Here is a 248,263-nt window from a genome sequence, read left to right on the forward strand (position 1 = left end):
AATGGCAAGATTTCATTCCTTTTGGTTACCTGTAACGTTTCATTCTTGATCGACTGATAGGGTCAATCCGTTATGCGTCTTTTCGTCTTCTCTATAATCTTTTATTAATCTTTTACCTTCTTTATTCGTAGATTTTCTAATATTGAATTCTTATAATTGATTTTATTACTAAATTAATACTGACTTTCGGGAATACATCCCACTGGGTCGTGTTTTACCGTTCCTTTATTATTTGATTAGATTTTGTTTGCTAGTCATTGAGGACTTTAGTATTGATGTACCTAAGTGAGGTTGTCTAGTTTCTTTTATATTTTCATTAGAAATAGAGAAGGTATATACAACATAGGTATAAGTTAAAGAATATTAAACGCCTATATGCCGCCACCCAGGGTAAGATATGAAGCACAATCCTTGGTTTTCCTGATAGTTTTACCATCGGTGCATGTATCCTCAAATAATATAGTGCTCAATTTTGCTTGTTTGGGACATTTGTTAAAATAGAATCAAACCGTATATATATTCTTATATGAATTGCTTTCTCTGAACAAGGCTTGTTTTGAGATTAAACCATGTTGGCGGACATAATGGTGATTCGTTCACTTTCCCAGCTGTGCACAGCATAGTGGTTGCATTACACATCTTTGTTGAATCTTCCTACCCAGGATTTGGCATGTATTTCTATTTCTCTAAGGGTTCTTCTGCGTCCTTCTGGAGTGTGCTAAAAACAGCATGGATTCTGGAGTTGGACTCTTTAGGTTTGAATCTTGGTTGACCTATACTAGTTATCTGGCAAGTTATGGAATCTCTCTGTGTCTCACGCAGCGTCTCCACCTATAAAATGAGAGCCGAAATGCCTATTACCTCCTAGGTTCATTGAGAGCTTTCAAGTGAATTTGTATATGAAAATACAAATCCAATGCCTGGTGCAAAATGTAACTCTGTGTAACTGTTCGTGGTCTGGCCACCCCCCCCCCCCCCCCGCCGCTGTGTAATAGCAATAGTAACGTATTCTATTTTTTTTAATGCTTATTTATTTATTTTAAAGGTGAGAGTGCACATACGTGAGCAGGAGAGAGGCAGAGAGAGGGAGAGAGAATCCCAAGCAGGTTCCATGCTGTCAGCACGGAGCCCAAGGTGGGGCTCCAACTCACAAACTGTGAGATCACAGTGACCTGAGCTGAAATCAAGAGTTGGATGCTTAACCCATTGAGCTACCATGGCGCCTCTTTTCTATCTATTTTTTTTAAAGTAAGTGCTACACCCAACGTGGGGATTGAACTCACAACCCCAAGATCAAGAGTCCATGCCCTCCCGACTGAGCCGGCCAGGCACCCCTGCAATAAGTGTTTTCTGTTCAACTGAGGATGGTCTAGATGCTGACAGGCACCCAACCAGGGGCGAGGGTTCCAACATTTCCACTTCCTCGCCAACCCTTGTTATTACCGGACAGTTGGATTGTGGCCATCCTGGTGGGCATGAAGTACCATCTCATTGCAGTTTTGACTTGAACTTTCCTCTTTCACCTTTTATTTAAAGTATTTTTAGGGGCGCCTGGGTGGCTCAGTCGGTTAAGCGGCCGACTTCGGCTCAGGTCACGATCTCACACCCCGTGAGTTCGAGCCCCACGTTGGGCTCTGTGCTGACCGCTCAGAGCCTGGAGCCTGTTTCAGATTCTGTGTCTCCCTCTCTCTGACCCTCCACCGTTCATGCTCTGTCTCTCTCTGTCTCAAAAATAAATAAACGCTAAAAAAAAAAAAAATTAAAAATAAATAAATAAATAAATAAATAAATAAATAAATAAATAAATAAAGTATTTTTTTTTTTATCGGGCGCCTGGCTGGCTCAGTCGTTAAGCATCTGACTTTGGCTCAGGTCATGATCTCCTGGTCCATGAGCAGGAGCCCCACTTAGAGTAACCATGAGCCCCACTTCTGGTCTCTCTTCTCTCTCTCTCTCTCTCTCTCTCTCCCCCTCTGCCCCTCCTGGGCAGAGACTCTTTCTCTCTCTCTCTCTCTCTCTCTCTCTCTGCCCTCCCTGACTCACGCTCTTTCTCTCTCTCTCAAAATAAACTTAAAAAAAAAAAAAAAAGCGTTTCTCGTTCTTTGTTATCCTTCAAATGGGAAGTTAGGTCTAGGCCTGTGCTGCCTATTGAGGTTAATTGAAATTAAAATTTCAGTCCCTCAGTCTCACTCATCGTATTTCAAACGCTGACAGGCCGTGTGTGGCTATCAGCTGCCGTAAGAAACAATGAAGTTCTAGAACATTATCGTCTCAGAAGGTTCTACTGGAGTGTTGACCTAGATGCTTGGCCAGACTCAGCTTTGCATGACATAAATCCCTTGAGATTTGCTTTATGGCCCGGGCTGTGGTCAACTTACTGTGACTACTCTATGTGCTTTTGAAACAAAATGCATATTCTTCAATGGTGGGGTGCAATAGTCTACTTGTGCTAGTTAATTCTGTTTAGCTTTTCTGTGTCCTACTGATTTTTTTGCCATTGTTTTCTGTCAGTTTCTGAGAAGGGTTAGTTGAGATCTTTCTCTGTGCGACCATTTGAATAAACTGTAGTAGGTACATACGCACAGTGGGGTACTTGGCAACTCTAAAAAAAAGGAATGAGGAATGTCGTTATTAACAGCCTCTGAAGCGATCATCGGGAGACATGTCCCAGTGAAAGACAAGTTGGAAAAACAGAATATAGAATTTGCAAATACATGCCTAAGAAAGGAGGAAACAACCGACAGGCGTTTGCTAATATTTAAGAAACAATTTTAGCATTGTAATAACTTTTAGATGTTTTCCATGTTTGTTTTCTTTTTGAGAGAGAGAGCACACAAGGGAGGGGCAGAGAGACAGGGAGACACAGAATCCGAAGCAGGCTCCAGGCTCCGAGCTGTCAGCACAGAGCCCAACACGGGGCTCAAACCCACAAGCTGTGAGATCATGACCTGAGCCGAAGTCGGACGCTTAACTGACTGAGTCACCCAGGCATCCCTAATAATTTTTAAATGGTCATTTACAGAAAGAGAAAGGAATAGGGCTCAAGAGACAGGGGTAGGAGCTAGTTCTGTGAATATGCCTTATTTTGTTCTTTGGAACCATTAAAATGTTTACAGAATTATAGAGTAAAATAACATTGAAAAATTAATCTCCAAGTAAGGAATAAAATAAAGGAGATAAACCTAAGGGTATATTTAATTGCTGGTAGAGCCACATAGAGATCAACTATTTCTTTTTCTTTTTCTTTTTTTTTGAGATCAACTATTTCAAGGGGACTTAAAAACGCAGTGATGTGCCTATACAACCCCAGAAAAGTACACTCCCAAGACAAATAACTGAAAAACTTTCAGACCTTTTCCACTAATCACATTGGGGATAGTGTTGGCGTTCTTACTTTGGAACTACGTATTATGGAAAAAATCCCATGAATAATTGTGTCACTGAACGAGGATTTTGGATAAAAGAAAGGGGAAATAATATAAGAAAGGTAAGATTCCGTGCAAACCCCTTAGTTATGTATTTGAATTGAAATAATAAACTCCTCATGCATTTTGAGAAACACTTTCTTGCTTCCTCTCGGATGGGACACGAGATCTGGTATCCACGGTCACCACTCATATTCAACATAATACTGTTCTAGCCAGAGCAGTTGGAAGAAAAAGAAATAAAGGGCATCAGAGTTGGAAAGGCAGAAGTAAAATGGGCCCTATTTGCAGGTGGCATGATTTTGCCTATAGAAAATCCTGGGGGCTCCTGGGTGGCTCAGTCGGTTGGGCGTCCGACTTTAGCTCAGGTCATGATCTCACGGTTCGTGGGTTCGAGCCCCACGTCGGGCTCTGTGCTGACAGCTCGGAGCCTGGAGCCTGCTTCGGATTCTGTGTCTTCCTCTCTCTCGGCTCCTTCCCTGCTCCCGCTCCGTGTGTCTCTCTCTCAAAAATAAACATTAAAAAAAAAAAAAAAAAGGAAAGAAAATCCTAAGACTCCACCAAAAAACTGTTTGATCTAATCAGTGAATCCTATAAAGTGTCAGGATACAAAATTGCCCTACAGAAATCAGTAGCATTTCTGTACGTTATCAGTGAATTCTCTGGAAGGGAGATAGAGCAATCCCATAAAGAATACTTGCTCGGAGCACCCGGGTGGCTCAGTCTGTTAAGCGTCCAACTCTTGGTTTCGGCTCAGGTCACGATCTCCTGGGTCATGAGTTCGAGCCCTGCTTCAGGCTCTGTGCTGGCAGCAGCGAGCCCGATGTGGGGCCCAAGCTCATGAACTGCAAGATCATGACCTGAGCCAAAGTCAGACTCTCAACCAACTGAGCCACCCAGGCGCCCCTGTGTGTGAACACTTTTCGTAATAAAAGCTATAACTACGTATATTTACAGGAAAAAAAAAAACCCTAAAGAAATTATGAAGTAAAGGAATAGTACGGGTTGGTACCCAGGTACAACTATGAATTTGAAGGAAGCACTTAAATATGGAAGCCTGGCGAACAGGATTCTAGGGGATAAACAGGGTTTTACCAACTCTCCTCTTGCCCTAGGGGTTCCCAGACTCTCTCCCACATGTCCATGGGTAACCTGGTGAGACTTTCCCCCTAAACAGAAAGGCTTTGTTTTCCTTAATTTTACATACGGAGGTTTTTTAGGACTTCCCTTGAAAAAAGTGTCCTGAAGCATAGACTTTCAAAAGCTACAACTCAAGGGCTTATCTTCTCCCCTTAAAAAAAATTCCCCCTTGGGGCACCTGGGTGGCTCAGTCAGTTAAGCATCTGACCTCAGCTCAGGTCATGGTCTCACGGCCTGTGAATTTGAGCCCCGCATCGAGCTCTGTGCAGACAGCTCAGAGCCTGGAGCCTGCTTCCGATTCTGTGTCTCCCTCTCTCTCTGCCCCTCCCCTGTGCGCACTGTGTCCCCACCCCCCCCCAAACATAAATAAACATCAAGAAAAAAATTTCCCTCTTGGGGTGCCTGGGTGGCTCAGTCGGTTAAGCATCTGATGACTTGGGCTTAGATCATGATCTCATGGTTTGAGCTCGAGCCCCACATTGGGCTCTCTGCTGTCAGTGTGGAGCCCGCCTCAGATCTTTTGTCTCCCTGTCTCTTTCTCTCTGTCTTTCTCTCCCTCCCCCCCCCCACCTCTCTCACTCTCACTCTCAAAAAGAAATAAACATTAAAAAAAAATTCCCTCTTCTCATCTTCCAAACCTTAGAGTTGTAGCCAGGACAGTTGGCTGAGTTTAACGTGCAAAAGCTGTGACTCACTTTCCAAGTGTTGTTCTCCCCGTGGAAAAAGCCATTTTTTTCCACTTGAATTGCCCTCTTATTTGGTCCTTTCCGGATTTGATATTTTCTTCCTGATAAAATCTTTCGATCCTTTGCTTTTGGGTCAAAGCGGGACTACTTGAATTGCTTCATTCCCCCATCCCCTCTGCCCCGATTTTCATCCCTTTGACTGTTCCTGCAGGTATATGAGTCAGGATAAGCAGCCTTCAGCTACAGCAACAAACAGCCCCCAATTCTCCAAACTTGGCCGCAGCAGGAGTTTATTTCTTGCTTACGCAAAGGCTACTGTGTGTCTGGATGATTCATTAGAGCATCTCTCTCCACGTGATGACTCCGGGATCCGGGCCGTATCGATTTTGTGGCTCGTCCATTCCACAAGAAATTCCCAGTCACTGCAGCCTTGAAGGAGTCCGGATAACCCGATGGAGGAGCTGGCACAGAGGTCACTTCTAGCCACAGTCTGTTGGTCCAAAATAGTCATGTGACTTAACTGCAGGGGGAAAGGTCGGGACATGCATGGAATGTGTGTCAGGCATTTTGGTCTCTGTCACGGCATTTAGCCATCTTGATATACGCTGTGCCTCCCTCCTCCCTTCCTTCCCCCCCTCCTCCCACTCACCCAGACACACACTGGGTCAAGTGCTAGGTTATATAGAAGGTTAGGTATGGTCAGGCCATCACTGATGACATGATGCTTCCAAAATAATGGTCCTGGTGGGAGCGTCTCCTGAGTCTCCCACCTGCAGACAAGTGAATTATCTGAACTACCCAAGACGAGGGGTGACTAGCTTTCTTTCGACTGGTGCCCCACCGGGCTATGCATGTGCAACAGACTTCACGTAAAATTCCAAATTTCTGACTTTTCTTGAATGATCGGAAGGTCTGGCAACACGAGGCAAACGTTCACACCTGGAGTCAGCGGAGACAAGCGGGGGTGGCCCGGTTTCGATGGCCATTCGTTCCCTAATCTAAGTGAGTCCCTATCATCCACCAGCTTGACTCAACCCACAGCTTGTGATCCCTAGCCTGTGGGTTTGCGCAACAGCATCCTCTACGGAAGTTTTATCGCCCCAAAGATGTTCAGCCTTAGGTCTCCTAAAAAACCTCTCTCTTGAATTTCTTCCCTCTTATTTGGTCCTTTCCGGATTTGATATTTTCTTCCTGATAAAATCTTTCGATCCTTTGCTTTTGGGTCAAAGCGGGACTACTTGAATTGCTTCATTCCCCCATCCCCTCTGCCCCGATTTTCATCCCTTTGACTGTTCCCGTCAGTCTCACCAGGACACTCTCATTTCCTCTTGCCCTTTCAAGATATTTGGAAATGAGCTAGGTAAAAGGAACCCAGCCATGGGAATTGAAATATTGCAGCAAACAAAACTCCAGTCTGAAGTGGCCCTTGGCGAGTTAAAATCGCTGTCCCATTCCTTAATCTTCGAGGTTTATGCAAAATCGGTTCGGGCTGCGAGTCACAGAAAGCCCGAGGTACTGACCGCAGGGCTCACTCTTGTAAGCACACATCGATCGAAGGGGGATAAGAGAGCTTTGTAATTTCTGCACCCTCCAGTGTGGGGATCTGACGGCAGCGCTATTTGTGGGCGCGGCTCCAGACATTTCAGACTCCAGCCCACTCCCAATTCAACAGGGGCTCGCTGACCACTAACCGGCGCACTTTTCACTTTGTTTTCTCGTTTCTGATAATTACTAATACAGTAATACTAATGGGGCTCGAAGGACGCGCTCCCAGAGCTGACATTGTGTCTGGCACCATGCCAAGTCCTTTCTGTTCAAACCAACAACCTTGCCAAGTAGGTACAGTTATGTTTGCATTTTACAGACCTGAAACAGAGACAGGTCCTTGCAGAGCGAAAGAGACTTTCCCCAGAAGTGACAGAGACTGGATTTAAACCCCGGGGAAGGCTTGTGTCCCAGGGTCCTTTACTGCCTCTCTTCTACACACAGACAACACACTTTTTTTTTTAAAAAGTGTTTACTTTGAGAGGGAGAGAGGAGAGAGAGCAGGGGAGCGGCAGAGAAAGGGAGAGAGACAGAATCTCAAGCACTCCAAGCTGTCAGCGCAGAGCCCGATGCGGGGCTCGAACCCACGAACCGTGAGATCACGACCTGAGCTGAAATCAAGAGTAGATGCTTACTCGACTGAGCCACCCAGGCGTCCCACAAATGCTTTAAAATGGGGATATTTGGAATCACCAGGATATTCTTCCACGATTCTTTTGCAATCTAAATGCATTGTTTTCATCCTTGGAGAGCAGTGTTCTAGCTCCGTTTGACTAGGGTAGAGAGACACCTGGTGGCCATTCTGGTTTTTAAAACTTTCTATTATGCAAAATTTTGAATGTGTACAAACAGATCAGTATAATAAACCTGCCTTATTCCCGTCACCCAGCTTCAACAATTATTACCATTCTGCTTTTCTGTTTCCATGTACGCCTTCACCCACTCTCCATCCCCTGCACACTTTTTTTGTGGTTCTTTTTAAAAAAAATTTTTTTTTTTAACATTTATTTATTTTTGAGAGACAGAGAGAAACAGAGCATGAGCAGGGGAAGGGCAGAGAGAGAGGGAGACACAGAATCCGAAGCAGGCTCCAAGCTGTCAGCACAGAGCCTGATGCGGGGCTCGAACTCACAAACCACGAGTTCATGACCTGAGCCGAAGTCGGACGCCCAACCGACTGAGCCACCCAGGCTCCCCTGTGGTCCTTTTTTAGAATAAAATTTACATATGTGGAAATCTACCAGATCTTAACAAGGTATCTTGGCAAACAGACACAGCCATGTAACACACAGCCCTATCAAGGCAGAGAATGTTTCCATCACTCCAAAAATGCCCTTTGCCAGACAACCCCCCTAACCAGGCAACGATTGTTCTGATTTTTCACCGCAGATTAGTTTTGCTTCCAGAATTTCAGATAAATGGAATCATAGGGCATGCACTCTTTTGTGTCTGAGTTCTTTCACTCAGCACAATGCCGATGAGAGTCCTCTGTGTCTTGCGTACCAGTTCTCTCTTTTATCGTTGTACCCTTTCTATTGTATAGATTCCCCGTCCGCTCTCCGGTTGATGGAAATTTGGATTGTTTCCAGTTTGGGGCCATTATGAATAAAGTTGCTGTAAACCTTTATGTTGGAGTCTTTTTGTGGCTGTGTGTTTACACTTCTCCTATGTAAATACTTGGAAGGGGACTGCTGGATCAAAGGGCGGAGGCTAACTTTATTAGAAACTGCCAGACCTTTTCCCAAAGTGATTCTATCACTTCACATTCCTGCCAGCGATGCGGGAGCGGTCCATCTGTTGTGCGTCTCGCTCATAGTTGGTGCTGTCAGTCTTTTTCATTCGAGCTGCTCTGGGGCCATCTCGATGCAGTTCTGACTTGCATTTCCCTGATGACTAATGACGTTGAGCACTTTCCTATGCGCTCATTGACCATTCGTTTTGACTGCCTTTGTGAAATGTCCGTTCAAGTCTTCTGCGCAATTTTTACGGGCTTTGATTTTTTGGTACTGAGTCATAAGAATCTTTTATCCTGGATGCAAATCCTTCGCAGGTATATATTTTGTGAACACTTTCGGCCAGTCTGTGGCTTGCCTATTCGTTTTCTTAATGGTGTCTTCTGGGAGAAGTTTTTGATGAAGTCAAATGCCTTATTTTTTATAGTTCTTTCTTCCTTTGTCAAAAGGAAATGTTACCTTCCTCTGGTTGCAGAGATTTTCTGTTTTCTCCCGTTAGCTTTATAGATTATGCATTTACAGTTAGGTCTCGGATTCACCTCAAGCTTTTATATATATAAATAAAATGTTATAAAATAATATGTCCAACATACAATATGTTTTTATAAATCTGTATCTTTATATATTATGAGATAGGAATTGTTTATATAGTTCATATATAATAAAAGTTTTCTTTATATAGTTCCATATGTAAGTTTATATAATATATAGATGAATTTAAAACGTTTGTTTTTAATTAATTTTGAGAGAGAGCATGCAGGCAGGGGAGACAGGCAGAGGGGGAGAGAGAGAATCTCAAGTAGACTGCACTGTCAGCACAGAGCCCTACACAGGGCTTCGTCCCATGAACCTGGGATCCCGACCTGAGCCAAAATCAAGCAGTGGGCGCTCAACCGACTGAGCCACCCAGGTGCCCTGATACATAAAAAAAAGTTTTATATAGAGTTTTGTATATATGTTTATATGTTATATAGATATGTGTCTTATATATAGTTTTATATATAAACGTATACTGTATAATATAGAGATATATAGAAGTTTTACATATAGTTTTATACATACAAGTTTATATAATATATAGATATGTGGAAGTTTTACATTTAGTTTTACACATATAAAAGTTCAAGTAAGCTTTGCGCAGTGGCAGTATCATAGCCAATGAGGTTTATCCGAGGCGCGATTATTACTCATTAAAAGTTCAAGTAATAGAAATGTATTAAAATATGAACATATATTTTATATGTATTACACTACATTATTTTATAATATATAAGTATATGTATCATGAAGTAGGGTTGAAATGGATTTACCTCATTATGATACCTAGCTATTCCTGTGCTATTAGTTGAAAAGATTTTCCCTTTTTGCACTGACTTGTTTTGGTACCTTTGTTAAAAATCAGTTGACACAGTGGGCTTGATTACTCCCGGCGAAGATGCGTGAGTCCTCTAGCTTTGTTTTCCTTTGTCGAGACTGTTTCAGCTATTCCAGATCCTCTGTGTATCCAAAGGTGTCCGTTGTCAATTTCCTGTCCCATGCTCAGATTCATCCTTCAGGACCTGCCCTAGGATAACCGACCTCCTTGAGCGTTGCTCCTTGCATCCTGGTCACTAGAGGGCGCTGGAGGGACGCTGCACTAGCCAGAGGTTTCTCTTCCTGGCTCCCTTTGCTAGGTTTTGCTGCTGCTTTTCAGCGGCAGTAGCCTGCACAGGGGTACATGGTGACCCATGCACTAACCATGTGCCCAGAGCACGGTCCGTCAGCCCCCCAGTAGCCTGGGCCTGGTGATCACCTTGTGGCGATCCTCCCAACGCAGAGCTCACACGCTCCAGGCCACCTCCTATGGCGGTGCCCCCCCACCTCTCTCTCTGTACCCTCCAGTCTCCAGCCTCAGCTTGCCCCAGACCTGGAGAGCTGTTTCCCACAGCCCTCCTGACTCAGGCAGTGCTGCACCAGGCCCGCTGCCCAGCGCCGATCGGACTCCCTTTGCCCACCTGTGTCCCTCACGGACACCGTCTAGGGACAGTGGACCAGCTCTGCCCCCTGGTATCCCGCCAAGATTCTCCACCTTCCAGTGAGCTGCGACGACTCCTTTTCCAGGGAGGTCTGAAGCCCAGCCTTGGAGAGAGGACCCTTCCGGGGTGTCCTGCCTTGAGTGTTCCTCTGTAACAAGAAATTCCCATTGCAGCCAAATTCCTCACTCATGTCAGAATTACACAGCAAGCTGAGGTAACTGATGCTTAGTAAGGGATGGTCAAGAAAGACTCTGGGGCCGGGCTGTCTAGGTTCATATCCTGGCCGTGCCTTTTGGCAGAACTTGGACGTGCTTTATAGTGTCTCTGTCCTCAGTTTCCTCATCTGTTAAATAGGCACGGCAAAAGCATTTACTTCCTAGCCTCAGCACTAGGGCCAAAGAAAATAGAGGCCAAGTATTTAGCGTGGTACCTAGCAGTCACTGCTCGGTTGCCGTCAGCTGCTGCCGTTACCGTTACTGCTTTTATTACCATCCCCTTGTATCCCTAACCAGATCGTAAACCCTTAACAAAGAGAGCCTAATGTGATCTCGGCGCTCCACTGTCCCCAGGGGATCTCGCTGTTGCCGTCTTCGTCTTCGAGGAGCAATAGGGGCTGCAGAATAAGCAAGCTGCTGACGAATGTTCTGTTTGCCGCAGAAAGAAGAAGTGAGGAGGAAGCACATTCGTCTGCACATGGAAAGCACGCTGACCGCCCGGGACAAGGTTGGGGTGCAGGATTTTGTGCTGTTGGATGCCTACACCAGCGAATCTGCTTTTCTGGACAACCTTCGAAAGCGTTTCAGCGAGAACCTCATCTATGTAATGTCACCTGTTCCTCAGCTGTTTCCCTAGACTGGTGGTTCCCCTCCTGCCTGTCTTCACAGCCTTGAGGATAGTGAGCACTATCTCTCCATTAGATCAGCCTTTAAAGAGAGGGGTGAAGGGACCACTGCCAGATGCACCCCGATCCTGGCTTCCAGTGACAAAGACCCAGCTTAAACGGGCGTAAGCCATAAGACAGAATCTATTGACCCTTGTCACCGTAGGGTCCAGAAATAGATCTAGGGTCTAGGGTGATGAGTCTTGAAGAGCCTCGAGGGCTCTTTCCCACCTCTCTGCTCGATTTTGCAAAGGTCTCTTTCTGGGGCGGACTCTATGCAAGGGGGCAAGGGGGCTGGGTAGCCGACAGCCGGACCAGGCTGATGTTGGTAGACAAGAGAGCGATTCCTCCCGGAGACACAGACATTGGTTGGCTCTGATTGGCCCATCTCGGGTCATTGCTTACCTCTGAACCAATCCCCACAGCTGAAGTGAGGAATATTCTGATTGGCCAGGCTATTTACCCAGGCCCAGCCCAGGAGGTGAGGATTTAGGCCAGTGTGCACCTTACCGTTCGATGCGGGCTGCCAGCCGGAGAAGGTTCCTCAAAGGAATCTGCCGGAAGGAGGGGATCGAGATGCCAGACTGGCAAATATAAGAGATGTCGACCGCATCCCATAAATCTCCAAGGGTCAAGGTTGCCACACATGGCCGGACCTGTTCTTAGGTTTGTCTGGTTGCTTCTAGTGGTGGTCAGTTTTTATTAAGTTCCCCATTTCTCACCGCACCTTGATTTGATTGGTCAAATTTCAGGTAGATTGTTGTAGGGCAAACTCCACAGCGTCTCTGTGTGTTTTTAAACTTAATTAACTTTATTGAGATTTTTATTAGCTGTTGCTAAGAGTAAATTAGACCATGAAAAGCGATATAACAATATTTGCCTTGTAGCTGTTTTGTTTTTAATGGCGCCATGACTTAATCTGTATGTCGAAACCAAGGTTACCGGGAGAAATAAGCAATGGGAATTCTTAGAGTATGTATTTTTGATTGAAGTAGATTTTATGTATAAGCCAAGGAGAAAGAGTGCGGTATGGAGAAGTATAAGTGGGATGATAGGATCATCATGAATAAATCATTTCCGGTTTGAACAGATTTCAGAAACTACGTTCTACCCTGGAAGATTTCTACTGGTGGAAGCCGTGCACAATTTTAGACAAAATATGGTACTCTCATCTGTTCTAGTTCTCTTTTCGACTTTGTTCTAGAGGTTAGAAATATCCGTTAGAATGATTTTAGCCAAGGCATAAACTTGAGAACCTCCAATATCGAGGCTCTGGAATGAAACCCAGTAACAAACCCAGAATTTGAAAACTCCAGATGTATTTCCAGAGGAGCCCAGGCATGTCTTTGTTTTCTGTTTAAGAGGGTGAGAGCTTTGGTCATTCCTAAGTGTATTCCAAGAAGCGTTTACGTTAGTGGTTCTGTTACAATCACGAGTGTGTGAGGAACTTGACCAGTAATAGAATGCAACATTGCAACCCAGGGAAATACGTGCCAGCAGGTGGGAATGTTGGCCCAGCTGGAGACAGCTGGGATGCCTATCTTCCCTGCTTTCACCCAATGGCCGGAGAGACCTCTCTGAAACATCAACGTGGGTCAGATTGTGGTGCTCTCTTCGTGAAGCTCTCCATTTTACATTTACAGTGTGAGGCAAGTATTACTTATCAGTAGGGAGAGCGGTGTCTCCACCACACGCTGCATTTGGAATAAACCCCCGGTTCTTCATGCCCTGGGGGATCCGAACTTGCTCCATCTCGGACTCCGAGTCTTAGCGTCTTCCGTTCCCCCCTTCCTCGCTGACCTCCAGGGCAGCCAGCCTGCCCACCCTGGACCCCTCAGCCTGACCTGCCCTTTCCTGCCTACTTTTTTTTCATCATTCAAGTTTCAGCTCGGAGTCACCTCCTTAAAGAAGACTTCCCCAAGCCCACGAGCTAAGGTGGCCTTCCTTGGTCACTCCCTCTCTCATTACCCTATGTGTACCTTTCTTATCATTCTAATTGAAGCATTCTGGAACCCTTGGGTTGGTTGTCTGCCCCTTCCCCCAGACATGTGCACACGCGTGTAAGCTCCAGGACAGCAGGGACACCACCTGTCTTATTTATTGTTTTATATCCCATGAAATGAACACATGGGGATCATAGCATGTGATGGTCTCTCACTGTAGCCCTTTGCACCCCACAATTCCTCACTAGTGCTTTGGTCCATTCTTCTAGACCTATATTGGGACTCTCCTTGTATCTGTGAATCCATACCAGGAGCTTGGAATCTACACTATGAGCCAGATGGAACTTTATCAAGGGGTCAATTTCTTTGAACTGCCACCACATGTGTAAGTAGTACATATGGGGGGTCATCAGTAGTATTTTTCTCTCTTCCTCTTTTTTCCTTTTCCCTCTCTCCCTCTTTCCTATCCATCTATCCATCCATTCACCCCATCCATCCATCCATCCATCCATCCATCCATCCATCCATCCATATCTTTGATGCATCCTCATTAGGTTCTGTACCTCACTTAAACTCCTGCCTTCTTGATAAATGTCTTTCAACACAATAGAAAGCATCAGATCCTTGTCAAGTCTCAGTTTAAATATCCCGAGAGGTGGCATCTTTTGTTAACTGCTAAGAGCTCTAAGAGCGTGGCTGGAGAGGGGTCTTTTCTGGGAAGAGGTTTGCTGTAGCGCCATCTACTGGTGTCTGAGTATCATGGCGGCAAAAGGAGCCTCCCGTTAGTAGCGGTCCCGCAGATCCGTAGTTCAAGCAATTTCCTGTCTGATCTATATGTCTCGGTACTCTTACTACACTACATCTTGAAGGAAAGAGGAAACTTGGGATCTCGTTATAGCTATTAAGTGTTTAAAATATTCAGACAAGATGTTATTTCTACCTGCAGTTAATAGAATGTCTCTTGGGGATATATATAATTTAGAATCTGGCTTATTCTCATATGAAATGTTGACGGGGGCGCCTTGGCAGCTCAGTCGGTTGAGTATCTGGCTCATGATTTTGGCTCAGGTCGCGATCTCACGTTCACGGGTTCAAGCCCCCATGTCAGGCTTTGCAACGACAGGCTGGAGCCTGCTTGGGATTCTCTCCCTCTCTCTCTGCCCCTCCCTTGCTCACTCGCGGGCGCACGCTCTCTCTCTCAAAATAAATAAAAAATGTCCATGGTTGCTCAACTTGTCCATTTTAACTCTGTTATCTGAGTTTTGATTTCTGGTACATTTTATCTCTGATCAGTCAATGGGTCCTGGTGAGCGTTTGATATCTGAGCTCAGTGTCCTTGTACCACAGTCTGGATGTGGTTTCCCGGAGGCGGGGTTCTTGGTCCTTCTGCTGTGGTGGGCATTACACACAGCCCCTTCCCGCTCCTTCTCCAGCTACGCCATAGCTGACAACGCTTACCGCATGATGTGCTCTGAGCTAACTAACCACTTCATCCTCATTTCTGGAGAGAGCGGGGCAGGGAAAACGGAGGCCTCCAAGAAGATTCTCCAGTATTTTGCCGTGACCTGCCCAATGACCGAGTCACTACAAATAGCCCGTGACAGACTGCTGCTCTCCAATCCAGTGCTGGAGGTAAGTGATCTTTGAGGACCTGTGGAGGGGAGTTCTAGGGAGGTCAATTAAGTAAGAAGAATCTTCTGCCTGTGCAGGACAGTCCAAATGGGCAGATCGCTGTCTGGGAGTTAAGCAGAAAGGTCTCAAGGGAAATACTGTGCTTAAGGGCATAACCTTGAAGTCCGGCAAGCATGGACGCTAATCCCAGGGCAGCCACGCCTCAGCAAGCTTTAGCAAACCACTGCATATCCCAGATTCTGTTTCCCTATCTGTGGAATGGGTCTACTCATAGTTCCCACCTCCTAGGAGTTTCTGAGGATAAAACCAGATGAATGCATAAAAAGCACACAGCAGAATTAGTAAGCACTAAAGTCGTGCTCTCTTATTAATATCTTTCTTATTTAATTGAAATTATTTGGATGATTATTGCAATTCACTGACTTGCTGTTTGATTTTGAACAAGCAATTCTGTGTTTTTGTCGCCCTTCATGTTAAAGGTATTTGTGGTTGAAGGAATTTTCCCCATAGACCTATGGGCTGAACAATTTACCTCTCTGATAGAAAAGAGGGTCTGGTAATGGGGGCCATGAACTCTGTCTTCTAGAACAGCAGGGGCCTAGGGGCCTCTATAGCTCTCCCTCGTCAGTCCTAGATTGGATGCTAGAGAGATCTTTTTGTCCTTTCCTCTCGCTCTATCCTCAGTATTTGGCATCAAATTCTCTGTCCTTCGTGGTTCCTTCTTAGAAGATAAAGTATGGCTTTAATCCCTGGCTCCCCCTCCCTCCCCCATTTTCATAATTGTGGCGTTTGGGGTTAGGAATCTGATGAGCTTGGTGAGCTTAAAAGACCAGGCATGACAGTTTGGTTCAGCCTGTCCCTGTCTCTCTCGCTTTGTATTGCAAGGCTTTTGGAAATGCCAAAACACTCCGGAATGACAACTCCAGCAGATTTGGAAAATACATGGACATCCAGTTTGACTATAAGGTACACTGAAGTTCCTATTACTGGTTCATGGGGACCCCTTAGCCTGCCAGTGACAGAAACCTGACCCGAGGTCCCTTAGGGGAGAAAGGGCTCTATTGGCTCAAATAACTAACAACTCCAGGATTAGCACCATTTTGGGAAATGCAAACAAAGACCTCAATGAGATACCATTGTATACTTTCTGGGTGAGCAAAAATTAAGAAGTCTGATCACACCAGCTATTGGTGAAGATGTGGATAATTAGGAACTTTTCCACATTGCCGGTGGGGCTCACACTGGCGCGACCCACTTGGAAAACAACATTATTATCTTGTGAAGTTGAAATCACGTCATCTAAGGTGGAGCCATTCCGCTCTTGGAGATTGGCAAGCCTGCCCCCAAGAGCCCTGCTCATGATGGTAAAAAGGTCTGGAAACAGTCAACACATCTGGAGAGGGCTGAGTGTCCATCGACAGGAGAATGGTTAAATGGTGGGATGTTCACCCAATGAACGGTCACGTAACAGCAAGAGCAAGTGAATGAAGCTACACGTAACATGGTCAAGTCTTAGGAAAGTCTGACGTGTCAGCCATTTCTTATAAAGCTTGAGAATAACCACATGGAAACGATGTACTGTGTGGGCGCGCATAATTATATGGCATGGGTTGGCAGATGTTTTTTGGATAGGGCCAGATAGTCAATATTTCAGACTCTGTGGACCATAGGGTTTCCGTCACAACCACTCAGCTCTGCTGCCGTGGCATGGAGGCAACCGGAGACAGTGTATGATGAGTATTGTTGTATGTTCACAGAATTTAAATGGGGCCCGTGCAAGTGGGAAGGGTCGACAGAGTTCTCAAGGACGTAGAACTCCAGGGGACAAACTATCCCTTAGACTGGAGGACAGTTGTTGCTTGAGGGTTAGTGTAGTGATAACAGACTGGCTCAAGGTTTTCCAGAAGCCGGTACATGGACGTCTGGTGAAGTGCGCCCAGACTTTGAAAAAAAAAAAAAATTGAATAGTTGTGTCTGTTTTTGAACTCCTTATTGAAATTCAACACATCTACTGAAAAGGAAGCAAGGCATGAGTCCAGTTTAATGAATTTTTACCTATCTCCTGTGACAACTGGCACTCAGATCAAGATGTAACAATTTCTAGCACCTAGAAGATTGTCCTACCCTTCTCTGACAGTATCTGCCCTCCCAACTGTTACCAACTGTTCTTCCCTCTATAATCAGATTAATTTTGTGGGTTCTTGGGCTTCATGTATAGGAATTATATGTCCTCTTTTTTGTCTGGCTCCCTTTAATCAACACTCTGTCAGATTCATTAATGTCGCTCCATGTGGCAGTTGGTCATTTTTTGCTTATGTGACCTCATCATAATTTTTCTGTTCTCCTATCGATGGACAGTTGGGTTTCCAGTTTGGGGCTGTTGCAGATAGCGCTCTGAACATCCTTGCAACATGTCTTTGAGTAGATATTAGCATCCACTTATGTTGGGCACATACCCAGAGGTGGCATTGTTGGGTTCTTACCAGGAATGTTATGATAATTAACGATGGGTCCAGTTACCAGCAGGGTTCTCTGAACCCTTGAAAGCATCTGGTATCGTCAGTCCTTTTAGATTTGAGACGTTCTGGTGGAGTAGAGTGGTTTCCCAGTGTGATTTATGTTTGTATCTCCCTGATGATTAGTAAAGTCTTGATAACTGGCCAATTAAAAAGTCTGTGTTAAAGCCTTTTGCCCACTTTTAATTAGGCTGTTTTTCTCATGTTGATTTGCAGGAGTTCTATATATGTTCTGGAACCCAAATCCCTTACTGGATATATTCTTAAAAACAAAACAGTGTGATACATAAAGATATGTAAACAGGCCAGTAGACTGGAGTGGAGTCTACAAAGGCCTCCACATGTGATATGATTGCCTGGCTTATGACCAAAGCACCACTGTGATCCAATAGGGAAGCGATTGCCTTTCCAATAAATGGTGCTGATCAATCTGAAATCCATGTGACTAAAAAGACCTTTGACCCTCTACCTCACTCCATACCCAAGAATTCAGTAGTGATCAACCACAGTCCTAAATGCGACTGGTAAAATGATCACGCTTCTAGACAGAAGCGTAGAAAATCCTTCTCATGACCTCAGGGTAGGCAAAAATATTTGTAAACAGAGCCCAGAAAACACTAAGCATAGAAGAAGAATCATTTGAATTCAGAATTTCTGTTCCTCAGAAGACACCAGTGAGAAGGCGGCTCAGTTCTCGTCATTGGGCATTTTTTGTTCTGTTCTGAAGGGCATTCCCGTAGGCGGGCATATCATCAGTTACCTGATAGAAAAGTCTCGAGTCGTCTATCAAAACCAGGGCGAGAGGAACTTCCACATCTTCTACCAGCTGCTGGAGGGAGGCGAAGAGGAACTCCTTGCTTACCTTGGACTTGAGCGGGACCCCCAGCTGTATAAATACCTCTCACAGGTCAGAAGGACCAGTACCTGGCTGGGGCGCCCTTTGGTGGCAGGGATGAAGGGAGTTACTGGGGGCTTCTATGGGATGGCCAAGAACTTTCTCATTACCATTCTGGAGATATCCTATCGACTGGTTTCTTGCCACTTATCATAACCCCTTTGTCTATGCCTGACAGATCATCTTGGTAAAGTAACCAATCTCTAGGTGAGTGGTTCTCAGCCCTGGCTGAAATTAGAATCACCTGAGGGGATTTGTCAACACACACACACACACACACACACACACACACGCACACGCACACAAAATCTAAAGATTCCAGTCTAATTGGTCTGAGGTGGGACCTGGACATCAAGGCTGTGTTAAACACTCCCCTGTGATTCTGGATAATTAAGTGAATCCCTGGTGATTCTAATACACAGCAGAAGTGAGAACTACCGGTCTGGGTGTGATAGTAACTCACTGCCCGTCCGTGTCCACAACTTGTGCTGCTCCCTTCTGCTTTCCAGAACTAGTTTGGAAAAGACTCCCCCCCCCCCCCACCCTTGCCTCCCAGTCTGAGGGTTGTTAATTGCAAAATGAATGGACTTCCTTACAGAGAGAGTTTGGGCCATTCCCGTAAGCAACCCTGGGACCCAGTGTTGAAAGATGGACTTGGAGAATTTGACTCCCACCATTAGTTTTTCTGCAGCCAGGACTAGGGTTCTAGAAGGTCCAGATTGTATAGGATCTATCACTATTTGATGTCACTGGCACCTTTTATGCCCCAAGATTTTCGGATTTTTCTCTTCTTTGCTGGGTCTGGCTTTGAATGGAGGCCACTTGGCAGAGTGCACGTGGGGCCATCATTTGAGAAAGAGAACGAGGTCTTAGGAAGTGAATCTTGTAAAAGAAAGACCAGCATTTCATAGCCCTGGTGAAAGAGTAGACATGACCGAAATGCATCTTGAAAAATGAGGCTAAATGATGAAAATAAAAGCATCCCAATCTCCTTTTGCAAATTTCGTACTAATTGTGAGAATGAAGACTAATTCGGATGTGATAAATATATATATATATTTTTTTCCTTTTTGAGAACCGAATTCTCCCCATAAAGCTGTATGGTAGCCTCACATTTGGCTTCTCACGGTATGAACAGAGAGGGTCAATTTATAAAAATATTTTAGACCTTGAATCCTTTTCCCAAGGGCTTCTCCTAACCCTTTGATAATTCAAATCATTCCCTTTTGGAATGTAGCTTGTCTTTTATCTTTGCAGATTTTTTTTTTCTGGCCAGATCTTCAGACCATTCGCCAGTATTATTTTGTTCAATTTTGTGTTGCCCCGTAACTTGGACAAACGTAGTGGCTTTACTCGCAGTATATCCGCGCTGTTTCCAAACCTCTAGGTGCCCTGGAAGGACTGACTTAAGCTGGCCCCGCCCTTGGTGGGGCAGGAGCAGATGCCATTGGTCGAACCGGGAGGGATATTTGGGAGGTTGCAGATTTAACACTGGCCAGTTCACGGGTGGATCTTTTCATGACCCAGCACCTCCGGTTTCCCCAGGCAACAAGGAAATCTGTTTAACGTGATAAATCTTCAGATAGCCAGGAATCTAGGAACACCTTGTACTACAAAAGCAAAAGAGACAAACAGACATAAACAAAACAAAACAGAAACCTCGTCCAGAATGTCTTCCCTTTAAATTGTGACATTCGGTGGTGTGTGTCTTCTTTAGAAGACAACTTGTAGAGTCAGTGGGAAGTCTCATCACCTCTCTGCTAGTGATTGTATCCGTATCACCTTCATTTCTCTAAATGCCAAACTCTTCTTGAATGAGTGTCTCCTACCTCGTCCCTCACGGCAGTTTCTGCTGGAGGTTGTGATTGCGTCGAGATTGTTATCTGAATTTCAGGGCTTGTCCTCTCCCTGCATTTTTTAGCAGGTGTTTACTGAGACAAACATCTTCAGTTTACTGGACAAATAAGACAAGGAAAACAATTAAAAAAAAATACTTGAAGAGATATACCACTAATGTGTACCTTTGAAAGTTTTCCCGGGACAGAGATTCCAAATAAATTTGAAAAAGGCAACAGCCGGCAAATCATGCTGTGCTAGACGATGAGATAAAACCTGGCTTTTTCTAATCAGAACATTCTAGAACTAGCTCTTGCGTGTTTGGCGAGAAAACCACTTTGATTCAAGAACAGGTGTGGGCATGCCTAACTGTCCTTGTGGAAATGACGCGAAGCAACCCGATTCTGTGTTAACAGGGTCATTGTGCCAAAGAGTCGTCTATTAATGACAAGAACGACTGGAAAACTGTTTCCAGTGCCTTTTCTGTCATCGATTTTACTGAAGATGACCTCGAGGTATGAGCCCTGTGGTCACAGCTGCCGGTATGGTCTGGGGTTGACGAAACAATCCTGGTATCTTGGTGACCGCCCAGTAGGGTTGCCAGACTCAGCAAATAAAAATACAGGATGCTTAGTTACATGTGAATTTCAGATAAGCTTGTCCCAATGAGATAAACTTCTACGAAAAACTTAGTCCTTGCTTATCTGGGATTGAAATGTTACCTGGGCGTTCTGCATTTCATCAGACCTAAGATTTCCCAATGCGGTGAGCAAGGAGGAGATTTTGTTTCTTCTTCCTCTCACATCCAATCTCAAATATATTCTTAATAATTTTTATTTATTTTTGAGAGACGGGGGTGGGGGGGTGGGGGATGGACAGAGGATCCGAAGCAGGATCTGTGCTGACAGAGGATAGCCCAGCTCAGACTCTGAACGGTGAGATCATGACCTGAGCCGAAGTCAGACGCTCAACCACTTAAGCCATCCAGATGCCCCAAAATCAAATCTCAGATATTTACATGCTCCGGATCTACAGGATTACTGTTTATTTACACTTCTATTTTTGAACAAACTGGAGAAGATTGTAGGATGTATGAACATTCTGTTTTTACATCTTTTTCTGTTTTTCTTTTTGATGGTTAAAACTCTTGCTCTTTCAAGGACTAGAATTATACTTTAAAATATATTTAGGGGCACCTGGGTGGCTCAGTCGGTTGAGCGTCCGACTTTGGCTCAGGTCGTGATCTCACAGTTCGTGGGTTCAAGCCCCACATGGGGCTCGCTGCTGTCGGCCCGGAGCCGGCTTTGGACCCGCTGTCTCCCTCTCTCTCTGCCCCTCGCCTGGTTGCACCCTCTCAAAAATAAATAATACATTAAAAAATAAAATATTATACATTGATATAATATATATCTATATGTATCTGGGATCATGCTATTTGCATATGAAATGGTCTGTTAGCGGGAAGGGGATGGGGAGGATCCAGAAATAGAAGTGTCCTGTGCTGGAGATGGAAGGAGGTATCTTCCCCCTTCCTCTGCTGAGGTTCTTTTATCCTCCTTCCCGTAACATCTGAGGTGGGTAAGAAGCTGATTCCTGGGGCGGGGGAAACTTGGCTCCGTGAGCTCTGAGCTCGGGCTGGAATTGGGAAGGGGCGGTTTTCCTTGGCTGTCTCCCGTGATGACGTTCATCAGCTGGGCGGCCGCCCTTCTCTCCCTGTTCTCCTCACCCTTTCCCACATTCCTAGAATCTCTTTGGAATTCTTGCCAGCGTCCTACACCTGGGGAACGTTTGTTTTGAAGAGAACCACCAAGGCTGTGCCACGATCCCAGACACCCACGAGATCAAATGGATCGCCAAGGTGACGTTCGGCTTCTGAAAAGCACGGGGAGGGCCCGGCCCTTTTCGGAGGCGGAGGGCAGGAGAGGGGAGCTGAAGGCAGCTGGAGGCCCAGGTCCCACGCGGCCAACACCGTGGCCTTCCGGCTGATACTGGCTAGGAGATTTAAAGAGCGAGGGGGGCAGGTGAGGGAGTGGGTAAAAGCCAGCTGAGTGTAAAATCGGGATGTGGTCTCTCTCGCATTTCGGTGGGATTATCCGTCAGGGTGTATGATCCTGGGCCTGGAAATGGCACCAACTCCTTGCAAATTGGCAAAAAGCAAATCTGATCGCTGATATGGCATTTTGGTTTCCATGTTTTCAGCTCCTGGGGGTCCACCCGTCCATCCTTCTGGAAGCTCTCACCCATAGAAAGATTGAAGCCAAAACTGAAGAGGTAAAAATGACACTAGATGGAAATGTGCCTGCCCTCCCCGCTCTTGCCTGCCTCATGGAAGAGCAGGACGATGGTCCTAGAGGAGGCCGGGGTCCCGCCTTCCAGCTCCTGCAGGAGACCCCTGCCTCACCCTCCCCGTCCCCACCACTGCACCATCACTAGCTTGCCTCCCCTCTTGCCATGCCTTTCCCCCGTGAGGTCTTTGCACATGCCGTTCCCTCTACTGGAACACTGTTCCCTGTGCTTCTCTAATTAATGCCTTCTCATCCTTCAGTTCCTGGGGTCACACCCTCAAAGGGTCTCCCTGACCTTCCCACCCCTATCCTTATGCACCATCGGTATCTCCTCACGCTGCTCTCAGCTTGCAACATGACGGTGTGTGGGGCGTGAATGTCCCGTCCCCCAACTGTGAACCCACAGAATTTGTCTCCGTCATGGCTGTACCTCAGCAGCTCCACGCAATGCCCAACACGTCGTGAGCACTCAAGAAATAGCTATGCCTGAACGTGTACGGGTGGGGGCGGTGTCTTCCCCCGGCACATATCCCTCGCTGGCTGCTATTAAAGGCTAATTTGGAAACTCGGGAGGAAGTGGGCTTTTTTTTTTTTTTTTTTAAGAGAGAGAAAGAAAGTTGCAGAGAAAGAGGGAGACGGAGAACCCCAAGTAGGTTCCCTGTTCAGTGCAGAGCTCGACATGGGGCTCAGTCTCACCACCATGAGACCATGACCTGAACTGGAACCAAGCCCCGGATGCTTAACCAGCTGAGCCACCCAGGTGCCCCCATGGGTTTTTGTTTTTTTATTTTAACTTCTGTAATGAGGCACCTGTTGTTGTCCTCAGGTAATATGCCCACTGACTCTGGAACTCTCTGTCTACGCTAGAGACGCAATGGCAAAGGCCATTTATGGACGAACATTTACTTGGCTGGTCAACAAAATCAATTCCTCCTTAGTGAACAAGGTTAGTCCAAACATGTTTGACTGACTCCCTCTCGCTAACGTGGTAATGTTTTATAACCGACCTCGTCACTCTGAAGAATTTGTGAGCATTGACTGTTGGCCCCTGGTGCCCAGGGACGATATCGTTCCGCGTCTGCATTCCCGGCACACAGTAGGCTCACAAAAAAATGCCCGCTGAATGCTTTTTGGAGTGTGTCCCGAAGTGTGGGATGCACAGTATTTGAAGTATGCCAGATGGCCTTCAGTGTCCACGGAATTTAGCTTTAACAGTGAGCATCTTTTAATGTGCATAAGAAAAAATATGCATAACAAGTCCTTCAGATTCACCCTGGGAGTTTCCTCCAAGCTAGAAATTAAGGAAATGACCCTGAGGCACAGAGTATGTAGACGTAAAATTCAAGGAGATAGTACGCAAAGGACAGATTTGGAAGGCATCAGCTCAGGACACCATACGGAATGCTAAATTGTGGCCCTTTCGAAAAAAATAGGCATTTTCTCTTTAAATATCCATCTTTGGGGCGCCTGGGTGGCTCAGTTGGTTGGGCGTCCGACTTCAGCTCAGGTCACGATCTCGCCGTCCGTGAGTTCGAGCCCCGCGTCGGGCTCTGAGCTGATGGCTCGGAGCCTGGAGCCTGCTTCGGATTCTGTGTCTTCCTCTCTCTCTGCCCCTCCCCCGTTCATGCTCTGTCTCTCTCTGTCTCAAAAATAAATAAACGTTGGGGCGCCTGGGTGGCGCAGTCGGTTAAGCGTCCGACTTCAGCCAGGTCACGATCTCGCGGTCCGTGAGTTCGAGCCCCGCGTCGGGCTCTGGGCTGATGGCTCAGAGCCTGGAGCCTGCTTCCGATTCTGTGTCTCCCTCTCTCTCTGCCCCTCCCCCGTTCATGCTCTGTCTCTCTCTGTCCCAAAATAAATAAACATTGAAAAAAAAAAAATAAATAAACGTTTAAAAAAAATAAAAATAAATATCCATCTTTGCACCTGGTCCTCTCTTTTTTTTTTTTAAATTTTTTTAATGTTTATTTTTGAGAGAGAGAGACAGAGCATGAGTGCGGGAGAGGCGGAGAGAGGGACGACACAGAATCGGAAGCAGGCTCCAGGCTTGGAGCCGTCCGCACGGAGCCCGACGTGGGGCTCGAACTCGTGACCTGTGAGATCATGACCTGAGCCGAAGTCGAATGCTTAACTGACTGAGCCACCCAAGTGTCCCCATCCTCTGTTTAAAATGACATTTGTATCACCTGTCCTCTCTCCTGGATAGACATCTCCTTTGCTGCTGTCTATAGAGGTCTCTTGCTTTCTTTGGGATTGATGTGGGCTTGGGAGGCTGAGAAGGGCTGAAGGAAGGGAGTGAACCAGAAGGGGAAGGTCTCACTTCTCGGGTGGTGGCTGGGGAAGCTTCAGTGGGATCCCGGCGGGCTGCCGGCCAGAGGAGCAGGCTGGGAAATTTGTTTCCACCCTATAATTTCTCTGTGAGCCAATGTTGGAGAGAGAGAAGGTGTGAGCTTTATAACCAAGTCCCAGCTTTGGGGGCAGCTACCGGGTTTGAAGAGTCATTAAGTAAAAGACCTCACAATGAATAGTGTGTGTTACTTTGACTAGGATTTCACCAAGAAGACTGTGATTGGATTGCTGGATATCTATGGGTTTGAGGTCTTCGACAAGAATGGGTAAGTTTGTCATTACCTCCTGGTCCTCTGTCCGTCTGGTCTGAGGCATCTCTAATGTTGCTGGAACTGGGTTTCCCATCTTTAGAAATTCTCGGGATTTCCATAGCCGCTAACTCATAGACTGTTCCAGAATTGGAATGACCATTAAAAAAGGCAAACATCTTGGGGCGCCTGGGTGGCTCAGTCGGTCAAGTGTTCGACTTGGGCTCAGGTCACGATCTCACAGTTTGTGAGTTGGAGCCCCACATTGGGGTCTATGCGGACAGCTCAGAGCCTAGAGCCTGCTTCGGATTCTGTGTCTCATTCTTTCTCTGTTCCTCCCCCACTTATGCTCTCTCTCCGTCTCTCAAAAGTAAATAAATGTAAAACAAAAACGCAAACATCTTTTAACTTGATTCTTGGGATCTATTTAGTAAATTGTGTAATTAATAAGGACTTCGCTTTTTCTGTATTAAAAAAGCATCTTTAAAAAAGAAGTAAATACAGGGGTGCCTGGGTGGCTCAGTCAGTGAAGCGTTGACTATTGATTTCGGCTCGGGTCATGATCTCACAATTTCGTGAGTTTGAGCCCCGCATCGGGCTCCGTGCTGACAGTGCAGAGCCTGCTTGGGATTCTCTCTCTCCCTCTCTCTCTGCCCCTCCCCCACTTCCTCTCTCTCTCTCTCTCTCTCTCTCTCTCTCTCAAAATAAGCGTTAAAAAAAAATAAAAATAAGCAAATACAGTTTTTTGATTGGTCTACTCGTGCAGCTTTAGCTCTTTAAATTTTGGGCCTCTCTAGTTTCGAACAGTTCTGCATCAATTACTGCAATGAGAAACTCCAGCAACTGTTAATTGAGAGAACCCTTAAGGCGGAACAGGCAGAATATGAAATGGAAGGCATAGAGGTAAACGTCTTAATGTTTTCTTCTCACTTGATTTCTTAATCTAGCGAAGGAGATTTGCTTGAGAAAGGATATTTCCCTGGAGATTTTGGCCTCCCTAGTACTAAGAATTATTATTTTCTCCCATGCTCTGCTTATTTTCTGGGAAATTACTTTGACATTCAGGTAGTTTCTTTTCTTTTCTTTTTTTTTTTTTTAATGTTAGAGATTAAAAAAATCAGATTTTGGAAAAATAACGTTGGAAAATCATTTAAAATTTTTTTTTAACGTTTTTTATTTATTTTTGAGACAGAGACAGAGCATGAACGGGGGAGGGGCAGAGAGAGGGGGAGACACAGAATGGAAGCAGGCTCCAGGCTCTGAGCCATCAGCCCAGAGCCCGACGCGGGGCTCGAACTCACGGACCGCAAGATCGTGACCTGGCTGAAGTCGGACGCTTAACCGACTGCGCCACCCAGGCGCCCCAATATATATATCTTTAACATGTGTTTTAGAGAATGTGAGCAGTGGAGGGGCCGAGAGAGAGAGGGAAAATCATTTTAAAAAGAGATCTATTTTATGTTCACCTAAATCACCCTCGGAGAATTCTTTTCTCTTTGTCATTTCAGTGGGAGCCCATTCAGTATTTCAACAACAAGATCATCTGTGATTTGGTGGACGAGAGACACAAAGGGATCATTTCCATTCTGGTGAGAAAACTAATGTTGACTTAGACTCCATTCGTACGGTGTCGCCAACACGCGGAAGTTTCCCCCCAGGCTCGAAAAGGGTTGCTTAGCCCAAGCAGAAAGCCAGAAAACATAAAGGAAGGTTTTACAAAGAATGTGCGCTGATCCAGAGTTGAGACTCCTTAGGATGCACCCATGGCTTTATCTTGACCTGTTGGGACTTCTGAGAACATCCATGCCCAATTTTTCCAGTTCAAACATCGCTTTTTTTCAACACGTTTATTTAGTTTTGAGAGAAACAGAGTGGGAGGGAGGGAGGGGCAGCGAGAGAGGGAGACACAGAACCTGAAGCAGGCTTCAGGCTCCCAGCCATCACCCCGACCCAGGCTCGAACCCATAACCCACAAACCGCAATATCATGACCTGAGCCAAAGTCGGATGCTTAACCGACTGAGCCACCCAAGACGCCCCCAAACATCACTTTTTAAAATCTAAAGCCAATGAGAAAGTATTTCTTTGCCTTTTCATTTGGGATCTTCTCCCTTATAACGAAAATAATTGGTCTCCTCTCTCCTGCCTGCCACCCGCCCCCACCTAACTGTTGGGTGAACAAGATTCTAAAGCACAGCAGTGACTACAAATGGTGCCTGTCGTTGCCAGGAACATGGACACCCCCTGGATTCAGATGCCCGCCCCATTGCTTGCTAGCTATGTAACCTTGGGTGGGTGTCTTACCCTCTCTGAGCTCCCATCTCCTTGTCTTAAATGGATGCAGTGATAGCAGCACTTATCTCGAGGAATTGTAAGGACAGGCTGAGATTGTACATGCACAGGGCTTAGAATTATGCCGGGGTGTGGTAAGCATTCAGACTCTCTTCGTTCAACAAATGCTTACCGAATGCTTCCTTGGTGCCGTGACTGTGCCCTGTGCTGTGGGACACAAGCAGTGGACAAAACAGACCAAAACCACTACATTCATGAAGCTTTCAATTCTAGCGCGGAGAGACTGACAACAGACAGTTTCGTGGGCAACATAAGTAGGTTTTACAATGAGAAAAGCTCAAAAGCTAGATGTGCCGGGAAGGATGACTCAATTTCAGGCGAGGCGGTCTGGGAAGGGCCGTGTGGACATCCGGGGAGGCAAGTTCCGGGAGGCACAGGCTGACATAAGCTCTTCTCTGGGCTCTCAATGCTCATATCGATGGCTAGACTAGCACAGACATGTCACTTCGAAAGAGTTGTCTCACTCACCTGGAGCCCGGTGTTTTCTTGTCGTTTTAACAAAAGCTGCAGGGTTGATTTTAAAGATGGTCACTCGCATGTTGCCAGTGTCAAGGGCCCGAAACAGGAAGTAGAAAGACACAGCCGGAGAGACGTGAGAAGTTAGATGCCCGGGGCTTTATAGCTTTCTCTCCATGAGGTTTTTGCTCCTGGTAAAAGGGGATGTGGTCTTGGCCAGCAGTGGCTGGTTAAGAGAAACTGAGGTGGTGTTCAAGAAGACTTTGGAAATATGGTGGCCGGATGGGTGGGCAAGGTGACTTTTCACAGAATTTCAGATCCCTCTGAGAAGCTAAGCACGCGTGAGGGGTCACTGCCCTCGCGCCCCCAAGGTTCACCTGAACTTGGGTTGAGGTGACAGCGTTTTAGTCCACTACCTTCTGCCACAGCTGGCGAAGGCGTTTCAACTTGGAATCGATGGCGTAGGATGCTACGGATCGAGGCTTCTCTTTTTTCTCTGGAAGGATGAAGAATGTATCCGTCCCGGTCCCGCTACGGACTTGAGTTTCCTGGAGAAATTGGAAGAGAAAGTAGGCCAGCATGCGCACTTCCAGACGTATGTATCTCGCTCGACAAGCTGTTGCTTGGGGAGGCTCGTCACTTACCCACTTTCTTGAGTATGTGGGCAGTGGACCCCAAGAGTAAAGGTGCTTCTTCGTGCACAGAAACGTGATGCGCCATGATGATATACCGACTCCTATATATGTGTACCTTTTGTTCGTAGAAATCAAACCCGAATTCCAGGTAGAATGTTCTAAGATTTTGTATCTTTTTTTTTTTTAACGTTTATTTTTGAGAGTGAGAGAGAGCACAGTGGAGGAGGGGACACAGAGAGAGGGAGACACAGAGTCTGAGGCAGGCTCCAGGGTCCAAGCTGTCAGCACAGAGCCCGACGCGGGGCCCAAACTCATGAACCATGAGATCATGACCTGAGCCGAAGTCAGACACTTCATGGACTGAGCCACCCAGGCGCCCCTAAGATTTTGTATCTTTATGATCGTGACCTTGTGGACAGGGTCACAGGTGTGAAATAGGCTTCTTTTTCAAAGTCTTTTTTTTTTAATGTTTATTTTGAGAGAGAGAGAGAGAGAGAGAGAGAGAGTGCAAACGGGGGAGGGACAGAGAGAGAGGGAGAGAGCCAACTAGGCTCAGTGCAGTCAGCACAGAACCCAACACGGGGCTTGATCTCATGAACTGTGAAATCATGACCGGAGCTGAAATCAAGAGTCAGACACTTAATGGACTGAGCCACCCAGGAACCCCAGAAATAGTCTTTTTTTTTTAAGTTACGTATCAAATATAAAGTACACACAGAGCTATGTGTGGATCTGAAGCGTACGACCCAACGAATCTTCACATTCGTGTGTACTCACATCACTGCCACGTAGATCCAGAGAATGAGGGTTTACAGCATCCAAGAAAATTGACTAGAATCGCAGCTCGGCCACTTATAAAACATGACCTATTAATATACCTGGTGTGGAGCATTGTAAGTGGCTCCGTAAGTCACCTAGTGTAATTTCTGGCCGTGGCAAAGACCGGGTAAATGGTGGTGGCTTTATCAGAGCTTTTGTAGAATATTGAAAGGATAAGGAAATGAATCAGAAATGGAAAACTGAAGGGCACCTGGGTGGCTCAGTCAGTTAAATGTCTGACTTCAGCTCAGGTCACGATCTCATGGTTCATGAGTTAAAGCCCCGCATCAGGCTCTGCACTGACTGCAGAGCCTGCTTGGGAATTCTCTCTCTTCCTCTCTCTCTCTGCCCCTCCCCCTCTTGGGTATCTGCGTTGTCAATATATATGTTCATTTCAAGAAAGGTTACAAAAAATTAGCCATCACCAGAATCTGAAAAATGATGTTTTATGAGCATTTTAGTCACTTACCATCATAAAAATGTAGCAAATTGGTTCTTAGTTATCATCTGGAAAAAGTAGAAGTTTTTTCATTGTACAAATCAGTGTGTCTTCTGTGGCTCACGTGTGTTTTTTAATTCCTCAGTTCTCAGGGGAAGGATCACATTTTAAGTCTTCGTTTCAATTCCAGTTAGTTAACATACAGTGTTCTGTCAGTTTCAGGGCTGCAGTATAGGGACTCAGCACTTCCATTCCTCACCCCGTGCTCATCACAAGTGAAGTCCTCAGTCCCCATCGCCTATTTCCCCCATGTCCCCACCCTGGTCCGTTCTAGTAACCATGAGTTTGTTCTCTACAGTTAAGAGTTTGTTTCTTGCTTTGTCTCTCCCCCCCCCCCCCTTTGTTCATTTGTTTCTTAAATTCCACATATGAATGAGATCACACGGTATTTGTCTTTCTCTGACTTTTACTTAGCCATTATATTCTCCAGGTCCATCCATGTCGTTGCAAATGGCAAGATTTCATTCTGTTTTGTGGCTGGGTAATATTCCATTGTGTTTATATGCCATATCTTCTTTATCCATTCACCGATCGGTGGACACTTGGGCTGCTTCCATAATTTGACTGTTGTAAATAATGCTGCTATAAACATAGGGCTGCATGTATCCCTTTGAGTTAGTGTTTTTGTATTCTTTGCGTAAATACCTCGTAGTACAGTTGCTGGATTGTAGGGTAGCTCTGTTTCAACTTTTGGAGGAACCTCCCTGGTCCTTCCCACAGTGGCCGCACCACTTTGCGTCCCACCAGCTGTGCAAGTGGGTTACCCTTTCTCCAGGCTTCTCTTTCGCTCTTTGCTTTCTATGTTGGTGCGTGTTGTTACAGCAAACTAGGAAGGTTCGGTTCGTGTCTTGTTCTCTCTTGCTGCAGCCGGAAGCTGGCGGGGCCAAAGGGCCGAAAGAGGATTGGCTGGATGGAGTTTCGGCTCTCTCACTACGCAGGAGAGGTCACGTACTGCACCAAAGGTGAGTGTGCGTGGGGCGTAGGTCACGGTCACGCAGGTGTCCCTGTGTCCGCCGAAGAAGTGGCTGCACGTCTACCCCAAACATTCCCTAGCTCTGCTTGCAAGCAAGCCGTTTGAAGTTTTCTCTTTATTACTTTTTTGTCGAACCACTTCATTTCACCCATTTAAAGTGTACCCTCCGGTAAGTTTTACTCTGTTCACTTTATAGTTATGCACCCGTCACCGCTGTGCATTTTAGAACGCTTCGCCCCAGGGGCGCCTGGCGTGGCTCAGTCAATGAAGCAGGCAACTCTTGGCCTCGGCTCTGGTCGTGATCTCGCGGTTTGTGGGTTTGAGTCCCAGGTCAGGCTCCGCGCTGATGGCACAGAGCCTGCTTGGGATTCTCCCTCTTTCTCTCTGCCCCTCTCCTGCTACCATGCTCGCTCGCTCGCTCTCTCTCTCTCTCTCTCTCTCTCTCAAAATAAATAAATATTTAACAAAAAAAGAACACTTCATCCCAATTCTGTCTCTGCAAATTTGCCTGTTCTGGGTATTTCATCTAAATGGAATCACACAATGTGTGGTCTTCTGTGTCTGGCTTCTTTCCCTTAGCATCTTGTTTTCAAGGTTCATCTGTGTTACCATTTTTATTGCTAAATAATATTCCATCTATGGATATACCCTGTTTTGTTTATCCATTCATCAGTTGATAGGCATTTCGGTTGTTTGCTTTTGAGCTCTTACTAATAAGGTTCCTATGAACATTGTCTTTCAAAACCTTTAAAAAATATTTTCTTTTGTCATTTCTGCTTTAGGTTCTAAATTATTTTCACTTTTTTTTTCTTTTTACAATTCTTTTTTAAGGTGGGCTCCACACCCAACGTGGGGCTTGAACTCACAACCCCAAGATCAGGAGTCACATGCTCCATTGACTGAGCAAGCCAGACGCCCCTAAATTATTTTCACTTTTAAATAAGTTTCTCTAAGAATATTTAAAAAGCAATATGTATTTTTTCTCTTGAATTCAGAGTGGTATAAAAACAGAAAACATTTTCAAATGGAATGAATCTCTCTTTGTGGATAATTGATTGACTGTCATCATCAATAATATACACGTAACGCAAGAAGTTCCTAACGGTACAGAAAAGTCCAAAAAAGGAAACTAAAAGTCCCTTTTACTCCTAGTTTCTCCCACAGGAACCAACAGTTTCTTGTAATTTCTTTCAGGAAAATAGAAATATCTTCTGCATCTACTTAAATATGTGGGGACACATATACATATTCAAATAACACATATATGCACACGCATTTAAGTAACACAGATGTTATTCTGTGTTCTCTATTTTGCATGTTTTTTCATTTCATGAAAACGAGAAAAATTGTTTCTTGTTTCTGTTTTAAATGTTTATTTATTTTTGAGAGAGAGAGAGGGAGAAAAAGCATGTGCCCAAGTGAGCTAGGGGCACAGAGACAGAGAGAGAGAGAGAGAGATAGAAGCAGGGCCCATATTCACCCGAACTGGGGCTCAAGGTCACCCAGTGTGGGATTCGAACTCATGGGATCATGACCTGAGCCGAAGTCAGATGCACCCAGGTGCCCTAAATGTTTGTTTATTTTTGAGCGAAAGAGCGTGAACAGGGGAGGGGCAGAGAGAGAGAGAGAGGGAGGGAGGGAGACAGAGGATCTGAAGCAGGCTTGGTCCTGACAGCAGAGAGCCCAGTGTGGGGTTAAACGCACTAACCTCAAGACCATGATCTGAACCAAAGTCAGACGCTCTACCGACTGAGCCACCCAGGAGCCCAAGATCATTTAGATTCCAATTAACGCTCAATACTTACTGTAGGCCAGACACTGTCCCAGTGCTTCACCTCACAGAACCGTTTTATTATCCTTCTTTTAATCTCCAAGGCAACTGAGCTCAGAGAAGTCAAGTAACTTGCCCAAGGTCGCTCAGATAGTAAGTGACAGAGCTGGGGTTCAGACCCACACCTTTTGCCTCCGCACTCACATCTAGTCTCCGTAGCAGCCAACAGATTGTACCACGTTTCTTTGGAGAGGCTGCAGGCACTCCCTCTAGGGCCGTGTCCTTTGACCTGTTTGATGGACACAGCTTGTTTCCAGTTTTGTTTCTTGTAAACCCTGCTGTTGTTGACCCCCTTGCATGTTTCACTTGGCCAATCTGTGCATGTTATATACGTAGCATAAATTCCCAAAAGTGGCATTGCTAAGTTAAAAGTTCTATCAGAAATTAGTTTGGGGGCGCCTGGGCAGCTCGGTGGGTTGAGGGTCCAACTTTGGCTCAGGTCATGATCTCATGGTTCGTGGGTTCGAGCCCCCAAGTCGGGCTCTCTGCTGTCACTGCACAGTCCACTTCAAATCTTCTGTCTCCTTCTCTCTCTGTGCCTCCCCTGCTTGTTCTCTCTCTCTCTCTCTCTCAACAATAAACATTTAAAAAGTTTTTCTTTTTTTTTTTTTTTCAACTTTTTTTTTTTAATTTTTGGGACAGAGAGAGACAGAGCATGAACGGGGGAGGGTCAGAGAGAGAGGGAGACACAGAATCTGAAACAGGCTCCAGGCTCTGAGCCATCAGCCCAGAGCCCGACGCGGGGCTCGAACTCACGGACCGCGAGATCGTGACCTGGCTGAAGTCAGACGCCTAACCGACTGCGCCACCCAGGCGCCCCTTAAAAAGTTTTTCTAAGAAGAAAACCTTATGGGGGCGCCTGGGTGGCGCAGTCGGTTAAGCGGCCGACTTCGGCTCGGGTCACGATCTCACGGTCCGTGGGTTCGAGCCCTGCGTCGGGCTCTGGGCTGATGGCTCAGAGCCTGGAGCCTGTTTCAGATTCTGTGTCTCCCTCTCTCTCTGACCCTTCCCCGTTCATGCTCTGTCTCTCTCTGTCTCGAAAATAAATAAATGTTAAAAAAATGAAAAAAAAAAGAAGAAGAAAACCTTATGCCAAGTGAAATAAGCCAGTTGCAAAAGGACAAAACCCTGCATCATTCCCATTCTAAGGCGTAGTCAAATTAGAAGAGTAGCCAAATTCCTAGAGGCAGAAAGTGGTGGTTACCAGGGGCTGGGGGAGGGGGAGGGGGAGTTAGCATTTAACGGGGTCAGAGTTTCAGTTTGAGAAGGTGAAGCATTTTGGAGACGACTGGTGGTGCCGGTTACACAGCAGTGTGGCCGTGCTTAATACCGCTGAACGTGTAAAAGTAGCTAAAATGCTAAATTTTATGTTTTGTCTGTTTTGCCACAATAAGGATGCCAGTCTTGGTGACTCCAAATAGTCTTCTGAAAAGGTTAGGTCTCAGACGCCTTTTTCTTAGTTGGCTTTGATTGTATAACGTCATTTAGTTACAAACATAATTATTAGTAACCGATAAGGTTTTAAGGGAGCCCTGAATAAACCGAGTTTTAACATTGGAAATGGCGAGTTTTCCTTTGTATGAAGACACTGTTGGGTGCCTCGAGTCCTGGGGCTTCAGCTTGGCTTTGCTAAGTGGTGGGATGATTTGCTCACCTGGCTTCACCTGGCCCCTCTTGAAATTCAGTACCCCCTTCCTTGTTCTGACGTCATTCCGTTTATACGTAGTTCTATGCTACGGGACTAGGACATATCTACAGTGCTTCGCGTAAAATCTCTACCTTCTTGTGATAGCTAAGTGGGAGTTTAGAGTACGGCGTGTATGCCATAGATTCAACTCTGAGGACCTCATTCTCAACCAAGGGCGAGCTAACTCCCCCAGGAATATCTGGCCATGTCTAGAGACAATTTGATACTTGCAGCTAGAGAAGGTGACACTGACATCACATGGGTAGAGGTCAGGGATGCTGTTAAACATTCTGTGATTCACAAGATGGACCCCACAACAAAGTCTTTTCAGCCCCAAATGTGAGCAGTGCCAAAGCTGGGAAACTCCGACCTGATCCTAGGAGATTATTTGCAGGGTTTCCTTTTGCGGTCACTTGGGATGGAAATGGATTTTTAGGCAAAGCCATTGACTCAAAAAAGTTTCAACGTTTTACAGGCTTCTTGGAAAAGAACAATGATCTCCTCTACAGACATCTGAAAGAAGTAAGTGTGAAGTTTAACCATGTGTGTTTCTGATGGTTATTAGATATCACCCATGACCCGGATTTGGGGCTAGATTGGGCCTCCTGGATTTTTCTCTGCAGTCCTTTACGATAGACCTTCATGGCCGGAATGGATATTTGAGGTCATCTGTACGATGTGCCCTTGATCCATGTGCCTATTCAAGTGTGTATGTTGCCCCTGCTGTGTGCCAGAACTCTGTACCCACTCGGGGCGGTCCTTGCTCTCACGAGGCTTACCATGGGGGTGGGGAGTGGCCGAGGATAAATATATACATTGACCCCTGAACAACAAGATCCCACCAATCCTCCGTGCAGTCAAACATCCACCTATAACTGGGCACCTGGGTGGCTCAGTTGGCTAAGCATCTGACTTCGGCCCAGGTCATGACCTCATAGTTCATGAGCTCGAGCCTTGCATTGGGCTCCGCGCTGCCTGTGCGGAGTCTGCTTGGGATTCTCTCTCTCTTTCTTCCTCTCTCTCTGCCCCTGCCATGCTCTCTCTGTTTCTCAAAAATAAATGATTTTAAAAATCCACGTAAGACTTTTGACTTCCCACAACTTAACTGCTAACAGCCTGCCGTTGACCGGAAAACTTACTGATGCATAAACAGCTGATTCACACATATTTTGTCTGTTACATGTATCATATATGCTGCATTCTTAAAAGGAGGTAAGCTAGAGAAAAGAAAATGTTAGTAAGAAAATCTTACAGAGACTCTTAAATACAGAGAACAAACTTGAGGCCCCCAAACCAAGAGCACACTGTATACTCTGTATGTTAGCCAACTTAACAATAAATCGTATTAAGAAAAAAAGAAAATCTTAAAATACATTTATAGTAATGTTGCTGTTAAAAAAAAAAAAACTACACGTAAGTGGATCCACGTGGTTCAAATCCGTATTGTTCAAAGGTCAACTGCACACGATAAGTTACCCATCAGTGAGAAGTGCTATGAAGAAAATAAGGAAATATGATTGAGAGGGACATTTTCTTTTTTAAAGTTTATTTTGAGAGAGACAGAGCATGAATGGGGGATGAGCAGAGAGAGGGAGAGGGAGAATCCCAAGCAGGCTCAGCACTGATGCAGAGCCTGACACAGGGGCTTGAATTCACAAACTGTGAGATCATGACCTGAGCCGAAATCAAGAGTCAGATGCTTAACTGATCGAGCCACCCAGGTGCCCTGAGAGGGACATTTTAAATTTAGTTTAAGAGATCAAAGAAAGCACCCCTCTGGAGGTGACTTTGAGCTGTTGACTGGAAAAAATGGGGTTTCTCCAGGGTGGGGGACCAGCATGTGCAAAGGCCCTGAGGCCCAGATGAGTTCAGTGTGTGTTCGGTGATGAGTATAATGTTAGGAGCGGGGACTGAGCTCATCAGGATGAAGTCCCCAAGGAGGAGTAGAGATTGTTGTTCTGGTGCAGCGGGAATATAGCAGGGTAGCACAAACAGAGGATGAGGAGACGGACCCAGAGAAATCTCAACTTGTTCAAGGTCACACGGCGAGGTGGGGCTGAGATTAGCCCCTAGGGCTGCTGCTGCAAGTCCCAGTCTCCCTCCATGTACCTCACTGATCAGAAAAACCTTGGGTGTTGTAGAGCCTTGCTTTGCATTGAAACAGTCAACTGTTTTATAAAAATGGGATTTTAAGTAGCTTGGTCTACAAAAAGCTTAAACGTTAGGGAGGCATATTCAGAGTGGACGCACAAACCAGTCATTTCAGGATGTCTTCTGCCCTCCCTGGTCTTTCTCTGTCACTTCTAGGTCCTCTTGTCCCCACCTCTGGGGTTCAGGATAGAGGAGCAATTCCTAACTTTGGATCTCTGCTCCAGGCAGGTGCTCCCTGGGTCATTGTCAGCCCCACCCCTTCCCAACTGGGGGTCTCGGGCAGACCTCCCCATCTGGTGAGGTGGGTCTGGTGGGGCCTCTCTCTCAGAGTCGCGGTGAATGACACAGGAGTGGAAGGGCCGGGCCAACACAGGGAACGTAATAATCGTCTCCTGACGATTTGACACACTGGCCTCTGTGTGCCATGCCCCTGCCCCTCACAAACCCACCCACGGAGGGGGCTTCTCATGGAAAAATCTCCAAGTCTCTCACTTGACCAGCCAGGGCTGAAGCTCCTTGCACTTTGTTTTGGCTTCAAAATGGGTCATTTCAATTTGCTCTCTCCTGTATGCAAATTGCTGTTTCCTGCCGTTGTAAATGCAGAATTAGAGTGGATTAAACAATTTTTTTTTTTAATTTAAAGAAACGTTGGGGAGCACAGGGGGCTCCGTCAGTTAAGCGGCTGACTTCGGCTCGGGTCATGACCTTGATGTTCGTGGGTTCAAGCCCCGCATTGGACTCTGTGCTGACAGCTCAGAGCCTGGAGCCTCCTTCAGATTCTGTGTCTCCTTCTCTCTCTGCCCCCACCCCCCTCCACTCTCTGTCTGTCTGTCTCTCTCTTTCTCTCAAAAATCAATAAGTAAACTTTAAAAATACCATAAAATGAAGCTTTAAACATTTCCTTCCGTGTTTGACTATGTCTTTTCCCCACTTCTTCAAGTGCTCCGGAAGTAAGTGGCTCTGGGACCTCGTGCATACTTATGCAAGCTCTCCTGAAGGCCCCTTAGTGATTTCCGAAACACTGAACGTGGAACTCCTTTCTTTTACTTGCAGGTGCTCTGCAGTTCCAAAAATCGCATCCTGAAGGAATGCTTCCTGGTGGCTGAGTTAGAAAACCGAAGAAGGCCACCAACGGTGAGTGGGGAGGTGGGGAAAAAATGCTCATGCAGAATTAGAAAGGCAGCAAAAATCAGCCAGAGGGCACAGTTACCCCCAGTTACCTATACATTTTAAGCTGTCCTTCCTTTTTCTGGAAATGTTGCTAACACGTTCTACTAAATATATACTTTCCAAGCGTAGCAACCAGTGTGCTTATTTGCACTCACTGAGTGCCTGCTGTGTAGAGGGGGCACAGGATTTAACGCTGACAAAATGGACAAGATCTCTCTTCTCATGGGGCTTATAATCTAGTGAAAGAAAGTATGGGAAGATACCATCAAAGAAAGAAAGAAAACAGTGTGTCATAAAGGAATCTTGGTAACAAGGAAGTAAGAGAGCATAGGGGTGATGGTCTCAATGGCGATACTGGCTCTTACAAGGCGCTGATCACATATTTGCTAAGTGAAGGAAGAATTCTGGACAGGTGCTTGTCCGGCTTCTGCTTGACCAGCCTGAGCCTGTACTTCTCAGGCCAGGACATTCAGAACCTTCTCCTAGTGGGCAGAATGGTAATGGGTAGGATAATATGTCAGGAGTTGGGACCTAAAGGGCTAGCCAATCTTCTCTGTATTTACTTGGAGCTGCAATCTCTACTTAGTTCATTCTCTCTCTCTCTTTCTCAAGGTGGGGACTCAGTTTAAAAACAGCCTGAGCAGCCTTCTGGAAATCCTCATCTCTAAGGAACCTTCATACATCCGTTGCATCAAGCCCAATGAGAGGAAAGAACCCAGTGAGTCATGAATCGTTCTGAACACTGAACTCAGGGAAATAAGGCTGGGAGGAAAGCCAAGGTGGCAGTGGGTTAAAATCCTAACAAAAAAACAAAAACCCCACAGGCTTGCTCCTTGCTCTCCATACATGATTTATTTTCATTTTTAAATAATAGAAGGTAAATGAATAGGGAGGGAGAGGAGGTTTTTTGGTGGTCCTGAGTGACCATTGCTCAGAGCCTGGCCGGTTTCAGGAGCAGCACAGCTGAGCCAGGCAGATGTCAGAGGTGGGGGGAAGCAGTGTTGCTTCTCTCCAGCCAGTGAACAGTTTTCCAAATGGTCTGGGACTTGGGTATCTTCCACGCTCATGCCATGGTCGGTAACACAGTTGTATAGTCAGAGGCTTACAGAAGGCAGGCAGGAAGAGCACGTGAGTGAAGCAGGATGTAAGGCAATAGGGAGTGGAGGGGACTGTGGCGAACTCCAAAGGGCACATGCTGTCTAAAGGAGCAGCCCTGTTACCTTCCAGCTAGTTATTGCCACGTGGGACTCTAGCCCAGCATGGCCAGATATCTTTTTTTTTTTTAAGAGAAGCCAGAAATCCAATTTTTGCTGTAAATTCCCCCATTAAAATAAAACAACAGAGTTAGGACCTGACAAAATATGTCCGTGGCCAGACCCAGCCCACAGATGGTCAGCTTGCAGCCTGTGATCTGTCTTGGTTGAAACAGAGCCATGGAATCCTTTACTGTCACTCTCCCTTCTGTGTTTCCAAAGGCAAGTTTGATGACTTGCTCATAAGGCATCAGATCAAGTACCTGGGGCTGATGGAGCACCTGCGGGTGAGACGGGCTGGCTTTGCACACCGGCGGAAATATGAGCATTTCTTGCAAAGGTAAAGTTGGTTTTGTTGAGTTGAAGCTGGTACAAATACCTAGTGTGTGAGGACTCTCAGGGTGCGTTGCTGAATAAAAGGCCAGGCCCCAGGCAACTCCATTTGGTTAATTGCTGTAGACTTGACTGTGATGAGCACTAACATTTTGCAGAATAGGAAACTGATTCGCTGTACCTCCTTCCCTTCCTGACGTTAAGCCTGTAACTTCTTGGAGTCCAGGAAACACAGGTTAACGCACAGACCTGCCACCCAGGGGGCAGAGTGGGCAGTGCACCACTTGAGTCTGTATTTAGTTGGGGAAGACCCTTCCCGTGGTGATTGTAGGTGCTAGTTTAGCCTTCAGTCTGGAAGCGTTCCTCTCGGCCTCATGGGCTATCAAGAGAAGCAGGTGGAGTGGTGTGAACATAAGTTCATAAGGTTTTAATGATATAATCCCACCACCACCGCCACTCAAATTGCTTGTGCACCAGCACTTCATTGGTGGGGGGCTATGTGTGAATTTGTCCTACCAAAAAAAAAAAAAAAAAAACCAACACATTCTCACACACTCAAGGGAAGCAGAATAAAATTGTTATTTTTGTGGGTCGCCATGGTTGAATATTGGCAATTTTATATTTTAACCTGATACTAAGCTGCTTTTGAGCTTCAACTGCATAAAAGCCTTGCGCACGAGCTTACATTTTTCATCAGATTTCTTGCATTTTGCAACTTACATCCAGATCCTGCCCTTTGAAACTTGAGCGTTTTCTAGCAGCTCTGATTTGTAGCCCCTGATTTAGTGACCTCAGATCTTTCTCTACCAAGGATCATGTTTGTTTTTCTCCCATGAGCCTCATGCCTTGATAAGTAATATCTGCTTATATGCATTTATTAAGTAATAATCTCTTTCCTTACTGTTCTGTTAATGATTTATATACCTGCTGACACCCTTTAGCTGTAACCCCCTTATCTCCTTACCACCCCCACTCCAGCCCGAAGCGGTCACTAACCTACTGCTTGTCTGTCTAGATTTCCCCATTCTGAACATTTCATATGCATGAAATCATACAGCATGTGGCCTTTTGTGACTGGTTTCTGTCACTTGGCATAGTGTTTTCAAGGTTCATCCCTGTTGTAGTGTATATTTTCATTCCCTTTGAGGGCTGAATCATGCTCCATTGTGTGGATAGACAGGCCACATTCTATTTATGCATTATCAGTTGATGGGCATTTGGATTGTTTCTGCTCGGGGCTATGATAAATAATACTGTTCTGCATATAACATATAATATGCATATAACATATAATAATACTGTTATGCATATGCATAGGTTTTTATGTGGACATGTGTTTTTATTTGGGAGGGGGTATACCTATGAGTAGATTACTAGGTTGTATGATAATTCAATGTTTGTTTGAGGAACTACCAGACTGTTTGCCTTGTGTTTGCTCATCAGCTACTTGTATTTCATTCACCGTTTTCACATATCCATTTTTTTCTGAGTCTAACTTGGGGTAGAGATGGCCAGAATCAGCAGCCGCCGCCCACCCTACCCCGCAAACACATGCGCATTTGATGTTCCCTTTTTTTTTTTTTTGCATTTTTTTTTTGCACTTCACAAATCTTCTTTTCTATTTTGTTATTGCCTGAGGCTCCTTCACTCTTTCTGTAAATACTACTGAGCACCTGCTGTGTACCAGCGCTGTCCTTGGTGCTGGGTAACTGCAGGACAGGACAGACCCCACTGAAGCATGGGGTTTGCTTCCCAGTGGGGGAGCCCACTAGCTATAATGAGGATATAGGCGGTCAAGTGGGGATATGTCTTTGAAGGGAAATGAATCTGGGGAGAGGAAAGAGGAGCAGGGTCGAAAGGTGGAAGGCTTTACCTCTTTAGGTAAGGTGGTCTGGGAGGGCCTTTCCAAGTGGAGGGAGGGAGCCATGAAGGTATTTGGGGACAGTGATCCAGGGCGGAGAGCCTGGAGGTGGGAACTGGGTGGGCTGGAGGACCAGCCAGGAGGCTGGCATGGCTGCAGGTCAGTGGGGCTCAGGGAGGGGCTAAAGATGATCATATGTGTGCACCCTGCCTGGCCTTACTTCCCTTGATCAGGAAGCTATTGTATCTCACATTTGAAATTTACTAGTGGAACTTACACAGATGGAACGTACTAGTCTCTCTCCCTGCCAGTGTTTAAGGCATCTCCTCATTCCCCGCCGTGTCTGTCTAGCCCATGTTTGGACAACTTTGATGATGTGTGCTAGTGATGGGCGTGGCCTGGACAGCCGGGAGCAGGGCCTGGGGCTGTACTGTGTTCCCTGGGGTTGGCGTGCCCCTGTGCCTTTGTGCGTACGTAGCTAGACCGGGAAAGGTAACCAGGGAAGAACACATGACACTCAGTGCCTGTCTTAATTCAGGTGGCTAAAACAAAGTACCGGGGACTGGGTGGTTTACAAACAACAGAAATTTATTTCTCACAGTTTGGGAGGCTGGAAATCTGAGCTTGAGATAGCAGCGTGGTCATGTTCCGGTGAGGACTGTCTTCTGGGTTGCATGAAGTCTGCCATTCTCTCATATCCTCGCGTGGGGGAAAGAGGGTGAGGGAGATCTCTGGAGGCCTCTGTTATGGGGACACTCATCCCTTTCATGGAGGCTCCCTCATGACCTCATCACCTCCCAAAGACCCCACCTCCTAAAGCCATCACATCGTGGGTTAGGATTTCAGCATGTGAATTTAGGAGTAAGGAGATGACACAAACATTCAGTCCATTGCCCTTCGTGGACTTGCTCATAAAGTATAGTTCCTGGAAAATAAACCCATTTTTAACAGAGTAAAATGTGGGGTCCTGGGTGGCTCAGTTGGTTAAGCGTCCGACTTCGACTCAGGTCACGATCTTGCAGTCCGTGGGTTCGAGCCCCGCGTCGGGCTCTGTGCTGACAGCTCAGAACCTGGATCCTGTTTCGGATTCTGGGTCTTCCCCTCTCTCTGCCCCTCCCCTGATCACACGCTGTGTCTCTCTCAAATATAAATATTAACGAATTTTAAAAAACAGTGTAAAATGTGATTTTGAAATAGTAGGAACCATATAACATTATTAAGGGTGACAAGCATAGTAGGAGTAATGTAGCTAACATTTTTTTGAAGTCTCGGACTGTGTCCAGTGCTCTCCACAGATTATCTCCCTTCAGCCTTGTGACGGTCCCATGAGAAGGGCTTGTTATTGTTCGTGTTGCACAGGGTGAGGAGGTGAAGTGACTTGCCCGGCTCCTGAGCTGGACTCAAACCCAGCCAGGGCGGTCCCGGATATAGTTTCTACCCTTGGTCCACGGGCACTTGGAATTCTGCGTTCTCTTATTTCATTATGTTACAGACAACCATGGTTCTGTCTATGGTGACCACATATAGAAGGGAGTTATATTGTGTGCTGAAGTCAGGTCCGTAAATCAGCATTACGTCCAAAATTACCCTTGAAAAATCCCTCGTCACTTACCAAGCACGGTACCTTTTCTTCCTGTGCTGGCCCACGTTCATTTATCTATTCGTTCATCGGCAGACGGACATTTGGGTTGTGTCTACCTTTTGTCTATGATGAGTGATGACACCGTGAACGTTCACGTATGAGCTTGTGTGTGGACGTATGTTTTCATGCCTCTGCGTGTGTACTTAGGAGTGGAATGGAGTTTCTTGGGTGGGGTGTCTGACGATGTCATTGTTCTATGAAGACAGACCCAACCCACCCCGTTGAGACCGTTTCTCCCTTTTATGTTTCTTGCCAAGTGTGCGTTATTGAATTCAAGGAAGTTGGTATGATGAGTCTGCTGGATTGTGCTGAGTAGCTGACATACCACAGCGGAGCACATCCTGAGCTCTGGAGGGGAGTGGGGGTGGGGGAGGTGAGTGGAAGGTCCGAAGGCTTTCTGGAAGGGCCTCTCCTCTCCCCAGGTACAAGTCCTTGTGCCCAGACACCTGGCCACACTGGCACGGGCCTCCAGCAGAGGGCGTAGAACGGCTGATCCAGTACATCGGCTACACGCCCGAGGAGTACAAGTTAGGGAGGTAAGTGGCCAAGAAATCCCCGTTGAAAAGCTTTGTGCATTGACCTGTGTGCGGCTAGAGCCTGGAGATGAATTTTTAAAGGAATTTACATAGATTGACAAGCGGATACCTCCATCCACTCAAGTTAAGTGCAGCTCTGTGAAGAAAACACTGCGTGTACCTGCTCACCTTGCTTTGCTCACACAGAATATTGCACAACGTTTCTGAAAGCAGCTGAGTGTCCACAGTTGAGCTCCGTTCTGACACTGTCTACCTAGGTAATGTCCAATGCCCAAGTTAAGGACTCAGCCTTGCCAGACTGTCTACCCCCGCCCCCCACTTCAGATGCCAGTTACAAGTCCCACTGGTCACCTGTGCTTCTGACCACTGACTGGCTAGCTATTGGAGGTTCCCAGGACCCCCTCTTTGGGTTCAATCGATTGGCCAGAGTGGCTCAGAAAACTCAGAAAAAAAATTTTACTTGGGTCCCTGAGTGGCTCGGTCGGTGGAGCCATCAGCTCAGGACATGGTCTCGCGGTTCAGGAGTTCGAGCCCCGCATCAGGCTCACTGCTGTCAGTGAAGAACCTGCTTCAGAACTTCTCTTCCCCTCTCTCTGCCCCTCCTCTGCTTGCACAGACGCGCTCTCTCTCTCTCTCTCTCTCTCTCTCTCTCTCTCTCAAAAATAAAAATTAAAGAAAAAGTAAAACATTTTTCTTACTGGATTGCCGGCTTATTACAAAAAAATAGAATTCCAGAACAGCCAGATGGAAGAGATACATAGGGCGGGGTCTGAAGAAGAAGCCTGGAACTTCCACGCCCTCTCCAGGTACACTCAGAACATCAAGCCACGTCTTTTTTTGGCGGGGGGCAGGGGGGAGCAGTTATGGAGGCTTCATTACATGGGCACGATTGACAAAGTCACTGGTCATCAGTTCAACCCCCAGCCCCTCTCCCCTACCTCGAGGCGGGGCTGAAAGTTCTCAGACTCTCATCTCAAGATTGGTTTCCCTGGCAGCCGGCTCCCATCCTTAGGTTATCCAAGGGGGCTTTGCACACATCACTTCCTTAGCAGAAACTCGGGTGTGGTGTGGTCGAAAGGGATCTGTTAATGACTAGTAAGACACCCATTTCACTCTTATCCCTTGGAAACCATTTCAGGAACAGAGTCCAAATATAACAAAAAGATGCCCCTGTTGCTCTAATTACAAGGATTTGGGGAGCCGTGATACTGGAACAGGACAAAGACCAAATATATATATATATATTTTTAATGTTTGTTTATTTTGAGAGAGTACACACAGGGGAGGGGCAGGGAGGGGGAGAGAGAATCCCAAGCAGGCTCTGCCCTGCCAGTGCAGAGAGCAACACGGGGCTCGATCTCAGGAACTGTGGTTAAGAGTCGGACACTCAACCGATGCTTAACTGGCTGAGCCCGCCAGGCATCCCCAAGTATGTATTTATTATTAAGAGTCACAACATCACAAGCTCCAAGTGGTTGGAAGGGCTCTAGCACTGCCTACGGGAGGAGATGAAGTTAGAAAGGAACCCTGTGTTCTCTACCTCACTCAGGGCTGGGTTGAACGTCTTTGCCTGCAAGATGAGTTTGTTTGGTCTTGTTATTGATCACATGCACGCAGGACCTCTCAGAGGGGATATTAGGACTTCTGTGATGCCAAAGCTCCTCGGGCATCCCAGAAGGTGGTGTTCTAGAACTCTGAGTACATTACTGTACAACTACTCGCTGTAGTTGTCCGTGAGCAGGAGAAAATTTGTACACATTGGAAGCGTTTGAGGCAGAACTCCGTGGGGCGAACCGCAAAGAGTTTAGTTTGTCCTATAAGTCCTTTTGGTCAGGGTGAATTAGGTGGTAGGGAGCGGTGCCCAAGGCTATAGATGGGCATTCCCAGGCCACAGAGAACCCAGCTCCAGGGATCTCTGCCTTCGAATCTATCAGGGGCTTTGCCTGTCAACTCCTAACTCCCACTCACATATAGACAGCCGTCTGGCCACCTGGTCCCTCTCCATCCTTACGCTTCTGTCCTGGGACCTGCTTCAAGTATTAACCACATTTCTAAGCCTGATCCCTGAGGGGAATGGAGCTTCACACAGCCCAAGGGAGGCGGACTAAAGAGGTCATAGGTGGTAAGTTGCCCTCACAGGGTGTGTAGGGCAGGTAGAAAGTGATGCATATTGATAATTTATCTTTGCTGGTGGAGGGAATTTCCTTTTTTTTTTTTTTTTAACATTTATTTTTTGAGAGACAGAGTGTGAGCGGGGGAGTGACACACAGAGAGAGAGAGAGAGAGAGAGAGAGAGAGAGAGAGAGAGGGGCACAGAATCCAAAGCGGGCTCCAGGCTCGGAGCTGTCAGCACAGAGCCTGACGTGGGGCTCGAGCTCACGAACTATAAGATCATGACCTGCGCCGAAGTCAGACGCTTAACCAATTGAGCCACCCAGGCGCCCCAAGGGGATCTTCTTTTAAGCTGAGACTGGGGGGCACCTAGGTGGCTCAGTTGGTTAAGCATCTGATTCTTGATTTCGGCTCAGGCCATGATCTCACGGTTCTTGGGATCGAGCCCCATATCAGGCTCTGCACTGACAGTGTGGAACCTACTTGGGATCCTCTCTGTCCCTCTCGGCCCCTCCCCCACTTGTGTGTGCATGCTCTCTCTCTCAAATAAACATTTTTTAAAAAGATAAAACCTGGGGCGCCTGGGTGACTCAGTTGGTTGAGCGTCTGACTTCGGCTTGGGTCATGATCTCACGGTCTGTGAGTTTGAGCCCCGCGTCAGGCTCTGTGCTGACAGCTCAGAGCCTGGAGCCTGTTTCAGATTCTGTGTCTCCCTCTCTCTTTGACCCTCCCCCGTTCATGCTCTGTCTCTCCCTGTCTCAAAAATAAACGTTAAAAAAAATTAAAAAGAAAAAAGATAAAACCTAAAAAACAAAACAAAAACTGAGACTCATATTCCTTGTCATCAATCTTCAAAGCCTAAGGAACTAACTTCAAGTCAAATCAATGTAGTAGTTTCCAGAGGCTGGTAACAAATGACCACAGACTGGCTGGCTTTAAACAACAGAAGAGTGTTCTCAAGGTGTCGGCAGGCTCTGTGGGAGGGTCCTTCCTTGCCTCTTCCAGCTTCTGGTGGCTCCTGACCTTCCTTGGCTTGTGGCCACTTCCCTCCAGTCTCTGCTTCTGTCTTCACGTGAACCTCCCTGTGCCTGTGTGTCCTGTTCTCTTAGGTGCACACGCATGCCGGATTTAGGTGAACCCTAATTCTGGATGATCTCTTCTCAATCCCTACCTTGATGACGTCTGCAAAGACCCTATTTCCAGATCAGATCACATTCTGAGGTTCTGGCGAGGGGACACTATTCAAGCCAGCCAATTACTCATGACAACAATCTTTTCTTTCACTTCTAGAACCAAGATATTCATTCGTTTCCCCAGAACTCTGTTTGCTACTGAAGATGCCTTTGAATTTAGTAAACATCAATTAGGTATGATTTTCTTTTTCTTTTTTCTTTTTTTTTCCCGTCCTGATGTCCGTAGACTGTGAAATGAACCGGCTTAGCTTGGGTTACATCTTACACATGGTGTCTGATCTAACGTAAGAAGCACTCGCTTTGGAAACCCAGAATGAGAACACATGGGTTTATATGCCTTAGTGCGTGTTTGGAGGGTAGTCATGGATGCACACGGAAACTTACATGCCGGATTGCCATCCCACTTGTTAGGACCCGAACCTCAAATGAAGCTTTGAACACTTCGTTCATACCAGTATCTGATGCCGGAAGGTGTCGCCTCGAAGCCTGCAGGCACAGGGGGCGGGGGTGGCGCGCGGGGAGCGCAGTGAACGGCAAATGAGGAAAGTTCTGGGGTGGAGGTTGGGGGTGCAAAAAAATGTAAAAACTCCTGGAGTGCAGTGGGGCTTCTCCCTTGAAATCTCAACTGGTCTGTCGAGACAGACCCTGCTGCGTGTACCTGAGTGCTTTCTGTGTGCCAGGTACGTATTAAGTCCTCTGCCCTCAGGACCTCGTTGTGCTCTTTATTTAAAAAAAAAATTTTTTTTTTCAACGTTTATTTATTTTTGGGACAGAGAGAGACAGAGCATGAACGGGGGAGGGGCAGAGAGAGAGGGAGACACAGAATCAGAAACAGGCTCCAGGCTCTGAGCCATCAGCCCAGAGCCTGACGTGGGGCTCGAACTCACGGACCGCGAGATCGTGACCTGGCTGAAGTCGGACGCTTAACCGACTGCGCCACCCAGGCGCCCCTCGTTGTGCTCTTTAAAACTAACCTGCGCAGCTGTATCATCTCCACTTTGCAGTCAGGGAAACTGAGGCCCAAGGTGTTGGTAACTTGCTGAAGGCTGCACAGCTAGTAAGCGGCAGAGCTTGGGCTGGAACATGGGGCTGCCCGCCTTCAGGACCCGGGCTTGTGACCACCGTCCTTTTTTTGGACCCTGACAGCAGTGGGCACCAATCCCGGGACCTGGTTTCTGGGTGGGTGCTGGCTGCAGGGGGGACCCCAGCGTTTCTAACCAGCCCCCAGGGAGTGGGATGCCACTGGTTGTGGGGCCCTCAGTGCGCCTGGCTTGTGTTGGGAATTCAGTCCCCAGGTGGAGGGAGGTGGACGGGGCAGCTCGAGGGCGAGCAAGCATGTGGTCCGAGGGCCAGCAGGCCCCCCGTAGACAGACGGGGGTGGGGAGCTCTAACCACCGAGTCTGTTCTTTACCCTGGAGGGAGGAAGGAGGGAGGAAGGGAGGGAGGATGGGCCCACCCCTTCCCATCTCTTCCCAGTCAGCTCCGCATGGCACACCCCGAGGGCTGCTTGTGACCTGCCCTTGGAAAAGCGCTACCACGCAGGTGCACAACTGAAAGCCATCTCACCAAAACTTTTGTTTCATTTTAAGTTGCAAGAATCCAAGCCACATACAAAGCCTGCCTAGAGAGGAGAGTGTACGTGAGAAAGAGACACGCGGGTAAGAATTAAAACAGAAACGTGCCCGTCTGCAGTGAGCCAGACCTCTGCGGTCTCTCTCATCCCTGCTGTACCTGGAGCTCAGGCCCCTTTGGTGGCTTCTCTCCCCTTGCTCGGCCTTGAAACCTTGCGTGTGTCTCGTCTTTATTCTGTTGACCCGAGATTGCAACGGAGTGGCCCGTATTCCTCCCACGGACGTGGTTTATTGGATCCCACCGCGTGTGCCTGTTTACAGAATAACTCTTTTAAAAGAATGCCAACACCAGGAGTACCTTGGGAACCCGTCTCCTGTCGCTCTCCTGTCCCTTCTCAACCCTGCCCCCCCGCCCCCATCTCTCTTTGGAATTCTGCATTTCTCATTGCCTTGTTTTCCTCTATAGCTTTACCATCTATGGATACGTCTCTAAACAACAGTTTTATTGGCTGACACATTTGGAATTTTGTAAGATTATACGGTTTATATTTTTAGGGATGTGTTTGTTTCCGAAATGCAACCAGTCGACGTGCGCAGGTTTGGTCATTTACTGTCACGGCTGCGTAGGATTGCACCGTATCACACGTTGGCAAACTTTCCTAAAGACCAGATGGTACTGTAGGCTTGGGGGTCACCCGGCCTCGGTCACGGCTACTCAGCTCTGACATTGTATCAGGAAGGTACTTTAGGCTATATGTAAATAAACGGGCATAGTCGTGTGGCAGTAAACCTTTATTTACAAAAACAGATGGCCCGCGGGCCACAGTTTGCCACCCCCCCCCCCCCCCCCCCCCCGTGCCATATGAGTACTTCATAATTCAGCCATTCGCTGGATGGATGCATGGGTTGTTTCAGTTGTTTCCTTTTATAACAGAAAACAGTGCTGCTATGAGGAACACACCAGAAAGTATTTTTTCTAATCCGAATAACTGAACAAAATCTGTAAAGCACTTAAAAACTGGGAAGCAAGTCAGAAATCTGTGTGTCCCAATTTACGTATCTCAGTTCTTAAGTGTAGACAACTTAAAGCACACACCAGTTGAGACCAGCCGCGGGCGGCAACAAAACTAACGGGTCCCTCAGGAAGGCCTGGGGAAACTCTGATCTCCTCACGTCATTGTGGGGCTTTCCTTGAAGCTTCCTGCGGCACCCCTGGGGTTCCTCTGTTGCCCTGGTTCAGTTGTCTGAACCGCCCCCCACACTCCCCATAAGAACTGGTAACACTCACCACTTTGCCATCTCTCGGGCAGAGTGCGGGTGGGTATCCGGATGTTTGTGGAGTGGATGGATGTTTCTGGAAAAAAAGCCATTGTATTTAAATGTGATCATGCTCACCTTCTAATGCTGGCAGTGAACTCTTTCAGCCATCACACTTGAAGCCCACTGGCGTGGGGCCCTGGCTCGGAAGCTGGCCAAAAGGAGAAAGTGGGCTGTGTGGACCGTAAGAAAGTGAGTTCTCTGTAGAAGGTGGTTGCGGACTTGGCTGAGTTCTTTGGCTTTGTGCCGAAAGCCCATCTTCCCTTCAGGGTGTCAGCCCCTAAGAATTCAGCTCTGTGGCTTCCTCTGAACTCCCTAATTTGATGGTGACCACGACTTAGTGTGCTTGTCAGTTTCTCTTAGTTCAAAAGTCACAAGGTCAGCTGCCCTCCAATGCCAGGCAGGTAAAAAAGCGAGTTTCCCGAGCTGGGATAAGACGATAAGGCATGGTGGGGACTGCGGCTAAGTCCATTGCTTTCTTCTGAGCTCCCTAATTGGACAGTGATCACAATTCAGTACGCCTGTCAGTTTCTCTTAGTTCAAAAGTCACAAGGTTAGCTGCCCTCCGATGCCAGGCAGGTAAAAGTGAATTTCACGAGCTGGGATAAGATGAGAAGGCATGGTGGGAACTGCAGCTAACTTTGGAAAGCTCAGTCCACCTCAGAGGGGCAGTCACTACTCCAGCTGACTGCTGCCTTGGAGAAATGCCAGCTTAGTGTTGCCACAGATTCTTGATAACCAGCCCCCCCTCCCCCTCCGCCCGCCCAAGGTTGGGTGGAAATCTGGCTTTCGTGTACTATTTCCCAATATTGTTGTTAGCAACTAATTCAAACCACTCAAAACAAAACCAAAGATAGCATGGGTGAAATAGAGCACATTTTCAGGGCAGACCCGACCTGTGGGCCATGTAACGGTAGTCCCACCTGGCGACCCAAACAACCTGCACCATTTCGGCCTCCTTTGCAAACAGGTGGGGAGAGAGCCCGAGGCTCCGTGAAGAAATGGGCCAGAAAATTAACAGAAACCACTTGCCGCTTCAGGTTCATAAAGGGATTCATCAACCGCAACAAGCCTCTCTGCCCGGACAATGAGGAGTTTATCGTGTTCGTGCGGAAGAATTACATCTTGAACCTCCGGTATCATGTCCCAAAGAACGTCTTGGACAAGAGCTGGCTGAGGCCTCCTGGCATTTTAGAAAATGTGAGGATGACACGCAGATTGTTGTTGCAAGTGACTCGGGCAGTGACGGGGCTCAGCTGGTGTATCTTTGTGCCACCTCCCTTGGCTCGAAAGGCTTTAGCGAAGCACTTCTTTGCAAGGCTGTCCTATGAGAAATGTCGCTCCTCTCAATTCGTACTCTCAAGCCAATGGAGGTTGGTTAGCACAGAGCATTTGCAAATAGCGCTACCCTTGGTGTGGCCTTCCTGATGGCTTATAATGACTGTCACCTAGAACAGCGTTTCTCAAAAGAAGGTCCAAGGATCCTGTGTCTGGAGCACAGTGGGGGCCTCTGTAAGAAACCGGGCCCCAGGGGCGCCTGGGTGGCGCAGTCGGTTAAGCGTCTGACTTCAGCCAGGTCACGATCTCGCGGTCCGTGAGTTCGAGCCCCGCGTCAGGCTCTGGGCTGATGGCTCGGAGCCTGGAGCCTGCTTCCGATTCTGTGTCTCCCTCTCTCTCTGCCCCTCCCCCGTTCATGCTGTCTCTCTCTGTCTTAAAAATAAATAAACGTTGAAAAAAAAATTTTAAAAAAAAAAAAAAAAAAAAAGAAACCGGGCCCCAGCCCAGGTCCACTGAGCAGTTCTTAGAGTCTTTTTTTTAGCCGGGTCCTCGGGTGACTCAAACACATTCAAGTTTGAGAAGCAGTAGCTTAGCAACGGTGAAAAGGTAATGCAAGGTTGGAAGATTAGTTGCTTTCTCGGACTTTAAAATACTAATACTGTACTGGGGCGCCCGCGTGGCTCAGTCAGTTAAGCGTCCAAGTCTTGGTTTCAGCTCAAGTCATGATCTCAAGGTTCATGGGATTAAACCCCACGTCAGGCTCTGTGCTGACAGCAAGGAGCCTGCTTGGGATTCTCCCTCCCTCCCTCCCTCCCCTCACCCCGCCCCTCCCCACCGCTCATGCTCGCTTGCTCTCAAAGTAAATAAACTTAAAAAAAAAAAAATACTAATGCTGTACTTGAAATCGGACTGAATTCGACTTGCTTTCAGAGCCTCTGTCTTGGTGGCCACAGCCCAAGACTGGGTCTGAGTGAGGCGGGTAGAGCAGACGTGCGTGTGTTCTCCACACAGGCCTCGGACCTGCTCAGGAAGATGTGCACCAGGAACCTGGTTCGGAAGTACTGTCGCGGGATCACGGCCGAGAGGAAGGCGCTGGTAAGGACGGGGAGCCTGGGTGGGCGGCGAAGGTGCTGGAAGGTCCGGGGTGGGCGGCGCTCGCCCACCATCTCACCTGGGAGCCCAGGGGTCACACCGGGCTCATGCCTCCTGCATGTGTTGGGGATGGAACACAAGAAGGCCACTTAGGTCAGAGCCCCTTGTTCAAGGACAGATGTTGCAAGTGCTTCTGCTCACGCTGTTGCCATGGGAACACAGCCCAGATGGCCCCTGCGCTGCACGGAAGGCTGGGCCCCTCTCTGCTGGAGGGTTTTGTGTTTGCTTGTCTGCAGGTCCGTAAAGCGCTAGAGAGTCCTCTCTCAGGGTCTGCGGGCCGCATGATCTCTGTTGCAGTCACTCAACTCTGCGAGCAGAGCACGGAAGCTGCCGGACAGCACACATGAATGAATGGCATAGCCAGGCTGCAAAACAAACAAACAAAAACTTAGAAACAACCGGCAGCAGGCTGGATCTGGCCCCCCGGGGCTGGAGTTTGCAGGCAGACCTCTGACCCAGAAGGAGGAAACTGCTGTTTGAAATTCTGAAAATTCCCCTGCTGGGAAGGGAGTGCAAGAGCCCAGCACGAAGTGTCAGCTCCAGTCTCTGCCAGCATAATTTTTAGGGGCACTTTGGCCAAAGCCTGGAATGTGCTGTGATTTCCGGGCAGAGGTATGACGAGGCCTCTACAGCCGATCACGGAGAGTGAGCTGTGCCGCGGACCTCCGTCCCAAGGAGCCCCACGGCTCCCACTTATGTACTTTCCTCTCTCTCTTACCAGATGCAGCAAAAGGTGGTTACAAGTGAGCTCTTCAGGGGGAAGAAAGAAGGTTATGCAGAAGCCTTAAACCAGCCCTTCGCCAACAGTCGGATCGGTAAGTACGTGCTTCTGTTTGTGCACTCGCTTAGAGGGTCAGAAGGTGACGCCTGACTCCGGAGAGTCTCCTGGCTCACAGTTGAGGTCTTGGTCACAGAGAGACGTAAACCCGGCAGGTACCGGTGGCTTTTGCACCACGATGGCGTTTAGTTGACGATTCACTGTGCTCCGATTCCCTCCCCAGATGAAGGAGACATTAATCCCAAAGTACTTCAACTCATCAGCAGTGAGAAAATCCAGGTAGGGAAGTGTTGTGTCCTGGCGTCAGTCAGGATTCCCTTACGAAGCGTGAGAACAGGGTCCGTCTTCTGTACGAGGGGTGTCCGGAAGTGCTGTTGAACTGCAGGGGTGCGTGGGGATGGGCAGGGTTCACAACCGTGATGCTCTGGGTATTAACAAAGACTGCGGGGCCCGCATGATCCGTAGGTACCTATTGCTGTTCTTACGGTCCTTATCTGTCACCCCAGGAACCGGGTTGGGTTTTCCTATGAAATTGAGTGAAACACAGCCATGAAATTCATCGTTAAACACCCCCTATTAGCAGCAGCAATGTGGCGGGGTGCCAACATGGCACAACTTAGTAGCCATGCGCCATCTGGGCAGGTTACTTCAGCTCTTGCTGCCTTTGTCCCTCTGTGCGTGGGGGTGGCAGGGTTACAGAGAGGCCCCAGGGTTCCATGGCAGGAAGCGCTGTGTGGTAATACCTGCTCACAGATAAGCAGGTGAGTGCTGGAAGTAAGGAGCTCAGTACCCCGCCCCCTCCGCCCGCGGAGTCCCCTTCCTTCATGGTGACGGTCACCTCTTCGCAGTACGGTGTCCCGGTCATTAAATACGACAGGAAGGGCTTCCGGGCGCGGGAGCGGCAGTTCCTCCTCACTCAGAAAGCGGCTTACGTGGTGGAACTTGCCAAAATCAAGCAGAAAATAGCGTACTCGGCACTCAAAGGTAAGAAGCCAGCGACCGTACGGCTGTTCACGGGGTCGACTTAGCTTCTGGGCTCACCAGTTAAGAAGACACCCTCCAGTGGAAGACCAAAGTGGAGGGTGCCCTTAAAGCCTGGGGCTGCCGGGGCCTGGCCTGTGCTTCTCTTTCTGGCATAAATATCAACGGCCACCCCTTCGCTCCAGTATCCAGCTTGGATAACCGTCCCCCTCTCCGATGACCTGTGCTGTATCCCGAGCACAGCCCTTCACAGCCTCACGGCATGCTCGTTGCTGGAGTGTGCCCTTCTTCCTGCTGGGTCCAGCTGGGAGGGAAAGAGTGTGGGGTTGGGGCACCCCCAGGTATGCCTCCTCTTTTTTCCTGTATTGATGTCACGTTGTCCGGTTCCCGGTCCCTAACTCTGGATCTGTCTTAAGGGGTCTCCACCAGCAGCCTCAGTGATGGAATCTTGGTCATTCACGTGGCGCCAGAGGACAGCAAACAAAAGGTAATTGCCGGCCACCCGTCTCTGCTGACAGAGGGAGACCACCACCACGTTATTCAGTTGCCTGCCGCACAGCCTCGGTATTGGAGGGTGTTTTCCTTTTGAGCCACTGCTCCCAGGGTGCCTGGGTGGCTCAGTCGGTTGAGCATCTGACTTCGGCTCAGGTCATGATCTCACGGTTCGTGAGTTCGAGCCCCGCGTCGGGCTCTGTGCTGACAGCTCAGGGCCTGGAGCCTGCTTCGGATTCTGTGTCTCCCTCTGTCTCTCTGTCCCTTCCCTGCTCACGCTCTGTCTCTCTCAAAAATAAAAATTAAAAAAAACCTTTTAAGCCACTGCTTCTGGAACAGCCATGTCTCCTTCTCAGGGGGATGCCGTCTTACAGTGTGAACATATCTTTGAAGCCATTACTAAGCTCGTCATGCTGGTGAAGCGGGGGAACATTGTCAATGTCGTCCAGGGGAGGTAGGTGGTTTTGCCCAGCGATCGCTCACTCACATAGGGAACCGTGGTCTCACATCCCAGTTCTCCAAGGAGGGCCTTATGTTCCTGAGGGAAGCTGTCACTGAGTGAAAGGTGGACCTCTGGGCCAGAGCAGGTGACGGCCACACCCTTCCTGTTGATGGCTGTGGTTCGGGACAGTTGGCCGAGCACGGTGGGCCCGGAGCTTTGCAGGCTGCCTACAACTGATGAGGGCAGAGTGGCAACATTACTTTAGGATGGAAAAGAAAACCATCTGACACGTAGACGGGGTGCTCTTACTCGATTCTCTCAGCTCTGAAGGATGGCCATGTTTTCCATGTCAGGGGCACAAAGCGGCTAAGCAGCAGGCCCAGTGTCACCTGGCTGGTTGGGGATGGTGTGGGGGTTCCTGAGGCCATGCTGGATTCTCGTTCGCAAATGGAATCAGGAGGTGCTGTGCCCCCCCCCCCCCCAGCCCCTGGGAAAGCAGGTCTTCCTGCTGCCCCTATTAGGTCTGAAGCCACCCTAATGTCATGAGCAAATCCATTATGTACAAGAGGGGGGCACAGAGCAGGGTTGGTTTTGCTGGACCTCACAGGGAGATCCACCCCCCCAGCCATGAGAGTTTCAGCAGGACCATATGTAGGTGGCTCTTCAGACATCAAATTGGCCCCTTGAAGGACTGAACGTGCTAAAGTGATTTGAGAATAACCACAGGAACGTGGTGAGTTTTCTCTGTTACGGAACTGGTGGTCTTTTGGGTACTCAAGTAAAATAAAACTCTAATAAAACAGGAATTTGATCTTGAAACCAGTAAAGCTGCATAAGCGAATTTCTTTTGTAGACAAGAGGCAAAAAAGGTCAGTAATTGATGATTTTGTGTATTTTCAGTTTACGGTTTTATATCAGTCCTGGAAAAGAAGGCACGATCGTTTTCGATACGGGACCAGAAGAGCAAATCTATAAAGATAAAAATGGACAGTTAACCGTGGTGAGTGGCTGGCAGGGGAGGGAGGCGTGAGCAGTCTGACATGAGAATATAGACTGTTCATTTCTCCCTCTATTCTCGATTCTGTATCAAAACAGGAAGGTATGGATACCAGGGGTACAGATTCACACAATGAATGAAAAGGGGGAAAAAAAGCAAGTTCACCTCCCAGTTTTGGTTGTTAGTAAACAGGAAGTTGACGTTCAGTCCTTCTCGGTTTTAAAGGTCGAAGCCACCTTTTCACTGCCTGGTAAGGGCCTTACACCTTATCACGGTGGTTCTCATTCGTGTTTCCAACGCTGGAGTCTCCTGTGAGTTTCCAAAAGTACCAGTGCCTGAGTCTCAGATGCGGTGATGTAATTGGCTTGGCGGGGGCGTGGCCGGGGCTTTGGAATGTGAGCACTCTGGTCGGATCAAGTCCAGCTGGAGTGCTCCATGCTCTGCCCTCCCTCCCGGGTCCGACCATGCTGGACCCGGCATCTCAACAGTCCTCACTGTACCAGGAGTACACAGAGCTTAGTTTGATCCAGTTTTGCTAGGAAATAGCCCATTACAACCTGAGCGGCCTGAGTGTTTTAAGATGTCTTTTGTATATATGCACCCGGTATCCTTAGTTGATACAAACGAACGAGGAAACGGTCTGTCGACATATGGAATGTCTTGTACCTATTTTAATTTATGTCCCCATAACTATGAAACTGTGACTGTGGATGTAAACAGCACCCAAAAGGCTTTTGTGATCCAATTGCCCCTAAACGCCTTCAGGGAGAAGTTGAAATCTTTAAGTACTATTTTGGATTTAAAGCATCAGAGTTTTCAGTCTACGTGCTGTCTTAGAGGCATGACCTTCAGGAGTAATTCTGTCCTGAGTCACACGGCCTGACTGGCTTGGGCTGAAGATGCCTTTTCTAAATCCCATTTCCTTTTCTAAATGCCCTCTGCCTCGAGTCCGGTGGGGCTGGCTTCTCCAGGCTGGTCCACACCCACTGCCCCGCTGCGGACCACCGGGTGAGAAGAAGGCTCTGACCTAAGTGCGTCCTCTCTCCCAAGGTGTCGGTCCGCACGACTTCCTCCTGACCTCTCTGGTGGCTGGCTGTGCTCCGGCTGAGGAAAGCGCCCAGGAAGTGGGGGGCTGTCCAGGTGGCTACACCTTCTGGGAAAGGGGACAGCAGCTCTAGCAAAAGGAGATCCCATCTGAAGAGACTAAGGGGCACCTGTCCCCCTCCCGGCTCTCTGCTGCCCTGGGGCGCCGAAGTCAACTCTTCAGGGCCCAACCTCAAGTCGCCTACGGGGATGGTGTTCCGTGTCCCTACCTGGACCTTCCCTAGATGGGTATGTGAACACGTCATTATACGGTGGGCGACAGATGCTCTGCCTTTGTCAAGGCCGCAGTGGTCCCGAGGAACACAGGAGCATGTATGATCTGAGAGAAAAATTTCATAAAGCTGCAGAATTTGCATTTTGCTTTAACTCAGTGGAACTCACCACACCCGATGCCTTAACGTTTCTGACGCAGCTCCCCAGCTGGAGGCCGAAGCGCCTGTCCCCCTTCCCTCCCTAGTATTAAAATCAAAGGGGTAGCAACCCCAGCTGATTCACTTTCTCCCCAAGACTTCCTCGCAGTGTTTAAATTCAAACACTACAGAACGAACGCAGGAAACATTTCAACAGAAGCATTACGTAACTTTTATTTTACACGTCCACAAATGCTTGTACAACATACAGTGACTACTTCTAACGTTTATAGCATTTCTTCTCATAGCACAGAGAGAAAGGTTAGTGACACACAGGCGCACTACGGTGACGCTGGGTGGAGCCCTAAGGGAGGGCGGAGGAGCGGTGCTGACACTTGGGTCCCGAGCAGCTGCTGTGAGGTGCAAGCCAGCACGCATAAGCCGAGGGGGGGGGACGGTACCTGCCCCTCAGCCAGGCTGCTTACCTGCTACCCTGGGGGTGGGGGAGGGGGACAGAAGAGGCTACTCCAGGATTGTCTTGGGCACAGGCCCCCGGTCCCCACCAACAAGGACCTCTGGACAAGGGACCCAAAGCTGTTCTACTTTAACTGTAAGCTCTTACACTGTAATAAAACACTTTACCAAATCTTAGGCCAGTGTTTTTACTTAGATGGTTCTTCAGTATAAATACTGACCTTGGTTTGCCCTTCGTGCTCGCATAAAAATCAGTTCCTTGTAGAATACGTTTGCCGACAGAGCTTGGACCAGCCAACGCTTCCTGTCAGCTCCTGGCTCCGCAGCTAACGGCCTCCCTCACCATGGAATGTTTCAGGAACCTGTTCCGTTCCCGAGAAAGCAAAGACTCAAAATGGAAAAGTGTAAAGACTGCCAGAAACATTAGCTCAGACGGTGTAGAAGCCCAAACAAATCCGACTGTCCCACAGACGTACTGTTCACAGAAAGATTTAAAAACACAGTTCATAGGATGGCTTTTCCATTCCTACAGAAAACATCAGAACCGACACTCGCTTTAACGTTCTAAAAAAGTTCAACCCAAATGCCAGGGTTGGTGTTTAAAACTTAAACGGTATATAAAATATTTACGAAACCGTGTTTAAGCCCCCTTTCCTGTGCACTTAATAAAATCCAAATGGCTTAGTAGGAAAGTCTCCCACACAACAGTTTAAAAAGCATCGACCCCGTACATGATTTTTAGGTTCAATCAAGATTGTTTTAGTTTTATTGGAGGCTTTGCTGCTGGATACAAAATAAAGGCCTATGTCTCAAGAAAGGCAGTATGTGCAAAGCCTAAGCTGTAAAAACCATTTCAAAATATAAGCTCGTTTTTTTTTTTTTTTTTTGGAATACATGGTGTCAAAGGCTGCCCACGTTAACACCTTTGGTATAAAACAGTAACATTTCCCTTGAAAAACAGACAAATTCCATCCATTCCGTCACACACGTTCACATCTCCCTTAACTACTCTACCTAATCTAGTCGCAGCCACATCAGCCACAACGCACTTATGTCCCTTCGTGGGCGCAGAGGAGACTGGGAGGTAGGTCACCGAGAACGTCCGTCTTGCACAAGCAACCGTGCAGACAGCCGGGCTCCAGCGTGGGCCCCCTGCGCCCCACAAGCACACGTCCCCATCCACAGTCGCACACGTCCCTTAAACATGAACACGCACATTTAACCGGACCACAAAGGATGTGCACAGCCTCAAACTCTTGCTCCCTGTGGCCACTCCATACTGTAAAAATCAGAGGAAAAGACAAAAAAGGGATCTCCAGGTGATGGGTGCCCTGAGACTGTTGGTGGGGGTGGTCTTCCTGCCTGGCTGCCAGGCTCGGGGAGGGGAAAGAGTCCGGGCCACGTCCACTTTCTAAGCAAAAGGCAGGGCTTCTACCCGAGACAGCCCAGCTTAACAGAGAAGAAGGGCGGAGGAGGAGGAATGGATCCCAGGAAGCAGCGGTGTGAGCTCCACCTGTAACCAGGCCAGATGGCCTTCCCACAACGGGGTTGCTCAACAAGGAGGCCAGGCAGAAGGGGCAGGAATCAGGGAGAGGGCCAGGACCCCAGCACTCCCTGCCGGGGACGGCTCTGCCCTCGGCCAGGCATGCGGGGTCCCAATGAGCACGGACCACACGTCAGCCCAGGGGGCAACAGGCCTGCTCCTGACCCAGAGTTACGCCAGGACAAGTTAGAGGCACGAAGCTCGTAGGTCCTATCTTCCACGCCACAAACTGCAATCATTTACCAATAAGCCATAGGCGCAAAAATCCTGCCGCCGCGGGTGCTCCCAGCAAAACCCCGGATGGCCGCCCAGTCTATAGCACACAGGAACCGGCAGCCAGTGTGCTGGGCTGGAGGACGACGACACAGGATGCTCCCAAGAACGTCTGGTGGCCACCAACTAACTGGCAGGATCCCCCTCGGAGCCGTCCAACTGAACCCCGAGGGAATGCCGCCCCGAAGCTCAAATAGGTAGTCCACACCCACAAAAATAAATACTGCAGACAACATCTCTCACGTCCGCTTCACACCCATTCATACTTTTCTCCGAGAACCAAGAAAGCCTGGCTCCAAGGATTCCCCGTTTCCCACGGAAGGGGGAGACCTTGGACTCCACTTAAGAACAAGGGTGCATTTCCCCCCGGGGAAAGACAGTCACCTGGTCGAAAAATATCAAAATCATCATCTGGCTTATTACAAAAGTATCTCCAGGCTCCGGGGGAAGTGGAAGGCGCCCGGAGCCTGCAGGAATCAGAGTGAAGAGCAGGGGAGGAGGGAGGAAGGAGGAGGGAGGCGGCTCGCTCGCTCGCTCACTGGTGGAGGTGCGCCCGGTCGTCGGGGCGCTTGATGTGGATCCGCCGCACGCGCTCGATCCGCTCCCGCTCCCGCTCCTCGTCCTCATCCAGGTGGTGGGAACGTCCGGCCGCCCCGCCCGTGGCCTCCAGGAGCGCGTTGTCAGGTCCTCGGCCGTCCTGGGCCTCGTACAACAAAATATTGAGGGTCTCCTCATAAATCCGGGCCTCTGGGAACTCCACCTGCACCCCCACAAAACACAAGGCAGGTAGGTTAGCATCACACACACACCCCACCACCTCCGCTGCCTCCTGGGGTTGCCAGCAGGGCCGCTGGCCCCTTCAGGCCCCTAAGGATGCCGTTTAAGGCTGTCCTTACTATTTTCAAAGTAGTTTTGATTTTCAATAGGCAATACTTACACACGGTGCTCGACACACAGGACACAAAAGGGACGCGGGGCAGATAAAGGTACGTCTGCACACACACACACACACTCACACGCTTTAGAACACACAAAGGGTGACCCACCACACACACTTCACCTTTTGCTTTCCCCTAACACAGGCGATCCTTCCCCATCAGGGGGCTGTAAGACTGTAACGACGCAATTAACCGATTAGGTCGTTTCCAGCATGTTTCTACTAACAACAGACCCGTTCCCGTGGAGCTGTTCCACACCTCGGAGCAGCCTTTAGGGCAGCAGTACTCTTTGTGAGCAGGGACCAGCTGGAAAGGACATGACCCCTCCTGCGTGGCGAAGCTCTGTGACTGCCTGGTACCCTTCGGGGCTACGGCGCTGTGAACCAGAGTGGGTGCACAAGTGGGTCCCGGGCACTTGACTCACAGAGACTTGGCTTTCAAGGGCAGGATTCGGAGGTTCTGAGAGAAATGGGGAGAGTGCGTTCTACTCTATTTCCCACGGAGGCCACACAACCAGGAGAGAGAGCACGCAGTGGCTGAGGGCTGTGACACAGAAATAGTGGCGGCCGGATTGGGGGGAGGGACCAGTTTGGAGTAGCCTCTAACCAGTAGTGAGGTTATGCCTTCTCCCCCACCAGTACTGTCCAGAGGGAGGTCAATGCAGCCTGTGACCCTGAAACTGGCATCAGCTCAGAGAGCTCCAGAGGGGCCACTGGATACCCAGAGACTGAAGGAAAGTTCTCGGTTCTCCTTTTTTTCTCCATTCTCTTGCACCCCAACCCTCCCTGCCCAAATCCTGTGGCAGCAATGGCTGGAGACTGTGGGAGTCAAAACTCTGAAGGGGAACCTTCCTTTCTAATGAGAACTGTGGTCTCATCAGGATGGAGTGAACCTGGGCTACTATTTTCCTCTAGCTTCTTTATGCCGTTAGGCTGCAGGTAAGGATACAGTCACAGGCGGTGTGTGGGAGAGCAGGGAACTGAAGCCCCAGTCTCCGGTCAGAGGGCTGAAAAAGGGGAGCCCCAGGGAAACAGCACCAGAAGATTGTGAAAGAAGGGCACTCAGGAAAGCAGCTGCTTGGGGTTGTGCAGGAACTCCTGGGCCTGAGCCTGGCTGCCGATCCGTCCCTCAACAGCACGCACAGAACGAAGCAATGGGCCAGACCGGTGCCACAGGCACAGACTGGCCCTCAATGCAGCACGGATCTGAAGGCTTTGAAAACTGGATTGTCATTGGAACGGCAACCCACAGCTGGCTGGCACTTGTGACCTGAACCCAAGTGGGTCAACCGCCTACTAAAACAATAAAAAACAAAAAACAAAAAACAAAAAAAAACGTTCTCTTTAGGATTTAACAAGATCTAAAAGCCCTCTAACATTCGGGATATCCAGGATACAATTCGAAAGTCTGTGTCATCAATGAAGAACCAGAAAAATCTCAACTCCTGAGGGAACACAGAATCAACAGATGCCAAGTCCAGGAGGCCACAAGATGCTGGAATTACCTGATGAAGACGTGCAAGCAGCTATTATAAAAACATCTCCACAAGGAAGGGTGAACTCTGTTAAGGCGAATGCAAACACAGGAGGTCTCAGCAAAGAGACATAAGATAGAAGACCCAAACGAAAATTGTTACTGAAAAATACAACACCCAAGATACACACACACACACACACACACACACACACACACACACACACACACTTACTGGAAGGGCTCAATAACAGAATGGGGAGGACAGAGAAGAGAGTCCGTGAAATTGAAGATAGAGCAATAGAAGTGTCAGTCTGAACAACAGAACAAAGGAGACCAATAAAGGGCACAGCTCTGTGCTTTATTAACACCAAGTCCCTAGTGAGTCGGAATCAAGAACCAAATGGACAACATACGTATTAACTATCTGCTTAAACTTTAATTTCAGCAAGCCAAACCCTTTCCGGCTTAACCACAAAAGACAGTTAAATGATTAAAGGAATTAGTAAAGCACTTGGCATGCTGTACCAAGAGGGATCGAAATTCTACAAAAACCCCCAAAAGGAACATCTGTACAGTTACTTGGAACAACAAAATATGAGTGTCAGCCCCAAAGCATAGTCCCGAAGGCGTGGGCCAGAAGAAGGAACCTGCGCCTGTAGGGGCAGCCGTGCCCCCACATGACCCCCTGCAAAGCCAGGCGTGTGCTTCTCCTGGAGAAAGGAAAGAGCCCTGGGGACACAACAGGAGAGCAAAGGAAGCTGTGGCTAGGGGCCCGGGCCCATCACCCTGAGCCCCACCTCTACCCTATTTCAAAAACACAAGCACAAGCTCACCCCAGAACCTGTTGGCTAATCTATAAATAGTTGGGATCAGATCATGAGGCCTCTGAATCCCTTGTTCCCTGTTAAACTCTAAAAACGTAAAGTCAGTATTTTAAAGCTTAATCAGATTAATATGATGATCGTCCTGTTATTATCCAAGGACAAAGGCAACCCGTGTATATAACAAAACCAAACTGACAAGGCGGGGAAGCCAATGACAGATGGAATTCACAGCCCTAAAAAAAAGTTCACAGGAGAAAAGAGGCATGTGTCTTGCTGATGTGGTAAAGAGAAGCGAGCGAATCTGGTCTCCCTGCCCTCTTTGAAAAAAAAAGGAACCTTAGGGGTTTTCCCTCCTTGGCTATCTTTAACTAGTATGTATCTTTCAGGATGTATTCCAAATACCAATGACAAAATGGTTTAAAAGTTTAAAAAAAAATGTTTACAACTCTGGTTTCTACTGTGTGGTCTCACGTTCTCTCTGCCTTTTCTGCCCAGGCTAGCTCTAGAATCACACACAACTGTGCGTTCCCGGGGCCTTAGTGAGGACAGTACCCCAAGTGGGTGATGCACAGTCTTGTGCATGAAAACCTACCTGGCAGACCCTGCAGGTCCCTGGTGATCGGGGTTCCCTTAGCAAGGATCCGAGGGAAGTGACAGAGTGTACTGGGGGATTTCTGTTTTGAAAAGAGGAAGAAAACCGAGTTGCAGAGCCCAAGAAGAGTAAGCATAAGACCTCCAGGGAGCGAAGTTCAACGAACAGAGCACCGCACCTCCAACAGCGCCTTGCGGCATTATTGGTTTGGAGAGGATGATACGGAAGGAGATCCACAGAGTCCAGATCAGTCAGGAAGTTGTGTGCTCAGAAGGAAGCCAACAAGCACAGGAGCTAAGGAATGCCACGCAGGCCCTGCGAGGGTGGAGGGCCACTCCAGGTCAGTGCGTCAGAGGGCAGACAGACGGCAGAAGTCATAGGTTGTGACTAGAAAGCCAAGGTCAAGCTCTTGAAGGCAGCACTGTTCCTCTGATGACTGAGATGGGATGGGGCCACGCTGGTGGGAGATGGTGGTGCTGTGGAACAACACAGGCCCTGTCCCGTCACCGACAGGAGACGATGCAGGTGGCGAGGTGACAGCAGCATCTGAATCGACCTTTACAGCCAAGGGACTTAGGTGCAGTATGACTGTCCCTATTTGCTCGTCAGAAAGGAGAGGGCATTCTGTTTCTGCAAGACCTACAAGTGACTCTCCGGGGCCCAAAAGATAATGAATGTTTTCACAATGAGCAGTCGTGCATCAAGGAAAGCACTTTCAAATATTTTCCCTCTTTAGGTTTATTTTGCTCAAGGGGAAAGGGAAGTGGTACGTATTCTGACCAGTCACCCAGAGCCGTTCCCCGAAGGGCTTACCTTGGTCTGTTTCTTCTCCGTGGCATAGACAATGGAAGTACAGCAAACCTCAGCGATCTTGCGGCCCTGCCCGTAAAAGGACCAGCAGCAGATTTCATCCCCGATGACGTCCTTTATGAATAGGACCCTTCCATTAAAGCGCAGAGAGAGCTTATCAAAGAGCTCAATGTTTTTCAACATATTGTCATCAGAATTGCTGCAAAAGAGCATTTGATTAGGTGACTGCAGACCGGTACTAACTGCAGTTGAGTTGTTTCCACATCCCTTTTCAACCTCCCAAGGAGCCCAGGAGAAGGGCACCGCAGGCCCCGCTGCTCCACCAAGGAAAGGGAGGGCCAGAGAAAACAGGTAACTGCCCGAGGCCAAGAATGCCAGAGCCAGGCCTCCAAAGAGACAGCTCTAGCCCCTAAGCCTGTGCTCTCAATCAGCCTGCCAGGGCAGCTGCTTAGCTGGGCTCTGCCGGAGATGAAACGTGAAAAACTTGGCGCCTGTGGGTGTACAGGCACCAGGTGGGGAATGTGGAGGGAGCCCCACGAGTGGCAGGACAGAGCTGTCCAAAGGAGACTCTTCATCTTGGGTCAATTTCTGGGTCTTGAGTAACCTCATTATACCCCCTACAACTGAGAACACATGGTCCCAAGAGCCAGAAGGCATTCTAGAAACCTGTATGTATTGCTGGTGGAAATGTGAAATGGTGCAGCTGCTTTGGAAAAACAGTTTGGCAGGTCCCCAAATGACTAGAGCTAGGGTTACCAAAGGGCCCAGCAATTCGGCTCCTAGGTACACCCAAGAGAGACGAAGACCTCTGACCACACAGAACACGTGTGTTACGAATGTGGTACGAGTGCTCACGGCAGCATTCGCGATGGCCCCCCCCAAAGCGGAAACGACCCTGAGCACCCATCACCTGACGAATGGATCAACAGGATGCAGGAGATATCCAGATGATGGGATATTATTCAGCCATAAAAAGGAAGGAGGTACTGACACACGCCACAAGGATGAACCTTGAAAACGTGCTAAGGGAGAGAAGCCAGTCACAAAAGGTAATGTGTTGTATGATCCCGTTTACATGAAGTGTCCAGAGTGAGCAAAGCCACACAAGCGGAGGCCAGCGGCTGCCAAGGGTCGGGGGTGGCGGGGAGTGAAGAGTGACTGACAATGGGCTTCTTTCTGAGGTGACGAAAATGTTCACCATGTGGGTACGTGGTGATAGCTAAACAAGTCTGTAAATGCACTAAAAATCACTGAATTATATACTTCAAAAGGCCACGGTGTATGTGAATTCAGTCTCCTGTCGTCTGTTACCCTGGGCACCCTCCCAGTACAGACAGCCACCCTCACTGGAAGGTTAAAGAGGAGCTGGGCCTGGCCCGTGTGAGAAGCTTTCCTGGCGAGGGTGGGTGACCTTTATCGCTGACACCTTACCTGGTATACGAGTATTTGTTGTTACTTCTGTTGTAGAGCAGCTTCACGGCTGGCTGCAGGTTGTTTTAAAAAAGAAAGAAGAGAGTCACTTGGAGCGGAGGTACAGAGGACCGTGGGCTTCCCGCGGGGCTGGGCCCTGCCACCAGGCCCAGAAGGCAGCTGAGCACAGCTTGCAGGCTGGCGGGGGGCGGCGGGGGTGGGTGCGTGGGGAGGGAGACTGCAGGAGCCCATTCTAGGGGAACAGGTTCCCATTCTTCACCCCTTCTCAGGCCTTGCTCAGGGACTTCTATAGGTTTCAATTTCAAAACTTACTCATGATTTCGGTAGCCAAAGACACGCCACAAGGGTGCTTCGAACGTACCTTATTTGACGTTGCTATAAGTTTCTGCTCTTCCTTGGACGAAGTGATGACAGGAACTTTGCAGAAAGGCTCATAAGTATCTTTGTTCTGCTGGAACAAAACACGCTTTCAGCCTGGGAGGCCTGCCCAGCAGTGGATTATTTAAGCTGGCCTGCTGGGTAAAGACAGGTGCTGGCGAGGGAAGGTGGGGCCACCAGCGCCGGGAAGAGAGGAGGATTCTTACCACCAGTGAATCAGGGGGAAGGGGAGGGGGACGGCCAAGGGTCGAGTTCTCTAGGAAGTCTGCTCTTTGGTCAGGGCGCTCAGTAAACCCTAACAACGAGGACATGTTTCCGCCACCCAGGGAGCCACTTGAAAATAAACTCTAAACACAGTGGATGGAATATGATTGTGTAGAAACACCTAAAACCCCACGGCAACAACCGTGGAAGAACTTAAAAAGTATAAGCCTACGGAGAAGAATGGGAGAGGGGAGGTCAGCCGTCAAAAATCTGAGCCTGGGAAGCAAATGAGGAATAACCGAGGAGAAAGAATCCTAGAGGTTCTCAAAGAACACCCGTGAAGGCTGGTGGGCAAAGGGCCAGAGCAGAGGATTGCTAACCAGTCAGCAGAAACACCGGTGAGATGCCCCAAGTACATCCCCTTCCCCTGGCAGAAGAAAGGTCTATCTTTCTGGAGTGGTTTGTATGGGTGAGGACAGGGCTGAGCCACTCTTCTAAAAACAGGGGGATTGCGCGAGCGGTCGACACACTAAACGGTGAGCCCCAGCTCCCAGCTCCTTCCCCTACTCAGATGGCAGAAGGCCCCCAGGCAGGCTTCTAGCCACCAGGCAGGAGAGTGGAGGATTCCTCCACGGGGAGCTGATCCGTCCAGGAAAAGGCTTACAGACTCGAACACTGGGGATTCCCACAGAAAAAGCCTTTTCATCCGCCAACGAAGCCCACTGGACGAGGCTCACCCATGCACCGCACACACAGCTTTTCAGAACTCTACTCTTGAATTTTAACAGACCCAAGATCACCAGATTATATGCGGAAAGCCTCTCAACCGTGAGACTGAAACCAAAACAAAGAGAAAAAGGGAAGGAGCCCAACGATGAATGCAGCAGAAAGAAAACTACAAATGGTATTATCAGATGAAGGAGAGCACATACGGAATCCTATGAAATAAGATCAGCGTTCTAGAGAAGAAAGAGCACTCAGAGAACATGAAAAGGCTCTGGGAAATTAGAAATATGATAGTAAAAATGAAAAGTTCAACAGAAGGGTTGAAAAGATAAAATTGAAGGGGCGCCTGGGTGGCGCAGTCGGTTAAGCGTCCGACTTCAGCCAGGTCACGATCTCGCGGTCCGGGAGTTCGAGCCCCGCGTCGGGCTCTGGGCTGATGGCTCGGAGCCTGGAGCCTGTTTCCGATCCTGTGTCTCCCTCTCTCTCTGCCCCTCCCCCATTCATGCTCTGTCTCTCTCTGTCCCAAAAATAAATAAACGTTGAAAAAAAAAAATTTAAAAAATAAAAAAAAAAAAAAAAAGATAAAATTGAAGAAAACCTCTGAGAAAGTGGAACAGAAAGATAAAAGCGACAGAAGCTGGGAGGAGGTCAGTCCTAGAGGTTTAACTTCAGACTAACAGAAACCACAGAAAGGGAACCTGGAGGGCTTGTCTCTAAGACAAAGATGAAACCGATTCGCTGGTGTGTCTAAACACGCCAATAGGAGACCGACCTTTCTGACCATTTAGGGATCAATTAGAGATATGTACTTAGAAAACCAAGCAGACAAAACAATGAGGCAGTCACTAACTCTGGCAAACCGAAAAGTTGCACAATAAAAATGTTCACTGTATACTCTGTGGCTCAACTGTTAACAATATTTAGACATCACAACGTAAACTCCGAATACTGATTTAACCAAAGCTGTGATAAACACTATATTGGAAAACTGGAGAAGGAATATGGGTACCTAAGTTTGGTAGTGGTTGGCGGTACTGCATGAGCAAAAATTTAATTTTTGTCTCGCAACAGCAGATGACATTGAACACTGAGATGTCAATAGATAGCGTAAGAAAGTAAATAGAACTGTTGAAAGAATTAACAGAGGAGAAAGACACGATGTACACACATTACTTTAACAAACCTAAAAACGAGGGGTGCCTGGGTGGCTCAGTCAGTTAAGCATCCGACTCCTGACTTTGGCTCAGGTCATGACGTCACAGTTTGTGAGGTTGAGCCCCGGGTCAGGCTCTGCACTGACAGCTCGGAGCCCGCTTGGGATTCTCTCTCCCTCTCTCGGCCCCTTCCTCTCTCACGCACATACGCACGTGTGCTCTCTCGCAAAATAAACCGACGTTAAACCAGCATAAAAATGAAATAAAAATACGGAAGTAAAGGCTACAGCATTCAGTCAGATTTACGGTGAGTTCACAGACTCGCAGGTCGAGGGGGTACGTGGAAACAACAGATCGCCAAGGAGCCAGGCCGTATGGGAACGGCTCCAGCGGAGGCCCAGAAGACATGTGGCCCGAGGGAGGCACAAACAAGAGCCTCATGCATACAAATCCAATTCCTGTGGCATTATGAAGGAACTCTTCTGATCCTCGACCATGTTGGAATTTTGCCTGAAATAAATGGCCGCCGGCTATGTCTAGAAGCATTTTGGTTTTACAGGGATTTTGCTATCACCAGAGTTGACCCCAATGATCCTAACCCAGGTGCAGCTGAGGAGTGAGGGGTGTCTGAGTCTGCAGAGATTATATGAGGCTCCCAACAGTGACTGGTGGGGTGAGAATAAGTCCTGAGATGGGTCCAAAAAACTGATCAAGTTTTACAGCCCAAAGCTCAGTACTGAAGGGTTTCAATGTACACATGAGATGACCCAGCACCATGGCGACTGAGCACAGTTAGGTGGCCTGAGCATCACAGGGAAGCCTCTAAGGGGTCCCTGACCCAAGGAGAGAGGAGCTCCAGGGATACTTGTGAACCCACACGTCTCAGTGAGGGAGGAACTGCCCCCATTTTGTAGAGGACGAAAATGAAAAAGGCAGGTGGGCCCAGCACCTCCCCACCCTTATGGGGAGAAAGGGGGATACCTACTTGTAAGGCTGCCTGGCATTCTTCCACCAGGCCCTGGACCAGGTAGTACTTGGCTTCTGCCAGCAGCTCCTCGATCTCCCGGCGGCTCTCGGGCAAGGGGACCGCCCCGTCACGAAGGTAGTTGAGTATCGTACCAAAGTGTTTCCCACACCGGTCGATGAGGATCCAGCCTGCGGCGGCACGAGGATGAAGGGAGGGCCTAGTTATACGGACACTCGTCTCTTGGAAGGTGCTGAGGAGAACTGGGTGTCTCTTGGCTCCCTCGGCCTCCCAGGGAAGAGCAGGACCGCAGAGGGGGCTGTAGCCCCACCTGCCCAGCGGTCAGCGAAGGGCTGACCGAGCCCTGCCTGGGAAGCACTGCAATGGTCTCCAGGCCCTGCTGGCTGGAGACCACCCCAACCACGGACTCACCTGCTCTTGGGTTCTTTTGGATGCCAGGACCCCTGGGGCCTAAAAGTGGGTTTCTCAAGTACCCTCAAAAACCCCTTAGTGCCTTGGACATCCCAAGAGTGCACAACACCTGGATAAAATGGGTCCAAATGACCACACCCCAATGACTGGGGAAAAGCGTGAGGTAAAAATACCTACTCCCTCTTTCTACAATGCTTTCAGGTTGTCAAATAAGGAAGCAAAAGACGGCAACGTCTGACTCCCCAGAGGGATCCCCAACGCCCCCCCACACCACCACGGGACACTCCACCCTCGACTCCCCAAACAGGCCCTTACTGGCTAGTGACAGCGACTGCAGAGGAGACGGTGAACCCGACAGACCCTGTCCCAGGCAGCCGAGTGTAACATGGGGAGACGGAACTCGCTTTCATTAACTATGGCAAAACGTGCCGACTGCTGACCAGAACCGGGCACGGTGAGACGCCCTTGGGGGTTGGGGCCAGCTGGGCAAGCCTTTGCTTCGGCTTCTCGATGGCCTCTCCAGTCCGGGCACCGGCCTGCTATACCTCCACTAGGAACCCCCAGGCTTCCACAACTCATCTTCAGAAACACCAATACCCCGGAGCAGGGTGGGGTGAGGTGGAAACTGCAGGAGGAAACAAGACCGGAGCCGGGGAGTGGAGCGACTGAAAGGAGAGGCTGGGATGAAGCAAAGATGTGGTACGACTCGTACGGCTCGACAGAAGCCAGGGCATCTAGAAAGAAGCCAGTAGAGGAGCGCCCCCTCCCCCAGGCCAGCAGGGCAGCCCCAGCAAGGGGTGTCCCTAGGTCTTCTGTCCCACATTACAGGTGCGAGGACGCCAATGCACAGGGCAGTTGGGTTCAGGCGGGCACCAGCAGTTTTATGCCCCACTCCTCCGGGTCTGTCGCTCAGTCTGGGAGAGGCGCACACACTTCCACTCCTCACGCCATGGCATCCCGGCCCAAGTCCCCCTCTGGCCCCCAGGCCCTGACCCCAGACAAAAGCCCAGAGCAGCAAAGACACCTCTTTCGTATCCAGAGTCACAAGTCTGTCCACCACCCCTTCCCTAACCTGGCCGTGCCAAGTGTGCTCTCGGGGTTTCAGGGTGCCACTTGGTGGTATTCGTCACAGTCGCTAGGCGGGTTTGGGAAGAAGGCCATTTCCATATTCCCGTCCTACAAACTCCTCAGTCCGACCCTTAGGTCAAAGGTCCAGTCTTGCCCTCCAGACGCTTGCACTTGACACTTCCACACAGCTGCCCTTCCCAGCTGCCCACACACAGCCCTTCCCAGGGTAGCAAACACAGTGCAAGCGTGTGGCCCGGAGTCAAACCCTGGCCTCGAGGAAGGAAGAGGCGTTCGCAGGCATGGTAAATCACAGCATCCTGACAGTGACCGCTGGACATCATCCCACCGCTTCCTCCTACATTTGAGACGATAAAGCACGGATGTGGTATCTGCCATGCAGCTCGGCCGCCTCCGGGGCCTGGAGCAAGCAGCACGAGTGCGTGTAGGTGGGCCGGGCCGGAGGCTGACCGGAGAGCACGTGCCCTGCCCCTGGGGACAGAGCACGGGGAGGCTCTTCCTCACTCCGGCAGAGATGGCCAGGCAGGAACGTGGGCCCAGGGCTGCAGGAGCCTCTGATATTCCAAGAGAAGCCAGAATGCAGGTTTCTCTGGGAAACCTCCTGATTTGTAAATAATAGTGAAGCAAAAGGTCACTAATCCACGCTAGGGCAAATGAGACCTATCTGCAGGCCACCGGCTTACGACCTGCTACCCTGGATCAAGTGCTTTCCCTCCAGGGAGCAGAGAAGGTGTGGAAGGATCATTTTATCTTCCCAACAGATCTTTCAGAGGGAGGCTCAGTCCCCTGCATTGTCCATGGATGACAACAGAGACTCGGAGGGGTTCAGGGACATTCCCAAGTTGGGGATGCAGGACTTGATCACAAAAAGCAAGTAAGAAATTCACAGGAAAGCTCCTTTTCACCAATTGAGAAGACGCGCAGGATCTCAGTCTTCAGGGAAACGGCAACCAGTTTAACTTGGCGATTCTGGGAAGAAAACGTCCACGTTCTGCCTTTGACGCATGGACAACTTAGCCTGCTCAGCAAGAGCAGGGGCCCCTGAAATCAATTATCCAAGTGACAGTCCGGAGTTTCCATAAACGAAGAGACAGACCGTGACATTGGGCGCCAGCTCAAGAATGCTGTCAGGAAATGCTTGTGGTGAAGGAATCATACTTTGGACAAATAAGGGCAAAGGAGCGAGGCACGCTCGCCATGAGGTTTCAATTAGCATTTTGATTTTAAAATATTTTAGTTGCTTTCAAAGCCAGAATCCACCCCCTTTGAAACAGCTCAAATGCCTGGCGTGTAGAAAAGCCAATGGAAGTCAAGCAGCTCCTGGCTTGTGGGGCGTCTTTGCTGACGCCCCGGAGCACACAGGCTGTTGCGGAAGGCTGTACAAGTCAGGGCGGCCTGGGGTCGGGGGGCCCTTTGGCAAGGCTGAAGAGCAGAACAGGCAGGCACAGACCGGAAGGCTCTGGAATGGTCTGGGAGATGCCGCACGACCCGACGGCTAACAGCAAGGGCCTGTGTCGGAAACCCAGTTCTGCCGCCTACCTGCTGGATGACACAGGTGTTTCACCGAACCTCTCTGTCCTCCAGGTCCTCTCCTAAAACTGGCACCCCACAGGGCTGGTGTAAAGGCACGATGAGAGAATGTACTGGAGACACATAGCACAATGCTGGGTCTATTGGCGGCACTCAAATGAGGTCTCTGACAATGAGCCCTTTACGCGTCTCTTCATCACTGCTGGAGGACAGAGCAGTAGCAATGTCCGGAGGGGGTACAGTCCAGCCCGTGGGAGTCTGCGTGGCTTTCAGGGTGAGCCGGGGAAGGCTTCTCCCAGGGACAGGGGACTGGGCGACAAGGTCTGCCTCCTTGTGCTGGCCACCAGCACACCGAGTGCTTCTTGCTCCTTTCCCCTTTCCCTGCCCCCCACCTCTGGGGCTTCACCGACCTCTTCTTAGCATCCTAAGGTATTTATACTATTTCGGGGGTTCCCAAACTTGCCTGTTCATAAATCACCTGAGGCACTCATTACATATTCAGATTCCAGGAAGCTGTCCCATTCCTGAACCAGAATCTCTGGGGCAGGGTTTCTCAGCCTCAGTACTAGCGACATTTTGGACCGGATAATCCTATGTTACAGAGGGACTGTCCTGTGCATCACTGGGTATTTAGCAGCATCGCTGGCCGCTACCCACCAGATGCCAGCAGCTCCCACCCTCAAATTGTGACAATCAGAAAGGTCTCTGGACATTGCCAGATGTCACTTGGAGGTCAAAATCATCCCTGGTTGAGCACCAATGAGGTAGATCAAAGACCTAAATGTAAAAAAACAATGTAAAAATGCTATCACAAGTCAGACTGGAGAAGATATTTACAACATAAAATCACAAAGAAATGAGATCCAGAATATAGACTTTCACAAAGCAGTAAGGAAAAAAAAGGCAAACAGAAAAATGTGTAAATAAGATGCAATCAGGCAGCTAAACGATGAAACACAAATGACCAACACACATAAGAAGATGCTCAACGGACTAGAAATTAGGAAATGTTAAATAAAATGACAGAGCACCAGTTCATAACCATCAGATCGGCAATAATTAGGAGGTCCGACCGTGCCGGGTGTTGGCAAAAATTCAGACCACTGTGGGGAGTGTAAATGGGCACAACAGCTAATACCTAATCAAGCCAAGGATGCTCTCCCGGATTCCCCTTCTGCGAATAAGCTCCAGGAGAGAGCTCCCAGGGGCGGGTAAGATCTTAAATGCTGTAGCCCTGGGTCTAGAGCCTTTTCATTTACCACAATAAGAATATGACTTTCTCTGTGTGCCATGATGTGGCAAAGGCTGGGAAGCGCTGCCCTGGAGAAGCTCACACATGCCAGAGAGTGTTTGAGAAGGGCAATATTCCTGACAGTGAACACTGGCAGCAGTCTGAACAGCTATGGCCAGAATACGGGTCCATAAACTACAGTATATTCCCCAAATGGAACACAACTACCAATATTTGAACTAGAGCTACGTATCATTCATGGCTAGGTTTCACAAGCATAATGCTAAGAAGGCAAAGAGGCTACAAACGACGTAACACCACTTATATAATGTTGGAAAACACACCAACTCTGTCTTGTTTGGGGACAGAAACTGCAGAGCAAGAGGCATTCACTACACATTCACATCGGTGGCTTTCACCACCAGACGCACAGTAGATTCCCCTGCGGAGCCCCTCCAAGCCCTAACGCCCCAACCACACAGCTGCCCAAGTACATCTGGCTCTCTGGGTGGGTGGGGACCCAGGCAGCAGGATTTAGCTCTCAGGTGACTCACTAAGCGGCCAAGGTTGAAATTCACCTACTGACCCCAAAGTCAGGCCAGTGGTTACCTCTGGAAGGGAGAGAGGCAAACAAAAAGGTAGAGAGGCCACATCAGCCCAGGCAATGTTTTCTTTCGTGTCTAAGTGGGGGTGATGTGGAGAACAAAGGCAAAAGAAATGTAGAAAAACTTAAATCTCCTTACAACTTGCAGCCCATTGACACGTACTGGAGACAGGGTGACCTTCCCTCAGGAGCTCAGCTGCCTAGGGGCAAATGGCAACCTTAGGTTGACCTCAGCCCAACCTCCTGGATCCTGTGTAAGTCTTTGTTAACATGTAAAAACCCATTTGGGGGGCGCCTGGGTGGCTCAGTCAGTCAAGCATCTGACTCTTGGTTTCAGCTCAGGTCACGATCTCATGGGTTCGTGGGTTGGAGCCCCGCGTGGGGCTCTGTGCTGACAGTGCACAGGCTGCTTGGGATCCTCTCTCTCTGACCCTCCCCCACTTGTGTGCGAGGGCACACTCTCTCTCTCTCTCTCTCTCTTTCAAAATAAATAAATACACTTAAAAAAATCCATTTGGAAACTTCCTTTATCTCTGCCCCCCAAATATATGTTAATAATCAGTCTCCAAGCATATGGCCCACTGATGCACATACATCTGAAGGGTCTCATAACTAAGGTTTTGCTAGATAGTAGTCAATGACCTTATTTTAACACCAGCTAGCCCCTCAAGGTCCTGGAAGCCTTCCTTCCAAATTCCTTAGAGACCTACCCTATTCCCAACCCACTCCCAACTTAGAAGTATATCATCGGTCACTCCTCACAATCCCAGCGCAGCTCCCCACGGGTCCTGTCCCTGTGCTTTAATAAAACTTCCTTTTTCGCGCCAAAGACGTCTCAATAATTCTTTCTTGACCGTTCGCTCCCAGACCCTAATACTTCTCATCAGGGATATGAGGGAGTTTGTTTTATTAATCACAATTTACAAGCTCTCACCGTATTTCAGAACTCTAATTTAAGGCAGGAAGCATGGAGATCGCAGGGAAACCACGAGGTACTACGGTCTTCCCACTATTACACCTGACTTCCCCACTGGTTTTCAAGGAAACGTGTGCTGATAATAAGATTAATGACTCCGTTCTTTAATCTGGTTCACACACTCCCTCATTCCAAGAATATTAGCACGAGACCAGAAACCACGGGGGAATGCGGTGGGGGGGGGGGGGGAAGCACAGTACCAAGCAACAGGGACCAAATAGGCAACTAACTACAGGCGAGTTCTAAGGCAGAACTCTTACTAAGGCAAGGTCCCAAATAAATCCATGTTGACAAGGAATCAGGTAAAAATCCCGGCACTGTAAGAACTGTGCTTTTCTGGGGAGGAGCGTGGGAGAGGCCTGCTCATTGCCAGAGTCTTGGCCGTCTTAGAAAAGCCACCCTTTGGGCGTAAGGTGCAGAACACTCATCCCCAAGGCTGAGGCAGGCCACTTCTCCCCAAGGCACCGCTAAGACCTGCTTCTCCACAGCCCCTTACAGGGCTCCTCCCCCCACCTGGACACCCCACCCAGGCGGGATGAAGCGAGAGTGAACAGCGCCCATTTAGAGAGTCTTCCAACTGTCAGGCACTCCACCAAGAAATTTCTAATGTTAATGTCCTCTCTCACTCCCGTAACAATCCTGAAAAGCACTGCCATTCACAACTGAGGAAACAGGCTCAGAGAAAGTCACCCGCCCAACGTCCCATTGCCAGTAAATGACAAACGAGCCTAAATTAGCCCAGTGCCCGATACACACAGAAACGGCTCCATCAACGTTAGCTGTGACTGCTACCGGACTCAAACCTGGTCTGTCTCACTCCAACACCCAAATCCACTCACTCCAAGCCTCCCCGTTTAGGAACTGAGCGGTACAAAACTCCAACAGGCAGAAGCGGGAGAGAGTCCACCACCCATCCTGGGCCCCAGGTTCTCTCCAAGAGCAACCAGTTTCTCAAGCACCCTTCAGAGATTTCTAGCAGCTCAATACATTGCTGCTCTGTGCCTTTGGAGTCCCTGTTCCTCAGCCAGCAGGACACAAGGCTGGATCCGCTGCTCTCAGCGAGCTGCACTTGATATTTTGGCCCGTTTGTGGCAAACCTCACTGAAGCCCAGGGTGAAGCTGGGAGATGCAGGACATTTATCCCAGTGTGTAGACCCAATGGTGTATCTGAGGGCAACACTGAGGCCCCCGGTCAGGCTGTGCAGTGTACTCACCAGGGGCCAACGGACTCACCTTGCCCGGCACAGCGCGGGCTGGAAGACCAGACGCAAAGCTGGTGGGTGACCTATAAAGGTTGCTGTGCTCAGGTGCCCTGGCCAGGGTAAGAGCCAGCATGCCCTGAACTCAGTAGCCTTTTTTTTTTTTTTTTTTAAGTCCCATAGCTTTTAAAATGCAGTGCTATGAGCTTTTCGTGATAGGCAGGGGGCTGGAGAGCCAGTGGAGCTCTGTGAAAACGGCCAAGATCGGAGTATCAAAGACAACCCTGCTTCCCTGAACATGCTGGATTTTCCAGGAAGCACTGGGGACAGGACGTCCTCTAGCAGCTGTTTGGAAGCGGGACCCCCCTGGTGCTGTCCCTGCATCTCTCCCAGCTGGGCGATCGAAGAGCTGGAGGACCGGCTCTTCCATGGCGTGGCATTAGGCCAGCAAGGCGAGGGCTTTCAAAGGAGATGAGGCTCCAACTTCACTTCCAAAGCAACTCAGCCGCTTTTCCTGAGCACCCCCCCCCCCCCCGCCCAAGACTGGGTAGGGCGGAAGAAAAACTACAACAATCCTGGGTTCTCAGATAAGGTCTGTTTCCTTCAGCGGCTGGGGCGCTATTGTCTCAGTCTCCACAAATACTCCCGGGGCAGTGCTGGGTGCGGCACAGCAAAGGGGATCCTCCCACTCATAAAAAGCTCCAAGCTTTCTGGGTGAGACACAGAAGAAAGCTCTGAGGTTCCAACCTCATTCACCTGATGCCTGGCCAGAAACCCAAACTCACAGGAAACTCAGCGAAACAGAACCTCCAGCCCTGCAGCTGGGCCTTCTCCAGGACACAGGGGGAATCACCCTCCCTAGCGACCAGCTCAAGCTTCCTCCCTCCTAGGATCAGAGGATGCACTCTGGGCACCAGGCTTAGAGTCCCCAATCCCACCTACTTGTAGCAAAACCGGCCCACCTTCCCAGGAACCAATGCCCCGGCAAGGCAGGGGCATGGGCACAGCAGCCAACCTCAGAAACAGGTAAAGGAGAGTCCAGCCACATCCTAAGCAATCTCAAGCCACAAAATGAGCCTCATGTGACCTGCCCCATGAACCCAGCCAAGGGAAGAATGTCCCCCCCTTGCCAAGTGCCCTTGGATTGTTCCAGGTGGGTAGGAAACAGTTACGGTGAGGTCGCTTTAAAGAATTCTTTGCCTTGGGGAGCCTGGGTGGCTCAGTCGCATCCGACTTCGGCTCAGGTCATGATCTCACGGTTTGTGGGTTCGAGCCCCGCATCGGGCTCTATGCTGACAGCTCAGAGCCTGGAGCCTGCTTTGGATTCTGTGTCTCCCTCTCTCTCTCTGCCCCACCCCTGCCCATGCTCTGTCTCTCTCTCTCTCTAAAATAAACAAACATTAAAAAAAATTTAAGAAAAAAAAAGAATTCTTTCCCTTTTACCAACGTGACTTTCCATGAGAAAAAGGTAAAAAGAAGAAGAAACACGCACGGAGTATATACCTATTGAATACTATGCACCAACAGCCCCATGAGGTGGGTATCACTAATGGGGAAACGAGAACAGGTTAAACCACCTCGTTAGGATCACAAGATCCTAAATCCAGTTCTGTCTTTGTCAGGCCTCCATCCCAGGAAGACAAGGGTCCACAGAACACATTCATGCCTCTCCCACACTGGAGTTTCACTCTGAAGTCACAGAATCATCGCTTGAGAACTGGCAGGGGACCGACTAGGGCTGCTAGTCCAGCCACAGAGCTGTGGCCTGGAGGAGGGAAGTGACTTTCTCAAAGTCACACAGGCAATCAACAACAAAGTCAAGACTGTGAGTCCCCACCCAGGTGACCCCAGCCCACCTTCACATCTCGACTTACATGTCACTTCCTTGGGGAAACCCTCCTTCACCACACCCCCCGCCCCACCCGGACTACATCTGCTCTCCCGGTTACACGCTCCCAAGGCCCCCTGCACACTGAGAGAACACCGAGCACAACTGCCATTTAACTTTGGCCTTCTGAACTCGAATGACCCCTCAACCACAAGCACGTCCCCAGCGCCTGGGGGGCAGGCTTACCTTCGCTGTCAGTGAGTACTTCCATGCGCCCGCTGAACATGGCTTTCAGCATGGTGTCCTGCTTGGTCAGTGTCTGCATGGTGGTGTAATAGAGGGCTCCGCCCACGTTCAGCTTTACGTACTTGGAGCTGGGGCTCGTGCCCTTGAAGGAAGTGGTGCGGGTAGCAGCCGCTGGCACCGCTGAGCTCACCACACTTTCTCCTGACATCTCTTCCTGCCAGTGGAGAAGACAAATGGTCACCAGGGTCACAGCACCCGGCCCAGTTTACCTCTTTCAGCCTGTGGGCTGAACCTGGCCTCCAGGTGTGTTTTGCTTGGCCCAATTATAGACCGCATTTAAAACTTCAAGATTGCTCTGAAAGTTGACGACACAGGCGAGTTCACAGAAAAATCCAGGTTCCCGGCTTCTCTTAAAATTAGAGGCCGAACAGGTCAGCAGGGCAACAACTGGTGGGAGGTGGGGTACTGGTTGCCCCAAACCCCACCCAGAGAGCTCATATACTGACCTCACCTGCTGAACCCGTGAGCAGGAGTTTACCACTAACTGTTGAGGTGGGCGGACTTCCTTTCCGCCTGTTCCTCATATAAGCGAACACCCGGGGCACATCCGACAGCAGCTTGAAGCACTGCCCCGGTTTCTCTCGGTCTCCTTATTGCCATGCGCCACTGGATGGCAGAAAGTGCTATCTTTCAGCTGAACTGCAAGTGAAATTAGCCTTTATGAATTCAGTGGGGTCCCAACTACCACTCCTGACACTTTCTGCTGGGGGGAGAGGGGGAAGTGTTTCTGGGGATGAAACAGGTATTTAAAAACCCTTGGAAATAAAGTTATTGCAAAATAGAGACTTCCTGTACCAGCACCTCCCAAAACAGCCAGATCCGATGACAGTCTCCTTAATGGCACTGCCAGTTCTTGTGTCCATCTCAAAGCAACGGCTGCGCTGATTTAAGCAAGCCTAGGAAGGAGACTGGGACCTGGCACCCGTGTACTCAAAGAAAACATCTCTTCGACAGGTAAAGGCCTATGGCAGGAGGTGTCCAAGAGTGGGCTGAATCTTCTTTGATCGATCTGGGGCACAGCAAAGGGGAGGCAGCCTGACGGCCAGAACCTGGCCTGGCACTCCTATCTGGGCCGTGAGGTTCGCACTGAACGTGAACAATTCATAGCACGTCACCATCTGACAAGGCCACTCGGTGGCTGATGGATCAAGGCACAAACAAGACTACCCCATAATTATGCGTGAACGCAGACAAAAACAAGAACGTCGCCCCAAACACAAAAATGACCAAACCTCCCCATATCCTGACTGAGGCAACTCACCGCTGCTTCTTTACCAGTTAGAGCTTCAGCCCCACTCCATTCTTCCCACCTTCAAAACAGGAATTACTGAGACCCAGTCACAGAATTAACCCTCCCTCCTGACAGCATTCAATATCGAGCAAAGCCCTACTTCCCTGAATCCTCCCCCAAATCACCCAAGGCAAGCCCCAATCCTCTTTCCGAGATGCTCTGTGGTTCTCCCTCATGGCAATAAGGAGAGAAAGCCAACTTTGACTATAGGCATACTCCTGGGGGTTTTGACAGCACAAAACTTTAAAAAACTATACCCTGATCCTGAAAAAGGATTTCTTAAAATTCTTTATGCCTTTCTATCTTTTCTGGATCTCCCACAATTAACATGGATTACATGTATGATGGGTAAAATACAAATGTTATTTTTCAACAGAAGGGACTAATGAGGGGCAACCCACTGTCCATCAATCGGTAATAGCACAGGCAATGACCAACCCTCTCGACCCCCATCCCCCCAGAAGAATGGCCTGGAAATCACCCACTGGAGGACTCATGTCAGGGCCCTGCAGAATGACAGGAAGAACGGGCTTCTGGAGAGAAAAGTGTTTTCTCCAGAAGCATTCCTGCATCATCAGGTGAATATATCATAAGAAGGCACGTTTTCAGAACCTCAAGCTTAACTCACCTGGGGTCTCTGTGGGACCCCTCCCCTCCAGCTTTCCTTTGAAATCAGTCCCCAGAAACCCCACACTAATGGTTATCACCAACCATTCTTCCCAGAAAAACTCTTGTCCATGGGATGATAGAAGTAGCTGATGAGAATAAAGAGTTTCTTGGGGCGCCTGGGTGGCGCAGTCGGTTAAGCGTCCGACTTCAGCCAGGTCACGATCTCGCGGTCCGGGAGTTCGAGCCCCGCGTCGGGCTCTGGGCTGATGGCTCAGGGCCTGGAGCCTGTTTCCGATTCTGTGTCTCCCTCTCTCTCTGCCCCTCCCCCGTTCATGCTCTGTCTCTCTCTGTCCCAAAAAAAATAAATAAACGTTGAAAAAAAAAAAAAAAAAAAAAAAAGAGTTTCTAAAAACTTTAAAGACCTAGGGCGGGGAGTGGGGGGAATGAAGGCTTATAGTTGTGGGGTTTGGGGGTAAGGCTGGGGGGCAGTTAGGGAAAATTGCCCAAAATTGAAATACTTTTTAAAGTTCCTTTTTAGATGTAATTTACACAAAAATAAGTGTTTTGGGAAATGATCTGGCATTCTGTAAGGCACCTACTGTGAAACACAAAAAAAGTCTAAGTATACTGCAGACTGCAGTGTACTTTTACTTTCTGATACCTTTTCAAAGATAATTTTCACACCATAAAGCATATTTGAAGTGCACAGTTTGATGCGTTTGGGCCAGTATATGCGTCTGTATAGCCACTACTCGGATCCAGACAGACAGCATTTTCATGGTTCCAGAAAGCCCCTCTATGCCTTTTCCCACTCCTCCCTCCCAGAAGATACCAGTTTTCATCTCTACCACCACATACAACCATTTAAAATCTAAACAATGCTGGAAGACAACTATCGTTATTTCCACCTTGTAGATTTGGATACCACATCCCAGAGAAGTTCAGTCACTTCCCAAAATGCGTTGGTACTGGCGGTGGGTCAGTGACAGAGCAAGTAAAGGACATGGGCAAGTCCTGTCTGGCCTTGAGCCCATGATTTTATCAACATTCATGCTTGAAATATATACAGCTACAACATGTAAATTGAGGAGCCCCCCCCCCCCCCACTTCTTTACGAATTAAAAAAGAAAGCTTTGAAAATAGATGGGAGGCCATGTGTGGCTAAGGGCTTGGGTTTGGACATCACGCCTGAATTTGAGCACCCAGCCCTGCCACTGATCAGTTGTGGGCGAGTCACTGGAGTCTAGTTCCATCTATGAAACAGGGACAACGGCAGTGTCTCCCTCCAGGATTGCTGTGAGGGATGCCAGAGAGCACTCAGCACCGTCTCTGGCTCAGAGCAAACACTCAAACATCAAAGACTCACACTATGATTATTTCAAAATGCTCTCAAAAGTCTCAAATGATCTTCTCTGAAGACAATGCCCATTTCTAAGGACACCCACCTGAATCACTAAGAGATAAAGGCAGAAACCATCCTGATCTAGCCTTGAGACTCCAGAATAGACGGGAAAAAAAGCTCCAAACCTTCCTGGAGCCCACCCTTCCAAAGGTCAGTCACCTCAGTACTAGGAAAGGCCCTTGGCTAAATGGTTCTGTGTTCTCGTCCCTGAGCCCACACTGCACCGAGCTAAGGACACAAAGCAGCAGACAAAAAGCCTCTCACAGCAAACCTCTCTACCGAAGACTCCCCAGCCATTGCTCCTGGGATCCTGCTTTTTCCCTTGCTTCAAAGATTTGATTCCATCATTAATGAGGCTGGGGAGGGTGGGGCAGGAGACAGCAAAACTGGTTGTGAGAAACAAAGATGGAATTCATACTTGAGGTACTGGTTACCAATTGTATTCCATCAGAAAAGTTGAACCCAATTAGGGAAGTCAAGGCTTCTCTCTTTCCCACCTCCTCTAAGTCTCCTGTAGCAGATTCTGAACAGTGGCTCTCCACTCAAAAAAAAAAAAAAAAAAAAAAACAACCCAGCAGGGTCCTATCCCTGTAAATTCTGATGTAACTGATCTGGGGCGTGGCCTGGGCAACAGAATTTTTTTTTTTTAACTCCCCTAATGTGCAGCTAAGACTACAACCCACTGCTTGAAATAGTTCTGTATGCCTTAACTAGTCTGTATTAACCTCATCACCTTGGAGAAGCTCCCCAACCTCCTGTTCTATTGGCCCAGTGAATTCTGACCACATGTAAAAATAAACCAAAGCATCATAAGCAAAAGCCGGCCCCAATCTCACAGCTTCGGAGCCAAAGACAGGAAGTAACTGTATATGTGCTTAGAAAATAAAAATCAGCCCAAGGGGGAAAAGTGTTGGCTTGAAAAGAGGCCCCCCAGACAAGTACAATAGGAAAAAAGGCACCAACTCCCTGACCCTTGGATGTTTTCTCCGCAGTTCTCTGTGGAACTGTGTCCCCTGTGTGTGTATGCTGGGGGAAACGGGCACGTGGAAAGTTTGATCAAAAGTCTGAGGAACCTAGGCTACAGGCTCTGTTCCACCACTTCCGGTGTGAGGTTGAGACAAGCCTTTTGACTCAGTTTCCTAAGCTGTCAAATGAAGTGAAGGGCATAATCTTCATAATAACCTTCAGGTAATGTTAAAGTACTTGGCACCTGGTCCTTGGCATTCATTGTTTCCCTTCTGTCCCTTCAAGCTTCCTTAAGAGGTCCCAGCCCCTGGCTGTACTACAGTCACCTGGGTGCACCGTGCCTGGGCTTCACCCCAGGCCAATTAATCAGAGTAGAGGAAGGGCAGTTCAGCAGTATTTAAGAAGCTCTTCAGATAATTCTAACGTGCGGCCCGAGCTAAGAGCCACAGGGCTAAGGGGTTCCTTTAACCAGCTTGATCTCAAGTCACTGTCTTGAGGCTAATTATAAAATTTCCCCCAAACTAAAGGCATTGCTACAACTCAAGAAAGTCTGCTGTTCCATTTCCACCAAACTAAATTAAGGCGGCCCGATAACTGTAGCATTATTTTGCATCCAAAACTTGCTTATAGGGCAGCTACTGCTATTTCCAAGCGTTGTGCCGAATTACATTCTCCTCCTTTGTGTGTCACGCAAACTATTGGCCGATTTCTCTCAAGGATCTAGTGAGGAAGAGATGATCACCAACCCCAGTTCTGGGGGGGAGAAGATTAATAATCAGAACTATACGTGTCCTCTGACTCAGGCCCCTTTCGTTACATAGTCCAAATCAAGAAATCACTAATCTCCGGTAGGGCTTGTTAAAACAGATTGGTGGGCCCAACCCCCCACACTGATTCAGTAGTCAGTGGTAGGGCTTGAAATTTTGGCCATTCCTAGCAAGTTCCCAGGTGATGCTGCTGCTGCTGCTGGTCTAGAGACCAGTTTGAGAACCACTGGTTTAATTAATGCCTTTCCCCCTTCAGGTAGTCCTTATTTTGCATAAAATGGAGTAAAGTTAGATACAGAATGGCTAAGTATTCTTCAGCAGGGTCCTTGAAACTTATCTTCTCTAAAGACTGCATTTTCCAGTTAAAGACCAAGCAAAGAAGTAAAAGCTAGCTGGACTTTAGTCATTCCCAGCCAAGGCCAAAGAGCTATTTGAGGAAGAGACCCCTGAAAGATCACATGCAAACAGAAACTTTAGCACAGCTGGGTGACTGACATCCATTCCCGGCTCCTTAGGTGTGGCCACTTCGGGTCCCAACGGAAGTGACTAGATAGGTACCAAGGCGCCAGTTAAAGGCGCTGGACTCCGTGGCGAAGGCACCCTGACCTCAGGCCCCTGGCGTTCCTTCAGGCGCTGGATGCACATCTGCCCTCCCCTCCAGCTCCCTCGACTTCTTTCACCCGCTTCACTAACCCTTGTGTTCAGAAGCACCTGGAAGCCCCTTCGCCCCTTCCCCGACACCCAGGTGCTCCAGCCACAATTTCCAAAAACCCCAAACGCTCCGCCCCCAAGGAAGCCCACGTCGCTCTCTCATAACCTAACCATTCTCTTTCGCAACACCCTCCCGTCCTCGTTTTCCACTCCAACGTCCATCTTCGACGACCCCTCTTTGTTCTCTTCACGATAACCAATCCCACTTCCAATGAGCACTCAGGACTCAGACAACCGAACTCACCCACACACATATCTACTCTCCCAAGTCCAAATGCTCGTTCCCGATCCCCAACAGCCAGGGACCCTCCCACCCCCCAACACACACATACAATTATCCACCAGAGCCCTTCCCCCCCCCCCCGGCCTCGCCCCCCTCCAACCCCCCAACCGCCTCTCCCCTTTCGCGACTGCCCACAACGCAACCGCCGCCCTCGGCCCCTTCCCCCTCTACTCAGCCTCGGCCGAGCTCTCTCGGCCGCCCAGAGCCCGCAGGTAGTGGGCACCGCCCTCCCTACCATGAAAAGTCGGAGGACGCCGGAGTCTCCAAACCCGGACTGAAAGAGGCAGGAAACACCCAGCTCGCGCAAGCCGGGGGCAGAGGCGGGGCGGGGGCGGGAACTTCCGCTGCCGCAGCCCGCTTCCGCCCCGCAGAGGGCAACTTCTCAAAGGGTCCGTCGTAAGCCTAGACGTTGTTCGCGTTCCTTCCAACCTCACCCTCTGGGATGGGTTGCATCTCCCCTCGTCTGGGTCAGGAATTTATCCCGCTCTTGAACGGTCTGCTTTTTTTCAGCTTCCAGAAAGGAGGGCAAGATGCAGGGAGGTTGTTCTTCCCGGGTAAAGAAGCTCTGCGGAACTGTCGTTTCCTGGAGCTGGATCGTTGCATCCCAGCGGAGCTCTGAGCTAGGACACCCCGGGGCAAGATGGCGGTCGGGCTTCGGACGCTGCCCCGGGTCCGGCAGAGCTCGAGGGCACTGAGCTGAGGCGGCGGTAGCTTCGGCCCCGACCCGGAGCGCGGGGGCCTCGAGCGGATAAAGGTCTACGGCCTACGGGTAGCGAGTGGGAACAGGGTTGTGTGTTTTCCGAGTGGTGGGGGGACTTTGAAGGAGGTGGCCCTTTGGCCGGGTCCCTGCCTCCCCAAGTCGGAGGGCGGGTGCCGGGGGCTGACTTTCGTGCTCGGGGGGTTTCTCCGTAGCCGTTTCCATCCCTTTTCAGCTCTGGGGCGATAGGCCTTTATAGACAGGCTAATGCTGGGTGAAAAAGGTTTGTTATTGTTGTTGATGCCGAGGAAAGATGCTGGGCCTCAGGAGTCCCTCCCCCAAACCGGAGTTCAAATCCTATACTCGCTGTGTGACCTTGGGTGAGTTCCCTCACCTCTCCGAGCCTCGGTTTCTTCCTCTGTAAAACGGAGTCATTAGCTCGTTTCACAGAGGGAGCTTTGTAATACAAGTTTTGGTACCTGGCATTCAGCTCTCTCCGTAGAGGCAGCTGGTGTTAATGATTTCAATAAAGAAAAACTTGGTCGTAATTTGACCCTAACTTAGCCCTGTGGACAGCCTTGCACGTGCAGCTGTTTGTTTTTGCTGTTCCATGAGTGGGGCAGTCTCCAGGTCTTGTCAGTTTCACTTTAAAAATTGCTTTGGAGTTGGACGTGGCTTCAGATTCAGGAGTCTAGTGACCTCTCACAAGTCACGTTCCCTCTACGTTTCATTTGCTCTGTGTGAAGGTGGGATTGATGATAACACACACCTAGATAGGCAATAGCCTTCAATAAATGATAGCTGTTCTTATTAATAGCCTAAGTGCTATTGCCTGTTCTTCCAAAATTGGACCATTTGAGACCTTATAGAGCTGTTGAAAAGACAGACTGGGTAAATATCTGTACACTGCCTGATTCATGATCCGCCCTTAAATGGTGATGGTCACCACGCCTGCCTGTCCAGCTGTTCGCATCATAGGGGGAAAATCCTGTCGGGCTCAGCAGTTGATATTTCTGGCCTTTCACCTTTGGATGATACTCTCTGGCCTCTTTCATAATTCTCCATGAAATTGACCTCATCCAGGGAAGACTGATGTTGAGCAGATATCATGGGAATACAGACGTAGAGTCTGAGTCCTGTCTCTTGGTATTCAAATCTTGGCTCTGCCCATCACTGGCAGTCTAACGTGGACTATGGGAGATACTAAGTGATCTCACAGGGTTGCTGTTCTTACGTAGAAGGGACATGACACATAGTGGGTACTTTAATCAACTTACTTTCCTTTTTGCTTTTTAAGTAATCTTGGTTGACCCAACCTCTTGGGTTTCTAATTTTTCCACCTATATCATTGTTTCCCCTAACTGGATTGTAAGTTTGTTTTTGGGGGGGGGGGGGTTGGTTTTAAGTCTGGATGCTACAGTAAAGCCCAGTTACATGCTATCTGCTTTCAGATACTCCTTGTTAGTATTTTCCCACTTAATCCTAATCACAGCATCCTGACAACTAAATTGGGATACAAGAAGTGTAAATATTATAGTTAATTCTTGTAGCGCCCCTAGGAGGTAGGCACTATGATCCTCAATTTACAGATCAGGAATCTGAGGCCTAGAGAGGATAAATAATTTGGCCAAATGAGGTAGACTGAGAACTAAAAAGAACCAAGGGTACTCGATATGATCCAAGGTTTTCTTCTACTATACACAGCCTTTTCTTTCTTTGATTAAGTCAAAGTTTGTGTAATCTTTCGTTAGTTACTTCAAATACACACTTAAAAGACTTCGTAATGTGTTTTGATTAATAAACTGGTAGATTTTAGATAGAAGAGGAGAATAAGAAGGAATTAGAAAAACTGCCAAGTACAGACTATTATACGGTGTAAACAAAACCAGCATATAGCATTGCTGAGGGGATGCTAATCTCAAGGAAGAGATCTTATCCTACGAGGCTGCTTGGGAGAAGTGAAAGTTTTGAGATAGCCTTTCAGGTACTTTGTCAGTTTGCATATGCAATCTCCTGTTTTTCCATTGAGAAGACGCTCCTTCTTTTCATCACCCCTTTCCCCCCCCCATCCTCCCCCCCCCCCCCAAATGAGGGACTCGCTGCCTGTTAAGGAAGAATCATACCATTGTGCTCAGGGCTTGGGCCCTGTCTTCTGCAGCTCTCTGGAGCTTGAAGCTGTTAACCAATCTAAACAGGGCCATAGCCCAAGTGACAGGACCGGTGAATCTTAGTGCACCCAGGGATAGGACAAAATTTAATGGGGGAGGAACGTAAGGGCCCTTAGTGACTAGACAGATGAGAGCCCATGCTGCAGAGTTAAAAAAATTCTCACATCTGTACAAAGAATACGTCAATTAGACTTACTGTGTAATCTGTCAGCCACCTTGATAGGTATTTGACATAAATTGTCTCATTAAGGCAGAAAGGGTCTGAGACCTCTCCCTGTGGGGGCTGCATGGCAGAGCTAGAGACGGGCTCCAGCTGTGACTCGAAAGGCTGTGTGCCTCTCACAGTGCTGTGCTGCCTCACTGCATGCTTTCTGCAGAGAATTTGGAAAACGGACTAGTTCAGGAAGCAGAACTTCCCATCATTCCTCCACCTCCAAACAACCACTGTCTACATGTTGTTTTTCATTTCTTAGGCATAAATGTTTTTCATTAAAAAAATGCCACACATAACTTTCAATGGCTTCTTAACATGCCATTCCCCTCTGTTCATTCTTAGTGCCATAAAGTGTGTGTGGCTTCAATTAGCTTCTTTGGCGTTATTTTCAATCTATTCCCTTTCAGCTGAAGGACTGGGGAGGTACACTATAACATTTAAACATGAAGGGATGCCTGGGTGGCTCAGTCGGTTGAGCATCCCACTTCAGCTCAGGTCATGATCTCACGGTTCGTGGGTTCGAGCCCCGCGTTAGGCCCTGTGCTGACAGCTCAGAACCTGGAGCCTGCTTCGGATTCTGTGTCTCCCTCTCTCTCTGTCCCTCCCCTGCTCATGCTCTGTTTCTCAAAAATGGATAAACGTTTAAAAACTTAAATCAGACATTAAGTAAAAATGAGAATACTAGTGTTTTAAACCAGAGGCACTTTTTATTACTTTTATTCAGTGCGGAAGATATATGATACCCTGCCTGTAAAACTTAACCCCGAATCTGGATTTTTCCTTCTGCTTCTGCCAGGAAGGACAAGCTCCTCTGAAGTGAGAAGCTGCCCTCGGCATAGTGAGTCCTGTGCAACATCACTAATGATTACCTGGCGTTTCTGTGTCACAGGCAGGTCCTCAGGTGAGCTATTCAGACTGCTGCTGGGCAGAGAGAACAAGTGATTCAGAAGACTGCTACCTTTCTCTCCCCTGCCTTCTTTCCTGCCTTCCTGTGACCAGGTGGGCTCTGTTCATTTGTTTTGACAATTACCGATGAGAGACCCACATGTTGTTTAACAGATGCGAATCTGTGTTGAAAAGGGACCACAGAAGCCTCTCGGTATGTTGACATGGAAAGAGCCTTGAATGAGCTTTTTATTCCTGATGATCTTTTCATGTGGGCGCTGCTTTGAGGGAGGTAACATGGTAAAGGGATTGTTTTCCAGAAGTCTGGATTTCTGAGTAATCCCTTTGAATAATTTTGTCGGCTTGACTGCTTATTTAGTTGGGATAGAATGACAAAGTTTTCAAGCATCCAAAGAAATCATTTCAGCGTGGGAGGCTCCATGGACCCATGTTGTGTGCTCTAGGCATAGCCAAAGCTACATCTTTGGGAAAAGATAGTGATTGGTGATTTAGATAAAAATGTAATGGACAGTTTAGACCCTCTGTCCAAAACATGCCAGTCAGTGGATGGACAGATTCTGCTCCGAAGTCCTTATCAGCCCTTGACAGAATGGGAACAGTAAGGACAGCCCAGTAAGTTATACATAAAACCGAATGTATTCAACCTAACAGATTGTCTTGCATTTTGGACTCACACGTTTGGCTTTTTTAGCGTTAAAATGGCTCTTTTTCCAAAAAAATAAAATAAAATAAAAAATAAGGGCTTATTTTGTGCTGGGCACAAAGTAGATACCAGTAAATATTTGTCGAGTGAACAGAGAAATGAAGTAGTGGTGACGGTAAATAATTATGTTCGATTTTTTTTCCCTTCAAGCCTGTACTTTGCAAAATAAATTTGACTGCTCAGCTTTAGACTGCTCCAGAAAACTCAAATACCTAGGAACCTTTGACCTAGAGGATGCCTGGTTTGAATTAGAGCTTTATGGATGGAACCGGTTCATGCTTTGTTCATCTATTAAACAATTACAGAGCCCACACCCTGTGGCAGATGCTGTGCTCTTAAGAAGATGTGATTATTTAATGCAGGGAAAAGCACCGCTGGTCTAGATGAGGTGCATGAAAAGAGCCGATAGGAAGTTGGGACTTGTGCCAGGAGAGCTATTAGCTGCTGTGGAGGGAACCGAAGGGTCCTGAGTAGCTCTGCTGCTGCCCGAGTGCGTGCCTGCCCGCCCTTGGCTCGCGAGCCCCTTCCTGTGTGTGTTCTTCCTCAATGATCTACGTCAGCCACTCGCCGTTTTCCTTGCAGGGTTCGTGCAAACTTGCAAACATGTTCACCGTTTCTCAGACCTCGAGAGCGTGGTTCATCGATAGAGCCCGTCAGGCTCGGGAGGAAAGGCTGGTGCAGAAGGAGCGGGAGCGGGCGGCCGTCGAGATCCAGGCCCATGTTCGCAGTTTCCTGTGTCGGAGGCGACTGCAGAGAGAGATCCGGTGGGCGCTGGGAAATCCTCAGCACGTTGTCCCCTGTCCCCAGTTAATAGCAAGAAAAAATGGTGTTTTCTCCTACAGTTCTTGAAAAGCCTTCCAGCTGCTGTGAGCTCCTAATTTAAAATGTCTTCCCACCTCCTTCCCCTCCTAGGAGAGAGATCGATGAGTTTTTTAAAGCCGATGACGTGGACTCCAGTAAAAGAAGCGCACTTGGTATTTTTAAGATTGCCAGGAAACTGCTGTTCTTGTTCAGAATTAAAGAGGATAATGAGGTAAAATAATAATAGTGAACACTGTGCTCACCCATCTGCCAGGTCTTTTGAAAGTATTTTGCAAATATAATTCATTTAATCCTTATAGCGACGCTACAAGATAGATTCTGTTACCACCACATCCTGCCCTTTTTGTTTTCTTGGGACGTGTTTTGTGGGGATTATACCCAGTGCTTCTGAGAATCGTCACAATTCTTTTACATTGACCATGACAAGCACTCCGACTCAGATGCATACAGGAGTGAGGCAGGTTGGGCAACTGAGTGGAAGAAGCCATTTACAGGAGAAAACAACAAATTATAATAAGTAGGGGCACCAGGGTGGCTCAGTTGGTTGAACATCCGACTTTGGCTCAGGTCATGGTCACACAGTTCGTGGGTTTGAGCCCCACATCGGGCGCTGTGCTGACAGCTCAGAGCCTGGAGCCTGCTTCGGGTTCCGTGTTTCCCTCTCTCTCTGCCCCTCCCCTGCTCATGCTCTCTCGCTCGCTCTCTCTCAAAAAGAAATAAACATTAACAAAAAAGAAATAATAATCAGTAACTGGCAGGAGGTGGTGGTGATGGGGAATGATGACATCAGAGGGAGTTGATGGGGTATGTGGCATGGCCACTGAAGGGGGGCGGCCAGTCCTGGGCTCCAGCCAGTGGTGGACTGCTGTGAATTTTGAAGAGAGATGCTGGTGATCCTTGTACTCGTTTTTCTCATTTGTAAAAATTGGTAGCTAATTTGAAATTTCTTTTAAATCCTGTAAACCAAATGAAAAGTGCTGGTTGCACTTTGGGGATTAGAATGATCAGCCTAGAAACGATTCCAGGAAGTAGCGAGTTGTCTGTACTAGTACTGACGGTCCCATCGAGGAGGGCCTCTGTGCTCCCAGGGATTAGACGTTCATTACTGCTAAGCATCCCATTGTGCCAGACCTTCTTCTAGGCAGTGGGGCCCCAGAAGGAAATGAGATGGGCGGGGTCTCTAACCCTGCGGAACATGTAGCCCAGAGAGAGGCAGGACTACACAGGCAGGAAGATGAGGACAGGCAGGTGCCGTGAGGTGACCCTTGTTGACGGAGGAAACTATAGTCCAGAATGCTGAGGTGGCTGCCCGGGGCCATAGCACTTTTAAGGGTGGATCCAGGGCCGGTATAGACAGAGTAACGTGGTTTCCAGTTTCCACTTTCCTTCCTTTTGCATTTCAAGTTAAAAATGATGGCGTGACAGGTTGTGGGGAAAAAGTCCGTGTCTGTGGTGCTTACAGAGTGGCCACCGGGAGAGCGCGACCCCGGGAACAGCTGCTAGCCCTCAGGAGCACAGGCCCAGATTGCCGGGTTGATTGTGTTTTTTCCAAAGGCACCCCTGGCTGAAACCACGTGTAGGTCTCCTCCAGCCTGTGGGCCACCAATTTGAGAACCTTACGTTAGGCTTTCTGATCCCCAGTTTCCACATCTATAAGGGGGAATTCAATATGATCACGTCTGTGAGTCATCTGGCGTCGTGTGAGTCCTGCACGTGCCAGGTACCCACGGAATGCTTGCTGCTTTCCCATTTCAATGTGGCTTGCAGAAACGTGTAACCCCCATCCTTCCTCTTTGCAGAGATTTGAGAAGTTGTGTCGCTGCATCCTGAGCAGCATGGATGCTGAGAACGAACCCAAGGTAAGCAAGACGGGGGCTGGGAAGTCTCCCACAAGCTCTCAGGCCGATCTGTTTGGTTCTGAAAGTTCCTGCTAAGTGTTACGATTTTGTTAGGTCGGACTTTGCATACGTGGACACACACACCTGCCTAATAAGTAATGAATTGAAAACATTACCGCGGTGCAACTGGTTTTCTTAGTCTTTTCATTATCCAAGGACTGCGTTCTCCTCTGACCTCTTAGGATGGTAAATTCCCTCACTAGGCTATTTTATCTATGGGTTTAGTGTTCAGATAAGTCCTACTCCCTGTTTATTCACCTGTTCATTCCCACTGCCTTCCCCAGCGCTGGACCTAGTGAACTTGTCCTGTCCCAGTAGCTAGAACATATGTAATTTGGTCCCTGTTTCTGCCCATTACATTTCTCTTTTTCCTGCTTGTAGGTGTGGTATGTGTCCTTGGCTCTTTCCAAGGATCTCACCCTCCTGTGGATTAAACAGATCAAACACATTCTTTGGTGTTGCTGTGAGTTTCTTGAGCAGCTCAAGGTAAAAACAGAACAAGACACCTGTAAATGTATCCTTTTCATTGTAAATATATTCCCTCTCATTGGAGGCCTTTAGAGTATATCTTGAGAGTCCTCAAGATTCCATCATAGGTTATTTCTTTGGAAGTTTATCAGAGTCTAGTAAAGAATTATTAGCACCCCTGTTCTAGGAGAGAGCAAGCTAGATACCGTTATCAGTATGAGTCCTTCTTTTCATGTATAACATTCTGAACATTGGCTTATGCTCACCACAGTCTTGACACCCAGAAATCTGTTGCCTTTCTTTTTGTTCTTTTGAAATAATGGATAACATCGTTTACATTATACTAGTCAGGCTTGTTACAAGTGCAGAAACCCAGGGCACCTAGGTGGCTCCATCAGTTAAGCGTCTGACTTCAGCTCAGGTCATGATCTTGCGATTCATAACTTCATGCCCTGCATCAGGCTGTGTGCTAACAGCTCAGAGCCTAGAGCCTGCTTCGGATTCTATGTCTCCCTCTCTCTCTCTGCTACTTCCCCTGCTTCCCCTGCCTGCCTCTCTCTCTTTCTCTCAAAAATAAACAAACATTAAAAAAATTTTTTTAACTAAACAAGTGCAGAAATTCAACATGTGTAGCTCCTAATACATACAAGCTAAGCAAGAAGGAGAATATTTTTTTTAAATGTTTATTTATTTTGGGGGGACAGAGGATCTAAGATGTGTTCTGTGCTGACAGCAGAGACACCGGCATGGGGCTTGAACTCACAATCTGAACCATGAGATTGTGACCTGAGCCGAAGTTGGATGCTCAACCGACCAAGCCATCCAGGTGCCCCGAGAATATTTTTTATAGAATATTCTCTGTAATGTGGCAGCCAGGGATGACCAGAGCCAGGAGCTTCTAGGATTCTCCCTCATCCCTTTCTCTCCTCTCTGCTCCCTTTTGGAATCGCTTTGTTCTCTCCTGTTGTAATCACAGTAGTACTGGCCTCACATCCTCACTTTATCTTGACCAAAGAGAAAAGGGAGGCCTCTCCCACTAGTTTAGGAATCAGAGAGGACAGTAAAGGCCCAGTGTTGTCCTGGTCTCAACCTCAAACTGGTTACAGTGGCAAGAGGGGGGAAGGTACTTCCACTGGCCCTTCTGGTCCTGTGCCCACCCTTGTGTTATGAGAAGGTGGGCAGGGGTGTGAGTGGTTGCAAACAGTGGACATTTTCACCTCGCACATTGGGAGAGAGGTTTCAGGGGCAGAGGCTTGACTCAAGTGGGAGCTGAGCGATGGAGCAGATGTCCCCAGAGTCCCCATATCTCTAGCCATCTCTCTCAGGGCACTTGTGATTGACTCTCCTGGCCTTGACCTGGCAGCAAGCATGAATTATGATTATGATAATCAGTATTACATAGAGTTACCTGTGTGTCAGGCCCTGTTCTTGGTGCTTTGTCTACATTAATCCGTTCATTTTTAACACAACCCTATGAAGAAAGCAATGTTACCACCCATAGTCAACAGCTGAGGAACTGGGGGACAGAGAGGGTAAGCAGCTTGCCCTAACTCACACATCTAGCCAGTGGTCAAGCAGGGAGTCTGAGCCCAGAGTCCCCGTCACGTTCAATTGCATTTCTACTCTGCTGCTCCAGTGAACATATGTCTGTACATCCATCCATCCATGTACACAGCAGGCCAGCTTCAGTCAGCTTGCTTCCCAAGAATTCTCATTCTCCATTCCGGAGAGTATTTCAGATTCCGTGCTCGAGGATTCGTGTGCCAGAATCCCTGTCCCTGAACTCCCAAAGTGGTCATTCCCCAAGAGTAAAAGAATAAACTCGGACGGTCCTGACTCGCCGATTGGTGGCAGAGTGCATCCAGGCAAGTTATGAGTGGCTGCTCCGCTGTCGGACGTATGACTTCATCTCAGTCTCTCTGTTGTTTCCAGCCTGAAATCTTACAGGACTCCAGACTCATCACGCTGTACCTCACGATGCTTGTCACCTTCACAGACACTTCAACATGGAAAATCCTCCGCGGAAAAGGTCTGTGGGACTGGCTTCAAAATCTTTCCCAAGTAGCATTTGCGTAGAGACCTTGGGGACCTTTTCTCCTTTTTAAGAAGCGTTTTCATTGCCATAAGCCTCAGGGGGGGCCCTGAAAGCATACCAATGAAGATGCCCTTGACGTTTCCATCAGATAGCATTGTAATATCCAGAATACATTCAGGATTGTGTGTTCTAATCTCTCCTTTGAATTTACGTTTAAAGGCACGGTCCCCCTGAGCTCATTTTTTAAAACTCCCATAGCGCCTCCGCCTCCAAGTGATGATACTCACTCAAGCCTTGTCATTCTTGTCACAATCATTGAGCAGCAAATAATTCTATTTTGTCCATAAGATTTGCATCATGAAGCTGCCTCCTCCCTCAGATGCCGTACTGAGCCTTCCATGTTTTGTCCGTTCATTTTGTCCATCCGCTCTGCAAATGGCCTTCTCCGTGCCACATTCTGTGCGGGCACTGGAGATACAGAGAAGGCCGCTGCCCTCGGGCTTCAGGTGCCAAAGACTGCCGTGTGCCCACCTGCCCTTCACAGAACTGGAGAGTCTGGCGAGGGAGATAGACGCTAAAGGGAAGTCCCTTACCTGTGACTATATGCGAATATAGGAAGGACTTACACGTGAACACACGCATGTCATGACGACCGTGTGAAACGTAGCACTCGGAAGGAAGACTACGGAGAAACAAGAACATCGAGCGGATCTGGGAGGCCCTGCCTCCCTGTGTCTGGGACTCAGGCTCTCCCGCCAAAGTGATGTCTGGGTGAACAGCTGGAGGCAGAGTTGGGGTTCGCAGAGCCAAGGGGGAGGACTTTGAGAACAGAGGCAACTATGTGTAAAGGCTCCTGGCCGGAAAAGAGGGGTTATTTTAAGGTGTGGGCTGTGAGGGGCGGGGCATTTAAATCTTGGGGAGTTCTGGCCTTGAGTTCCAGGGTGTCTGTCTCCCAGCGGGGAGAGGTGGTGGCCACAGAGAGCAAACGGTGCCAGGCCCTCGGAGGGAATTAGGAAAGGTGCGACAGGTGCTCAGAGGCTGGGGACATTACTTCTGGCTGAGGGAGATCATAGGACCATCACCTAAGAGGTGACACTTGAGCTGGACCTTCCGGGGGAGTGGATTCTGGAGTTCATCCTCTCCCTGTGCCTGATACCAGGCTGAAGGGGGGTAGGAAGACAAGCCACCGAAATGATGGCCTCGGGCCTGGGGTGTGCTATAAACAGTTCACGGTCAGGCCAGTGCCTTTTCTCTCACACGTCTTTCTTCATTCAGGGGAGAGTCTTCGACCAGCCATGAACCACATCTGTGCAAATATAATGGGACATCTCAACCAGCATGGATTCTATCCTGTGCTGCAGGTTTGTGAGTGCGTCCCCGAACACGTGACCTCTCTCTTCAGTACCTGAACTTGAATTTTCACAGCTGATTTTGGCGTTACCTGGTGCCCTCTTCACAGAAGCCTTTTTGCAGGAGGAGTTTAATGCTCAGCGTCCTGTCCCTTCCCCCACCTTGAGTCGCTTGTGGTCTGTGTCGAGGGAGGACAGTGGCACTGGGGTCCCTTCGTTGTGCTACATCTTTGGCTGCAGAAATGACCCAGCCGCTTGACACTTAAAGTCGAGAGGGGAGGCCTCAGGATTTGATTCCCTCGGGTTCCTTCTTGGGTGAAGTCTGGAGTTAGCTTTCTTGCTGTGTCCTCAAACACCCTTCTGTCCACACCACCCCTGTTGTGCCGGCTCACACACCCGGGGAAATAAATGCCGGAACTCTAATCGCTGTTTAAAAGCGGTTTGGAATTCTCGGGTTTAGAAGTAGCATTGAGTGAACCCTTCCTTCTGCCCCGCGCTGAGGCGGGCTCCTTCCTGATCGGGTTTCCTCTTCTCACATGAACCCTGGGAGGCGGTGTGATGGCCGAAGGTGGTGCCGTCAGCAGCACGTCTCTGTGAGGAATCTCCTGGATGCCAGAATGTAGGAGTAGCATACGTATGAAATTTTAAGGGTGGTAGTCTTTTTATTGGCTGTAAACTTTTTTGGCTGTTTCTTATTTTACAAATTTAAACACAGTATTTAGAGAGACAGTGGTATAATGAAGGAGATACCCTTCACTTTGCTCTCCCTTCATTTTTGGAAAACATTCTAAATATAGGTTTTTGTTTGTTTTGAAGCACTCATTTTACTTCTGTGCTGCTTTTTTACGTACAAGTGACTGTAGGTTGGCATCGGCCCCTGACCAGTTAAAATGTTCTTTTTCAGATGCTGTTAACCCGTGGCCTGGCAAGACCCCGGCCTTGTCTGTCCAAAAGCACTTTAACTGCGACCTTTTCTCTCGCGCTGCGGTAAGTAACTCCAGCTGAGGGGCTGGCGTGCTTCCGGAAACTTCCTCCTCTCGCTTTCCCTTCCTCCTGTTCCTCATGTTACGTGTGGGGGCTTGCCTGTTCTGTTCTGTTCACAGACAGGGTGCATCTGTGGCAGCTCTTCTGTCTGTGCCCCTGAATTTTTTGCATCGCGATTTGAAGGAAGCTTTTCAAAGCGAATTGCTTTCATTGTGCCAAGGACCCAAGACCCAAGCATTTTTCCTTTTGAGCTTTTTAATTGATAAGATAAAGAGAACCCCTTGAGCTGGAAGAGGCCCGGTGAAAGGCAGAGTAGAGGGTGAAGGGAGTAGTGTTGTGAGCCCAGGTTTAAAATGTTAAAATCTGGGCAGCCTGGGTGGCTCAGTCAGTTAAGCATCCAACTAATGGTTCCAGCGCAGGTCGTGATCTCACAGGTTAGTGAGTTCAAACCCCACGTTGGGCTCTGTGCTGATGGTGCAAAGCCTGCTTGGGACTCTCTCAGTGTCTGTCTGTCTCTCTCTCTCTCTCTCTCTCTCTCTCTCTCTCTCTCTGCGCCCCTCCCCCACTCACACTGTCTTTGTCTCTCTCAAAAATAAATAAACTTAAATAAATAAATAAAATACAATAAAATGTTAGAATCTGGAGGCTCAGAGAGGTTGTGCTGTTTGCCTTTACTTAGATTGGAGAGACAAAATACATAAGCTAAGTACTTCCATATAGAAATTATGTCTGCAATTCTGAGAATTACCAAGTGCACAAAGCTGTGTCTGTGACTGGGTCCAGAACATTCTTAAACTGTTGAGAGGAGCACAGACTTGGGGGAGATGTTAATATGATAACTTGATCATCTTAATCCCCAAGATAATAATAACTTTGGGCAGGGGGAGTGTTATGGTCAAACCAGTGACGTAAAGCTCCCTGCTCTGGCCCCCTTTGCTAATCCACAGGGCAATTTACCGCAGAGAGCTCTTGACAAGTCCTGAGGTCTAAGAACCTTTGGGCCTGTTTAATCCAGTGCCAGCCCAAACATATCTGAACATGGAATACCCCCACCTAAGTTTTCACTGGTGGAACGTATCTATTGGTGTCCCATGGACTCCTTTCCTGTGGAATACCAGTTAGCAAATGATGGTCTAGAGATTGGTTGGTAAACTTTTTCTGCAAGGGGCCCGCTAATACGTATTTTCGGTTCTGTGGTCCATGCAGTGTCGGTCACAACCACCCTGCTGGTGTGTCACAAAGCACCTATAGATGATACGTACACAGAGGAGAATGGCCATGTTTGAACAAAACTGTATTTGCAAAAATAGGCAAGGGGCAGAATTTGGCCTGTGAGCCATTTTTGCCACTCCTGGTCTAGGCTGTGCTTTCCACTAACCGTTAGCCACCTGGGGTTTAAATAGACATATATTAAAATTAAGAATTCAGTTCCTTGCAGCATCTGGGTGGCTCAGTTGGTTGAGCATCTGACTCTTGATTTCTGCTCAGGTCATGATCCCAGAGTCATGGGATCGAGCTCTGCATCTGGCTCCATTCTAGGTGTGGAGCCTGCTTAAGGTTCTCTTTCTCCCTCCCTCTGCCCCTGCCCCCTGCTCGCATTCTCTCTCTCTCTCTCTTTAAAACTGAAACTAAAATTAAAATTAAAAACAGCAAAAGAATTCAGTTCCTCAGTTGCATTAGCCACGTTTCAGGTGCTTCGGGACCACGTGAGACTGAGCAGTGACAGCCTTATTGGACCACACAAAGAAGAAACATTTCCACCATCACGGAAAGTTCTGTTGGACAAGGCTGGTCTAGAGCAGCTTTCTCTGTAATGAGAACCACATTTAAAAAGACCAGAAATGAGGGGAAATTATTTAAATCGATATATCCAAAATATAATCATTTCTACATGTAGTCAGTCTTTTAAATTCTTTATTTTAGTTAAAATTAACTTGGGGCACCTGGGTGGCTCAGTCAGTTAAGTGTCTGACTTCAGCTCAGGTCACGAACTCACCGTTGGTGGGTTTGAGCCCCGCATCGGGCTCTGTGCTAACAGCTCAGAGCCTGGAGCTGCTTCAGATTCTGGGTCTCCGTCTCTCTGCCCCTCCCCCGCTTGCACTCTGTCTCTCAAAAAGAAATAATAAACATTTAAAAAAATTAATTTATTTCTTTTCATACTGAGTCTTCAAAGCCTGGTGTGTATTTTACCCTTAAAGCCTACCTGCATCTGAACTAACCACATTTTAAGTGGTCGGGAGCCACACGTGGCTACTGGCTACTGCGTTGGACAGCCCATTTCTAGAAGCGAGATCCTTACGAGAGAGGAGCAGGGGTCTGCCAGTGATGCTGTAATTAGTTACAGAAGTAGACCAGATCATCTAGTAAACAAACACACCTTCCTTTCAGACTCTGAGAGGAGTCGTATTTAATGAGTCCTAAGACATAGGTGCAAACAGGTTTTCCAGTGGCAGGTGTCCTGCATCTGCTCTCTCTGAGTCACTTTCTGGAGCAGTTCGTTCCAGCCTCGCCCACTCTCCCCTCTCGTCAGAGGCAGGGAAGCGTTGACACGCAGGTGCCTGAGCTCCAGGGCACAGGGCCGCTCTGCCGCCCTCCTCTGTCTCCTGAGAACAGAAGTCTTCCCTTCCGTTCCAATGTCCCTCCCCCGCCCAGAGTGTTGTAATTCAAGAGTGATTCACCCAGAGGGTCACATCCAGCCATTCCGTCATGTTCCTTCTCCTTTAAGAATGTGGTAGCCTCCATCATTTAGATTTTTTCACTCTGTACGTTAGAGTCGTTAGAGTCTGTTGGCTCACTCTGAAGGCCAGGCGGCTCTGAAGCCTTTTCCTTAAGTAGTGTCCTTTTCCCCCTCTGAGTATTTGAATGTAATTGAACATGGCCAGGACCTTTTAAAACAAAATACCTAGTGCTTTTGTCACAGTAGGATACACTGTTGAAAGTCTGTAAAATCATAAACGTTATGTTCAGACGTGATCACTAAATCCTATGATGCAAATAGCCAACATTCATGGGCCACACAATTGTTTTAAGATTTATACCCACATTAACTGACTCCTCACCACATTCTCTAATCTTAGTTTTATAAATGAGGAAGTTAAGGCCCAGAGAGGTTAAGGCATGAGCAGGGCCCTGGTCACACAGCAGGGAGTGACAGGGCCAGGAGTTGAACCCAGGCTATCCTGACCTCAGAGCCCATACTCTCTACTCCTCGTTCTTTATTCTTGTCTCACATATTGGGCACAATTTTGTATTCCAAGAGCAACATATATTGAATCCATGGCATGTGGAACCTTCTCGAACTCGCCTTGTTCCATTCATTCCCCCAAGCCCCCGTTTTGCCCAGACTCGGTTTCTGTTTTTTCCCTTGTGCCTGTCCAGCTCCCTGGTTGCAGCGTGAGCTCTGTACTGGTGGGGACTGTGCAGTGAACGTCTCCTTTACCATCCTCCCCTGCCATGCCAAACACTGAGGCCACACATAAGGCCACATCCTGAGACCTAGCAGGACGTCTGCAGAACTTGTCCCCCGAGGGGGCTCAGGTGCAACAACTGCAAGGCTAAAGGAAGCGTTTTGTTTTTTGGAGTTTGTTTATTTTGAGAGAGAAAGAGTGGGGGAGGACAGAGAAAAGGAGGGGGAGAGAAAATCCCAAGCAGGCCGTGTGCTGTCGGCATGGAGCCCGACACAGGGCTCGAATTCACGAACCATGAGGTCATGACCTGAGCTGAAACCGAGAGTCAGATGCTTAACTGACTGAGCCCCCCCAGGGGCCCCTAAGGGAGGTTTTTGATGACCTCATGCAGAGGTGTACGTAACAGGGCACCAAGGGAAACCGAGCATCTAGTACGTATGTGTGATCTTTTGAGACTGGATGTCCCCATCTTCAGCCTTGAGTTTTCCTAGACGCCCTGTGAGGCGTAATTTCAAGGGAGTTGGGGGCGTTGGCAGAGTGGTTCTTTGGTTCCGGGGCAACATGCAAACCCGTGTGAATAAGGCGATCTGTCTGTGTCTAGCCCTGTGATTGCTGCACAATTTTCAGACAGTCTGCTTCGGCCATTCCTCATCCACATCATGTCTGTGCCTGCTCTCGTGACTCACCTCAGCACAGTGACCCCTGAGGTAAGTGGCTCTCTGGTTCCCCACCCCCAGTCCATTTTTGCCATTCTTCTTAGAAATTAGAGAGTAAGATGTTTTCTCCCTTCATTGCCACCTCTTCTCCTGACACTTCTACTAAGGCAGGAGCTGCTGTAGACACACATGTTAGCGGCCGAGAGAGCCAGGTCCTCATCGTTGTTCATTTTCTTCCTGGCCATTGAGAGCATGTTTGGCATCTAGGTGTTGATGTGCAAGCGACCAAGTTCATGCTCCAGTGGGAAATTCTTCCTGTCGGCTCCCGCTCTAACAGTCTGCAATTGTTTGCAGCGCCTCACCGTTTTAGAATCTCATGACATGCTTCGTAAATTCATCACATTTTTAAGAAACGAAGATCGATGCCGTGACGTATGTGAAAGCTTAGAAGGATGCCATACGCTTTGTCTAATGGGTGAGTGTGTGTGGCTGGGCATCAGGAGAAGCCCAAGTTGTGTTTGCTTTTTACTGTTCTGGGTATCATGAGTTGTTTTTAGTAACGCTTGGAAGTACCTAACGATAAAAGACATGTAATTAGATACATAAAATAGACACGTAGAATTGAAAACTGATGGAAAATATAGCAACCTGGCAACCTGGCTGAGTGAAAAATGTTAAATTTTGGCCCTCAGCTTCCTGGCATCCAAGAGAAGAATGAAAATGGGATGAGTCACCTGGGTAATTCTCATCTCAGAAGAGAAGGGAGGGCACAGCTGGGTGGTGTTTAGATCGGAGCAGAGCCTCATCATCTATTTTACGTTTTCCTTGTAAGTAGAGAAAGGACAGAAGCAAATGGGTAGAGCGTAATTCTCATCACTTAGAAGAGGGTTTTTTTAATGGAGAAAAAGGTCCTTGGGGCTAAATTTTAAGGGAGTTCGTGGTGAATAACTTCGGTGAACGCTGAACAAGAGTGACTTCCTAAGGACGTTCAGGTGTCCTTCCAAAGGTCATTTCTTACATTGACTCTCGATTCTCGTTTTAGTGGTGTATTGAAGTGTTATATGCTAACTAAAGTTCACACACATCTGCGTATGAGTCTGCCTGTCATCCTCACGTTAAGAGTGGGGATCATTATTCCAATCTTCTAGATGAGGAGACGGATTCGAGAGGTGGGTTGAGGGTCGCACAGCTCCTCTGTGGCAGGGCCAGGGTTTGAAGCCAGGCGCGACACGGAGCAGCCCCGGCACTGCCAGCTGCCAGGTGCCTCTCCACATGGGATTTCTTCCTGCACCTGGACGTGACTGCGGGAGCCCCAGGCGGAGAGCGGGGCTGCGAGGTGACGAAGCGGGTCTGCCCGGGCTCCTTGCACTCAGCCTTCTCTCTTTGCAGGCAACCTTCTGCAGTTGGGCTCCCTCAGCCCCAAGGTGTTAGAGGAAGAGACGGATGGGTTCGTGAGTTTGCTCACCCAGATGCTGTGCTACTGTCAGAAGTACGTGTCCCAGAAGAAATCCAACCTGACGCACTGGCACCCCGTCCTCGGCTGGTTCTCCCAATCTGTGGACTATGGGTAAGTCCCAGGGCAAATCACTGCCTTTCTTGTCTCCTGCCTGTCTCTCACCACCTCCCCCTTCTTCCTTCCATCTTTCTTCCGGCTTCTGTTGTTTTGTTTCCGGTTGCAAAAGTAATATATATTCACTGGATAAAATCTACATAAGACCAAAAGAAAAAAAACCATCCCATTGTGCTACTACCCAGAGACAACCGTGTGAACGTCCCTTCAGTTTCTTTTTTTTACCTGTAAATATCAACAGGTTTTTTTTTTTTTTAAGTTTATTTATTTTGAGAGAGAGCATGCACATGTGTGGGGGAGGGACAGAGAGAGAGGAGGAGAGAGAGAGAATCCCAAGCAGACTTGACACCATCAGTGCAGAGCCCGATGTGGGGCTTGAACCCACAGCCTGTGAGATCGTGACCTGAGCCGAGATCAAGAGTCGGGCGCTCAACTGACTGAGCCACCCAGGCGCCACTCAATAGTTTTTTGTTGTTGGGTTTTTTTTGAGATCATTTATTTTGTATTTCATTCTTTAGTAAATTGTGAACCTTATCTGTCAACCCTATTTTTTCTTTTTCAGTATCACTTTTCCTGACTCCCTAGACTGCCATATTTTGGAGGTGATTAAAATAAGCCCCGTAACTGAAAGGGGATAGAGGTCACCTCAGATCCTTTTCAAGAGGTGGAATATAAATTTAAAATTTTGTAACTAAAGGACTCAAAAACATTAAAAGCGCTAGGCTCAAAGAGAGAGATTAAGTAAACGGCATCACAGATTTGAAAGCAGAACAAGCCTCCTGGGCTGAGATGAGGCAGGTCTCGGGAGTGAAGGTGGCTAGAGCTTCCGGCTCTTTTCCTGTTCAGATAGCTGCCTGGATCCCTGGCAGATGTCCTTGAAACAAAGAGTGAGGGCCAGAGGAGGAAATCCCAGGATAGTCTCCCTTTTCCTCCTACCAGAGTGCCATCCGGTTGAAAAGACAAATAGCCAGCCCGTGACGGGCCCCAGTGTGATAGCCCAGCCTGAGGAGAATGGGGCAGGTGTGTTGTGGCCTCAGGAAGGATGTTCTGGGAGGCAGGAGGGGCGGGGGGGGGGGGGCAGCAGTGGGCAACCTGGTCTGCTGTGAGTGGACTTGGACAAGCCCCTTTACCCTGCTCTCCTTGCCCGAAACCCAGGGATGATTTTCACAGTCTCTCAGAGTGTGTTGTTTCAGAGGATTGAAGGAGATAAGGTACGTGAAGGGCCTGCCTCTAGGCCTGGCTCGTGCTCATGGGTGGTGGCTGTTTCCACTGTGGTGCCGGGAGCCAGGGGAGCCCTCATAGGATCTTAAGCCGGGGGGTGATGAAGGCGGATTTCAGGAGTGTGAGTCTGACGCTAGGGCTGCGGCGTGGAGCGGGGAGACTTTCAGGAGGTTGGGGGTCGTGGAGACTCGCGGGCCAGGCCTGCGGGCTGGATGTGAAGAAGAGGCCAGTGCAGCAGACAGCAGATGGCTTTTGTCGACTGAATGGTAAATGGGGTGGGGTCAGAACAGAGAGAGGGCATGACTATGGCAGGTGGAGCCTGCGGCCCTGAGGCGAGCAGGGATGCTGTTGGCGGCACGGGAGGCCTGGGTGGGGTGGCAGAGAAGGCAAAGAGGCCAGCGCCTTATGCACCTAGGCCCTCTTTTTCGTATCCTCTTACTCGCCATGCCGAGTGGCAGGTTGTAGCCACCCCTCCAAGCGGAAGGCCCGCTGGGGAGCTGAGCGGGCTCTCCCCGGCCATCCGTCAGGCGGAGCTGACAGCGCCGGTCTCCTGCTCTCTCGTAGCCTTAATGAGTCCATGCCCTTGATCACCAAACAGCTGCAGTTCCTGTGGGGGGTGCCTCTGATCCGGATCTTCTTCAGTGACATCCTGAACAAGAAGCTTCTGGAGAACCAGGAGCCAGCCCACGCGCAGCCGGCATCCCCCCAGAACGTGCTTCCCGTGAAGAGTAAGTGGCTCGGGGGGGCCGACCCTGTGGCTCTGCCTGGCTCGGGGGCCGCTCCTGCTGTCCCTGTGTGCCTTCTCCCCTCTGTTTCTGTGACGCTCGGACTTCTCCCACAAGGGTTTTAAGACCACTAAGCCAAGTTCACATTCAGCAAAACAGCAATAGAAAATCTTCAGGAATAGAAAACAAGGACCAGGGAAGTAGCAGTAGCTGAACAAAACCGAGGTCGTATATAGAGAAGAGTGTCCACAGATGGGTGTGCCACAAGGGCCACCCATGGTGGTTGTCTCTGGACTTCCATTTGGCTCTGAATTTCTAGTAGCTAAAATGAAAAGGGGGGTGGGGATCTTTTCTTACTCTTCCCTAGCAGGAAGAAAGAAGGCCCGTTTCTTAAATTTAAAAATTTTTTTAAGTTTATTTATTCTGAAAGGAAGAGAAAAAGCATCAGCGAGGGAGGGGCAGAGAGAGAGGGATAGAGGGGATCCCAAGCAGTCTCTGCACTGTCAGTGCAGAGCCCAACACGGGACTTGATCCCACCGACCGTGAGATCACAACCTGAGTCAATACCAAGAGTTAGACACTTATCCAACTGAGCCACCCAGGTGCCCCCAGTTTTTTTAAGTTTATTTATTTATTTAAGAGAGAGAGAATCCCAAGCAGGCTTCGCGCTGTCAGCGCAGAGCCCGATGTGGGGCTCCATCTCATGAACCGGGAGATGATGACCTGAGCCCAAACTAAGAGTCAGATGCTTAACTGACTGAGCCACCCACATGCCTCAGAAGGTTCATTTCTTAAGGGAAGTAGAGCCTTTCTGAGTTCCTAATCATAGAAAAAGTCTCCCACGTGGGGGTCCTTATGCAGAGGACACTGGGTCACTGGCCAGGCCACCTTGGCATTGCTCCTACTGCGGAATCAGTCATAGGGTCCATGGAAAGGTTTCTTGCCCACTCTGAGAAAAGTTCGGGAAATGCCAGTGACACCGAGTTCTGTGGCGCCACCTGCCTGTGGCAAATGTCCAGGTTCCAGGTAACTTTTCTTCTGCCAGCCAGTGTGGTGCAGAGCCCCATGTCACAGCTGCCCGGGAGCAGGGCTCAGTGTCGCTTCAGCAAGATGTAAATGTAAGGGAGAAGGTTTAAAACTAACCTTCGAGCACAACCCAAAGCAAGTATCAGTGCTCGAGGTTGATGCTGCTCCCCTCTGAAAGTACAGAGAACTGGGAATCAACCAGGCCACCCGCCTTCACCCATCATCCCCTAATACGGTCGAATTTTTACCCTTGTGGGTTCTGAAGTCCGGTGGCAAAGTAAAGGAATCCCCTGTAGGAGTCGAATGTGCCTGGCTTATTCTGGAACATCTTCTGATGTTCTGAAGAGGTCTTTGGGTTCCACCTAAAAGCCTGTGGTTAATGCTTTTGTAATTTACCCCAGAGAGAGAACTTGAGTCAGAGCAGTGGCCCCACTGTCCGGCTCTGGCTATAAAGGAGGCACGTTATCGAAATGCTCTTTACAGAGTGAAACTGGGCAGATGGCTGAGCGTCTGCTCACACGTTCCTTCTTCTCTCCGTGCCAGACCTCCTGAAGCGCGCGTTTCAGAAGTCCGCATCAGTTCGGAATATTCTCAGGCCTGTTGGGGGTAAGCGTGTGGACTCTGCGGAGGTCCAGAAGGTCTGCAACATCTGCGTCCTCTACCAGACCTCGCTGACGACTCTGACCCAGATCCGGCTGCAGATACTCACAGGTTGGGAGGCCTGAGGCGTCTTCTTCCGTCTCCAACATTGGGGGATGACTTTTCTTAGAAAAAGCTGATTTTCTTCTGGCTTCCTTAGCTCAGAAAATATATTTTGGAGGAGGTTGTTTTTGAGCTATTCCCCTTCGAGGTTGATACACCTCAGCTAAATGGCTCACACTAACCTCCGTCCTGGCGCGGCCGGCTTGCTCCTGTGACCTGGCTCTTGTTTTCATTACGGAGTGCCATTTGCTTTCAAAAGTTACTGTTTTTCTGAATAGAAAACTAGAAAAAAAGAAAAGAAAGAAAACCTAGACCATATTTAATCCCATTTTCCAAAGAGAACCACCTGTGCCTGAGTGTGTTACACGTATGTATATATTTAGACTGAAATACGTAGTTGTGCCCTTTCCATTAATCATTTTAGAAGCATTTTATCCCGGTCAGCGGTTCTTCCAAAGTGTCATTTTTATCGGCCACATAATATCTTCATCACATGGGTCTCTGCCCAGCATTTTCCTTCTTAGCTGAGCAAGGAAGAAAGTTCTGCGCCCCGCCCCTGTGAACACAAGAGTGTGGGTACTGGGGGCTTTCCACTGCCTCGCAGGACTTGCTCGTAGGAATTGGTCTTACGAGGACAGGAAGTCTGTGAGCAGTAAAGCCGTTGACTACGTAAAGGTTATGGAACTTTTCTGTTTCATTGTAGCTTTTTTTACATCATAAATTGCCATTGCCTCTCTCTTTCACGCTTACTCATCTTCACGTATTGATAGAGCACCTATGTGTGCCAGGCTGAGGATAAAGAGGTGACTAAGACAGCCGGGATCTCTTCCGCGAGGGATTCTAAGAATGAGGAGATGAGCTGTAGGCACGGGAAGAATGTAGTGCCCGTCATGACGGGCACTGTGACCATGGACGTCATGAGACAGCGTGGGCTTGGACTGGAGCAGGGTTTCCCGGCCGCAGCACTGCTGGTGTTTTGGGCCCGACAGTTCTTGGCCGTGGAAGCTGTCTTGTCCTTTGTAGGATGTTGAGCGGCCCAGCCATCACAGATGCCCGTGCCGCTTCCCCTCCCCATTCGTGCCAACGCTGCCCGTCTCCAGACACTCCCAGAGGCCTCCTCGGGGGCAGCGCGGTCCCCACTTGGACAGCACAGGCCTGGCGTGGTGGCGGGGTTGAAAGCAGGGGCACCTGGGCGTGTCTTAGAAGTCGTGTCTGCAGGTCCTACGGTACAGTTGGATTTGGGGGAGTGAAGGCTAGAAGCTTCCAAGATGAGGCCGGGTTGTTGGCCCCCACAGCCTGTGGATGGTGGTGCATTTGCAGAGCTGGAGAAGCCCGCTGGGAGGGAAGCCGGGGGAACAGAGTCCTGCCTGGCTGTGAGGAGAGCGAGGTGCCAGGCAGGCACGCGAGTGGACCACGCGGGGGCGTGAGCAGAGGCGTGCTGTGTAAAGCCCTGGGCCCGGGGCAGGTTCCCTCGGGGGAGGGTAAAAGCAGACGAAAAGGGGCCCGGACCGAGCCCAGGGCCCCAGCACCCAGTGTGAGGGTTTGAGAAGCGTATCGAGTGATGGGATTTTGAGGTGATGGGCCCGCGTTCAGCTTTTTGAGGCGACCACAAATTCAGGCATCCTCCTCGTCCCAGTGAGAGAACCCAGAAGTTCTCTTGGCTGACTTGAAAACGTATCCTTTTAAGAAGGAGATAAACTAGCGTGAAGCATCGGTAGAGTATTGGGTCTGTTTGTTTAGCGACACGCAAAGCAGAGTGTGGGAGACCACGCGCTTTGCTCCCGCTCCTCGCGTGCCACGTGCTGCCCTGTGGCCCGGCTCCCCAGGGCCCTGCGTCTTCGTTGCCGTCGGAGTCGCGCCGGACGCAGCCCTTGTTGAAGCCGTGTCTGAGGCCGGGAACGAGCATGTTCGTCCCCGCCGTGAGGACCGTTCACATGATGTGAGAGCAGTTGCTCTTCCCTTCTCGTCCCGTGGGAGTGTATTTGTGGTCTCCGCAGTGCGGCTGCTCACTCCGTCTCTGTCTCCACCTCCTCTTAAATTCTGAGGGGTCTGCGTTCCGTAATCTCGTCCTGCCCCTTGGAAAATGTGAGCTCCAGCCTTCAAGAGTAGTAAGTGGCCACTCCTCTCTGGCTCCTTCAGGCCACCCTGGTCTAAGCACAGAGCAGCACTGATTGAGTCTGTCATCCTCCTCCTCCAGGCGGATATACCTTCCCGAAGCAGTTCTTTGTCCAGAACCGAGTAATTCAGAGTGCCCTGTAAAATGAGGGGGGTTATAAGGGCTCCGGCAAAAAGTGAAAATGAGGAATAATTTGAGGTACACGCCCTACTGTAGATTCAGGGACACATGGACTTTCAGAGCCAGACTCTCTGAGTCAGTAGCTGTACTAATAGACTTAAAATGTGACGGTGACGTAGCCTGTGTGTCCGAGGCCTTGGAGCCATCGGGAAGCATTCCTAAAATGCCATCGGGAAGCGTTCGTAAAATGTCTTCTCCACCCAGGGTTAAATGTTTGTGTGACACTTCACGGGATCTCTGCTACAGGCGTTCATTGCTTTCCCATTTTTAACAAAGGTAGAATAGTAGAAAAGAGGAAAGCTTTGCTAAGTTGTAGGTGAGCCAGAAAGATGGTTTAAAGCAGGGGTCAGCAAAGGGGCCAAATGCGGCCCACCACTTGGTTTTGTAAATAAAGTTTTATTGGAACACAGCCCCATCCGTTCATTTACATCTTGTCTGTGGCTGCTTTTGTGCTATGCTGGTAGCATTCAGTAGTGTGACAGGGTGTTAGGCCAGGCCCACAAAGCCCGAAAGTACTGACTCTCTAGGCCTTTCCAGAAAAAACTTGCTGACCCCTGATTTAAAATATAAACGCTGAGTCAGACAGACCTGGGTTCCTCTTCTTGGCTCTGCTCTTTATCGGACTGAGTGATTTGGAGCTAATTACTCAACCTCTCCAGGCTTCAGTTTCTTCCCTTATAAGATGGAGGTAACGTTAGGTTTCACAAGGTAGAAAGGTGATAATGCATGCAGAGTACTTAGAATGACATCTGGAACATAGAAAGCACCCACTAAACGGTAGCTGTTATTGCCATCGTCACTCTCAGTGGTGATAATGATTTTCTTAGTAATTGCACCTTTTTTCACACCCATTAAGTGTCCACTAATAGGAGTGTTTTGTTCCCCCAGCGGATAGGAGAAACCGTGACCCAGATGGTGCCCCCACCTGAAGCTTGGGTTTCTCTGTCCTTTTCCAGGACTCACTTACCTTGATGACCTGCTCCCCAAACTGTGGGCGTTTATCTGTGAGCTGGGGCCCCACGGAGGGTTAAAGCTCTTCTCGGAGTGCCTCAACAATGACACCGAAGAGTCCAAGCAGCTCTTGGCCATGCTGACGCTGTTCTGTGACTGCTCCCGGCACCTCGTCACGTAGGTTGACTGCTGTGGGGCCGAGTTCCTCTCCAGAATGTGGAGAAGCCCAATGACAGTGTCAGGAAGGAAGCAGTTGCTGATGTGATTGCCGCCATCCTCTGGACCCGTGTGGCAGGGTCATTAGGAAAATTAGATGAGAAAACATTTTCAAAGTAGGTGGCACATAGTTGGGGTTCAGCAGTTCTTAGTTCCATCCTTCCAGGGGAGCTGGTTCAGTCCCACTGAGTGTGGGCTCTGGGATTCTCCCAGAGCTGGGTTCAAATCACTGCTCCACCATTTCCTCGCTAGGTTAGTAGTTACCTGGAAAGTTCCATAGCCAGAGTGCCAGGATGCAAATCCTGGGTGGGCCACTTCCTGAGACACCCCCGGCAAGGGGGCTCCACCTTTCCGAGCCTTTGCTTCCTCACCTACGAGCGGGAACAACAGTAGCACGTGTCTCTGGGCTCTGTGGTAAGGATTGCAGGAGATAAAGCACACAAAGTGCTTAGCACAGTCCAGACACTTAGGAAGGGCTGCGGGCTGCGGTTCTTGTCATGATTATCGACTAACCCTAGGCGAGTTGCTTAACCACTCTGAGCTTCCTCCTTCAAAGAGTAGTAATGGTTATCAGCCATCTGATAGGGAGTACATGAGAAAAGGAAAGTCAAGTTCTCAGTGCCGTGCCTGGCTCAGAGTGGGGAATTAATAGATGTGAGTCCCAGTCAGTGCTTTTTTTTTCAGCCTATGTGTCTACTTGTGTGTTTGGTATTCTTTTAATTCCACTTTTTCCAAAGGTTGGTAAAGAATTATGAGAATGGACCCCGTCAGGCGGTTATGTTCATGGTAGAAGACACTGGGTGGGAGGGGATCAGGGACACAAGGTGACAGATTGGGTAAGAACCACGGAGAGAGGTGCTCCGTGAGCAGTTGGAGGCCAGGGCAAGGGTAAGACACCCTGAAGGGCTGGGTCTAGGACGACCCAAGAACGAGTCATGCCCTAAGGTGAACGGAGCAGACTTAGGAGATTTTCAGGTAGAGCTGTATCTTAAACAATTCATTTATTCACACATTCTTTCAAACATTAGTTTTCATTCATTCCCTCATAAACACTTCTCAGGTACCTACTAACGGTCACTAGTGGCTGCTGCAGATGCAGGGAAAGATTCTACAGCTTTTCTCAGTGGGCACACACTCTCTGTCAAGATTTCTTGATAGGCATGGAGAGGCATGGATGGAGAAGGTGTCACAGCCAGATCCTTATGAATAAGGAGAATACAGAGGGAAGCTTATTGTTGTTTTCCTCTCTCCGTTGTGGTTTTAAATTTTTCACTATGGACAGTTTCAAATTAATAGAAAGCGGAGAGAAGAGTAGAAGGATCCCTCAAATGCCCGTTACCAGCTTCCACACTCATCTGCACGTGGTCGCTTTTGCTTCACCTCTGTCCCCAGCTGCTCTCCCCTCCGGGTTCCCCTGAAGCACATCCTACCCATCAGAGCTTACTTCGTGAGCTTCTATTCGTCTAGTAAGAGGTACACATCTCGTCGTTCCCCCCCTTTCCTCCGTGGGAAGTTGTGAATAATTTTCCATCTGATTTAGGATCCTTGACGACATCGAAGTTTACGAAGAACAAATTTCATTCAAACTGGAAGAGCTGGTCACCATCTCCTCTTTCCTGAACTCCTTTGTGTTTAAGATGATCTGGGATGGGATCGTAGGTAAGGCGAAGATGCCAGCCGTCGTGCTGCACGCGGGGAGGCCGCGGTCTGGAACGTCAACTGATGCCTAGCTTTATCGCCCATCACAACCAATTGCACAGGCACGTTTATTCACGTAATTGGAAGTTGTACTTCTCCTGTCTGCGGCCTCTTAAGATAGTAGGTGCAGATATGGAAGTTTTACATCTCCCTTCAGGAAGTACGTGTAGGTGTGAAGGATTATTAACGATGATGATTTTGCCCCGGATCTCCCTTTCCTTCTTTGAGTTGATTTCCGTGAAAAGAGAACGTGTGTCAGGGCACGCTCCAAATCAGAGCTCACCTCCTGAAGTGCTTCCAGTTTGCTTGGTACAAAGCTCCTTAGATTAAAAAGGTCCTTTGGATCAGCTGCTAGTGGGAGGCAGACAGTGGTGATTGTGTCTGAGACGCTAGGGTCCTGCAAACAGAACGTACCCAGGGCGCCTTTTATTCTGTCGATTCCACGTGGACTCTATAGAGTGAGGGAGACAGAGACCTTGGTGGGGGCTGGTGACCGGCAGAGACAAGACGCCATCCTCCTGGCTCCTCGCCAGCCCTGACCAGCTCTGTGTTTGCAGCTCTCCCATTTCTTTGACCCACAGAGAACGCCAAGGGGGACACCTTGGAGCTGTTCCATTCTGTCCACGGCTGGCTGATGGTGCTGTACGAGAGGGACTGCCGGCGGCGCTTTGCCCCCGAGGACCACTGGCTGCGAAAGTGAGGAGCGGGGCCGGGCGAGCGGGTTTGTGGGGGCCAGGCTCGCGCTCTGGGGCCCGGGGGTCTTCATCGCTCCCTCGTCCTCTGTCCCCCTGGGAGGACAGACCGCCCAGCGGTTCGTGCCTGTGGGGATGTGCTCGCCCTGAGGGTGGTCAGGGCTCAGTAATGGTGACAAAGCCAGGGCATAGTTAGCAAATGGGAAGAAACTTCTTGTAGCTGAACTAAGCAGCAGGTTATAAGAGTTCAGTGGTGGTTTTTATCAACAGAATGAGCAGGATGAAAACTACAGCCGGCCTTTTGGGGGTAGGGTGGGGACATCCACTTACAACAACTAAGTGTAAGATGTCTGTAGTTTTGTTTTGGTTTTGGTTTTTTTTTTAGTTTGTGTATTTTAAGAGAGAGAGCAAGCAGGGGAGGGGCAGAGAGAGGGCGAGGCAGGATCCCAAGCCTGTCTCAAGATTCGAACTTATGAACCGTGAGATCGTGACCTGAGCCGAGATCGAGCTTAACCGATGAAGCCACCCAGGTGTCCCGAGATGTCTGCCATTTTTTATAAATGACATGTCGGCTCTTATGTTGTGGCACTAGAGTGGGGTCTGGCGGAGCAGAGACTAGGTATTTTAGGCTTTGCAGTCAGAGGCTCTCCTTTGCAAGAGCCCCAGTCTGCCATTGTGGCGGGAAAGCGGCCAGTGACGGTACGCGGTGGACAGATGTGGCCGTGTTCCGCCGAAACCTTGCTTACAAAAACGGCAGCAAGCTGGAGCTGGCCGCCCCTGCGCTAGAGAGCTGCTGTCCTATGATAACCCCAAACCCATGCCTTTCTTCCGAAGGGACCTCAAACCTAGCGTGCTCTTCCAAGAACTGGACAAGGACAGAAGACGGGCGCAGCTGATCCTGCAGTACGTCCCTCATGTCGTTCCCCACAAAAACGTGAGTTGCTCTCAGAGCCGGGCCCCTGTGCATCTTTGTGCCCTGCCGCATGGCACCCAACTCGCCCCCTTTGCTGTAGCAGTTGGAGAGAAAGAAACGAGCTCTTTCACTCCGCAAATGTGCACGGACAGTGGGTCTCCATCTACATCAGGTATTAAGCCGAGTACAGAAGCTGAAGAAAGTATGCACTGGCAGTTCTAGCAGGTGGGGGGCATGTCACAGGGATGGATGCTGGGGGAGCCCAGACAAGGGGGCCAGGCCCAGCTGGCAATAGGGGGAAGGGAGTCAGGAGAAGCTTCCAGTGGTTAAAGGCCCGGGGGGTTGAGAATACGGTGCTAATGGAGGGCCCGACGTACGGTCTGGCTGCGGAGGATATGAAGGAGAGCCAGGAAGCTGAGCGGGTTTGTAGGGGTTGGAGCTGGAAGGACCCTGCAGACCAAGGGCAGGAGCTTGGATTTTGGCCAGAGCCGTTGGAGCGTTATCAGCTTCGGGGGCCCCTGGTCAGAGCTACGCTTTAGAAGGTTCCTTCTGGCCATGGGGCGGAAGACCAGCTAGAGGCAGAGGTGTTATGGGAGTGGAGAGACACGATAGGATCAGAACAAAGACATTCAGAGAAGGAAAGGAGGGATTCAGGTGGTGGGCGGGCTTCGGGCTTGGGCTCCTGGGCGCTTGGGGGAGTCATTCCCTGGGGTAGGAGCGCGGGCTAGAGGAGGTCAGCTTTGAACAGGCGGCACAGGTGTGCGGTGTCCGCCACTCCTCGAGGCCATCGGACAGTGGGGCTGGAGAGAGACACTGCACGTGGACAGCGCCCAAATCTGACTGCATCCATGGCCACGGACAGGGTGGTCAGGGAACTGGGCGGAGTCAGACAACCAAGGGGCCTGTTGTTAAGAGGGCCAGCATGAGGAGAGGACTCATCAGAGGAGGGAAACCAGCAGCGTGGTGTCCCGGACCCGAGAGACATGAGAGTCTCAGAAAGGGTCAGGTACGGTGGCCAGAGTGTCAGGAAATGAGGGAAGGTGCTGCCCATGTCCCTGGTCTGTAGTGAACACTCCAGAAATGTCTGCTGGAACCCGCAGTGGTACTGTGCTCCTTCAGAAGAGACTCTTACGGTCTTCGTGTGCCTCTCTTTCTTTTCCTTTTTCTTTTTCTCTTTCTTTTTTTTTTTTTTTAAAGTTTATTTATTTTGAGAGAGAGCACAAGTAGGAGAGGAGCAGAGAGAGAGGGAGAGAGAGGATCCCAAGCAGGCCCCATACTGTCAGCGCAGAGCCCAACCCAGGGCTCGAACCCATGAACTGCAAGACCATGACTTGGGACGAGAGAGTCAGATGCTCAACAGATGGAGCCACCCAGGCGCCCCTCCCTTTTTTTTTTTCCTTTTTGGACAAAAGACATTTTTAGAAAAGAGCCTAAGTCACATTTTTTGTAAATTGAACCTTAGTTTTCAGAGATACATATTCCTCGCTGCTCTTTGATATTGTTTTGACCTTGATGTTAATACTCGCAGTTGCTGTTCTTTACCCTCAAGTAGTGATTTGCAAATGGATGTGGCTGTTTAAATTCTTATTGCACTTGATAGCAGAGCCTCTTAGAAATGAAGGGAACTTGTGGGGATTACTTAGCTAAACGCCTCCATCTGGGGTGGGAGGCCCCGACAATACACCTGACCTTGCCTCAGGTGGAAGGCCCGGAGCCTTGCAAAGCCATCCATTGTATTGCTTTACTCTTCCCAGTGATGGGACGTTCTTCCTCACCTTAACCTGATTTACTTCTGTGTAACTTCTACTTCTGTGTAACTTCTACTCTCTGGTCCTTGAACAGCCACTCTAAGTGGAATCTCCAAATCTTCTGAGATGTGCGGACAACTCTCGTTTGCTTTCTGGTCTTTTCTGTGCCACAGGTAGCATCCTTCCCCTCCCCCCAGCTACTCCTTGGGGAAGTGGCTTCTGGCTCCCCATCCTCTGGGCCTCGTCCAGTTTGGGGCAGTCTAACTGAAAACGCAGCACCCCACCCTGGCCCCGCGTGTCCGTGAGGTCAGCCCTGGACCATAGCACTCCCATCCCTTGTAGTCTGGGATTGCCGCTCCATGTGTCTGCAGGTCACAGGCGCTCTGCTAGGGTGACCCTGGGTTGTCACAGGGCATTTTAAGTTTTTGAGAAGAGCACAGTGAGATCCTTTGGACACCATGTGGAGCACCAGCTCGAGCTCACGATTTCAACGCTCCTTTCGAGGATGCCACTACGCTGGGTTTTAAAAACAAAACTCAGTTTTTGTTTCAACGTGCATGTATTTTTAAAATACGAAGCTCTTAGCACATAAATACTTACCAAGTGGCTAGGACCCTCGCTACCTCGTAGATGGCACTGTAAGTATTTCTTTTGACCTAGGAGTGCCGTGAAAGTCATTACTGAGTCTGTGGGGGTACTGAGAACAAGAAGCCTGAGAACCTCTGAGATTAGTTGGCATGTCTTGGGGACCAGGCTATAATCTAATCCTCACTGTGTGTTTTTTCTTTGGGGAATTGGGGAATTGTGCTTAAGATTGCCATCCAAGCTTTTTGTCCTTGGTTCAGGAACTTTTTCTCCTCTCGTGGGGACCCTTCCCAATCCCCTGGCACCTGTCCTGACCCTTTTATGGCCCCAGCAGGTACAGGAGGGCATCTGAGGCTCAGTATGTCATAGCAGCGAGGCACTGTCCCCTCCTGGGGGGGCACGTACTTCCCTCTCTCGCTGGCATGCTCTTGCCAGAGTGCACGGGGGAGTTATAGTCTCTCCAGGCCTGCCCGCAATCTTGCACCTGTCATTATGGCATCTGCCCTAAACACCAGAACTCTCCCTGTTCTTGATCTCATTCACGTGGGCGGCCCACAAAGCTGTTCCTGCTTCCCTCAAAGTTTTTCAAGGCCTCGGCTCCGCCTCCTTCACACACACAGCACTTTCTTCTCTGCACTCTCTTACATTGCTTTTACGCTTTTATGTGCAGTGTATCCCCGGACTGGGACTTGAGACCTTCTCTTTTGTTCTGACCTGGAAGGCCTGGTGCCACACGGGGTGGGCAGTGGCTCTGTGGTGTGGTGGCCCGTGTGTGAGTCCGGGTTTGACTGTGGTCCCTGTGTCCACCAGCTGTGTGACCTTGGGTGAGTCAGTGTCTTCATCTGCAAAATGGAGACAAGGACCCTTTCTCAGATGTCTGCTGCCGTCGTGAGGCCTCTCATACCATTGAGAGCTGCGTACCGTTGTCCCAAACCCCCTTCACGCCCCGTGGAGACCAGAGCCCCACACAGTCTTTCCTTGACTCCTGCCATTCTCACGGCCACCTCTGCACTTTTACTTCTGTGTGGGCAGTCTCCACCCCATATGGGATTAACCCAGGTGGGAAACTCTTCTTTTAACATTTTTTTAAATGATTATTTGTTCATTTTGAGCGAGAGAGAGGCACACACAAACGAGTGGAGGGAGGGGCAGACGGAGACAGAAAGAGAAAATCCCGCGCAGGCTCCACACTGTCAGCTCAGGGCCCAACCACAAGGTCATGACCTGAGGTTAAGTCAAGAGTCAGACGCTTAACCGACCGAGCCACCCAGGTGCCCTGGGAAGCTTTTCTTCTGCCTCGTGTTCAAGTCATGCTAAAGATTTGGGGTGAGAGCAAACAGTCGTGCCTCACGGCCCCACATAAGTTAAAGACCTGTTCTGGAAGTCTCAATTCCCCCTGCACAGACAAGAGACATGCCAGTGCCCTTCATCCCCGTCACAGCCTCCCTCACTGTGGCTACGTCTATCCTTCCTTTCCATGTTGTCCTGGAACCCTGATACTATCCAGAGCACTTCAGTCCTTGTTTCTAGGCTGGTGAACCAGCCACCTCAAGCGGCTCCCCTGAGAAGTAACCCCTCTGCCAGATACGTTCCTCCTCCTCCTCGGGAAGCTGTGGGCACTTTTCCTGCTGCAGCCGTGTGTTAACTTCGTAGTCAATGAAACGATCAAACGTAAACACACGAGCCTCTCCTGTATATAGTTAGCTCTTGTTACCGTTGTTACTGTTACCATTCTGACTGTTCTTATTGTATTTAACAAATCCTTTGACATTTGAGGGGATTCCCATTTTTAAACAAAATCAGCAGCGATTGGATTTATTTCTTCATTCAGCAGACATCATCAGAGTGCTTTTACAGCAGTGATTCTCAACCCCAGGATGGGGCCAAGGGTCGTGCTCTCCTGAAAGGGGTTTATCAGAATCTTGACCATGGGAGAGAGGGTTCTTCTCTAACAGTAACTGAGAAATATTACGGGGGGTGGGGGGGGGGTGGGGGGGGGCTATGGTGTGCTTGAGGGCACAGAGGAGGCTGATAAAAGGTCAGGGACCTTTATTCTGTGGGATCATTTTTTGAAATTTCTGACAATGAAAAAAATTATCTTTGAATTGTTTCTCTTTTTTAACTCCTAACATTGATTCCCTTTAAAGCAGGCATAGGTATATAAAGCAGCCTCTGTAACCTGTTCTACCACCAGGTTTTTACGGTGGCTTATTGACTGAATGAGAATGATTTTCTGTCAGACCATTCTTTTTTTTTTTTTTTTTTAATGTTTATTTATTTTTGAGAGAGAGAGAGTGAGACAGAGTGTGAGCAGGGGAGGGTCAGAGAGAGGGAGTCACAGAATCGGAAGCAGGCTCCAGGCTCTGAGCTGTCAGCACAGAGCCTGATACAGGGCTCGAGCTCTTGGACCACGAGATCATGACCTGAGCTGAAGTCAGACGCCCAACCGACTGAGCCACCCAGGCACCCCATTTTTTTTAAAGCTTATTTATTTTTGAGAGAGAGAAAGCACGAGTGATGGAGAGGCAGAGACAGAGAGAGAATCCCAAGAACACTCCACACTGTGCAGAGCCCGTTGTGCGGCTCAAACCCATGAACTGTGAGATCATGACCCAAGCCCAAGTCGGATGCTTAACTGAATGAGCCACCCAGGCGTCCCCGGCTTCCAGACTATTTTTAACCGGACTGTGGCTGCAGCCAGACCACTCTTTCTGGGGCCTTTCTTCCTTGGCATGTACTCAGCTAGATTTCTAATTCCCAAGGTTGTTTTTGGGAACGTCTGCCATTCTCCCCAGACACTTCTGACCTGTAGCATCTATCAGAGTGTCCCGTTGTGGTGGCCTCTCGCGTGACTTGTTTCGTTAGTCCCGTACAGCGTGTCTTAGGGAATCATCCGTTGTTGACCCAGTTCCTGGTCTCACCTTTGCTCATTTCAGAGAGTTCTCCTGTTCCGAAACATGGTTACCAAGGAGAAGGAGAAACTGGGGCTCGTGGAAACCAGCTCAGCCTCTCCCCACGTCACCCATATCACAATCCGACGGTCCCGCATGTTGGAGGTGAGAAGCCCATCACAAAAAGGTGTACTCTGTGAGACGGGGGGTTTTTAATGGACGATCTATTGCCTGTGAACTGTCCTTGTCACCCCCTGGTCCAATGACCCCGAAATCGAGACTTAGGGAGTGGAATGGGGCCATGTGTCCTGGGATCTGCTCTGAAGAGCCGCTTAATTAAGCATGTCCTCAGTGTCGGGAACCCACGGTGCAGTGTTTCCCTTCCTGTTCCCCATGCGGGTCCCCCGGGCTGGAACATTGAGCACTGTGCCCCTTTGCGCAGGAAGTGCCACGTGCAGGCATTCTTGTGTCTGTGCAAACTCCATTCGTCCTGGCAGGCACTTTGCCCAGACTCCCAACTGTGAATGTGGAGGCTGGAGCGTAGGTAGTAAGTTTACTGAGCCATACTGCGAAGTGCATGTATTCTAGAGCTAGGAGTTCTTGGTAGACATGAACTTGGGAGGAACAAGTGAAGTGGCTCACCTCAGCCAAACCAGTGTCCACGGTTGCTGCTATGCGGCAGCTTCACGTGTGCCAGAAATTGGTGCCTGTCCTCAGAACACGTCACCTCTATATGTCAGAAAATTGTAATATATTGATTCTGTTGGAACAAGACACCAACTACCGTCTGCTGGAACGTTGTTACAATAAACGTATGTAACTGCGAGGTCTGCGTTGTGTGTGCCGTGCCCTCCCCCAGGGTTGTGCAGTGCGGAACCTGCCCAAACGTGCGGATCCCACCAGCGGTGGTAGAATTGGTGACTGAGTCCCAAGCCCACATTCCTGGAAGAGGCTGGGCTGGGTTTATTTGCCCATGCTTGCTCTTCAGACCTTTTATCTCGCTTCAGCCACGTTTCCTCATTAGCCTGTTCTGCAGCAGAGGGCAGTTGCGGGATCTCAGGACAGCGCGTGGCCACGTAGCCAGCCACCGGCCAGCGGCCACGGCAGCAGCCCTTCCTCCCAACACATTTTCATTTTCTCCCTTGGGGGATTCACGCTCCTTCCTGGAGAGCTGCTTTCAGTTCCCTCCCGGCCACTGGTGACTGACACTGGGGTCTGCTGGGGAAAGGCACCATGTGGTAACCAGGTGACGGTTTTGACATTGTTGAAAGTAGAGGTAAGAAATGTAAGTGCCTACAGGGACCCTGCTGGTCATGGGAATGGGTGAAGCCGGCCGAGTGTGTCCACGCAGGAGCATCTTGTTTGCATGCTGAACGACAGGAATCTTCTTCACTTCCCTGGCTCCCCCGACCCTGCGCTCTCTGAAACACGGCCCGCAGTTTAGGTCACTACTTAAGAAAAAGGACCCCACGAGCGAGTGGATAAATGACACCTGGCGTCCAGCCTCATTGTTCTCGAGCAGTAGAGAGGGGTGGGCAGGTGGGGAGCACGTGCCCCCTAAAAGAGACCGCCTCCACCCAGCTCCACCTGACTACTTCTGTGTGGGGACTTAGGCTTCTCTATGCTCTGGGTTTTTAGAAGGCCACAATGCGGGGTTTTGTGTGAGATCCCCAGAGCTTTTATGTTGGGCGCTAATGGAATTTGGTAATGTGCCTGGAAGGTTAGATAACACCTGTCTTCCGGCAAATTCAACCTGCGGGCCACCAGTTTGCAAGCTTTGCTTTGACTCCAAGAAGAGAAAGACCGAGTGGGATTAGAAACTCCCTCCTGCAGCACTTTCTTCGGTCGGACCTGCACGCTCCTCCCCCGTCCCTTAACATCTTCAGTCCCACTCAGACGCGGCCAGCCCTGACGTGTCACTTCCTGACAGTCGGGAAGTCTGGGGTGCTAGAGACTGGTGCGCCCCGAGAATGACGGAATCCCCAACTCCCTCAAGCGTCCTTGCGTATGGGAGAGTCCCCTGACGTCCCCGTTACCCTGGGCCTGCTTGCTCCAACACAGCCTCCAGGGATGTCCGAGGAGGGATGTCTTTCTTAGGTTTTAGGCCAAGTCTGCTTTCCTTTCCATATTCCATTAGAGTCTATCTCGTCATGAACCTGATTACTGTTCATATCGAATTGGGAAGGGGAGAGAGTCATATATTCAGTCACTCTGGTCATTCTCCTTCTGTGGTGGTTTGGTGGTTAGAACAGGAGCGCGCAGTGGCATTTGCTGGATTTGGACACAAGGGGGCATCACAAAGCCGATATTAGCCGCTCCTGGGATATCCCGGGCTTTTATTCGGTTCCCTCTTCTGTGGTTTCTACTGAAGGTGCTGCCTTAGTACTCCGCTTCCAGGTGTTAGCCTGAAGTTTTGCAGGAAGGTGTCCCCTCACAGAGGGTGAACGGGGGCCGGGACGCTAGCATCTGAGAACCAGGAGGAACCTTAGCCATACTCTGCCCAGCCCCGTCCCATCACTCTCAGAGGCAGAACTGAGGCCAGAGAAGTTACGATTCACAGTCAGCTCCATTCAGGTGTCAGTGGGAGAGCCGCGCCTGGGAGCCAGCTCTCGTCCCAGGTCAGGGTCTTTGAGATGCAGTAGAGAAGAGGAACGCCCTCCTCCGACCCACCTCCTGGAAGGAAGGACAGACACAGGTTGAATCCTCGTGTGATGCCGCCAGTGCCCGGAGGATGTGGGGTGCAGCAGGCAGTTAGGAGGCAGCTGGCAAATTCCTCTCTATAGCCCTTCAGAGAAAAGGCCAATGTGGGGCTGGTGAAGAAAAACTGAGGGGCGCCTGGGTGGCTCAGGCGGTTAAGTATCCGACTCTTGATTTCAGCCAGGTCATGATCTCATGGTTTGTGAGATCGAGCCCCGAGTCAGCTGACAGCACAGAGCCTGCTTGGGATTCTCTCCCTCTCTCTCTCTGCCCCTCGCACCCCACCCCTTTCAATCAATCAATCAATAATAAATGAAAAATGAAAAATAAATAAAATTTGACTCCAGCGAGCATTCCTTAAGTACTTGCCCTGTGTTCAGCCATGTGCTAAGTGCTTGCCCAGGACACCATCTCGTTTAATCTGCATGATACCGACACCCCTCCTAATGGGAAGTAAAGCTAGGAGGCATCATTTCAAAGCAGAATGGAGGAAATCCTGCAAGCAAGCAAGAAGATGTTGGAATTCTCCACCCATCCCCGACTCTGTGCCAAGATGGTGATCTCAAATGGAGACACGTGGTTTAAAGGCTGCCGCTGGCGCTGCACAGTGACTTCTGTTTCCCGCTTCTTTCCATCTAACTTCATGGTTTTCAGACTTCCACATGCATACAGGATACTTCACGGGCCTATGCACCCGAAACCGTGGTCCTCTGCCTTCCAAAGACCCTCAGAGGTAGTTATTACTGGCTCACTAACTTGGGACCCTCACCCCAGAATAAGATCGGGAGCCACCATGGGACAGTCCTTTGCATCACCAGAGGAACGTGATCAGCAGGAAGGTGGCAAGAGTTTCCCAAAGCAGGTCTTACTGTTTTGGCCTCGTGTGCTTTGTGACAAGGGACCAGACAGGCAGACAGGTGGATGCCATAGAGATGATCTGTCTCGTGTTAGCAGAACGTCTCAGGGCACTGCAGTCATGCCTGAGAGGGAGACCCGTGGGGCGGCCTCTGTAGGGATATTGCAGTTGATTTGCACCTTCTGCGACAGGATCTAAAGAGCTCACTTTCTCCCCTATGACGGCTTCTCCCTCATGACGGGGCGGCTCACGTTGGATCAGAAGACTCCTCCCTGGCTGCTGTCCTGTTCAACACTATTTCTGACAGTCACTGCTCTGAAACGAACACCTGAGCGGCCGGCTTATCAGCGCCCACGTGCGTGCGAGGAACCTAGGAGACCTTGACAGATTAGAATCAAGAGACAGACTAAACAAGATGATTACAAGAACTCTAAAGTCGTGTCCTTGGGTACTAGATGGCTGCATGCCTCGAGGGCTGGCTGCAGGCTTCTCCTCCCCCCTGCCCCTGCCTGTGGGCCCAGCATCACTCATTCCTGCACCCTTGACTCACTCCTGCACCCTTGTCCCCTCCTTCCAGCTGCTGTGCCATCAACAACGATATTTCTGAGAAAGCCAGTCATGTCTCCCCTCGCCTGGACTCTTCTCTGGCTCCCTAGTGCCCTCAGGCACTAAATTCCTCAGACTGACTCACCAGGCCTTTCCTGAACTGGGGAAAGATCCAGGAGTTGAGCAGTTGGGGGGTACTTACTTTTCTCACCTTCTGGTGATCTATGAGTCTCACTGACTGATTTTTACCGTGAGCTAAATAAGCTACTCTTTGCATTAAAATGGAGGGTAGGATCTTGTCCCAGTTTCTTCCATCCTTTGTGTGGATGGGATGGGATGGCCGAGAGCTTGTCGACTCACCTTGCCCGGTTTCCCTGTCTTGGTGCTCTGCATCGTCTCAGAGGCAGCCTCCCCTTGCCACACAGCAGTGGCGTCACATCCCCAAAATGAGTTTTCCTTTTAACAGGCTCTTGTACAAGCAGGTGAGAACTGCTCATCCCCCCTGCCCCGCACCCTGCGTCCTAACTGTTTAGTAATTAATGCCGGGAAGGATTCACACGGGAGCAGGAGCCTTGGGGAGGCAGCCCTGAGTTACGCAGAAGTCCTCCCGCTCCTGACGGGCTGCAATTCTGCTCTCGGCAGGATGGCTACGAGCAGCTCCGGCAGCTGTCCCAGCACGCCATGAAGGGCGTGATCCGTGTGAAGTTCGTCAATGACCTCGGGGTGGACGAGGCCGGCATTGACCAGGACGGTGTTTTCAAGGAGTTCCTGGAGGAAATCATCAAGAGGGTGTTCGACCCGGCACTCAATCTGTTCAAGGTATTTAAGGGGAGCGGGAGCGGGGCTGACAGCAGTCAGGTTCTCGGTGACAAATGAGAAGCGAAGGGCTGGGCTTGCTCTTTACAAGGCATTTAACCTCCCTGCCTCTCTCTCCGTTCTTCCTCACAGACAACCAGCGGGGACGAGAGGCTGTACCCTTCACCCACGTCCTACATTCATGAGAACTATCTACAGCTCTTCGAGTTTGTGGGCAAGATGCTGGGGAAGGCTGTGTATGAGGTAGGCATGTTCAAGAGCATCACCCCGGAAGGGAAAATGAGATGTTAGAAGCCCCGTGGACTTCGTGCGCGTTTTGGTGACCGGGCCCGGCCACGTAAAGGACCTGTCGTTAGGATGGAGTCCAGGAAAGAGGACGGGACCCGAGATTACTGGACAGAAACACTTGGTGCTTTCTACACGTTATGTCATTTCATCCTCTCGCCAGTGCTGTGTTGTGGCTGCTGCTGTCCCATTTACCTGCAGGTGACAGAACTGAGGCTTTGAGACGCTTGTCCAGAGTCTCAGTGGTAGTTAATCTGTAGAATCCAACTTCAAACCCCGGTTGGCCTGGTCCCTCCTGGTCCCCAGGAGGGCAGCATTTTGTGGGGTGTGATAGTTGTTACCGCTCTTTTTAAATTTAAATCTTTTGTTATTGGAGTGAGTGCTTCAGAGCCAGCCGCAGGGTCAGAGCCAGCCACAGGGTCAGAGCCAGCCACAGGGTCAGAGCCAGCCGCAGGGGTCCGGGTGTTGCCTACAGAAGGCAAGGAAGGCAGGGCCTTCCAGAGCCTCAGCTCCTGGTTGAGACCGGTCTTCCCTGGCCAGCTGTGTGACTGCACCTGCAAGTTGCTTTTATTTCCCTTTTTTTTTGTTTTTTCTTTTTTTTTTTTTTTCAGAGAGGGAGTAGGAACAGGGGAGAGGGGGAAAGAGAGAGAGAGAGAGAGAGAGAGAGAGAGAGAGAGAGAGAGAGAGAGAGAGAGAGAATATATCTTAGGCTCCATGCTCGATTCAGGGCTCAACCCCATGACCCTGGGATCATGACTTGAGCTGATATCAAGAGTCAAACGCTCAACCGACTGAGCCACCCAGGTGCCCCTGCTTTTATTTCTCTAGGCCCTTGTTCGCGTCAGAAAAAGTAGGGATGACAAAAGCTACGTTATCGGCTTGCTGTAGATGGTAAATGAGCTAATACAGGTAAAACACCTGTGGTGCCTGGCTCCTCGGTCTCATGGGGTCAGGGTGGTGTGGACTTGTGCAGACTCCAGGTGAGGCCCACGCAGCTCCTGGTCCCTGTCCGCCATGAGGCAAGCCAGGTGGCACTTGGGTCCCGCCCTGCTCCCCAGGCAGGAAGTAAAGCTGCCGTGGGCGCTCGTGGGCTGCCGCTCTCATGGCCTTCACGGTGGGCTCCAGAGATGCCTGAGCAGCTCTCCCCTCTCACCCCGTCACAGACCCCAGGGAAGCCAGGCTTCCCTCCGAAGCAGAGCCGGGGGCTGGGGCAGATGGGAGGGAGAGAGGCCCTGTGGCCGAGCATACTTATTCTCTGCGTAAATGGCCTCCGTCCACGGCCTCGGTCCCTGGCCGTGGTGCGGTTAGGTGCTCTGTGTGCGTCCCTGCCCAAGCTCCCTCGGGCTGCCTCCTGCCCTGGGCTGGTTGGGGGTCCTGGGCTCCTTTTCTGTGCTTCTGTTTCCACCATTTCTCGGGTGATTCCCATGTAAAGAAGAAATCCCATGAGGATGTACTTGGCCATATGCCATGTTTCTCCTTTAAACACGAGATTCCAGAAGAGTTGGGCCCGCTGAGAAGCGTGCCTTCGTCATTCTGGGAATGTGCTCCCTGTTCCCTGGACCCAGTGTCTGTCTCCTCCCCCAGCAGTAACAACACAGGGAGAAATTAGGACATGCTGGGTCTGTGTGAGGGGCAGTGTGTGTTAACTCACGTTAACTCACTCAGCCCTCTGAGTCGGGCCATCATTGACTCTGAGCCCTGTCCCTTTTAAATCTCTGTGATCTTCTCTCTACCTAGAATAATCTGTCCGTTTTCCTCAGTGTAATGCGTGTTTCCTTGCCGTATCCCCACCTCCTATTTTCCTCCTCCGGTGCCTTCCCCATTTCAAGCGCAAACCTGCTTAGAGCCCTCCTGGGGCTCCCTGCTGCCCTCGGGATAGAGTCCAGACTCCAGGAAGCTCCAGAGACCTCTCCTGATCTGGCCCTGCCTCCTCTCTGGCCTCACCCCTCACCTTTCCTCCCCCGAACACTGTGCTGTGGCCAGAGAGCTCTGTGTCCCCTTCCTAGAACACACCTGTGGGCCTTGTGCTCCTTACGTCTAGCTTAGATAGGTCTTTCTCCTGGAGGCTTCCCCTGCCCTGCCTCCAGGTGAGAGCCTGTGCTCCCCGTTCCTTTCCAGCCTGCTCGTTTAATCCTTAAAATGGCGAGGCTATGCTGGGCCCCATTTACAGATGAGAGAGCCGATGTCCTCACAGCCAGGCAGCTGGGCAGCTGGGATTTGATCCCCGGGCTCTGCAGCTCCAAAGCCTGTGCCCTTACCTGCTGTGCTGTGACATCCCCCAGAGGCACTTGATCCAGGTGGCGGGAGGTACTGGTCTCCACCGGGGAAGTCTAGGCAGCGTCTAGAGATCTCACTGGTGCCCTTGGAGCCCCTCTGCAGCCCAGGCCAGCCCGACGAGGTCACCGAGATGGAATCCCGTGGGGCAGACAGGCAAGCTTCTGTCTTTGCTCTCACAGGGAATTGTGGTGGACGTGCCCTTCGCCTCCTTCTTCCTGAGCCAGCTGCTCGGGCACCACCACAGTGTCTTCTATAGCTCCGTGGACGAGCTTCCTTCACTGGACTCAGAGTTCTACAAAAACCTCACTTCTATTAAGGTCAGTGTGGCACGGCAGAAGGCCTGGCTGCAGGCCAGTGCAAACGCAGTGAAGTGAAGGCCTCGGGGCTCTCAGGTGGTGGAAGGCAGTTTCCTACTGTGGGACGGGCTTTTCTGCGGCCACCACAGGCCCCCGCGTCCCCTTCTGGCGCTTCTACCCCCTTCCTCGCGGTGAGGAGCCTTTCCCTTTGCTTCAGTAGGAGGGGAAGTATTAAGACCTTCGAGGACCTAGAAGGTCTCCTCCTCCTGGGTCCCAACACTTGCCCCTTCTCTGTTGCATTAGCGTTACGAAGGGGACATCGCTGACCTGGGCCTGACTCTGTCGTACGATGAGGACGTCATGGGTCAGGTAGGTCGGCCTCTAGGGCTGAGCAATTCTTCTCCGCCCTCCACCGGCTTCCTGAGACCTTCCCAACACTTAGTGTTTTCCCCAGGAGGAGGTCCACAAACCACAGCTGTCTGTCCTCGTCCCCGGCTCCCTCGCCCATCCCCCTTCTCCCTCCTAGCCAGCAAGGAGGGCTCTCCCTTTTCCGATCCCAGTTGACCTGGCCTTTGCCTGCCTGGCCCTCGAAGAGCTCCCCACGGAGACCCTGCTTTGCTTAGCTCGCACTTTGGGCCTTTCCTGATGGAAGCTCTAATTCCCCGTTGGTAACATTGCTTTTTGTTACCATGGTGAGGATTAGCTGTCACATACAGAGTCTTGTGACTTGAAGAGGGGAAGAAGCCACCCGAGAGGAAGTGCCTCGGACAGAATCCAGTCCTTGCTCGTGCTCGTCATAAAGAGCAGGGCAGGAAGAAAAGACCCTTGAAACTGCACCAGCAGAGGAGTTTGCTCCCAGAGTTTTCCTTTTGGCTTTTCCCCTCAGCGCCTTCAGCGCCCTCTAGTTACATCCCAGTGGACACCTGCGTGAGCCTAGACCAGGAGCTTCGTGGTGCTGAGCTGGCTTCTTGGAGCCATACCTGCATCACCTCAGGGAGGTCGCTCAGTCTCCCCAAGCCCCACTTCCCTTATCTCACAAAAGTGCGTTCTTGAACGTGAGTCCTGGCTGGGACCAGCGTCACTCGGTAAAACACCTGCAGGCCCCACCCTCCGAAGAGCCTCCCCCACCACCACCCCCAGCACACTGGCCTGTGAGGGAGAAACCTAGTGAGCTGTGCTGACCTCTGCCCTCCCCAGCTCGCTGGGTCTCAGAACTCTTCCAGGGGGAGAGAGAGCCATTCTCCAAGTGGTAGCCCACAGACGTGGTGTTCCATGGAGCCCCTTCTGGGAAACACGAGGCTGAGTGATTGCCAGAGGCCCTTCAGCTTTAAAATCCTCTGGTTGTCCCGAGGTGTTGGCAGCAATGGGACTAGGGGTCCACGGTTGTTCCTTTCTTCATCATTAGAGACCTAGGGTATTATGTTAATAGAATTTCTGTTAAAATCAGCTTTCAAATCATGCGTTCTTTGATTTTTAAGTGACCCCAGAAGTTCTTGAGGTTGAGGAAAACAATTGATTCTATGGATATCAAATCTGTAATCAGATTTTGAACATTCCTCCTGACAGTTTTTCTCCTGATGGTAAAAATAATGCAAACTGCAAACCACAAATTCAGCTATAATACGAGCACAAAAATGGAAATGAAACCACCTCTGATGCCAGTGCCAGGAGAGGACCACTGTTAATGTGTGGTCTGTGCTTTTCTAGACTTTTCTCCCTGGGCCCGTATGTAATTTTTAAAGTTTCATTAAGTAATCTCTACACCCAACGTGACTCGAACTCACAACCTTGAGATCAAGAGTCGCATGGTCTTCCGATGGAGCCAGCCAGGCACCTCTATAATTTTTTTTTTTTGTAGAAATGACACCACACCATGCGTGTTGTCCTATAACCTTTTTTCCTCCCTTCTCAACAAATACACATTTTCCTCATATTTTTTAATAGCTGCATGACATTCCGGGGTATGGCTGTACCAACATATATTTAACCATCCTCTGTGCTCATAAATGCTAACACGGTCCCCTCCACGACATCTTGAAGCCTTACTACAAATGTTTGAATGAGGATCGGATGAGAAGACACTTTCCATATTGATCATGTAGGGTCCGCTTGTTGAGACTGAAGCCCTGGCTTTTTGCGAAGATGATTGCCCCCAGACATGCTCCACCTCGAGTCTGTCATTATTAGGGATATTGACGTCGGGCCCTTTCGTCTTCAGAGAGCTTTATTTCCCCGTTAGAATTCTCTCGAGTCATTGCTCCCCGTCTTCTCCCCCAGCTCGTTTGCCATGAACTGACTCCTGGAGGGAAGACCACGCCAGTTACGAATGCAAATAAGTGAGTATAGCAATTAGATTTTTAAAGTCACCACTTGAAAAGACTTCATTCTGGCTTTCTGGGCTCACTTGGAGAATTTATTAAGATAAATCGAAGTAGAAAGAGGCCATAAATATCATCATGGAATTTACTGGTTACAGTTCAGAGGCCAAAATTGCGTTAAATTCGATTTGCAAAATAAGAATTGACAATTTATTTTTTGCAGTAGCACATCTAAGGTCAGAGGCACCCCGGCCACGGTGTTCCTAGGAATTTAATGACGGCTCGAGATGCAGACAAATGGATTCTGAGCCACTCAGGCACGTAGTCCTGAACCCAGAGGGCATGGAGGCGGAAAGACACCTTGGAGGGGCAGATCATTTTGGAATGATAGCATGTGGCAGTTGTATAAAACGCTGTTCTTGAGAAGACACGGTGATGAATTCAAATGCCACAGACAGGTCCTTAGACGCGGGGAGACTCTGAGGCCCGGCAGCTATTGTCACAGATAACAGGCTTTTAGAAATCTATCATAAATGTCAACCTCCTTGGTCCCTGGAAGCAAAACTCCTCAATGCACTGTCTCCACCCGCACTATTCTCCCCTAATTAAAACAGTAGAACCTGGCATGAGGAGTAGGTATTGGCCCTTTTGTCAATCTATCAATCTTCTGCCGCCGGGCTCAGTGGAGCCTCTGAACTGTTAATCTGAGCATCACTGTCCTACTGACAAGTGAGAGCTCAGTCCCACCTGGTGAGTCATTTGGATCAGATGCACATCACAGCCCAGTGTTCCGAGCAGTGTGGCCCTCCTGGGTCAGGTGGTTGGGTCATTCCGCATGCTTGGCGAGCTTTTATTTAGAAGAGCAGACCTGATATCCATCATGATCGAAAGACCCCAGTTTTGACTCCTGGCCACGGGGCATCAGTTGGACAACTGAGCAAAGAACAGGGAGCTGAGGCTGGGAGGCACTGCCTGAGGGTGTCCAAGAGCAGGGGCGGGTCGTGTGCCTGCCTGCCGTGGGCCTGTAACTGCCCCTTCTGAGGCTTCGCGTGAAGCAATGCCACGCAACAGACCTTTCAGGATGTGTGGCTCAAAGGGAAGCTTTGATCAGTGGGAGCAGCGAGCATCACCACTGTCAGATGTGTGACGTGTCACACAGAGCCCGCCACCCTCAGATCGGCCGCGTTTGGCCAGGCATCGCGGCGCAGAGGTGAGGGTGGGAGTGGCATGTAGCACAGCCAGGGGCAGTGGGTCGGTGCGGCCTGTGTTGGAGTGAGGTCCCTGTCCTGTCTCGCGACCCGTGTGGGATGCCGCTTCACAAACGCTTACACGTTCTTAGCATCCAAGCTCAGTATAAGGGCTGGGGGTTCGGTCCTACGGACGGTCTTAAGAGGTCTGGAAATGCCAATGCTGCCCTCCTCAGGGGTGATGTTTGATCTTGCACTTTCTGGGGGTCGGGGAGGTAAAATGGGAAAGTCCCCCACAGTCCCTCCCTTTTGGTAAAATGGAACGTCAGCAACAGCTTCAGAGAGTCCATGAGTGGCGATAATGGGAAAAGTCATATGTGAGTATACTGATGTGTGGGTCTGCTACTGGTTTAAATAGTCCTATTTTCAAGGTCAGTAACTCAAATCTGAGCATCGTGGGGTAAAATTTTTATTGGGACTGTGCTAATTTGGGCTTTTGAGAGTTGCACCTGGGCTGGCCTCAGGTTCTTTCATCTCTGAGGAAATCGTTTGCTAACAAATCCGCGACAGTAGCAAGCCTGGATTTAACCTGTTCGAAAGAGTTGCACGGTATATGGTGTTGCAGATGAGGTCACCGTGCTCATGAAAACAGACCCCGAAGACCATCTGCTCGGAACCGGTGTTAGTGCTCTGGCTTCCCCATCGAACCCGTCAGCCAGCTGCATTTAGTTACAACTATCCACAGGCTTACCTCTTCATGGCTGAGAGCCTTGGTCTGGATTAGCAAGGCTTTGACCAAGGTTCCATCATGAAACCATGTTTCCTCTCCTTTAAAGCTTATTGGAGGACTGAATTATATCTTAAATCAGTGAAATTAAATAGAAGCCCGAAAAGCACCCTTTGTACTGAGAAGGGTCCTCTCCTCACCTGGAGAATGTCTCACTTCTACTCTCGGTACAGTGGGGTGTCGCCCAATCGTGACCCACTGGGTTTGGGGGAGGAATGAGTGAGATCCTGCCCTTGAACGCACGGCGCATACACAGTGGCACCACCACCATCATCGTCCTCGTGATCGTTCTGGTGAGACGCCCTGGTGCCGTTTGTGTTTTTGCGAAATGGTCCAGAAATGACCGGACTCCTCTTTCGCTCCATTGGTAACAGCCCGCCCTGGCCTTTTCATTCCCGTCGTTTTCTCTTGTTTGCAACAGGATTAGCTACATCCATCTGATGGCCCACTTTCGAATGCACACTCAGATCAAAAACCAGACAGCTGCCCTCATTAGCGGGTTCCGTTCCATTATCAAGCCCGAGTGGATCCGGATGTTCTCGACCCCCGAGCTACAGCGTCTCATCTCCGGTGACAATGCTGAGATTGACCTGGAAGATTTAAAGTAAGGAGCGAGAAAGAGGGGGGAGAGGTGAAATCTTAGGCCTCCCGGAAAGCAAGCTCTGCCCCCTTGCTGGGCTCCCTTCGGAGAGCTGTTTCCGCAGCCCACCTCCAAGTGTGCTGCTCCCTGATTAAGGGTGAATCGCCCTGGAATAAAAGCTCAGCCACTTGTCTGTCTGGGGACCCAAGAAGTCGAAGTGGAGACTGAGCAAGTCTCAGGGACCACCCGCTGGGCTCTCCAGGGCTCGGGAAATGGGAGTGCAGGATCTCCTGTCGGCTCCTGCTCCGGAGCCGCAGGCCTGGCTCTTAAGCTCCCTGCCCACTTAGCTTCCAGGGACATGGGTTACGAAGGCATGAGCTTCCAGCCTTCCAAGAAGTCAGTAGTCGCCCGGGCCTACCCGGGTTTGCTGTGTCATTTGGCTAAATCCCATCCCTGCCTGTGTCTGTGAGCGCCCGTGGGAGTGTGTGTCTGAGCCCATTGTCTGCGTTGTTTTCAGGAAGCACACGGTGTACTACGGTGGGTTTCACGGAAGTCACAGGGTCATCATCTGGCTCTGGGATATTCTGGCCTCTGACTTCACACCTGACGAGAGAGCCATGTTTCTGAAGGTATTTTATATGTTGCCTTTACGCACATTCATAGATACTCTCCTAAACCTAGAGGCCACTTGATACAGTAATTTACACTGGAAAAAAATAAAATTACCAAGAGGACCTCATTTTATCGGCATATCCTCTCCCGGAGGCCGGCCTCCTTGGTAAGTCAAGCAGTAACAAGACAGGCCCAAGGCGAGGCTGAGTCGGGTGCGCCCGGGACCTGCTGCCTACTCCTCTGCAGAAACAGGCCTGCCTGGGCCCGAGCTGGCTGGGCTCAGCACTCCGTCTTCCCCTTCACTGGCGCTGGCCTTGCCCGTATCTTCTTTCTTCCTGATAGAAGCAAACAGTGTTGATTACCTTAAGATACAGACAAGCAAACTTTTTTCTTTTAAGATTTTTTTTAAAAAGTGACCTCTACACCCAATGTGGGGCTCAAACTTATAACCCCAAGATCAAGAGTCACACGCTCCACTGACTGAGCCAGCCAGGCACCCACCAGATGAGCAGACTTTTTAACAGTCTCCATCCCTGCTCTCCAGGGACTGCCTCTGTGTACCCTTTTTCTCAGTAGTGTGAAACATACAGTGTCACACACACAATGTCCTGATAAAACACATGTGACTGAGGGGCGCTCGGGTGACTCAGTCAGTTGGGCATCTGACTCTTGATGTCGGCTCAGGTCATGATCTCACAGTTCGTGGTATCGAGCCCCGCACTGGGCTCTGTACTGAGCGCAGAGCCTGCTTGGGATGCGCTCCCTCCCTCTCTCTCTGCCCCTCTCCCCGGTTCGCACACGCCCTCTCTCTCAAAATAAAAAAAAACATATTTTTTAAGAAACACATATGGTTGAGTAGGCTGGTAGTGACATATATTTTTGCAGAGTGGCTGACATTAACCAGTTCCCTTATATTGGTGTCTCTGAAGTTGTAAATGTTCAAAGCGTTCCCTCAGGGCCACTGTGTTTCCTGTTACTGACGTCGGCAAAGTGTGTTATAGGACACTGGATGGTACTTACACTTGTCTGTGTATGTGTTGTGTACCTGTGTATCTTATAAAAATGGAATCGTCACTTTGTTATCTGGTCTTCTATTTGATGTTTTGTCACGAACATTTTGCCATATTCTGGGGATAAATTTAAGTGCCTTAAAATATTTTCCTTCGGACGTTTGGGTTTCTCGAATGGTCTCAAGTGACCGCAGTCATTGAAGCAGCATGAACAGCATCACCACCAATTGAAATGGCAGCGGGTTTTCTTCCTCCTTGGTTTGTCGTTGTGAGGAGAGTTCATTCCCATCAAGGAGGCCCTTCTCACAGATGCAGAAATGCCCTGGTCATCCCTGCAGGTTTTGAGGGACTTGGGGTAGGCAGGTGGACCTAATTCCAGAAGTTGATTCTCAAGAGAATCAATTCAGTTTTTCTGACAGCGCCTCCTGTAGGCAAAACACTCTGCCGACCCATAAAACCGCTTGCCCTGCCTCTCCCGGAAAGGAAGAGGGCCAGTGTCTCATAACCGTGTGTGCAGCCACTGTCCCACACGGCGGGCCTGTGTGTCTCTGGATAGCCTGTCGCCAGACCTGCCGTTCCTGCTCGTGTGCCCTCCCTTTTCTGCACACGGGCCCCAGAGCCGGGTGGTACTGTACTACACAAGCGTCGTAGCACAGGAGTGGACATGACTCTGCCTTCTCTAGACGTCACGCCAGCAGATGGCAGCTCCCTGGGCCACCTCCCCGCCCCCACCCCCTTCCTCCTCCTCCTCCTCCTCCTGCCCCAGGGGGTGAAGGCACCACTCCCTCCATTGAGCAGCCCTGGCCTGCAGCAGGTCTGAGCAGCCCGAATTGGAATATGCACAGACTCTCCTGGGTCTGTCTCCTCCTCCTTAACACAGAGCAAATCCCACAAGCTTCCGTGGAGTGATTAGACGAGACCGGGCTCCCAGAGCCCTCAGACATCGGCTTGCCGTGGCATTTGGAAGCACAGCCTGGTGTTGTAAGTAGCAGGTCCGTACCTGCCCTGGAGAAGGGAGCGCATTTTTAGCAGATGTTGAACTTTAGAAAGCAAATCGTTTCTTAGGACTTCTCTGGGCAGGTTTATCCCTTGGATTTCCGGGTCACTCCGATTGCTCTGTCCAGACACGAGCTAGCCCGTTGGGGGAAATAACATGGGTGCGGCCACGTGGAAGATGCAAGGAATCCCGAGAGTCTGGCAAGGGAGCAGGGCTGATTGCCCGTAGGCCCCATCTCAGGTCTTAGTCTGCCCCTCAGCCTTGCTGGCCCTTGAGGCCTGGTTTTTGTCCACATGCTAAGAGCAGATTCATCTGTCAGAGACCACTCACAGAGACTGCTCTGTAAACCAGCAGGCCGGGAGCTCGGGTGAGCATACCCACGTACCCTTGCCTGTGTGGCTAGGAAGCCGAGCAGGAAGCCAGGTGCAGGGGGAGCAGGGCCCCCTCTCCTGTGCCACGCTTGGTGGGCACCACGGTCTCACTGTCCCCAGTGCTCCCATTGCATGGTGTCTGTCTGAGCGATGGTCACCGTGCCAGACCCACTGGGGATCAGTCCCGTGTGGGGAGTTTGTGTTGTTCCTGAACTCTTGAGCTGCACATTCTCCACCCAGTGATGGGGTTGATGCCCACAAAGTCACACCCACTGGTGTGGTCTTCAGGGGTTTTAACCTTCGAGAGCAGCACCCTTAAGAGAGATGTGAGATGTGTTCCGGCCCTTGGACCGAATGCACTCTCTGTCACCGTCCTGGCAGCTGCACGGCAGTTAATGGGACCGTGACCGGAGAAGGCAGAAAAGGGAAACTCGCCTGTAAGGGGCCTGTTTTTGAGGGAGCAAGGGCCCCACTCTGTCCCCCAACCTGCCTTGTGTTGCAGTTTGTGACCAGCTGCTCCAGGCCCCCGCTCCTGGGATTCGCCTACCTCAAGCCTCCTTTTTCCATCCGCTGTGTTGAAGTGTCAGACGATCAGGTACCGCTGCTGGGGGTGGTGGGGGGACAGTCGGCCCCTCTTGGTTGTTGTCGGCTCTGCCCACCGGCTGGAGCCTCTACCCGGTCCATGTCCGCACGGCGGGCAGCGTGGCTCCTCGGAGCCCCGTGAAAAGGTTCCACGGCCCTCTGGCCGGGAGAGCGGTCCGGCACCCAGAGGGTACCCTCAGATCCGGGCTGCTCTGGGGCCTGAGCTCTCCTTACTCCCTTGGGAGAAAGTACCCGGGAGCGGTTTTGGCAGCTGCCGGCCCGACCGGGGCTCCGGGTGTGAGGGGCGGTGGGAGAGAGGGGTAGGGACGCCGGCTGAGGAGTGGGCGGCACAAGCCCGAATGCCGGCCGTGCACATCCAGCACGTCGCTTCGTCTCCTCGTCTGTGCGGGAGAACGGATGCCTTTGGGGTCATCATGCTGTGTGGAAGGGGCCCTCGAAGAGTCACCAGTGAAAGGGTCTCAGCCCTCCCCTCACCACCCGCGAAACCCAGTAGCCCCTGCACGTGGCTCCCTTCAGGATGGTGCGGTCTGGGCTCCAGGTCCCTCGTGAAACACTAGCCGACCCTCAGTCCCCTTACTTAAGGAGGCTGCCCCGCTTACGGTCCTCCGTAGGCCGCCACGCTGGCAGTAGGAATCGTTCAGCCGCATTAGGCATGATTTTGTACCTCGAGTATTCTTACAGTATTCTGGCTCTTTGAAAACCGCTAGCCAGCACTTAAGCGGAAAGCCCTGTCTCTGAGCGTGTACTTAACACAGGAGTCCTTGTGCAGGACCGAGCCGCGGGGGCCGCCGTGCACTCAGCGCTCGGGGCCAGTCATGCCGCGATTGGGGGCTGGCCTCGGGCAGCAGCGTGCGCGCTCGCCGGCCCGCCGTCGTGCTCCGCCCCTGGCGCCGGGCGCCTCCCGCCCAAGGCTGTGGTGTGTGCTTGCAGGACACCGGGGACACCCTCGGCAGTGTCCTCCGGGGCTTCTTCACCATCCGCAAGCGGGAGCCAGGCGGCCGCCTGCCCACATCCTCCACCTGCTTCAACCTGCTCAAGCTGCCCAACTACAGCAGGAAGAGCGTGCTCCGCGAGAAGCTGCGCTATGCCGTCAGCATGAACACGGGCTTCGAGCTCTCCTAGCTCCCGCGCCCGCCCCCACCCTGGCCGACTCCCGGCGTCCCGGGCCCTTCGGCTCCGGGGGTAGTGGCGCCCTGGGAAAGTGACCACAAGCCAGGTGACCTCTCGCTCTCTATAGCCATGAGACTCCCCTGTGGCCTCAACAACTTGGGACGCACGTGACAACTCCACAGCATTCCCTAGGTGACACTGATGGGAAGGGCGTTGAGAATAAACCTCCAAGTTCCGCCAGCGCTGCTCCTTTTCTCCTACTTTCCGGGGGCCTGTGACGCAGAGGGCCTTCTTCTGATGGTTCGGTTTCTCGGTGAGTCTTTTCTTTCCCTAACTCTGAGCTGCGTATGAACAAGTCCCAAGAACTCCCAGGGTCCAGAGTGTTTTTCATGACACGGGCCCGAGTGCGCAAAGCCCACTACAGGTGAGACGCTCTCCTTCCGTTTCCGAAAACTCTTTACTCAGGTAAGGCCTCGCCAAGCCTCTATGCACTCGACAAAGTCTCTGCCCCTCCGGGCCACAGCAGCCTCTCTCCAGACCGCCAGGCTCACCTGCTGCCCAGGGAAGCAGAGGTGCCCGCCAGGAAGGCCGTGGAGCCCAGGAAGTTCAGGGCGCTGCCCCCACCTCGAAACCACGCATTCCACACAGCGGCAGTGCCCCTTCCCCTGTCTCGCCTCAGATGCTGTGCGCACTCAGCAGGCTGAGTGGCCAGAGGCTTCCACTGGCTTGACCCCATCTTGTGCACTCACTTTGGCATCTGGCTTTGGGGGGAAAAAATCCCTTGGCCCTTAAGAGCAACTCTGTTTCCAGAAGGCTCTGGCTGTTCCCCCAAACCTGCTGATTCCTAAGAGGGTGGCTGCCTTCTCCCCGCTGGTGTGCCCTACTTGTCTAGTAAGGAACAAGCACTAGCCAAGTTACCCAGCCTGTCCGGGCAGTGACTTTCCTCCATTGATGATAAAGTTGCAAAACAAACAAACAAAAAACCCTTGGATCTTACCGCTCATCCATCCTCAACGCAGGGAACCGGGAGCCCTTTCCCTGATGGAGGCTCAAAGGGCTGAGGAAACTCTGAGTTGGGGTTTGGGGTTTTGTTTTTTTTACTTCATTTTCTCTTCCAACCCATTATGCCCCCTCCCCCCGCCCTCATTCCCACCCCTTGTCCTGAGAACTTTAGTCTAGATCCAGGGACTTGAGACGGAGGCCGTGTCTGTGGCCTGTGTTGACAGCCATCCACCCTCACCCACCCCGTCAAGCTCCTTACGCATCCCTACCACCAAGGTAGAAGCCGGGAGTGCCTGGACCCTCCTCTGCTCTGTGGAGCCGGCTGAGGGCTGACAGCTCTCTTCCAAGCAGCAGAGCACCTTCCGGCATGCTGGTGGCAAAGCGGGCAAGACCTGTCTCCATGGCCTCCATCAGAGGGTCACAGCTGGGTACCACGTCCTGCTCGGGTTCGACCCTGGCTCTGTTAGAGCCCCTGCACTTCTGGAGAACAGAGTTTTCCTTTGATGGAAAGACGGCAAGGAATCTAAAGACAGACAGGAATTTGTTATTTAAGATTTGTTAGTAACCTCTAGATCTATGGATTTGCCACTTTAAATAACCCGACTCTCCCAAAGCTCTCCTCGGAATGCGTGCAGGTGCACTGAGCAGGTTTGTACGTTTATGCTGCGGCCCAGATTGTCCACCTGCACAAAGACGTGTGATTCCCCCTCAGCTTTTATTACCTGAGAATCCGCCAGTGTGGGACTGGGGAGAGAGTGGTTTCCAAGCACCAACGTCAACTTTATTTGTTCTTTTGATGAGGAGGGGTAGTTTGTGATTTCGTTTAAATTCTCTTCAACAGCTGGAAATATTGCACTATCTAAAACCCTGCATCTGTACGTTTATGGCTGGTGTTCGTGGACACCTCGATGGCTCTTGATGGCTCTAAAAAGTTGTGGCATTTTTTTGTCATTGTTGTTTCATAGATAACCTAGAGATTAAAACGTGATCAAAGGCTTTATTAAATTTGTACTTCGGCACATGATGGCTGTGTTCTGCTTTTTATCTGAAGGAGCGCTTTTCGACCACGTGTGTGGATAGCTCACGATGGGGCGCCTGGAGCTTAAAGGGCACGTGGGCTCCTGCAGCGGAAAGAAGGTACAAAGGAAAATGTAACAGACTCCCCAGTCTCACCCACTAAGCAGAGTCAGTAGCGGCTGACAGTGTCCTGTTTGCTTCCACTTCTGTTTTGAGAAGTAGCACACTTCAGGTAAAGCGAAGGTCGTCTTCAGCACCGCCCGGGCCCTTGCCCTCTCACCCACCTCCCAGAGGCAGCCGTCGCCCTGGAGTACATGTCTTACACACAAATGGCTAGAAGCGATAGATGTATGTCCGTTGAAAACAATCCACATAAATTCACGAGCGTGTGAGGGCAAACTTTACAGCTACGTCTGGGTCCATTCAGCTTTGCCCCCACGCTGAGGATCATCCCTGCAGGATATACAGCCGTGTCCCATTCTGTTCAGCCCAGATTTATACTCCGCAGGAAACCCATGTCAAACCTGCCCGTTTTTCCATGGTGCCTCCAGCCTCCTGTGAGTTCTCCCTGCCTGGAGCAGGGAGCCCTTGGAGGGTCTGAGCGGGAGGCTGGCCCCCTGAAATCCAGGGACTCAGGAGAGATGTCTTGAAAGCCTGGCAGCTCTTTTACAACAGTCAGAACGCCTGGGCACCCAAGAGAAATCCACGCGTGCTGGCTTTTCTCGCCTGGAGCATTTGTACCACCGGAGGGAAAGAATCCTGCCAAGCTCCCTAAACAACATCAGTAGGGTCCAGCGTGAGACACCCAGAGCCTCATTCTGTGCCAAAACATGACTTTTTTTTTTTTGAGAGTGTAGGAGCGGGAGAGAGGGGCAGAGGGAGAGAAAGAATCCCACGCAGGCTCCACACTCAGCAGAGAGCCCGACGTGGGGCCCGATCCCACGACCCCGGGACCACGACTTGAGCTAAAATCGAGAGTCGGCCGCTCCACCGACTGAGCCACCCAGGAGCCCTTAGATGAAGACGATTTTAATAACACGGCCAGAACTTGCAAGTGCCTGAGAATATTTACATGGAACGCTGGTCTCCGCAGCATTTCTGACCTAGCAGAGCCATGAGCCTATCTTTGTCCCGTTAACTTAGCAGATGTCACACTACGAAAAGTGACAGGGTCGCGAACAGACAGGTTATCTCTGAGGTTGGTTAACATGTAGATCCAGGGCTCCCTGAGGCCCCAGACTTATTTCCTGGAAAGCTCGTAGGCTGATCAGAGCAGCTGCAGAACTGTGGAAAGTGGTTGGTTTGGAGCACCGTTTCAAGAAGCAGAGCGCAGGCTCGGGACCACGGAGACGCGTGCCAACCCTGACTTCTTGCTCCATCCCAGGCTGGCCTCTGTGTGCACCTCTTCAGAGTCTCCTGTCCCCTTCAGGGGGCGTGGGGCTTAAATGAAGCAGCACGAGGCCCGCAGCCCGCTCAGTTCCTGGCACCGAGTCCGCACTCAGATGTTAGTCCTATTCCTACATTTGCCCACCTTGGCACTAGAAGGAAAGGGGACTGCCCGTGACTTGTCACTTAGGCCCCAACCCGACTTCCGGGAGCTTCCGCTGCCACCGACCGACACAGCAGGGCAGTGAGAAATCATATGGAGAAGTCTCGTCCGCAATCTCCCTCTGGAACTTCTTCAGGAATGGGGGGCAGGTGCACTCACGGAGGCCCAGACAGGATCCAAGGGTCTCTCCAGTGTTCGGAGTCGCAAGGAAGTCGCTCACTCACTGTAATCGTCAGGAGAACTAACCTTTGTTGCAAGCACGTGCTTGGATCGTGACTTGACTCCGGAGTCCGAGCTGAGCGAGTGCACTGGACAGAGCAAGGGATTTGGAGCCTCTGGAACCGGGTTCGCATCCTGGCTCTGCTGTCCACTCGCCCTGAGGCCAGGGACAAGACCCTCGGCGTCTCTGGGCTGCGCTTCCCTCTTCCATAGAATGGGCCTAGCAGCAGCCCGCACGTAGTGTGGCCCGAAAAGCCCCAGCCTGTGCCGGGCCCTCTGTGGACAGTGATACGGTGATTCACCGCTGGTGTAACTGTCCTCGTTATTTTATTCCAGAGACCTAGTTGACGCCCTCTCTGGAGTTCTGTCTTTCACACTCCGTGTGAGGAGGCATCCATAGGTGTCAGCGGGACGTGCCGAGGGGCTTCTGCCGGGCTTCACCCTCAGCCTCCGGTTTTTGGCTCCTTTGCCCGAGCCTTCGCTGTGTCCTGAGCCTTCTGCCAGATGGGCCCAGCAGCCGCATCCCCTTCGTGGCTTTCCCGGCCCTCAGCAGTTGGGTGGCCCCTGAGCCGCGGGGAGACTCAGAGACTCGGGCAGACCGGGGTCTGTGTCATTTTACAGACCCTCCGCCAAGAGAGCCAGACGGCGAGAATGCTCGGCGACCACAGGAGAGGCCCCGCAGGTGTGACCTGCTTCTCTGACCCCGGAGAAGCCTGCAGAGGAAGCCGAAAGCGTAAGTCAGACTCCAGGCTTTCCGAACGCCGTGTGCCCACGAGTCACCGAGGGGGACCCGCCTGATTCAGCGGCTCTGGGGAGCCCGGGGGCCCTCGTTCCTGACTGCCTGGTGCCGCACCGCAGACCACACTCAGGAGCAAAGGTTGGAGTGCGTGCGCCACGCACCGGGGCCCGGCGTTCAGACACGTGGGGGAAGGAGACCCTGAACTTGGCATCAAACGCTGGTTCAGGTCCGCTGAGTGACTCTGGGCAGGCCTCCAACTTCCTGAACCTTTTCTTCCTCAGCAGGAAAATCGCCCCGACAGTAACCCTCCCACTTACCTCACGGACAGCTCGCGGCTGCGGGGTCTTCCAGACACGGGTGCCAAGCCCAGCCCCGTTTCTCACTGGCCGCGGGAGCTTTGCCCGCCTCTCCCGGCCTCGCTCTCGTCCGCAAAACGGGAGTCGGACCTTACAAAGCCTCTCTGTGGTAATGGGACAAGTCACGCTCCGGGGTCGGAAGAGGGGTCGGGTGTTTTTAGGGAAAAGGGTGCCATCAGGGAAGTGTCCTTTATTCCCCCCCCCCCCCCCCCCGGAAAGAGGGTCTGCACCCCGGAGACAGGAAGGGAGGCATTCGGGACCGAGGCAGCAGCCAGACCAAAGGTGAGCTGGTGAGCCGTGGGAGGCGGACCGCATCGCACCCGGGGCAGGAGCGGGGACGCCCTCCCACAGGTGGTGTTGGCAGGAGCTCCCGTCCCCCGGGCCCTCACCCTGAGCACGGCCCGGCGCTCAGCCTTCTGCACGATTTCTTGCCCCTCCTCCTCCCAGGGACCCTGGGCACTCTGTCCGTTCTGCGGGTGCAGATGAGGTTCAAAGAGACGCATCCCCTTGCACGAGACCACGCGGCTAGAAAGCCCCAGAGGTGGGATTCGGCCCCGGGTCCATGTAATTACAAAGGGCCCCCTTCGACCTGCGTCGGCTTTGCCGCCACAGGGAACCGTCTGTGCTGGATATCCCACGGGTGGCGGGGGAGCCGGGAAGGGTTAGAAGTCATTGGGTGTGGTGTCGGTTGAGCGTCCGACTTCGGCTCAGGTCATGATCTCGCGGCTCGTGGGTTCGAGCCCCGCGTCGGGCTCCGTGCTGACACGTCGGAGCCCGGAGCCTGCTTCTGCTTCTCCCTCTCTCTCTGCCCCTGACCCACTCGCGTTCTGTCTCTCTCTCTCAAAAATAAGTAAATGTTAAAAAAAAAAAAAAGTCACTGGGTGCAAACAGAGACAGGGGGCTGCAGGAGAGGGCTCCCCCAGGGAAGACAGGGGAGCCTGAAGTTGAGGGAAAGACAGACGGGAGCGTGGGCGGGGGGGGGGGGGGGGTGGCATGGCACGTGACAAATGACGCTTTGTCCTCTTAATATATCGCCTGTTCTGGGCACTGGTACCACACACCGGGCTCCACCACCCTCTCCCCACAGGGCCTGGCCCCACTGACTCCCCGGCCCGCTTGTGTCCCTCCCAGGGTCTCTGCCCAGGGAGGGGAGCATCACCCTGTGTGGGGCAAGTGAGGGTCTGCCCGGATGGCGTTGTCACCATCACCGATGATGCCAGACGGACCCAGCAGTTGGCGGGCGTCCCAGCCAGGAGGCAGCCCCCTTGGACAGACTGCCAGAAAGTTCAGGCTTGCCTCCGTTCACCAAAAAACAGGCACACAGGCTGCGCCGGGTGCCGGGGGGCACAGTCACAAGGAATGTGGACACCACCCTGCCTTGCAGACCTCACGGTCCGGTTGGGGAAGAGGCGTAACCGATCCAAGGAAGAGATGTCTGAGCACATACCGTGATCATCCGCTCCAGTGCCACACTGTTAGGATGCCTGCTTCACGGCTGGGAAAACTGAGGTTTGGAGAAGGCAGGCCCCTTGTCCGAGGCCCTAGAGTCGGTCAGCGGCAGAGCCAAGATTCGAACCCTCATTTGCCACACTCCCAAGCCCTTACCAAGGTCTGAGCAGGCAGAAGAGGGGTGGGGGAGCCTTCCAGACAATGGGATCAAGACTGAGCGAAGCCACAGGGGCTGCTCTGTCCCTTATTCAGAGCCTTCTGCATCTGGTGCCCCATCTACCCTTGAGGGGACTGCTGGAAACAGAATTGCACCCGCTTTGCAGTGAAGGCCCTGCAGGTCTGTAAGGACTTGCTGAGGACCCCAGAGCTCTCGTCTCCTGAGTCCTGGCAAGACCAGGAGAGGTGGCTGTCTGCAGAACAGCACTGTCCCCAGCTACGGAGGTAAGAGGCTGAGTTGGATTGGGAGCGTACCCGAGCAAGGGTACCTGCTCTGCAGTTACCCTGCCTCCGCCTCGCCCCCAAAGCTCCCCAGGTGGAGACAGGATGTGGGCGTTGCGGCACCTCTTCCTTAGCTCATCGCTCCCATCCCTGCAAGCTGAACCCCTCTCCTCACCAGTTGAGCCAGAGACCCAGGGGGGACAAGGTGAAGGCCCAGAATGGCCCCTTAGTGCATCTGGGACCATGATCCATTTGGGGTTGTGGCGTCTTCTCTATGGAGGCCTTGCTCTCAGCCCCCAAACCATCTTAATAATGACAGCGAACTTGCTACTGCTTCCACAGCAATGGCCAGAGTTCCTTGGTCTTTCCTCTTGGTTTCCTGTAACAGTGGCCCCTGTTGAACCAGCCGGGTGGCCTGTCCCAGCAGGTCTGTGCTGTGAAGCTGGGAAGTTGGAGACGCCCACCTCCAGCCACCCTCACGAGGGGTTTCTATCACCTAGGGTTCTCGAGCTGCAAGTGACAGAAACCGGCTCGGCCTCATGTAGACAGAAAAGGGATTTATCGGCAGGTTTTGAGGACGGGAGACGCAGAGTTGAGCCAGAGCAAGGGCCAGGGTAGTTCAGGGTCTTCAAGAGAGGCTGAAGTCGAGCAGAGTCTTCAGGACTCGGCGGGAACGACTCCGCTCCGACCAGGAACCCATCTTTGTTCCGATCATGCCAGAATCTTCAGGGAAAATTCAGGGAGAGCAAAAAGACCCAGCAAGGCACCGATGTCACTCTTCCATTTATTCATTCAGTAAGTGTTCTCGGGCCCCTGCCATGTGCCAAGCCCTGTTCTAACTAAGCCCTAGGATACAGCCTACTTTGAGAGAGACAGACACTAATGGGAAACCCAGAAGATCGCTTATGATGTGTTGAAAACAGGACAGAGAGCCCCATGGAGATTGTATCCCAGGGGGAAAAGTAACTCCCCAAAAGGGACTTGAGGCATGGGTGTCAAGAGAAGAGGGACCCGAACATAGCAAATATCCACGGGGGGCTTCCTGTTATTGTCAGGACTTCGAAAGCCTACGCTGGCACCCAGGGCAGTGGCAAGGATTTGGATCCTGGAATTAGACTTTGGATCTGGTCCCAGCCACTTCCTTCCCAGGACCTGGGCCAAATCACCTCATCTTTCCACACCTGCAAAGCGAAGATGATCATTCGTCCCACATAGGGTCCCCAGGAAGTCAAATGAGGTCAGGCGTGCCCCATGCCTGGCATATAATGAGCATTGAATTTACTTCCCACACCAGGTGCTTGATCGCATCCTGGGTGTGGGAGTGTGGGGATGCACGTGTGCAAGGTGGCTCACCAAGCCAGGCCCTTGACATTGGGGGCTATGTCTGCTGACCCTCCAATGTATTGCATTACAGCTTAATGATTTTATTTATCTTTTTAAGGTAATCTGTACACCCAGCATGGGGCTCGAACTCACAACCCCGAGATCAAGAGTCATGTGCTCCAACGGACTGAGCCAGCTGGGTGCCCCACCATTAGCTTTAACATCCTGCATTCCTTCCTCCTTCTAGTTAAGATTTAAAAAAAAAATTTTTTTTAACATTTATTTATTTTTGGGAGACAGAGAGAGATAGAGCACAAGCAGGGGAGAAGCAGAGAGAGAGGGAGACAGAATCCAAAGCAGGCTCCAGGCTCCAAGCTGTCGGCACAGAGCCCAATGCGGAGCTCAAACTCACAGACTGCGAGATCATGACCTGAGCCGAAGTCGGATGCTCAACCAACTGAGCCACCCAGGCACCCCTTCTAGCTAGGATTTTTTAAGGTACCTTAACTACAGAACTGCCCCCTGAGTCCTCGAACCACCCTGCAAAGCACCCGGCACCAGCTGAAGAAATCCCCCTTCTAAAACACCCCGCGTTTCCCAATGGTGTGTGTGCTCTGTCGTTGCAATAGGACAGCGTGACATTGCTCAACTACAGGGGTGTTCCTAGCGGTCTTCAGTGGGAGGACATTGTAAACCAGAAACCCAAGAACATCCCCCTGAAGAAAGCGTTTGCCCCGTCTAAATGCAGCACTGCGGGGAACAGGAGGAGGGGGGACAGACCTGGTACCTAGCACCGCAGGGAGTTAACTGAGAGAAGAAACAGCTAAAGGAATGTGGCTTCTAGAAGGACAGCCCCTAGCCCTGGATCACCTGCCCGCTGGCAGGAGGAGGGGGGACGGAGATTGTGGCAGAGGTTGGGGCTGGGCTGGGGATGGGAGCTGTCACACTATTTCTCACTGGCTTTAATCTTTGCGTGCTTTGATGTGAAATGTAATTACAGATTCTGAATTACGGTGGGGGCTCATCAGGGCTGACTCATCAATTAGATTTATACGCATTCAGTTCTCGGAGATCTGTGACCCTGATGTTGTCACCTCAAAGCTCTGAGAAATCTGTCCCGCCAGCTCATCCTCTTAGGGAACTGTGGGGTCAAGAAAGCCACTTTTAGGGCCAGCTTGGAGGGACAGTCGGTCCATGTTTGGGCAGCCCAGACACAATACCTGCCTCTGAAGTCCCCATTCTTTAAAATCTGTGAGGGCCTTGGCCTAGGAATCCAGAAATGTCAAATAACATCTTTGTTCCACTACCTCCGTCGGAAGTCATGCTAACGGATTACTAACAGCTGCCAAATCTGGACCCAGCCCAGCCTCAGGCTCCTTTTTTGTTTGTTTTTTTTAATTTTTAATGTTTTATTTTTGAGACAGAGACAGAGTATGAGTGGGGAGGGGCAGAGAGAGAGAAAGAGAGGGAGACACAGAATCCGAAGCAGGCTCCAGGCTGAGCTGTCAGCACAGAGCCCGACGCGGGGCTCGAATTTGTCAACTGCAAGATCATGACCTGAGCAGAAGTCAGACACTGAATCGACTGAGCCCCCCAGGCGCCCCTCAGGCTCCTTCTTAACACAGCCTTCCGGGCAGCCCCTCCCGACCAAATGGCATATTGGCATCTCTTTCTCACCCCTGGAATAAGCCCTTCCACTGTCTCCAGAAAAGGTAATTGGGAAGCGAAGCTGGGTTTTGCTACCGAAGGCCCAGGTGGAGTGCTGGTTTGTGCCACTTGGCTGACTGTGGCACATTGGATTCATCGCTGTACCCGACGGGGCGCCAGTTTGTCCAAATGAAGTTAGGGTGATAATCCACGGTGAAAATCCATCTAAGATGATAAATACGGATGTTCTTTGTCTACTCTCAAACCCCAGGCAAGTTAAAGATGCAGCAGCCGACAGAGGAGAAAGAAGGATGCCAGCGTCCTCGGCATCCTGTGGAAAGCTGGTGTGATCACCTTCCGGGGGCAATCCTCAGTGGGGCCGTGATCATTTTTCTTCCCTCCTCTGTTGCCCTAGAACCGAAGCCAACCCTCCACATTCAGGCTGCCCAGGAACTGCACTCCAGACAGCCGGCTGTCTCCAGCAGAACGACCAGGGGCATGTTCTCCAGGCTTCTAGAGTTCGGAGGGGCCCCATGGCTCTGGCTACCGGAGGGAAGCCTACCCTGGCTCCAAGCATCCCGAGAGAGGTAGATGATTTATGACAGGCATGGAAAGCATTTGTCCGTTTCTTTTCTCTTTGGCAGTCATGTTTATTACACAAGTAAGCCTTTGTCAAATCCAACCCAAACTCATTGTTCAAAAAAAAAAAAAAATCCAGACAAACAACAATTAAAGTTAAAACCACCCATAATCCCATGATTTAGAGGTATTTTGTTTTTAATGTTTATTTTTGAGAGAGAGAGAGAGAGAGAGAGAGTGTGTGTGTGTGAGCAGGGGAGGAACAGAGAGAGAGGGAGACACAGAATCCGAAGCAGGCTCCAGGCTCTGAGCTGTCAGCACAGAGCCCGACGCAGGGCTCGAACTCACGAACCTTGAGATCATGACCTGAGCCGAAGTCAGACACTCAACCGACTGAGCCACCCAGGTGCCCCTTAGAGGTAAGTATTACTAACACATGGGACAGATCCTTGCATTTTTTCCTGTGGTGTATACACACACATGCATTTCTTTTCCAGGAATTAGGTCGTTCTATATATACTATTTTACAACTTGTTTTTTTTTCACTTAAAAGTTTTCTCTTTTCCACAGTAATAAATATATAGACACAATCAATGTCAGTCGTTTTGTATTTCCTTCTTTTTTTTTTTTTTTTTTTTGAGAGAGAGGGTGCAAGTGAGCAAGGGGCAGAGAGAGAGAGAGAAAGAGAAGCAGGACTCACCTGGGGCTCGTGTTCACCTAAAGTGGGTCTCGTGCTCACCCAACGCAGGACTTGAACTCACGGACCACCCACGCACCCAGCTTTGTGTTTCCTATAGCCTCTTATTGTTAACTATTTTCCCTGTTTAGCAATTAGCTTCCTATTGTTAGACACGGTGTCCAGTTTTTCACTGTAATGGGCAGCACTGCCCTGAAAAATCCCGATGGCTCCGCCAACGTATCTATTTCCTTTGGAGAAATTCTCGGACGCAGAATCCATAAGGACGTACGTTTCTAGGACTTTCATGTGCACTGCCAAATTGCCCTCCTGAAAGGTCGTCCTATCTCCAATTCCCCCAGCAGTGGAGAGTCCGCTTCTGTCTCCCCGCTGAAGTCTGCAGGTGGAGAGCCACAGGCTCGGAACTGTCTCCAGCTGCTGGGTCCTGCGGCCGGACCCCTGAGGATCCTCAGAAACAAGTTCTTCCTCTCCCACTGGGCAACCCCAAGCGCCCGACAGAGAGTGTGTGGCCAGGAGGGGACAGGGTCCTGGTGCCACCTGGCCCGGCCACTCACAGACACCACCCCTCTCTCCTCCACGGACGCGCCCAGATGCCTTTTCTCGAGGCGGGCTGCCCACACCTTGTGACGGGACAGCGAGCTTTTGAGCTATCATCAACCTTATTTCCCTCTACAGCTCCTACGGAGTTAACAGATGTACGCACGTCTGAGGCAGTCATGCGGCAAGAGACTTTGGGGCCAATCCTTCCCGTTTTGACAGTGTGTAATCGAGGTGAAGCCATAAATTTTATAAACAAGAATAAACGACCCTTAGCAACATATGTCTGCTCGACCCTTCCAAGGTGATCGTAAATAAAGGCACCTGCTGGCTGGAGGAAGGATGTGGGCGCTGCAGATGGCCGGCGATGAGGGCCGAAGGATCTGTGCCTTGGGAGCATCTGGTGGGGGACAGGTCACCCAGCCACCCCCAGGTGCTGAGTCAGCTAGACGCCTTTCCACCATTTATTCGACCACTTCTCCGGGCCATCTTTGCCTCTATGCCTCCCAGGCCGATGCCTGCTTCTCACCCTTTCCCAGAGAGGTAGCTTGTAGCAGGTGTGGTTGGGGCCCCTCCCCCAGGGTTTATGATACCCTCTTCTCCTCCCCTCCCCTCCCCTACTTAGCTGTCAATCACTGCCCCAAGGTGGCCCCTGAAAACTGGGGTTCTTGTCCTGGCTCTGCTGCTGCCCACAGGGAGGCCTCGGGTGGCATGAGTCACCGTGGAGAGGTTCAAGAACGTGCTGGAGGTAGACAGACCCAAGTTCAAATCCGAGTTTGGCCTCTTCTTGCTGCGTGACACTGGCCAAAGTGCTGTCTCCCTGTGCCCAGGTTTCTGTGTCTGCATCTGAAACAAAGATACAAATATGTACCTGTGTGGGGGGTGGCGTGGCGGGGGCATGTGCTAAGCGCACACGGAAGCTGCTCTGGTATCGCTCAATAGAGCAGCCCTCCTGTTGCTCGAGAAGAGCTCTGTAAATGTCAGCTGTTTGTGATGATACCATTATAACCATCATCATTGCCGCAGCAGGTGCTGTGTGACTCTGAGCAGGCGACTTCACCTCTCTGAGCCTCAGTTTCCTTAGACCTGTGAAATGGGGAGAATGTGTACACGCCTCACGGGGTTCCGAGAAATGAGACACGTCCATGCGGTCGAGCATTGAGGGAACGGTAGCCATGGTGCTGAGAGGCTGTAGAGCCCCGATGTAGAGCCCGGCTCCACCTCCTGGAGCCATATGACCTTGGGAAAGCCCTTTCTCCTCTCCACGCCTCAGTTTTTCCGCCTGTAATTTGGACATGACGGTAATGTTAACAGTACCACGTGCAGGGGCTGTTGAAAGAATTAAACGAAAGGTTGCCTGTAAAGTGCTTAGGAGGCCTGGACACAATCAGTACTCAATTTGCGGTCGTTATTGATATTGACCTACTAATACTTACGCGTGTCTCGACCTCAGTTTCTTCATCTGTGAAATGGGAGCAATGATCTCTCTGATCCCTTTCGGCTCTCATTGCTCTGTGACTGAGTACCTCTCCCTTTCAGTCGGGCATGGTGTCCCTGGAGCCATGGCCCTTGGTCTGACTGGGACTAGCACCCCCTGGAGCACACCTGTGTCCCTCCAGCCTCAGCAAGTCCAAACCACCCGGAGGCGCTGCTCGGTGGTGTTCTGCGCTTCACCCAGGCCTGAGCTACTTGAAAGTGCTTAGAAAAGGAGAAGACGCAATTCAACAGTAAGCTACTTTTTTTTTTTTTTTTTTTTTTGGATATAGCCGCTGCTGTGTGCTGAGCCCGTTGACTTATTCCCCGAACCCTCGGAAATTGAATCATCCCCAGTCATAAAAGGTGAAGACTGAGGGGCCGCCGCCTGGGTGGCTCAGTCGGTTAGGTGTCTGACTTCGGCTCGGGTCACCATCTTGTGGTTCACGAGTTCAAGCCCCGCATCAGTCTCTGCTGCCAGCGCTAAGCCTGCTTCGGGCCCTCTGTTCCCCTTGCTCTGTGCCCCTCCCCCGCTTGTGCATGCCCTCTCTCTCTCTCAAAAATAAACATTAAAAAAAAAAAAAGGTGGGGCGCCTGGGTGGCGCAGTCGGTTAAGTGTCCGACTTCACCCAGGTCACGATCTCGCGGTCCGTGAGTTCGAGCCCCGTGTCGGGCTCTGGGCTGATGGCTCAGAGCCTGGAGCCTGTTTCCGATTCTGTGTTTCCCTCTCTCTCTGCCCCTCCCCCATTCATGCTCTGTCTCTCTCTGTCCCAAAAATAAATAAACGTTGAAAAAAAAAAAAAAGGTGAAGTCAGTTACGCGTTTGACTCTTGATTTTGGCTCAGGTCGTGATCTCCCGGCGTGCGGGTTCGAGCCCCGTGTCGGGCTCTGTACTGACAGCACGGCGCCTGCTTGGAATTCTCTCTCTCTGCCCCTCCCCATCTCTGTCTCCGTCTCTCAAAATAAATAAATAAACTTCAAAAAGGTGAAGACTGAGGCTCAGCGAGGTTAGTGAGCAATTCACTCAAGGTGGCTCAACCAGGAAGCGGCACAGCTGGAGCCTGAATTCGAATCTAACCATAACGACAAGACAAACCGTAAGAACAGCTGGCTTGCTGCGGGGCGTGCCGAGCCCTTTTACACGCTGCCTCATTAAGCTCTCCCGGTGGCCCCTACCTATGGGGCAGACATTGTTGTCCTTCCCATTTCACAGACGAAGAAGCAAGGCTGAGAAGGATGGAGTGGCCCGCCCAGAGGCAAGAAGCTAGAAAGTTCCAGAGCTGGTCTTGAGCCCATGCCAAGCTGCGCTCACTGCCCTCCGCGGCGTTTCAAGCATCAGAAGCCGTCGGGCAGCCCAGTGCTGCTTCTCGCGCTTCAAGGCTGGAGCTCTGCGGACTCCAGGCGAGGCTTTGCAGTAGGCAGCCTGAGACTCCGGTTGGCTCCTGAAAAGGGGGGCTATGCTGGTCATTCTAGGGGATTCTTGCCCGGGACTTCCACGGTGTATGCGCATGGTGAACACGTGCGTGTGTCTCTAGGAAGAGTGTGCACGGTCCCTCCTTCACAAGTGTCTGATTCTGTGGAGTGGGAGAGGAACGTGAGGGACATCCTCAGGCCTCAGGCGTCCCCGACCTGTCACCCCTGCCTTTGCTCCGGCTCAAGCACTGTCTTCACGGGGGACTCCCAGAGAAGGAAACTGCGCCCCCATCAGGACTGCAAAGGTAAGTCCTTGATAGAACGACTGGGCCAGCCTGGGTCCAGTATTGCCCGGAAGACTCCTGGGCCTGGGCGAAGGGAGGGAGGGACGGGCCACAAATCCGTCCAGGCACTGATTTATGTAGCATTCACGTGGAATTTATTATACAAGGAATTTTATTCAATTAAACTTGAAGTACGTCTGGATTCTTAAAGGTTCAGTAGTGATAACTGGGACAGAGCAATCATAAAACTGGATGGGCTGTCGGAGGAAGGTGTCGGGAGGAGGCGAGGGTGACATTGCAGCTGACGGGGGATTCGGAACCGGGACGTTTGTCATTGGGATGTGTTACAAGTTCGGGCGGAGAAAATTACTCGGTGAAAAATGCACATTAACAATAGCCAGGAGAGATCAGTTAAGGGAAACTGGGTTGAGAAATGAGACGGCAGAATCTATTAGCGTCTGACATTGTTCTCAGCGGCCCAGGTCGTGATTAAAACGACTGTCAAGTGGCGGTGGAGGGAGAGACACAAGGCCCCCTGTCCTGAGCCCACACCTGGCTGCAGACTCCCTGAGACAAGATGCTTCCCCTGAGCCTCGGTTTCTTCCCCTGCAGAGTGCCTGTTTCAGGGCTACTGTGAGGTTTGAACAAGAGGGTCCGTGGTACCCCTGGACCGGGCCCGGCACACAGTCAACCCCCCAGCTCCTCTCTGGCAGGAGTATTAAATGTGCCCCGGGCCCCGGGTCTGGCCCAGGGGTAGGCAGGTGAGGTACTTCAATGGGTGCCAATGTATGGAAGTGCCCCAAACCCCAGGAATCAAGGGAGGTAAAAGTTTCATGTGATATTTTAAAAGATTAAAAGGATGCAAAAGATCTATGATCGAGGAACCATCACCATTTTTTAAGTAATCTCTGTGTCCAGCGCAGGGCTGGAACTCACGACCCGAGATCAAGAGTCGCCTGCTCCACTGACCGAGCCAGGCAGGCGCCCCAAGACATCACAGTTTTAAGTAAAAGCGGCCTGCTGTTTCTTTCCCGACCCCTGCACAACTGCGCGGAGTGGGGGCGACGGCTTGTGAGCGCCGACAGCAGCGTGCAAAACAGATCAGGCAACGCGGGCTTCCTACTTAGTCGTGTGTCTGGAGGGTGGAGCTTTTCATGAACTTTCCCCTTGGGTTTGAGACACAGGAGGATATTTTGCCGGGAGCACGCAGGGGTGCGCATTTCTCCTTTTGCTTCTGGCTCCAGTGTGGCTTTGTGAGGCCCTGCAGGACAGCAAACGTTTCAAACTGATCAGTCCTCTGGGTCCCCAGAGCAGGCTCGCTCTGTTTTTCTCAGGTTGGCAACACGGGAGGCAGCCCCCGAGATGCCAAGTCTGCCCTGCGCCTGGGCCGTTTCTCGGGGAACACGTGCCGGCCAAAGACAGGAGGCGGAGGCAGGGCCTGGGAACCGGGGGTTAACTCCAGGTGCGCAACAGCCTCTCCCGGCAAGGGCTGGCGGGGACGGGATTTGGCAAGAGGCAAGCTGCTTTGTTTCAAAGCATCATTTTATGCTGTATTTCCTCAAAGGGCTTCTCCTGTCCTTTTCCAGGGTGTCTGACCATGGCTGGGAGCATTTTGGTACATGTGTCCTACCCCTTCCAGGAAGACTGTGAGGAGGGGGCAGAAGCGGGGGAATGAGTGGTTCACCGCAAGCTCTTGGGGCCAGCTCCTCCCTGGCCCGGCCCGAGTGCTTGCAGGGCAGTTAGCCATGTTAGCCTCTCCTGACATGCTGGTGCTTTCAGTGTTTCCAGCTCTGTGCACAGACGCTCAGCACCCGCTGGGGAGCAGACCCGGTGCTAACCACTGGGAGGGCGGAGCGGGGCAGGCCTCGGACACGGCCTCTTCCGGGAGGGATTTCACCTTCGCCCACGCTCACCGGCACCTCAGCCACCTCCCCGCCCAGGCTTAAGAGGGTTGCTGCAGCCTGCCGGAGGCCAAAGATCCAGCGGGATGAAATGTACCCATTCCTGCAAAATGCGCAGCAGAGTCGTAAGAAATGAGAGCAAAATTATACGTGTGACCGATCATTTTAACGTTCGCTGACTTGCTGGCTAGGAGGACAGCAGAGTGACCAGCCTGCCTGAAACGAGCCGGTGCCCGATGTGAAGCAGGGGCTCCGCAAGTGAATGATTGCTGAGCCGAGTTCACCAGGCATCTTGGCCCTGACAGTTAGTGAGAGCCTGCCCTTCCGGAGTCATTTCCCGCAATTAGCAGCGCGTGATCTTCACGTTCTCAGGGCCGCCTCCTCGCCCTGCATAAATATCCCTTTCCCAAGGACACAGCTGGCACTGGCAGTGTCGTCTCGCAGTGGGAGGGGGCGGCGGTGACAAGAGAGATAAAATACAGCTATGGCATGGATCTCAGAGGCATAAACCGGCAGAGAAAGAAGTCCTTCTCCAAGTCGTGCCGTTCCTTGGTCCCTCGTCCCTGGACCCTGGTCCCTCATCCCTGAGTCCGAAGCAAGTCGTGAGGCCTCACCTGTCAGTGTGCAGCTGCCCTGCCCCCACACGTAGGTGGGGATGGTGGCTCAGCGGTGACCGAACTTCCAAATCCCGCCTGCCTTCCCCTTTATAAACGTGACATTTACAGCCCCTCTGGCCCAGCTAAATCCCAATTACATTTCCCAGGGTCTCTGGTATCGTTCCAAATCTTTATGCCACCTGAGCCGGCAGGGGAAGGGCTCTCTCACCACATGTGCGCGCGCACGCGTGCGCGCACACACACACACACACCCACACCCACACACACGGCTTAAGCTTTTCCCACTTTTAATTTTTTTCTATGTGGCTTTTCACTGCGGCGATCACTTTGCCTTATTTTCCCCCATACTGAATTCATTCATTACCACCTCCTCTAAGACCCAGGAGAGCCTAGCGGGGAGGACAGGGGTCTCCTCCAGCCCCCCCTGGGTGAGATCTTCAAGAATCAGGACAGGAAGGACAAACTCTTCACCTCGGAGGGCTCTACAGATCTCCCCCTTTGCATTATTTCCAGGTGCCTCAGGCTCGGTCCGACGGGTCATTTTTCTTGTATATTTTTTCCTGATTCCCCTCTTTCATGGCTGCGTATCTGGCTAATGTGAAGAGATAGTCGCTGAGTCTGGAGGGACAGAGAGAATGATCTGAAATGAGAGATCAATGCTAACTGGGTCCTTCCCATATTAGCCTTCAAGGAGGAAATATAAATCACACACCCCAGGAGCATCGGGCGGGACAGCGGGTGCTCGGCCAACTTGGGCTTTGATGGATGACACTCCAGGCCAGCTTCTGTGACTCTGGCGCCGGGGCTGGGGCAGTTCCTGCCAGATGAGGCCGCTACCCCCCCCGGACCTCAGAGGGCTGGTGGCTTTGGGCCACTCCCTAGACTGGTTTGTGTACCTTCCGTGACCAGGACTGAGACACCCAGCCTGCCCTTAAGGAGCCTGCAGTGAGTTCACGAAGCCGCCCACCTTTCAACCGTCCCCCGCTTTTCCTTGTTTTCATGCCGAGCACTGCCCACCACCCTCTTCCACCTCTCCAGGCCCCAATCTTACCCTCTGTGGCCAGCTCCATGCCAGGTCCTGCTGGAACCTTCCCTGACCACGCCCCCACTGAGATCAAGCCCCCCTCCTTCTGATGCCTGGCCGTCTCTCTGGGGGCAGGGTTTGGGGGCAGTGGAAGAGATTCTGCTCTGGGTGTCTCCCATTCCTGGAAGGTAGTGATATGCTTGTTTCCAGTCTGCCTAGTGCTATCCTCCTTGCTGAGGAAATGAACTGGCTCGGCCCACACAACACTACGGGAGGACAAGGCTCCCCAAAGGTCACTGCTGTGCCGATGAATGGAACCTTCCTCTCTCCCTTCAGGCCCAGCCACCTCCCAGGAAGAAAGGAGCTGATCAGGTCACACCCCAGGGGGAGGAGTGACCTCAGTGAGGGGCGAGACCCCGGCTGTGAGGTCGCTTTCTGGAAATCCAGGACAGCTCCCAGGGGCCCCCTGGTTCTCAGTCTGCCCCTGGGCCCTGACCTTGCCCACACTGGAACTGCATGAGCAAGGCTGGAACGGAACCCAGACGAGACCTCCTGGGGCCAGCCTGGCTCACTGGTTCCTGTGTCGGGGCCCTGGGCCCTGACGGCCCCGAGCTGGCTTTGCCCGGCTGTCTCTTCTCAGTTCATACAGCCCTGGAGTCTTGTGGGGAGGGGCTGACAGTGGGTCTGACCCCTGCCTGAGCTCCCTGGTCACTCAACCCAAAAGCGGGCCCCTTCCTACTGCACTGTCCCTTTGTTCTTATGTTGCGTGCTCCTGGTTTTCACAACAGCCTCTCCCGATGACACCTTCGCCTCACCAGGGACAGGGACGGTACCTGCCTCATTCTCAGCTGCATCCCTGTGCCCGATGCAGCGCCTGGCATGTCGCCGACCCTCAGTGGATATGAACGTGTGGGCCCCCTTCTCTTATCGTTGCTTCCCACAACGTGCCTAGTTTTACTGAGTGGGACTCTCCAAATTCCATCAGAGTACCTGTTTAAAAACTTGGCCACGTTAGCGTCCGTCTCACCCATCTGGACAAGAGGCACCACCCTGGAAGAGGAGAAAACGCCACGTCGCATACATTACGGGATCGACACTCTGGGGGACCCAGGGCTGCGTCCCACACCGGCACCTCAGAGCCTACAGCGGCTTGACCTGGTGCCCTTGCCGGCCTGGGCGCAGACATCCCTCTGGACTGCTGTCTGCTGAGCACTGGTGACGGGGCGGGCCCTTGACACAGGTCACCTCCGCCACATAACCCTTGCTGAGAGACGCTCTCCCCGAAACCGAGGCTCTGGCTTTGTGTCCCCTGCCCAAGGGGTTTCATCATCCCACATGCACGTCCCCACCACCCTGCCTGGTGCATCCTCTGCTGGACGAGGCCCCCTGCCGGGCCTTTGCGTCTCTCCGATTGTTTTGGTACCGTGGGCATTGCCGACACGGATGGTTTTCTACAAACAATGAATTTTTTCTTTTGAAACTGAAGCTCTGTTATGCGGGGCCCCTCTGGGAACCACTTGGGCCCACGAGCCTCTCATGAGGGATGGGACCTTTGTGATGTGGTGTGGACAGAGCTCGGGTTTGGAAGCAGACCGACCCGGGGTCGAATCTGGACTCTGCTGTGGACCGCTCAGGTGATCACCCTGGCCACGAGGTCGCCTCTCTGAGCTCGTTTCCCGACTCCTGTACACGGGGGGGTGCCACCACCCCTCTGCCAAGGTTATCCTGAGGCATCAATGAGGTGACGATGAGCAAATGCCCAGCACGGCCCTGCCCATTCTATCAAAGTAGGGCTTCACTTCCATTTGTCTGGGAAGCTGGGTGAGCTGGCGTTACGAGTGGTGTAAATGGAGGTTTTGCAGGAAACTCTTCTGAAGTTTCTCTGAAAGGCTGTCAGTAGCTTTTAGGGGTCCTTCCTCTTCCTGACTTGGAGGTGTTGGGGCAGTGGGTGGCAGGTCTGTTGAGAGCTTCCACCTGCCCCCCCCCCCCCAGCCCCGCACCAGCCCTGTGGGTCCCTCTGGGCCCTTCTGTACCCAGCAGCCAGCAGGGTCCCTTCATGTCACCATGTGGCCTAAAGCCCACCAACGGTTTCCTATTGCTCTCGGGATAGAGGTAGACCTCTCTGTGCCTCCGAGGCCCTGCCCGGTCTCTGGCCTCGTTGTGCCCCACACCCTCTCCCTCTGGACCCAGACACTCGGGTCTCCTTTGTGTCCGTTCAGTGTGGGCTGCCACCTCTGCCCTTGCTGTCCCCTCGCACTGGACGCTGTTCCTCCCCGCCCCCCAATCCTTCAACCCCTGGCTCACGCAGTGTGACTGGGAGACACCCTCCCTGTGTTCACTCCACGTCCCTCACAGCCCTGACCACGGTGCGGGGCTCTCCACTCATTTCTGCCCGGCTCCAACTACCCCACTTACGTTAACTCCCAGGGATGAGGAGCCGGGGCACAGGGCAGGGAGGCCTCTCCCCGAATATCCTTTTGACTTTCATAGCATGTGAGTGTCAGAATTATAAATAACCAGCTAACCCCATCAGGGACTCCTCCTACCCTGTTCACCTATAACCTCTTGTTTCTCCGTAAGCTCTGAGCGTGATGTGGTTACATCATCTGTCATTTGTCTGCTCGCAGGTCACTGTCTCCCCTCGGCTATGCAGGGCTCTGAGGACAGAGACCCGGGCTGGCTGGCGTCCACCTGGAACGGTGAAGGTGGCAGGTGAAGGTCTGCCGATGGGTGGCTGGATGGATGGCACGGAGCCGACCCTCCTAGGCTTGCCTGCTGCTCTGGCCAGGCCCCGCCCTCTCCCTTGGCCCCCTTACCGTCTTTCTGCTCGGCGGCACACGGCCCGACAGAAGTGCAGCGCGGAGCTGCTCTTGCCTCCCGACTGAAAGGAGAGAGCGGGCGCTGGCTGGAGCGGGGGTGGGGAGGGGGGGGAAGGGGGTGGGGGGGGGTGTGCCCACTGCAGACAGGGAGCCCCCTGGACAGATGGACCGACAGATACATAGGACCCTGCCCCCGCCCCCAGCCAGCAGTGTTCTGCTTCCGGGGCCCTGCAGAGGGGCGCGTCCACTGGGAAGCCCCCTCCAAAGTGGGCAGGGCTGGAGAGGGACCGGGGAGGGTCCGGAGGGGACTTGGGAGGCCGGCGGCCAGCTTCTGTCAGGCAAAAATTAAAGAGGCGGCTTACTCCGCACCTGTGTGTTTCTGTGAACACACTTGGCCTGCGGCCACCCCCAGGTTGACACCGCCTGGCACCTACCGGCAGGATAAACGCCGTGAGAGGGGGGAGCTGGCTAGAGTATCTGTCGATCCACTGCTCCAGCTCCAGGATGGGCCCCGCCTCGAATGCAGCACATCCTGAGGAGCCGAGAAGCAGGAGGACACGGCCATGGGGCCCGTCGCCGCCCAGACCAAGGAAACCGCCCCCACGTCCCTTCCACCCCGGGGGGCTCTGCAAACCACTTCCGCCGGCTCGGGAGGGCCTTCCTTCTCGGGGTCTACGGGCCAGGCTGACGGGGGTGCCAGGGGACGCCCCGGACAGGGTCCCACCTCTGAGCACGCGCGGCAGGTTGGGAGAGAAGATTACTTAAGTGAGCCTCCCTGGCCGAGGAGCGCGGGGTCGCCAGGGCAGAGCCGACGTCCTGCAGCGAGCACTGGATCTGGGGAACCAACAGGGGGCGACAGTGAAGACCCATTCCTGGCGGGCCGGGCGGGGCTCACGTGGTTCCACGTGCAGGGGTGCCCTGTGACACCAGGAGGCGAGCAGGGGCTGCCCTGCTGGGGACTGGCCGGATCTTTAATCAGCTGGCATCTAAAGGTGAATCAGCAAACTCCATCTGAACCTTCGGCACGTCTGCCTTGGACACCAGCTCTGTTGAGCGGGGGCCCTGGGTCCCTTGGGGGTGCGAGTCACACAGACGATGAGTGTCAGGTGCCCAGTGACAGTCAAGAGGTAGCTTCTCACCCCACTCTCGTCTCCGTCAGCCTGGGCCCCGGGAAGTCTTTCCCTTTCCTCTCCACTGACGGCTGTGGTTGTCTGACCTGTGACAGCCGGGCCGAGACACCAAACGTGACAGTGCTTTAAAACTAAGCCATAAAGGACAAGTATCTACGAGAACATGGTCGACCCCTGCGTGACAAACGACCCACGGGCGCCCGTGCCAGTGAGCCCCACGAATGCCACCTCCTTTGTGGCCGGCTAGAGTCTGCTCAAGCTGGGTGGGGCGCCGTGAGGTGGGTGGTGGTCTGTGACCTCTGCTGAAATGGCGACTGTGACAGCGTGCCGGGAGCAGGGCGCAGCGGGAGGCAGCAGAGGCTGCCCACCCAGCAGTGAGCTGGGACCCTCCTTGGGCCGCCGACCGGCAGAACCTGGGTGGGGACCTTGGCCGCCTGGCGTCTCGCGGGCTTCGAGCAGGAGGCAGGGTAACGGTAGTGCCCCCCTGGACGGCCAGCTGCAGCACTCACCCCAGCACTGGAGGGGCGGGAGCCAGCTTGGGAATCAGATCCCAACTCCGCTGATTCCCAGCCCCGGCGCCTTGGGCAGGCAGCCCTTTCCTTTAGGAGTTTGTTTTGCCCCAATAACGTGCCCGTTAACCTGCAGGTCACAGGCTTCTGAGGAGAGCGGTGCACGGGCCCAGCGAGCGGGGACCTGGCGGGGCTCCCAGGTGAGAAGATCACAGTCTGCACCCTCGGGGTGCCCAGGCCAGTGGGGAGACAGACGGATCAGACTGTGTGACACTCTTTGTGGCACCTGCCATTAGAGGCGGGGCCTCCACAACGGGGGTTGTGGAAAGCTGGAGGAGGCGCCTAACCGGGCTGGAGGCCGGGCGGCCACACAAGGCCCTGGGGGACGTGACGTTGGAGCTGGGACCCAAAGGACAGGGGCCTAAAGCATAGGTGGACTCATCACGTCACTGCCCCCGCCCCCCCACCCCCGCCTCAGCCTTTTCCCTCTGGAAACCCTGCAGAGATGAGCACAGCATGCGGAAATGACGCCTGCTGAGGTGAGAGCTTCTTCACCGGGAGGCTGAAAACCACGCTGGCGGTGCACAGGAGGGCCTCATTCACAGAAAGTTCCGGCACTTAAGGCCCTCCCATCCTTCTGTGGCCCCCTCACTGCCCTCCGCCTGCTCCCAGGAGGCTAAGCGGGCCCCAGCCTGGCCTGGAGGACTGAAGCAGGCTGAGTGCCCAGGAAGCAGCTTCTACAGTCTCAGGTCAATGTGTAGACTGAAACCTTGGACACGTCCTATGCATCCGAGGGGATGTCCCTGTCTCCACTGTTAAAGTCCTGTCTGTGGGTCACAGTCTCCATGCTTCCTAAGGAGAACACTAATACTAAAGGCCATAAGGTCCCCTGGCCTAGGGCTTCCTGAAGCTGGTCTTCCCAGGTTTCTCAGCCTCGGGGCTGCTGACATTCAGGCAAGGGGCATTCTCTGTGGCAGGGGAGGCCCTGGGCGTTGTAGGACATTTAGCATGTGCATCCCTGGCCTCTACCAACTAGATGTCAGGAGCCGCCCCCCCCGCCGCCCACCTGTAACCACCAAGAGTAATACCAGACATTGCCGTGTGTCCCCTGAAGGGCAGAAGCACGCTGGGTCAAGTCCACTGCACTTTACGTTTCCCCCCCCTTGGTGCTGTTCTTCACCACTCGCCTGGGAGGGAGGATGATCTCTGTGTCCCCGTTTTGCAGGTGAAGAAACAAGAGGATCCCAGAGAAACAGTGAGTAGCCCCAGGTGACCCAGAGAGGAAGTGACGGTCAGATGGCAAATCCAGTTATGGCCATCAGGCCACAGGGATACAAATCCCAACTTGGGATGAGACACTGCTACTCACTTTCTGCAGCTCTTCAGCAAACGGGTGGCCTTTCTCTGCGACTAATTCCAAAGCAAACCTGTGAGGAAAAAGAAAAGAATCTGCGTCTCACATCATGTCTGTGGGCCCTAATTCAGCTCTGACACCACAGGGTTATTTTTCTTGCTGACAGTGAGAACATCATAACCTTTCATTTGGTTAGGGGTGTTTGTTGCTCAAAATGCCTTTTCTTATACTCATTACTCATCCAGTCAACACTTCCTTTCTCAGTGCCTACTCTGGCCAGGTCCAGGCAATTCAGCATGAGTACAAGGGACACAGGCTCTGTTCGGCAGGAGGCCGAGGCGTGAATCGGGTATCACATGACTGAACGTGAAGTTGCAAACTGAGGTCAGCTCTCTGGAGGAAAGGGCCAGGGTCCTGGAAACCTTGGCCTTGGCTGGAGTTCAGGGAGGGCTTCCTGGAGGAAGCAGTGCTGGAAGTGGGACTTTGAAGGCTGAGTAGGAGTTCCTGGTAAGGCAGGTGGGACGGGGAAAGCCAAGCGCCCCAGACGCAGGTCAGGACCCCAGCTCCAGCCTCCCTCCAAACTCTGCCACTCTCTTTACCAGTCAGGGGCCTGGCAGGGAAGAGTCGGCAGTGCATTCACAGGGTTCCTGGAGGAAAGGCTGGCCAGGGGACTATTAACAGGGTGTGAGAATAGTTATGGAATGACAGTGGGTGGCAAAAATTAGCACAAGCAGGGGCCTGAAGGGGCGAGGGAGGGTCAAAGGTGCTCCAGACCCGGGAGAGCTGGATTCTTGGTGGGGCCACCGCCAGGAGCCATGCAGCTGACTGGGCGAGAGTCACTGGGGAATGGGGGCAAAAGTGTTCCCACTCCTCTCTCTACCAATGTCCCATCTCCTGCTGGTGCCTTCCATTGGCTGGACCCACCCGGAAGACAGAGGAGGGGACTGGGGTGAAGCGTCACCACGCAACAGAGGTTGCCTTCTGGGCACAACCAGTGTATCGTCTTAGCCTGCCTTATAGTCAAACTAAACAGACAAACGTGTTAATTTGTCATCTAGCGTGGGTCTCCTGCTTTGGACTGCAAGGAACAACTCTGTGGGCCGGACACAGTCTGCCCTCCGCAAAGCGACATCCTCCGGCTTGGCACCAGGCAGGTGCCTGGGAATATCCTCAGGGAAGACATCCCCACGATGCAGCCAGTTGTAGACCCTCCTCGGTGCTGCTCCTTCAGGCTCCTGCCACCTGGAGGGTGCCCCTCTACTGTCTGCTCCCCCAGCACCCCCAAGACTGTGGGCTCCATGAGGCACGTGGGCTGAGGCTCTCTGCCTGGCACATGGAGAGGCTTGCTCTCCGACAATCCACAATCGAGGTGTCCCCAGTCTCCTGCCCCCCGCCCCGGACTGAGGGATGATGGCTTGCTGATTTGCTAATCCTAAACAGCTGATGCCAGAACTCCCCGTCCTTCCCCCCTGCACATTTCACCTTGTGTCTGCCTCTTCCACTTCCTCCCCCCACCCCCCGCCTTCCCACAGACACCAAGGGGTCTGCATTCTCTGCTCCGCTGGCAGACCACCTGCACCTGCCATTATCCATCCTGAACACCTCACCTAGTCGGGCCCACCACTGGGAGGTGGGAGCCGCACACCCGTACTCGCCTGAAGAGTGGGGGAACCAGGGAAGGAGGGGCATGGCAGCTCCACATGGCGTGGGACAGATGCCAGCCAGGAGCAGGCAGGGCCGGAAGGGAAAGGCGCCTGCAGCCCCCGGCAGCCTCGTGGAGGCCTCGTGCCAGGCCGAGGCAGGTTCACCAAGGGTTGGCCGCCCCCCGGGGCCGGCCAGCGCTCTCGAGAGCTTCCCATGAACTACGTTACTGGTGCCGATTCAAACCCCGCCTCAAGGCCAACCCCGTCTGCCTTACCCAATGGCTGAGCTTAATTCATCTGTAGTTCCCACGGCTTCAAACACTTGGTCATCTTTAGGTCTCCTTTCTCCAGTGAAGGTGCTAGAAAACCCTATGAAAAAATGTTTAGCCACCCAAATTAAGATTTTTTATTTTTCCTGACATGCTCTTTTTTTAAAAAAACTTTCCACCTGAAGGATAACATATACACAGAAAAGTGCTCAAATCCTAAGTATATAAGTTGATCAATTGCTCCTACCTGAATATACCTCTGTGATCAGGACCCAGATCAACAAATAGAGAATGATCAGCACCCCTGAAGCCCCCAGGTACCCCTTTTCATTGCTACTCCTAAGGGTAACTTCTTTCCTGACACGCTTTTATTTTATTCCTAAAAATCATGTACTAATCATTCTGCTAAAGAAATAAGACATATAAAGGGGCACCTGGGTGGCTCAGTCGATTAAGCATCCGACTCTTGATTTCAGTTCAGGGCATGATGTCATGGTTTGTGAGACGGAGCCCCATGTTGGGCTCCATGCTGTCTGTGTGCCGCCTCCTTGGGATTCTTTCTCTCCCTCTCTCTCTGCCCCTACCCACTTGCGTGGGACGGCTCTCTCTCTCTCTCTCTCTCTCTCTCTCTCTCTGTCAATAAATAAACATTGTTTAAAAAAAGAAATAAGACAGGGGCGCCTGGGTGGCGCAGTCAGTTAAGCGTCCGACTTCAGCCAGGTCACGATCTCGCGGTCCGTGAGTTCGAGCCCCGCGTCGGGCTCTGTGCTGACAGCTCAGAGCCTGGAGCCTGTTTCCGATTCTGTGTCTCCCTCTCTCTCTGCCCCTCCCCCGTTCATGCTCTGTCTCTCTCTGTCCCAAAAATAAATAAACGTTGAAAAAAAAATTAAAAAAAAAAAAAAGAAATAAGACATATAGGTACATATTATAATTATATTTCACATAAAATCGAAGTCCTCTGTGGATCTCTGCCTAGGTCACGATTTCCCACCATGTTCCCTTAGCCACGGAGATAGAATAAATCTGCTCCCGACAGCCAGGAGCCAGCCTGGCGCTCACAGGCAGGCTGTGGTGTTCCGTTGGGACGGAAACACCTCTGTGGAACACTGTCTGGTGGCCCACTCTGACTGTGACACAGCAATCCCCAAACAAGACCCCCCATAATCATGTCTGAGCACAGAACACTGTCCAACCTGTAAAAATGACCAAACATCCCCATTCTCTGGCTAATGCGAGGGACTGCTGCTTCTTTATCAATGACAGCTTTGGCCTCTCTTTGTCACACCCACCTTCTAGATAAAAAATGATTGAGGGGCGCCTGGGTGGCTCAGTCGGTTAAGCGGCCGACTTCGGCTCAGGTCATGATCTCGCGGTCCGTGAGTTCGAGCCCTGCGTCGGGCTCTGTGCTGACAGCTCAGAGCCTGGAGCCTGTTTCAGATTCTGTGTCTCCTTCTCTCTGACCCTCCCCCGTTCATGCTCTGTCTCTCTCTGTCTCAAAAATAAATAAACGTTAAAAAAATTAAAAAAAAAATGATTGAGATACCCAACTAGAGAATTAGCCCTGCTTCCTGACAGCATCCAATCCAGAGCAACACCCCACTTCCTGGAATTTGTTCCAGATCACCTGGCATAAGCCTAGTCCTATAATGGGTCCTTTCCAGTATCTTCTCACTGAGCCCACGGTGTGCCATGTAATGAGCTAAGTGACCCAACTTGACTAGACTGTCCCTGGGGGTCTCGGCTGGAGGGCATGCCTGTGCACGTTCTCTTTCCCTTTATTTACTGTGGTAGTAGACATATAACATAAAACTTAGCATTCGAATCATTTCTAAGAGTATGGTTCAGTGGCATTAAGTATATCGTATGCATATCTTTTATACTTTTACGACCTAAGTACATACTCCCCAAAATATATGTAAACTAGTGACCTTCACAGTTTTTAAAAAAAAATTTTTTTTGCTGTTTATTTATTTTTGAGACAGAGAGAGACCTAGCATGAACAGAGGAGGGATAGAGAGAGAGAGAGACCCAGAATCCGAAGCAGGCTCCAGGCTCTGAGCTGTCGGCACAGAGCCCGACGCAGGCCTCAAACTCACAATCTGTGAGATCATGACCTGAGCCGAAGTTGGACGCTCAACCGACTGAGCCACCCAGGCGCCCCACCTGCACAGTTTTTTTAAGTTTATTTGTTTACTTTGAGAGAAACAAAGACAGTGCGAGTGGGGGAGGGGCTGGGGGAGGGGCAGAGAGAGGGGGAGAGAGAATCCCAAGCAGGCTCCCACTGCCAGCACACAGCCCAATGCAGGGCTTGATCCCACAAAGCCATGAGATCATGACCTGAGTCGAAACCAAGAGTGGGATGCTTAACCGACTGAGCCACCCAGGCGCCCCAACCTGCAATTTTTTTAATTAAAATATTTAAGTAGGGGCACCTGGGTGGCTCAGTCGGTTAAGTGTCCAACTTCAGCTCAGGACATGATCTCACGGCTTGTGAGTTCGAGCCCCGTGTGGGGCTCTGTGCCTACCGCTCAGAGCCTGGAGCCTGCTTCAGATTCTGTGTGTGTGTGTGTGTGTGTGTGTGTGTGTGTGTGTGTGTGTGTGTGTGTCTGCCCCTCCCCACTCATGCTCTGTCTCTCTCAAAAATAAACATTAAAAAAATAAATAAATAAAATACTTAAGAAATCTCTACACCCGACATAGGGCTCGAACTCAGGACCCCAAGATCAAGAGTCGCATGCACTTCTGAGCCGGCCAGGCGCCCCTGCAGTTGTAAACTTTAGAAAATATGTCACATTGATATAGTCTACATCTCACTTTTTTCTGTACAACATTATTTTCAGGTATTGTTTACATAAAGTAATATATGCTCATTACAAAAAGTCCTAGAATAGAATAAAAGTATGCGCCATAAACAATGAAAGCCCTTCTGTTCATTCCCCTCTCCTAAACTCAATCTCTCTCCCAGGTAGTACTTCAAGATGTAACCTTTCAGCATATTCTATGCATATCTGAACACATATACGTATATACGCATAACACACACTTTTATCCAAGTAGATTTCAATTATTTGGATTGCTCTGCAATTTGCTTTTATCACTTCATATATCTTAGGCATCTTTCATTTCATATCACATTTGATGATATTTATTGAGACCTGTTACATTATTTTTAATGTTTATTTTTGGGGGGGGGGGAAGATACAGAATCTGAAGCAGGCTCCAGGCTCTGAGTTGTCAGCACAGAGCTGACATGGGGCTCGAACTCATGAACTGTGAGATCACCGGAGCCGAAGTCGGATGCCGAACCAACCGAGCCACCCAGGTGCCCCTGTTACATAATTTTTAACATATGCAAACAATTTGGAAGAACTTTCAAATGGAGTTTTTTGCATGTTTCATCTGCCACCTACCTTTGTCTCCTGTTTTGGTGTATATCTTGGGGATCTTGGGTGTCTTCAAGGAAGGCTGTGGCCTAATGAGACACAGACATCAAGAAGTGGAGAGTGGGCATGACACCTCCTTCAGTGGGTCACATCTTGCCCAGTAACCTCAGAGGCAGGACTTTCCCCTCCTCTGTTTGGATCTCGTGTTGGCATCATTTTCCTCCCTTCTTCCCAATTCAGTCCGTTGTGGGCAAGCTCTGTGTCCTGCCCACATCCATTATCTGCAGAGTAGCTCATGTAGTGCACTGCTCAATGCACATGCTCAATAAATATTCACTGAAAGAGTTTATTGATCACTTTCCATAGTCTCTGCACTGTGCTAAGTGGATTACTGGCATTATCTCCTGGAATTACCCCATAGGCACTACCGGTGACCTTCCTTTTACTGTTGAGGAAATTGGAGCTCACAAGATGAGACTCCAGGTCCCTCAGGAAGGAAGACACAGGGCTGGGATTCATGCCCAAGACTACCTTACTCCAGACCCCAGTTACCTTTTACCCGACAGAAACCGTTACTTTGACCCACCCAAACTCTTATCCTCTACTCTACCCAGTCAGGGCTGCTTGGAGAAAGTAATCTGGGCCATTTCCATTCTATGAAGCTTCACGTATACTCAGGAATGAAGACCTGGCAAAACAGAGTTCTAATTCTGGCATTTTCAAATAGCAACATAACACCTTTAATGCAGGCTTTGACACGAACATGTGGCATCACGAGGTGATCCAAACGTTCAATTACTGGATCTAGGAGAGTATATCGATCCATGATAAATTCATGGGACCACGCGGGTTCGGAGGTCTGGGAAGGGGAGCAAGTTTCAAGGTCGGTGAGGACGGCCACCTTCAGATCGTGTTGGTGTATCTCTGTGTCTTAGGAAATAGGTCAAAATCTGAATTGAGGCCCACCCGACGGTGAGGCGGGGCAAGATGGCCCTCGTGGCGGGCCAGGGACGTGCCCTGCCCTGACGCACGACAGGCGGGCTTCGTTCGGACTTGTGCAAAGAAATCTTGGGTCTCTGGCTGCCACGGTGCTCACGTGGCCAAGGTGACGTCAGGACTAAGACGTGTCACCTGGCAGTTGCTGCGGCGACCTCACTGCGGTGTGACGTCACCATGGCGACGACACCACAATTCACGGCAGGTGTCCGAGTTACCCTCCCCAGCCAGGCACTCACCCGTCCCCGTCTTCCACGCCCTGGGGGCCGCGGCTCTGGAAACGAGGACACAGCAGCCTGCCGGCGCCGAGGCCCCCGCGCAGGCCAAGGCGGGATCCCAGTCCCCACACAGCCATGCGCCAGGCAGCTCGTCAGGGGCTGACCCCGCCAGGCTCCCGTCCAGGTCGGGGGCGACTCCACCTACCTCCGGCCGCATCACCGTTCAGCCCCCATTTTCCATTGGCTCTTGGCTCTCGACCCAGGGCGGGACACTCCCAGGGGCTTGCTTCCCATTGGTTCGCGGAGGGGGCTGCCGGCCAGCTTGGTTGCGACACCTATTGGCCAATGTTCAAGCCAATCGGTAAAGGAACGCCCAGTTTGCGTGTTCTGATTGGCTGAGCGGAAGGGTGCTCCCCTGTTCAGGTGGAGCCCGGGGGGATTTGGTCCCCGAGCAGCTCTGGCTTTCGCTCACCGGTCCCGCCGAGGCAGGTGAGCGCCTGGGTTCACGGGGCCGGGGGCGCGAGGTTTGAGGCTGAAACTTTGGGCCGGGCTCCCGGCTTCTCTGGCTTGGTTTCTCCGACTCTGAGAATCCGTCCCGAGCGGTTGGTGAGCTCGAATCTGAAGGGATTTGGAGCTTTGGGCAAGCAGTAGGTCTCCCGGTTCCGAGCCTCACTTTCCCCCGCTAAGAAAGGGGATCACGATGGCACTTAGCTCATAGTGCGGCTCAGGTCTTATCATATGGAGGTAATTGAGGCCTTAAATGGATGGTAATTTTTTATTATTTCTAGAAAATCTAAAATGCGCACACCTGTAGACCCAGCAAGTCACTTTCTAGGACTCTGTGTTGTAGAGATCCTCGGTTAAGCGTGCATGCAGGAAGGGGCTTGACATCTGTTTTCTGCAGCCTACAATTTATAGTCGTGACGTATTGGAAACAGCCTAAAAGTCCAGGAAAGCTTTCCTTCTACTCCATGATTTCATTTAAATTTCTACCTTCAATAGTAGTAATAATAAAAGCTGGGACCCACGCTGCCAAGTGGTCCTCTTGTATTATTTAACTTAAGCTTTCCAAAACCCATTGAGGTAAGTACAGTTCTTGTCCGAATATAACATAGGACGGAACCAAGGTTTTTAGCCATTTGAGTGAGTTAGAGACAGTGACCTCACTGGGAAGCGGAAGAGCTGGGATTTGAACCCAGGTCTTTCTGATGTGCCTGGTGGACTGTGCAGTCTTTGGGGCACATAGGAAGTGCTGGATGGTAGCTGCCTTTTTCGTTAGAATGATGAGTTTGAAGTGGGTATTCTCTAATATCTCTGAGATCTGGGGATGTCTCATCCTCTCTCTGGCTTTTTCTTTCAGGATTCCCGGGAGCTAGCTATGTCATCAGAAGTCCTGCTGGTGTCTGCTCCAGGGAAAGTCATTCTTCATGGAGAGCATGCTGTGGTCCACGGCAAGGTAAAGGCCCCCAGAGTCTTTGAGAATTGGGCACCTCTTCTCCCTGACCCTAATCTTAAACTGAAAAGAAGTCTTGAGGCATAGCCTAGGGGTATATAAGAGAGGAGGTCAGTTTTTCCCCAGCGAGGCAGGGAAAAGACCGGGCTTACCCCCACTGAAGGGCTCCTCTGGCCTCAGTAAGGTAGCACAAAGCTGAAAGGTAAAGCTGGGCAGGTGGAATGAAGCGACCTGGAAAGCGGGCTTCAGTGGAGAAGAAAAGGAGTGGGAGCACTGAGCCCTGGGGCACCCCGACATTCAGAAATGTGGGAAATGAGTAGGATCCAGCAGATGAGTCTGAAACCTGCATTATCTCATTTAAGTCTGAGGACTGCCCTCCGAGGTTAAACTTTTATTATCCTATTTTGCAGATGTGGAAGCTGAGGCTTAGGAGAGGATTGGTCGCTTGACCAAGGTCCCGTACACCTGGGTAGAACCGGGAATGAACCTCCGTCTGTCCGAACCCACAGCTCATGCTTTCTCCATTCCGTCATTCTTCATGTTCTTAACTTACATTTATTTGGATGACATGGTGATGATGGGGAAGCCATTCCTTGGTGTGGAGGACCTCTGAAGTTTTGCATGGAGAGGGCAAACAGAAGTTGATGCTAACTCCTAATTGATTGGTAGTGCCGGTGCCACCTAGTGGGAGAGCATGCCAAGGTTGATCGGCAGTGTCTGCCAAGGGCATGAGTGGGCGTGCCCTGCGTGCCAGTATTTGCTATCTCTCCTCAGCACATTGACACTGAGCCCTGTTTCTAAGACTGGAGCCATACTCTTTGCCACCCATGCCCAGGCTCATTGCTTTTGCCCTTTATCCTACAGGTAGCTCTGGCGGTGGCCGTGAACTTAAGAACATTCCTCCGGCTTCAGCCCCACAGCAATGGGAAAGTGTGCCTTGACCTACCGAACATTGGCATCAAGCGGGTCTGGGATGTGGCCAGGCTTCAGCTACAGGACACAAGCTTTCTGGGTAAGTGCAGCGAGCAGGAACCAAGTGTGGGAAGAGCCGGGGTCCTGAACAGAGGGGAAACACATGCCTGGGTAGTTATTCCAGGCTATCCCTGAGGGGCCCGGAGACTGGCCACTCTGGGGGTGTTTTTTCTCTTGAGCCATAAAATTAGCTTCACTTATTTATTTTATTTTATTTTTAATTTTTTAATGTTTATTTATTTTTGAGAGAGACAGCGAGTGTGGGTGGGGGAGGGGCAGAGAGAGAGGGAGACACAGAATCCGAAGGAGGCTCCAGGCTCCGAGCTTATCAGCGCAGAGCCCAATGTGGGGCTCGAACTCACGGACCGCGAGATCATGACCTGAGCCGAAGTCGGACACCCAACCAACTGAGCCACCCAGCCGCCCCTTCTTATTTATTTTTTTAAATTCGAGAGCATAAAATGATGCACTGGATGTATGTGGGCTGTGGTGGACTGATCGTGAAGGCCTGTTGTTGGGTGAAAAAACAAAAGATGCAAACAGGATGTATTTGAGGGGCGACCCGGATTAGGTATCAGCAGGTATGTAAGTGCATAGGAAAAAGACTAGGAAAATTTACTTCCGGTGATGGTTACATACCGCTGGGAGGGTCCTAAGGTCTGAGTGGACAAAGTGAGCCTTCCTTCTGGAGGATGGTTTTGACAAAGAGAAGGTAGTGGCGTTTTGTATAATTGAAAATCATCAGGGGTGCCTGGGTGGCTCAGTCGTTTAAGTGCTGACTTCAACTCAGGTCATGATCTCCCGGTTCGTGGGTTCGAGCCCCGCCTTGGGCTCTGTGCTGACAGCTCAGAGCCTGCAGCCTGCTTCGGATTCTGTGTCTCCCTCTCTCTCTGCCCCTCCCCTGCTCTCTCTCTATTCCTCTCTCTCTCAAAAGTAAAATGAACATTTTTTAAAAAGTCATTAAAAATAATAGGGCACCTTGGGTGCCCTGGGTGCCTGGGTGGCCCAGTTGTTTAAGCATCCAACTTCAGCTCGGGTCATGATTTCATGGTTCGTAGGTTCGAGCGCCACATCAGGCTCTGGGCTGACAGCTCAGAGCCTGGAGACTGCTTTGGATTCTGTGTGTCTCTCTCTCTGCCCCTCCCCCACTCATGCTCTGTCTCTCTGTCTCTGTCTCTGTCTCTCTCTCTCTCAAAAATAAAAATGTTAAAAAAATTTTTTTTTTCTTAAGAAAATAATGAGGCACCTGGGTGGCTCAGTCGGGTAAGCATCTGACTCTTGATTTCAGCTCAGGTCATGATCTCACAATTCATAGGATCGAGCTAACAGTGCTCGATGCTCTCTCTCCCTCTCTCTGCCCCTCCACTACTTGCGCATGCATGCTCTCTCTCTCTCTCTCAAGGTAAGTAAATAAACTTTTAAAAAATCATTAAAAATAAAAGTAGCATGGTTATTAACTGGAAAACAGAGTCAATATTAAACCACTGTGAGTTAAAAAAAAAAAAATCTATTACTGACCTCTCAGCAGCCCCTGTGACAACGGTGAGCATTTTGGTATTAATCCCTCTGGACTGTTTTCTGCAGGTGGATAGTTAGATTGAGAGACGTAGGAGGATATCTGTTCCTTAACCAAAATCTGATCAGGCCACACAAACTTTCCAGAAATGTGTGGGTTTTACCCCCCCTTCAGGGTATCAGGCCTGATACCTTTCCATGCCAATAAATAAAGACCCCTGTGCTAATTTTCGATAATACTGTGAATGTTGTGTGCCCTCATAGGCAAGGTTTTTCATCAGCAGGGTCGCCCCCTGCACCAAACCTGGAGGGTGTTTTCTGTTCTCAGTTTGCTGTCTGCTCGCTGGGCTGCTGCCCCATTGTCGGGAACAGTGTTTCTGAGCCAGAGTGGGGCCAGTGGGAGTCCTCCCAATGGCCTTTTCCTGCCTGCTCCCTGTCCCCTGTAACAATCAGTCCACAGCAAGCCACTCCCGAATACTGTAGAGGGTGAAGGAACAGGTGAAAACCCCCGTTTTCCAGCCAGTCCTGCCTTGAGAACCCCTGGAGACGATTTTGTTGTTGTTTTTAACAATACAGACGGATTCCTGGCCCTGCCTCTCTCTTATTGAAAAGGGGTAGAGGTGGTAGGGGACCAGGTGTGTGTATTTTGAAAGAAATTCCCTGGGCGGCACCTGAAGGGCTGTGGGTTCGAGCCCTGCCATCAGGCTCTGTGCTGACAGCTCAGAGCCTGGAGCCTGCTTCGGATTCTGTCTCTCTCTCTCTCTCTCTGCCCTCCCCTGCTCGTGCTCTGTCTCTCCCTCTCTCTCTCTCAAACCGTCATGATCTCACGGTTCGTGGATTCGAGCCCCACATCGGGCTCTGTGTTGACAGCCCGGAGCCTGGAGCCTGTTTCGGATTCTGTGTCTCCTGCTCTCTCTTTGCCCCTTCTGTGCTCACGCCCTGTCTCTCTCTGTCTCTCTCAAAAATAAATAAACATTAAAAAAAAAAAAAAAGAAGGGAAAGAAAGAAAGAAATTCCCTGGGTGATACTAGGGACACTGTCAGTTGAAAACAACTGCTACCTTGAAGCAGGCCTCGGAAAGCAGCCGTCCAGAGCAGCGTGGGATTTGCCTTCCGTGGTGCCCAAGACCATCCCCCACCAGGCTCGCAACGTCCCCCGGGAGCTGGCTGCTGCTTTGGGGTGTCAGTAGCTCTGATGGAAGCAGGCAGGTGTCTGGCCCACGTCCCAGACCCCCCTTCCTGCCTGTGTGAACCTCAACAGGTCGCTCAAACCCCCTGAGCCTCCGTGGGCAGAGTCGTGTTGCCTGGGAAGGTTGCTGCAAGGATCCGGCAGGACTGGAGGTGGGCGAGGGCCGGGACACTGAGCGCAGTCCGTGAGGGCGTGTGAGTTACTTCCCCAAGGAGAAGAAGGAGCAGGATGCACGACGCACGTTTTCTATTAGACTGCAGGGCTCCTCCACCTTTGTCTTTCAGTGTTCTTTGGTTGCCTCCCGATAGTTACAAACACAGGGAACATTTCACTGGGCATCTTTGTGGGTGCCAGGCACTGGGCTAGTGTGTTACATACATCAGCACTCTTAGAAGTCTCCAGCCTGCCCTGGAAGTAGGTGGCGGTATCCATCCCCATCTTATGGATGAGAAAATCGAGGTTCGGGGGTCGAGTGGCTCAGGTCGCACATCTTCGTCGGTGATGCAGAAAGGATTCAGACCCGGATCTCTCTCAACTCTCCAAACTCTTTTTTTTTTTTTTTTTTTAATTTCTTTACATGTTTATTTTTGAGAGAGAAAGAGTGCAACTGGGGGAGGGGCAAAGAGAGAGAGGGAGACACAGAATCCGAAGCAGGCTCCAGGCTCTGAGCTGTCAGCACAGAGCCCGACACGGGGCCCGAACCCGCGAACTGCAAGATCACGACCTGAGCTGAAGTCAGAGGCTTAACCGACTGAGCCACCCAGGTGCCCCACTCTCCAACCACTTTGACAAGTTATTCCATTTCCTTCACCGAGCTCTGAAATGTCTGTGCCCTCAGTAACACTGCCCGTTGGCTCGGCTGCCTTTAATGTATTATTATTTCAGTTAGCCCACAGCCCTTTTAATGAGTGCCTCACCCTAAAGTTTCCTAACACAGGCACACCAAGCTCCTTTTTCTGTTTACTTTTAAATTTGACCTGTGACTCAGGGAGTGGTTTGTCAAGGTAAGCCGGTCAGGCTTGCTCAGGCTCTCGGAGGAAAGTGGCACAGCCCACCCACACACGGGGGAGAAACTGCTATCTGGCCTCTCCCAGCTGCCCAAGCAAACCTCAGCACTTCACGTTCTCTGGTTTTGAGCGTCCTGTCCTCGCAGGTTATGTTTCAGGAGAGGGACACGTTTGGGGAATAATTTAATACGGCCCGTGGTTTGGGTTTTGTTCTGCGGAGGTCAAAGGCAGACCTCTGAGAGATCGAGCTAGCATTCGCCTTGTGTGTGTATGCATGTTTCAAAAACTACTGTTAATTAATCACTGCCTGTATGCCAGGAACTGCGCTAAGGGTCTCCTGTACCTTATTTAAGTTTATCTTGGAGGAGGTCCTGTCATGATCTCATTTACCAAGGAGGAAGGAAACTAAGGATCAGAGACGTTGAGTCACACACTCAAGGCCATAAAGCCAGCATATGGTACAGTCGGGACCCAAACTCAAGTCCACCTGCCCGCAAAACCTGAAGGCCGGTGGCAGTCTCAGCCCTGGCGCTCGGACCGTGAATCCGTGCCCGTCAGATTCTGATTCTCGTGACCTCTGCGTGCTGTTGTCTGTAAAAGCACCTGAGGCCCTCTCACCCAGCCACGTGTGCTTGTTTGCGACAGAGCAAGGTGACGCCTCGGCACCCACCGCAGAGCTAGTGGAGAAGCTGAAGGAGGTGGCAGCCTTCCCCAAAGACTGTGCCGACCCCGAGCGTGCGGCCGTGCTGGCCTTCCTTTACTTGTACCTGTGCATCTGCCGGAAGCAGAGGTGCGTGCGTGGCCCGGGGAGGGAGCCCTGCTTCAGCCCGCCCGGGGCAGCGGGCAAGGGTTTCTGTAGCTTTGGCTACCGCAGAGCACAGGGGCTTTCTTCCAGGGTTCCAGTGACCATGGCCATTTGCCATCGCCGCACGCACCAGGTGCCAGGCTGGACCCTTGATAGATGGTCTGCTTTTAACATTCCTAAGAAGCTCTGAGAGGGGCGCCCTCATTTGGCCCAGGAATGAAACTCAGAAACACACTGAGGGCCGGGCTGGGGAATCAGCCCCGCCTGACTTGGGTTCTGACACTTACGTTCTCAACCCCCCACTGCCTCCTCTGGCCTCTTCGATTCAGCGGACCCAAAGCCGGACTCCCGAATCTACCACGTGGCTTCTCCTGCTCTGTGTCCACAGAGGCACCCCTGCTGCTCATCCCGCAGACCCCAGGGAAACTCTGTGATCAGCAAAGTGACACCTGTGTCCGTCTCACCCCTGAAGATAGGATTTGGGCTATTTGCCCTCAGGGAGGCCAGCTCACCGCCGAGGCCACGTCACGTGGTGATGGGGAGTCAGATGGCGTTGGTTCGCACCCCACGGCGGCCACTTACTAGCTTACCTGAGGTACTTAACCCTTCCTGGGCCTCAGTGTCCTCATCTGTAAAATGGGGGTAGTAATAATACCTACCTCGTAGGCTTCTTGTGAGGCTAAATGAGTTTGTTTATTTAAAGCGCTTGACTCAGAGCCTGGCACGTAGCTTGAGAAACGTTAGCTGTTATTATTTTCCTTTGAAAACTGTTGGAGGACTGAAAATACGATATATGAAATGGGTCTAGCTCTGTAACTAGCCCACGGTGAGTTTCAGTATAATTATTTTCTGTTTCAAACCCAAAGGGAAAGCCTCAGGGGGCAGCTCGTCACTCGTACAGCAGACGCTGGGGGCCAGGCACGGTGCAGAGGGCCCATTCATAAACGCCTCCACTCTCGCTGTCCGCCGTGGGATTTTCAACTTAAGTGGGGCACGTTCCCTTCGGGGAAGGGGTGCAGATTTCAGAATCTGATCTGAGCGGGGTGGGCATGTGTAGTTTGAAAAGGCAGCTTCGGCCTTATGGTTTTATATTTGGAAGACGGGAAAATTCCTTAATGGAAACTACAGGACACGAAATTTGACAGTCCTTGCTTGGGGGAAATACACAGAAGATACAGTGATTCTGAACTTTCCAGTGGTAGAAAACAGGCCCGTGTTACACACAGCGGGGCACTGCTGGCCGGTAGGAAGGAGGAGGGTCCCGTGAGCGCACAGCACGCCAACATGAGGCAGTGGTGGAGACAGGCTACGTAGTGGAGATCGTCAAGGGGAGCTAGGAATGGGTTCTGTGGGTGGCCAGCGGAAGCTTCACGGTGGCAGCGACATCTGAGAAGGGTTTTGCAGGATGGCTAGGAGTTTGCCCGGGGGCTAAAGAGGTGCAGAGCTATCCCAGGCAGGGACACAGAGAGAGCGGGGCCACGAAAGAGCCTGTGCAGGGAACAGGAAGGAGTTTAGAGAAATGGTTGGTGGCTCAGGAGGGAACGGTGTGTTCAGGAGGGAGGTGGTTCTGGTATTTATTTCCAAGTTGTCTGCGTCGCCACGACTTCCTACAATCCCGGAGGGCTGCTTTTGGGGTCGGGAAACGTCCGCGAGTCCAGAAACCTGGCCAGAGGCTCGGAGTCAGGCCCCGCCCACGTCCAGTCCTGGGCGACGTCGGCACCTCGCCACCCTTCAGGAGAGTCATGCCCTGCACCCCACTGTGTTTCAGGACCCTGCCCAGCCTGGACATGAGGGTGTGGTCCGAGCTGCCCACTGGGGCCGGCCTGGGCTCCAGTGCCGCCTACTCCGTGTGTGTGGCCTCCGCTCTCCTGACCGCGTGCGAGGAGATCCCAAACCCGCTGAAGGACGGCGAGCCTGCCAGCAGGTAATCGCGGCCCTTGCCCTCGTCATTGTCCTTCCCGGGCGCCACGACCCCGGCGTGGGTTCTCTCCCTGAGGACTCCCCGCCACCCTGTGAGGCGAGAGGTGTCTGCGGCCAATGCAGGCGGTCTGAATCCAGAGCCTGACCTCTCTGCCCTTCCCCTACCCTTCACCTCTACCTTGCCTCTTTGGGGTTCGAGTGCCCGTGATATGGTAGAGAGAACCTGAGCCCGGATGTAGGGAGCCGTTGGGCCCACTTCTGCCATTGTCTCACTGCGGGACCTCGGCCGTGCTGCTGCGCCCCTCAGGGCCTCGGTGTCCTTCTCTGTAAAAAGCTGATGAGAGCCTTAAGGACACTACTGCTGGGTCTTACGAGACAGTTATGCAAAAAAAAAAAAGTGTAACACGTCAAGACATAAACACAGGAGGAGTATTTTTTTTATTTCTCATTGAAAAAATTTTCTTTTTCATGTATATTTTTGAGGCAGAGAGAGACAGAGTATGAGCGGGGGAGGGGCAGAGAGAGAGAGGGAGACACAGGATCGGAAGCAGGCTCCAGGCCCTGAGCTGTCAGCACAGAGCCCGACGTGGGGCTCGAACCCACGAACTGTGAGATCATGACCTGAGCTGAAGTCGGATGCTCAGCCAACTGAGCCGCCCAGGCGCCCCGGGGGAGTTATCTATTATTATTAAGGCATTTCCCTTCTTAGGAGCCCTTGACCTCGTTCCACGGAGGGAGCGTTGCCTCTGCAGTTCTCGCGGAGTCAGCGAGGCTCATCAGGACAGTGTCGCTGGCAGCCGTTTCTGCCACTTGGGGGCTGCATCTGGAGAAACTACAGTCTGTCCTGGGCCCACACAGCGCAGGGGAGCCCCTCCCACCGGGGGCCTGGGGTCCCAACCGTGTGTGGTGTCGGGTGGACCGCCGGCCTTATCTGTCTCCCTGTGTAGCCGGCAGAAGAGGCTGCTTACACGGTGCTGGTGCACGGTGGGCGTGGCTGCGTGTTTCCTCCCAGAGCACCGCTCCTCTACCCTCCACGCCCGCTGCAGGGGCACAGAGCGGACACACTGCACTAGCCTGCAGCCTCGGACGTTTGTCCTCTTCCAGGGCTTGGCTTTGAATCGAGGCTTTCTCCCTCTGCCCTGGAAAGGCAGTGGTTTTTCCCGCAGCCCAGACCCCCCTGGCTGCCCTGTCACGGCCAATGATTTCTCTTCTGAGACACGGAGGTTAAAATACGGCTGGATTCAGACTGAGCCCCAAGGTCCCTTTGATCCTCGTGGCCACAGTGGATCTGCGGGCTCGTGATGTGATGTGTCTGTCAGCACTCCTGAGACTCGCTGGGGATGGTTCCTGTGGGTGGAGAGGAGTAGGAGGGGTGGGGTGGAGGCGGCTTTTGTCAGGGGAAGAATCCGGTAGGTGGTGAGAGGCGCACCTGGAGGTAACACAAGGTGATGGTTTTCGGGGATTTCAGTGAGGTGTGCCTGCTAAGTTGCTGCAGGGCGTGGGGCCACCCCCTCTTCTCCTCTGGGCTCTGTTTCCTCATCTGGAAGTGAGGGGCTGCACCTGACGGTCCCTCAGGGGGCCCTCCAGCCTTGACGTTTGGTGCTTCTGTGATAAGGTGGTGCTCGTTACCATGTGCTAACCACTGATTATAACCTAGATCAGTGAAGGCCGGCTTGCCCTGGGTCCCTTAAACAGACTCGTGTATATGGGCCAACAAACCAGCTCTGCCTTTCAAAAGGCATGGGTGAGGGTCCCTGGCTGGCTCAGGCAGTGGAGTGTGTGACTTTTGATCTCAGGGTCGTGAGTTTGAGCCCCACATTGGGTGTGGAGCCTACTTAAAACTTTTTTAAAAAATTTAATTTTCGGGGCGCTTGGGTGGCTGAGTCGATTAAACGTCCGACTTCAGCTCAAGTCATGATCTCACAGTTCGTGAGTTCGAGCCCCGCATCAGGCTCCGTGCTGACAGCTCAGAGCCTGGAGCCCGTTTCGGATTCTGTGTCTCCCTCTCTCTCTGCCCCTCCCCTGCTCATGCTCTGTCTCTTTCTGTCTTAAAAATAAACATTAAAAAAATTTTAATTAATTTTCAAAAGGCATGGGTGACTCGTGTGTGTGTGCGTGCATAAGTGTGTGTGTGTGTGTGTGTATACGTGTGTGTGTGTGCGCGCGTGCGTGTGCTCTTTCTCACGCTGATTCCTTAACATTCAGGTCTCCCGCCACCCCTGAAGACCCAGTCATTCCTTCCTAGGACTTTTGGTGAGAGCAGGCCCCAACCCCTGCCCAGTGTTTCTAAATCAGACAGAGCTGCAATCAGACCGGAATCCGGTCTCCTGTGAAGACTGGGTTGGCAATCTGAGCCCCCGGAGGATGAGCAGTGCACAGGGTGGGAAGAAGATTCACCTTTGCGGAGAGGGCCAGGTCCCGGGCTGGGTCCAGCTGCCCCCTCTCTGTCTCACACGCTCGCCTTTCGGTTCCTGGAAAGGTCCGGCTCTTGCACAGTTGCGGGTGCTGTGCAGCCCCGGTCTGGAATGTTCTCCCCGCACATTCTGGCCTTGCCGACCGCACCCTTGTCCCTCAGGCCCTCCCCCTTTCCAGATGGGGTACACGCCATCCAGCCTGCACTGCCCCTCCTGGGGGTTATAGTTAAATATCGATTGCTTTTGGCGTCCCCTCTCCACGAGACGCCAAGCCTCAGGCGGCTGGGGGCCGTGTCTGTTTCGTTCCCTACCGTGAGCTTAGCGACAGGCACAGAGTGGATGCTCAGTAAATATCGGACAAACGAGTACGTCCTGTTGGTGCCATAGAGCTCGGTAGTTGAGAACCTGGGCTCCTCAACCGATGTGGTTCTGATTTAGCGGTGCACAGCACGGGGGTCTACTTGACCCACCTGTGCCTCAGTTTCCTCTTCTGTAGGAGAGGGGATAGTAGTTGTACCGTCCCTGTAGGGTTTTCATGGGGATTGCAGGAGATGGCTCTGCAGCTGGAGAGGTTCTAGGCTGTTCTCCTGTTCCTGGCTCGTGTGGTCTCCACCAAGCCCAACCTGTGGATCCTGCCCCTTGCTGCCTCAGTGGCCCTGGCCGCCCCTCTCCACCGAGGTACAGACGGACTTGTGTGTCTTCTTCAGGTGGACAGTGGAGGACTTGGAATTAATTAACAAGTGGGCCTTCCAGGGGGAGAGAGTGATTCACGGGAACCCCTCCGGAGTAGACAACGCTGTCAGCGTTTGGGGTAGGTGCGGCCGCAGGCCAGTTTTCTGTGTTTGTATTATTTTATAAATTCCTGTGACCATTGTAGACGCTCAGGCTTTGTTGGGTTGGATGAATGAAATCAGCGGCTTCCGAGGAAAACAGTGTTTTCCTGCTTGGGGGTGAGGGAGGGGAGAAATTCCAGGGTCCTGCCTCACACCTGCTGAACCCAGACCTCTGCAGGTCCTGGGGGGCGGGGTCATGGCAGGGCCCGGGAAGCTACAGGTACGGTGAGCTCCCCATGAGGGTTGCCACAGTACAGCTGCAGGGTCACGGCCATAGCGCCTGGCAGTCACACGAGCTGCTGTGGGATACTGGCTTCCCGGACCCGGCCACGGTCCTGGGCCCACCTTCACCACGTGGCCTGTGGCACGAGGCCGGGCAGCCTGGAGGGAGGGCGAGCTCCCTGGCGGAGCGCGGAGTGCCTTTGTGCCCTCCCGGGACCTTTTGTGACCGAAGCTGGCACGACTAGTTAACAAGGGTTTAACCTGTTCCCCGGATGGGGCAGAACTCTTACCCACTCAAGCCCAGCTTCTCTCCCAAGGGGCAGACACACACAGCTTTTCCCACAGCTCTGACCCGCTGCTTTTTCTCTTTAGGGGGAGCACTCCGATACCAGCAAGGAAAGATTTCGCTCCTAAAGAGGTAATTCTGGGGTAGGGCAGCCCCTCCTGGCATGGCTGCCTCATCGCGTCGTTGGTTGGGGCGGGGGGGGGGCTCTGTCTCGTTGTGCGGTAACATGCGGGGCAGCATCTCTGGCTTTTTTTGTTGTTGTTGTTTATTTTTGAGAAGGGGGAGGCGCAGAGAGCAAAAGAGAGAATCGTGGAGGGATAGAGGATCGGAAGCGGGCTCTGTGCTGACAGCAGACAGCCCGAAGCGGGGCTCGAACTCATGAACTGCGAGATCATGACCTGAACCGAAGTCAGACACTTAACTGACTGAGCCCCCCAGGCACCCCTGGCTTTCTTTCCCCTCCCCTGTGAGGCCCTCCCAGGCCGTGGGCCATGAGGACACCCCGTTCTTGCCTTCTGTACTGCAGCTCTTAAATTGCCAAGAGATTAGAGGGAGAAGTCATGCGTGGCCGTGCCATTCACCTTCCAGAGAGCGGCTGCTCCCCCAGACCCCTGGGTCGTCATTCATTTCATTCATTCGATTGTGTATGCATTTAGCAAATGAGAATTGATATCTTCCTGTGTTCCCGAGGACACTGTACTAGGGTCTAGGGATGTAAAAATGAGTCTGGGACACAATTTTGGTGGCGGGGCAGGGTGGGAGGAGAGTGGGGGCGGGTAGGGGAGGGCCAGCAGACACGCATACAAAGCCACTGCAGGTGAACATGAGGGTTGCCACAGTCGGGCACTCGAGGCAGAGCCAGGGCTCAGGCTCGTGAGAGGCTTCCAGCAGGGGTGACATTTGAGAACTTCTCAGCCCGTTTCCCAGGTTCCCTTACCCCCTCCCTCGGGAGCAATTGGAACTACAAACATGCATGTTAAAATAGAGCATGCTGTGTTCTCTTTGGACTCAGAGTGGAAATGTCCCTTGCGGGCAGCGACTCCCAGGGTGAGCAGGTGGCAGTTCCTTGAGCCCTCAATGGAGTCAGGTGGTGTCCCAGGGCACTTTGCCACCTAGGCAGGCCTTTCCACGGTGATGAGGACGGTCCTCACAGCCCATGGGCAGCAAGTCCCGGCCCACTGCCCTCGCCAGCTGGGCCACGCCAAGTGGCCCTCGCCAGCTGGGCCAAGGAGTGGCTCCTTGACCTGGCGTGATGTGCCGCATCACTTCCACCTGCACCTCTGGGAACTTTCTGCCCCAGTTCTCTTGGCGTCCAGGAGCCACGCCTGCCTTTCTGAGGTTCTGCGCTAGGGTCTCTCAGCCTTGGCACCATTGACGTAGTGGACCGGACGATTCTTTATAGGGCGGGCGCTGCCCCGTGCGGCATGGTTAGGATATTTAGCGGCATCCCCGCACTTTACCCGCTAGATGCCGGTAGCACCTCCCCTGTCTCCCAGTTGCGACAGCCAAAAATGTCTCCAGACATTGCCAGTGTCCCCTGGAGGGCAGAATCCCCCTGGATGACAGCCTTCACTCTGCACAGAGGAGGAAACGGGGCCATTTAGGAAAGTGGAAGCAGCTTGCTCTGGCTGCTGTGCAGTCAGGGCAGTGGGGCCTGGGGCCCAGGAGGAGCCGGCTCTGCCACGTAGACTGACTCCCCGTGCAGCGACATCAGGAGTCCCCGCTGGACTCTGAGGTACCGGATGCAGGCCTGCCCGCGGGGCTCAGCCCACCGGAGGAGGCAGGCACGACTGTGATCCTCAGCATGAAGATACCCAGAGGATGATGTGAATGCCCTGAAGCTGCCACGGATGGCGCGAGGGGTGTCATGAGTCAGACGACAGATTTGGGCGTCACAGGGGCAGTGACGTCTCATCCAGTGTTTCCTGAGGGCTAGTTATATCCTAAGCACCGACTGGGCCCCAGCTAACGTGGTGGTGTGGGCACGTGTACGTTCTACTGGAGGGAAATGAGGCGATGAGTGAGGAGGCAGGAGGGGGGGCCCGAGGCATATCCGGTGGCCAGCTGGTGGTGGCATGGCGCACAGAGGCTCTGGGGTCTGCGGGCCCAGCTCTGCCACTTTCAAGCTGGGTGCTCTTTTTTTGTTTTGTTTGATTTATTTTTAACATGTGTTTATTCTTAAGGGAGAGAGAGAGACAGAGAGAGAGAGAGAATGAGTGGGGGAGGGGTAGAGCAAGAGGGAGACACAGAATCCAAAGCAGGCTCCAGGCTACGAGCTGTCAGCACAAAGCCGGATGCGGGGCCCGAACTCACAGCCACGAGATCACGGCCTGAGCTGAAGTCGGACGCCCAACCAACTGAGCCACCCAGGCACCCCACTGAGCCGGGTGCTCTTGAGTGAGTCGCTCTTCCTGAGGCACACGCCTCCTCGTTTATATAACGAGGATCCTGAGCCCAGAATCAGAAACGGCACCTGTAGAGTGCTTTGCTCTCTGCTGAGATCAAACTTAATGCCACAGATACCGAGCAACTACCATGTGCTGGGTGCTGGGGCCTCAGTGGGGAACAAAAAGTCCCGCCTTCACGGAACTCACACTTTGTTGGGAGGAGACAACCAATGAACAGACGGTTCCACGAGAGCATGTCAGGCCGTTGGATGGGATGATCCGGGGAGGCCCCCAATGAAATGACATCTGAGCAGAGACCTGAATGGAACACGAGAGTTAGGTGGGTCCCTGGCGGAGGAAATGCAAGTGCAAAGGCCCTGAGGCAGGAATGTGCCTGGCGTGCTGAGCTGCAGCTACAGGGCCAGGATGGCTGAGAGGAGCGAGCACCCAGGGAGGGCGGGGGTGAGATAAGATTGAGGGGTTAGCCGTGCCTAGCACGCACAAGCACTCACGCAGCACAGCCTGGGTGGTCTCTAGATGCCCGCAGAGCCTGGGGTTTTAGTGGGGCCGGCAGCGCTAGGAGCCGCCTGTTCGCAGAGGACTTGTCTAAGGAAGATGAAGACACAGTGTTCCAACTCCTCCCGCCCCGACGGATGGGAACACAGAGCAAACCGACCTTCACTGCTGGCTGCGGGGCGCCACGGCGAGCAGATGGCTGATTCTCTGAGAAGCCGGGAGGCCAGACTCCACATTAATCCCGCCAGTGGCTTCAAGAGGAACCCTTTCCCCCCAAACCACGCATGGTGCTTCTCTATTAAAAAAAAATGCATTGTTTGCAAAGTGGATCAAGATGCGGCCTCCCAGAACGCTGCCCTTTTGAGAAACGGCTTGTCTTTAAGGGGAAAAGAAAAGGCAAATAGAATGTTCATCTTTTGTAAAGTTAAAAAAAAAAAAAAAAAACCGGTCTCCAAGGCTGGGAATCGATATTAATTTCATGGGCTTATGGGCGGTGAGATCAAGCAGGTTTCTGGCAGCCTTTTCCAGCCCTATTGGATTTTACAGTCTCGAGTTGTGAAAAGAAAAACGAATAAAGGTATCAAGGGGTCTGCCTGTCTCCAGCTGTCTTGGGGCAGAGCTCATCCAAATACTCAGTCCCCGGCCCCTGGTGCTCTGAAAGGCAGCTTGGGATGACAAGAAATGGGGCCTTAAGTCCCCAGGGACAGCTAGGCATAGGACAGTTGCGATCGTGACTTTAGGAGGTAGCCTAAAGCTCAGAAGGTAGGTGAGGGCAGCTCACTGTGGCCGTCCTGGGGCCTCTGTTCTCTCACCTGGGACAGCCGAGCAGGGACGAAGGACTCCCTCTGACCATATCTGGCTTTGGGCCATGGCGGCTGGTCTGGGAGCCATCAAGGCAGGGCAGGGATGGGCTCAGCCTGCAGGGAACCTGCCTGCCACCCAAGCCTGCCCTCCTCCCCTGCACTCCACTGTTCACCATACCAGCTCCCCTGGGTACCTTCCTACCCTGCGTGCACCCACTCTGCGTGATCCGTCCCAGGTCCCGTTGCTTTTCTTCCTAAATCTCTTCCACTCCGGCAGCCTGGGGTGGCCCACACGACAGAACCTTCACCCCCTCTTGTACTGTTGGCCATAGTGCCTTTGAACTCATCCAACTCTGTGAACCCGGCGTGCTCGGCCAGCTGCAGGCGAAGCCAGGCCCCCTCACATGTGCCCAGCACATGGTAGGTGCCCAGTTGAAGTCAAGTGGGTGAGTGACGAGCCAAAGGAAAGTGTCCCGACTGCCCAGGGCCTGGAGCGGAGACGCAGCCATGATTGGTGGCAGGAGCCCCCCCCCCCCCAACCCGCTCCTCTCGCTCTCCCCCTCCAGCCCACTGAGGTCCCCTTTTCTGGGCCTCCGCTTCCTCCTGTGTCAGGGTCGGGTGACGTTTTGGAGTGCCCCCGGCCCTGACGCAGCTCCTCCGTCCCGAGCTCACCATGGACCCTCTTCACCCCGCAGGCTGCCGGCTCTGAGGATCCTGCTGACCAACACCAAGGTCCCTCGCAGCACCAAGGCTCTCGTGGCCAGCGTCAGGAGCAGGCTGCTTAAGGTGCTTCGTGTTCACTCGGGCGGGTTTCTGGCAGGGCCCCGACAGCCAGGTCTAGGGGCTCGAGCTCTCCCTCTGCCGCATGGGCTAGCGGAGGGGCAGGATGGGTGATGGGGACCGGGGGAGGCGGTTTTGGGCAGACCAGGAGGTGCTGTGTGTCCATCCCAGCCGGGGGGCAGCACAGGGAGCGTCAGACACGCTGGCTTGGTGGCGAGAATCCCCCCGCTTCTGTGAGGGGGCCTGGGCAAGGCAGATCCCCGGCGGGAAAGAGAAGGGGTTTCCTCAGATGGTGGGAGCGGGCCGTGGGGACACCTCCCTCCTCCCGTGGCCGGGGCGGCTGTCTAGTGTCTGCCCTGCCCCAGGCCTCACGGGCCCTTGCTTGCTGTCCCTCCAGTTCCCAGAGATCGTGGCGCCCGTGCTGACCTCCATAGATGCCATCTCCCTGGAGTGCGAGCGGATGCTGGGGGAGATGGTGGCTGCCCCCGCCCCGGAGCACTACCTGGTGCTGGAAGTAAGAGCCCGTCTGCAGGGTCCCCGGTCTCACCCACACCACTGCCTGAGGCAGGGGCTCCCCCTCTGCGCTTACAGTCCCCCGAGCTGAAACTGGGGGCTGGGCCCGGGCCTGGGGTCCCGTGTATGCCAAGGCCAGCGAGCGTGCCTTCTTCTTACGCCTTTCCCCAGCTGATTCAGAGCTGCAGAGAGAGTATGTCGAAAGCACAGAGGGCAGTGCCTGGCGCGCGCTAAGTGCGACGGGCCAGGTTTGGGTTCACACACGTAAGGCGCGGTGGGATATTGCTGACCCCATCTCCCAGAGGTCCAGGAGCCATTTCCTGCACAGCCATCCCTTTCCCGTTATGTTTGCTCGCTGCATTTGTGTCCTTTGGTGACTGTTTATCACCGGCGTGCTTTGGCTCACACGTATTCTAACATGGTTCTTCCCTGTGACCCGAGCCGCTACCCTTTGCATAATTCCAGCGTAGAGGTGGAGGCCTCGTGCCCTGGGTTTGATCAGATCCGGGTCTGAATCCCAGCTTCACCTCTGCTGGTCTCACTGGAGTGTCTTAAGAGTGCAGCGAGGCCCGGTAGGCGACAGGCAGTTACCATGCCTGATGAGCCACCGGCTCAGTAAGCCCGAGGGCCCAGGGTCATCCTCAGACACGGCCCGTGTGGCCTGGCAAATGTGGATCGACCTTAAAGAGCCACCTGGCTTCCCTTGGAGAATCAGAGGATCAGGCAGGTCGGGGGGGGCGGGGTGAGGCTCGGTAGCAACAGTCAGCTGGAAGTGCAGAAGAGGCCCCGGGAGGAGGCCCTGGGGTCTCCATTTCTCCATAGTCCCGACCTCTCCCTAAGCGTCACCTGCAGCTGCTGCAGTCCACCTGGTGCCTCTCTGTCCCGCGGGATGCATTTGAATCTGCAGCTCCTATAGTGAATGGAAGCAGCTACTAAACCAAGTCTCTTCACAAATGATTTCGCACTTGGTCTCTATAACCACCTCCCTGTGAAGTGGGTATATTGCCCCCGTTTTACAGGTATGAATACTGAGTCCTCAAGAGCAACTCTCTGCAAGGTTCGCCGACTCATGGGTGGCCGTGCCAGGTGTGAAACTGACTTATGGGTTTATCTCTTTAGCCAGCAGATCTTCAATGAGCACCCACCATGGGCCAGGGGCAGCGACCCGCTCTCGTTTCTGTGGTTTTGGTCCCATTTCCTTAGCTGTCTGCCTCCAGTCCCCCAGCCTTTGCCTTGCCGGCTTCAATTCCTTTCACGTAGAAAGGAGGGAACACAGTCCTCCCGAGCAGGAAATTAATAATGATAGAGTACTGCCTAAAATATACCCTGTTGAGCCCCCGGAGAATGCCACAGAACAGCACGTTGATTATACATTGTGTGTATTTTTGGCTGTGGCAGCCGCTGAAATGTGCAGCTCGCCTCCTGGACAGCTTTGTGCTCAAACCAGCGAGCTGTTCTCCTGTGTCACAACCTGTCATCTGATCCTTGACAGATTTTGGATCAGAATGTGACAGGTGTCTGAAACCTGCCTCGGCAACGTGACACCTGGCGCTCAGGCGCAGAGAGCGGGCCCCCAGAACTTCTCCCTCGCATCCAGCCCCTGGGGCTGGGGAGAGGCACCCGGGGCCGCCACCGGGCTATCACGCCTGTCTGCTCGTTTGTCAGAAGTGCTGGGGTGTGTGAGGCGGGCTGCAGGGGAGGGCCGACCCGACCGCGCCCGAAGGACCCCCCCCCCCCCCCCCCCCCCCCCCCCCGGCAGGAGGGCCAGGTGGGCCCGGCCGACAGCTCCGTGATTGGCAACCCTCGCAGCACACGCGCTCCCGGTTCCCTGGAGCAGAGCCGCGCGCTCTTAAGCCCCGCGCGGCGAGAAGTAGGCGGCAGCAGGAATGCTGAGGGCGCTCGCTCTTGGAGGCGGGGTAGACGGGAGCTTCGCATCAGGCAGACCCAGTTTCCAGTGCTGGCCTGGTACCTTACCAGCCCAGGGACCTTAGGCAAGCCACCTTCCGCCCTGAGCCTTAGCGGTGCCCCCTTTGTACTTACTACGGGGATAACTGTGCTAGGACCGCAAAAGTACTGATAGCAGCTGACTTCCACGGAGCCCTGATCTCAGGCCAGGTGTCATGTGAAAAACTCTGATTTCTTCCTCACTGCAGTGAGACAGATCCTCTTAGGATGCCAGTTTTACAAGCGGGGAAACTGAGGCACGGGGTGAGAAGCCTTGCCCAAGAACCTAGAAGTAGCAGAGCTGGGACTGAAACCCAGTCCCCTCCCCTTGATTCCAGATCCCACATCCTTTTTTTTTTTTTTAATGTTTATTTATTTTGAGAGAGAGAGAATGCATGCGTGGGCGGTGGGGCAGAGAGAGAGAGAATCCCAAGCAGGCGCTGTCAGGATGGAGCCCAACGCAGGGCTTGATCTCACAAACCCTGAGATCAAGACCTGAGTCGAAATCAAGAGCCAGATGTTTAGCAGACTGAGTCATCCAGGCACCTCCAGATCCCACATTCTTTTAAAAAAATTTTTTTTAATGTTTTATTTATTTTTGAGAGAGAGCGAGCATGAGTGGGGGAGGGGCAGAGAAAGAGGGAGACACAGAATCCAAAGCAGGCTCCGGGCTCTGAGCTGTCCGCGCAGAGCCCGATGCAGAGCTCGAACCCACCAACTGTGAGATCATGATGTGAGCTGAAATCGGAGGCTGAACTGAGCCCCCCCGGGTGCTCTGCCAGATCTCACATTCTTCACTTGCCCGTGGCAGGGACCACAGGTGGGTGCTCGTTCTTAGAGCCCCAGCATTTAGCACGGTGCCCGCCCAGACGCTGATGGAGCAAATGAAATGTAAGTAGGGGTCCCTGGGCTGCAATAGCTATCAGTTTTCTTATCTCATCAACCTGCATCGTTGGAGCCTCAGAAGAGCAGGAGTTTTATGCAAATCAGAGAAACCAGAAAAACATTTAGCTCTTTCCCCCACTTATGACCTTGGTTTGAATAAGAAACCAGTTCTTCTGAAAATTGGTACCCGCGGCAGCTGTCGGATGGCGTATCACTTCAGACTTGTGCAGATGATAGAAATCCATCTCAAGCAGGCTTTAGCAGGAAAGGAATTTATTGGCTCATAACTGGGAAGACCAGCAGGAAGAGCTTCAAGCATAGCTGGATCCAGGGCCCAAAACAACCTAGTCTGAAATCTCTCCATCTTCCATGCACTCTCTGGCCGTGTGTAGGGCAGAGAGAACTCTGGCGGCTTATTTCTGAAGTCAACCAGTTTTCGCAGCTCGAGGGCAGAGGCAGAGAAAACCCTGGGAAGGCGGTGGTTGGCCCAGCTTGGTTCACAGGTCCATCCCTGAGCAATCACCGTGGCCAGAGGCTTCTTTGGCCAGGCCTGGGACATGTGTTCCCCACCAGCTCCACCCCAGCCCCATGGGAAGTCTCGCGGGAAGGAGACGTTCTTTTACCAGCGGACAGGGACACGGTGCTGGCTTGCCTAAGCCATTTTGCTCTCCCAAACCGGCGGCTGTCACACGCATGGGGTGGACACAGGACCTTGGCTTCAGGCCGGCCGAGTGGGAACAGACTGAACCTTCTCCTGCAGGAGCTCATCGACATGAACCAGCACCATCTGAACGCCCTCGGCGTGGGCCATGCCTCCCTGGACCAGCTGTGCCAGGTGACCATGGCCCACGGACTGCACAGCAAGCTCACTGGCGCGGGCGGCGGTGGCTGTGGCATTACGCTCCTCAGGCCAGGTACCGGGGAGCAGGCTGGGTAGGGTGGGTTGGCAGCCTGGGCTCGTACAAAGGTTCTACCTGGGCAGTTCCCTTGGGAGGAGGGAGAAGCTGGAGAACAGTCTCACCTCTGCCGTGGGGCCTCAGTCAAGTTAATTCACCACTCTGGGCCTTTGTTGCTGCATTGGTGGAACAAGGACGCTGATGGCTAGTTTATGATTGTTGTCTAGACGCAAGGAGAAAAGTGCCTTTAGAAAGCCTGGCACAGGGCTGGGCTGGGGGAGGGGCCGCCATTATGGCGGCTGTCCCCACCACCTCCTCACCTGCCAAGTCTCCCACAGGTTTGAGGAATAACCAGGACATTGTCATCACCCGCTGTCACCTCTTGATGCGGCCAAGATGGGGACTGACCTTGCTACAAAACCGAGGGCTTTCTTCCCCCGCCCCCCAGTGTCTGGGGAAAGAGCAAGGCCGGGTAACGGTACCCGGGGCCGGGGCCGGCTCGGTCACCACACCGCACCTGCCCTCGGGACCTGGCACTCAGTGCTCCCGCCTGCGCGGCCTTCCCTTTGCCCCCTGCTTCTGGTCTTTCCCCTCCTTTACCTTCTCTTCCTCCCTGTTTTTCTCCCACCGTTGCCCACTGCTCTGTAGTAAGCCCACAGTGGCCCCAACCACCCCCCTCGCTCTCAGCGTGGCCCCAGACCTCAGGAAGTCACTGTGGCCTACAGCCGACTTTGACCGTTGGCTCCTCGTTCACGGTCAGTGACGATGATGAGGGAGAACACTTCTGGGGCGTGTACCGTGTACCAGGCAGTGTACCCGGCGCCTTCCCTGCCTTTCCTCATGGAAGCCTCTCAGTAACCCTTGGGGAGTAGTAATCACTATTGGCCCCCTTCCCAAATGAGGAGACCGAGGCTCAGAGAAGGGAAGCCGCTTGTCTGGGGCCCCACGGCTGGTACGCGGTGGGGCCGGGGCCATGTGACTCGGGGCCCGTGACTTTACCTGTTGCTCCGTGCCCACCGCTGCCCCCTCCCCCAGAGGGTGCAAGGCTCCACATTCCAATGGGAAGACCTGTCCCGGGCCTTTTCCTGAACAGCCTCGAAGGAAGCAGACGAGTGTGGGGTGACCTGCTGCCTTCCGTCCCCCCAGATCTGGAGCAGTCGGTGGTCGAGGCCGTGAAGCAGGCCCTGAGCAGCTGCGGCTTTGACTGCTGGGAAACCAGCATCGGTGCCCCTGGCATCTCTGTCCACTCGGCCGCCTCCCTGGACGCCCCCGTGCGGCAAGCCCTGGATGGCCTCTGAGAGGAGCCTGTGCCGCTGCAGCCCCACCATGAAGCCCCTTCCTGGATTATTCTGGGTGCCGGAGCCGGCCTCTGTGCTGGCCGGTGGGCCCCAGTCCCAGCGGCGTGACCTGGAACCTGCAGCGGACTGGGCCGCCCAGAAGACACAGTCTGCGTCCTGCATCCCCTTGAGCTGCCCAGGCGGTGGGGCCACGTGGGGGGCTCTGACATGTCCTCTGACATGTGGGGGGCTTCCCTCCTGTCCTCCCTGCAGCTCCCACACACCCCTCCGCTTTGGGCCTCTGCCTTCTCCCCAGACCCCCTGCCCACTTGGTTGGACGCTCAGATGCGGGAATGTGGTTCCTGAAGTGGTGCGCCTTCCCCCTCCCTCCCTCTGCCTCTGCACTTCCACCTGTCTCAGGGCCCCACTCCTCCCACCTCCTCCGGGAAGCCTTCCCTGACCCCTGGCAGGGTGACCCTCACCCCCACCTTCCTCCCCTCGCACCTCCAGTCTGTTTGAACCACTCGGCACTTTGTGTGGCCTGCTCTTCTCTCCAGCTAGACTGTGGGCTCCCAAGGAGGTGTCCAGGTGGTGGCCTTCACCTTGTGACCTCCCATCACAGGACTGGCAGAGGGGAAATAAAAAGCTCTTGAGTAAACCAGTGCTCTACTCGGAGTCCAGAAAGAAGGAGGATACAGTCTTGTACAGTCTGCAGCCCGCCCGTGCCTGCCTCCTCTGTCCCTGTCCCTTCTTCAGCCACTTGCCCCGTGGAGCTCTTAAGGTGAAGGAAAGAAGGGCTTTGGGTCACTTGGTTGTGTGTCTCGGGGACAGGGTGGGGTTTTCCTAGATGGCCTTGGTCGTTCAGAACGACCTACCTGCTTTTCCAGAAGGGGGATTTTAAGCTTCCTAGCACCTGGAGTCATGAGCAGTCACAAATTCACAGATTTTTGTTAGCCCTGGAAACAAAACCAACCTGTAAGTCCTGGAATCTTCCTTTTTTCTAAAGTTCCCTGGGTGGGGAAAAAAGACCCGAGAGGTTTGTAGCCTAGTGCCTGGCACCTGCCTGGCCCTATTTGAACTTTATATTACCAGTCAGATATCCTTCTGAAATGGCAGAATCCATCAAAAAGCTCTTGTAGCTAGCACATTGCCAAGTATAGCTCCAGCAGCCGGGGACCTGCAGGGAGCACGCAGAAGGTGGGGGCTGGGCAGGAATTTCACGACTTGGGCAAAATGGCCCTGCGCTTCTGCCCTTGGCCACTAGGGGGCAGCGGGTGCCTTTCCCAGGGTGTTCACGGGGAGGGTGAGTGGGAGCTGGCCTGTAGAGCAGGTCTGAGCTCTGCCCTTCCCCTCCCCCCACCATGCCAGGCCTCTCGGGCTGTGCCAGGGGTCACTGTCAGGGACGTGAGGGCAATATGAAGGATGCCTGCCTCGGCATCACTGATCGGGGTTACCGGTGTCTCTTCAAAACACAAATAATGCATAAGTCAGTAATACTAATCCTGAGCACTGACCATGTGCCAGGCACTGTTCTAAACACTATGGACATCACCTCGTTTAATCTGCCCCAGTCTTGGAGAATAACTGCTGGTCTCAGCCCCATCTGACAGATCGGGAAACTGAAGCTCAAGAGAGGTTGAGTAACAGCCAAGGACACACAGCTAGTCTGCACGCATCAGAGGCAGGCTTCCCACTCAGATGACCTGTCTGTAGCGCCTGCCTTCAGCCCCTGCGTGCTACTGTGTGGACCCAGGTTCGTTGCAATTCTTGCTGCTTTCCATGCTTGGGCTCATTATTTCCTCTGGATTCTGATGTACTTGGTCAGAGCAGAGCCAGGGCCTGCGTGTTTTCGAAAGTTCCCCACACGATTTGAATAAGCGGCCAGGGCTGAAAGGTGCTTTCTCGGGGATACTGGTTGTTAGCATTTCCACACTGCAGGAGGCCAGCCTGGGAGCTCCCCGGGGCGCCCAGAGATGCCCATGGTGGGTGTCCAGAAGCTGAGGCCCCCAGAACCTACCTGCTTCCTTGAGACCCTCCCTCCTCCTCCCTCCCTGGGGACAATGTGTCACTCCTGGAGCAGAAGGCAGCCCGTTGCTCATGACTCCGTGAAGCAGCCACCTGCATGCCTTGGCCAGCACAGCCTCACCCCAGCCACCACCATAAGCCACCCTAAGGGCCTAGTGGCACCCATTCCTGGCCACCGGTCTTTTCTATTACGTGTGTAGACAGTTTGCACTCGCAGGGAGCATCACCCCATCACCCTCGCCCTCACCTGCAGAAGTAGATCTCGCTCCCAGCTGCACCTCAGCCTCTCCACCCCACCCCCACCCCTGGCATGCCCACCTCCTCCCCAGTGTTCTGATTTAACTAATCTCCACAGTCTTGGGTGTTTTGCAAAAGCCCCCAGGTGATTCTTCTAATGCGGGGCCAAGACTGAGGACACTGAACTAGTGACCCCAAAGGTCGATTAAGCACACCGTGTTGGTGCTGGACAGCTCAGCTCTGCCTGGGTTTCTGTTCACCTCTACCGCCCATCGGCTGCGTGGCCTCAGGCAAGCCAGGCCACCTCTGGAGGCCACAGTCTCCGCATCTGGAAGGGGGAAATAATAGTAATACCCACGTGATAAGTCTCATGAAGACCGAGTGAGAAAGTGCACGTCACTTCCTTGGTACCGTGCCTGGCACATAGTAGGTGCTTATGATTTCCCGTTGTTACCACTGTCCTGTGCCAAAAAATGGAGTGTCTCTCAGAGAGAGCCCAGACATTTCAGAACGGTGCCCAGAGTCTGGTAGAAGGGCCCAGCCCAGTGTGTCCAAACCGCCTAGGTTGAGACCCCGGGGGTCGCTGCTGGAGAAATCCAGCCAACGCCCACTGGCTTTCCAGCCTCCCTGCCGGCCCCCTCCCGGAAGAGGTGGTCACCTAAACACCAGCTCCCTCTTTGCCAGCAGCTTCTCAAGTCAGCATTTGGAGCCGCTCCCAGCCTCTGCAGCCTACCGGGGAGTTAACACCCACCCATACAGCCTGAAGTTCACAATTCCCTGGGTCTGGCAGAGGTCTCACGTCAGGAGACAGGCAGCAAATATTGTGACTCACGGCAGACAGAGTAGCTGCTGTGGTCTGCGCCTGTGCTCTCTGTTGGGGAGGATTTTCTCCTGGCGGACGGCTAGAAGCCTGTCCAGTTAGGGGAGCTGGCTGTGGGTCGGCACACGGTCGGGCCCCCGCTGGCCATCCCAGGGTGCTTGGGCCAGCCCCTTTGCCTCTCCAGGGCTCCGTCTTTCTTTCAGCTCCCTGGCAAGAACTTTTGGTAAGGCGCCTAGCTTGGGGTACAGCACCAAGCAGGCACCCCCTTCCCCAGCCCTTGCTGGCTTTCAGCTGGTCGGGTCCAACCCCTTGGCTGTCTCTTAGCACCCTACTGTGTGCCAGGCCCAGTCACTGTCTTAGATGAGGAAATGGAGGCCCAGAGGGGTAAAGCAACATGCCTACAATATGTTTGTACCCTAATTCCCAGGCCACAGTCACATTTCCTCCTAATTGTCCCCCAAATGTCCAGGATCCTGTCCAGGACCACACATCTGGCTGTTATGGCCCTAAATTCTCACCCCCCCCCCCCTTTTTTTGTTCCTCCATAACACGGTTTACTCAAGAGGCCTGGCCGGCTATCCTGCAGAACGTCCCATCGTCTGCATTGTCCATCAGAGTCCAGCCCCTCCCGGTGGCTTCGGCAGCTCCTGAATTGCTAACAGCCGGCCTTCCTGAGCACCTGCTATACGCCCAGCGTGGTGTCTGGTGCTGTTTGCCTTATCCCTGTGAACCCGCAGGTATCGCCCTTGTCCCCATTCTGTTGATGAGTAAACGGAGGCCCAGGGAAGGGAAGTGACTTGCCCTGGGTCACACAGCAAGCAAGGGACAGAGCGGGATTTGAAGCCAGATGTTTGTGAGTTCAGAGCCCCTCTTGTGCACTGTTCTCCGGGAGATGACCAGGGACTTCCCAAAGCCCCCTGTCAATTCCTTGCCTAGTTGTCAGAACGGAGATGTCACTTCTGCCCTGGAGGCACCGGCTCAGCTCACCCCCGCTGCCCCCTCGGCCGTCCTTGCTGCCCACAGCTTGGACCCCCTGTGGTCCGGCCAACACAGCCAACAGGCAAAGTGACCGTGTTGCCGAAGAGCACTACAGATTCTCCCGTCTCAGGAGAGCCACCGTCCCCTGAAAACTGGGCCCTGGGTTGAACAAGAACCACACCCTGTGTCTTCTCAAAAGGCTTCTCTGAAGCAAAGGCACTAGTCTCCGTCGTCAGCCAGGTGTTTGTGATTAGAATCCAAAAGTGTCAGGGTCAGGGGGACCCTCGGAAATCACAGTCCAGTGTCTCACTTGCTCTTGATGGGAAACTGAGACCCAGAGAGGGCGACAGACCTGCCCAGGGTCACAGGGTGGGCCACCTTTTGGTTTTCTCCTCCCCGCTGGGGCATCACAGGAAGAGGACCGTTACCTGGGGTCCAGAGATCCGTCTCACCTGCCGACTTTGCAGCCTGGGGCAGGGACTTACTTCCCTCGGGGCCTCAGTTTCCTCAAATGCAAAATGCCAGGCTGTATGCTAAACCCCTCAGGCGTCTCAATCACTGATTCCCACAGGTGAAGGAGGACCACAGTCCCTTATCTGAGCCCCGGGGGGCCAAATGTGACGAATTTGCGGTTTTAGGGACAGAGACCCTGTGTTCTGTGGATGGGGAATCCGGAGGTAAAGGCATGGAGAGGGTAAAGATCGCCCATGTTGGGTGTGCTTCCAGAAGAATTCGAGCTTCTGGGTTTTAGAGCCGCTTGGATTACGGGCCTGGGGAAATTCTCCCGTTTCGCAGAGAAGCAGACACACACTCCCCCAGAGAGAAGTCCAGTGACTCGCCTAAGGCCTCGAACCAAAGAGGGGCGGGGGCCAGCCTTGAACGCCATCCATCAGACTGGCCACCACCTCCCTCCCTGCACGGTCGGCCCCCGCCTGTCTTTGTTCACTGAAGGGAGAGAGGTCTGCACCTGCCAGTGGGGGCTCAGAGGCCATCCTGCACAGCAAACTGAGGGCCAGGGGCACTGGGCCCCGAGTACGCCGGCTCAAGCTAGTAAATCAAACCCGAGCCGTTCAGTCTTACTCTCTTTCCCCACCGTAAAGCCGACAAATGCGGCTGCAGGGAAATGGCCCCGTGGGAGGCCCTCGGGGGTGTGCTTCTTCCTATAAACCGGGGAGGGGGGGGCCACAGCCCGAGGGACAGAGAAAGGCCCTTCCTGTCCTCCTGGGCTGCCCCTCAACCCCCTCCCGGCAACGGGGAGAGATGGGGGGGGCCCAAATGCCGCAATCCTCACCACCCTCGTGGGCTACCAGAGAGGGGAGCTGCCTAACCACACACAGGGGAAGAGACGGGAATCGGGCCTCTATCACAGGCTGCTCTGCCAACCCCCCTCCCTGGCTCAGGAGATTAACTGAGTCTGTTCTCATACAGTGTTTTAAATCTGATAAGGAAAACATCCATTTCGAGGCATTTGCATAATGTACTCGCTGAGGCGAAGGAATCACCTGAATGCTGATGGGGGCACCTAGGATGAACCTGACCCCTCGGGCCTCCCGGGCATCCTCCCTGCCTGGAGACAAAGGAGCTGCCCTCCTCCCCACGACTGCCCAAGGTTGCAGGCAGGCGCTGGCCCTGGGCCCCTGGATGCTATTCATTCAGCAAATACTAAATGTGCACCTAGTACGTGCCAGGAGCTGGGCGAAGCTCTGGGAAGACAGTGACTGGTAGGGCTACCCCTGCCCTCCCGGACATGCCGGCCTGTGGCTCTGTGTGCCTTCACCCCGCTGCCCTCCACCTATACCGCAAAGCCTCTGAGGAAAGCGTGGGGGGCCCCGTTTTAAGGAGACTGAGGCCCAGGGTGAGGGGGTCCCTGCTGTGAGCCATGAAGTCAGCAGAGGCGGAAGGTATGCCTTGATGGGTCCCTCTGGATTCCAAATACAGTGCCCTTCCTCTGACACCCAGCTGTGAGGAGAAAACCAAGGCGGCTTGCTGTGGGAGCTTAGGCAGGTATCTCGCCCTCTCTGGGCCTCAGTTTCCCTATCCATAGAAATAATAGTGCCCTCCTGTGCCCGGAGCTTTGCCCTCATGCCCCTTTTACTCTTCTACTGAGAAGAAGAAGCGTATGGCTCTCCTCTTCTCAGTGATCACTATTTTATGGCTCTGGGGCCAGGCGGGTCTGGCCTTGATCGTGGCCAATCACCTGTAGCCACTCGGGCTGGCCACACGCCCTCTCTGAGCCTCAGGTTTCCAAGTGGAAATGCCAGGCAACAACGCACATCACACAGAGCCCGGAGCCTGGTGCGTGCAGTCGGTGGGAGCCGTCGTTATTATCTGCGATGGGGAAACTGAGGCTCAGAGAAGTGACGTGACCCCACCCGGAGGCAGCCAAGCCGGGATGGGACCCCAGCGGCGTCTGGCTGCAAAGCCCCGGGCCGCCTCCACTTTCCTCCCCAGGTGAGGCTAGGTTTTACTGACTCGTCCTGCTTCCGGAGGGAGAAGACGGGCGGGACTCAGGGCGAGGAGGCAGGTTTGGCTAAGCTGTCTCGCACACTGTGGCCCCTAGACCGGTTGACGGTCACGGGTCTGGGAGTTGGGGATGTGACCCTGGAAGAAGAGACTCTCCTCGGACTGAGCACCTGACCTCTGTTAGCAACGTAGGAGCCCCGATACTAACATTCCCTGATAGAGCTGCAAGGACCCACACTGTGTAGATGCGGAAACAGAGACCCGTGGTGACACAGTGCATTTGTGGCAGAGTCGGGACCCGAACCCAGGCCTCATGACCGTCTGAAGGTGCGGGGCTGAGATGGGACATTCCAATGGCCGGGGCCGCTGACGTGTCCCGGCTCGTCCTAGGACATGCTAGAGCTCCTGCTGGCGCCCAGAGCCTACTCCCCGGAGGCCCAACAGCGTGGGCACAGATACGGGAGTCTTCGTGGCTTTGACAGGGAGCAGGGAAGGGAGGCACGGTGGGCCAGAGTCAGGACCCCCTCTCTCCCCATCTGCCTCACGTGGTTGAGGAACACATGGTCCGCGAGTTGGGAGATTTCTGAAATGCTGTGTGACTTAGATAAGTGGCTTGCCCTCTCTGGGCCTCGGTCTGCTGTCGCCCTGAAGATGTTTCCAGTCCCCTGAAAAGTGCCCTGAGGTTTTCCGCCTGCCCCTCGGCACCACAGCGGAGAACTCTGTGCTCGGAGCCCCCATACTGGCAAGCCGTCAGAGACCAGACTGGTGATGCCATAGGATCCGGCTGCAGGGAGGACGTCACGCCTAGACTCCAAGCTCCGATCATCTGTTGCTCTGTGGGTGGGGGACCCACTGTCCTCCAACCTTCCTCTCTCGTTTTTAAAGAGAATTCAGAATCTGGATTTTTGGATAAAATACATATCGTCAGCCAATAAAGAGAAACCAATCTAAAAAAAAAAAAAAAATTCACATGGCCAAATCAAGCTCTTCTGTGGATGGAAAACTGCCCAGGGTAGAGACCTCTTTCAGAGACCGTCTCCCCCTAGCTTTGGAGAGTGAGCTGGGAGTGGGGGCACCACCTGTGGGAGGACACCCGGCCTCCGGCGGAATCTGATTACCCCTCGGCACCCCCAGGAAATGGCAGGCGGGTGGGTGGCGGGGGCGGGCAGGGGAGCCAGAGGTTGGGTTGAGAGCTCTTCCCCGGGAGGCACAGATGGTATTTTTTTTTTTTTTTATCAGAGTCAGCATTGGCTTCTTTCTGCTCTGATGAATAGATTCTAAAGAGGCAGTGACATTATTCGAGATAACAGAGGGAACAGAAAAAGGGTCAGCAATGGAGAGAAAATGGCAGAGCCAGCAGATAAAGGGGAGGCCGGCGGGGCGGAGTGCCCTGGCTGGGGTGCCCCCCCCCACTATAGTGATGCCCCCCACCACCCCCAAGCCCCTCTCCCTGCGGCGGGGGGCTGGAGCACCGCCCGGACCAGAGCAGGGGAGGCCCAGCCAGCTGCTGCCCTGCGTGCCTGCTCGCCCCGCATCCCGCCTCCGTGGCCCGGCTGCCCATTCCGCCTTTTCAATTCCATTCAATTAGGCCTCCCCGCTCGGAAGCTTGTCTCCTCTGATATCCAGTTTAACTGACAGGGGATTAGAGCTGTTTGTATTACACACACACTCTCGGGCCGCTAAACCTCCGGCGGGGCCCAGGGACCCGGGTTATTTATGGAGCCCACAGTACCGTCCCTCTCAGACCTGCTTCCTTTGGGGGGTGCCAGGGGCCCTGCTGTCTGTTGCACAGCCCCGCCCCCTCCCCAGACCCCTCCACTCCAGGCCTGAGCAGTAGAGGGAAAGAGCCCAGATAGAACTGGGTCCAAATCCCAGCTCTGTCACTTGCTGGCTGTGTGGCCTTGGGCAAGCCCCTTCACCTCTCTGAGCCTCAGCCTCTTCGTCAGCCCATCAGCCCATAAGGTGATACGTGGGGATTAAGTTAGGTAACAGGTGTAGGGAGGGCACTGAGCGCGGTGCCTGCGTATTCACTCTGTATTCGCTCAACAAATGTGACTGCGTAACAACTCTGTGCCAGGCGTTGGTCTGAGTCACCGAGGAGGGGGCCAACCAGACCCCGTGCCTACCGTCGAGAAGCTCACATTCCAGTACAGGAGACAGGAAATAGATTCATGGGGCTACATGAGTCCACATAGGGAGGGCCGGGCAGGTGACAGCAGGGACAGTGACCATGAGGAGGATGATGACAGTGACAACGATGATGGCAGAAATCTGCCGTTTCCTCTTCCTGGAACACCCCCGCCCCTTCCCATCTCTCCCTTTGACATATTTCCAAACCCTGCAGTCATCTGTTGTTACATCACCTGTCACCCCAGTAAATTGCCAGCCCCCTGAGGGCAGGTGTCACGGCTGTCTCTCTCACTGCTGTCCCCCCCCCGAGTCGAACACACTACCTGGCACTTAAGAACTTGAGGATTTCTGAATGAATGAGTGAACGAACAAATGAATGAATGAATGAATGAGGAGGAGGAAAGTAGAAAGCAGCCCCTCTCACCTGCAGTAGGGAAGGCTACCCCGCTCGGCTTAGGGGACTTGGCTGCCCCAGCCCTCCAAAGGGGTCTGCTGGGTTTGGGAACGGGTGGGGGTTGGGGTCTTGGTTGGAAAGGGGTGGGGCACTTCCTTTCTTATCTTTTCTTCACTCAAAGGGAAAGAGGGGCCTCCACAAACCCTCCCTCTCTCAGCAGCTAGGGCACCGGGGAGACAAAGAGCATTTCTAAAGTCCTTTGAAGGGCTGGGCTGGAAGGCCCCCAGCACAGGAAACGCCCTCAGCACGGGAAACGCCCCCAGCACCGGTCTGTGCCCCCTTCCTCGCTCCATTTACCAGGCTTTGGGGGCCCCTGGCCGTGGGGCGGCGCAGGTCTGGCCATTCATCAAACGTGGTGCAATAAAGTAACAGCCATCGGTCCCTATACACGTTCCCCATGGCGGGCTTGACATGCACAAGCGCTCTTCCTTCTCTGCGGCGGGCGTTGTCCCCATTCTCCAGAACAGAAACCGAGGCCGAGTTGTGGTGGGGCATGCCCAACCTCACCCAACCGGGAAGGAAGGGAGCTGGATGGAACCCAAGACTGAGGGTAGACACCTGCTCCTCTGGCAGAAGGGAAGACTGAGGCTCAGAGAGGGGAAACGGCTGGTCCTCAGACTCACGGCCTTATTACAGGAGGAACCAGGTGGAAACAGGTCTGCCCGACTCCAAATCCCGTTTGCAGTCTCTACCCTGCAGTTTCCTCCTCAGCTCAGGTGCCCAGATTGTTTCGGATTTGTATTAGGTCCTGAGCGGGCAGTAAGGGCTTCAAATTGACCACGCAGCCACTGTTGAGCCCTTCAAGGGCCGATCCTCGCTGGTAAGAGAGAGGTCATCCAGTCGGAAGGGTAACGTATTAAGATGTAAAGAGTTATAAGAATTAAATGACAAATAGAAACTGCGGACCCTCTCACAAGGGCGCATGTATGGTTCATTTTTCTGAGGAGTTGGTCGGGGAGGTTGGCCTTGAGGAACCCACGGATTTGGGAAATGGAAGCCCATATGATATCTTACAATTACAATGAATTAATCGTCATTACAATGACAGGAATCATTAACAATCGCTGTAATCAGACCCCAAGTTAATAGGTCTTACTGTTCCCATTTCACAGATAAAGATGCTGAGGCTCAGCAAGATGAGGTGATGTGCCCGAGGCCAGCCAGCTGGTAAGTGGGACTGAAGCCCAGACCCTTTGACCCCAAAGCCACTTTCTCTCCCTCTACCCTGGGCAATCTCACAGGATCTCACAAGCAAGCGACTGTCTGGCCCGGGTCTAAATGGCTGGGCCAGCATTGCTTCCCAGAGCATCCTTCTTGGTCACGGAACCCAGGGGACGTACCACCTGGCACTGGGGTCCCAGGGGTGAACGAGACCCATCCTTGCCCTCCAGGGCTCACAGGAAAGAGCCAGATAAGCAAACTGACAATGACCGTAAAGATCAACAGGTTCTGAGTTACCCTGGGAGCCCAGGAAGGGGTGGGACACATCCCAGCTGGTGTGTGGGGATGGGATCAGGGGAGGCTTCCTGGAGGAGGAGATGCCTGGGCAGAATTTTGGCTGAGTTGGGAGGTGAAGGAGGGCGTTCCAGGCAGCAAAGGCACTGAGGCGAGCAGTGCTGGACCATGTGCAGAGAAGCCCCAGGTGGTTTGGTGTTCAGATGGTGCCCGGAGCCAACATGAGGCAAGGTTATCCTGAGAGCCCTGGGGAGCCAGGGTGGGAAGTAGGCACCCGAGGGCAGGTCACAGCTGTGCTTTGGAAAGTCCCCCAGCTGTGGCATGATGAATGCATGGAGAAGGGCAGTGGGAAGTGAGGGACGGCAGCGTCTAGAAGGTAGCAGTGGCATGGCATTAGGGACGGATGGAGAGGTGGTGACCGATGGGAAGATAACCAGGGTGCCTGGAGGGACCTTCTGATTTGGGGGTCCGATTTGTCTCCTCTGTTCAGGGAGCAGATACACTCCTTTTTTTAACCAGTCTCCTGCCTCTGCTGACTCCCTAGTGGGCCTGGGTGTCTTTTATGCCTTTTCTATTAGTGCCCTAGGGCTGCCATAACAAAGTGCCACAGACTGGGAGGCTGGAAACAGCACAAATACTTTCTCGCACGGTTCCGGAGGCTGGAAGTCTGAAAGCAGGGTGTCAGCAGGGCCACGCTCCTTCCACGACTCTGAGTGGAATCCTTCCTTGCCTCTTCCGGCTCTGGAAGTGGCCGGCAATCCTGGGCATCCCCCGGCTCACAACTACATCCCTCCACTCTCTGCGTCTGTGGCCACACAGCGGCTTCTCCCCGCGTCTCCGTCTCACGTGACTTTTCCCCTTCTCATAAGGACAGCAGTCACACGGGATCAGGGCCCACGCTGATGACCTGATCTTACCTCGATGACACCTGCTGTGACCAAATAAGGTCACATTCACAGGTACCGGGGGTCAGGGCTTCGCCGCGTCTTTTGGTGAGGGACACAACGGAACGCCTAACACTCTGAAGGGCAGGCATTTTCCCGGTTCACGTCTGCAGCTCCCAGCCCTCGCCCAGAGCCCGGTGCGTGTCAGCACTCAGAGCGGGAGGTCACGGGACGAACAATGAGCCGATGGAGTCGAGGCGTCCAGCCTCTCCTCCGTGCTGACCCCCACTCCTCTGACAACGCAGCAGCCCCAGCCCAGCCGGCATCTGGGCCACACAGGTCTCCAGGGCCGCCTTTCCCGTGGGTTGTTCTCTGAGAGAAGTGGTGTTGATGTCGGCAGATGCCTGTCACTTTCCTTCCCCAGCAAAATCTCAACTGTCAGAGTAAGTGAAATAGTCATTGCCTATCCCCGCGTTTGAGATTTTATTGACAGTTTCATTGTCACCCAAAAAAACCTCCTTTTCTCCGTTGGCATTTTTATCAGGTGATTCTGGGGGCAGGAGGGGGATGAAGGGCTGGCTCCTGAAAACGGGTTTTGGCAGGTGGTGGGGGCTGGTTCCCCGGCCTGGGGGCAGCGCGGGCAGAAGACCCCCACGGTGGGCTCCACCGTGCCTCGACTCCCGCCAAAAACTGCTGGGTACCCCGTCCAGGGGGCAGGAGGGAAGTGAGAGCTTGGGGGGCCCCTGGAAATAGCCACGGTGGCCGAACGGGGCTGCCCAGTTTGGTGGGTCTTTAGGCCCCTCTCCTGCCTTCCCCAGTGGGCACTGGGGAGGCGTCCGGGGGCTGGGGTGAGAGCATTCAGAATCAGACCACGTGGGTGCAGTTCTCAGCTCAGCGATATGTACTTTAGGGCAAGTACTTTGCCCCACCGATCCTCAGTGACCCCATCTGTTGAATGGGGTAGTAGCAGGTAAATTCCATTGGCTGAGGCTTCTTTGGACTGAGTACCCATTACCTGGTTCGGTAGGTATCCAGCTCACCAGAATCCAGACAGCCGGATGCCCTCAGGATTTTCACTTGTTTCCCATCTGCGCAGCTCGGATGCGGCGAAGCAGCTTTGCGAGGCCTGGGGTTGCCACCCTAGCCAGCTGCCCTTGCCCGCTTGGTAACCGACCGTCCCACCTGCAGCACTGCTGGGGGCCGGGGAGGGGGGACGCAGAGGGGGTCATGGCACGGAGCGGGGTGGAACTCCTGGCTGGGTCCCCGGCCCCCGTGCAGCCCCTGAGCAATGAAGTTAGAACAACGGATTCTCCAGTCAACTGGATCTGAGTTTGAGTTCTGCTGCGCCCACTGTGCCTGGGACGAGTCTCACTGGGGCGCAGCCTCCTCCTCTGTCCAGTGAGGAAATAGAAGTGCCCCTCCCAGAGGGGGGCAAGACCTCAATGACGCTGCACAGAAATTAGCACAACGGGGGCGCCTGGGTGGCTCAGTCCGTTAAGCATGCGACTTCGGCTCAGGTCATGATCTCGCGGTTCGCGAGTTTGAGCCCCGCGTCGGGCTCTGTGCTGATAGCTGGGAGCCTGGAGCCTGTTTCAGATTCTCTGTCTCCCTCTCTCTCTGTTCCTCACCCCCCCGCCCCGCGCTCTGTCTCTCTCTCAAAAATAAACAAAGATTTAAAAAAAAAAATTAAAAAAAAAAAAAGATCTCAGACGCCAAACCCCTCTGGGTGCCCAGGAGGAGAGTAAGGCCCAGGGAGAGAGAAGACCTTCCCCGGAGGAGCCGAGCTGCGGAGCTGGGCTGGCTTCTCCACCTCCAGACTCCTGGCCCTGTGCTGTTACCACCTCCCGGCCCGGCCCACCTCCTCCGCTGAGCCCCTTCTGGCCCTGGCCTGCCCTCCTTCCCGTGTCGCGGCTCCCGTGGCTTCGAGAGCCCGTGCGGCGGGGCCCGCGGCGAGAAATGCCATTCTGCCTCTCCCCGGCACACTGAAGGTTTTGAAAGTTAAAGTATTACCGTCGGCTTTGTTGTTGCCTAACTACGACAGACAAATTGAGAACCAGTTGTCAAAATGTCAGTGCACAACAAATCAACATGCAGAACGAGTCACAGCGCTCCGTGGTGTATAATTAAACAAAAAATCCCTTTTAGAAATTTCAGCGAGCGTTGGTTCCACTTTATATTTGTCTGTGTGATTAATAAAGGCGGCTAATTTTCAGACTTTAAAAACAGCTAGAAAATAGCTCCTAATTACATATTAGGTTCCTAGCGGCCCCCGCTGAGCTCCGCCGGCATTGGTGGGCCGAAGAATTTGGCAGATCCTTAATTGCATTCTGAGCATCATCTAATTTTAGTTAAATGTAATGTAATCAGCAGCAGATGTCTGAAATAAAATATGAATTATGAATATGATAAAATTTCATTCTTGAATAAAAAAGTAATTTGCTATTTAGTTCATTAAAGTCTTAGAGGTTTATTAGGAACAGGTATCTCCAGCCCCGCGAGGTGGTGTGTTAAATGACATTTGGGAGAAAGGGAGACGCCCTAAAGGGACGGGGGACTTTACCCAGGAGTGTCCAGTTTGGATTAATGACCATGGGGCATCGGGGAGGGCCCTGCGTCCACCGCAGCCTGATGACGGGGTCGGGGTGGGGGACTTGCCACCCAGAGCTAGCGTTCCCTGGCCTTGGAGAGGGGCATGTGGGGGACTAGTTCCCGGCGACACGGCTGTATGCCAGGCACTCTGCCAAGCTCGGTGACACCGTGGGAGGCGAAGATCGGCATCCTGGCTACCGAGCAGGATTTCAGTCTCGGCCTCTTACTGTCTGTGCAACGTTAGGGCCTCAGGTTCCCTTTCTCTAAAATGGGGCTAATGATCGCCCCCCCCCTCAGACATTCTGAGCGGTACCTGGAATGTGGCAAAGCCCCTGTCCGGTGCTGGCTGCCGCTGGGGGCGTTGGTATCATTAGTTGCGGAAGTCCTGGTAAATCAGTGTTAAAACGCCTTCTTTTGTTTTGTCTTTAGAAGCAGCCCAGTGATGCGGAGACGACAAACTCTATTTTGTTCTTCAGCTGAGACTCAGAGAAGTTCAATAACCCACCAAAGGCGGCACAGCTGGTAACTGCCGGAGCTGGGATTTGCACCTGGGACCAGCCCTGCTCCTAGTGTTTTCCCCCACATCCCAGAGCAGCTCTGGGAGAGCTGGCCCGGGGGGTCTTGGGCTGAAGATTCTGGAAGGGGGCTGGGCAGGGGGTGGGGGGAGCAGGGCCCATTGCCCCCGATTCAAGGTAGAGAAAGGCAAGTAAGGCACGGGAGGCAGGGCAGAGGGTCTGGGCTGGTACCCTGAGCTCTGCCGGAAGCCACTCTGGGCCGCGGCGGGGACGGAGGCTGCCCCTTATCCCAGCTTCACGCAAACCAATAATTTTCCGCAATTATCTGGAAAAGATTAATTAGCAAAGTGCACTATATTGACTCAAGGCTGCCCTGGCGATCGATAAACTTGGGAGAGTCTCCCAGGTGCCTGGAGAAAGGACCAGAACTTGAAAATGGGGAGGGAAGCCCGGCTTTGACAGATCTGAGCCTCATCTTGCAGCCCTGGGGAGAGGAGAGCAGGCTCCCCAGGGGGTGTAGGGGGCCGGTGGAGGGAACCCCTCTTCTCTCGGGCTCCACTTCCCTTTGCTGATGTGGCAGCCTGCTGGGGGCTGAGGGAGCGTAAAGGATCCGCCGTGGCTGCCTTTTCCAGGGTGAACGAGGACATCTGGTCTTCGTGAAGAACCACAGAAGGTCCACTGGTTCTGGTTGGGGCAGAACTGAGTGTGGTCAGAAGGGTAGGATTGGGCTCAGGTGGACCCACCCCCCACTCCCTGCTGGGTGCCCCCCACAGTCTCCTGGCCTCTCTGGGCCTTGGTGCCCTCCTCTGAGACCCAGCGGTTGAGAGTTTTTTCAGTGGGCCGGTGGACGCCCGCAGCCCAGCCCTGTGCCCGGCCCGGAGCAGGTGCGGGGCTAACAGAGGCCACTGTCACAATGGACCAGATCTCCACTCGTCCTGCATCCGTGAGCATCCCGGCAGGACCCAGCAGGCAGGAGAGCTCCGGAAGGGGAGTTCTGAGGAGAAAGGTGCAGACCCTCAGGGCCGGGGAACAGCAGGGACCCTTAGATCTGAAGGGACAGAAATGGAGCTACAATAGCCCGGTAGTTGGGGAACTACAGAGGGAGTGCCACTGGGAGGGAGCCGTGGGCTCCAAGGGACACAGCCTCTGCCAATGAGTCAGGGCAGGAGTGTGCCCAACCTCCCTTTTTCCGCCCCTCCCCGCCTCGCAGGGGATGATCCCTCCTGGAAGCCAGAGGCGGGGACGGGGGCGGGGGAAGCCTGTGGAGGTCAGCTATCCAGGGCACGGGGAAGAACGCGGGGACGGGTGGAAAAGGGGAGAGTCCACCATAGCCCCCGTCCCGGGAATTTGGAAAGCTTTTGGAGGGGAGGTGGAGAAGGCTTCTGGGTGGGAGTAGAGACGAGGGAGTCCTAAGCCGGCATGGTCTTCCCCCCATGTGGCTAACACAGGGTCCCACGTGCCCTCTCCCCAGGGCTCCTCCCCTCTCTCCATGGGGCCTCCCCCTGTCCATAAGAATCTCACGCCACATCTAGTGCTCCCAAAACAGTGCTCCCTGGGAGTTGGAGAGGATGGCCGGACAGGCCTGGGTTCACCAGTCCCCAACTGACACCTCTGTGACGTTGGAGAGGCCACGTCAGCCAAGTCAAAGCACAGAGTGAGATGCTCGACATATAGGAGGAGCTCTGGACCCCCATTGCCTTCCTCCCTCTCTCCGCCCTCTTTCCAATCAGCCTCCGTGGCGTCACGCGTTCGTCTAATAGCGCCTGGGCTCCTGCCATGTGCTAGGCCCACGCCAGGCCCCGACCCAAGCTGCGGAGAAACTGAGAATCATTTGTCCTGCAATGAAAACTGACAGAGCATCTCCTATGAGCTCGGCTCTGGGGACACAGTAGTGACAAGACCATGCTGGACTCTGCTCTTGTGAGGCCCACGGTGTCTCAGGGAGGCTGACTTCAAGCGGAAGTTTCTGGAGCCTGGGTGCTGTGTCAGGGTGACCCAGAGGGCTGCAGGATGGGGGGTCAGCCGTGCGCATCGAGGAAAGAGCCCCCTCTTGTATTCTCAGCCCGGGAGCCGGGAGGCTGTCCCCGGATGGCAGGCACAGTGTGCAAAGCCCCGGGAGATGGGCCCGGGCAGCCCTAAATCCTGGGCACGGAAGGTCCCCGGCGGGCTGGATGCCTCATTCAGGTGCCTTCCCCTCCCTGTGCCTCCCCTCACTGGTCTGTCCCCCACTGCCTCACCTCCTTCCAGGCCCGGAGGCCGCCTGCCTGCCGCCCCCTGGCCACTCCCCAGTCCGGGTCAGCCGCCTGTCCCCGCTGTATTCATCAAGGGCATGACAGCTAAAATTCATTTGAAGATGAAGAAAGTGCCCGCTAATCCGTTCTGCGAGACATTGATAGACTAGCAGCTCAGGGAGAATTGCACAGCAGTAATGAAATTAGGCTAAAACTGCTGGCGGATTGCAGATAATTGCCCTTGTCTGTCACTCGGAATAACATCTCCCAAATCCAACACAAGGATTGTTCAACTTGCAGGAATTTCTTTTCTTTTCTTTTTTCTTTTCTTTCTTTCTTTCTTTCTTTCTTTCTTTCTTTCTTTCGGAAAGGCAGGGGAGGCAAAGCCAATGGGGGGCTTTGTCTCTCAGAGGTCTGAGCAGGTGGAGCTGGTATCACCGTGGTGACAAAGTCCCCAGTCCCGGAGCCCTGGCCTCCACCGCTCAGGACAAGGGGGAGGAGAAAGGGGCTGGGCCATAGTCCCAGGACATTCCTCCCAGGGCCCCTTGTGGGATCCCCCCCCCCCCGCCAGCCTTGATTTCTCCTTCATGCCCCCCCCCCCCTTCCACCAGTAGGTTCTAGCCAGCAAAGCCCTGGGTGGAAAGCGGTAAGCAGGGAAATCGTGCAGAACTGCAGCTCCAGTGAGGTGCCTGGGTGGCTCAGTCGATTAAGCATCCGACTTCAGCTCAGGTCATGATCTCAGGGTCCGTGGGTTCAAGCCCCACGTCGGGCTCTGTGCTGACAGCTCGGAGCCCGGAGCCTGCTTGGGATTCTGTGTCTCCCTCTCTCTCTGCCCCTCTGCCACTCACGCTCTCTCTGTCTCTCAAAAATGAATAAACATTAAAAAAAAAAAAAAGAAGAACTGGGGCTACGGCAACAGATTTGGGGAGGGAGCAGAACCCAGTTAGAAGAGCAGTCCCAGGGATTGTGTTCAAGTTGCATTTGCCTTATGCTGAGGCAATATCAGTCCTTTGGGTAAGAGAGTGGACAGACTCTGGGGGATGGGGACAGATGAAGTCTCCCCAAGCCCCTCTCTGGGGCTGCCATGGGGATCCAGGCTCCTGGAGAGGAAAGTTCCACGAAGGGACAGTTTATGGACCCCAGGGCTGTTGGCATGACCGGTACAAAGCTCGCACTCGACCCCGATGTTATAGAGTGTTCGATGTCAGCATAATGGGCCTTTTCATATGTTAGCATTAGAAACTGATGGCAGTCGCACTGGGTGATGTTACACAACATTTGAATGTCAACATCATGCTACGTTCGAATGTCAGTGGCCCCAAAATCATGAATGCTCCTCTCCTTCAAAGCTGAAATATCAACATCATGGGCTCTTAGCCCATGAATATCATTGACCTGGAAAATTTGGGAGCTGTAAGGAGTCTTTAGGAACTGGCCCAAACTTTTCATTTGATAGATGAGGAAACTTAATCCAGAGAGATTGATTTGTCAAAGGTCACCCAGCAAGAAGGACCGTAAATGTAATATTCATTAAGGTCACAGTTTTGTCCAGGTCGGTCCTTGAAGAACGTATAACTCTTTCCTCTTGTCCAGGCCTGGCCCATCCCCCCCCCCCCCGCCCCGAGGGTGCTGGTGCCTGGTGCTCAGCTCCTGGGGGTGTGCCTAATGTTCTGGGATTCATAGCAGGATCTCCCAGAGCCCTCTGGCCTGCTGACCACTGTTAGCCAGTGTCACTAATCAGCCCCAGCCATTGGCCGAGCCCCACTTTCCAGATCATTCCTTTGGATCGACCTGGGTCTTTTAATGTTTATTTATTTTTGAGAGAGAGAGAAGGTCAGAGAGAGGGAGACACAGAATCCGAAGCAGGCTCCAGGCTCTGAGCTGTCAGCACAGAGCCCAACGAGGGGCTTGAACCCACAAATCATGAGATCATGACCTGAGCCAAAGTTGGACCCTTACCCGACTGAGCCACCCAGGCACCCCAAGCATCACCTGGGTCTTTCAAGGGCTGACCATGTCTGTCTGAGGCAGCATGCAGGGAACAAGGTGAGGCTGGGAGGGAGATACTGAGTCAGAGGAGGGACATATGATCTCCGAGGGCTTGTATTCAGGAAGGCATCAGGAAGACCTTGACTTTGAAGAGGGTTTTGAAGGAGCCAACAGGTTTTCATTAGCAGTCTCGGAATTGGGGTTGAGGGAGGAGCTGGGCATGGGACCGGGGACACCTGCCCCCAGAATGGGGAGGAGGCCCCAGAGGATGGGCGAAGGATGCTGGTACCTGATGAGGCAGGGCATGTCACGGAGGTCTTTTCAGCCGCGTCTTCCAGAACCCTTGGCAGCCCTGGGGCTGATCATCCTGAATCAGTGATTCTCAAAGTGCTCCACAGACCTCTGGGGGTCCCCAAGACCCTCTCAGGCTACCCCTGAGACCAAAACCACATTCATAATCATACTAAGACATTATGAGCCTCTTTCACTGTGTTAGTGTTTACACTGATGCCGTAAAAGTAACAGGTGGATACACTGCTGGCCTCAATGTCATGGCCACGGGCACCAAAGCATAAAACTATAATGGAGATCATTGCTTTCTTTACCCCAAATACTCTCTCGGTTAAAAGTTAAAAAGCCTCTTTCAGTTAAGCATGCTCCTAATGAAAAGTAAAATTTATTTTTATTTTTTTACAAAAATCTCAACCTTCAAGTGCACATCTTTTATTTACTCATTTTTTTAAATGTTTCTTTTTGAGAAAGTGCAAGCGGGGGAGGGGCAGAGACAGAAAGGGGGACAGAGGACCCGAAGCCGAAGCCGAAGCCGGCTCTGTGCTGACAGCAGGGAGCCCAGTGCGGGGGCTCGAACTTAAAAACTGCGAGATCATGACCGAAGCTGAAGTCGGAAACTCAACCGACTGAGCCACCCAGGCGCCCCCTGAATTCACATCCTTTAAATATGCCTCGTGACAGAAAAGGAAGGATGGCCAGGAAGCCCTCCGCCCTACCATGGGTTGCTCCAGAAAAACACTGTGTGACTGTCGGAGTCTCGAGCGGCACCGGCCTCTTTCTTCACAGAATGCCGTTTTCACGCAGAGTGATGACCAACGGACAAACGGTATGTGGCAGATATTTTCTCAAACACGAATAAAGTTGCCTGTCAACCGATTTGTTGCTCAGGATAAAATTAGACTTTCAAGCAAAAATTAGGGTTTTGGAGAACTTGTATCTGCCACCGTGGGCTTGACGGCTTCCTACTTGAAGTCTTCCCTGAAAAGAACGTGACTTCTCTCTCTCTCTCTCTCTCTCTCTCTCTCTCTCTGATACTGTATGGCAAAATATGCCAACGTTTGGCAGGGCTGCGTAACTCAAGCCGACCACTATTTTCCCAATGGCTGATACGTTATGTCACAAGATGAGCCAAAGATCCGTTCGAAGTGCGGAAGAGACCGATGGGTTTTACTTTCTCAGAGTGTGCAAGTTAAGGGATGTTTTTCCAGGTGCATTACACCCGACCTCGCGGGGAGTTTTGTTTCCCTACCAAAGAAAGAACGCTCATAATGATCTGAGAGAGAGGTCGGAACGCTGCCGTTTTCTGAGCTGTGTGCGCGAGGCCTTGTGTTCTTCGTCTACGTCAACCAGAACAACGTGCTGCGGCAGATTGAGTATGCGGAAGCAGATGTGAGAATCCAGCTGTTAATCTTCCGTTCAGCCAGACTCTCTAAAGAGGTTCGCAAACACGGACAACTGGAAACGAATCCCCATTTCACAGATGCAGAAACCGAGGCCCAAGAGGCCTTGGGACCCCATGCCTTTCCCTGTCTGGGCCCAGGTCTCCCATTCGGGTCGCCAACTTCCAAGAATCTGCTGGGCGTGGGTCTTCCCACGGCTCCTGTCCGGGCATCTGGGAGCCCCACTGCCCATTTTCCATCCTGCTGCCCGGGGCGGGTGGGAGCCGGGCCCGGGGGGCCGGCAGCTGGCCCCACATCCCTGGGGCAGGGGAGGAGGTGACCAGGGCCGTTTGTGGTAATGGATTGCGGGCGGGTGGCGGCAGGGTGAAGGAGTACGCCGGCCACGGCCCGTAATGCCTCACGAGCCGGCTCTGGCACGGGTAATTTACTGCTGCCGACAATAACATATTTCACTTCCCGTCGCCCCGATGAAGATTAGTTGTGTTTGAAAGTGGCTGAGTACACAGTCAATTCCGCTTAAACGTTTACAGTCAACTGAGCACAGATAATGCCCCCTCCGAACATGTGTCTGGGCCTCCTGTGGCTTGGGGAGGGGCTCTGAGTGGGGGCAGGGGTTCCCCCCCCCCGAACCCCACCCCAGGAAGGGGCTGCAGCTGTGCAGAGGGAGGGGTTCCGGAGCTGGGGGCTGGGCAGAGATCTAGGGCTTCCTTCCGTCCCACTTGTCCGACTGTCTTTCAAAATCATTCATTCAACAAACGCTTCCCCGGGACTGGCCAAGGACGTCTGTGTAGGCTTTGGGTACAGACAGAAATCAAAGCCATGGTTACGTTTGATCCCAACCACAGCCCTGGGAGGCGGGTTTTATCTCCAGTTTCCAATAGAACCGAGCCTCAGAGAGGCTCATTTTAGATTTCTGGATGCCACACATTCAGGTGGAGTCGGGATTTGAATCCAGGCCTGTTGGAATTTCTGAGCGTCGCAGGGTTCCTGGTGACCCTGATTGTATGACATTGAGCCCTGGGCCGGGTGGAGTCGTCCGTTCCATCCAGCAATGGCACAGGGCTCCTGGACCAACTCTGGACTCACATCCACTGTGCACCCAGGTTTGGGTTGACCAGCAGGCTCCAGGGCTCTCTGGCTTGGTATCCCCGGTCACGTGGGTGGGGGTGGGGGATCCCGTGGCAGGACTGGGAAGCCATGAGCCTGATGGGACTTGAGGTTAGACAGAGTCCCAGGCCTGGAATGTCACTTGTTGGCTGCGGGAGGTTGCCCCTGATAGACGAGCTTCTTGCTGTCTTTGGGAGACAGAGTGTTTGAGGGTGGCCGTGTCCGGTCCTGGGCCCAGGCCCCCACCAGACCTGCCTGTGCCACTCACTGGGGTCCAGATGAGGGTGTAAATGGGGCCCCAGCACCAGCCCCCCAGGCTTCTCTTCCCAACTCGGGTTGCGTCCAGGCCTGGAAGGCCATTGTTCACACACATCTAGACACCAGCCTCTCAGGCAACCTGGAACCATCCCGACCCCCCTCAAGTGGCCATACCTTGACTGCCCCTCGGGCCTGAGGGTGCCCACATTGGTGGCGGCTTTGTCTTGGGAGGAGGGACCTCAGATGAACCGTGAGAAGAGGCCCTCCAAGCCTTGGAACCGGGGTCCTGGATTCCTGCGTGGGGTCAGGGGGGCACAGGCTTCCCGTGGGCACATCCCCTTGGCCCATAGACTCCTCCCCCTGTGGGAATGGGCGTGGTCGGGCCCCTAAGAGCGCATGGCGAACTTCCGCCTTGCTCGAAGTGGGTGAGTGGGTGGGTGGACCAGCCTCTCCCCACCTCCCTCCCTGCCACTCTCCGCCTGAGGCCGGTCCCTGAGATCCTGAGGGGCTTCTGGCCCCCAGAGACTATGCAGTGGACTTCACGTCCAGAGCCTGCCACGGACAACCAGAGGCTCACGTGCCCTACCCGAGGCTCTGCTTTCTGCACACCTTTATTAAGCACCTGCTGTATGCCAGCCCTCTGCTGGACCCTGTGCACTTTTTTTTTCCGCTCAGGCTTTATAGTAACCTGGTGGGTGGTGTTCCCTCTCCCTTTTCCAGAGGAGGAGACAGAGACCCAGGCCGGGAAGGGGGACACACAGAAGGAGGGTTGGGGCCAGGATTCAAACCCAGGACTGCATTCCTCTGAGAGGTCCTGGCCTCTCGGCTTCGGACAGGCGGTGTGAGGGAGAATGTGAAGGTACGTGTGAGGTCATGGCCACATGTGCCCCGTGTGACGAAGGGGGTATGTCCCCCGCTGTGTATGATACTGTGCCTGGGGAATCATGCGGGGGAGGCCATAGGCACTGCATCTACAGGGATGACACGGTTCCAGTTGTACTGTTTATCCGTGACTGTAGGACGTGGCTGTGTGGCACCATCTACCTGCGTCTCGTGACACCATCTGGGTGACCTGCGCGTGTCTGTGCGACACCCATCCATCTGTGTCTTGTGACACTGTTGGGTGACCTTGTTGTGTCCAGGCGGTGCTGTCCCCTGGGAGGGGCTGCGACCGTGCGTCCTCAGGCTCAAGAATCCGCGCTGGGCAGTGGGTGCTGGCAGAGCTCAGTGACAGATGGACCCACCTCTTCAGCCCCAGCCACTCTGCCCAGCCACCCAGCCATGCCCAAACTCCGAGTGGCCACAGAGGCCACACAGACCAGGGTGCCTGCCGCTGGGCAGAACTGACTCCAGGTCGCCTTGTCACCCCTCCACACAGGGGGACGTGTCTCAGCAACACCCCTTTGTCCTCAGGGGCAGCAGCAGTGGGGCCCTTCGTCCCGGGCTAGACCCCGGCGCAGCCATTTCTAAGTCTGGTGCCTCTGTGGGGCTTCCGGGACCCTCCACCCCTCCACTTCCGGATCTGCTCTGATAAGTGGAGCCTGTCGCAGGCACCAGGGGATTGCATCCGATCAGGCCAGGAGTACGTGCCCCCATCAGACCAGCCTTGGCCACAGACCTGCTGCCCAGCCTCCGCCCCACAGCATGGCCGAAGCCTCCTGTGCCGGGGGAGAAGGCGCTGGGGACAGGAGCTGTGAGCCTCTCACTGTGTGACTTCACATACATTGCTTAACTTCTCTGTGCTGAGACGCGAGATGGCCTAAGAAAGGACTTGGCGGCTTGGAAATGCAGCAGAAACAGCAGAATGCATGGCAGGGCACAGAGCTCTTCAGTGTCCACTGCCTCCAGTGGCGAAGGAGAGGACAATTTGGGCTCAGCACACGCCTGGGGCCAGCATTTGCATGCTGTACCTCCTAGGAGCAGGCTCTCTCTGTTCACACTGAGGTCTTCTTTGTCCTCCCTTCCCTGAGGTAGAAGCAGGTTGGGAGAGGGCAAATGACTCGCCCAAGGCCACACGGCAAGAGATTAACAGAGTTAGTTACCCCTACATCCCCCTGCCGTTGCTTCCAATATGGATGGGGCACGGCAGGAATTACCATCCATTTTACAGATGGAGGAAACCGAGTCCCTCTCGGAGAGGGGATGTGATGTTTTGGGGTCTCTGGACTTCCAAGCCAGTGCTCTCTCCCACCCCCTGTTCCGTCTCTCCTTCCCACCCTAAGTGCAAATCGCTGCAGCGGGGCGGGGGAAGGTTGGGCAGGCAAAGGGAGAGGCTCTGTCAGAGACAAAGGGCCGCTGTGGCTGCACAATGGTGACAATCAAAGCCAGATGATAGACACTGGGCTTCAGGAGCAGCCTGGAGCCCACCTGCAGCTTCCTCCAGACAATGGGGAGCCTGTGCTCCTGGGAGGGGCACAATAGGAGCCCTGTGTTTGGGACTCTGCCTCTCCCTGCACCACTCTGAGGACAAGGGATGGCCATGGTAGCCAGTGCCCCACCTAGGAGCAAGGGAAGAGGGGCAGGGGGGCTCACATGTGGTGGTGGGAGAGGGGAAACGGGGAGCCCACCCACATGATGTGATTTGGCTAGACCTCTCTTTCCTGGCCCGCACTTTGTCACCACGCCTAAAAGCAGATAACTCTCCATTGCCTTGCCTTTGGACAAGCAACATAAACATCCCAGACCCTCAGTTTCTCCATCTGTAAAATGAAGACGATAGACTTTACTTGGCAGAGGTGCTATGAGAATCAGATGAAGGAGACACAAAGGGTGATACATAGTGGTGGCCTGAGATGTGTTCGTTCCTTTTCATGATGGATGGATGCTGGATACATGGTGGTGGAAGGATGGGTAAATGAGTAGGTGGATGGGTAGATGGGTAAATGAGTGGGTGAGTGGATGGATGGATGGATGGATGGATAGAAGTGTGGATGGATGGATGGAAGGAAGGATGGAGGGGAATGGGAGGAAGGAAGGAAGGAAGGAAGGATTAATAGAGGGAAGGAAGGAAGGAAGGAAGGAAGGATCGAAGGATGGCTGGAAGGAAGGAAGGAAGGAAGGAAGGAAGAGTGAATAGAGGGAGGGAAGGAAACAAGAAAGAAGGGGAATGGGAGGAAGGAAGGAAGGATGGACGAGACAGTAGATGAGTGGAAAGATGGATAGATGAATAGGTGAGTAGCTGAGTGAACGGGTGGAGGGTGGATGGCGGGATGAATGGATGGCTGGGTGGGAGAATAGATGAGTCGAAGGAAGGACAGGTGGGTGGATGAATATGAGGTTGGGGTCTGGGTAGCAGGTGGAAGAGTGATGCCCGAGGTAGTCAGGAAAGGCTTCCAGGAGGAGGCAAGGTACACGTAAGCAGAAGGGAGGGTACTGCATACTCCTCAAGGGCAAGCAACGTTCGTCTCTCAGCTCTGAATCCCCAGCTCTGGCCTAGGTCCCCAGAAAGGACAGGTGCTCAGACATCCTTTATCGAATTAATGTGTGCTGTGCTACCAGCGGGCCAAGGCAGGTGGCTCTGGGTCTGAGTTCCAGCTGCACCGCGTACTCGCCGTGTGACTTTAGGCCCATCCCTTCCCCTCTCTGAGACTCAGCTTCCTCTACTGCACAAGGCATCGCATCCTGACCTCACGCTGCCGTCGTGGGGACCGAGAGAAATGATGGGGAGGGAAGCTCCCAGCACGCAGTCAGATGCATGGTAAGAGTCTGGCTGAGGTGTGAGGCAGGGGAGAAGCAGATGGCAGGGAGGGGCTCAGGCCCCAGAGCCCCTGCTGGGCCTGACCTTCGGCCTCCTGAATCCTGACACTCCCCTAACCTTGGTCCTCCAGCCCCTGAACCGGAAGGAGCCCTTGGGACATTTCATAATTTAAAGAGAACGAGCAGGGGTCGGGGCAGGGTGGGGGTGGGGGTGGAGAGTCTTGAACCACTGCCGCCTCTTAATGGAATTACCGAAAAGGGCTTTTTAATTAAAAACAAGAAGTTAGGGACAGGTTCGGATCCATAATTCAGGGCCCTGGCGCTGCGGCTGCCTATGGTTTCATTTTCCTCTATGTCTCACTCGCAGCGTGATCTATATTGTTAAAATCCTGCATGAAAAATGGGCCCGGCTTTTCAGGTGGAGCCGTAAATATTTACCCTGCCTAACGCGCGGGTCCCCCTGTCGAGAGAAGCTTAGGGGCTTTTAAATGCAGCTTAAGACATCCCAGCGATGTCTCATTAAAATTTAGTCTTGCTTTTCCGTCTGCTGTGATTAATGCTCATGGGGCACAGGAGGGACAGCTGGGAGGGGGACCTAGAGGCGTGTACGCAGGTCAGGGGGCCCTGGCTGTGCCGGCCTAGACACCCTCCCTCGGTGGTGGTGGGGAGTGTCCTCAGGCACTCCAGCCCAAGAAGGGCCAACAGGGCAGGGGAGGCGGCTCTGCCTCTGGGATGGGGATCCCCAGAGCCCAGGGTCGGCCCTGTGGGCCTGTGGCTTCTCCATCTCAACCCCTCAACTCCCTTCCTATGGATCCAGGGGTCCCCCCCTGTGTCCCTCCCTCCATCCCTCCCTTTCTTCTGAACAGGCCACACTCTCTGGAGCCTCTAGGCTTTCACATCTGCTGTTCCCTCTGCCTGGAATACTTTTCCACTCCTGAGTTGCTCTATCTTTTTTACTTCTTTGGGCCTCTGTCTACACATCGGTTCTTTGGGAGACCGTCCTGGGCCAGAGCTGAGTTAGGGACCCCTCCTCTCCATGCTGGCCCTGATGATAGCAATGTCCCTTCTGCCTACTGGTCAGCCCCACCCTCCTCCCACCGCTCCTCTGTCTGTCTGTCTGCTTCCAGGAGGGAGGGCATGTCCCTTGGCCCCCACGGAGTCCCCCACTCCAGTACAGGGCCTGGAACATGGAATGAGCTTTGCGTGGAGGACCAGGTTCAGGATTGGTCTCCGGTATTGGGCCCCTGTGTTACTTCCTGGGCTGTGCTAGGCGGACCCCTGCCCAGCTTGGAAGGGGAATCTGAAGGCCTGGGCTCTCCCCTGACAATGCAGCCGGGGAATCACAGGGACTCTGGACAGGGGTCCACACACCGGCACATGTTGGGTTTTGTTTCTTACAACAGCTTCAGTGAGATATAGCTCACACATCTGAAGGGTATCCAGGTTTTGGAACCGGTACCACGATTTTAAAACATTTCATCATTTCTCCTAAAAGGAAACACCTCCTCATAAGCACACACACACACACACACACAGCCCCTGGCAACCACTAATCTTTCTGTTTCTTGAATTTGCCTATTCTGGGCATCAGCCTGTAAATCATACACTAAGTCGTCTCTTACTCGGCACAATGTTTTCAAGGTCCATCTGTGCGGCACGCGTTCGTGCCTCCCTCCTTGTTAAGGCTGCATAATGGTCCACTGTATGGCTGTTCCTCAGGTGGGACCCCTGAGGGTCGTACCCCTTTGGGGCTGTTATGAATAATGCTGCTATGAATATTCACGTCGAGTCTTGGTATGGTCGTGGGCTTTCACTCCTTGATGACGAGGAGCGGAATTGCCGGGTCACGTGCGTGGGTTTGCCGATGGCGTTTCGGCAGCTCTCCCGGGTGGAAGGGCTGGGTGAGGGGGTGGAGAGCAGAGCAGTTCTGAGCTACCTACTGTGGCCTCTGGGCAGGTCGCTCCATCTCGGAGCCTTGGCCTCCCCACCTGCCAAACAGGGACCATGACGGCACCTCCCGGAGTTGGCGGAGGCCGCATGAAATGACAAGGCCGGAGGGAGAAGCCTCACTGGGAGCCGTCCTCCTTCGCCAGGTGGGCGAAGGGCCCAGGAAATGCCATGTCAGCTGTAAATGTGGCTCCTGCCAGCAGGGATGGAGCGAGAAGAGCCCTGACTCCATTGCCCTGGGTAGGGGAGGTGTCACTAGGGTGCCCATTTTGCAGCTGGGGACACTGAGGCCTTGGGAAGTGAAATCACTTGCTGAGGTCACAGAACCGGCCTACAATCTGTCAGATTAAGTCCCTTCCCTCAACCTACTCGCAGCCTGGCCCTGCCTCCTCCTGGCTGCGGATGACATGCGACCAAAAGCCAGGTCCTGTTTGTGGGTGTGAGTTCCCCGAGAGCTGAGACTCTGTCTTGTCCCCTGATGTGGCCCCAGGGCCCAGGATAGCCCCAGGCACAGAGCAGACACGCGGCAATTTTTCCAAAAGGATGCATGATATAGTGACTTCGTTTCCTCCTCTGTGAAATGGGAATGACATCTGACCCCTTAGGGCTTGTGAGGCACAGGGCACATGGCCTGAGCTTTGCAGATGGAGTTTCTGCCTCTCCCTGATCCTCCATGGGGATCGCGTAGGGGCACGCATGGGACACCGGCCCCCTTGGAGGCCGGGTCTCCTGGAAGGAGACAGCAGTGACAGTCACCATCCTGCCCTAGCAGAGCTTGGGAGGGCCCGTGTCCCACTGCCGCGTCTCCCTTCCCAGCATGGGGACTGTCAGTCAGCTCCCGCGCACCTATTCGGGGTCTGCCTGTCCTGGGGGTGCTGAGTGGGTGCTCCTCTCTGCAGAGATGCCTTCGTCGATTTTCCAGCCGATGGGGCCAGTTGTGTCACAGGTCTCACCTGTGATTCCATTGTGACAGCCAGATTTTTCTGAGTAATCTTTTTTTTTAAGTTTACCTATTTATTTTGACAGAAAAATGCATGAGCGGAGGAGGGGCAGAGAGAGAGAGAGAATCCCAAGCAGGCTCTGCACTGTCAGTGCTGAGCCGGATGGGGGGCTCCAGCTCACAAACTGTGAGATCAGGACCTGAGCCAAAATTAAGAATTAGACATTTAACCAACAGAGCCACCTAGACGCCCTTTTTTAAAGTAATCTCTATGCCCACTGTGGGGCTCAAACTCACAACCCCGAGATCAAGAGTCACATGCTCTACTGACAGACGGCCAGGTGCCCGACGGCTGGATTTTAAAAGCCCAAGTTAAACGGGTTCCTGAGTTTGAGCCCCACGTGGGGCTCCTCGAACTGATGGCGTGGGGCCTGCTTGGGAGTCTCTCTCCCTCTCTCTCTGCCCCTCCCCCACTTGCATTTTCTCTCTCTCGCTCTGTCTCAAAATAAGTAAATAAACCGAAAAGAAATATTTAAAAGTCCAGATTGTCAGGTGCCCCGCACCAGCCCTCACTCACCCGGAAATGGCAGCAGAGGGAGGGGTCCACAAAGTGGGCGTGGTCAGAGGCCTGGCCCGGAGGGGGCCGTGGCTTCGCTCCGCCCATCCATGGCACTGCTCTGCGGGGGATTGGGCCCCTGGCCCGTGCATGCTGCGGGCTGGTGGGGAGCGGAGGGGGCGCGAGCTGTCCCCTAGACCAGACTTTCTGTCCCTGCACCAGCTCACAGAATCATCATAAAGGCGGCAGAGTCAACGGTGGAGCTGAAATCCCCTGGGGCTAAAGGCTCTGAGCCCATGCTTTGTCAGCCTCAATGACAGGTCGTTGCTGTTATTGCGTTATTATTACTGTCAACATCCTCCACAGATGTGCTTCGCAAAATGCTGCCTGGCAGAGAGACAGAGTCGTGGACTGGGAGTGAGGTCCTGATCCCTATCTGCTGCGGGCGGCCCGAATGACCTCGATAACTCCCACAACACCACCAACCCCCTGCCCCAGGGCTCGAGTGGCCATCTGCACAGTGGCCACGGCTCGGGCTGGGAGCCGGGCTACCTGCAGGTGACCTCCTGCAGGTGGCTTAGAAACTCAGAGCCTCCATTTCCTCATCTGTAAAATGGAAACATAGTAGTTCCCACCCCCTGCATTGTGGTGAAGATCTGGGGGCGGGGGGCGGGGCTTAAGAGGGCAAAGCCTGGCTCCCGGCAGCACTAGCAAGTCTCCACAAAGGTGGGAGCCCGGGGAGGGGGGTTTGACAGGTGGAGGGGTGTTTGAGGAGCTGCGGCGTGGGCAGAAGCAGGCCTGGCAGAAAGGAAACCACAGGCAGACCTCTGGCCCCGGAGGTGAGGCAGGCTGGGGCGGAGGGCCGGCGCTCCTGGCCCTCTGGACCCCTTGCCTGCCGCGGCCACACAGGTAGATGTGTGTCTTGCAGGGGCTGCCACCATTTGTGTCATCTTCCAATCTGCCACGGGGAATCAAAGGCTCTGACGGGCCTGTTAGCCCCATTCTCCAGGGATCACTCCGACAATTTCCGCTGCACTCGGTGACAATGGGCTGTAATTAAGGTGTCAGCATATCATTTAGCCCTTTCAGTGCAAAGCCCGGAGACAGGCTGGGCAATCTTCAGCCTCTTTAAAGAGAGATGCGCACCGGGAGAAGGTACCAGTGCACAGAGGGGGGCGCACGTCCCCCAGATGCCTTCGCTGGTCCGTGGGGACAGCTGCTCAGGAAGCAGGGGCATCCGAGCGGCCTCTGGGGTCGTGGAAGTGAGCGGGAGATGGGATGGCCCGGGAGGAGGAGCAGGGCACAGAGCACCGAGGACAGGCCACGTTGGCTGCATCAAATGTGCCCGCAGACGCGCGGAGCCCCGTGAACGCTCTCATGGGGCTGCTTGGTCAGTGGCTTGTGCAGCCTCACCCTCCTTGAAGACAGGGCTCCTGCCTGTCACCCGTGTCTGCATCTCTCCAGCACAGAGCCTGGCGGAGAGAGAAGCCCAATAAATGCTTGAAGGTAAGAAAGAACGAAAGTAGGAAAGGAAGAGGGAGAAACAGACAAGGGGGGAGGTAACCAGACAGGCAAATGCTGGATAGTACACGGGATGGGGTGTGGAAATGATGGAAGCCTGATAGAAGGGTACAGAGAAGAAGTGTGTGTGTGTGTGTGTGTGTGTGTGTGTGTTGGGTTGAAGTGTGTCCCCCAAAAGATATGTGCCATCCTAACCTCCAGTTCCTGCGAACGTGACCTTTGCCAATGTCATCAAGTTAAGGTGAGGACGTGAGGGTGACCCTAATCCATTATGTCTGGTGTCCTTCGAAGAAGAGGAGCAAAGACACGGAGGCACACAGGGAAAATGCCATGTGACGACAGAGGCAGAGACCGGAGGGGTGTAGCTCTGAGCCGAGGGATGCTGTGGGTTGATGGTCATCACCGGAAGCCAGGAAGAGGCAAGGAAGGATTCATTCCACCCAGCATCTCAGAGGGAGCACAGCTCTGCTGACCTCTTGATTTGGGACTTCTGGTCTCCGGAACTGCATGAGAATCCGTTTCTGCTGTTTGAGGCACCCCGTTTATAGTCCTCTGTTATGGCGGCCCCAGCACGTGAGTACAGCCTGTGTGCACAAGCGTGTGTAAGAAAGACAGGAAAGACGAGAGTAGAGAGGCAGACGTGCAAAGACGCAGTGTGCGCGTGTAGAGCCTCAGGAAATCTGAAGCTTCGGCACGGCCTGATCTGGCACGCTTTCTGTGTTGAGAAATCTATTAACAGGAGCACCACCGGTCCCCATGGTCACCATGACCGTCAGCACCACGGGGGCGCCTGGGTGGCTCAGTCACATAAGCGTCCGACTTTGGCTCAGGCCATGATCTCTCAGTTTGTGGTTCAAGCCCCTCATCAGGCTCTGTGCTGACAGCTCACAGCCAGGAGCCTGCTTCAGACTTTGTGTCCCCCCTCTGCCTCTCTCCCCGCCTCCCTCTCTCTCTCTCTCTCTCTCTCTCTCAAAAGTAAACAAACGTTTAAAAATTTTTGAAAACAAACTATCATCATCGTGACCGTCATCACCATCGCCACCACCGTGTGTGGAAGGAGGAGAAAAGGGGGAGCAGGGCAGAGCCCTGGGGAACACCCGCATTCAGGAGGTAGGGCAGGAAAAGAGGAGGCCACCCGCACAACACAGAGCAGACAGGAGGAAACACGGGGAGAAGACACCCCAGGCTCAAAGGCAAGGGAGAGTCGCGAGGAGGGGGTTAGAACGGTGTCCGATGCCTCAGAGAGGCCCAGTGCGTGTCCAAGATTGAGGGGGGTGCTCTCGGGGGACGAGGGCCAGAGTCGATGGCCGGGGAGTGGGGAGGAAGTAGGAAGTAAGAGTGAAGACGCCCCAGTTGCCGGGGGCAGAAGAGCTGGGGGGACGAGCCTGAGGCGGGGAGACTCGGAGGCGCTGGGGCTGGTGCGGTCCTCCAGGTGGGTGGCAGTCCCACGGAGGGCTGAGGCTCAGGAGCGTTGACGGGAGAAGCCCTGATCGGCTGGCCAGCTAGACAAGCGCCCCAGTCCTACCGGGTCAGCTGCTAGGGCTGTCGCCAGCGAGCCTCACAAACCACGTGCCTGATGACAACAGGAAGGTATTCTCTCCCACACCTGGGGGCCACGGTCTGAAATGAAGGTATCGGCAGAGGTGGTGGTTCCTTCTGGAAGCGCCGGGGTCAAAACCATTCCTCGCTTCTGGGGGTTGCCGGTGGTCCCAGGCCTCCCTTGGCTGGTGGGTGCGTCGCCCCCGTTCTCTGTCTGTGCTGTCACCTGGCGTTCTCTTCTCTGGGTCCGAATTTCCCCGAACTTGTAAGGACGCCAGTCACTGGGTTGAGGGCCCACCCTGATCCCGTATGGTTTCGTCTTAACTCGATTATATCCGCAAAGATCCTTTTCCCAAAAACGGTCCCATTCACAAGGACCAGGGGGTGAAGACTTCAACATATCTTTCTAGCCACTACAGCCGCTGGCACACCGTCCGTCACTCCATGACTAGTGACGTCACTCCATTACTACTCCATCGCCCCCAGAGGGGCCCAGGCACACGGCCCCTGGTCTCACGGAGCTTACGGTCCGTGACCAAAACATGTGGCACGAGCTTTGGGGAGCGGGGCTGGCCTCAGCAGGGCAGGTGACACCCGGGGCGGTGGCGGAGGGGGGCGGATGGGGGCGGATGGGGGCACTCGTTGGCTGTGCTCAGAGCAAGGCTAGGAAAAGGAGGCGGGCGGGGGAAGGGGCTCCAGCCTCGGTCTCCGGCCCTTCCCACCTTCCCTGGCATTTGGATAAACCCACAGAGGAGCCCGTGACATCTGGAGCCTGTGTAAACGGAGCATAAATTAGCTCTAACAATCACATCTGCAGCCTCCACGCTGCAGTCTGTTTCCTGCCGAACCCTGGGTGGGCCCGGGGCGGGCGGGCAGAAGCTGGTCCCATACATGCCTGAAACCCCCACCGTCAGCCTCACCGTTTAGAAGCTTCTGCTAAAGTGTTTGTGCTCGCGACACATGGGGCACCGGATTCTTTTCCTCGGTTGTGGAATCAGGGTAGGAACAGATGTGGACGTAGAAGAGACCAGGTTTGTAAGGTGGGGGCCTTACAAAGGGGGCCCCTCCTGGGGGCGAGGGCCAGTGAGGGCTGATCACATGGCTAAGAGGGCTTTGGGGGGGAGGGGCACAAGCCACAGAGCCACCGGCCCACCCTTCCACTTGCTTCCTGTGTCCCCCACACCAAGTTGGGAGCCCAGAGCCAGCAAGACAGTGGGGAGCAAGGGGCTGCCAGGGGCCACGCTGTTACACAAATTAACTCATTTCACTTGACCTCATCTCGACCGTGTCCTTATGAGGGGCGTTTTGTCTCACCCCCCTTTCACGGATGAAGAAACTGAGACCCTCCCATTAAGAGGTATCTGTGTCAGGACCCGAACCAGGCGCTTCGACCCTTCCTCTACCTCATTGTCTCTCCTTGCACCTGACCCTGTCACATGTGCGTGAGCATACGTATGTGGATAAGTTTAGAAGAGCGTCCGCACGTGTGTGTGTGTGTGTGTGTGTGTGACCATGTGTGGGGTCAGCCTCTCCCCCCCGCAACCCCAGGTCAGAATGTAGGAGCCAGGACATCCTCTTCCCCCCCTGACCCACCCAAGTGGCAGGGCCACCAACAGTGGGCATCACCCGGTATTCAGCACTTACGGTATACAGGACCAGCACTCCACCCTCATAGCCACACACCCACTGATTCATTCAGTTTCACAGGCCATTTCTTGAGCCATTTCCTGAGCCAGGCCCTGCACCCGTCACTGGGGACACCGGATGAGTGAGACACAGTCCCTGACGCTGAGGTGCTCACTCCCCAGTGGGGGAGGCAGCCGTGGAACCGCTGAACTTGGAGGCAGACTGTGGTAGGCGTCCTGATTCAGGAGATTCAGGAGGTGGGTTTCCAGGAGGCGGCATTTGGGAATTTGCTCCTTGGGCACAGGGACCACGTCTGTCTGGTTCGCGCTGAACCCCACCTCCTGACACAGTGCCAGGCCCCCTACGGTCGTGCTGTACACGTTTGCTGAATGACTATTTTTTTTTTTTTAGTCAAACTACAGTTGACACACAATATCCTGTTAGTTTCAGGTGTACAATATAATGAGTCGATGTTTATGTACATGAGGAAATGCTCGCCACGATAAGCACAGTTACCATCTGTCACTATACAAAGTTATTACAATATTATGGACTTTATTCCCCACGTGGCCCTTCTCATCTCCGTGGCTTATTTTACAACTGGAAGTTTCTACCTCTTAATCCCCCTCCCCTATTTTGCCCATTCTCCCCCTCCATCCTCCCCTCCGGCAACCACTAGGGCGTTCTCTGTATTTACGGGTCTGCTTCTGACTTGTGTTTTGTTTGATTCGTTTTTCGGATCCCACGAGTAAGTGACCTCATACGGGATCTGTCTTTGTCTGACGTAGTTCACGTAGCACAACACACTCTTGGTCCGTCCCTGTTGTTGCAAATGGCAAGATTTCCTTCCTTTTTAAGGCTGAATAATGTTCCATCGCCTGTATGTACCACACACACCTTCTTTATCCACCGACGGACACTTAGGTTGCTTCCCTATCTCGGCTGTTGTAAATAACGCTGCAATGAACATAGGAGGGTATATATCTCTTTGAAGTACTGTTTTCACTTCCCTTGGTTAAATGCCCAGGAGCTTCCACACCATTTTCCGTAGCGGCTGCACCAATTTACACGCCGCCCCCTGCCTCTCTCTCTCTCTCTCTCTCTCAAAATAAATAAACTTAAAAAAAATGATGATGGGGTATAGGAAGAGGGCTGCTTTAGTTGCAGTGAGGGAAGACTCCAGGAGGAGGTGACCTGTGGGCTAAAATCTGACTGACACTTGAAGAACGTTCTAGGCAGAGGGATGGGCCACAGCTGACCTGGGATCCGGGTGAACATCACCGCGATGGGGATGTGGGGAGAGGCAGGAAACAGAGGTTCTGATGTGACCCTGAGAGCAACAGAGGCCACCGGAGGGGGTTTAAGCAGAAGAATGGGGGGGGGGTGGTGTCAGATCTCGACTCCTCCAAGATGTCTATGTCCTAATTCTCCAAACCTGTGAATGTGTTACCTTACATGGCAAAGGGGACTTTGCAGGTGGGGTTCAGTTCAGGGCTTTGAGATGGGGAGATTATCCTGGATTATCTGGATGGACCCAGTGTCACCACAAGGGTACTCAGGGGAGTCAGTGTCAGAGGAAGATGTTATAACAGAAGTAGAGGTCGGAGTGACGGGGCGGGGTGGGGGGGGCATGAGCCAAGGAAAGCAGGTGGCTTCTAGAAGCTGGAGAAGACACAATGGTAGGTTGCCCCCTAGAGCCGTCAAGAAGGGTGCAGCTCTGCCCTTGATTTTAGCCCCAGGAAACCCAGTTTGGACCCAGTAAGATAACAAATGCGTGTCGTTTCAAGTCACCAAGTTGGTGGTCATTCATTACAGCAGCAACAGGCACCCTCACATTTTCATCTTTCTTTAAAATTAAAAAAACATTTTCTTAAGGTTCATTTTTTGAGAGAGGGAGGGGAGGGGCAGAGAGAGAGGGAGACACAGAACCCGAATCAGCACAGAGCCTGACGTGGGCCTGGAACCCATGAATTGAGCTGAAGCCCAAAAGACTGAGCCACCTAGGTGCCCCCAGATTTTCATTTTTAAAAGAGCCAGAGCACCCCCTTTCTAGAGATATGGCGATGATGTGCCACCTGCTGTGGATGGAAGACCCTGGACTGGGCTCTTGCCCTCTCCATCCCTCTCTCTGCCTTGACGGGTCCCTGGGATCTCATCCTGTCTCCCGCTTTCACCATCATCTTTGTGCCGGGTGCCCCTCGCCCCCAAGTGCTGGGGGTGCCTTGTCCGGCTGGTTGCAAACTTAACATGTTCCAGACTGACCTCTGGACGCCTCCCCGCCCCGCCTTGCTCCCTCCACGGTTTTCTGCCTCCCAGCCCTCCTCTGAGGCCCCAACCTTGGCGTCATCCTTGACTTCCCTCTTTGTCTCCTACCACACAGCCAATCCATCTGTAAATCCTGTCCTCTTGCGCCTGGTCACCGGCCTTCCTGCTCCCACCGTGCCCACCTCCCCTCCCCCCACAATCGTCAGATGGAGCCGTGGGGAAACATGCCACTCTTCTGCTCAAAAACCCGCCTTGGCTCCCATCTTCCTCAGTGATCATGAAGCTGGAGTCCATCCAGCGGCCCTCAGAGCCCCACTGCCCTGGCCGCATCCACCCCTCTGCCCCTGCTCACTCTCCCTTAGATTCTGTCCTGTGCCTTCATAACCTGTGACTCCAAACACTTTTTTTTTTTTTCAACGTTTATTTATTTTTGGGACAGAGAGAGACAGAGCATGAACGGGGGAGGGGCAGAGAGAGAGGGAGACACAGAATCGGAAACAGGCTCCAGGCTCCGAGCCATCAGCCCAGAGCCTGACGCGGGGCTCGAACTCACGAGCCGCGAGATCGTGACCTGGCTGAAGTCGGACGCTTAACCGACTGCGCCACCCAGGCGCCCCTCCAAACACTTTTTTAAATTGAGCTGTAACTGACATAAAATTCACGCTCTTAAAGTCTACAGTTCCGTGGCTTTAGTATGTTCACAAAGTTCTGCAACTCTCACCAATGTCCAATTCCAGAACGTCTTCATCACCCCCAAGAGAAACTCTGCCCCCATCAGCACCCACTCCCCATCCTGTCCTCCCCCCGCCCAGCCTGTGGCAACCACTATATATCCACCCAAAGCGAGGAGTGGAGTGGACCCTTTGGAGGAACTTCCAGCCCCAGCAGGGCGCCCCTTCCCTCCTGGGATCCCCTGGAGTGTCAGCCTGCAGTTAAGTGTGGTGTCCCCAGGAGGCCCCGTGGGAAGATGGGGAGGACCCACGGTGCCTGGTCCCGGGAGCTGTGAGTGCGCGGACAGAGCACAGACGGGCTCTTGTCCCCTCCCTCTCCGGGAGGCCACCGCGGCGGGCATTGCCGCTAGGCCCACATTTCAGATCGCAAAACGGAGGCTTATTTGTCAAGGACGGGATCACAACACTGAGCGCCTAAGGGACTTGACTGAGATTTCCCTGCCGCTTCTCAGAGGAGCCCAGACTCAAACCCAGGGGGTTCTGACTTCAAACCACATTCTCTTCATCCCACACCACTTCTCTGGACCACCTGTGGGTCCCAGCCCGACTATATTAGATTCACGGAGGGAACTGCTTTGAAAAGGCGGAATCCCCGGCCTCACTCCGGAGACTCTTTCAACGGGTCCGGGTTGGGATCCAGGACCCTGCCTTTGTAGCCAGCTCCCAGGGCAAGTCTGACGCTTCGGGAAGGGCGAGACCCACTGTCCACACTCTGCTACTTGTAAGGATGTGAGACACGGGGCTCAGGACCCAAAAGTCTGAAAGCAAGAGTGGAGTGATGGGGTCTCTGCCTCCCTGACAGCGGCTGGTCCCCGCCTCCAGGGCCCCCGGAGCTCGATGGGGACCCGGGCTTCTCTGCCTCCGCCCACCTCCCTCCACGGGGGCTGCTCCTGGAGCCCACGGCTCTGCTGGTAAAGTCTTTATCGGGAATGTCGCCTAATGCATTCATATCAAACAATAGCGCCTCATACATCATCCCTGCCAGAGGCCAACTCCGCTAGGACAAGCACAGTCCATTACCCTGACGGGCGCAGGCCGTGCGCAAAACAGATAACGGTCCCGGCTGTGCGGGGGGAGTTGTCATGGGCCCGGCGAGCACCAAGGGGGCCCTGAGCAGCTGCCACGCCGGGGAAGTTGGGTCACGGGGCGTCCGAGGCCCCGACCTTACATGGCGGGAGATAGAGTAGCGGTTAAGAACCTAGCTCTCCATCCTCAGGGCAGGGATGACTTCTCTGAGCCTCGTTTTCCCCATCTGTAAAAGGGGGCTAAGAATGACTTGCATCGCTAGAGCCGTCGGGAGGGTTTAAGAAGAGGAGGCGGGTGAAGTGTGACACACGACGCCCGGGGAAGGGGAGACCATCTACAAATGTGGCCCTGACTGTCCCTCTATTACCAGGGCCCCCTCCAGGGCACCTGCCGCTTTCTGCAGACAGCTCTTAACAGCCCTCGCTATCTCCAAGCTCCCGTAGGCCGGGAGGGACGAGCCACCCGCTCCAGGTGCTGGTTCCCCGGACCCTGAGACAAGGGTTCGACTGCAAGTCAGAGGCTGACACCAGGATTTCTTCCTGGGGAAGGGGGGCAGGGAAGGGGGCCGCCAGTGAAAGGTGCACACACAGCTCCAGGAGCTGAGAGCCTGGGTGTTTATAGATCAACCCCCACCATCACTGGGGTGGCCCTGGGGGCACCGATTCCCCAGCACTTCCGGCTACAGGTGACGAAGCAGGCTTCAGGGAAAGTCTTCCGGGAGAGGAATGTAGGTTCTGGTAGCTAGGGGCTGGACTAAGGTGCAGCCAGTTGAGAAGGGGCTGAGTTTTGTATCCACGCCCCCCACCCAATTCATATGTTCAAGCCCTAACCCCCAGGACCTCCATATGTGACTGTATTTCCTTTACATAGGGAACTAAGGTAAAGTGAAGCCATGTGGGTTGGACCTGCTCCAGTATGACTGTGGTCCTTATACGAAGATTAGGGGGGCGCCTGGGTGGCTCAGTCAGTTAAGTGTCCGACTTCGGCTCAGGTCGTGATCTCACAGCTCACGAGTTCGAGCCCCGCGTTGGGCTGTGTGCTGACAGCTCAGAACCTGGAGCCTGCTTTGAATTCTGTGTCTCCCCTCCTCTCTCTCTGCCCCTCCTCCATTCGTGCTCTGTCTCTCTCTCTCTTTCAAAATTGAATAAATGTTAAAAAAAAAAAAAGAAAGAAGGAAGTGATTAGGACATAGACGCACACGGGGGATTCCATGTGAAGACACAGGGAGAAGAGGGACGTCTCTACAAGCCAAGGAGAGAGGCTCCGAGGAACCAGACCCGCCGACACCTTGACCTTGGGCCTCCAGCCTCCAGAACTGTGAGAGAATACGTTTCTGTCACGTAAGCCTGCCGTCTGGTATTTTGTTATGGCCACTGAGCTGACGGCCACAGACACGAGTGTGCCTCGCCAGCCAGCCCCTCCTCCCTCGCCACTGGCCATTCACCCTCTTTTCTGGCCGAGAGTCACAAGGCCGGTCCAAGGGACAATGGATGGTGCTTGTCCCCTGCCCTCGATCCAGCCCCTCAACCTGTCTCTTGACTTCCCAAGCCTCCTCAGTTCCTTTCCACCTCAAGATCATTGCTCCCCCCTCCTGGATTGCACAGCCACACCTGGATTGCCGATCCCCCCGGGGTCTCCACGGGGCTGGCTTCCCAGCCTCAGGTCTCAGCTCCCTGGCCTGCTGCATGCAGAGGTCCTTCCTGACCCCTTGATTGCTCCCTTTCACGTCTCCATTTTATTTTCCTCCATGCGCTGCGGTGGCCCCTCTCTTGCTGTCCTCTCCCTTCACCGAAGGCAGGAACCCCAAGTGCTGTACCCTCAGTGCCCACCGTGGTGCCACATGCATATTGGGGTCTCGGCAAGTTTCTGGTGAGTCAACGTGAGCCCAGGAGCAGAATCCAGCCGGTCCGTTCCCCACGTGACAGTTTTGTCTTTCTGGCGCGTGGTGCTATGGGCTGAGGTGTGCCCTACCCCTCCTTGCCCCCAAATTCCTTTGCTGAAGCTCACCTGCCAGTGGGATGGTATTTGGAGGTGGCTTCTTTGGGAGGTGACGAGGTTTAGATGAGATCGTCGGGGTGGGGCCGTCATGAAGGGTCAGTGCTCTTACAGGAAGAGACCCCAGAACTTTCTCTCTCTCTCTGTCTCTCTCTGTCTCTCCCTCTCTCTCTCTCTCTCTCTCTCTTTCTCTCTCTCTTTCTCTCTGTCGTGTGAGCACACGACGAGAAGGCAGCCGCCTCTCACCGGAAGCCGGCCATGCTGGCACCTTGATCTTGGACTTGTAGCCTCCAGAACGGTGAGAAATAAAGGTCTGCTGTTTAAGCCCCCCAGGTCTACGGCATGTGGTTACGGCAGCCCGCACAGAGACCCACGGGAAGCCAGTCCTTGAGGGCGCCTCAAAGCCGTTTGCATCCCTCCTTCCGTCCAGCGCTGTGCAGGCACCCAGTAGGTGCACAGTCCATCATGTTACAGAAGGAAGGTCTGCGAGGGCGTTTGTCTTTTCTTGCCTGCATGGCTGGGAGGGTCTCCCGTTTTTCGCCTGCAAAGGTCAGCGCTGTGGGCTTGCCCTTCCTGCCTCCACTTCCACCAGGAGGGGGTGACCAGATGTGTACCCAAGGGGCGAGGAAGCAGAACCCCACAGCTCAGGACCAGGGAGTACAAAAGGCCATTCGATTCTATGGAGGGGCTGGGCGAGAAAAAATAAGCTAGATTAGCTGCTGAGGGCCACGGGAGGTTCTGCTGATGCTCCTCGGGGAGGTTGGTGACATTTGTGCCAGGCGGGGGCGGCGGGGGCTGTGGGAGGGGGGGGTGCGGTAAGAGCTCTGCACCTGCTCGTCCTCACTGAATCTTCACTCTAGCTCCGGGAGGCAGCCTGGGCTGGCGGCCGCTGCGGGGACTCTGGAGCCCCCTCTCCTGGACTGCAGTCCCAGGCCTGCAATTTACTGGCCGTGTGTCTTTGGGCAGGTGCGTGAAACGCTCTGGGCCTCAGTTTACATCGTCTGGGAAATGGGGTGATGACAGCTGCCTCCGATGGTTGTCTCGAGGACCAAAGGTAAAAGCCCACGGCGTGAGTTTGAATATAATAGGACTGGCTCCCGCAAACTCCCCGGGGGCTGGCTCTCGTCATTTGCTTAACATCACGCGTGGCTTTGTAGTGTATGCACTTGAATACTTTGGCCCCACTTTTCAATACTGTGGCCGGCCTTTGGCTGCGTATAGAGCATTCGCACGGAACTAAGTAAGTGCTAGCTATGATTGTCATTAATCCCATTTGAAAGATGGCAATCTTTCTGCAGCCGGCAGAAGTCCAAGGGCAGTGGAGAGCATTTGGGTGCCCCCTGAAATATGAGGACCGGGGGGCTTCCGATATCTCAGCCCTCCCCAGGGGCTGCTGGCCAGGCCCGCGGGGCAGCGCCTTCGTTACTCGCCCTGATCTCCCCGCATCAGCCGAGCTGACTGAAGGCTACACGATCATAAACCAGAGTTTCATTAGCTGCCCTACTGGGGGCTGGGCTGAGCGGGGTCTCCTCCCTCTGGGCCCAAACGCCGAGTGTCGGCCCAACAACCACTGCCCGTGCAGCCCCCTAAGCCCCAGAATAATCCGGGATGTCGTACCTAGAGCAGACAGAAATGGAGGCTGCCTTTGGGGTTCCACCGCAGCCCGAAGAGTAGGGGAGTGGGCCAGGCTCTTAACAGCATGTGATTAAAGACCCCAGTAATTGTGTCTGACGGGAGACTCATCCCCAGGGCTGAACAGGAGGGGGACCCCAAAGCCCAGATGTGGCCCAGGGTCGGAGGCTGACAGGAGTGGGGGAGCATTCCCTCGGAGCCCCTGAGCAGTGAGTCCTGTGGTTCTAGAAGATGGTGCCATACATCACACGACACGCCTTTCCGTGGGACCGGCCTGGCTGACAGCAACCATTTATCTGAGTGTCATTGGCAGTAAACTGGTGCAGGGGAGGGTGGTGAGGAAGGAGGGGTGCAAGGCGGGAGTGAGGGGCTCCTTGGGAATTTCCTAGAGGCCAGTCCACAGCCCCAGCCTGGGGGAGGGGGACAGTTATAAGGCACGGTGGCAGTGCAACTCAATCTGTGGTTTTGAACCCTGTCTGGCCCCTTTCTCACTGGCGATACTGGGGGTGGGGATGGGGGAGACGGCAAACTTGGGGTGTCCCTGGAAGTCAAATAGGACCTGGGGGCCGCTCCGGGGGTGAGACAGACACTCCGGCAAGGAAATGGAGGTGACAAGGTAACGCTTGTGGTCACATGGGCATGGAATTCGGAACCATAATCCTGGTGCCGTCATCCATATAAAGCATATTTATTTATCAAGAGAAGGTCCCCCAGGGCATAGACCCTGCAGATGTCAGTCCGCAGGCAGTCATGCAGCCTAAGGTAAAAATGTCAACACCAGCTGTGTGACCTTGGGCAAGTTACTTAACCTCTCTGTGCCTCAGTGTCCTCATCTGTAAAATGAGGGCAATAATCACAGCCGCTTCAGAGGGGGAGATGATGTAATCGAAGTGCTGAGAACGGTGCCTGGCTCGTGGAAAGTGTGCGGTAAGTCTTAGCTACCATTACTGTCCCCATTAATACTACAAAGTGTACAGGGAGCTCTAAGAGGCAATAGCAGAGGGAGCCAGACTTTGTTCAGAGAGCCAGGGGAGGCCTGAAGGGTGATGAAGGCTTGTGTGCCGGAGGGTGTAAGGTAGTCCAGCAAAAGGGGACGGCATGCGCAAAGGTCCTGAGGTAGGAAGCGGGTGGGACTCCTCAACCAGCTAAAAGGAAGACAGAGGCACGGGACCTTGGTGGGTGGGGGAAGAGCCTCAGTCTCCTAATCTGTTAAACCTTTTGCAGAGCCGTGAGGGGTAAAAGAGCGGGTGTTCAAAGTTGCCAGCACAGAGCCTGCGCGCTGGCTCAGCGTGATGAGTGGTTAGATTCCTGGTTCCGACCCCGGGGAGGCCAAATTCTACTTGCCACGCCCCTCATTAAAGCTTGAAAGGACATCAGAGGCCATTCATTTGGCACGGGGGCACCGAGGATTTAGAGGCTCCGCGCCAGGGAGGCTGCTGGGGCTGTCTGCTCCGGCCTCATTGGGGCGGGGGGTGGGGGTGCGGTGGAAACAGAAAGGGCTTGGGGGGGGCTAAGGGCTGGGGTTAAGTCCTGACTCCAGTGCTACCTGTTGGGGGGTTTGGTGTGCTGGATATAAGCTGGAGGCACTCAGTTTCTTCATCTATAAAATGGGAATAGTAACACTACCCACAAGGCATTCGTGGTTATAAGAGGGGTGAGCACTCGGGTGCCCGCAGGGCCCAGGCAGCGATGCAGAGGGAGACAAGAGGGCTGAGTGGGACATGGGGCACAAGGAGCAAGCTCCCGCTGAGCACCCAGCCAGCCTGCGGGCGGGGGGGTTCAGCGCTGCCTGGTGCTGTCTGACTCCTCAACAGAACCCGAAATCCTGATTTTATGTAGGATGTCCCTATTTGTAAGGGCCAGAAAACAACTGAGGCAAGCTTTTTGAAAGCACAACATGGGCTGAAGAAACCATGCTTGTGGCCCGAATTTGATCTGTGGACTGCCAGTTTGCAGCCTCTAGTGGAGAGGAGTGCACTTAGTAGGTGTTCAATAAATGCCATTCCTTTCACTGCAGCGGCCTCCCTGCCCCCAGTCTCCAGCACCTGTCAATCTAGGACGCCAACTGCCTGCTGGGAGCCCAGACCTTCCTAGGTCAGGCTGGGACCCGGGACCCTAGACCCAGAGCCCTTATGTCCAGGAAGGGACGGACCCACCCTCCCACCCCTCCCCCCCACCACCAGATCTCAGCCTCTCCCCATTCACACCCCACCTCTGTCCCCACCCTGGATGTTGCCATCTTGCCAGGAAGGCGCTGCCTGCCAGGGTCCCGAGAGCACGAAGCACGCAGGTGGCCGGTGTGGGAGGTGCGTGTCACAGCCCTGTCACCACCACGGCTGCTCTCTCCTCCTGTCGGTGGCGTCAGGAAACCCTGGGAAGCAGGTGACACTGTTCCCCAGGGTCTGCACCTGCCTCAGGGAGTGGCGACCGTGGCTCAGATATTGATGGATGTGCTGGTAAAACAGGCCGAAAGAGTGACGCGAGGTCAGAGCTGCGTGGGGCCTTGGAGGGCAGACCGACAGTGCTCAGTGGGGAAACTGAGGCCTAGAGGGATAGTCACACAGCAAGGTGGTGGGGTCCACGTCCACTGACTCATGATTAAATGCTCTTTTTTCACGCCTTCCTGCCAGACCAAGACCTAGAGCAGGGACATTGGAGCCTGGACCTGGCCTTCTGGGTCATGGGACGAAGTTGGTGCTGGGGGCCGGCAGACTGTGCTCCCATCCTGGTTCTGCCACTTACTGTGCGTCCTTGGGCAAGTCTCCTAGCCTCTCTGGGCCTCAGTTGCATCATCTGCAAAGTGGGAATAAACCTCTCGCCAAGGTTAAAATCCACGCTTCATAATGGATGCTTAAAAGCCTTTTTTAAAAGGTACTTAGAGCTGGCCTCGTTTCAAAAAAGGCTTAGAAATGGTTTACAAATATACACCGCAATGCCCAAACAGGAAGGGCCTAGATGAGCGGACCAGGATGGGGACATGACGGGATAAGTTCCTGTATGGTTGTGACCAGTGGGCTCAGAGTTTCCTGGCAGCCAAAGCAAAGAGAGAAACGTGACCACGAAAGGACTCAGTGTTCATGAGAAACTACTGTTTGTTAGGGAAACAAATTCGGCTTTGGGGAGTAACGAGATGTGCACCATTTCTCATGTGAGCCTTCAAAAAAGGGCCCTGTGGGAAGAAGTGTTCTTTCTCTTTCCTCTCCACTCCCGCAGGCCCTTGCCCGGCTACTCCCTGGGATCACCCAAACCCTACAACCACAGCTCATAGCGTAATGATTAAGAGGCCAGGTCCTGAAGACAAAACCAGTCTCTACCACTGTGCAACCCTGGGCCAGAGACCTTCCCTCCCTGAGCCTCAGTTTTCTCATCTATACAATGGGGGGAGGGGGGGTTAATAACTACCTCACCAGCTAGTCCTGAAGATTAGAGGAGGAATCTTCCCTAAAGACCTAGTGCTGGGGTGCCTGGGTGGCTCAGTCAGTTGAGCAACCCACTCTTGATTTCTGTTCAGGTCCTGGGATGAGCCTCACACCAGGCTCCTTGCTGAGCACGCTTGGGATTTCTCTCTCTCTCTCTCTCTCTCTCTCTCTTTCTCCCTCTCTGCTCTCTCTCTAAAATACGAACAAAAACAAAAACCCAGTGGTGTCTGGTATACAGTAAGTGCTCAATAAATGGTGGCTGCTCTTCTTCCAGCAGGAGCTCAATAAATACCCAGCGGATGAATATCACAGGGCAGCGACGGCATTTTAGCTCCCAAACCGTTCCCCAGGTGCGTCTCAGCAGCAGGCTTTCTCCCCCAACCAAATTGCAACTGCGTGTGTGTGTGTTAATCAATTCCACGATTTGTGGGAGCCAAAAAGCCCAGGTTAATGGAAGCCGGCTGAATCCCCCGTGAATTTCAAACCCTCCTGGAAAGGCCCCTGCTTTTTCCTGCTCAGCCACTGGGAAGCCGCTGCCTCCACTCCGGGTGGAGAAATTGAATAATTGATGCAATTTGAATAACACTAGGATTTGTAATGATATTGAAATGTAAAGATAAAAAAGGGGCGTGAACGGGTGCCGATAGCGGAAGCGAAACGTTGTTAATAGGCACTTAGGGGCTCGCGTGGGGGGGATGCTCCACTGGAGACGCTGGAAAGGCATTTAAGAGAGGAGGCGCTGGGAGGGGGTGGCTGGGAAATCTCCACCCGGTGAGGGGGAAAAACCATATTCATAAATAAGATGCGGAAATTTCTCCCGACTCAGCAGCACTAACAGTTAGAGAGTGGATAATTATTTAAATGCCAAATCATTCCGTTCATTAGAATCCCAAATCATATCTGAAGAAACTGATTGCCCAGGGCGGGCCTGGGAGGGGGCGGGGGAGGAGGGACGTGGCTAGGAAGGTCTCCCCACCCTGTGGTCCAGGCTAAAGGGAAGATGGGGCGGAAAGGAGGGTAGGATAGGGGAGCGAGCGTGGGCACGTGGGCTCCTGAAAGTCAGACAGACCCGGGTTCTGGTGCAAGATCTGATAACTTCCTGGCTGTGGGCCTTGAACATGGTGCCTTCCCTCTCTGAGCCTCGGTTTGCCTAGCTGAGAAATGGGGCTAATGCCAACGTTTACTTTGCAGGCAGTGAACCTGGAAGGCAGGACTGAGAATGAGTGGAGGACGGAATTGGACCAGCGCTAGGGAAGATGGGGGAGAAGCCTCAAGCGAGCCCCAAGTCGGGCTCCTTTCTTCTCTCCCACCTCCGGCCCCCAGGCGGACCCAGGAGCTGACTTGAGGGACCCAGAGAGGGGCAAGGGGACCCAGTAAGTCGGTGGCAGAGCCAGGGACGCCCAAGTATCCACATGTCCTATAATCCCCATGGGCCCTCCACTCCCAGCCTGTTCGGGCCACCGTCCAGGGTGCCAGGAGGTCTCCAAGGTGGGAGCCAGTTCAGCGCCTGGGAGCATTATCATGTCTGTGGGCCAGAGTCACAAGGGCACGTCGGTAACAATTCAATTATGCTGAGTGATTCCCGACTGGCTGGCGCCCCCTCCCAGGGTGGGTGACCACGCTGCCCCTCAGACACAAGCAAGTGAGAATCCTGGAGCAGGGAGGGCCACAGGAAGCCCCGCCTGGGCTCAGCGGGGACAGGAAACCCTGAAACAGGTAAGCAACCTGTGCTCACAAGCTCCCAATGTCACAGTCGGAACGGTGACACTAAGACCACGACACAGCCGTCAGCACGATAGTGTCTGTGCTAAGGACAGGCCGTGTGCTAAGCATTTTTTAGCATTTAATCGGTCATAAGAACCCTGGGAGCAGGGACAATGGGGAGACTGAGTCCCGGCCAAGTGAGGCGCCTAGTTCACGCAGCCCAAACGCTGTGCAGCTGGGGTTTGAACCCGTCTGCCTGAAACCCAAGCCTCTCAGAGTAACTCTGGGCTGCACTCAAGCCTGGGGGCACGGCCCGTGCCTTGCTGTCTCCTTCACCATGGCCGTGGGAGGCCCCTGAGGTGCCTGGTTTCCAGGTGAGAGCCTGCCTAGCCCCACAGAGAGCTGCAGAGGGAGCCGGGATTCAGACATAGACCGCTCTAATTTCGATCTCTTGCCTTCTGTCTTCCCCTCTCCGGAGCCTCAGAGCCGTGTTCCAGCCCCCCTTGCTGGCCGCCCTCCACCCCACCCCACCCCCATGGCCCCATGGTCCATGCCGAGAGCTCTTCAGTTGCCACCGAATCCATTCCATCAAATAGGACTTCAGACAGCGACTTGCCCAGTCCAAGAAGCCTGACGAACCAGCCACGGCCTCCTAGATGGGCTCCCCACATGCCTGTTTAAGGGCCCCCTGGTACTCACACGTCCAGCTGAGGTTGGGGACCAGGCCTGCCAGGGTGTCCCGAGTAGTAATTGAAACACGAGCCCTATTAATATTTCAGCGGCCCGGTCTTGGCATGTGACTCCCGTAGCTGCGAGCAGGGTCCTCTCCCTTCCCATGGGGGCCAGGCGGAGGACGGCCGGGAAGCCCCGAGGCCTGGGGCAGTCAGAGGATCTGGGTTAGAGCCCGCCTGCCTCTCTGTGTGGCGTTGATCAAGTCCCTTGCTCTCCCTGGGCCATGTCTGTAAACTGGAGACGTCCATCCTGCCTAAGTGTTGTTACTGGGAGTATCTGGGGGCCTGGAACATAGCAGGTGCTCAGTAAGCGTTTGACAGTATTCCAGAGACCAGTGTTTTCCAAGGAGAGATATCTGATCTACCCACTTCAGAATCATATGGGGCTCTTGTTACAAATACAGACTCCTGGGGCCCCACTCTGGGGTGCTGGGACCCTGGAGCCTGCATTTGTGACAAACACCCCAGTGACTGTCCATCGGGCACCCCCGAGTCCTAGTGAGGTAGGGGGAGCCTAGGTTCTGGGGCAGGCAGCTGAGCCGTGCTTTTTCTTGTATGTAAATTGGCTTCCTTGTATGTAACTGGGAACAGAGACCTTCACCTCTTGAGGCTCCTGGGGAGAACGAATGAGATGCGGAGCCTGGCGCATAATAGGTCTTCAATAAATGAGGGTTATGAGTCACCACCCATAACCCTTTGGTGGAGGACGGGGCGTCAGCCCCTGAGAAAGGGGGCGAGAGGGTGTCCTGCCCCTTGGGAGCCTCGTCAGCAGGGCCTGTTCCAAATCGATCTTTTTCCCCCCGTTTTCGAACACGGCGTCAGCATCTCTTGGGGCGGGCGAAGAAAATGCCAACATCAGCAACCACGTGCCCCAGCCAGACACCGCTGCTCTTTATTAATTAACCGCCAGATGTTAGTTTTGCATCTTTTATCAGAGGGAGGTTTATCACTGGGACCCTGTATGTCAGGCCATTAGGGAGAGGCAGGCAAACATCCCTTAGGGGGCCATGGAGTGGGCAGGGCGCCAGGTGTCAGGGCCCCTCCCCTCTGGGGCACACGGCTGTGGGCCCAGAGCACCCCTGTGCCTGTCTCGTCACATCCACGGCCCTCCAAAGGGCATCCGTGAGGCGGCTACTCCAGTGAGGCACCCGAACACCGGGACCACCGTGGCGAGCAAAACAGACACGGGCCCCGCGCGCCGAAGCTCCCGGTCCTCCCGAGATGCAGCCGCAATCCAGTAAACCCAAATAAATAACATTAGGACAAATTGTGATCAGTGTCATGAAGGAAACTGACAAGGTTCCGAGAGAGGGCAAATAGCTGGCAGAGGGGACCTAATTTAGATGGAGCAGTTTCCCTGGGGACGTGACATTTCAGTAGCAGCGTGGAAAAGGAGCCGGGGGCAGAAGGTTCCAGGCAAAGGGCACGGCAAGGACAAAGGCCCTGGGGCAGGAAGCAGCTTGGCATGTTTAGGGATCTGAATGAAGATCTGAGAGGCTGAAGCGTGGGGAAGGAGGCAACGGCCAGGCTGCTGAGGTCTGCACTGGGGGGCCTCGTGGGGCACGGGGAGGAATGTGGATTTCTTTGTCTGGAGGGCATTGAGGAGCCACGGCAGGTTTTTGAGCAGGAGAGCCACGTGATGGTGGGATTTTCACGTTAGGAAGAGCCCTCTCGGGGGCTCCTGGGTGGCTCAGTCGGTAAAGCATCTGACTCTTGATTTCGGCTCAGATCATGATCTCACGGTCTTGAGATTGAGTCCTGCATCAGGCTCTGCGCTGACAGCACGAGCCTGCTTGGGATTCTCTTTCTCTCTCTTCCTCTCTCTGCCCTCTCTCCTTGTCTCTCTCAAAAATAAATAAATGAGCATAAAAGAGAGATTTTTTTAGAAAGAAGAAGAGAGAGCCCTCTCTGCTTCAGAGGGTGAGGAACGAATCGGAGGCGACAGAGAAAACGCAGGGAAGCTCGCTAGATGTCAATCTGTGACAGATGGTGAGACCCGGACCAGGGCAAAACAAGGACAGCATTTACCAGGCACTTCCAGGGTGCCAGACAGTGCTCACATTCAGGAAACAGGAAGCAGAAACGGGGCGCGAGGAAGAGAGAAAGGTCTAGGGTGACTCCAAGCGCCTCTCTGTAGACACGCCTGCCCCTGCTCGTGTTCCCGACACCCTACAAGACTGGAGCCATGATCGCCTTCGTTTAACAGGGGAAGGAATGGAGACCCAGAGAAGGGCAGCAGTGTGCTCAAGGTCACACAGCGAGTGGCGGCAGATCCTGCGTTTGCACCGGGTCAGCCTGACGTCCAAGGTCTTTCCTGCAAACAGCTGTCCAAGCTCAGCAGGCAGCAGGTAACCACTAGCCCTCACCCTGCTATTTTCTGAATGCACAATTACCTGGTAAACGCCACTGGGCGAACCTGACCGGGCAGGGGATCGGCGGGCCCCAGGGCCAGCCCTTGACTTGTCCAGGGTGTGATAAATCCAGACCCAGGTCTAGGTCAGCTCTGTGCAAACAGATACAGCACCATTACCCCAGCTTATTATTTTCCACCCGATCTGCACACCATCTGATAAACAGGTGATTACTTCTCCCAGTTCAGTTTCTGATTTGCATACAATAAATATCATCCCCAGGAAGTGTGTGTGTGTGTGTGTGTGTACGTGTGTGTTGGGGGTGGAAAACAGGGCTCATGTCTTATTTATGAGAAATAAACAGGAGCGCAAGCTCACATAATCAACACATATTTAATCTGGCCCTTACTCGCCCTTTTGACTCTAATCAGGCCGGGTGTATGAAGAGCCATTTTGTGCATGTGTATGTGTGTGTGTGTGTGTGTGTGTATACATGCTTACTCACAGGCTGCAGGGGGATGCCCTTGCCAAGATCCTCATTCCACTCTGATCAGGGCTGATGGTCAGGGCATAAGATGCCCCCAACCTTACCCGCCCACCCTGTGTGCATGCTTCTCAAGGGGCAGCTTGGGAATCCAGGGTCAAGGCGTGGAGGGTAGCATTTGCTCCCCACCGACAACTTTGCAGAAGGAAAAAAAAAAATTTTTTAACATTTATCCATTTTTGAGACAGAGAGACAGAGCACAAGCGGGGGAGGGGTAGAGAGAGAGGGAAACAGAGAATCCGAAGCAGGTTCCAGGCTCCGAGCCATCAGCGCAGACCCCGACGTGGGGCTCGAACCCACAAACCACGGGATCATGACCTGAGCTGAAGCCAGACACTTAACCGACTGAGCCACCCAGGCGCCCCTGGAAAGTTTTTTTTTTAATATTGACAAAACAAGGGGCCCTGGGTGGCTCAGTTGGCTAGGCGTCTGACTCTGGATTTCAGCTCAGGTCACGATCTCACAGTTTGTGAGTTTGGGCTCTGCATTGACGGTGTAGAACCTGCTTGAGATTCTCTCTGTCTGCCCCTCCCCTGCTCTCTAAATAAATAAATAAATAAATAAACACACACCAAATATTGCTGAAACATGTTTGAACCATCAAGAGTACCAGCAATATAAATTGTGCAGCGTTAGCCACAGCTCTGTTTGCAATGACATCTAACATCACATATTTTTCATCAAGATAGAAAAGTAAAACTGGAGAAAAAAAAAAAAGCCAAGCATTGTGTGGGGGAATCAAGGTCACATGCTCATAAATGCCACAGCCAAGGCTTAAACTTATGACCCTGACTCCCAAGCCCGACTTATACCTCCCGTGACACTGCCTTCCAGATAAGGCAGGTGAGACATCTGGGGAAACCACCAGTGTGATCACTTACTGCCATCTGGCCCCTGTTCCACACTTTGAAAAAGTGAGACCAGAAAAGTAAAGGGACTCACCCGTGGTCATGCGCAAACCATGTGAGTGTGTGTGTGTGTGTGTGTGTGTACAACGATTTTTTGTGTATGTTGACCAACGCAGGACACAGCCAGAACAGCTTATGTTTGCTCACAGATGACTGAGTCCTAATTTGGGGTCCTTGAATGATAGATGAGTGTAGGTGTCTGGGGCCCCAGGTCTGGCTGTCAGATGAGTCTCTTTGTTCTTCTCCAAGTTGCATACGCTGGGGCTGAGCTATCCAAAATGACTCTTTCACTCATGTATCTGCTGCCTGAGCTCCATGACTGGGCTGCGGGAGCCAGTGGGATGTCTCCTTTCTCTCTGTGCAGCTCTCCACTTAGCTAGCTTGGACTTCTTTGCAGCATGGCAGTCTCAGAGTAGTCAGACTTCTTATGTGGCAGCTGACTGTCACCAGGATAAGCATTCTGAAATGTTGACTTGTGTTTTTTTATTTTGGTCTGTATGCTTATTTGTTTTTACAAATACATCGTCTTTATACAAACACCTATGAGGGATATGGGGTGTACAAATTCAAACAATATGGTAAGTGCAAAGATTCAAGAAGAAAATCACTCACAGCACAGCTGAGTGACTCAGTCGGTTAAGCGTCTGACTTCGGCTCTGGTCATGATATCGTGGTTTGTGAGTTTGAGCCCCACATCAGGCTCTCTGCTGTCAGTGCAGAGCCGGCTTAGGATCCCCTGTCCCCTTCTCTCTCTGCCCCTCCCCTACTTGCACGCTCTCTCTCAAAAATAAAAATAAACATTAAAGAAAAGAAAATCATTCACAATTCCACTACCCAGAAATTAATATTTGGTGAACCTTAATCAATGGGTCGGTCTTCCTACCACAGAAAATAAAGAGAAGGATGGAAAAATGGATGGATAGATGGATAGATGGATGGATGGATGGATGGATAGATGGATGGTTGGATGAATGGATGGATGGATGGATGGATAGATGGATGGACAGATAGGTAGTGATGGGTGGATTGACAGATGGATGAATGGATGAGTGATAGATGGATGCATGGACGGGTGGATGGATGGATGGGTGAGTGTTGGATGGATGAATGGTTGGATGGATGAATGGGTGAGTGTTGGATGGATGAATGGTTGGATAGATGAATGGGTGAGTGTTGGATGGATGGATGGATGGATGGATAGATGGACAGATAGGTGAGTGATGGGTGGATTGATGGATGGATGAATGGATATGTGAATGATGGATTGATGGATGGATGGATGGATGGATGTGTGAATGATGGATGGATGGATGAATGAGTGATAGATGGATGGGTGGATGGGTGGATGGCTGGATGGATGGATGGACGGATGGATGGATGGGTGGGTGATGGATGGATGAATGGTTGGATGGATGAATGGGTGAGTGTTGGATGGATGAATGGTTGGATGGATGAATGGGTGAGTGTTGGATGGATGGATGGATGGATGGATAGATAGATGGATAGAAAGGTGAGTGATGGGTGGATTGATGGATGGATGAATGGATGTGTGAATGATGGATTGATGGATGGATGGATGGATGTGTGAATGATGGATGGATGGATGGATGAATGAGTGATGGATGGGTGGATGGATGGATGGATGGATGAGTGATGGATGGGTGGATGGATGGATGGATGGATAGATAGATGGAATGACGGATGGATGGGTGAGTGATGGATGGATGAATGGTTGGATGGATGAATGGGTGAGTGTTGGATGGATGGATAGATGGGAGAGTGATGGGTGATGGATGAGTAGATGGAGAAAATAAAAGAAGAAAACAATTCAGACTGTTGAGGGTTCTAAGAGTTAGAGGGAGAGGCAATTAAGGTTCTGGATGCTGGAAAAGTGGCATTGGAGAGGCCCATCTCTCCAGACCCTCACTCCATCCACACAGCAGCCATGACTGAATCTGACTGGCTGCAGAGTCTAGTTGCTAATGGCGGGGGGGGGGGGGGGGGGGAGGATAGCCTGGAAATGGACCACTTCCCTCAGGTGAATCACCTAAGAGGAGACTGTCAGGAGCAGGGGCCCTAGGACAGGCTCGCTCCCCACCTGCCTCCATTATCGGTCACCTTCCTAGGACTTCTGGAACTCAAACTGTCATCCTTCGCTTCCCTTCAGTGGCTCCCTCTGCCTACGGGTTAGACTCGGGACTATTAGAACTGTCACCCACCACTGTCACCACTATCGTTACCGCCATTGCTACGATCGCAATTTCCGCTATCAGTGGGCTCAAACCCACGAACCAGGAGATCGTGACCTCAGCCACCCATGCACCCCCAGTGCTACTTTTTCTTCTCCCTTTTTTCCTTCCGCAGAATTGTTACTGTTAGTTTAAAATGCTTGTTAGAAAGGCAACACGGGTGCATTAGAGACAATTTAAGAAGTCTGAGACTTCAAACTTCAAAGAGAAATCAAAACTCACCCCCAAATACCGCCAACAGAGGCATCAGCCCCCATCTGGTCCCCGTTCCTCAGCAAGGTCCGCAGGGCCCTCAGTGGCAGGCCACTGGTCACCTTCCCACCCGTCCCCACTCTGACCATGCGTGCTGCTGTCAGATCAAACCTCTAATGCCCCCAGACCCACCTGCCCTCCCTCTTGCCCCTGGGCCTCTGAATATGCTGTTCCTTCTGCTCAACAAGTCCTTCCTCCTGTACTCTGTCCGGTTCACCCCCATACACTCTGGGCCCTGGGCATTGACATAGGCCCTCTAGGGAGCCTCCTCTGAGTGTCCCACCCTTTAGGCAGGGACAGAGGCCTCCTCTGGGCCCCCAGCATCCCTGCTGAAGCACACGTCACCCTGTCTAGGTCCTGTTGACCTGTCCAGCTTCACTATGCAGAGAGCGGGGAGCATGTTGAGCCACCTCTGTGTGCCCAGCACAGGCCTGCCGCATAGCGGGAGCCTCCATGTGTGTTTGGGGAGTGAATGAGTGAAGGGTTTTCCAGAAGATGTGGCATTCGAGCCACGCTCTCGTGGTAGTATCGGGAAAGAAAGCGGTGAGGGTGCAGGGCCAGACGGCATTCTCTGCACCAAACGATGCGTCTTCTGCATTGACTTCTGACCTGAGCTGTCGCTCGGGTCCAGGAACCCCCACGCCTGCACACCCCCCAGCCTCCCGGTGGCGTGTTTGAGGAGGCCCACCCTGTCCACACCACTAGACAGACAACCTCGGACGCGAGGAGCACGATTCCTCTGTGTGCTATTGATTTTTCATAACCGCCCGCCGACAGACAAGGTGAACAGTTCACTTTTATGAATCCTTGTTAACAGTGTGTCGAGAGATATTTCACTTTAAGTGCCCCCTTTCCGCTGAAAAAGAAAAAAGAAAAATAACAGAAAATGTAAATTATCTCATTATGGAGAGACGTTGAGGGTTCTGAGCTGGGCTTTCAGAGGAGACAGAGCAGAGACCGGCTGGGACGTGAGGAGGAGAGGCTCCCCCAGGCGGCCCAGGGGCCTTCCCAAAGCAGAGGCTGGTGGGGAAGCCAAACCTGGCACAGAAAGTGTGGCCACGGAGCTGAGGGCGGGGTAGCAGGTGGTTAGAGCCTAGAAGCAGACTCTGTGCACCCAGATAGGCAAAGAGAAAATACAGGGATGTTCATGGCGACCCTTAAAAAAGAACAAACAGGGCACCTGGGTGGCGCAGTCGGTTGAGCGTCCGACTTCAGCCAGGTCACGATCTCGCGGTCCGGGAGTTCGAGCCCCGCGTCAGGCTCTGGGCTGATGGCTCAGAGCCTGGAGCCTGTTTCCGATTCTGTGTCTCCCTCTCTCTCTGCCCCTCCCCCGTTCATGCTCTGTCTCTCTCTGTCCCAAAAATAAATAAACGTTGAGAAATTCTTTAAAAAAAAAAAAAAAAAACCAGGGGCGACTGGGCGGCTCAGTCGGTCAGGCGTCCCACTTCAGCTCAGGTCCTGATCCCGAGGTTCGTGGATTCGAGCCCATGTCAGGCTCTGTGCTGACAGCTCAGAACTTGGAATCTGCTCCAGATTCTGTGTGTATCTCTCTCTGCCCCTCCCCCACTTGCTCACTCGCTCTCTCTCGCTCCCTCTCTCTCTCTCAAAAAATCAATGAACATTAGAAAAATTAAAGGGGCACCCTGGTGGCTCAGTCAGTTAAGTGTTGAACTTCAGCTCAGGTCATGACCTCACAGCTTGTGGGTTCGAATCTTGCTTCGGATTCTGTGTCTCTGTCTCTCTTGCCCCTTCTCCACTCTCTCTCTTTTTCTCTTTCTCTTTCTCTCAAAAATAAATAAACATTTAAAAATTAAAAACAAAAGCAAAGCATAGAGCTGGAAACAACCTAAGTGTCCATCAACGGGGGACTGGTTAAATGTAAATTATAATGTGGCCATTTAAGTGGAGTACTATGCAGCTGGGAAAAAGAATGGGCTAGTTCGGTGCGGAGCAGTAAAGAAAGTATGTGAGCTGTTACTGAGTGGAAAAAGCAAATCACAGGACAATTTCTAGTGTGCTTCCATTTATGTAAAAGAAAGCATAGACGTGTTTTGTGTGCATGAAAAATGTGGAAAGAACTACACAAGCATCTATTCAGAGTGATTCTCTCTAGAAAGCGAGACTGAAGAACGGGATATGGAGACGGCTTTTGGGTTTCGTTTCACATATTTACTTGCCGGTTTCATTTACTTTGTACTGTGTGCAGTATGACTCTTATAATTTTATTTACTTATTTTTTAGTATTTATTTTGAGAGAGACAGAGACAGCACAAGTAGGGGAGGGGCAGAGAGAGAGAGAGGGAGAGAGAGAGAGTGTCCCAAGCAGGCTCCACACTGCCAGCACAGGGCCCGACGCGGGGCTTGAACTCATGAACCGTGAGATCATGACCTGAGCCCAAATCAAGGGTCGGAGGCTTAACCGACTGAGCCACCCAGGCGCCCCTGACTCTTATAATTTTAAAAGTTGAAAATCTTTCTTTAAGCTTATTCATTTTGAGAGAGAGAGAGAGAGAGAGAGAGAGAGAGCATAAGCAGGGGAGGGGCAGTTATTGTGGAGCCCAACGTGGGGCTCGAACCCACGAACCACGAGATCACGACCTGAGCCAAAGTTGGACACTCAACCGACCGAGCTGCTCAGGTGCCCCGGAGTTTAAAATCTTTTAAAATGTTCAGCGTAAGGAAGTGGTTTAATTTTCTCCTTTATATGCTTCCCCATTATTTGAGGTTTTTTTTTTTCACAACAACTGTTATACCTGTACATACAAAAATATACATTTTTTAACCAAGAAAATACTGGCTTTGATGTCAGGCAGACTTGACTCTTGCTTTCAATCTTCCCTTCATCAGCTGAGCGATATTAGGCAAGTCACTTAACCTCTCTGAGTGTCAGCTTCCTGCAGCAATTTTGGGTGTGAATAGTATACGCAGAGTAAGTGTGCAGTAGCTTTATCATGATAATGGTTATTATCCCATAGAGAGGGGTGGTAAAGTCTCACATGCCGTCCCAGTTGGTAAATTAATGCCCGTCCTTGTTAAAGACCCTATGAAGCTCTTTAAAATGTTATAGGCCAGTGGTCCTTCAAACGGTCTTTAGGTATAAAATTCACTGACAAATAAAATCTTCAGCGGAAACCCAGTATGCATAAAACAGGAACCAGAACATTTCAGTAGCATTCAACGTGTGACATTTACACCCGGTGATGTGTGCAGCGTCCTGTCTCCTTCTTTCGGTGACAATAGCCCAATCTTCCCTTGAACGGATTGTTAACCCCCCAACACCAGAGGTGAGCATGGACCCAAAGCCAAAGGCATCTCCCTGCGACAAGGAAGGGTTCGGGGACCAGACTGCGACCAGTGTGGGCCAGTCTTGTGAGTTCCATGCAGACTGGAGAGGGAGAGAAGGCCCTTTTGCTTCTGGTTTTGAGCCTCGGATGGGGGCAGGGCCACCAGAGCTCACCCACCGTCAGAGTCTAAGAACAAAGCCAACACTGTGAAAGGCTGAGAGATGGCAGAAACTTGAGCCTTGGTGACATCACAAGAGCTCACAAGAGTTTAGGGTGAGGCTTAGGTGCCCAGACTCTGGAGCAAGACGCTCTGGATTCAGATCCCTGCTCTGATAGCTCCACCGCTGTGGGATCTCGGGCAAGTCAATTAACCTCTCTGAGTCTCCGTTTCCCAGCACCCACCGCCCCAGAGGGCTGGGAGTAGCAGATGAGTCAATACACGTGAAAGCATTTAAATAGTACCTGGCACCTGGCTTGGGTGAGCTCCCGTCGCAATTCTGCCACATTCCTACTCATAGGAGCACCTGCATGCTGTGTTGGGCTGACAGCTTCACTGGAATAAAACTTCGCCTGCCGCGTGGGTTTCATTGATAAATATCCTGACGGGGCCCGGCAAGCTTTTACAAAACGTATTGGCGACTGCTTATCTGTGGTTTAGGATTTTGACCTCAAGAGCACGGTGATCCCTAGAGAAGTTTCAGGGAAGGGAGTTTGAGCTCAGCATGTGGAATGTGTTTCGGGGCCCGGAGTTGTCTAGAGACGGACCAGGCTGCCCTCTAGGCGACGAGCTTCGCGTGTCGGGAAGGAGTTTGCAACGAGGCTGGACTCCGGTGCCGTGAGCATCCAGAGGGCGATGCCAGTGCCAGGCGGAGTTGAGACTTCGTTCACTCGTGCATTCGTTCATCAAACATTCACCATGGCCCCGGCACAGGGATGAACGTCCCCACAGACTCTTAGGTCTTTTCGTAAATGATTCCTTGCTAAAGGTAGAAGGGACTCCTTCGGCCAGCCTTCTGGGGGCTGTTTTCATTTTTAAGAGAGACCAGGTGTCTGGGGCGCCTGGGTGGCTCCGGCAGTTAAATGTCCAACTTCAGCTCAGGTCAATGATCTCGTGTTTCACGAGTTCAAGCCCTGCATCAGGTTCTGTGCTGGCAGCTGGGAGCCTGGAGCCTGCTTCAGATTCTGTGTCTCCCTCTCTCTCTCTGCCCCTCCCCTGTTCGTGCTCTCTCTCTCTCTCTCTCTCTCAAAAATAAACATTAAAAAAATTTTAAAGAAAAAAAGATCAAGCATCAGTGCTAATGCTAAGGAACGGATTCCTAAAGGTGGACTCAGGTGCTTTCGCAGCTCACCTGGGTGGAGAGATGGGAGGTGGCCCCACTCACCTTGCCTCGTATCTTACCTGGACAAGGTGGGCGGAGTAAGGGAGAGGAACACACCCCACACCTCCCAGGTGGGGTTTCAGACCATAATGGTATTAATGTGACCAGCTAAGCGTGGGGCACATGTGAAATCTCATTTCATCTCAGCTGTGCTGGGCGGCTGTAGGCTTCCCCAGGAGGGCAGTTTTGCCTCAGACAGTCCTCCCCTTTATCCCCCATCCCCGCCTACCGAAGTCCTCGACTTCCCCCGGTGCTGGATGAGCAAACAAGCTGGCTGGAGAGCACACAGTGGTGCCAGTGACGGGGACAGCAGATCAATCAAATGGTCTTCCCTGGAGAGCCCAGGTCTTGTGCATCAGGCAAGGGGCAGAGCATAGGCTCCAAGGGGTAGGAAGAGAGGGGGGAGCAAAGGCAGGGGAGGGGAGCCCAGAGGCCCAGGAAGATCCTTTCTCCCTGGAACAGAAGCGACTCTCTGTCCGTCGAGCGTAATGATAGCAACAGCAACAACAATAGTTGGCATTTAAGTGCCCGCCGTGCTGCACACCCGGCCGAGACCTCACAGCACCTCCGTGAGCTGACACACTTACCTCCCCATCTTCAGAGGAGGCTGAAAACAAAACAGTCATATCCAAGGGGCAAGCCTGCCTGGCTTCAGAGCCCCTGCCCTATCCACTCTGCTGCCCCGCTCCCACGGCTCCCTTAATCCTGCCAGACACCCGTGGGTTTTATGACCATTTCACAGGTGCAGAAACAGAGGCCCAAAGAGGCAAAGTCACTTGCCCAAAGTCTCAGGTGAGCTGAGCCAGCCCTCGGCCCAGTTCCATCAGACCCCGGATCCTGGGTTTCCCCCTCCCTTGCCGTCTCTGTAAGCAAGACCCTGAAGGAGACAGAGTGGGGTCCACCGGCCCATTTCTGGCTCAGGGGACAGTGTGCATAGTAGGGTTGGGGCTCCAGGACCGTGGTAAGAAACCACTGACCCTCCTCTTCCTCTGGAGCCCGGAGAATATCTCACCCCCGACAGAGGCTGCTACTATAGCTAATAAACCTCTATGCTTCTCCCTCTAAATGTAAATGACAGGTGAGTGGGATGTTATGGGTTTTGGAAAAAGAAAAGGCAAGAGAAAGGTAATTTGCATTAGGTATGTGTGCAGCTTTTGACACAATCTCAGGAGACGAGGATTCCCCAGCTCTGGGTCAAATTCAGTGCCCCCACCTTGGAGGGTGGTGAGGGAGTCTTCCGCAGAGGAATGCTCGGGGCCCTCACTTCCTACCACCTGGCAGGCCAGCCTCTCCCTCCCTAACCTCTCCTCCCTTTCCCAGCTCCCAGCTCTTCTCTCTCCCCAACCCCCAAGAACCCTGCTGGTGCACTGCACTGAGAGGCAATTTATAAAGCAGATGTTTATTGCAAGGTTTCACGCGAGCTTGGTGCCTCGCCAAACGTTATAGTAATTGGAGGCTGCGTTTAATTACTGATCAATGTAGAGTTGGGACGAGACAGGCCTGGAAACTGCCTTTGGTCTAGACTCTCCTCCCTGCTTCAGAGAAGGCAGGAGCTCCTAGCCCTCCGTGGCTCAGCACGCCCTGAGCCAAAGCCTGGGCAAGGCAGGAGGATGTGGGTTCCAGTGGCTGCTGGGGTACCACCAGATTCTGCTATGGCCCTCAACTTGCCATCACATTATTTGTTGATGCCTAGTCCATGCCAGAAACCGTGCTGGGCACTGGGGTCGTAGGGATTAATGAATTTCTCCCAGTGCCCGGGCTGAGAGCTTTGCGTACACTATCGTGCAATCCAACACAAGGCAGGTGTCATACCCAGGCTCCAAGGTGGCCCCCAGTGATCCCTGCATCCTGATATCCACCTGTTGTGCAGTTCTCTCCCACACGAGGGGAATGACCTGTGTAACAGCATGGCTGACGTGACAGCTCGTGACTTCTGAGGCTCAGTCATTAAAGAC

The 248,263-nt window shown here is 52.3% G+C and overlaps 6 protein-coding genes and 1 non-coding gene across 23 annotated transcripts; 5 read left to right on the forward strand and 2 right to left on the reverse strand.

Annotated features, from left to right (window-relative positions):
* The first annotated feature begins 9,658 nt into the window (after positions 1-9,658).
* LOC125149772 (U4 spliceosomal RNA) lies at positions 9,659-9,797 on the forward strand. Its single transcript, XR_007146058.1, has one exon. It is a non-coding gene; the product is annotated as a U4 spliceosomal RNA (small nuclear RNA).
* A 1,407-nt stretch (positions 9,798-11,204) lies between these two features.
* On the forward strand, positions 11,205-57,154 carry MYO1H (myosin IH). Its single transcript, XM_047827188.1, has 31 exons — positions 11,205-11,363; positions 13,637-13,752; positions 14,801-14,999; positions 15,885-15,965; positions 18,243-18,422; positions 20,663-20,761; positions 21,991-22,104; positions 22,446-22,517; positions 23,358-23,477; positions 25,076-25,143; positions 25,923-26,028; positions 26,634-26,714; positions 28,436-28,527; positions 30,753-30,847; positions 34,852-34,898; positions 37,581-37,661; positions 38,310-38,415; positions 39,173-39,290; positions 43,209-43,322; positions 46,725-46,801; positions 48,217-48,285; positions 49,623-49,707; positions 50,556-50,715; positions 51,805-51,888; positions 52,667-52,760; positions 52,947-53,002; positions 53,572-53,707; positions 54,121-54,191; positions 54,553-54,650; positions 55,539-55,638; positions 56,686-57,154. The coding sequence occupies exons 1-31, from the start codon at positions 11,238-11,240 to the stop codon at positions 56,710-56,712; spliced, it is 3,072 nt and encodes a 1,023-aa protein (XP_047683144.1). The 5' UTR covers positions 11,205-11,237; the 3' UTR covers positions 56,713-57,154.
* A 1,237-nt stretch (positions 57,155-58,391) lies between these two features.
* Positions 58,392-84,398, reverse strand: KCTD10 (potassium channel tetramerization domain containing 10). 2 transcript variants are annotated; one of them, XM_047827183.1, is made up of 7 exons: positions 84,333-84,398; positions 78,009-78,222; positions 68,898-69,067; positions 65,812-65,898; positions 65,451-65,503; positions 64,023-64,218; positions 58,392-60,139 (listed from the first exon to the last, which is right to left on the reverse strand). In XM_047827183.1, the coding sequence occupies exons 1-7, from the start codon at positions 84,333-84,335 to the stop codon at positions 59,915-59,917; spliced, it is 948 nt and encodes a 315-aa protein (XP_047683139.1). In that variant the 5' UTR covers positions 84,336-84,398; the 3' UTR covers positions 58,392-59,914. The 2 variants fall into 2 exon arrangements, with proteins under 2 accessions (XP_047683139.1, XP_047683138.1); XM_047827182.1 differs by having other exon boundaries at positions 65,812-65,901.
* A 323-nt stretch (positions 84,399-84,721) lies between these two features.
* On the forward strand, positions 84,722-139,930 carry UBE3B (ubiquitin protein ligase E3B). Of its 8 annotated transcripts, XR_007145715.1 has the most exons (29): positions 88,184-88,275; positions 89,407-89,549; positions 89,698-89,818; positions 91,407-91,466; positions 91,887-91,991; positions 93,906-94,002; positions 95,284-95,369; positions 96,262-96,344; positions 100,350-100,455; positions 100,759-100,879; positions 101,794-101,971; positions 103,760-103,923; positions 105,490-105,657; positions 108,901-109,072; positions 110,652-110,770; positions 111,391-111,505; positions 112,336-112,435; positions 117,684-117,803; positions 122,380-122,556; positions 122,686-122,796; positions 125,295-125,432; positions 125,715-125,780; positions 127,689-127,747; positions 130,125-130,307; positions 130,801-130,912; positions 133,776-133,868; positions 134,807-135,299; positions 139,395-139,506; positions 139,794-139,930. XR_007145715.1 is itself a non-coding variant. In XM_047827173.1 (28 exons), the coding sequence occupies exons 3-28, from the start codon at positions 89,389-89,391 to the stop codon at positions 134,996-134,998; spliced, it is 3,207 nt and encodes a 1,068-aa protein (XP_047683129.1). In that variant the 5' UTR covers positions 84,722-84,851; positions 87,973-88,077; positions 89,368-89,388; the 3' UTR covers positions 134,999-137,095. The 8 variants fall into 8 exon arrangements, 7 of the variants coding, with proteins under 7 accessions (XP_047683129.1, XP_047683128.1, XP_047683127.1 ...); XM_047827173.1 differs by lacking the exons at positions 88,184-88,275; positions 139,395-139,506; positions 139,794-139,930 and adding exons at positions 84,722-84,851; positions 87,973-88,077 and having other exon boundaries at positions 89,368-89,549; positions 134,807-137,095; XM_047827172.1 differs by lacking the exons at positions 88,184-88,275; positions 139,395-139,506; positions 139,794-139,930 and adding exons at positions 84,728-84,866; positions 87,973-88,175 and having other exon boundaries at positions 89,368-89,549; positions 134,807-137,095.
* On the forward strand, positions 137,075-140,658 carry LOC125149353 (uncharacterized). Its single transcript, XM_047828262.1, has 3 exons — positions 137,075-137,125; positions 139,797-139,977; positions 140,088-140,658. The coding sequence occupies exons 1-3, from the start codon at positions 137,075-137,077 to the stop codon at positions 140,558-140,560; spliced, it is 705 nt and encodes a 234-aa protein (XP_047684218.1). The 3' UTR covers positions 140,561-140,658.
* Positions 140,659-152,496: 11,838 nt separating this feature from the next.
* MMAB (metabolism of cobalamin associated B) lies at positions 152,497-165,776 on the reverse strand. Of its 6 annotated transcripts, none has more exons than XR_007145716.1 (10): positions 165,593-165,776; positions 164,385-164,446; positions 160,981-161,074; positions 159,078-159,135; positions 156,831-156,903; positions 156,504-156,601; positions 156,067-156,131; positions 154,241-154,300; positions 153,278-153,431; positions 152,497-152,844 (listed from the first exon to the last, which is right to left on the reverse strand). XR_007145716.1 is itself a non-coding variant. In XM_047827184.1 (9 exons), the coding sequence occupies exons 1-9, from the start codon at positions 165,706-165,708 to the stop codon at positions 152,745-152,747; spliced, it is 726 nt and encodes a 241-aa protein (XP_047683140.1). In that variant the 5' UTR covers positions 165,709-165,773; the 3' UTR covers positions 152,497-152,744. The 6 variants fall into 6 exon arrangements, 2 of the variants coding, with proteins under 2 accessions (XP_047683140.1, XP_047683143.1); XR_007145717.1 differs by lacking the exon at positions 153,278-153,431 and adding an exon at positions 155,797-155,941 and having other exon boundaries at positions 152,762-152,844; positions 165,593-165,775; XR_007145719.1 differs by lacking the exon at positions 153,278-153,431 and adding an exon at positions 155,806-155,941 and having other exon boundaries at positions 152,764-152,844; positions 165,593-165,775.
* Positions 165,777-165,970: 194 nt separating this feature from the next.
* MVK (mevalonate kinase) lies at positions 165,971-188,354 on the forward strand. 4 transcript variants are annotated; one of them, XM_047827179.1, is made up of 11 exons: positions 165,971-166,060; positions 166,932-167,027; positions 167,889-168,036; positions 172,352-172,496; positions 174,280-174,435; positions 177,553-177,656; positions 178,273-178,318; positions 182,588-182,678; positions 183,070-183,186; positions 186,775-186,928; positions 188,057-188,354. In XM_047827179.1, exons 2-11 carry the CDS (start codon positions 166,950-166,952, stop codon positions 188,206-188,208), a joined length of 1,191 nt encoding a protein of 396 aa, XP_047683135.1. In that variant the 5' UTR covers positions 165,971-166,060; positions 166,932-166,949; the 3' UTR covers positions 188,209-188,354. The 4 variants fall into 4 exon arrangements, with proteins under 4 accessions (XP_047683135.1, XP_047683136.1, XP_047683134.1 ...); XM_047827180.1 differs by having other exon boundaries at positions 188,004-188,238; XM_047827178.1 differs by lacking the exon at positions 188,057-188,354 and adding an exon at positions 187,249-187,995.
* The last annotated feature ends 59,909 nt before the right edge of the window (positions 188,355-248,263 follow it).

The sequence above is a fragment of the Prionailurus viverrinus genome, chromosome D3 (assembly GCF_022837055.1).
Source record: "Prionailurus viverrinus isolate Anna chromosome D3, UM_Priviv_1.0, whole genome shotgun sequence".
NCBI classification, from domain to species: Eukaryota; Metazoa; Chordata; class Mammalia; order Carnivora; family Felidae; genus Prionailurus; species Prionailurus viverrinus.

Bases quoted from the DNA above. Each gene is read 5' to 3' on its own strand.
- MYO1H (XM_047827188.1), top strand. From the start codon at position 11,238: ATGGAAAGCACGCTGACCGCCCGGGACAAGGTTGGGGTGCAGGATTTT. The intron at 37,662-38,309 runs GTGAGTGGGGAG...CTCTTTCTCAAG, and splicing joins ACCGAAGAAGGCCACCAACG to GTGGGGACTCAGTTTAAAAA. The intron at 52,761-52,946 runs GTAAGTACGTGC...TTCCCTCCCCAG, and splicing joins CTTCGCCAACAGTCGGATCG to ATGAAGGAGACATTAATCCC.
- KCTD10 (XM_047827182.1), bottom strand. The intron at 64,219-65,450 runs GTAAGGTGTCAG...GCTCTTTTGCAG, and splicing joins AACAAATACTCGTATACCAG to CAATTCTGATGACAATATGT. The intron at 60,140-64,022 runs GTAAGCCCTTCG...GTGGGGGTGCAG, and splicing joins CGGAGAAGAAACAGACCAAG to GTGGAGTTCCCAGAGGCCCG.
- UBE3B (XM_047827170.1), top strand. From the start codon at position 88,222: ATGTTGTTTAACAGATGCGAATCTGTGTTGAAAAGGGACCACAGAAGC. The intron at 91,467-91,886 runs GTAAGCAAGACG...TCCTGCTTGTAG, and splicing joins ATGCTGAGAACGAACCCAAG to GTGTGGTATGTGTCCTTGGC. The intron at 95,370-96,261 runs GTTTGTGAGTGC...GTTCTTTTTCAG, and splicing joins GATTCTATCCTGTGCTGCAG to ATGCTGTTAACCCGTGGCCT.
- LOC125149353 (XM_047828262.1), top strand. From the start codon at position 137,075: ATGGGGCGCCTGGAGCTTAAAGGGCACGTGGGCTCCTGCAGCGGAAAG. The intron at 137,126-139,796 runs GTACAAAGGAAA...CTTCCTCAGCAG, and splicing joins GCTCCTGCAGCGGAAAGAAG to GAAAATCGCCCCGACAGTAA. The intron at 139,978-140,087 runs GTAATGGGACAA...CCCCCCGGAAAG, and splicing joins CCTTACAAAGCCTCTCTGTG to AGGGTCTGCACCCCGGAGAC.
- MMAB (XM_047827184.1), bottom strand. From the start codon at position 165,708: ATGGCTGTGTGGGGACTGGGATCCCGCCTTGGCCTGCGCGGGGGCCTC. The intron at 164,447-165,592 runs GTGAGTGCCTGG...GTGTCTCATTAG, and splicing joins GGCGTGGAAGACGGGGACGG to GCCACAGCCTTCCTTGAAGA. The intron at 161,075-164,384 runs GTAGGTGGCAGA...ATTTTTTCATAG, and splicing joins CACCAAAACAGGAGACAAAG to GGTTTTCTAGCACCTTCACT.
- MVK (XM_047827178.1), top strand. From the start codon at position 166,950: ATGTCATCAGAAGTCCTGCTGGTGTCTGCTCCAGGGAAAGTCATTCTT. The intron at 182,679-183,069 runs GTGCTTCGTGTT...CTGTCCCTCCAG, and splicing joins TCAGGAGCAGGCTGCTTAAG to TTCCCAGAGATCGTGGCGCC. The intron at 183,187-186,774 runs GTAAGAGCCCGT...CTTCTCCTGCAG, and splicing joins AGCACTACCTGGTGCTGGAA to GAGCTCATCGACATGAACCA.